A 285466-nucleotide genomic window follows, 5' to 3' on the forward strand; every position below is an offset into this window, starting at 1 on the left:
TTCCTCACCCTTTTTGTCTATGAAATACGAAGTATGCACCTATACAGCCACAGTTCAAACGCCTGCAGCTTTCCCTCCATTGGATTCGTTAATGTCCATCCCTCATACCCATACAACAACACTGGAATGATGCTTATTATAAACAAAAAATATCTATTTTAGCGTAACTAGAAAAACGTACTCAGTATGCGCAGCAAGCGTAAAATAGATCATCGGTTACCTATCCAAAAATCAGCTATTTTACCAAGAGGTCCTAGTACGTAAAGAAATGTTTCACGTGGGGTGTAGAAAAACGAATTCCTTCTCTAAGAGCACTCCTAGCACTCATTAGCACTTTTTTTAATGGACATGTACTCTGAGACAGAGTTATCTTTCCAGTTTTGTGTTTATCCATTTCACGTTATCTTGATTGTTATCTATCAAGTTATTCCTTATCACCCTCTTTTGAAAAACGACTTAAGCCGCGCTTACACCAAAGCTATTAACAAAATGTTAAAACTTAATCCTTATAGATTCTATTGGATTTAATGGAACTCGCCAAACACATATTATCATCATGTGTATGATAAGTTATATTTAATCTATAAGGATCAAGTTATTAACATTTTGTTAATAACTTTGGTGTAAACGCAGCTTTAGTATAATATTATCAATGGCAATGCTCTTCTGTTCAATTCTTTATAGCTCTGGGACAAACATGCTAAATGATCTTGCTGTATCCATTTGTGATGTGGATACAACAAGAAAAACAAAGCTATGAATTGATTCCTCTAATATTGATGATAGTGAAAGATACGACTGTAGTCACTCTGATACTTTTTCGTACAGTCCTCGGTGATCTTCAATAGAAGAAGGTAAAGTTGGATACTGTTGGGATGTCAATATTGAGAAAAACCTTAGAATAGAGTTATCCTTACTCCTTATTCTCTAGATTGGAAAATTGAGAACATCTCAATCTTTTAAATGATCCATGAATAGGGTGAAATTTTGAATCTGTTGAGACTCTTTGGTATTATAGTTTATTGGAACTCACAAAACTAGAAACTAGGATTTGAATTAGTTAGTATTTCCGAATCCAAACTGAAATGTTTAGTTGACTTTACAAAGTTTGATTGATTCGTTGCATTCAATTTGAAATTCCATTTCCTAGAAACTCTTTGGTATCATAGTTTTTTGGAACTCACAAAACTGGGAACTAGGATTTGAATTAATTTTGCATTTCCTGATCCAAACTGAAATGATAAGTTGACTTATCATTATTATTATTATTATTAAGTTGATCGATTCTTTGCATTCAATTCAAAATTTCATTTGCTAGAAACGAGAAGTGAGATGTGTTGGAGAGGGAGATTGAAACTGTTCATGAACCTTTGTAAAAGTATAGGTACCAAATCACTAAAGCGGAACAGAACTGTCGTCTACAGATTGATATTGGGAAACGAGCAAAGCACTCTCTACGACGAGATTCTGTTTCACAAATAATATTTAGTCGTTTTGCTTCATGTGCCTTTGCTTATTGGAGCTGATGAATTCTAGTGCTAGTTGCAAGCAACCGATGGAATGGCGTTTGACATTTGCTACAGAGCTCCTTCAACGGAATGTCTCAGTATCCTCAAAGTTAGTTTCCATCGTAGTGGTTCTAGTTCAAAGAGTCTTTGTAGGTCCCTCGTCAATGTGTTCTCAATTTGCAATTTGCAGTATTTGATTTGGTGATCATAATTTGGAATTGGGAAATTGCAGGTAATGACTGAGTAAATTGAACATGAGGATTGAATAAGCTTCATCTAACTTCGTGAAGTTAGTCAGGTTGTCAAGAGATGTCAACTACAAAACTATATTATGATAGAACTTACGATAGAAGGAAATGCATGTTGAGATGATTATAATGATCAAAAACATCGAGCTTAGAAGTTCGGTAAAACACTGTTACGATTCTCAACGCTATTAGAAATGCATAAATGCTCATAATTCTATTAGAAGATTATATTTCGTTTGTGTTGTATTTGACTGTTATTTGCTTCTTGCTTGTAAATGTTTGTCAGTCAAAACTTCAAACCCAGCCCTGGTTCAGGCGAGAGCTGTACCTCTGAGTGCACGCTATTGTACGTACAAACGCTTGTTAGTGCACTTCATCGTGAGGTATGAAGCAGAAGGTTCATGACAACAGTGAAACAGTATCTTTTATCTGATAACTTGAGGAAACCAAGACAAGGACAGATTATGCCTGGACCAAGCTTAATGCTCATGCTCAAGATTCTAAGCTATAACAGCTCCCATTTTGTGATAAATCGATCAATCGATTATTTTCTCTTCATGAATAAAATTATTGAAAGTAAGCTCTCTTGATGTGATTATCATTATACCTTCATCATGTTCAAAGAAGTATCAATAGTTTGGCAGAAAGCTGTTCTGTATTAGAAATTCAATTTCGGGGTTGATTTTGGTCTCTTTTACATCAAATTATCTCTCCTTTCATAATTTTCATTGAAATATTATTGCTATTCATCTGTTTATCTAGTCTTCTATTATCTACGAGATTTATCCAATCCAATTAATCTCAACACTTCTTTTACAGTCCATTTTTGATCAATACCTGATAAATGAAATTTCTAGTCAATGGAGTGATAAGATCTTATGGTCAAAGTACAGTTAACACTTTGTGCTGCGCCGTCAATGAAATGCTATGCAACCAAACTTGGTCATGAAGTTGCACAGTTGTATCATCAGTATCATCCTGATCATTTAATTCCGTAGTTTACCACAAATATCTCATTTAAAATAATAAAATGATAAAAATCAAAATCACTCTCGCTCCTTTAATTGTCAGGTGAGTTGCAGTGGTGTTTAAAAAGGCATATTCTCAAATTCAAATTTATTCAGTACAATATTATGATACTTATGTCAGAGAACAAAGAAATAAATCCTCAATTCTAACCTGCACTTATTTAACCTGAACGGTTGGCCAAGTGGATTGTATACACAGACACACACACACACACACACACACACACACACACACACACACACACACACACACACACACAACTTGTTAACTTTGCATGTGCAACAATCGTCAGTCAGCTATGACTTGTTGAAAGATAAGAGTGGCCCCACTACAGTGGTTGTAGGCCCTATTTCATACTTCATCCCTTCAAATGGTTACTGGAACAGGAAGTGGTGTGCCGGCTCTTTTCAGTGATATTCGAATGGTAAACGTCAGAATTGTGAAAATTGCCTCAAATTACAGCCATTTATCGCGATACACAGCGAACTCTGACGCGGTGAACTTTCAGCACGGGGCTTATCTGTGCCCCCCCCCTATCTGATGGTGATATCACCCTTATTTACCCCGCGAACCCGTGATATACCCCTCATTTACTACACCCCCGCCCTGATATATGACAGAATCTCTTTGGTTGTAGGCATGCGCCCTTTTATCCCCCCTGAACGAACCAGACGCGCTCTTAGTCGTGCCTCGACTCAGTGGCAGATGTGCTACAGTTTTCAAGAGTGCGTGAGAAGAACTTGTTGGTTTCTTCATGCTGTAGACCACTTCTCTACTCTGGTACTGTTCATCATTTTGAGGTATTTGAATAGTGGAATAGAAGCTAGAATCAATCTTTCAACTAATGTTCTGTGAATTAGAATTGTTCAACTAGAGCTTGAACAGGCTATTCATTAATCTTTCAAGTGATGTTTTGTAATATCCTGTAAAAAAGGTATAGATTTTTGAAATTCATATTCTCCGTCCCAATGCAAACGCACACATCAACAACAGACAGATGTCTGTGTGCGTTGCAACATATGAACGGAGCGATTTTCCTCCGTCTGTCTGCAGACGTCCGTCTGTTGCTATGTAGGTTTGCCCCCACTGACGCATGCTGAGTACATGCCTAGGTTTGTGTGTGAGCGCTTGTGTTTGAGTGGTTTGTATGATTTTTGTTCATGGGATGGTTGTTGATGGAGTTGAATGTTACATGGCTTCTGAACCTAATAGAAGTGATTTCGTAGCTCATCTGATACGAGATCAAACTTGTAACATTCACGTTATCAAAAATGGATTTGGGGTGAATTTCTCCACGTGTTTGAAGATTCTCTCCCAATAATTTTCACTGTACAGTGATCTTGAACGGAAGTAATGCGAATGCTATAGATGCTTGATATTTTATACTTCATAATCTTAATACTTCAATTTTCATTAGGATAATTCATAAGTTGAGAGTTCACGTGTTCGATAAACCTCCATCTGAAATAACAAGTCAGTAGGTATTATAAATACTAATGTATGAGGTTTGGTCATTATTGATCAACTCTATTTGATGATTTCGTATCTTTGTACTAGTTATACGAGGGAGAGACATGCAATATTAGAGTTGGATTATTTGATTATGGAAAAATAGAATTAGATTAGTTTGATTATGGAAGCTAGAGTATTTGACTATGATATATTGATTTAAGATCATGTGATCGATTGGAATTTCTCTCGCTTAAAATAAATAATAATTTCCATCTTACTATCATTATCACATACTTTGATATTTTCGAACTCAAAATTTAAGAGCTTTTATTATTTATTTTGTGAATTCAAAGTTTGTTTCATGTTCTTACAAAAGTTCTACTAGTAGTTCTGTGAACAGAAGAACTCACGCAGTATTCTCATTCACAAGTAACTGATTGAAACTATATACCTTATGGAAATACAGCAATAGACTGGCTTCTCCACACATCTGTGTAATCACTTGTCAGCTGATTTATGATGAATAATATAGTCTGATTTTTACTCTAATATTGGCGTATGAAGGAGGCTCATTTTTCCTTTTATATTATCCTTTAAATGCAAAATTTCCAAAAACCTTGTATATACGTCGACGCGCAATTAAAAAAGGAACATACCTGTCAAATTTCATAAAAATCTATTACCGCGTTTCGCCGTAAATGCGCAACATATAAACATTTAATCATTCAATCATTCAAACATTTAAACATTTAAACATTTAAACATTTAAAACATTTAAACATTTAAACATTTAAACATTTAACATTTAAACATTTAAAATTTAAACATTTAAACATTTAAACATTTAAACATTTAAACATTTAAACATTTAAACATTTAAACATTTAAACATTTAAACATTTAAACATTTAAACATTTAACATTTAAAATTTAAACATTTAAACATTTAAACATTTAAACATTTAAACATTTAACATTTAAACATTTAAACATTTAAACATTTAAACATTTAACATTTAAACATTTAAACATTTAAACATTTAAACATTTAAACATTAAACATTTAAACATTTAAACATTTAACATTTAAACATTTAAACATTTAACATTTAAACATTTAACATTTAAACATTTAAACATTTAAACATTTAACATTTAAACATTTAAACATTAAACATTTAAACATTTAAACTTTAAACATTTAAACATTTAAACATTTAAACATTTAAACATTAAAACATTTAAACATTTAAACATTAAACATTTAAACATTTAAACATTTAAACATTTGAACATTTAAACATTTAACATTTAAACATTCAAACATTTAAACATTTAAACATTTAAACATTTAAACATTCAACATTTAAACATTTAAACATTTAACATTTAAACATTAAACATTTAAACATTAAACATTAAACATTTAAACATTTAAACATTTGAACATTTGAACATTTGAACATTTAAACATTCAAACATTAAGAGAAATGCCAAACTGTCGACTTGAATCTTAGACCTCACTTCGCTCGGTCAATTATCAATCTAAACATTTAAACATTTAAACATTTGAACATTTAAACATTTAAACATTTAAACATTCAAACATTAAGAGAAATGCCAAACTGTCGACTTGAATCTTAGACCTCACTTCGCTCGGTCAATTATCAATCTATCCAAATTAAAAAATCTGGTGTGGCGCACTCACACAACTTTCCTTGACGTTATGAAAATTGATCACCTGACGCTAGTGTGTACGCACATCTCAAGTCTACTATTCAAAGATCTTAGCCAGCTGGTGACAGGAGAATAACGCTGGAGACACACGGAGTCTGCAATCTCCATAGTGAATGATTTAATAGAATCAACAGTTGTCAACAGTTTGCAATTGAAATAATCACATTTTCTCGAATTATTATTAATTCATTTTATTTTATTAATTTAGGTTATTTAATTGTTTTAATTCAGCTTATTTTCAATTTTAGGTGAAAATGTTACTAAACATAACATTAATTGTAGAGATTCTCATGCTAAATCTTTTCCACTTGGAATTTTTTGTTTAAATTGTATCTGAAGTCTGATAATAATAAATCTAAAATCAAACTTTGCATAGATGGGGCGGAGCTCCTGAAATTTTTACAGATATGGGACGTATTGCAGTAGATAGAGCTTATCAATGACTAATTTACGTATGAATTTGATCGAAATCGTTGGAGTCGTTTTCGAGAAAATCGCGAAAAACCCTATTTTTGACAACATTTTCGCAATTTTAGCCGCCATCTTTAATTGAATTTGATCGAAATTGTTTGTGTCGGATCCTTATATTGTAAGGACCTTAAGTTCCAAATTTTAAGTCATTCCGTTAATTGGGAGATGAGATGTCTTGTACACAGACGCATATACACTCATTACACACACACACACACCACACACACACACCACACACACACACCACACACACACACACACACACACACCACCACACACACACACACGAACTTGAAACGTATGGAAATTCACAAATTGGGGTACCTAATTTTTTTTCGGAAACAATACTTTCCTTACCTATGGTAATAGGGCAACGAAAGTAGAATTGTTTGTTTCTTTCTAATTTATATTTTCAGATTGTGATCTAGTGTAGAAATTAAAATGGACATAGCCTATGTATGGACAATTTGAAACTAAATTAGGAAATTGAAGAAGTTTTGGGCGATAGCCTGTTTTTTCTTTTCCGATCTTTGTATTGTTAGTGCTAACCTAATAAATACTTGATTTCCAAATGTATGTGGGTGAATTTGATAATTTTGAAATAATCTAACTCACAAGTAATTGTGTGAGAATTTTCTTTGATAATATATCTAACCTAAATTAACTTAATTGGGCTATTATATCTATCAACATATTCATAAAAGCTCTCACTTCATCAACTCATTACAGCGGTCTTTTTAAATTTTATCCTCGCACTTGAGTATTGACGTTTATGAGATAATCTAATCGATCAATTCATTGATTCAGCAAATACAGTGTGACACAACTCTATCTATTGAGGTTTCTCTCTCCTGAAATGCTATTTGCTCAACTAATCACAGTAGATATTACTAATCCTATTATTCCTACTTAACTACTCAAGAATTATGGATTTTCTTTGGATGACCTTTAATATCCCAGTCTCTCAAGTCGTTTCAAAGAGCATTCATCTAGTTTATAATGGAAAAAGCTGTATTTCTCGTCATAAATCTCGAGGAACATAATATACAAAGAAGATGCTTAACGACTTGTAAGAGCTTCAGATATCTTCATGTCCAAATTACCAAGATAAATCAAATGCTACTAGCGGTAAATGGATTTCATACCTTGAATATCATCTTCTCAGCGTGGGTGCTAAGTCTCCATGAGCATCTTAGCCTCAATGATGATTCAAACCTTATACAAAAATCAATAGAGTTAACGCGAGGCTTGTCTCTCAATTATTCAATATTCTCTTCCTACACGAATCAAGACAATAGAACCGACTTCCGGGATTACGCTCAATTACTTGTGTTCAGAAAGGCTGTTTAGAGGGTGAAGATAAGGTTGATGTAATATTATAGCTGTAGAAGAAGAAAACGGGGAATTCGGAAAGAGGTAGAAGAGAGGGGAATGATGCCAAAGCCTGTTGGTGTAGGAGGAGATGAAGAACAAGGAGAATGGAAAGAAGAAGAAACACGAAAAGGGATAATCATGAGAAAACATGAACACTGAATGGAGAAATAAGGGAAAAAAGGAAAAAGAGAGTGGAAATATGGAAAAGAATATGGAAGAGAAAGGGAAAAAGCAAAAAACTTGAGCACTTGCTTTAGAAAAAGGTAATGAAACGAAAAAATTGATACAAGAAGTAAAATATAAAGAGAAGGTTCAAATTTAGTCCTGCAAAATTATTTCTTCAATATGTGAATATTTCCTATTTTAGTAATAATAATTTGAAATATGTTTTCTTTGTTTGGTTTTGAAGCATCTAAATTTAAAAATCTACTTTGTAAAAATAATTAAGGACTGACAATTTTGTGAAGTGAACAACTACAAGCCTTGGCCTATTTTGGACTACCTTATCTAAATTTCGGAAAGGAATAGCACAAGGTTACCATATTTTTTCTTGCTCTATCATTTTGATGATGTACTTACTGAATGGATGAATGGAGTATAATGTGAACCAAACGATACAAAATACTGTACTAGATTAAGGGGTGCCCAAGTGGGAGGCAGACTCCAAGCTTGAAATTCTTGTTCTTTAGAGTGAGGGGGTGAGTTCAAAATCAAGTATTGGGGGTGATCCATTGAAGGTTATCAGTTTTTAAAATGACTACTGACGAATTATTTGCATGTTGAAACTGATTTTTTTTCGAAATGTTTGGGAGGGGGGCGGTGCGTCCATGGGTTTGAAGGGGAGGGGGGTTTAGGCATCCCTACTATATTATAATATATTAGTGAAACTATTTCTCAGGAGGACTTTTTCCTATGAAAATAAGAGATGTGAAACAAATGAACAATTATTCCAAAATATATGTGGTTATTCGGTCATTGACAAGCTACTTTTTATTATTATTTTAAAATCATTACAGTTATTCATCGTAGAAATGCGGGGAATGAGCTGAATCAAGAAAAGAATGGATATACAAGATGTAAATTGTGATTTTGGTTTGATAAGGAGATAAAATCAAACAAATAATAGTATGATTTAAAATTATTGTTTATTCTCATTGATGGATGATTGATCCATTACAATCAATGCTTCAACAGGCTTCATTTAAACAGTGCCGAGCACTGTTTCTAATTCTTGTTATAAATCTCGAGGAACATAATATACAAAGAAGATGCTTAACGACTTGTAAGAGCTTCAGATATCTTCATGTCCAAATTACCAAGATAAATCAAATGCTACTAGCGGTAAATGGATTTCATACCTTGAATATCATCTTCTCAGCGTGGGTGCTAAGACTACATGAGCATCTTAGCCTCAATGATGATTCAAACCTAATACAAAAATCAATAGAGTTAACGCGAGGCTTGTCTCTCAATTATTCAATATTCTCTTCCTACACGAATCAAGACAATAGAACCGACTTCCGGGATTACGCTCAATTACTTGTGTTCAGAAAGGCTGTTTAGAGGGTGAAGATAAGGTTGATGTAATATTATAGGTAGAAGAGAGGGGAATGATGCCAAAGCCTGTTGGTGTAGGAGGAGATGAAGAACAAGGAGAATGGAAAGAAGAAGAAACACGAAAAGGGATAATCATGAGAAAACATGAACACTGAATGGAGAAATAAGGGAAAAAAGGAAAAAGAGAGTTGAAATATGGAAAAGAATATGGAAGAGAAAGGGAAAAAGCAAAAAACTTGAGCACTTGCTTTAGAAAAAGGTAATGAAGCGAAAAATTAATACAAGAAGTAAAATATTAAGAGAAGATTCAAACTTATTCCTGCAAAATTATTTCTTTAATATGTGAATATTTCCTATTTTAGTAATAATAATTTGAAATATGTTTTCTTTGTTTGGTTTTGAAGCATCTAAATTTAAAAATCTACTTTGTAAAAATAATTAAGGACTGACAATTTTGTGAAGTGAACAACTACAAGCCTTGGCCTATTTTGGACTACCTTATCTAAATTTAGGAAAGGAATAGCACAAGGTTACCATATTTTTTCTTGCTCTATCATTTTGATGATGTACTTACTGAATGGATGAATGGAGTATAATGTGAACCAAACGATACAAAATACTGTACTAGATTAAGGGGTGCCCAAGAGGGAGGCAGACTCCAAGCTTGAAATTCTTGTTCTTTAGAGTGAGGGGGTGAGTTCAAAATCAAGTATTGGGGGTGATCCATTGAAGGTTATCAGTTTTTAAAATGACTACTGACGAATTATTTGCATGTTAAAACTGATTTTTTTTCGAAATGTTTGGGAGGGGGGCGGTGCGTCCATGGGTTTGAAGGGGAGGGGGTTTAGGCATCCCTACTATATTATAATATATCAGTGAAACTATTTCTCAGGAGGACTTTCTCCTATGAAAATAAGAGATGTGAAACAAATGAACAATTATTCCAAAATATATGTGGTTATTCGGTCATTGACAAGCTACTTTTTATTATTATTTTAAAATCATTACAGTTATTCATCGTAGAAATGCGGGGAATGAGCTGAATCAAGAAAAGAATGGATATACAAGATGTAAATTGTGATTTTGGTTTGATAAGGAGATAAAATCAAACAAATAATAGTATGATTTAAAATTATTGTTTATTCTCATTGATGGATGATTGATCCATTACAATCAATGCTTCAACAGGCTTCATTTAAACAGTGCCGAGCACTGTTTCTAATTCTTGTTATAATAGTAAATTTAATACGCAAAAGACTTGAGCCATTATTGTAAGTGAGTTAGCGATATTATTTTCTCTCTCTATGATGAACGGCCATGAATTCGAATTTCCCAGAATAGATATTTAAAAATTGTGGCTCCGAGTCGTCGAGGAATGTAGCCTTAGCCTTCCTGTCGCAACATAGAGTACGATATGGTGGAAAACAGCAAGATATTGAAATTATAACAAACTACTAATTTTGCAGTTACTCTTTGGTCCTAAGGCGACGTGATTTGGTCTAGAAGCGACGCGATATATATCTTTATTGGCCAAATATGATTCCCATATTTTCAGTCGCTCAAAAGGAGACCTGTTTCTAAATACAGTAGTGGGGCGTTTCCCCAGCCGAGAGACCAGAATACGTTTCGGAGGACACTTTGCTAGAAGCACTACAAGAGTGAAGATGTAGTCAATTTGTTTCGTCCATTTTGGGCAAGTTTATAATATAAGACTATTTGTTAATGTAGGAGTTAGTTTCATTTTTATTAAAGTTAAAAGTTTCTAGTAGTGTCATGTCTTGAAAAGTTTAATAGTGTTTCTTCATCATGTACGAATATTTTTTTCTCCAAATAACCGCTAAGGTACGTAAATAAGGCTAAAATATAATTTAGGGAATTTAATTAATTGAAACTTCCATCAGAGTATTCATTGTATCAGCTTGTATAAACTTATATAAAATTCATTGTATAAACTTCCATCATTGTATCAACAAAACCTGTTATTGTTCAAGTTGATAATTTTGATTGAGAATAGTCCTTTTGATTTTACTAGTGATGGAAGATAATTATAATTTTTCTAAAGAAGTACAGAAAGTGAGAAGAAAGTTTTCAGGTATGTTACATTTGAGTTGCCAATGTTTATTGAAGTTGTTTTGCATTTTTCAATTATTTCAAAGTGTAGTGTTAGTTTATAGTAGAAACCAATCAAATCAGGCATGGCAAGATTAAATGAAGTTTTTTTGACTCTAGCCCGTTCACCTGCATGAATCAAGTATAGGTTCAGGTATTTTCTAGATGTGTCGGCCTATTTCCAAATTCTAAATTTTTTCCGAATTATCTTTTTTATTTTCTCTAAAATGGCCAGGCACACAAGGCTGCATTCTTCGATTTCCAAAAGCTGAATAATAATTAGAATAGGTTCATTTAAACCGTTCAAAAAAAGGCAAGACTAGTGTTGAAAGTTCATGTCCAACTAGATCTTAGTAACGTTGGTTTGAGTTTTGATTAGGTGTTAGGCAATCTGAGCGAATGGAGTCGTCGGAATAAAACGTCACCTCGCATTTTCGAGAAGTCACAGCACATCAACTGCGATCTGTCAGCATCACACATTTGTAGAGCACCCTTAACAATCCATCAAATACACCAGACACTTTTCAGAGAGTATGATATTTGAGTGGTGTTCCTCTTCTTGGTTTGGCGAAAATGAAGAATTTATGTGAAGTGCGGCTATCGGCTATCACAGGGAACACGAAAAATCAGTGGTAGAGCAAAAACTTTGGGAGAGCTGAAAGACAACTCAACCATCTCTTTGTTTGTCTTTCTCGTGCTAATTGACGATATGCTCCGGGAACAATAGGGCTACTACATCACTTAGTGATCGGCCCTTCAACCAACTCTCTTAGGAATCGTTTTCGAATGAGTACTTTCAGCAAATGCTCTTCAGATTCACTCTTCTCTTTTTCCACTGCTCTCTTCCTCTCTAACTTCCCAGTCTATCTCGCTCTTTCTCCATCACGTTTCTTCCTCCATTCGTCTCTTCTTTCTTCAGATTTTATGGTTGTAGAACTCACTCTCATGTTCCTCTCATTTCTCAAGGAAGATGGGTTTTCCTTCATTCTCTCTCTGGGAAAAAAGGGAATATACATCTCCCAGATGAAATTTCTTCTAGTGATCGATATTTGGGAATGGTTTTGTGCTGTTTTACTACAATTGGGAGATAGATGTTACATGAAGCTGCTGATGGTTTTTGTTCTGGAGAGAACATAAGAGACTACCGTTTTAGGTTATGAGGTGTGGTTGAAGAAACAAGAGAGCTAGGAACATAAATTAAGTATTGTCGAGAGAGACAGCGAGTGTGTGGGAGAAAGAACAGACGGTAAGGGAGAGAGAGGGAATTGATCAAGAGAGATTGAGACAGAGAGAAATAATGAGTGAGAAACGTTGGATAGAGGAAATGGAGGATGCAGGATTTTACAAATCAAATACAAATTCCTTTCATCAAGATTTGTGACTTGGAGCTACAAAATAGCAAAATTTTAGAGCTTCAAGAAGAGATGAACCTTGTAAAGATTACTTGGGAGGATAACTTGGAAAGATTTTTTTGGAGGAAGTGAGTTGATGATAATGATATAAAAAATCAGGTTCGGTGAATAATTAATTTGGAATCTTCAGTTGAAATAATAATGTTAAGTAGCTGCGCTTAATTTTAAAACATCTAATAAATTAGGCATCTCATTAGTTGGTGGAACTGAAAACAAAACAACAGAAGAGATACTGATCAAGACTAAAGATTAATCATGTCTAATCAAGACTTCAGACAGATAAGACAATAGAGATTGGCTCAGGATTGAAGAAATGGAGAATTATCAAGCAATTTTGAAACAATTTGAAGCCCGTTTCTCAAACATCAATTATTATATTCTGATTGATTGTAGAGCTCATTATTGTTCCAGATTAGATAGCAATAATGTTTGTTCAAGAGATATTGTTGATAAATATAGCATAGGCTTGAATAAAAGGAACTTTGAGGCACAGTTTTCTCAAAAATTGTTTTAATCTGATAGATTGTAGAGCTCATCATTGTTTCAGATTAAGGGCCGTTTGCACAGTATAGACTGCTAAACTCGATTAAGTTAATCTGAAAGTTTAAACTTGAATCAGTTTTCTCAGAGCATTTACTAATCCAGTTTAAGTTAAACTAGTTTAGCGTTAAGTTGGTAATAGAATGTCATTGTTCATAATATCAGGAAGGCTTATTTTACAGGAAATTTGTCATTTGTTTACTAACCATCAGTAAATTGAGGTTATGTAGCTACTATCTCCTCGTACCAAATCCACAGAGCTGTAAGCTATACGGTAATAAAAGTGAAAAGCGATCAAGAAGCTCTTCATAAAATGATGGAATACTATATTACTATTAGATACAGTAAATATTCAGTTGGCACCAAAAAATATATTTCAGAATGTAAGAAAAAGTTATTTTGTTACGCTTAAATCTACTAAGGTCTTCCTTGTTTATTAAAAATCTTTCGAAAGAAAAATATCTCTGTTATGTGTTTTAAGAACATGTTTTCTAATCAAAGACCACTGTTAAAAATTGTCTTATTCTCTATCAAGTGGTGTATTTAATCAAAAATTGTCTTATTCTCTATCAAGTGGTGTATTTAATCAAATACTAGATTGGCAGTTGCTTTACTCAAGCAAAACCGTTTAAAAAATTTTCTATCATCCCAGAAAAGAATGATTCGTTTTTTGCCTAATATTTTTCTCTTTCAAAATTTCTTCGCAGTCATCTTTATCAATCGCATCAAAAACTTCTATCAATTCTTCTATTATAATTATATTTACATTCAAATAATGATTCACTATGACCTAAATAATAATAATTACTATCGTCTACAGAAGCATTAAAAACAACCGTTGAAACATAATTTATTATCAGCTGTTTCCCCATCAAATCTTTACAGATGTCAAGTTAATCCAAATTATTTGGTTTGAACCTCCTGCTTTGGATGTTTAAACTTTCCAAGAGTTTAAACTCAACATAGAGTTTAAACTGATACTGTGCAAATGGAATTTTAGTTTAAACCAAAAAAATCCAGATTTGGTTTAAGCTTTAGCTTAAACTTACACTGTGCAAACGGCCCTAAGTGACAATAATGTTTGTCCAAGAGATATTGATTATAAATAATATAGCATAGGCTTAAATTATTTAAAGTAAGGAATTCTGATCTCGAAGGCATCTTGATCATACATCAAAGTGCAAGGATAATTGAAAGAAATATGAGATGATAGAATGTTTCGAATATTCAACTTCGAATTCATTGGACATGGAAGAAAGAATCTGAGGGGGAGTTTCCTAGAACAGTCCTTGCATGGAGAGGGATAAAAAGTGATGAAGAATGTAGTTTTAAGAGGATTCAGTCAGTGGTAAGGAAGATAGAAGCTTGTCGATGTCTTGCTGAACGAATAGGGAAGAAGAAACGGTGGAAGAGAATGGGAGACAGAGAAAGACGTTGAACGGCAAAGCACACATATAAAGATAGATTGAGTGAGGATTTTGCAGAGAATATTTTTGTCAAGAATTGCTATCCCCAGAGCTGTGTGCTTAGTGCTTGAGATTCAACAGTTTTTGTGAGCTGATTAAAAAATGCTTTCTACCAGCTTTATTCTTTGATAATCCGGAAAGCTGTTGAAACAATCTTGAGCACAAGTGCTTGGATGTAAATTGGGAGTGACAACGAAAAGGAGAAGAGTGAGTTGAAAAACAAGGAAGAGGGTCAGAATGAGTGATGAGTGAGAAAAAAGCGGTGAGTAATGAGAAAATGTCTTACACACTCATTAAACATTCTCAGTTGGAATCAACAGTGGGATTTTTCCAAGAATAATATAGGATGATTATGAAAGGACTTTACAACTTTGAAAGCACATAACTATTTATTGAAATTACTTACAGAATTGAGAAAGGTGTCATTCGGTTACAAAACACTTCAAGTTCAAGGTGTGGGTGTTATTTTGGTTCGATGTGACAGCCGTTGGTGATGCGACATGCATCACACTGATAATAAATTTCTTGCTATACTCGTACCAGCATATCAGGCGTAACTTGTGCAACCGCAGCGATCCAAATGTGATCCGATTTCGATGGTCATTAAGATTGTCTAGTAGAGGCGGAGCATAAACCTTATCCTCAATGAAACACCACAGGAATAGTCCATCGGTGTTAAATCCGGTGAGCGAGATAACTATTCAATTGGATCTGCACGGCCAATCCAGCGAAGTTGAAATCAATTGCCTAGAAAATCCCAAACATTTCCGTGGAAATGAGCTGATGCACCGTCATGCTGAACAAGATGAACAAGTGCCATTTTTCTCAACACAACACGACAGTGCAACAGCTTATTTCCACGGAGAAGTTCGGGATTTTCTAGACGATAATTGCTTTCAACTTCGCTGGGTTGGCCGTGCAGGGCCATCTCGCTCACCAGATTTAGCAACGATGGACTATTCCTGTGGGGTTTCATTGAGGACAAGGTTTATGCTCATTGAGATGATGTCATGTGTCACTAAATAGAGCACAAACAATTGGATAGATTCGCTAAAGAATTTTTTGCAATTACTCTCCGTTGACACTAAGCCCTCGATGAAGTATGAATACTGTATAGTATCTAGGGTGAAGTATGAATACTGTCACCATAATGGAAAGAAGTTTTCCAATGTCTTGTTCAAGTACATGATGCTACATGATGAAATGATTCAAATACTTTCTTATATTGGTCTTAAGGGAGAAGAGTTAGATTTCTTGAAACGTTGTCTCAGTGGAAGAAGCCAAGTTGTTAGCTGTGGTGCTAATAACAGTGAAGTCAGGGATGTCACTTGGGACTACTGTACCTCAAGGGATTGTATTGGGACCAATCTTATTTTTCATCTATGTAAACAACCTTCCTGTTATATTCAGTTGGTTCACAAAGTAGGAGAACATTCCTCTTCTCTGTGGTGGGTTCTAAGGCCGTTTGTTTTGCTGACAACACAGCACTCATCATTCAGGAAAAATCTTGGGAATAGGTTATCAAACAAACGAAGAAAGGTTATAATAAGGCTTTTCAGTGACTGAAACATAATTAATTGAAATTGAATCTCAGTAAAACAAATTGCATGACCTTCAGTCCCACAACAAAATCAAACCTAAATTTCAACAGGCTCTGCTTGAACAATGCTTGTAACAGTTATCCATGTGACTCTTGCGATGAGGTTATTGATTGTGTCAATAACTACAAACACTTTGGTATTTTTGTTGATAAGAATTTGCGCTGGTCAGCTCACATGAGTCATCTTTGTGAAAAACTGAGACTGGTTAACCTAAAAATCTATATGCTTCGTAGTTTTCTAAGTCTGAAGTTACTAAAAACTGCAATCTTCAATTCAATATGCTGGTTGTATCTGGGGGACATTTTATTCAACTTAAAAACCATTATTTGCTTTACAAATATTAGTGACTAAAACCATTGAAATATCCTAGAGACTTTCCAAGTGCCTCTTTGTTTGGAAATTCAAATTTGTTAACTATTTATTTAAACAAACCAATTGTTAATTTTAAAGGCTTTGAAGAAACTAGTGTTTCAACTGAAGAATTTTGAAAATTTTCAAAGAGGTCCCCTGCTAACCAGACATATTACCCAAAACCACATCATGATTGGAAGTAGACAGTACCCTTCCTCGAAGAAGTATATCGTGTTTAAGAAATAAAATTCACAATAGAGTCCCCCGGGTATCGCTAATGAGAAATAAAAGTGAAAATAAAAAAGGAAAAGTCTCACATAATTTGATAAAGGAGCATTTTTTCAGTTCAATTGAAGATTTAGTTTGATTCAGTTTTGATCATAATAGCACCTAATACATTTCTAAATTATAGCTTTAGCGATATTTTCTTTTAATTGTCTTTTCGTAGATCTTATGTATGTATAAAGCTAATTAGTGTATAAAGTGTGTACAAGTGAGTAATATTAAGTTATGTCAAGACGCCACGTCGGCATACAATTTCTCTTTTGCCGACGTGTAGCACAATTATGTTATTTAAAACGATTATTTATTGTACCATGTATTTTTTTGTGCAATAAACGATTGAATTCGATCTAAAATGTCATCATTTTCAATGTTCGATGGATTTTCTCAAAATAGTTTTTTTTCAAGATAATTATTCTTTTCAATTATTTTTTGAAACCTAGAATTGTTCTCAAATTATTTCAGTATCCAGTAGTAGTGTCTAGACAATGTGTTCAATTTTTATAACAACTAGATTAAATGGGCGGTTCTATTGCTTGAATCGAATATCTGATATTAATAGATTATTATCTATATTCTAATCTAGATCTGGAATAAAAATATGAATCTGGATGATTCCCATATTGTTGAATGATACAAGCTTCCGATTGTAAATTTTAAACTTACGTTTCTGTCCATATGAACCAAATCCAATTCTTCCTTATTGGTTATAGAAAGCTTCAGTGATACAGTGAAACTAATTAATAAGGTTGTCAATCTACAGGAAATCGAGTAGCAATGAAGTAAGTTCAATATAATTATGGTTGGTTTAGAACTGCAACATAAAATAGCATCTCCAACATCTCCATCTCAATGTATGCCTACATTATCAGTGATAATACTAGTGATGCTGTTCAATCTTGAAGTTGGTCGCTCAAACTGTGTCTGTCGACGACGTCTCAATTTCAAGTAACTGAAGCAGCATTTCAGAAATTCTGATTGGTAGCCAGCTGACATAACAGAGCGAACTTCAAACAAACTTTGGCAGTATAGACTACAACCGGAAAATGTAATTAGATAGTGGCTTATCGTCCTATCACATTGGATCATTGTCTGTTGTAACAATTGGTCAGGTTAGTGAATTCGATGTTACAAGCTTCAACTCGTGTCCAATTGCTTTCTCAACCAATCAGAATGCAAATCAGAGGCTTAATGCATGGGATATTCCCCAAACATGTTTGTAATTAGGTGAGTAGCTTGGTAGCTGATGAAGAGAAGTTATGTATAATTCACTGTAGCCTACTCTAGTGTCTTGTTTGTTTGAAAAAAGTGGTTCTATAGAAATTAGCATATTGGAATTTCACAATGCTTGAGAAATGAGAATAACATCAATGAAACCATTGAAATGGTATTGTGAAATACATTCCTCATCAGGCAAAGTTGAATGAATTTTTCTATACCACTTAACCTTCACAGCATGAACTATGAGGAAGAATGAGTAGATAAAATAATCAACTATACTTACTATATTGTTATAGAATATTGCTTTATTATTTTTAACTGAAACTATTTGATTTGCGTATTGAATCTTCTTGTACCCTAATTCTCAAGGTACACTAAGGGCCGGTTTCCGAGCTCAGGATTTAGTTCCAGACTTTAACTGGCTTTAAACTCTGAAGTAATAAAATTGGCTTTCCAAGTCAGAGCGTTGAATATACCCTAGAGTTTAGAGATCACGTTACAGTCATGAGCTAAAAATTTTGCTTTCTGATTGTATGGCTTATAAGTCTAGGACTTGAATTAGATTCTCGCCTCTTTCCGAGTCAAGGATTCATGAAAAATAGTTGAGTCCAGAACTTAAAACAGCGTGATTTCAAACCCTCGACTGAGGTAGGTTTTAAAATTAAGTTCTGGACTTCAACTGAGCAAACAAATGAGTCAGTTATTTATTTTTGGAGTAGCCAAATAGATGTCTTGGAATACCCAAATTATTTGGATTAGTACATCTTAATTTATAATTTATAGATTGCAAGTCTATTTTGGAATAAAGTTTTATCAGAATTATTATGAGTAAGAAACCAACCTTATTTTAGGTCTGTGACATAACCTGAAAATGTTGCAAGAAAAATAATACAAGATTGCCTTGGAAATTTATCTTCCAATGTAAATGTCATAGGCCTATTTAGTATATTAATAAAAATATAACAATAATTTTTTTTGTGTTGTTGATGAGTTGATATTGTGGTAATTATTCATAATATTGAATGAAAAAGACTAAGAAATTGTCAAAAAACCACTGATTTATTGATAATTAGAAAGACCAGTTTCGGTTATTACACCATTGTCAATCTCTGATAAACTCTATCAGTGATTTTTCTCTTAAACTCTATCAGAGATTCAGAAGTTTATCAGAGATTGACAATGGTGTAATAACCGAAACCGGTCTTTCTAATTATCAATAAATCAGTGGTTTTTTGACAATTTCTTAGTCTTTTCCATTCAACAATAAAAAAATTGTTATTCCAGTTTATTCAAAACAAATACGTTCTCCAACTCAATAGCCTACTGAAATTTTTATTCCAAAATCACTGGTTAGGATCAATGATGAATACGGTAATAGCATAACGTAAAATGAAATGTCTATTAATTTATGTTTCAAAAAGTTAGGTTTTGCTTTTAATAGGCCAACAAAAAATCGAAACGTATTTTCACAAAATAATAATTATATTCGCTACAAATTATTGTTACAAAATAGTTTGGAGAGCATGCTCAATTAAATTATCCCGCTTCAATCAGCTGTTCTGCTATAATGCCAACAATGCAACAGTAAAATATTGAGATTTTCTCACATGATTATTTCTTTAAGCCCTGGACTGAAATAAGTCAAGAAATTATAATAGACCCCGGAGTTAAGAAGATTAATCCGTGACTCAGAAAGTCTATTTGGACCCGAGTGCTTATTTTAGTCCTGGACTCTGTAAGTCAAGAAATTATAATAGACCCCGGAGTTAAGAAGATTAATCCGTGACTCAGAAAGTCTATTTGGACCCGAGTGCTTATTTTAGTCCTGGACTCTGTAAGTCCAGAACTAATAAATCCCAAGCTCAGAAACCGGCCCTGAATCATCACTAATTCGCACTGCAATAATCTATTGCTAATATCAATAATATTGTCTGTGTAGACTAGGAGCAGATTTGAACGTCATCCCTCTCGCCCTATTGTTTATTCTCAGGGCTTATGAAATTTGATTTTAAAAGATTTGAGATTGTTGAAATGAGTTTTTATTTTATTTTTTCATTGTATCGAGAATTCCTTCCAGTTTTGAGTAAAAAAGAATATTATTTTAGATTTCCTGTAAGAAGTAAGATTGAAATTTGGAATATTCTAAGATAATTTCAAATTATTATTCATCTAAGTTCATCCCAATGGTTTTTCGTAGAGTATCACCTATCCTAAACTTCGAGCAATACCACTGAACTTATTAATGGCTATCATTGAGAATTATTTATTTATTTATCACATTGTGTACAAATACTTGAGATGAGGAAAGGCACAACAGGCTCATACCCAAAACTGTCCCATTTCCAATTTATACTATACTGTCCAAATCAAAATGTTGGTTATGTCACTTTCACTTTTCAAAATAAAATTTATGCTCTTCAATACTCAGACTTCAAACGAGCAAATTTTGAACCAAATAGATACTATTAGAGCCTAGAATCAAAAAATCTAGAACAGTAACTTAATAATTATTCAAAAAGTCTAAATTTTGATTGAAACTAAAAATTTTCGAGCTAAAAACCTCACACTTTACAGAAAACCACAGCTGTTTTTGTGTGTTCTCACATGGAGTATGAGTATTATTGAGTATTTATTTGGAAACTATGGAGATATGTACAAACAAGGTGACAATTTCTTTATCCTGGTTAGTTGCATCGAGTTCCGAATCACCTGTTACACACCATTTAGATAGTGGCCAAAATAATAATGAGTTGATATAACAAGAATAAATGAGTATAGAGCATGAGGCGTGAGGCATTAAAGTGAATGATCATTTGTGAAAAAAGCGTGTAGGCAGCAGAGCTAGGCACTCGAACGCTACATGCTCTCAGCTATGTTGGAATGATCGCTGCAAAAAAGCGGACTCGTTTTTCATGGGATTGCCTTCTAAAACACAGACCGTCACCGACAGACCTCCGCTCGCTTTGCATATTCCATTAGTACCCTTCCAAATCCTCATTTAAATATCACGCCACTTTGCGAATCTGCAAAAATTACTTGCGATTTTCGCCAGCTACCATCAACTTAGTGTCTGGTTCGAATTGCATAGAGCAGCCGCTGGCAATGATTCTTTGACAGCGTTGATGATGTTTAATTTTTCATTTCATGTTCAAGGTACGGCACAAGGATTTAACCAAATATCTCGTGTGAATGTTTGTGTATTCTCAAATTTTGACCGTATTCGAATACAGTAGTTCGAAACTTATAAATATGGAATTATCTTGTTCTGGCGCAAACCAATTTTAGGGATTGATCAGATATTAAGACTTCAATGACTGACACATAGTTCATCTGGTAATTGCTTATTATAATCTAGATTTCTAGAATTATAAGAATTGAATCATACTAGTCCTGCGATTTTCTTTCCTGCTCTTTTCATCTAGCTCTATAGTTTGTGCCTAAGACACCAACACCGGAGAGACATATTGGTGGTTTATAAGGGCTTAAACAGACCCTCAGAGCAATCTTGACATTTTAATTTTGTTCACTGAACTGATCTCATTTACGATCGCCGTTCCAGACGAGATATTCCCTAATGATGATGACGATGGTGATGTTGGTGATGGTGAGACTCACTTGAAGTTATGAAAACTGTTCTTTTTTCATCAGCGCTTTATGGTGGCGATGTCCTCTTTTCAGAAAGCCCGGCCGCTTGGAAAATGATTCTCATCTTATATCGTCATTGACATGCTCTTATACTACCACCAGACTCTTTCTTACGTTTTCTCTCCTACTCTTCACCTCTACTCACTATCTTCTCTGAATTTCTGCCCTAGGGCTTCATCTCTCTTACTCTTGCTCGAAGATTTTCCTTATGAGCTCCATTTCTGAGCAGGATACTTTACCAGTATTCAAGTCAAATGATTCTGTGAATTCATCTCTTTTTCAAAATGAAACTGATTCAATGTGGAAAACAGAACTTGTCTCAAATGGATTTATTGTCTCCCAATCTATTCACATTATGCCAATATTCCTTCCTTTCCATCTTCCTAGTTTTCAAGATTTTTCCCTCAAATATAATATCATGATAGTTCTATTTTCGGTTTTATATATCTAATTTTTTCCTCAAAAATTATTATACCATTCCAGGTTGAATGATCATAGCCTACCTGAATGCAAGCTTAAAATTTGGGCATTCGCCTTTATTGGTAGGAGAGCTCTTTTGAGCAAGATATACATTTTCATTTTTCAAACTAAAAATCAACGAATTCACCTGAACACGAGCTGCGATTCAATTATATTCAGTACTGTATTCTTTCATAAACATATTGTCTATCTTGCTTTTATGATAATGATTTACAGAAGAAAAAACTCTATTGATCTGAAAAGAGTTATAAATCTGCCATTGAATATTATCCAACTCTTTGACACTAAACCTATACTGATTATTCAGTATATACTGACTATACTGGTTAACCTATACTGATTATTCAGTATATACTGACTATACTGACTTTGACTATACTGGTTATTCAGTCTCAGCCGTAATTTCACCACTTGCACTTCTAACTCATTTTAGATTAGACATCTTCTCGAGCTGCTTGCTGTCTCTTTGTCGCTTAGGAAATGTGGCCAAAATGCTCTAAATCACCAGAGAAGGCATCAAGTTGCTCTCAGTGACGTCACGTTCCCTGAAATTCTCCCTTTGAGTGCATACTCGTTGCCACAAACAGGGATGCTCCAAGACATGGTCACTGCTCCATATTATTATATTACGTTGTATTGCATTGAAGTGACGATGCTTTGGTATGGGTCAGTTACACTCGCTCCATAGCTTAGACGAAATTATCACAAATGACTGCCTTACATGATATCATTGTATCATTGAACGAGCGTTAGCGAGTTCTCACTTTTGACTCATTCGTCATTCACTTTGGCATTAGTCGTTGTCCGTCTGTTTGTATGTTTTACAATACCTTTAGAAATATATGATCAATCAACAGGTATTCTTCGACCTTTTTACAGGTCAAGTTCGTTGGAAAACAAAATTGATTCACCTTCCTCCCTCTTCAGGATATAAGAATAACATTAAAAGTGGGAAAACATTTGAAAATAGAATTTAATTTTTTTTGAAAAAAATTGTTTTGATTTATCATTTAGTAAGCTAAAATTAATTGCATACTATTTCTGTTATTTCTCCATTCAATTAAGAGAGCTGGTGCTATTTGGGAGTTATCACACAGACTGTCATTTATGCGCCGACACATGATTTCAGCTGAAATAACCTATTAAATTAATAAGTTCTATATTAAATCACTTCCGTTAACGTCTGTTTGCCTGTCTATTGTCTGTCTACGCGTAATTAATAATACTACTTGTGATAGCAGTTGCTATGACGTTGACAAATTTGCTATGACAATTTTTTTCTGTTCAAAGTGTTAAATTTGTGAGTAAAAGCTACTATTGGTGTTCACTAACACTCCATTATTAAAATGTAATGTAGGTTCTCATATTTTCCATTATCATTTATTAGTATTTTTAAATGTTGAGGCCATTGAAACGGTTTGAGATATCGATGTGCGGGATTTGCCATTCATTTTCTTTTGAAATTCTGTTTTGAAATCATGTATCACATGACCACGTTCTCATTTGAAAAAATGAAGCTAGATTCGAAATGGATGCATATTATGGCGGAGACCTATCAAAGATGGCGGACAAAAGTTTTGAAGCGACATAAAGTAGTTTTTTCGATTGGAATTGGATCCCCACGGATCCTTTTGTCATATGACACTTGTAAAAGAAATATTTAGCTGTTTCCATAATAATTCTCACCAATTCTGTATTATTACAAGTTCCGGATTTCAGAGACCAATGCAACATGAGCGAGTTCATCAACTCAGGGGGTCACTAGTATTTTTATTTTCGGTGTGTTATCATTATAGATATACGTTCTACTGGTTCAATTGATAGAGGCATAGTTTGACGCCACTTTAATTTTTGTGCGAGATGATGCATATTATTCATATCTATGCAGGATACTGCAATACGAGTTTCATTCTTGAAAGAAAATTGAGAGAAATTTCATGAATGAATACATGTATTTCACGCATTGTTCTTCAACTAATATTCGAGTTATTGAATAACTAGAGGATTTTATCTTCCTCTGTATAGTGTCCTTCAGATTTAATTGTATTGTGATGAGGATTCATGACAATGCCCAATAAATAATATTTATACTACCTCTCATTCGAAACATTGAATAATAATAACATATATGTATGTAATGTTACACATCTACAGCCTTTAGCTTTCCTGTTTTTCTTGGAAGTCAGTTATTTGATTCGGCTAGTAGATAGAATAGACTCCCCCTTGATCTTTATGCTGTAGAGCCTGATGAGATCGCATAAATTGATTTGCATTTGATTTGAATTACCACTTATAATTTGGAACAATAAAACTTGAAATATATATTTATTTATACATGTATGATACAATGTCTATATCAACCAATATATACGTTGGTTTATGAATGGATGCACTGCACCGTATAAAATATATACATTCATTCATTAGAGAAGCATGGAAACGACGGAAAGCATTTGAAAATCTTTTGTGCAAAAGAATTCACACAATTTTGTCGGGCGGACGGTAGCAGACGACCCTGACATTGGCAATATAAATCTGTTCTGTCGTCTTGCAGCCATCAACTTGAAAACATAAACGGTGGAAATTCAACATTCCCTGCCCTAGCTTAGTCCGTGAGAATTCAATTTAATTAAATGTCTGTCACTTTTGTAATACAAAGTTTCAAGAGACGCTGCTTCTGCTTTTATTTCAATCGCGCTACATGATGACAAATGCGTTCCACCATCCTCATCACAATAATAAATTCCTGGTATTTTTCGATGATTTATCAGATGTAAGTTTGAATACGAGTCAGTGGAAAAGGGGGGTAGGGAAAACGAATGGAAGAACTAGGAATAATGAACTCGTTAACGAAAGTAGAAAAGCCATAATCATCTTGGGTGGCTCCCTGTTGGATCTTCTCCTTCTTTTCTTTGTAAGCTTGTTTTCCTCAATGTTTTCTTCCTGAAAATTCATCTACCTGAGGCTCGCGGAGCACATAACACACGAGCAAGTAGTTATATTCGCTTGTTCATTCTTCCTCAAACTAGTTTCCCACCTTCATATTCAAACATCAAACACATAGTTGCAAAAGACATGAAGATTGCTATTAAACTTTTAGTGTCACATAGACACATGTACGTTGTTTGTATATCAATTTGTTGTCATTCGCACATGCATTAGAGTGTTTATGGAGTCAAGTATTTCTGCATCACATGTCACTCGCTCTTGCTCGGAAATTATTCAAGTCTCTTGCACCTCTGATAATCCTGCACGTGGGAGGGGCGAATCCAGCAAAACGGAGAATTGCAAAAAGCATTTGATGTAAGCATTCCATAGAATGCAGTATACACTGTCCTATATGTATGCTCCAACACAGAATAAAAGCATGCAGATTCGACTAGCTGAATCTCATATTTCCTCTTTCTCATTCTATTTTGTTGTCTTCTCTTCACTAGCTCCCAATACATATATGCATATGTTGTATGTTGAAATGTGACATATTCCTTGATAAATGGTCTCGATTACATTTGCATTCAATGTCAATTTTGTCATGCTTATGTTTGCTCTAATTAATTCATGCCACTGATTGTTCACACTTGACACGAGCGTATTGAATAGTGTGTCGTGAACAGGTGTTGATCAGTCTGCTTGTGAGTTAGAGATTGACTGACTCGACTATATTAACTGTTAATTATTTCAAAATAAAACATGATTATTTGGCTGGAAATAGAACAACTGAGAATGTCCCATTCTCTATAATATTGTGAATATGATGGAAAAATATACCAGTTCGAGAAATTACTCAGCCTATTACGTAATTGGGGACACAAATAATGTCCGGTTGCTTAACAGCAACCAGCACTAAGTTCCAGAAACATTTTACCAATAAAAACTCACAACAATGTGGACACTGCAACAAATGGAATCGTGAAATCACCCGTAAGATCCTACACACTAATAAATAGCCATACATATCGTGATGTAAATCTGAAAACAAAAATCCACAGTACTTCAAAATTTGTAGAATGTCTTTCTGAATATTGATGAATAATTCCAGTTGCTTTTTTACATAAATTTCGATCACAATGTACAGTACTTGATTCAGGAAAGTAAATATACGCCTTCAGCCATAAATTTATCAGTTTACTCCACGAAGGTAATATAATATTTTCTCGAGAAACCGATGTTACAAAATCGATTCCTGAGAATTTGTCTCTAAGGGAAAGAATCCCTTTCGGTGCTCCGAGACAACTTGACTGACACACTCATATTATAAAGTGGTGTTATGAAATCAAAAAATGAAATAGGTGTTATGGGTGTTGGTGTTATTGGGGTGGAATTTCTGATCGTCGATAGGAACGACACTCGTCGCGTGGCTGTAGCTACACTGTCCGCTCGACTTTGGTTACACTTCACTGTAGAGTCGTTCCAGTCGTCGCTCTGGAATTCCACCTTCACGAAATGATTCCTTACTAGCATTGATAATTTCAAACAGATAAGTCCTAGTCACTTACAAGAATAATATTCATATTAAAAGTCTGGTGTGACAAAATCATTCTTCTGAAAACTTCTCTCCAACCAAACCATCCTCAATTAGCATTGATATTCATGTCTCAACAAGCAAGTCATAAATACAAAGAGCTCTTCCCTCTTGACTAGTCGGCCACAAAAACTGCAGGCGTCTGATAGCTGTGTGTGCGCATTGAATTAATCCACTGTTCATAGTGGTGGCCAATCTTTTCGTACTTAACCCTTGCGTGCCTTCAGGTAGGCATTAGGCGGTGGAAGGGCGTATCAGACATGCGCACTGTCCTACTCACAGGGCTTGGGCGCTTCAACGCCTTTCCATGTACTTCAGTTTCAGTGTCACTTGGGCCAAAATCCAGTCAGCATGCGATTTTCCTCAGCGCGTCCAACTTCAATCACGGATTGATTCGGCGTGAAAACCAACTCGCAAAATTCTAGATTTTCCAAGAGATCTGTTGTTGAAATTTCAGGTATGGAAAAAATCATGTTACTTTGTTAGAATTGGAGTAATGTATAGAAGTTGAAAAAATTGATAAATAAATATAAAAGTTATATATTCAATTAGTTGTGATCTTACTCAGGATTTTTCTATATTACGATTCAAACTGATTACAGGGTTTGTTTTATTTTCATATAATTTAGTGAAATTAAGTTTAAAATTAATATTGTATCATTTTAAATGCTGATATTTTTGGAGAAAAAAATTGGATTTGATTTGATTTGACTTGAAACGGTCATTCCTCATGAAATATCGAATCCAGTTTTGAGTGAGTTAAATATAAATTGATAAATATAATTTTTGTGGAATTGGTGTGTTACCTCAACAATAATACTGCACATGACGAAATTGATAGTTCTCTATTCAATTATAGGTGATCCTTATATGAATAGATAGAATATCATTCTAAGAGGTATTGATTATCATGATAAAAGTTGGAGATAAAGTTAAAAGTCCTATATATATGCTAAATAAAATCTCATCTAGGATGAGAATTTTGCTTCACTGTCAGAAATTGTTTATATTCCAGATTATATCAGAGTAATAATATTCTATTGTGGCCTCTTCTTCTATTTGATACATTCTGATGGTAATCACAATATGGGATTGAATTTTGTACTGTTAAATAGTTGTTCAGCGATAATTGACTAAATTTTGAACATATATAATGCACGGTAATGCGTCACCAGCTCTGAGCCTGTTAATAGGTCGACATGAATAATTTTTAAGGGTGAACGTTTTCATATCACAATATTCTCCAACACATGTATGAATGCTTCATATTGAGTATTAGAAAGAGAATTAAAACATTAATTGTGATTCAATGAGGAAAAACGATATTGTCACTCTAGTAATTTTAATGACGTTATTCAAGGAAATCATTGAAATTCATAGTTTTCATAATTCAGATATAGTACCTTATAATCATCGTCCTCTTCTAACTCAGATTTTTCAGTTATAAATTCAGTTCTTCTCAGCTCCAAAATAGACTCAAAACGAACACATCTTCGCTCATTTTTGGATTGTTCACTATATCGATACCTTTATTATGTTTGGTTTCCGTTGATTAAGCTTTATCACAGCATAATTATTATATAACTCGCTAGATTCCGTCAGATGAAAATTATTCAAATATGTTAAATATTGAACAATAAACTACAATTTTCAGATTAATGTTATACTTTTTGGCTTTAGTTGGCCTCTTGCTATAAATCTTATCAGATCGCATTCAAACTTCGCTAATAGGGTAAGCATCAATAGAATGAAGAGTCGATTATTTCTAAATGTTATAATTCTTGCTGGTGGAGTAATCGTATGTTATTCAACAACAACAATATCGTGATTGATTCATTTATTACTTTCAAGAAATATCAAATAAATCCATCGAAGAGTTGATCACCATTTCGAAGCGACTCGGAAAGAGGCGTTGATGGCATATTCACATGCTATACTCGTATGCTGATGTCATGAATGTATTTTGCAATATGCATTGGAAGTTGCTTCAACTGAGATACGTAGGTGAGTGAATGATGGTGCTCTCGCTTTTGATGTCTCCGAAAATCATTTTCCTTGAAAGGACTGAGGATTTCAATCACTTTTCAAGACAAACAAGGCGAGCCCTGCGAACGTTGAAGTTTAGGGCGCTCATTATAAAGTTCTAAGTTGCATCCGTTCCTGGAATTCAGGGACGAAGGGAATGGAAAAGGGAATGAAGCAGAGTGGAGAAGGGTATGTGTAATTTGGGGCTAATATCTATGATGGATTTCAAGATGTGAAATTGAGCAGGCAGAATTTGTTAGGGTTCCCGGAAAGTATTCTTACTTGGTAATGAATCATATTTCTTGACGAAATTGGATTCCTTTCATGAAACTCACGATTTAAGTTGATGAACGTGGATGAGTAGGTTTTCATTCCTTGATTCCATCTTATATTAATCTTTGTGGAATTTTTTTTTTGAAAAGTAATGAAGGAACATCACAAACGCAAAATTACTGTAAATAATTGATTAAGGGTTCGATTTAGTAGATTTTACAATGCTCTTAAAAACTCTCACATCATACAATCTCCAGTTCTCAGCTGAGTTCTTGCGTGAACAACAATTTCTGACAAGGTTGAGAAATTTTCAAATTACGGAAAATTGATTAATCAGATTGCGTAATTATTCCTATTTCAACTGTAATTTGTGAATAGAATAATGCAGCGAATAAAATTTTTTGGTTCGTTCTGTTTCGCGTCGACTTGTTACAGCTGAAAGAGCCTGCCAAATCTCAGTTTCCCAGTTGGGTAGAATGTTAGATCTGGAAATAAATCATTGGTAGATCAGTTATTTTTTGTTTTACAATACCTGGCATCGTTACTTGGTTGTGGGTGTTATCGTAGGAATGGTCTCAATCGATAGACGAAAGATATGACTGAGCGAATGGAGCGAGTGAGTGGAAGCCGATTTGAGTGAATAATGAACCCTGGATAGGGCAATAGCTGGGTCGATAGCTGGTTGTCATCGATGAGGGTTCTCACTATACCGACCGACAACGACGGTTATTTATGTCAATTATAAGAATGGCTCACAGCTGAATAGACGCGGCTCAGCCTGTCGTAGTGAAATTCGTTTAGCACGGTTCGCTTAACCATTAGCCAGTCACCTATCTCTCCAGAACAGTCCTCTTCGCCTCCACGCGTGTGTGTTCATACGTGTGTGAGTGTGTTCAGTCAGTAGGTCGTCATCCAACCAATTTTTACGCCTGCACAGTTTCTTATTCCATATCCAAAGGCTACAGGAGAACCTGTATTCTATCCATATCTTTAGCCTCGACCTTATCCAGATCTACAGTCTACAGTCCCATTACAATAGACTCAGGGAAGGGAGGGTGGATTATAGAACCGAAAGATAATGAAAGTTGTAATGTTTCAAGTGGACAGGTGATGACGTTCTAATCAAATATCACTACCTCTATACAATTTGGAGCTGATGATCTTGGCTGACAAACTGAATAGAACACAAAAATCACAATAAAACAGTATCTGAACAAGTCACAAGCAAAAAATTAATCTAATAATAGATTATCGAAGAGAAATAGAATCGTTTTGAAATATCTATATGATTCAAAATATGGCATAAATTGTCTGCAAATGATATAGAAATTGTGTAATACAGCACTGCATACCAGTTTTTATCTTATTCGAATCAACATATCTAATCCAAAGCTTATAATACAATATTGTAGTTTATTTGTTGAGCTGCGTAACTGAAGGAGATAGGTATTATTGAGGTCATAGCCAAGGTTTTATGTAACCATTCATTAGTAGGTCCTGGATTTAATGTTCAATATTCCAATATCCAGTTCCTGGAATATCGAATATTGATGGATAGCCGCAAGTATTTTATAAATTGTCTGTGACAAACATTCGATGGAATGTCAATTATTTTCGTGAGGTCGAACCTTCAGGAAAAAACTTTTTCACAGTAATCGCTTCACTTGAACAGTGTGTTGACGATTACAAAACTGGTCACAGTTTTTCATCAACTTTGACACAATTTTATTATTTTGCTCTACAGTTGAGGTTGGAAAGGATGATAGTTGGAAATCGATACGTTTTCGTGAGACATAATTTTATATTTCTCTCTTTCTACTTCTGTTACCCATTCGTTTCAGATGTTGGCCACCACTGATTCCGCGTAGTAATTTGATTCACGATATTCTTCTATCATGTTTCATGAGGAATGAAGTATAAGAGGAGCTTCCTATTGATACTTTTAATTATAAACTAAACTACTCGAAATTGTCACAGTTCTCTATAGCTGAACCATTAATACAACTATGGGTTATAATAATAAATAGAAATAATATTATTATTTTTATTATTATAAATATTATATCATATGTGATATTCTTCACAAAAATGTTTGAGATCTTCCTCTGCGAGAAAATTATTATTTTTACCTCGAGTCAGTTATACCGTTTTGAATAATGAATATTTTCATTTTTATCCACATATAATTTGGTTTGTGTTGAATAAAACTCCTTAGCAAGCACCCCCTCAACTTCCCTAGTTCATTTTCTAAGGAATCATGTAGACATTTGATCAGATTATTATACAAGTAACGGTATGGCGTTGATCAATGAAAATGTTAGGAATGATTTTTGCAGCTTGTAGTTGCAATGATCGTTTAGCTAACGATTGGCCAGAGTGGTTTCTTATCTGAAAGTGTTTGTTGAGCAGAGCGTCGTCGTTCCATCTTCTCAACTGCCTTTCTGATACTCTCATCACACTCCCTAACTTTCTTCTAATTTTTCTGTTATACACTCTCTCTTGATTTCTCTGCATGATACCTTCTTATCTTCCTTCAATTTATCCGTTAACTTCCGTGAATGTATTCTTCCTTTATTCTCTCTCTCTCTCTCTCTCTCTCTCTCTCATCATTTTACGATTCCATTATTTTCGATTTCTGAGAAGATATTTTCATCTCAATATTCCTTGATCTATTTGCATAGATCACTATGTCAATCTCCAAACAATATTTTCCCTTCTTTATCCTTCATCATTATCATCATCATATTTATTCCATTTCCAAATATGCCATGCTCAAATTTTCTATTCTTTCTTTTAATGTTCCTTCTATCTTTTTGTAGCAGCTTTCTCTGGAGAGCGGTCTTTGTATGTTTGTATCACTCTTTCCTTGCTGTTTTATCAGTTTTCTCCCTCATTTATATTGCCCTCCAAACATCTTGATTTTCCAAATTCTTTTCAAATTTTTCATTGTATGTTATCTTTTTCCACTCTCCCAATTATCCTTTCACCCGTATCTAAATCATATCCTCAAAACTCAACCTTTTTCTATTATCTTGCCATCTTCTATTCGTCTTCTCATTTTTACTTCCCATATATTTGTTTCTCATCCTTTTATTCATATATGAGCTATCTCATTGAATTCTCTTCGAATCTCATCCTCACCATAAATTAAAAGAAACCATCTTTCACACGTTTCTTGATCAACTCTTAAAGACGCAGCCTCTTTCTGCTTCAAACTTCCCCTCAAACTCACTCTCTCTGTCACCTCATCCTGTTCCATCTCCTCGTCCAACCCCCTCCCTATTCCTTTTTCTTACCTCATTTCACTTACCCCTTTTCTCCCTACTCTACCATCTTCTACTTACGTCTCCACCTTCGTCTCCTCACAACTCTCTTTCTCTTTCTCGCCTCTCCCACTTCTTCCTCCGTCTACATCAATTGCTCAATGCGGCCCTCTCTATCTGGTGTAGGTTTTGTTGCGAATGAAGTGCGTGTCGACGTCGTAACGGGTCAATCAGATCTCGGTTGCCATGGTAACGTGTCATCAATCTCCTGCCCGTAACAGACCTTTTACTCGCTCTTAAATAGCCTCTTCAACGAGGGAAAAACTACTTATTGAATGGTCGCTCGCCTATATTGGATATTTTCTAAGCTTGATCGACTCAGCGGGAAGTGCCAACTGCGGAGGCTCTCGATAACAGTTTTATCACATGGTAGGCTTCTTGCTGTATTCATTTTCTCGAAATTGCTTTTTAATCGATGAGGCTGTGGTTAGCTGTGACGTCCACTGGCAGTAGACGCCTCATATGAGATTCATGCTTTCTCCCCTATAAGAGTTCACGTCAGTTGAAGGTACCGAGACGTTAAACCATTTACAGTGACTTTATAGTCTCTGTACTAGGAGGAAGAAATCACATCAGTTTATTAATTTTCTGGAGCAGAACATACAGTGAGACATATTCAATCACACTAAATTGATTGATAAAATCATCATCATCATCATCATAGTGGGATTCATTTCAAATTGTCAGTATTGGTTGAATGGAAGCCTTGATGCGATTGCTCTGCAATGTGAATATTACTCCAGCTCCTTCATCTATCCTTGGAAATGAATCATTGTAAGCTCCTACCAACCTTTGAGTTTTTTTTCGGAGAACTGTATCGCTATTGTGAGTTCCAGGTCATAACAGGACTATTCTATTAACATTGTTGTTGCTATTCTTGTCTACCATTCGACAAATTAGATAGGGCTATTCTTAACTAGCTCCGCAACATGGCCAGATAGGTTTTCAACAATGTAGAAATATGATTAAATAATGATATATCAATTATTATGAAAAAAATTTATTGAATCATTGGCATATATATTTTTTCAACAAATATAATTTATTGATTATTCTCAACAAGAATAAGCAGTTTTAATATCACAGTTTATATTACATCAGATATACCGGTATCAGCTATCTATCTTCTAACAAAATTAATATTTCATCGCCAGCTTCTTCAACATTATTGAAATGAGTGAAGGAGACATAAGAATTTTGATAATTCTCGAAATATGTGATGAACGTGAAGATTATAAAATAATGGAACATGAAGTTCTTGAAAATTGAGGTTGCAATCCATCTTCAAAGATTTCCTTCTATTGGAAGTGTAAAAACATGTGGTGAACGATTGATCATTCAATAATCTACTAAATTCACATTTATTTGTTGTGTAATCTCTTGTGCGAATAACTTTACTCTGTTCTTGATTGTCTTAGAAGAAATTCAATTTGAAATAGTCATACACGTAAATTAGAATGGAATTCTCGGTTTCACCAATCTTATATAGCATTCCAGTACATAACTCGGTTACCTGAATTATTCTGAGGACGAGTTGATTTCAATAACATGATTCAGCACGAGTCATGATTTGCCATTCAAATTCCCATACCTATGAATAATACGAGAGCTTACAATATTCTCTACAACTCAACCGCAACTTTACCGTCACACCTCATTCTACATCACTCTCCCATCATATCTCTCCTCTCCTCTGAGTCTAGCTCAACCTCCAGGACTGCTGACTTCTGACACCAAGCAATAAAATGATTTTGCAAGCATCAAACCAACTAACAACCCCCTTAGTATCTTAGTATTTGCAAGGCATGCATCGGGTGTGTTGGGTGTGGTAGGTGACTGATTGAACACCTACCATTGAAATTGGAGGATCATTCAGTTCAGAACATTGTCGTTTGTCACCTCCCCTCATGCCGAATGCAATGCATCTCTTCTAATACTCCATCATATCTCTCACCTTTTCTAAATCGCTCTCGATCACCAAGTACTCTTTTTCTATCTCTTCATATTAATATTATGTCTGAAATATTTATTTTCTGTATTCTCTACCTCACCACTAATTTCCGAACTTATTCAATAATGAAATAAATAAATTTGATTTAGATATGATTTCTTTAAATTCGTGCCCATAAATTTAGCATATTATAAGTTTCTCCTTTTTCTTCGAAAACTGCATCTTATTACTCTCATCTCTCATTCTTCCCCAATCTACGAAATCTCATCCAGTATACATTATCTACATCTAACGATTCTCGAACTTTGCAACGGCATTCTTTTCTTATCTTCTATGCTTTTCCATTTTCTCTCTTTCTCTTTTTAATGCGTCTAATCCTGTCCCGTTTACTTCCCTCTCCTTCTCACTGATCCTCGAATAGCACCTAGGTAACTGGGATAGATAAGTAGGTAGCTTTGGAGGTATTGATTGATTGATTGATTAGCTGCTTTTATTGAAAATCTAGGAGGGTGAAGTTAGAGCGCAGCTGGCCCTCTCTTACACTTAACCCTCCAATACAATAATCCTAAGTAGAACTGAAACACTTTACAACAAAGATAATAGATTAAAGATTATATTGTCAAGACGTATTAAGTTCACTTTTTTTTATAGTCCATTTTGAACCTTTTGACTTTGAACCTTTTGACTTTGAAACTCTCTTGTTAAATCTCATAATGATCTTCAACATTACTATACTTATTATAACCGATAGGCAAAAAACGGTTTTTAAAACAAGTAGTTTGTTGACGCGAATTTTATACTAAATTCAATGCTACCTAATGATATTTATAACAATGGTTTTCTATGATGGAATGCTAGCTTATTGATATTTATTTTTATTTATTTATTTATCTATATTTTTTACAAAGAAACACTGATTAGGAGAGAAAAACTAAGGACTATTCCTTGTATTATTTCTCTCACAAATTTAGATAACATTTTAAAAGTCCAAAATAGGGTTATGATTTAGGGCTATATTGATCGTATAGCATAACTACAATATTATGTCAACTATTTATTTTAAGTATATAACTACAATAATAAGCAATGCAGGGAAGACTGTTGTGATTTGACCCATGTAAGCTAAAAACTGAATTTCTAAAATCTTGAACTGTGATATTGATAGTATTAGTATCGTATATATCCCCAAAGTTCAGGAATGATAATTCTTAGGAACTTCACGAATGAGCATTACTGGATCAAATAATAGTCACGATATCGTTAAATGAGTGCAAGTCGTTGAAAACAACAGTCTTGTGCACAAATTCTTGCGAATTTCAGCAGTAAAATCTTAACGCCACTCCGTGAGCGGGAAGTTCAAACGGGTTGTGCTGTTGTTTTCCAGAAGCTCTCCATCTCATCTTTGAATTTCTCTCTCTTTTAACGTTCTTCTTAATCTCTTTTCCCCTCATGCTTTCCATACTCCCCTCTTTTTCCCATACTCCTTCATGCTTTCTTTTTATCCTTTCTCTCTTCTTCCCTGCTGTTCCCTCCTGCTCATAAGATCAATGTAAGCAGGTCAATGTGATTTCAATGTGCACATTGGAATTGCCTAGTTTTGTGCAAATGCTGTAGGATGCAATGCAATGTTATTGTTCTCTTGATTACTTTCGAAATAGGAAAAACTGAATTTGCATTTCTATCATTTCATTTTCCGCTGTCGTCATTGTGTTAAGGGCAGCAAATGTGCATTGAATTCAGGAATGGATTCAGTTCCATTGTCTTACACCTTCCTTGGATGGACGAATTTGCTCAGAATGAGAGAATAAAATGTGACTCGTGGAATAGATTCGAATATTTCTGGAGTAGTCATCAAACTTTCTCCGGGGATTACTTTTCAGGGTATAATTATTGCAAGAATTGGCTACTGAATGGTTAGTTTTACTTTCAATTATTAGTTTTTTGTCACAAAGTTTGTACGATTGACGAGGAGATTTTGATTTCTAATTATACTAGATTTTTATTATTTTCAATTCGTTTTTATTTCTACTCTTGTAATTCATTTAGACTTTCTATTTAGACAAATTGAATTCAATTGACGAATAACTTGAACAGGTTTAATATGAAACCGAAAATGATTTCAGGTCTTTTAAAGATTAAATTGCTCGGTTTCCAGTACTCTCAGATTTTCAAGGTCCATTAGATTTAATGAGTGTCCTAGAAAGTAGGCCTACTTGGAGGCTATAAGGCTGGAATAGACAGATATAACTGATCTCAAAAAAGACTATTACTAATAATCACATAAACACTACTGATTGAAAATCAGATCACAATATAAATTTGAAAACTATAAGTAGTCTGAATAACGTTTAGTTGGTTATAAGCAAAGTTAGTAGACAGTCTGTCTACTAACGTTGGGTTATAAGTACACTCATAACTCATATTAATATTAATAGAATAGCTTCTAGCCAGATTCAATCAATTTTAACTAGAGAACCCATAAAAAGTATGCAAAGCAGGCAAATCTCATCAACTAATTCGGAGTAAAATAATCTAGGCACGAGAATGTGTTAGATTTGTTATTGGCAAAGGGCCTCCCTCCGGAGAGACGGAACTCTAATGAAATTAATGAACGTCATCTGAGAGGGGGAGTGCAACGTTTTTAAACAGGCGTTAACAGAATTAACGATAGTAATTTCCCTAGAATGACTACTTGAGCACGTCTAGTAAAACGAGCGGAATCTGGCCGTAAACGAGCCTACAAGCCAGAGCCAGAGCTGGAGTACTTGTCTGTCATCCACTGAACGTGTCTTCATTTGTATAGAGGTCGGCTAACGTGAACAGATGTTCAATTGCGATATTCTGCTCAAATCCTGGACGGATTGTTTCATGCTCCGAGCATGACTATAATAGCGACGTAATACGTTCATCGCTGCAAGTTACGACATACGTTTCACGGTTTTATGGTCGCTGTGACTCTTCTATAAGACTGCTCTGCAACAGTGAAATGTTGCTGTTAAAGTTTTATTGCAAATAAGGTCTCTATCAGTTCTGTCTCTAGACACTGATTCGTCTACAAGTTCTAGTTGAGTCGGCTGTGTGACTCGAGAATCATTGGAGTCTACAAAATAGGAAACTCGATCTTGGAAAGAGTTGTTTTTCGAGTCTAAACTTGAACTTCAGAGTCGCCTTCCTGAGTCCCCACGATTCGTTTCGATGGTGACGTTTACGGACTCAATGAGACTCATGCCCATTCTCAGACGTGCTCTGTATCATTTCATCCGAATGCAACTAGGATTACAAACACAGTGGACTATAAATTATTAGTGGACGGCTGGAATTCACTTTTAGAGTTTGTTATTTGGATTAACATCTTCTATGAGTTTATAAATTGTTATTAAGATTTTTTTTAGATGTATATTGTACCACGGAATAAGCATATAGTGCTTCCAAATTAAAATAAATTTTATGTAGTGCTTCTTTCCTCTGTGATTGTACCTAAAATGTAATAGTTGTTTGCAAGTGAATTTAATATATTGCCCACTATGTACAGTATGGAGCAATCTGTACGAATCGATGTAATCGGCTGTTTTATCGATTAACGACAGCTAGCTCATAAATGCATAACTTCATGGATTCTTCATGCTAGCTTCATCCCAGTTATTACTAGTTGTCTAATCCTCCATTTTGAACTGGATGAAAGGCACATACTGAGACTGTATTGCTATAATTGGTTCATTGTGTGATACAGTACTCACTTCATTCAAGTCAACTGCTTAATATACACTGTAGGCCTATCCCACTAGCGAAAAGGGTACTTGTGATGAACGAGGATAGTTGGTTCTACAATAAGCTAATAAGCTCCAGATGTTTGTAATTTATCGTCAAAGCAACAGAACTGTATCCTCCAACGTAACGCACATCACACCCGCATATTCCAACTCATAAGGATAGAGTATATCCGATATTTTCATAGCGTTATTACTTGAATATCTCTATTGAAAATGAAGTAGTTATTCCGTTACAAGATTTATTAAAAAATCAATGATTTATGTGATCATATGTTTAAAAATTAAAAATTACACAACTTCTAGAAATCTTCTCGGTCATGTGAAGGGACAACAGTATCAATTGAAAAAATCAATATCTCAGGACATCATTCTCATAAGATCATCTTCAGCCAAATGTAAATGTTTTTATATATTACTTTTTTCGTATACCATTTTTCCAATTAACAAAGTACACTCCCTTTTTCCTATCATTACCATTCTGCCACACTAACTGACTCTCCCACACTCACTCCATTCGACAATTTTATTTTCTTCTGATACATACCTTTACTGAATTTGTTCTTTCGTTGTTGAATAGTGACGGAAAATATCGTGACGATTCTTAAATTTCTAAATTGAGAAATGCGAGATTCACTGTCATTCATCCAATACTGAATCATAACAGAATAACTTCATCCAATATAGTTGAATAACTGAATAATCTAGGCGTTTTGTTTGGATTTGAAGCTTGAAAATTTTATCTGTCACTTGGTTTACTTTAGAGTTTCTTATTTAATAGAGGCGGGCGCTTGAAGCGTTACAGTTCATCAGAGGCTAAGCCAAATCCGCTTATCATCAAAATTGCTGACACGCTGCACTCAATAGCTGTCTCTTTCACAATTCAGACTCTCTCGCACCTTGACAGGCGCTTCATCCTTTTCCACTCCATCCTGCTGCCACGAACACACGTCTGCGACATGTCTGTCACTAGCCAACGACGAGGAGAAACGCAAACAATGGAAGGAATCAAGAGGAGAATCATTCATTTGAAAGTAGGTGAATGAAAGGTATGAAAAATATAGAAACAATGATCAGGTGAGAAATAGTAATGATATGAGTACATGTATAGTAAAAAAGGTGAAAAGAAAATTGGGAAAAAGAATGAGAGGGGAGAGAAACAAGATAACAGGGGAGTCAAACAAGATAACGTAAGATATTGTGAAATCGAAAGAGAACTTGTGAGGAGAGGAAGAGTTACGATATGAGTAGGAGGATGGTGGGAAAGAAGAACGATATCAATACAGGAACTTTAAGAAAGAAGAATTTAATTGAGTAATGTGCCAGTATAAAAATGAACGAGGGGAAAATGAGAATAGAAGAAATATGAATAGGAGAGAAAACGTAGATTGGAAACGGAGAGAATGCCTGAAAAGGTGAGGAGGATGACAAAGGATAAGAGATGTTCTCGTGTTTTCAATCACTTCATCTAGTTCAACTCGATCACTTACACACTTTCACAAAGCTCACGCATTTTCATGAACTACAGTAGAAATGAATGATGATATTGAATTGAGTTTTTGAAGTTTATAGCTTCTGACATCTTCATCATAAACCTTCTGACTTTTGTCGTGTGTTTATTACAAGGTATGTGTCACTTTCATCGTATCGAACCATTAAATTTCAAAGTACAATGTTCCTAAATTAGTCAGGAAATTCACATGCAGTTAATAGATAATTATTTTCGTTTCCGCTCTACATGGTTGTAATGTTAGTTCTTTATTCATTGAAGTGAAATTATAAAATGAATTCAAGTGCAATTATCTATTCGGAACAAGACATTAAGATTTCATTCCATTACTGAATAATTTCAATGTCCGAGAGATTGAAAGCAGTGTTAGATGATGTACTAAACATGTCGTATTGACATCTTCACCAACAGCACTATCTTTAGAGATAACACAGGTGGAGAAATGAGGAAATGAGGTATAGAAATGGAAGAAAATATTATAAATCAAAGAAGCGTGTTATCTTCTTCTTATCCAACAAGATGCAAATTTTGATGGATGCAGTGCTCATATTGCTTATACAGATTGGTTATTTTTATAAAATGATGGTTAGATAGATAAATAGACATTGATTTCTACGGTTTCAAAGTTTTTGGAAGCTCTTGTAATATTCTTAAAAATATTACAATTAATACATTATTATATTAGAAAATAGTACAATATGGATATTAATCAATATCAAAGTTCCTGTGTCCTATATCTGTCCTGTTCTATTTCTTGAAATTATGCCTAGCTTTAGACTATTACACAACTATGTAAGTACAGAAACATCAGTTTTCAATCAAATTCCATTAAAAATAGAAGTCAAATGAATCAAAACTCGACATAACGCGGTACCACGGAAACGAAGGGAATTATTTGTTACTTCAAACTGTCATGACATATAGCTTGTCATCACAAAACAACAAAATCAATTGCTAGATTAAATATTCTCATCCAACTCCTGAAATTCCTCCATATAACAGAAGGGCTTATCTACTAAGAAACGTTGGATGTGATATCGGAAACTATGATTTTCTAGGACTCTGACGGCAGCAAATAGAACAGTTTCAAAGAAAAAATATACTTTGTTATCTATCTTGCCTGGAGCCAAGTTCAGAAGCAGCAAGCATTTACATGTAGAAAATTATTTCCCAAAAGAATAATATCAAATTATTCCAGCTGCTAGCAAAGAGCTGGAAAGCAAGCGAGCAAGAGAGCAGACTTCCTCCGTAATCATTTTGTTGGAATCGAATGAGTTTCTTGATTCTCTTAGGATCTTACGGATACTACGTAAGATAGGCTACTACGGATTCCTCAACATTTCTAATAGAAGCAAGTTTCATATGTATGTGCAAATGTATTTGACAAACTGCAGATATGGAGAACTAGAATAATTCTAATGAAGAATATAAGATTTACTACTAACATGCTCATTTACATATTAATCAGGGGTTTGGACGCAGATTAAGTTCTTGAAATTCTTTGGGGGGTCGGGTGCGTCCACGGGCTTGGTGATGGGTGGTAACCCCCTTATAAATACATACCTGTCTTCACCCCTGTATTAATACATATAGTTCACAATCTTCTAATTTAGAGATGAATATATCTTAATAACGACAACGGTTTGTCACAAACCACCAAGATGCTTGGAAGCTTAAATGAACAAGGAGCTTTTGATAACTATTTTCCCTCACTAATTACAAGTAGAGCCCTCGTTACATAAGTATCCCTCTCATTTTGACCATTTCTCAAATACAGTGATTGATTCTCTTCTTTGAATTTATTTTCTTCCAAAATTGTTCTAACTTGTACTCGCATCACTCCCCTGTCTTTTGTACTTCATCATACCATGAATGGCTCGTTCTTCCCTTCTCCATCCCACTGATAATAGAACTGCCAGCCTAATTATTGGGGTCCGATTGGAGGTTTTGCAGACAACAGGAAAATCGCTACCCTGAAAATAGCAGTAGAGAAGCACCTGGAATCGGACCAGTCTCCTTATCAGAAATCGATTAGAGCTTTCCCTGAGGAACAGCTGAGGGAATGAGGGAATAAGAACAGTGCAATGGAGTAGTCTGTAATGTCATTCGTGACTCAAGACCGTTCAAAGTGAAAGTTGGGACTTTGATCACGCTAGAGTATCCACTTTACTACTTTACCGGCGACTGTATAATTATTATCCTCCAGCTGCTTTCCCCATCTCTACAATCCTACCTTATTCCCTCCTTTTCCGTCCTCAAATCCTGCCTTACTCATCCCCCCTACTCATCCATCAAGTATTTCATCTACTAAATTATATTATGATACAATATAGTCGTCTCAGTGTTTATAGGACCTGAGTTTTTAAATTAATGGTTACAATAATCTTCCATTATCGTAATGGTGAACCTTTCAATTCCGAATAGTTTATGATGTATCATTTTTATATTGAAATGGGATAACAATGTTCTATAATGTAATAAAATATCATCTACAAAGAAAATATTAATAATAATAATATCGTGTGATTCGCCTGGCTCGGGTCCCGTGTCACAGTTTTTAGGTTGGACGTGATCGATTTCAGGCCCTTAGATTTATCCATTTATCAACAAATCTCTTCATTTAACAATTCTACAACGGAAAGTATTGTTGAAGAATCGTTGTTCAACGTACAATATTTTTTCTTTTATAGTCTCAGGATGATGCATTTCTAAGATAAACGGAAAAAATGGATTGGTTTACTAGATGGACAGATATTCCATTATTATGTCACATCAAAATACTGTAACATTCCCGAGGATCTTGAAATACCCTCCATATTTAATAACGTAAACCCTTCTCGTCTTGCAACACTCGACCTCACTCATTCTACCCGAGCAATTTCTAGTATTTTCCCAGCAATTCCTCGAGCACTGTTCATCTCGTGGTCTGTTTTGTTAGTGCTTAAATATGTAATGTTACAATCCCTCGCCATAATAAGTGGTCTATTCTGCAACTGCGCTCTCTCTTCCTCGCTCAAGTTACGCTAATTTGTTCTTCAAGCTCCCTTTTCTTGCTGAAGCTTCATCATTCACTACATCTCTCCTCTTCTTCAAACTCTGCAAACATCCCTAAATCTTCAGTTCACCTTCTCGCCTATAAAAGTGTAAATCCACCTAACGGTACACGATGGTTCGACCGAATAGAGGCACACCGAAGAATGAGGTCAATGCTCCGAAGCCAGCTATTTCTGGAGCATTGTCCGAAGAGACCCTCCTCATTATTCGACAGCAAATCGAAGAGTCTGTCCACAGTGCTGTATCAATGGCTGTGAAATCTATTTTCGAGGAACTTCAGGCATTGAAGGAGGAGAACAAACAGCTGCACGATAGAATTCGTGAGCTGGAGGTGTCTTGTCACCTGAAGGTCGACGACCTCGAGCAATATGGGCGCCGACATTCTATACGTATTTTTGGGATCCCGGAGAGTGACAAAGAAGACACGGACCTGCTGGCGCTCGATGTCTTTAACAAGAAGCTGAACGTGCCCGTGACTTTGGCGGATGTCAACCGCTCGCATCGCGTTGGAAGGCGTCAACCACCTCAACAAGGGCAAGCTAAACCCAAGACCGACCCATCATAGTTCGACTCTGCAGCTACCGGACCAGGAAGATGATCTTCGACGCTAAGAGGAAGCTGAAGGGTTCCGGCGTCACCATTCGCGAGGATCTGACTGCGGAGCGCCTCAAGATCCTCAACGCTGCGGCCGACCGTCATGGGCATAGGAATGTCTGGTCATCGGACGGGAGGATCAAGATCTCTATCGGCGAGGGAGGATCCAAGAGGGTCCACACAGTCGAGAGGATGACCGACCTTCAAAAAATAAAGGTAAATTAAATCATTTCAGGATTCGATTACTAAGGTGCCCTTCACTACAAAAATAGGAAATTCGTATTAAAACATTTCACAATAGATATACCTTGGCATTTTTCATGAGCTGGCTTTCTGTTCTATAAATGAATCTTTCCACTGCTATTTATGATTATGTATGAGGCAATTATTTCAAACTAAGGAGATCCACATTTGTTAATACTGATTAATAATTTATCTTGATATTAATTCCCAAAACTACGTTCAATGCATCAACTACTATACTCCAGAGGGTACTTAGAGAATCATTATCTCTATTCTTACTAATAATTATTACATCTCTTACCAAAATTATTTCCATAATTAATAATTTTCGAAATGCTGAATTTCAAATAAATTGGATGATTAACATACGTTATAGATATGGATGTAATCTATAGGTAAAGATAGTAATCTCTTCTATATTAGGTGTACATAATGATATCTCCTACTGTTGCCACAGCTCGAGCAATAGAAGCAAATGTGTGAAGAATTATTGATAGAACGGAGGGGTGGGTAGTCTGTTCATATGCTTATATAGGGGCTGTGTTTCATTTAATGTTATCTTAGACATTCATCACTAAAATATTACAGTTCTCAATTTACTACTTTTATTGTTATTGCAACTCCCAATAGTTAATTATACTTCTAATACTATATAATATTTTTCACACTTCACCGTTCAATCCTATTTAAAACTCATCTAAAATAATCTAGCACTTTCTCCATCGTCTCCTCTACTTCTTATTTTTCTTTCTAATTTCTCTTCTTGATCTTATATTTATAATGATTACTTGAATATTGTTGTTTGCGATGATGATTATTATTCTTTTCTATTCTTCTTCTTCTTCTTCTTCGTCTTCTTCTTCTTCTTCTTCTTCTTCTTCTTCTTCTTCTTCTTCTTCTTCTTCTTCTTCTTCTCTTTATTTTCTTTTCTTCTTCTTTTCTTCTTCTTCTTCTCTCCTTGATTAATTCAAGATCACAATACGATGTTCTATTTCTTATTCTATAGTTCAGTTTCATAAGTTCTTCTCAATTTGTGCACATTCCTTCTTTCTCTTCTTTTCTTCCCCATTGTTATCATTATTTTCCCTGTGATTTTTTCACTAGCTATCCAGCATGTTCAAATGTTTATTTCTCTTTCTATATCTATTTATCTTCCTACCTTTTCTCTTTCTATCTGATTACCTTCTACTAGTATCCATATATTATATTATAATATCCAAATATTTATCCATATAATATTCGATTCTTTCCCACATTGAATCATACTATTCCTCTTCAATTTTATGGGGATATTATTCATTATCAGTTGTATTATGTATCTTTTCTCAATTGATAACTTTCTTCAAAGATTTTTCGTTTTTCTGCTGGCTTTTTCTTCTCTTTTTCAGTTTTTACTGGATCCCATTTCGCTCTATCTCCACCATGAACACGATCTTCCACTACTGGATTCCTTCTCTCTCTATCTCCACTTGGACTCGATTTTCCACCACTAGATTCCATCTCTCTCTGTCTCCACTTGGACTCGATCTTCCACTACTGGATTCCTTCTCGCTTACCTCCACTTGGACCCGATTCTTCCACTACTGGATACCTACTCGCTCTATCTCCACTTGGACCAGATCTCCCACTACCAGTTCTTCCTCAATCTTCGTCTTATTCACCATTAGGATTATTCATCACCGGAACTCCACACATCTACATCTTATTGTGTTTAGTGAATTTTGTTTTGAACTAGTGCTTTAAATAGTGAAGGGAGCCGAACTGTCAAGGCATGCTGAATGCACTCGAATCAAGAGACTTTTTCATTTAGGTTAAGTTTTATCAGTTTCATCCCCATTTTCCCCGTCATGTGTTGTTCTGAGGTCGGTTCACGATTGGTCTGCTGCTTCCATGATGCCTCTCACTGACACGTCAGCTCGCTCGCCCTCAAGTAGGTATGATTATTTCAATAATAGTAATAATGACGCAGGTATGTTTCTAGCAAATAAGCTCCACTCTTTCAAAAAACTTTTCAAGGCTGCTCACCTTAACGTACAATCCCTCAGTTGCCACATTGATGAACTCAGAGCAATCTTCCGTTTTCAGGACTTCAATATAATCGGAATTTCCGAATCATTTTTGAAGCCTAGTATTTCATCAAATTTTGTTGCATTGCCTGGATATAATGTTTTCCGGAATGATAGATTAAATAAAGCTTGTGGGGGTGTAGCAATTTATGTGAAAGAAGGTATCAAAACAAAAGTTTTAATCACATCTAAACAAGAGTATTGTTCCAGACCAGAGTTTATGCTACTTGAATTATCCTTATCTAGTACTGATAAATTACTCGTTGGTATCTGTTATCGCCCACCAAAAATAGGTCATTTCACAGATTTCGAAAGTGCCTTGCTTTCTCTTATGCCTTGTTATAACCGTATACTAGTTATGGGGGATATGAACACCGACTTGAACATGACAAATCGTAACTTTGACTACTTTCAACTGACTACAATTTTCCAATGCCTAAACATGACTATTTTACCTCTCGATCCAACTCATCATACTAATGAATCAGACACACTCATTGACCTTCTCATTGTTAGTGATCCCAATGAGGTTGTTCAAGCAGGCCAAATCTCAGTCCCAGCTATTTCTAGACATGATTTGATCTACTGTGTACTTTCCCATAAGATACCGAAGCCAGAACAGAAAATTATCACTTATAGAGACTTCAAAAACTTTGATGAAGCCGCCTTCCTGACTGATGTGGCTCAGACTCCATGGCATCAAATTGAAGCATTACCCTCAGTTGATGACATGGTCAAGACTTTCGAGAATTGGACTTTGACTTTGTATGACAAACATGCACCTTATGTGACAAGGAGGATTAATAGAAAACGACGAGTACCGTGGATGACTGAAGACATACTTAAGATGATGGGACGTAGAGACAAAGCACATAGAAAATTTAAAAAGACATTTGACTTGGACAGTTTGATAGAGTATAGGAGCCTTAGAAATAGGGTTAAACAGGAATTACGGAACTCAAAGATTAGGTACTTGAATTCGTTTATGACAAACAATAGACAAGACTCTAAATCACTTTGGCAGGGAATAAAAGAATTCGGGCTTGGCAAAGAGAAATCGAATCCACAAATTGACTTACCATTGAATAATATAATGACCATTTCGTTTCACACTCTAACCAACGCGACGAAGTTGTCATTGCTAATCACATTGATGATCTTGAAGAGCAGGTTACAAACTTAGATTTACCAATCACTGATCAATTTCATTCCATCCAATCTCAGAAGAAGACACTTTCAGAGCAATTCAACGTATTCATAGTAATGCTATGGGTGTAGACAAAATTCCTATTAAATTTATCAAGAGATGTTATTTGCTGTTTTACCAACCATTACATACATTTTCAACAAGTCACTTGAAGAAGGCATTTTCCCTGAAAACTGGAAGTTTGCTCTGGTTCGCCCTCTAAATAAAGTTCCATCACCAATAAAGTTGAGGATTTTAGACCAATCAGTATTTTACCTGCATTGTCCAAAGTGCTAGAAAGACTCATTCATGCTCAAGTTGTAAAATTTCTAGACAACAATAGTAAGCTTCATAACTTTCAATCAGGCTTTAGAAAATTCCATTCAACTGAGACAGCTCTGCTTCGTGTCACTGATGATATAAGGTTAGCTATGGACCAAAGAAAATGCACCATCCTCACCCTATTTGATTTTTCTAAAGCATTCGATACTGTTGATCATACAGTCCTTCTGAATAAGTTGGCTATTCTTGGTTTCAGTCACAACTCGTTAGTTTGGTTTAAATCCTATCTATTAGGTAGGAAACAATGTGTATCTGTCGGTGACAAAAAGTCAACTTGGAAAAACGTTATGCATGGAGTACCACAAGGTTCAATTTTAGGCCCTCTCCTCTTCACTTTGTATGCTAATGACCTTTCTTCCATTATCAAATTCTCCAGTTTCCATACTTATGCAGACGACCTTCAAATCTATTTAAGCTGTCCCATAACAAAAATTAATGAAACAGTTGGAATAATGAATCAGGATATCAATTCGATAGTGGAATGGACAAAGAAAAATGGCCTTAAGCTTAATCCCATCAAAACACAACCCATTATAATTGGATATTCTCGTCTTATAAACAATATTGACCTTGAATCGATTCACAAAATTAGTGTAGACGGTAATGACATTCCTTACTGTAGCTCAGTTAAAAATTTAGGCATTATTATGAATAATACTCTTGACTGGTCAGAACAAGTGAACAAAACTTGTAAAAAGGTATTCTCAGCCATGCATGCATTGAAGAAAATGCACGATATCCTCCCTAGAAACATTAAATTATTATTGGTTCAATCTCTCATCTTCCCACATTTAATGTATTGTAATTCTGTTCTTAACGATATGCAAGTCACTCTGAATGATAAACTACAGCGTTGCCAAAATTATTGTCTACGTTTCGTCTACTCTCTCCAACGCCATGATCATATCACCCCAGCCCACATTGCTAGTTCAACATTAAAGCTTCCCGATCAGAGGCTTTTTCGAATAGTCAAGCTTGTTAGAGATATCTTGATATACGGTAATCCGAACTATTTTAAAGATGATTTCAAATTTGTCTCTGAAGGTAGGAGGATAGATGCTTCACATACTAGAACCGGAGAAAGTACTTTAAGGATACCCAATCATCGAACTACTATTTTCACAAAATCCTTCTTAGTCAGTGCCTGTCGTGCATGGAATGCACTTCCTGTTTCTATCAGGTCCATCGAGAGCCGAGCGAGCTTCATCCTAACTTTAAAAAAACATCTTTTGGAACAAATGACTGAAACTGTCCGGCCCTAGAACGATCACATGACATCCATCCCCACCCATCCCACAAATACAAACCTTTAAACCATGTTATAGAACGAATTGTATATATATATATATTATATAAACTCATGTTATTTCAATTATCCACTGCATAATGCTGTATATTACTGAAAGTTGATAACCCTGATCTACTTTCAGCCTACTTCATTTTATTAATCAATTATTTGATCTTATCTACCTATATAATTATTTTACTCTATCAATTTTCTGTTTTTTTTCTCTTTAATATTCATATTGATTAAAACTTTTACAATATTTCCATTAATAAATAAATCCTTAGTTTAAATAACGAAATTAACGTTTTGGTAGAGAGTTAGTGGGGAGGATATTTTTAATATTCTTTCCGAAGAATGGACATTGATATGTCCAAAGCTCCGCCAATTTATGTAGATGCATAACAATATGATTATTATCTATAGTTATTATATTACAAACTGCTTTTTCATATCATATACAGTTCAATAATTATTTTCTTAGTCTATATTATGTAAAATTCATCTAGAATTTTGATGTATTCTAAGCTATTGTATATAAGTGTATAAGCCAGTATATATTGTAATCTACATAAATAAAGTACTCAATCAATCAATCAATCAATCCTTTTCTCTTTCCTCTCCTTCTTCTTCACCGCTCTCCATCTTATTTACCTAGTTGTGTCTCGCTATTTTTCACGTTCATGATGATGCCAGGCTCTGGCTCATCACCCCAAACGTCTTTTCAAAACAAACAGTGCTATATTATCTTTTGAAGCACTGTGTGCTCATCCTGCCATAGTTGCGGGCGTGAGAGGGGGAGACTGTTGATTAAGACTCATCAGAATGGGATAAGAGCAATGCTCGACAACTGAACAGTCGCAATGCGCTCAGCGAAATAATGCACGTGATGATGTAACATCACCAGTTAACAGAATTCTATTATGTTCTAGTTGATGTAAGTACCTACTTCTGTCACCTTGATGAAGCTATGTTATTGATATTTTTTGTTGAGTTCCATGATTGCAGATGTTGTCAGTGAGACTATAAGTTGGAATTTATAATGCTGCCTCAAATTTTATCAATGTCTTTCAAAGTTTCAATTCAACTACATCTTTTTGCGAAAAAAAATAGTTCAAATTATGCATTCTCGAAAAATGTTGTATGATTTTCAGAGATTTCTTCATAGAAGAGGATAGGATATTTTTTGATTGGAACAAATAATTTTATTTTTTCAACTCTTATCTCAAAGCTCAAAGATGGAACATCCACTTCAAGTTTTGATATGTTTAAGTAGTCTTGCGGAAATGGTTTGCATTGAATACACACACCTTGATTCGTACAGGATAAAATAATGTAATCAAATATGTTTGGTTAGGTTTTCTTTGCTGAGTTTGTTAAGGTTTTCCGATCTGAGCTGGGAGTATTCAATTCGAATGAAACATTTGTAGAATATCGAATACAATGGAAGAATCATATAAAAAGAATGTCTGCAGAAAAGCTTACCATACGAGTATTAAAGTATAGACCAGTATTGGAAGGCCACGTAAGAGATGGCAATAAACGACATGTTATGAATGTGAAGTTTTATAACACTTTTGAACTCAAATAACCACAGTATAAGCTGTTTGTAAGTCGGAAAAGGCGATAGCCTAATCCTTGCGCGTGAGAAGAAGAGGTTTTCTTTGCTTGAGTTACTAATTCCTCCTCAGCCCTCTCACAATGTACAATAAATAATAACCACATACTCCCATTTCCACTGCCACTTCAATGTCTATTATGGAATCGGTGATACAAAATGTTTGGTACTGATGAAGATATAAATTGAAATACAAAGATGAATATAGTTATTAATTGTAAATATCAGATACAAAACTCGACTCCAGACTTGAATCTCGTGAATCATCCTTAACAACAATATAACCCATGTCACTGCAGTTTTGATGGAATCATCTATCAACTTCAACATTTAGAATTAGCATTAACAATTTCTGACACATAATCATTAGGCAGGAGTACTCTGATGTGGTGTAATAGGCGTATGCGCCGCGTTCCCCAATAACCATGGCGAAACCATATTATTCCTGTTGTGGACAGAATTTAATTTCGTATATATAATGGCCAGATGTCTGGTAAACCGCACTAATACACCCACACATATATACATATCTATCTGCAGCATGTATATATATGTGACCCACTCATGTATATGTTAATGCAGGCTCGTCTAGTGTGTAATAATATTGACTATGCGTCCTATATATGGTGCACTTTACATGGGGGCCAACTCCAATTACCCGGTTATTATCAGGGACAAAGTTTATGGCTGTTCAGGTGCTTCCCAAATTTCAATATTATTCAGAATCAATAACATTTTATATTGAATTCATTTGTCGTGAATGATATGAGTGCTTGGAAGCATAACAATGGAAATGTATAACTCGATGAATCATCGGTATTCATAGAGTATACAAAATAAAATTGTATTCCCCTAAACGTTTTCATATAACAAAACAGTAATTCTATCTCTATGTTTGCTGTACTAAAACGGACACATTGTTTGAACTGTGGGTTGAAACGATAGGGGTGATAGTGGATCGGGTCTGAACAAGTAGTGGCCTTCTCTAGTAGTAGCAGTAGCATATTGCTATGTTCAACTAGTTCCTTCCCAGACTCATGAATATTAAAATCTAGGAAGGGGAAATGCAGAATACCAAAATTTCCATTCATACTCGTTCTTCATGATTCTCCAATATTGAGTATATCTTTAAGAGTAAGTAATGAATCAAATAAGAGTAGATGAACTTATAAACGCAAAATATAATAGTTGTCTTTTTACAGGAAAGTTATACGATTAGATTAATCGATCCATATTTCCGTTTTCAGATTACCATCTTTATGAACACTTTCAAAGTGATTCAGTTTCTATAATCATGAATGAATAATTGAGTCTCCATTTTATGGACTTGGACAATGCAGAAGTGTTTGTCCTAGCAGGCAAGACAGATTGGGATAAGCTACATGCTATCGGAACTGCCGTTGGAACAGAGTCTGAAGCTAGCATTGCGCTGTATGATAGTTATGAATCATTCATCTATTTATGGATAATTTTCAGATCTTATCACAGAATTACAAGGAGTTTTCTCTGATCTTATTAATATGGTTAGGATAGAACAACAGGCTCAGCCCAAAACTATTCTACTCTCAAATTTTGTTAAATGGATATCATGAGTTGTCACAGTTATAAATGTACAAAATCACTTCCCGGTAGTTCGGAACCCACAATAAATTATAGCTCTTTCATTATTCAAAATCATCCCTATCACCAACCACGCAAATGCTCAGGGTATCATCCGCACCTGCAAAAGTAGAATTAAGTTTTCAATGAAAACAAACACTGGAATTATAGGAATAGAATAGTTTTATCTTGTTAGATATTGAAGTTTCTTCCTTCAACACTCTTCGCTTCACAAGTTGAAATGAAGTTGACTGAGAAAACTGTTTTGCTGCCGATCGAAAATGGCACACTTGGAAGTGCCTGCTTACTCCCCATGGAGTTACATGGTTCCCGGAGATAGCATATGATGGATTGCTTCTGCAGCTTTAACATTTTATAAATATTATCATACGGGTATGCATTATACTGCCCAATCTTTTACAGTATTATCTGACCAATTTATTATTCATGAATGCAACGAATATTTTGGAATAAATATAATGCGAGGAAAGATTAGCTATTATAGACTATATTTACTTCAGTTATTTGTGAAGCAAATTATATTCTTAACACACTATATAATCAATTACTCTATTCGTCTTAGTCGTCACATTTTTGCTATACTCATGTAGCCTCTCTCACTCATCACACATTCCACGTACTGCAACTCTGTCATCAATGACATGCAAGTTACACTCAATGATAAAATGCAGCGCTGCCAAAATTATTGTCTAAGTTTTGTTTACTCTCTTGAACGCCATGAACATATCACCCCAGCACAAATTGCTAGTTCTACCTTGAAGCTTCCCGATCAGAGACGTATCAGAATAATCAAACTTGTTGGAGATACAGATACTTTGAAATATTGCAATCCCAATCATTTTAAAAATGATTGTAAACTTGTTTCCGATGGTAGGAGAATAGATGCTTTCCATACTAGAACTGGTACAAAATACTCTTAGGATACCCAATCACCGAACTACTATCTATTTTAAATCGTTCCTTGTCAGTGCTTGTCAGTGAATGGAATAAACTTCCCAACTCTATTAGATGCATTGAGAGCGGAGCGTGCTTTATCTTTTCTTTGAGAAAATATCGTATAGAGGAAAAGACTGAGTCTGTCCAAACCTAGAGCTCTGCATGACAAAAATATTCTAATCTCCCTTCCCTTCCATTCTTCATTCCATTCATTCATCCATCTTACATAATAATATATTCATCATCTCATCTAAAACTTTTCCTGTTCTTTAGTATTGTATATCGTCATTATTAGTCAATTTATAAAATCTTAATTAAATCCCACCCTATAACGTTTGTTCCATTTATCTATTTTGAATCATTAATGCAATATTGTACTCACTATAACTCATTCTAATATCATTCATCTCATTCATTCATCCCATAATTCTAGATTCAAATTACATATTCACATGTTATAATAGTCCCAACAGCTCTATTCCATCACAACCCGGATATTATTTTATATCATTCTTAGAGAATCGACAATTTTTGTTGAAATACCGCCGATTTATGAAGTTACATTACAATTTTATTATAGTTATTCGTATTATCGTCATTCTTATTGCATTTTATCTTTATTCTCATTGATTAATTTTTTATAGGCCTAGTTTGTAAAATTCGTTGAGTAATTAGCATTACCGTCACTTAATGTAAATTTATAAGCCAGTAAATATTGTAACATACATAAATAAATAAATCTAATCTAATCATCCTTATCTTTCACTCATGGATAAATCTTTGATATCTCTTGGGGATCCCGGAAGTTATTTCAAAATTATTTGGGGGTCTATTATAAGTATCGCTAGTATATCTGATAAGTATCCTGTAGGAGTATCCAAGAATCCAAGAATCGTCTCCAAAGAAGGGCCATGTTCCTTCTTCTAAGTTCTAATACTCTTTTTTGATACTCAACACATTCTCTCCTAATACCCAATAAATATTATTGAATAGCATGAGAATTCATCCTCTTCGTGACGTTATGAGACGCGAAAATCACCTCCAGACTGAAGCAATGAGTGTCACCAACTACATGCCATGCAATTCACTTCGGGTCGCATCAATATTCCAATACTAGACGTGTCAAATGCGCGGTATTCGGTTCGAAACCGGAGTAGTGTTCAATCCACTAACACTCTCTGCTCTGCAACATTGCACCGCACTCTCGTACATTGTTGGTACTCGTGTTTGCTCCCAGAACGTGTGTAAGTTGACACATGGGACGTGAATTTGATAGAGACGTTCGTCACAGAAAAATAGAATCGCTTTCGGCAAGCGCAAATCAGGTTAAGTAAGCAAGAGAAGATAAGTGACAGAGAGAGAAAGAGCAAGTGAGAGAATGTGGGACAGAATAGAAGAGATAGATTGGTAGGAAGCATGATAAGTGAGTAAGATTCGGCTACGTTGTTGTCATACTTGACATTCTACAACCTGCCTGTCACATACAAGCTGTTCCAATTTGAAACTTCACATTGTGTATTTTTCTGCTGCCCTGTTCTTTCAAATTCTGTAACATTGTTTCTGTAAAGTTGTTCTTAAAGTTACAACCTGAGTTGTGATTCCATTTGTCGAAGTTCACCAGTCACGCAAGTTTCTAGCTTTTGAGAGTTGGTGTTTTAGGTAATCGTTGATTTTCTGGTGTAATAGGTTCTTCGCTATATAAAAGCAGAAATGTATTTGGATGTGTTTCTCCATCTCTACTGAGTCTTCTTTTTATGTAACAATGTAACATAAAATTCTACTTCCACAACAATGTACACATATTTTGTAAAATCAGTAGGCCTACGCATTTTACCTTTATTTAATTCTAAAGTAATTGAGTGGATCATCAAACATTTTGATATTTATTCACCAAAATGTCTTTGAGCTTGGGTATCATGCAGTTACATATGTCTCTTATGTAAAACATATTAACGATAATATCAGAAACTATATCTCTTGATAATCTATCAAATATCGGGGCAACGAGCTTCGCTCTGGAGTACAAAAGCAGAGAAGCATAAAAGCATAGTTTATATTTATTCATTTATTGATACACAGAACACAATAATTTTTATTGATTGGGGAAGGAACAACAGGCACAGCCCAAAACTGTATCTTCCCCGAATTTTGATTTATACCCTATAGTCCAAAAAGTAGGTTATGTTCCATTCACTTTCGAATTTAAGTCCAATTTCCAGTCCAAATATTTGAAAAATGAAAAGTTCGAATATAGATTGTTCACAAACCAAACTGAATAACAAAATAACACTCAGTAATCACTTGGAACTGTAAATTATGATTAATTAAACTGATCAATTGTAAATAATTTTACCTTTCAACCCTTAAGGTTTTTTCATCTTCGTGTTTATATTTTACAGCTGGCTATACGTCAGCTTATGAATTTCCACAGACGCACTCGCACTTCCATAATCCACAGACGACGAAAGTCTCAAGGATTTTTCCAAGGATGAATCATACTTTTAAAGTCCTTCAGCGAGTTTTCCTAGGGATGAGACCTAGTGCAATCGAATTTTTATATCATAAACCTTTTATATTGCAAATTCCATCAAAATCGTTAGAGCCATTTTCGAGATCCGTTGGACATAAGCCATACAAATATATTTACAGGGTGGGTGAAAAGTCCGAGAACGGCTTAATATCTCATACACAAAGGTAATTTGATGGTGGGTGTGATTGGGGATCTTACTCAAATTGAAAATTCTACTTTACTATGACTTTAAAAATCTAGTCCGCCATCTTGGATACGCCATATTGAGTGCAACTTTATTTTTTAATAGGAAGGTGGTCATGCGATACATGATTTCGATACGGAATTTTAAGAAAAAATGAATGGTCGAACCGCACATCGATATCCTAAACCTTTTCGAAGATATTCACATTATTAATCAATACCATGTAAATCAGAAATGGAATGCATAAATAGTATTGATTAATAATGCGAATATCTTCGAAAAGGTTTGGGATATCGATGTGCGGTTTTCGCCATTCATTTTGTCTTAAAATTCCGTATCGAAATCATGTATCGCATGACCACCTTCCAATTAAAAAAAAAAAGTTTCATTCAAAATGGCGGACCAGATTTCTAAAGTCATAGTAGAGTAGTGTTTTCAATTTGAGTAGGATACCCAATCACACCCACCGTCAAATTGCCTTTGTGAATGAGATATTAAGCCGATTCTTTTACAGATCCAAGAATTGCCTGTGCTTCTATTATCTCATGCTCCAATAATGTCAGTGAATCATACTGAATAATATTATATTATCTCAATCATCAAGAATTGTTTATCTATCACATAGAATATAGGAAAAATAGATATATGATCACATTGATAAAGAGGAAAACATAATTTTCATGATGAGATAATAAAATAATCACTTCTTCATTTCATTGATTAGCTGTATTTTCTCAGTGATGAAAGAAGTGATTCTGAACAGACTACAATAGGATTGTTGTGAGATGAAGAGATTGTAGAAATCCAGTCGGTTAAACTGGAGAGTTGGTCAATACAGCAGCATTCTACGACGAATCAGTTTTGGTGCTAGAGGTGTGCTTGATGTTGATCCGTTTGATGCTGATTTGTACACAGCACAGAGTGCCCAAGTACACAGAGAGTGCAGTAATTGAAACTGATATCATTAATTTATAATGAAATGATCTGAACGAGGTGGACTAAGCAATTCAATTACTGATTCTCATTAAATCATGCAAACGAATCAAGCTGAATCGGATCTATTGCATTTCAATCAGGAAACATTACAACGATCCTCTTGGCTTCCGGCTTTCCGCATTATAAAAAATTGTGATTATCCAGGAAAGTAATGTAAACTGTCTAAACAAGGAAATCAATGTGATCTGCTTATACTGATTATACTTATCTGCTATTACTGATTGCTGTGAGAAGAATCTATATATAATTGAATGGAGTTGAAAATTGAGCTACCTGAATTTCATTATTCTCATTTGAATATGAGCATATTCACTGATAGAAAACGACCAAAAGAATTATCCATTTACCTAGAATCATATCAGATTTGAGCCTTAAAGCTCAAATCACAGATTTAAGCGAGTTTATTTAGTCTTTGCTGAAATATATTTATGCTGGCCTTTCGTTGAAACATTTTCATCAACGTGAGAATGAGAGAAGATCAACTATCAAAGATACATACTATTATTATTACAGGTCCATTAATAGCCTATTATCAAGGATTTACTATGCTGAGTCCAATCCTCAATTGATGAGTATAACACTACTGTTTAAAGCTATAATCTTCAAAATAATCAATACCCTTATTATTTAAGGATTTTTACTCTGATAGGTATCATCTAATATCGTTTTTTTTATCAACTCTATGTGAACAAACAAGATTGTGATGAGAGACACTGGAAAAAAGATGTATAATTGACTCCGATACACTCCATTTGTTTAAATTCTAGATAAAGTAATTCAATGCTGAATGAATTATGATTTTCAATCTAATAAAAGGTGTTTGATAGATAAAACTCCTTGATCAAGGCCGCAAAAAGAAAGAAGTTGATAATAGTTCTAAAAGATTACCTCAATGATTTTATCCGTACAACGTGAAGTCATTGTTTTGAGTGAAACAAACTCTTATCAAGCCTTCTCAACTTAGTACATAATCTTCAGATTAATTACTGAAGTTACTGTGGAAGAAAAAATCTATCAAGCACTACACCGGATCATCAAATTGAGTAAGTCGTATGGAGAAGAAGTGGGACGAAATGAAGCTTTTTCCACAGCTCCTACATCTAAACGAATTCGCTGTAAAACGTGCGTTGAAGACTGAAGATATTCCTTGCTTCATAATGACACAAATGGAGTGTTTCTAACCATTCGACTCGATGTTTACAGTATTACTCACTCTAAGTATTCCTTGAAGTTACTCACCCAGCTTATTTATTTATGCAGCAACCTTACATGCTAATTGCGTTATAACAAAACGGTCTGGTTCTCTTTTTGAAAGGAAACTGAACCATGAAGGTTCCATGAATCTACTTTGATATTGATTTTTTCCACACTCACTCGCTCTCAAATTATAAACAATAAATAATACTCAATTGGACTTTGTTGTAGGAATAGGAGTTCAAAAACAACATAATAGATAATCGAATTTAATTACAATTAAGATGCTTATAGGAATTGATCGCATTTAAACAGATATATTATTTCCGTGGCACTTCAAGAGTAATCTCACAATATATTGTAATAAAATCGGATCCAAACTCGTCTAGAAATTTCAAATCGATGATGAATTTCTCATTTCTCCAACAATAATGAATAACTTAGTGAATTCATGGCTCCATGAAATGTTTCCACTCAACTCGAAATCTCTCATAATATTCAGCGAACAATAGCAAGCTTTTCTACTGTTCATGAAGTTTACCAATATTATAATTCGACTTCTGCACCGTCGTCTCGAGTGCAATAATTCCTCCACATAATTTGCTAAACAAAGGTTCACGCTGATGATTCGCAGTTGCCAATGACAGTTAATCCGCATTCAGAACGAAGCCATTATGAGGTAAGAGTCTCGCAAACAGACCGAATTGCGAATCAGAGACGCTAAGAAGCTTAGCAAGCGTTCTGTGTAATGCTCGGCTTGATTGATGTAGTGTTGGCACTAGAGACAGGTGGAAGACAGTACTGGTACAGGTACTGCAGTGCCATCCCACTTGGGGATAAGGGATGCTGCCTGCGACTGTCCCTCGAGTCGTGCCACATGGGTTACAACTGGCTCAACAATCGGTTCTCGGACACAATTTGTCTTCTGTGGTGGGTCTATTGCACTCAAGAGAGAGGAAATGAGAAAAAGGAAGAGAATGAGCATGATGTTAACAGGATTTTGTATATGGCGACAACTCATAAACTTATGAATGAAAAAATTCGAAATTTAAAGTATTATGATAATGGTCAAATCATATCCGAATCATGTCCAGGTACATTTGATAATATTAGGTGAAAACTAACTATAACTACACGCTCGAATTTTAACTAAGCACTATTGTATATCAATATGGAATCTATAGTCGTTCACTATCAAGTTATAATCAAAATTAAAAAGAAAAAATACAGTGCATTCATAAGGATATGTAGAAATAATATTTAAGAGATGGAAATAAAACGATCAAGCATTTGTTCAATTCCCATGCAAAGATGGAAGGAAGAATTATAAGTACTGCCAAAATATTTGATTCTATGAACGATTTCTCATCCGCTCTGCAAGTTAAACAATTTCCATGTTTGAAATCGTAAACATGATATTCTTGTTTGTGTCAAAAACAATTGGTATAGCTCTATTCAGCTCAGAAGATTATGGCTTTCTAATATGATTAAAAATTCAATGTATCCCAATGAATTTCAAGAAATGAATCATACCACTCTCCGGAATCTATTTGGGCATGGATAAATAGATTTGAAATACATGGCATGTCTTTGGTCCGTGCCAGATCTCATCAAACCTCCCCTCAAGATAATGCCCCACACACACACACACACACACACACACACACACACACCACACACACACACACACACACACACACACCACACCACACACACACACACACACACACACACACACACACACCACACCACACACACACACACACACACAACACACACACACACACACACACACATATCTGTGGTTGAACATTCAGTCAAGTGTAACAAATGCTCGGTTCAAGTGAGAAACTCTGAGCAGACAAGGCTCAATCTGATGTGTGTGTCTAGCAAGTTGCAGCGGACGATCGTTTATAAGTAAGTCCTATCAGGATAAGAGCTCTCCCATTGGTGATCTGGGAGAGCGGGCTATTTATCATTGGCTTACCGGATTTCGAACGGTCTGTCGATGAGTTTCGATGGATTTGGATTCGGTTTCGGACTCGAATCGCAAACTGCGCTTGTAGGTTTCCTCCTCAAACATTTATTCAAGTAGCAACTGTCCGGTTCAATATCAACCAACGCCGCAGCTCGCAAACAACTTAATTATTGGTGAGTTAATTGTTAGAAGCTCTACAGTCTGTGTGCTCTGCGGCATTTAATCGGGTTAACATTTTCAAAGAAGGAGTTAATCAATTTTCGCACTGCTCAATCTTTTATTCCACGAAAGGAACGACGTTCAGAGTGTGTGGTTTGGGGCTCTTGCGCCCGCCCCAGTCGAGGTGATGGATTGGAATGGTTTCCTTGCAGTTAGCGGTTTTTGTAGGCGCCCTTCACCTTCAGCTTACTTCATTAGTGGTGTGAAAAAAGCACCATAGATTTTCAAGTCTAGACTGGGTTTGCTCTTTTATTTGGATAATTCTGGAGATCTCAGCGTGCCTTGATGGTGTAATAAATAAATATGTTGAAGCACATAATTATTATATCAATATTATAACTATCACTTCTATTATATTGATATGTGACTCATGTAGTAATGTTTCATAAGATTCATATCAAGCTTTTATCAAAGTGGATTTTATGCTTTGTTATGTTATGCTTGAGATTCAATGGTGTAATAAATATGTCAAAGCACATACATCATTATTACAATTATCACTCCTATTGAATAGTTATTTTACTTGACTCATTTAGTCATGTTAATCGAGCTTCTATTGAACTGAATGTTACGCTTTGCAGCATGAGAGATGAGATTAAAAGAGACAACTTTTTCAAGCAATGCGATCTTTTCACTTTTCTATGTAACAAGATCAAATTCCTTAGAACTTCAGATGTTGGAAGAAGTTACAGATTGATGGAAAGTTCTGACTAGATTCATCACGGAAACCATTATTGAATATTCTACGCAAAAATGAGATTTGCTCGCTATGCTACTTCATTTATGTGAAAAAGCGATAAAAAATTCGTTATCAACATAATATATCGAGCTAAGATCGAGCCAGTTCGAGATCGCAATTGATTATGTACTCATCAATCTATTCCAACATGAAGTTGGGGACTGGAGAGAACAACCCAAATTCAATTTGTTGTTTCCATTGAATTCCATCATCAAATACGATGATCAAGTATTAAATGAAGTATGGAATAGACAGAAGCGCTGAATAAAGCTATCCAAAAAATGTTTATCTTGTATAAAATATCATTCTGCATTAAATTCCAAGTAAATTTTGTTCTTGTTACGCCTCGAGTTGAAAAGCTTTTTTGCTGAACAGGAAGTACGCTCGCTATAGGAGGTGAAGATATTCAGGAATGGATGAAGACCGTGTAGAAGAAGAGGAAGGAGAAAATGGAGAAGACCTCGTGTCTAGCTCTTGTGTCAACATCTTTGTTTACAATCTCAACAAGGAGGCTCTACATGAAATTCCGCTGTAGGGGAAAAAGAGCAAACTAAAATTGAACTAGCTGAAGTCAGCAGATTTTATGGATAATCCCTGCTACAACACAAACAAACGTTCGAGCTCTCATCCATGATCAAGTTCTAGTCCGGTGTTTGGATGGAAATTCTGTTGGATTTTTTCTCATGCTCATACTTTTTAACTCATTTCTAATCTTCAAGCGAAGTGATAAGAGAAACGAAGTGGTGCACGGATGATTGAATTTATTTTTCTCATTCAAAGTTTGTGAGACGAATAGATTGAAGAAATTAAACTCCTTAAAAAAAGTACCTAGTTTGATAATTCCTATAACACTTATCTGTGGTGATTTCAAGTTTCTTATCTTGGAAGTTTTATTTTCCAGAGTCCTATAGATTGAGTTGATCAAATCAAGAGCTTTCTTTATACAAAAATGTAGCTTACAGCCAAAACATACATTTTATTCTTGAATGGTTTAATCTACTATCCTCAATTATACAATAAATACAGGATAATAGCTTTTTGATATTGATACTGTGTGATCTTAGTACGCTTATTATGTGGGAGCAAGTATATAACTATCATTATGAAATGTGAATTACAACCATCGGGGCCATCGCTCTGACAAGTTCAAGGGGATTAGTAGCTTACGTAAACTCCAAGAACAATATTATACAAGTACATGGTAGAGTATATGGTTATGCACATTTAGTGAGTGTCATAATTTTTTCAATATTGCAGTGTATGTTTGGTGTTTTCCTAATGGAATTTTTCTCCATTTCCAGATTACTGTTTGCCTCTTGGACAACTGAATCGGTAAGTGATAATTTCTTCAACTAAGCTCCTTGAAAGTCCTCTAAGATTTTTAATATCATTCTTGAAATTTGACTTATTATGACCTAGCTGGAGATCAAAAATCGTAACGTCTCTTATCTTCAATATTTAAGATCATCAATAAACAGATCGTTTTTTTAAACAGATTGTAGCTCAAATCCTCTCCTTCTGGGTGATGAGGAAGTTTTTGTATTATTATAATCAGAATGAACTGTCCTTCCTTGGAAACTTTCAACCAAGCTCACGCAAACTTTCTCAATTAAAACTTTGTTTTTTCTCACTTTACCAAGAAACATCAATCTCATGATTATTCAATGGATTGGGTTATAATAAATTTGATTGGTATGAAATAGGTAAGCTCACTAACGGATATAAAAATTTTCTATTTTATTAAATATGATGCTCACATTAAATTTATATTTCAGGGAAGTAGCCCTTATACCATACGAGCACGCATACTTTCAACCAACATATAAGACCAATTCATGAGAAGATTAAGAGATGAGAAGAATCAACCATACAATCATTATTATTTGAGCATTTCAACGAAAAATTTGTTCTTGTAGCATTAATTTCCTCATTTTGAAAATCTCAATGACGGGATGTGTGAAAATATGCAAATCACAAATACAAAAAAGCCTAAATTTTATTCCACATTGGTTAATAACATTGTTCCAACAAAACAATTAAAATAATTAGTTCTAATAAAGTATGAATTTTAACATTTTTCCACAAAAATCCTATGTTTTCCACATTGATTGAGAAATGGAAGTAACCTAAAAATTAATGGTTAAATAGTGAAGGCATGTAGCTAGTGAAAAAAGTTCAAGAGTTGATGTACCTAAATGATACGTGGACTATCATAAGAATGAGAAAATAATATAGAGATGAGAATTTTAATGGTATTATGATAAATAACAAAAAGTAAAAGGAAAAAACATAGTCTAAAAGGGAAAAATTCCTTTGCGACAAAGAACAAAGAATAGAAGCAAAAAAGGCTTATTCTAAAAGGGAAAAGTTCTTCGGAAATAGAAATAGTGAGAAGAAGAAGTTGGAACGACAAGAAGGTGGAAGAAGAGAGAAGATGATTGAGATGAAAAAATCCAAATTCGTAATGAGAACACTATTACTGAGAGCGTGAAAGAGCGGAATTTTGAGAGAGCAAGCAAACTGGTAGGCAAACAATAATTGCTCAGTGTTTACTCACAGCAAGTTGCTACATTTGAAACTGCTAACAACATTTCAATGTTAATCGCGGCATCTAATACGCATTATACCCGGATCAGCAAGCACGCATTTCATTTTGAAACTTCGACGCCAGATCTTGATGCTGGCAAAGATGTTTCGAATCGCTTCAATATGGCTTCATTCGGTTTGCTGCGCATTTCACAACACAGAGCCAGATGAATTAATGAGAAATGATGAGAGAGCTAATTTCCTTCTCACTCACTCAATTGCTGACAATTATCGAACTTTTCAGAACACCATAAAGGCTTGGTGGCTGGGAGTTTTTTGATCGTTTGAGATGAAGAGTGGATTTAGAGATTGATGAACAACTCCAATGAGCTTCATATCAAATGAAAGCTTCATATCATATAAAAGACAACAAGAATGGATTGCTTTTATTAAGTGTTTGTGGGTGATAAAATGCACTCTGTGAGTGATGAGACGTTTCTTTTACAATGAATAATTTATTTTAATCTTTCCCTTTTCAAGCTAACCATTCACGTGTGGATATTCAGGTCGTGCCTCTGTTCTCTCTGCCTGTTAGAGCGTCAGATAGAGAATAGAGTAGGATCCCAACATCAAAAGACCACAAGAATATAACCAAGAGAATATTGGAAATGAATATTCCAATCGGATTAATTCTGATGAAAAAAATACGAAGAAAAGATTCAAGAACATCAATTATTTTGAATTTGAGTAATGAAAATCTTCCATGAAAATTATCTGGGATAATCTTTCTTGAAATATTTCTATCAGAATATCGGAATATTCAAAGGATGGAGACAGATTTTGAAGAAAAGATAAGACGTCTGTCAAGGAACGACATCTCGATTGAAATAAATCCTATTGTTAATATTGATGATGAATAACACAAACTGTGGTGAAGTATTTTTCTTCTGAAACTTGAATAAACTCGGAGAAAGATTTAGATCCTCAGAGTGATGTTTCAATTCATCACAACCATGAAGTATCTTACTATATCCTTCTCGGTATCAACGAACGCTCATCTTCTAAATCCTTGTTCATGCTGTTCATCTTCTTATTTGGATTTGAGACAATCCGGCATTTAATTGTGGCCTTTGTGCAGCAGTATGAAGCGTGTCGCTTCGGGCAGTGAGGATCGGTTTTGTTTGCTTTGCCGGTCCTATTGTGAGTGCAACAGTGGAGACAGTGGCTAATGCCTGAGATTTCCTTCAAGCCTCTTCCTGACTCATTTCTTCCTCGTTATGTTTGTTCAAGCTGAACAAAATGATCGTTTGCGAGTATGCGAGTATGGCTATCACCACTACTAATCCCTGAACCGAGTGGGTACAGCACCATCCACAGCATCATCATTATTCAATAAGATACAAGATGTATAAACTTGATTAATACGAATTAATTTAAATTCATTTTTTATGAATACATTATGAGAAATATCCACAAGTCAAAAGTTAAAGCTACTATAATAGTACTTCATCTTGAGTGAACTATTTTCTAGAGTTCAGATTGAATTCAACTAAATCATCAGGACTCCTGTTATTCTTCCCTTTTCTGAATCTTTTTTAGTTCATTATTTACGTCGCTATTTGTTCAACTTGATGGATTTCCTGTTTAAGGAACAAAACTCACCACTCACTGCCTACACAACCTTGTGTCACTTATTGAAACGATTGTGTATAATTCTCTGTGTTTGTTTTTCAATCCAACCACGGTCGCTGTGTAGGGTGGAAGACCTCAAAACTCTGACTTTCCAATGATGAGAATCACGTTAAACAGCTTAAAATACGTGTATCCTTAAAATACACAACCAGCTCTTGCACAAAGCACTGAAATCTCTTCAAATACTTATTTCAATTATTTTTGTTATTCAATAAATACAAATAAAAAAATTAAGAATAATACGTCTGCTATTGAATACTTGGATGATTCGTCCGTGCATGCGGAAATCTTGAATCCCTTGTATTGGGTTATTGGGGTAACATTTTCTCCCCAATACGAAGTATTTCGTATTTCGAAGTATTTCGGAAAAAATGGTATTGATGAAACAAAAGTAATTCAATGTATCCCCCCAAAAAATACTCTCTCCTACATGGAATCGACCAAGAACCTTTAACAGCTATGGAATAATTGTAATTCAATATAATTTGTCAAATTTCAACCGAACTCAATTTCAATTTTCTGATGTCAGTTGTATTCTCAACGGATATTGAAAAGTTTGAATAATATGTAACAAAGCTCATAACAACCCACAACCCACATTGCCATTGACCAACAAACGTTATCGTATAGTTCACTTCTTACACGGTTTCGAACACCAAAATCATGAACAAAGGAAATCCAAAGCATGTACAACAATGAATCAAATTTGCGAGCTATACGTTACCTTCATATCCCCGATCGTTTCAGGAATGAGATTCGAACATGCTATTCTATATTGAACATTTTCATATCAAAACATTTGTTGCTTTGATCTCTCAATGCTTCAGGGTACTTGAAGTTGAGATACATTACGTCTGAAATAATGTAGTTAGAAACGCGTGTAAGTTAGAACTGTTTGAAGCATTAACCACCTTACTTCCTCGTTTGTTATTGAATTTTCGATGGACGAATACCGTAAGATTCACTACAATCTGACAGCTATCCCTATAAATATCATCAATGCTTCTCATCCAACCAGTGCTGACAGTTTGTGGTGCTTCCTGCTATAGGTTTCAACGGAACACTCCCCGGTTGGTGGGACAACACTTTTGTTGGACCTTTGCAGCTTTCTCCACATTTCCTCGTTCGGACAGTCAAATTCTAGTTGAAACATTGGTCAGCTGAGTGCTGGCTGAAGCAAGAGGGACTTTCAAATTAAGCTTGGCCAGATCCATCAAACACGTGGGGAAAGTTGGGTAGCTTTTCGGGAATGGAAGGTGCGAGTGCTGCAGTTTAATGAAAGCAAAGTTTGAAGACTTTTGACAGTCGCCGCCCCTTTCATGTGGTTCACTCAACTTTAGCCGCTGAGTTCGACAGTTGCCTGCAAATAACAAAACCCATTGGGACCCATTGGACGAGATTATTACTAGTTGACCACTTTTGTTACAAGTGGAAGAATCTGAATCCAATTGTTTTTGATTGAGAAATCTTTGATCCCACTGGACGTTGAATACTGTATCAGATAATACAATTCTTGAATGAATTATTCTCCATTGATTCATACAATAAGTACCTCATAAAAATGATTTAGATAAGGTTACACATAGTCCGAAATAGGTCAAGTCTTGTAGTTGATAAGAAACAATAATCACTATTCAATCAAAAATCAATCAATTCGATAACTATTTTGCATGATAACAGACTGCTCCAATGATTTAAGGAAAGTTCCAATAATAATTATTATTTTATGTAATCTCAAATGGTTACTTCAGTTGGAATAGAACAATCCGCACTGCCTTTTGCAATAGAGAAAGACGATTACAAGCTTCAACAACGTCTTATAGGTTATAAAGTACAAAACGTTTAGTTTAACGCTCATTTGTACTTCTGATGCATTAAATAAAGTTTGTGCCCCGTTTATTGTTACAATGTAACCCCGTTATAATGTGTTACATTTCTGGTTTAAGCCACCACTCATCTTATCAACTTCAGAATTGAACTGGAATATTGCTAATTTTCATTACATAATCAAATTCATCATTAATTTCTTTACCAAACCACATTTTCTTTTATTTTCCACATCTATTTATTTCTCTGTATCTATTCTAGAATTATCAAATTCTGAGTGTTGCAAATGTTGGGATAAAGGTACGAGCCCCTTGTTGAAAATACGTTACTCTATAGGCTTTCGTCATTCTGTTCATTCCAGATCAAATGTAAAAACTGGTAAGTATTTCCAGTAATTCATTAATAGTCATCATCAGGCCTAATTTATTGTGTTATTCAAAAATCTTCAAACCTGATTAATTCACGATGTTTGCCATCACGGTGTTCCGGTAAGGCTAGCTACACACACATCGATTTTGGTAGTTCGATAAAAAATCGAACGTCCAAATTCCAATGGTGGAGCAATGAAATAAATGGGCGATTACAAACACATCGATCAACGATTTTTATCGTACGGACGCCGTGTAATGGTCGTCTCTTGTCTCGACTAAACACGTCCGCCGTGTAGTGGTCGTTCAGTGGTCGTGAATACAGTGGCGCATGAGATCAAAGCGACAACTCCATACACATCGAATTTGAAGTTCGTACGAACTTTTATCGAACGTTCGAGTGGAGTGATCATAGATATGGCAATCAAAATAAATAAATTTAATGATACAAGGCCATCTGATCCCAAGACAGCACCATAATGAGCATGCGCACGTAACGTTTCATTCAATCAGTTCTTTGAATGTAACTTTCTTCATGATAACGTCACAGAGAATGTTCTCCTACTTTGTGATGACGTTCTTCATGAGCACTGATTGGACATTTCGATAATATCAACATTTTTCCAAAAGTAAAAACCTAATCTCCCCAACATTTTATTTTCTACTAGCAAGTAAAAATTCACATTCATTTCATGATGTGAGTTGAATCTTGCCGATACGCAATCGATACGTGGTCGCTATACCATTCAAATGTATAATACCGTAATCCAAAAGTGAAAAATCTCAATGTGACGACAATGAAGTTGATGATGATGGTTGAAGCTAGAAATTAGCTTTTTCACAATAGGATCATTGTTATTAGCTGCACCTATCTGGTGCTCTATCTGGTCTTAGATTGTAGAGCACAAATTATAAATTTAAATGATATTACAATAACTATTGGAGGATATTGTTAATAAAAAATTGAAATTCATCAGAATTGATCTTATCTTGAAATGTTATTAATTTTTGAAAAATTGTAACTCAGTACTCATTGCAGATAGAGAGTTCCGAATTATCTCATTTTATTCATAATTTCATGAATTGAACAAAAGGCGGAAGCAAATTTTTCTGTCCAATCAATGGATTTAGCAGAAAACTGGAAAATAAGCCAAGTTACGAGGTTTATGGGCAATTTTGTATGTCACAAAGACATTTCGCATCAAAAAAACTGTTTCTGGATGTCTCCAAACAATATATTGATAAATAAGAACTACTATATGGATTGCAATCACCAATTTACATAGTGACTGCACTAAAAAAAATTCGGTCCCGGCTGCCTAAAAAACAGTCGTTAGGTCATGTCAGAGGCCCTGAAATTGATCAGTCGCGACCTGAAAACTCTGACACCAGACCTGAGCCAGCCAGGTCACTCGATATTACTATTATTATTATTATTATTATTATTATTATTATTATTATTATTATTATTATTATTATTATTATTATTATTATTATTATTATTATATATTATTATTATATTATTATTATTATTATTATTATTATTATTATTATTATTATTATATTATTATTATTATTATTATACTGCACTATGAGACGTTTATCGAAATTTAGTTTTATCTTTTATTCTATATTTTGATCTTTCATTTTCAATTCATAATTACGATCGATTTCAACTCTTTTAAATGCATTAACAATGCTCATACCTAATCTAATAAGAGAAAAACCAAGGAACCAACAGTTTTTTATACCAAATATGAATAAAGAATGATGAAATTTGTACTTAATGCAAGATGGTAGACAACAACACTATCTAACTGAAATCCACACTCGCTTGGATTTCAGTGAAAATAGTCATTTTCAATTTAACCCTAGATTTGCAGGCATTCAGGCATTCGTTAGTGGTTACGCTCTGTAATCAGAAGCTGAGATTCTGCGAAACTACGTCAAATATTGCAGATTTCTCTACAATACTACCAGTATAGGTTCCAAAGGCCGGTGCTACTTAATTTGATATTAAAGTGCTCTCAACAAAAAATTTCCTTATCCTAGCTGAGAAAACATCACATCACAAATCACACCAGTGTATTTAAACTGGTTTAAAATTATCATTAGAATAGAACTAATATTTAACTAATCTATCATGTAATACAGGAAAGAATCAGCTTATACACGTACAGGATAGGAAATTCACGAATGAAGCATGATCACGTCTGAACTACTGGACTAATTAACTTGAAATTTTGCATATAGGTCCTTAAAATACCGAGGATGGTTACAGACCTATTTTAAATTCTTCAAGGTCTCAGTAGGTCCAGTTTATAAAGATTTTAATTCGACCTTTGCGGAGCACGGGTTACTTGCTAGTATCAAAATAAAGTTATGACTGTCAAAAGTGAAACCTTCAAGCGCCGTTGAGCTGAAATTTATAATGAACTAGCCGTCAGGCTCGCTTCGCTCGCCATATCCGACTAGCCAGGGGGCTCCGCCCCCTGGACCCCCGACTGGATCATCTAAGAATGGGATCAGCAGGCTCGCTTCGCTCGCCTGCATTTTTCATTTGGGCATTTTTATCATATATTAGGACAATCCTGTCGGGGGTCCAGACTAAACGGCTGGCTAAACGGATATGGCGAGCGAAGCGAATTTATAATATAATATTCCCAGGATTGAAGTAGCAGTGCTTATCAATTTTTCCGCGATAAATGCATTTAAATCTTCAACTTGCTGCCAACCCCAACAAAGTCAACCCAACTTAATGCCAACCTGACAAAATTATTATTTAGTTGCCAGTTAACAACTGTTTCGAAGAGGTACTCTATCTAGATTATAGTTCTATAGTAACATATTATATGGAAATTTCAATTATAATTAAGAGATTGGGAGAAGAAGAATATACATGCTAAAAGACGAACTTTAAACCCTAAAAAAAACCCTTAGAGTTGAAATATTGCCAAAAGATTTCTTAGTGCGCCTCTAAAGGCCAACTGAACATACCTACCAAATTTGAACGTTTTTGGTCCGGTAGATTTTTAGTTATGCGAGTGAGTGAGTGAGTGAGTGAGTGAGTGAGTCAGTCAGTCAGTCAGTGAGTGAGTGCCATTTCGCTTTTATATATTATAGATGATCAATATTGTATGTTATATTATATTGTCATAATTTTACTTTGATTCCTAAGCTATCTTCCAGTTTCACAATTTCTTCCATTCAAACCACTGTATTTCAGCTGTCTTATTTATTACGACTCTCCCCTGCACATGGAAAAATCATCCGCGCAGGGAGTACATTTATTGAATTATTGTTACACTATTATTTTGTAAACATTTTTTTGATGAATAAATAAATTTGAATTATTGAAAAAGGAGAGAAAACGCAGAAAGATGCTGAAAAACGCCGGAGGAAGAGGAATGCGAATTTTTGGCGTATCTTCAACGAAATATTGGAGTTCTCTCATCACAAAATCTCATGACCCTAGCTGAATCACTACGAAACTTGAACGTTTTTTTTAAAAAAAGCTGAGAAAAGCAGAAAAACGTAGATTGTGGGCTATGTTTGACGTTACTTCGAATCCCTTCTAAAGTTGAATTTTTACACCTCAGCTGAACCTGTTCACATTTCCTGTTCATTTGTTCTTGATAAAGTTGAGAAAACGCAGACAAATACAGTAGACTCGCTGGAAAGTTGCTAAAAAACCTTCGGTTTTCGGCGTATCTTTGGAAAAATATTGAAGTCTTTCTAATATAACAATTTTACACCAAATCTGAAATGTTTTACTGAATATGAACATTATATATTCATTTTTTTCTCGAAAAAACTGATATCACTCAAAAAACGTAGGAATAATGCCGATTTTTGTCGTAGCTTAAGGATATATTTCAAATTTGTCCTTGGTGCACCCCTAGTGGGCCAACTGAACATACCCTATAAACTTTGAACTTCATGGTCACGCAAATTTTTAGTTCTGTTGATGAGTGAGTTCTATTTCGCTTTTTTATATACAGATCTAGATAGTTGAAAACACTAATTTTGCATAGTCAAAATGATGAATCCTTAGAAACCACGAGACTACAAAAAATGCTCAGGAGTGTACGGTTAACTACTACTAGCATTTGCTATGAGGTAATTTAGCACTATCGAAGTATTAAAAATGAAAATTTTCCTTCAAAACAACACTGTGAACAGTTCTATATCTTTTTGAATAAATTTTCATGTGTTATGAAAATTGTAAATAGTCTTTTTGAGACACTCTGTATAATCTCGAAAATTCTTTCTTCGATGACGGTGAAAACGCAAAATGTGTGAGCTGGACGTTCGAATAAAATTCCATGCGTATGAAGTTGCCGCTTTGATCACATGCACCACTGTATTCACGATCGCTGAACGACCAATACACGGCGGTCGTATATAGCCAAGATTAGAGACGGCTGCTACACGGCGTCCGTACGATGAAAGTCGTTGATCTATGTGTTTGTAATCACCCATCTATTGCGCCACTATATTAAAAAACTGGACGTTCGATTTTTCATCGAACGATCAAAATCGATGTGTGTGAAAAGCTTATTTTGTTTGAACGTTCCATCGGCTTCACTACCACATAGCAAACAGATGGCAAACTTCTGATGCGAATCATTAAAAATGCACAATCACGATCAAAATTTTTATAAAATCGATGTGTCTGAAAGCTATTTCAAGTTTTGGTCGTACGGTAAAAATTCAAAGAACTTTTATCGAACGACCAAAATCGATGTTTGTGTAGCTAGCCTAATTGTGTCACATACTGCTCTATAACAGAATTGTCCTCACCTCTCATCAACCCGAGGTTCTTTTTTTCCTTCTTGATACGTTCAGTATTCATACTCCGCTCTGACAGAGGAAGTAGCACTGTCATACCTAAACACGCAGACTATAGTAATCGAGAAATTACTTTTGATTAATTGCACGGGACCAGTATGATCCCTGTGTCCAGCATGGATAATAGTGTCGGACATTAGGGAGTCTGTAGGATGAATTGGCCGGATTAGGCGGATGAATGCAATGAGTTTGAACGAGATTTCATTGTTGGTTGTCTTCCGTTTATTCGGACGAGCGGACAGTCTGGTTTGATGGATAGCAAAACGGCCACCAAGGCTTAGCAACAGACTCTGCTCTCTCACCAACTTTACTCTTCTCCTCTTCATCATCGATTTTCTCCTATCGTCTTCTCCTTACTTTCACCCTCTCCTCTTCCACCATTTTCTATATCCTACTCTTTGTGTTTGTCTTTCCCTTCATTCTCCCTGTCTTCCCTCAATTTATTCATTCTCTAACACCATTCTTCCCCTACTCTTTTTGACAGTAAATTTCTATCTTCCTTCCAGCTTCAGTAAAATCACTTCACACTTCCTCCTGTATATCTCTTCCTCATACCATCCACATTATTTATTTCTAACTCCTATTTTTCTGTGACCTTACCAGATTCCACCCCTTTAGGTTCATCACTTTATCTAATTTCTCCCAATCTTATGTGTATTTTGCTTCCCATTCCCTTTGCTCCACCTCTTACTTTTTCTCAACGCTCTTCTTCCCATCCTTACTCCCTCCATGTCCTTGGAAAATTATTCTACATTTCATCCACCGATCTCCTTATTCCATCTTTTCCCATCCTTTGGGACTTTTCTGGAATTTTACTCAGCGCCCGTCTTCATTTCCTTCGGATTATATCCCGTTTTTTCATTTCTTCTCATATTCCTTTTCTAAATTCAGCTTTCCCATATTTCTTTTTGCTTAATATTATATTTCATCCTACATTCCTTTTCTATATTTTCTTTCCTCTCCAGCTCATATTCTTCTTGAACACCTCCTTCATTTCTATCTGATTTCAAACATACTTGTTCTTACTCTTTTTATCCTATTCCCACCTATGACAAATTTCATTTCCTTTTTCCACTCTCCCCGTTTAACTTTACCTCATCCCATTTGATCATCCATTTTCTTACCATCCCTCTTATCCTTTCTCGGACATTGTGATCCTCTAACATCTTCTTTCGCCCTCCATCTCCCCATCCTGATTTTATCCCAAATTGTCACTATCTCTCACATCCTCTTCCTACCCTGAACATCTCTTTCTCGCTCCGCCATTGTGAATAGCAGGTCAACCGTGATGTATTATCTTGGTGCAAACGAAGACAGGACTACTGGGCAGGCAGCAACATCTCATTTGAAGCAAGCTGTTGTTGCTGTTGTTATTGTTGTTGTACAGTCACAATGTGAAAAATGTTCGAAAATCAATCAGCCTCCAGTATTGGTTAGCTCTCCTGGAAAATCAGGGCAGTTGGAAGTGAGAAATCGTAGATTATCGCTGTGTGTTCTGTCGAAAAGCGAGCCTAAGTGAGGTTCCAGGTTCTCTATCCCTTGAGAGATTTATAGTATGGTTACAATCAACCCATTCTCTGAAAAGAAATGAAACTAATAGGATGATGAAAACTCGTTCATTAGGAAATCAGATTTATTGAAATTAAATATGAAATATTGCGGTCCTCAGCATACTTGTACTTAGTGTTTATTTATTCATTTATTCAACAACATGACAAAACAACTTAATCATAAAATGATTGGATCCGAAAAATCAGGCTTATAGCCCTTACTATCCCATTCCGGAATTTTGATTGCATATTAGTCCAAAAGAGGTTATGATTCTTTAGCAGTTTTAAAACAGCAGCTTTAATCACATAAGATTTTGAATTGAGAATGTAAATGACTATAACTAAGACTATGACTATGACTATGACAATATGATTATGATGACTATGTCGACATTTATGTGATATTATATTATATTTCAGCTCGATTAATATTTAATATTATCACAAAATCTAACTTTGCACTTGAAAATACAGAAATAAAGCGTTTACCAGAAAGCTCTATATATAGTACAGTACTTCTATGGTAGTGGAAAATACGAGTAGATATAGTGCATCAGCTATTGTGGGATCTGAAGCTGGAAATATTGCGCAGTTGTTAGTGTTTGCATTGTCACGTAATGGAATTGTGTGCATGTGTGAGCAGAGCGCGGAAAAGAGTGGTCGGTCCAGCGCCAGCGCTGCAAAACTACAGACGAATACAATTTGCGGCTGAGTGAAAACAAATACTTCTACGCCGTTTGTTTATACAAGGTAAATTGCTTGAAATTATTACTGAACTTGTCCGGTGAACTCGATATTCTTTTCTTTTCTCTTTCGAATTTCCCTCCATCCTTTCCAGTTCGTTTGTTTGCTTTGTCAGTGCTCTCGCGACCGATATTCAAATTTCTCTAAGTTTGTGCCACTGGCAAATTTCCTATTTGATATTCATGATTTTTATTCGCCTGGAATCAGTGCTTGCAGAATTTCATTCGAATCGGTGTTTGCGAATATTTTAATGGTGGATCGTTCAAACTCATGGAATCTGAGTATTTTAAAGATTTCCCACAGTTTTTCCTCAATAAATTGTTCATGTTTTCTCTCAAAAATTATTGGAACAGAAGCAACAGGCTCCGCCCGAAAAATGTATCTTCAAACTATTATAAAAATGGGTTAAGTTTCCAGGTAACACAATACTACAAGTTAGATGCTATTAATCCTAGATATCTCACGTGGGATCTCAATAATCATTGAAGTGTTGAATAATTCATCTAATCGGTATCTCAACTGATTCAATTTCATCATAATCATATTACATGTAAGGATCAGGCGCTATTGCCTGTTCCGACTCATAAACTGCTTATCGTTTGAATTTGAGTTTTTCAATTTATATTTCATAACATTTTAATAATATTAAGAGATACAAAATCCAAGCTACTTGAACTCATGTCTTTACTACTTCTTCAATCATTAGTGATCTTGCTTCCGAGATAGTTAAAATCCTTCACTCCATGCAGCCTTCCAAAATAAGTTTGTTGCTCGAATCGAATTGAGCATTGGAACCTCGCAATAGTTTCTCAATTCAATACTTATCCGCTGATGATTTAATTGAGTAATATTCATTCTTAGACTTGTACTTGAGGTAAAATACAATTATTCTCTGACTCTTTTTTGCGTGAAGACATTACTGCTGAATTCTTGTAGACTGGAGTCCAATCTCTAGTTCAAGCTGAACTATAAAAATCAGCATGGCTTGAAACCATTTTTGAATTTCTCCTTCTGCCTTCAAAATGTATCGTTGAATGCTTTGAAACAATGTAATATCGAATTTGAATTGAAACGTCCTTGCAGTTTCTGGTGGGCGTCTGCACAAGCTCTAGGTACTTGTTGAAGTTTCCAATATTCCGGCGACGTCTTAATTTAAATTGCTAATCTGACTTTATGAAATTTCCACCGAGTGTCGAGCACACTTTTCCCTGTACAGCGTTGGAACAAAGTAACTGGAAAAAGAACGACGAGAAGTGCCTTTCTTGCAGAAATGTAATAAATAGTCGAGCGCTTTTTCAAACAACAGAGGTACTGGATGAAATTAACCAGGTTCATCCAGGCTGAAATCATCTTTAAAAGCTTTTTCCTCACAAAGCTTCCATCGCACCGCAATGTAGAGAGTGGGACAAACAGTAAGCGGAGCAATATGCCAGCCGGCGGGTGTATGAATGAAGTGCCGAAGAAATAAAAACTCAACAATAGTGCTTTGTGAAACTGTCTATTCTGTTTTTAAATTATTTTTCTAAATGCATTCAAATGTGAAGTGGAAATAGGAGGTTATTATTGAACCTATTCTGTTGGATACAATGTCAACTTGAGCTTTAGTTTTGTCATGTGTAAAAAGTCAACCCAACTTTCAAATGGCCAAGCATGAATAAACTAGAAAAATCGAGGTTAACGAATTTTGATAAATTTTAATCCATTGTTCGAATACTGTAAGAATCAATCATTCATCTATCAATACAATTATTACAATTATAAGCTATAATATGATAACATATATCATAACCTGAAAGAGGAAAACTGATCTTGTTGTACTAAACCTTTTTGAAATTTCAATGGTAATGAAGTCCAAAAGGTTATGTGTATTTCGCATACTTCACATTTCTGGTGTGAGAATACTCCTCGAGAATAATTGACAAGTAGTGATAACAAATTTAAATTTAGTAATCTTTTAGAAGTCGAAGAAACACTTGAAAGATTGATAATTCCAATAATTTTGAAATGAAAAGAAATTTTCGAGCAGAAAATTACCAAACAGCAGCCACAAGCTAAACCATAAAAGCTTGAAATGAAAGAAAAAATATGCTTTTAGTCGAGAAATCGTCTTGAGTTTGAGATCGCGAATCAAATTATCCATATAATCTATCATGGAAACTATGCCTTGTATGAAATGGATGAAGAAAAATTTGTGAGATATGATTGATTGGGAAATAACTAGATTTTTTTACAGTTTCTTTACACATAATATATGATTTTCGCACTTCAGCTATATTCAAATTACAGTAAATCATTTTATCTTACACAAGTCAAGTTTAATCAAGTGAAGCACTATCAGTTTTGCATCAATAAATATTTATTCCCATGAAATTTATCATATAATATTCCAAACTTTGTTAAGTAATTTACAATTTGTGACAATATTCAACATACACTCTCATCCATTCATTCATGACTGCATGAGGAATTTTAATAATAATAATAATAAGAATAATAATAATAATTGTCTCAAGTTATCTGGTCTCTGGGGGAAACACCGTTGAAGAGAGTGTAAAACCAAGACTGACGTTATGAAGATGGCTAGACCCAGACGTCAGATAAGACTTCACAGCTAGTTGTATGTGGGAGGGACGGAGAGGTTAACTTCAATTCGCTTGTTAATTTTAATACGTTCTGCGTACTTGCCGCAAACTTTATCCACGCTAACATAATGAGCCCTCATGCTGTGAAGTTTGTCTCTGCTCTTATAGCCACAGCATTAGTCATACTAGTCATTACAGTCATCCAAGTCATCTGCACTTCATGAATTTTCAACTTGATAAAGCCGCGTGCTTACACTTCATAAAGTCCCTACTTTGATAACTTTTGAAAGTTGCACAGTCGATATCTCTACTCTCTTTTGCAGTGTTCATTAAATTCACTGCCAGCGCTTATTGTATGCATAGTTTCTCCTTGAAGAGTACTGCAGCTGTGGAGTTGTTACAGCACAAGGTGGAGGGATTCCATTGGCTATTAGAATAAACTCATCTCAAACTGAAAGCTTAATTGAGAAGGAAGTTGCAAATTCTGTTCCATTCTCAAAGTGAAGTATATATTTTAGTCTTCTGGATGAATGCAATTAGTAAATTTGTCAGGTACAATATTCCAATACTGCTGTTATAATAATGTATTTGGAGAAAATAGGGCAGTCGTGTTTCCAGCAAAAGGGTAAATGCTGCTTGATGACAACTATGTAGAATAAAGTGTTCAAATCAATCATTTTTCGCAGTGGTAAATACAAAGTGGCATAATACAAACTCAATATGAAAGTTGAAAGGTTTTTACTGCACAACTGCCAACGTATGGTTTACTGCAAAACATTGGCTTTGTGAAGGATCATGTTATGTTAAATCAGTTGGGCTGATGGTTTCTCACTACAAGACGATCTTCACTTACAGTGAGTTGAAACATTTTTACGTTCAAGCTTGAAGTTGTTGTGACATTTCAAGCATAACAGAAGATGACCATTCTGATAAAGGTATTCTCCTACTTGAAAGATGATCAGTCTCTATTATTACTCGAAATTACTAGAAATTTGAAGCTACTGGACTCACATTACTAAGACTAACTATAAGATTCACCCTAATACTGGGGCCACTATTTCCCCCATAACCTATCTTATTTCAAGCTGGAATTTATTCTAAAGTATTAAAAGAGCTGAAACTATTTTATTTCTGTCGCCGCTGATGATAATGAACAGGAATAAAATTTGCTGTAATCATGGAATTTAACATAATGGAATATACTTATTATCCTCCTAGACTTCTTCTCTAGTCTGTTTCAGTTTATCACTTCAGCTTCAAGATTTTTAGGTAATTGGTGATTCAAAAGTGTTGATTAATTATATCCCACCTATAATTACAATTAGTCATAAATAATTTATGAATGAATCATTCATAGTTTCAAAAGATTGATTATTTTATTCAGCAAGTGGAAACACTTATTTACGGACACACTTATATTAATACGTGAACACTCTTGATTATACGAATAATTTTGTTCGAGATCAGTGTCACTTCAATCAATATATCTTGTCATTAAGTAAAGTCCTCTTATCCTTGAAAGTTTACTTGTCCTTCATGAAAAATCACCTCTTGTACTGAGGATACAGGGTTCTATCTATTGTAGAATAAATTGTATCACTCTGAAATGTCAAGTGTGTCGCACAAGCTCTCGAAATCTATTTAGCAGATTGAATACGTTCCACCAAAGAATCGAATACTCTTTATAGATGCCTGAAAAACTGCAGAAATACTTGAGGCAGTCAAATGATGTGTGCTCTAGTGTACAAGTGTGTGTTCACACAGCTACACCTTTGAGGAAAACGTGGAAACGTTTCTTCCAATCCAATCGACAAATAACACCTAAAAGCCAACCCTGAAATGGCAATGCCTGCGAACTCTTGGGACGTTTGAGCAGTGTTGCATGACTGGAAAGTTCAAATCACGGCCCCTGTTCAAAAGCATGTAAATTTTGAATGTGACTTGATTACATTCTTAACGAATTCATTCATCGGCATCTGAAGTGTCCTATTCTCAATCAGAAAGTTTTCAAATGATCAACTAACTGTGAGAAAAAATATTTTCCATGAATATTATTCCTATGTTGATAAGTTCAGTTTTACAGAATTAATTCTAAAAATACTGACCATATGGAAAATAATTTATCGTAAGGAGAGTTTCCACTCAAGTCAATATCAATGATTGGAGAATTGGTGGAGACCTTTCTAATGAAAGTAACATTACTATATGAAGATAATAGTTTTCAAAAAATATTTGTAGAATTCACTCGTAGTCAACAGTCGTAGTTGATAGACCCTTTATCCAGAATGAGATAATCTATACATGGAATTTATCATTTCGGAATGATACAAGGTTAGAAATGTGCTCTCTATACCAAAGTGCATCTTGGTTGTGGGGACAACCTTATTTCAGAGGTGCTACGTGAGCAAACGCTCTAGACATTTTTCTGGATTTCTAGCTTGCCTTTCAATTTTCTCAAGAGTACAGCAGTTTTCTACAAAGTGAAGAGAAGTTAGAGCGAGATAAGGGATGTGATAAATTCCACCCTTCTCAAGACATTCAAGCTGACATGCATCATCGCCAATTCTGTATTATTGCAGCTTTTATCATTTTTCCAGCGCTGCAGCTCCCCTCTTTATCGGATTTCCGATTGAGTGAAGGATATGATAATTTCCATATAAAAAAATTGCGCAAAGATGTGTTAGTTGATGCATATTCTCAAATAGGTCGTAATTAGAGACCAATGCTTCCCAACCTACACTCTTATCTATGATATTGTATTCTATGTAAATATGCATTCTATTCTCAAACACATTCCCAGATTTACCAACTCATGTTCCAATCTAAAAATTTCTTTTTCTCTGTCATGTAACCCATGTCAGAGATTTTATTTATTAAACATGAGAAACCATAATTGAAAAAAGCGTTTTACATATTATAGAGTCTATAGAGTCACACACTATAGAGTCTATGTTTCGGGATGCATTTAGTCTAAATTCTGAATATGATATTTTAAATATAAATGAAATTTCTATATAATGCATATCAAAATCTTGGCTATTTCTACCAAATGAATATAGTAAATATCGCTAAAAAATTGATAAGAACTAATTATCGTATTGAAAAACAATTATCGATATTACATAGAAAGGTAGTTCAAATAACATGCAATATTTCTCTCAATGTCTCTCTCTGCTGCCCTAGAATAGCAGTCTAACAACCCAAGGTGCTAAAAAGGTAGAGCTGCATCGAGAACCTAGATACCTCAATATCCATGATGCTTGGTCCTCTATATACCATATCTTGCCCTTGAAATCTTTCCACTTCAATCTTTGTCCTAGCTCAACCCAAAATACCAATAAGTAGATATTATTTTAGAAATCTCACCTCATTGCTCTAGTTTTGAACTGAACTTGATTGATGATCAATATTTTATTCATATGAAACATTCATTTCTTCATTCTCTTCATATTTTCCTGAGACGTCCGCGATTAATTCTCCAAATGGCTGATACAATAGGGTGTGTTTGGGGATTCAGTCCCCATCTCGCATTCATCCTATTGAGATGCTCCAACAAGTCACTGCTGTTCCAATTTATTCCATCAATTAAATCAGACAAATTTATTTTAAGCGACTCTATCCGACCGGATATTCTTGTTTTAGGTCCTATGAAGAAATAAGCACAAAGAGATAGGAGGCAGCAATAGAGAATGAATTGCATGTTCTATTGCCGTCAGGTGACAGCTTTCTTGCCACAGCCACCTTGATATTGCAGTATTGCAGGGTTAGCATTGGTGTTGTTTGGCGCCAAACGGTGGCGAGGGGTTGGCCAATTTGGCGGGAAGTATATCGTTAAACTCGCGCCAAAATCGTTGTGAACCTTCCCGCCAATTCTACCGGAAAAAGCTAGTCAGCTAGTCACACCAGGACTGTTTCAGTTCTAGTTAACTGTTTTCACAAGGCAGACTATAATAATATTACAGCATATTATGCTGAATGAATACTAAGTGGAATATCAATTTTTGCTACCCTCCTTTCATATTTATGTTCTTTGGTGTGAATTTCAAGAAAACTTTCTGGCCAAAAGCCAAATTTCAACAGATTGTTGAGTTTACCAGATTTTCGAACGAGCGTTAGCGGGTTCTCACTTTTGACTTACCGAAGACCAAAGTCGTTTTATGTCTGTTGTATGTTCGACAAAAACTTTAAAGAGAATTGATCAATCAGCTTCAAATTTTGAACACGAATTCTTCGAACCCTTTCACAGTTCAAGTTCGTTGGACAACAAAATTGACTCACTTCTTCGTCCTTTTCAATCCAGTCAGCTGGAATTTATTGCATGCTACTTCTGTAATTTTTCCATTCATTTAAAAAAGCTAATGCTATTTGGGAGATATAACACAGACTGTCAGACAGACTTTATTCGCCGACACATGATTTCAGCTGAATAATACACAACATTAATTTATAAGTTCTACATTAACTCGCTTCCGTCTGTCTGCCTGTGTGTAACATACACGTAATTAATAATACTACTTGTGATAGCAGCTGCTATGACAATTTTTCTCTGTTCAAAGTGTTAAATTTGTGCTTCACCAGTGTTAACACCAGCGCTTCCGTGTAGAAGATAACTGTGTGAAGATCAGATGTAGGCTGTGCGCCCAATTTCGATTTTGTAAATAATCTTATTTTGAATGTGTTTGAATATTTTTGACATGAGCACGAACGGTAGCGCTTCCATGGAGAATATGAACTTCCGTAGAAGATATGAACTACTTTTGGGAAAATTTCGCCACCACAGATCACTTGATTTTCCAGCCACCTTGTTCAGCCAAGATCACCTCTTGATTATTCTATGTATGGGTACTCATTAATCTTATTTTTGTATCATTCATTAGACATTATTAGTATCTTCAAATGTTGAGATCATTGGAACGGTTTGAGATATCGATATGCGGGTTTCGCCATTGATTTTCCTTTCGAATATCTGTATCGAAATCATGTATCACCTTTCCATTTGAAAAAATTAAGTTGGATTCAAAATGAAGCTGGATTCGAAATGAAGTTGGATCCATATGACGGATCCTAGATGGCGGACAAAAGTTTTGAAGAGACAGAAAGTATTTCTTCTTCGATTGGAATAGGATCCCCTGGAACCTACTACTGTAATATCATACTTGTAAAAGATATATTTAGCTGTATCCATGATAATTCTCACCAACTCTGTACAATTACAAGTTGCGAATACAACAGTTCATGAGCGAGTTCTTCAGCCCAGGGGTTCTCTAGTTTGAATTAGATAAATGAATCCATCTTATTCCTGCAGCTTTGGAGAAGGTTTTTTTCAAACTCCTTTGTGAATGTTTACGATTTATGATGTTAAATACATCAGTCATACAGTAAATTTGTTACAGTGTGGCTACTGATCAGGCATTTGATGGAAGAGCTGGAAATTATCGTCAGAACCACTTGTCAATTGGAGCCTTTAATGAATTGATTATGACAACCTCCAGGCTTCTCATCTGAATTATTAATCTTTGTTCTAATCATTGTTATAATAGAATATTATTGTTCAATTATTATCATTGAGAAACACTTTGCTCAGCTGTATAAGAACGTATCCTGTTTATAGTGACTTCAAACTGTTAGCATTGTTTCAATGGAGTGTCATGGTGTTATTTGTCAGAAATTCTGATAGCTCTCTAACATTCTAACTTCCTGTTTGAACTAACTATGGTAGACTAGTTCTATTCTCAATTAAATTTTACTAGCAATTAGTGTTGAGTGATTTAAACATTCACAAACTGAAAGAAAAACGTTTTATGATCAGATTTGATAGAATGGGAATATTCTATTTCTTATTCATCATAGATTGAACATGGTTGAAAGTAATCAATTGTATGTGGTTGTGGCTTCCAGGCGAATTGAAACAGTTGTGTTTGTGAAACACATTTGCGCATTATTTATCGTTGCTTCCATTGGTTTTCCATTTAAAGCGCTCACGGCAGAAACTTTTCTACAGAGCGGAGAAGGAGGCCTTTCTTTGACTCTGCTCTCCGAATAAACAGACCACGTCACCCCCAGAGACTCGGCAACCTTGGCAAGTGTTTCATTTAGGGACTGCTCCACACTATTCCAGCCGACTAAACAAACTTCGCGTGGTTTCCCCGCTTATTCTGCCTGCTGTGTACTCGCGTATTACTTTGAAGTCGTCACTTGAATTCAGTAAATGCAGCTACACATTTATATGGAGTGAAATATTCGCTTCCCAGGAGAATCTAGTTAGAAGGTAGTGTTGAGTAGTCTAGACAAATTGTTGCTGTGTTTCTCTTGACACTCCTTCAAGATGATTTCAACAATAAGAGATTGTTGCTCTCCATATGTACATTCAGTTTGGGAGTATTGAATCACTGCTAGAGATTCATAATTCTCCATTTCAATAACTATTGCAAAGTAAATTGTTGTAAGAGTAATAAAATCCTTAACGTTATTTCGAATCAATATGGGGAAAATTATTGATTTGCAGCAAGAGACTAAGTATACGAATGAAATTACCTATGAAATACAAGAAGAACAATACGATTTATTCATCCCTATAAATTATATTCAATCATCGTTATTATCTTATTCATTTCTTACTTCAAGCTTTACTTTTTTCTCTCCCAATTTCAATCTCTATCACTTTTTCATCCAATCCATCCGATTCTCATCCTTTTATATTCAATAAACTATCTATCTCGAATAAGTATCTTGAAAATCTATTGGGAAAAGTGGGATGAGCAAAGTCATTTGTACTAACAAGCTCCAATTCGATGCCAGTGCGAATGGCACTCTGCATTCTTGTGGGGTTGGCAATCTATATTCTCTTTCGTGATTTAATGAATCAATCAAACTCCAATTAAACTCTTTCCTGAATTTGAATTATACCTAGCCCTCTTATTCTATCGGTACATCCATTCGAATCATTCTCTTCGTTACACTATCTTGATGAATTCATCCTCAATTACTTAAATCTCGAAGTGACGCTTACTTGGGTGGAAATGGATATCTTCGAGTATGAAATTGATTGAAACTCTCATCAATTTAATATGTTCCTCCTTCAAAATGTTAACTCACATGTTTGTACTTAGAATTTCAACATTGATCAAAATTCCAGGAAGGAAATTATGATGTGGAGAATTCACCAAATTCACCTTACGTGTCTTCACTTTGCGTATTTCGTGCACAGCTTCTTCCATTTTATTATTTTCTCCTATTATTCAACATATAATATTTCTCTGCATCAAAAACACTGTCTAGTACACAGATCACAAACAATAGTTCTCTCCAATGCTATTGAGATCATTTGAATTGATTTGGTTTGTCATCTTGATAAAATGAAAACGAATTTAAAAACTTTTGCCTTTCTATTACTAGCATAGGGGAGTAGTACATTTACACTACTAGTAGTTCTGTGAGCAGCAGACCTCGCGCTCAGTGAGTTACATTGCCTGTTGTTATGTTCTCTCAAAAATTAATAAATAATTTATCAATTAGAAATTTCTAGAAAAAATCCTAAATAAACATAGAGCTTTCTGTCCTATATCGTACCGTGACGTGTCGTCCCGGAATGTGAGTGTGAGCGCTGTTATCAGGTCTGGCTGCAACTGTCTACAACGTTGATGGAAAGATACACTTTCAAGATGTTCGATGTTTTTGAACGGGTAGTATTATAGTCCACTGGACACCTGATTTTTGATGAATAATTCTATAGTCTGATTTTTATTCTAATATTGGCATATAAAGGAGGCGCCTTTTTCCTTTTATATTATCCTTGAAATGCAAAATTTCCAAAGATCTTGTATATAAGTCGACGCACAATTTAAAAAGGAACATACCTGTCAAATTTCATGAAAATCTATTATCGCGTTTCGCCGTAAATGCGCAACATAAAAACATATAAACATTTGAACATTCAAACATGGAAGAGAGATGCCAAACCGTCGACTTGAATCTTAGACCTCACTTCGCTCGTTCAATTATTTACTCATATATATTTTTTCAATATAAAAACCTCATTCTCATCTCCTAGCAACTCATATTCCTAAAAGTATAACTTGCCTGTGATTTTTTTGCTAAAAATGGTGACTATTAATGAGTTTGTGTCTTGATCATGAAAGGTGGAATGAATGATGAGAAATCAATGGCCTTGGAGTTCCACATGGGATCATCACGAACGGAATTAATTCTGTCGCTAATTAATTCAAATTCGAATCTATTCATCCATCAAAAAAAATTTACGAAATTTTAGTGTAACAATGATATAATGATTATATTTACTGTGTGGATGATTTGTTTGTGTGTAGGGATAACTTTTAGAAAAGCTGTTCTGAAGCACTCACAGTAGCAACAGGAGTAACAAGAGCATATCACTTCTTATCTGATCTGAGTGATTCGATATGTCGCTGACCGCTGTCAATTTGCATTCGATTCTTTTATCAGCTCTCAAACATTCTACGATTATGACATCGATACGGTACCGTATAAATTAACTTGCAATATGAAATGGCTTCGTCCAAAACAGCAGTTCAACTCTGAAAAACATCAAATATAATATGCTATCTTGAATATTTTATCGTGGATGAAAGTACGTGTAACCATTTTTCCAAAATTATACTCACGGAAATCTTGAAAATCTAACCTTCAAATGTGATTTAGATTGGGAAATGAAATACAAAGAGGATAAAATTAGAAATACTCAACAATTTTGTTTTCCATGGCATCCGACCCCAACACACTTGACATATGAGCTTGTTAAGCAGATTCACCCTCCAAGCGACACCTTCCACTCTATCTCTGTAATCTGTTGAGCAATGATATTGCGCGCGCATGTACATACGTGTGTCATTTCAGTGGCCTGTTGAAAATTTGACGCTTCATGCTTATTAACTCAGTCACTGTTCACACAAGTAGTAGCAGCAGTAGGAATTTAATAGTCTTTACCGTGTAACACTGTAGTACCACATCAGCCACATGGTACACTGCCTTCCACCTAACAGTCTGTCGACTCTCAGATGTGGTTTCCACCCTTCACACCTCTAGCAGCCTCTGTGCTCATCACAGACTCCCCTCATGAATATTTCCACCCTTATCGAGTGCTTCATCATCGTATATTCGACTGAAGTTTCCATTGGAAAATCAGTTCCGCGTCGATTATTTCGAATAGCTCTGTGCTCAGCGTTGCGTTCTCACCGGAGAAACTGTCCAGAGTTGACCATGAACAACTTCGTGCTCATGGTCAGAGTTTCGAGGAATTCGATAAAATTCAAGAGTTCACATTCAGTGTGTTGGTCAACAACCAATGTGTATGGAAATGGCTGTCAGAGTGGGATCAGAAATGTGTGTGAAAGTTATTGATGTTGTCAGGGTTTGGAGAGCGGGAAGCACTTGAAGTAGAGCTCCACCCAAAAGAAAGGTATTTGAAAAAGTATTGTGATCATGAATAATTTTATGAAATTTTCGACTTGAAACCTACATTGAAATCGTATTGAGACAACATTGAATGGCTAAAAATCGGCTTTAGATCCTCAATATTCATGACTGAGAAAGCTGAAACCTATATATTGGCGAATGAATTAATCAATGTCTGCTACAATTCCACACACAATGTGAATAATTTTTAGTTATATCGTTCTTTATTGCCAAATACGAGAAATATTTTTGCAATTAGAGTTGATCATTGAAATACAATAGTTTTGGGCGTGCCTGGAAAAAGAAGCCTTGAGCTCCAGCCGCGAGTTCTAAAAAAAGAAATACATTTTTTTAAATCTAATAACAGCAGTACAAATGAAACAATTCTATTGATGGATGATAATAACCTTTATTTGGACAATCTATCTTATGAAATTGTGATGAAAAGAAGTTTTGGACTGCAGTCTGTTTCTTTGTCATAAGTTGATTGTAAATGATGAATAAATGAATAAATATAGTCTATGGAAGTTGAATTTTATCAAGTAGTTGATAAACAAAATATAAATACACAGAAAAATAATATGATAATTGTCGAGTTTTTATAACTTTTTTTTATTAAGTATTAATCTTTGATTAACACTGTTTTTGTAATCTTTGATTAACGTCACATCCGGGTCCATTCAGCAAGAGTATTATAAATTCAATTTCTTTTCAGTTATACTTTAGACAATGAAGAGCATGTTGAATTGATTCTACAATCCCGAATGCATAATTTTAATTTGATTATGTATATTAAAATTCTTCCATTCGATTGCTGTAAATACTCTCAGCACGATTAACGATACAAGGTATAATATATCTGTAACATGTGAATCAGAGCTATTGGAGAAATATAATATTCAATCTTTTCAATTCCAGAGTATTATGATGGTGATCGTCAACAAACATAATTTATGAGTTTGTATAATCATATCATAAAGGTTGAAATGCGGAATTACAGGGGTTCCCCAATTCTCTTCCATGTAATCTGGCTGGTTCAGGGAAGGACCACAATATAAATGAAAAGAGAAGTTACGAGAGTGGAACGCTTCAAATGGAAAGAGTGGTGCTGGAACATAGATGGGAATATATCAGTATATGAATATAAAAGGGAATATATAAATATAGATGGGAATATAGATGAAATATAAGATGGAAAGTAATACATTAGTGGAGGAAGATGGACAGAATGATTCAAAATAAGAAAAGACAAGCCTAGGAATTTTAATTGCTGGATGGATGAAGGGTTGTGAGTAAGATGAAGAACGGATAGGGAAAAGTAAGAAAAGATCACACAAAGAGAAGTCGACGATCAGTTTCCATTGATGTCGGCGGCTCACGTCGGTTCGTCTGTCCGTCCGTCGGTCACGTACGCCGGAAGAGATTTTTGCAACGGAACGGCGCGAAAAACGCCCCATGCCGGGTCGTAGGCGGCGCGTGACTCGAATGCAAACGACGACAGCGAGACGGTTTTCTGTTTTTATTGAAATAAATTATGTCCAACCTGTGAGGGGGGAGGGACGTCTGTCTCCCTCTAGCACTCCCACATCATGTGTGTTGGGAGCACATGCACATAGCATATTTAACATTGTACTATATTCAACAAAAACTATACTCAACATTGGACCATAGGGTATAGTGCCAATTCAGTTGCGTATGCACGCAGCAGCTACAAACAGACTGTTACAGCTACAATAGGTGGCCGTTGATTTACCTAGTTAACCGTTTATTGTTTTTTAAGATTCAACAGATTTTCCTTAAAAGTTAACGTTCCTTCTACTTCAAAGAGCCTAGAACTGTATCTCATTCCTTTGTAGTCAACGTTTCAACTATTTCTGGAAGTCTAAATCTTTCGTATTACATTCGATTACAAATTTATTTAACTAGTTTTTCTCACCAGTTGACGTCTCAACTACTTCAAAGAGCTGAAATCTGTATCTCAGTTGATCCAGGAAGTTCAACTGTTAAGTGATTGCCAACGATTCAACTAGTATTCCTCTCCAGTTAGCACTCAACTACTTTTCGAAAGCACAAATCTGGATCTTAGTTGTAACCATGACCAATCTAGGAATCAAAGAAATCAAAACAAAATTCAACTAGAGGAATTTTACAAGGTTTGATGAAGACTAAAACTGTCAATAATTGAAGTTCTGCTGAAAATATCATTTTATCATCAAAATACTCAACTATCAGGTGATCAATTATAGGCTAAACTGGTCGAGCGATTAGTTTCAGGATACATTATTACTTTCCTTGCCTTATTACCATAGTAAGGAAAGTATTGCTTTCCGAAAAAATTAAGGTACCCCAATTTCTAAATTTCTATACGTTTCAAGGTCCCATGAGTCCAAAAAGGTGGTGTTTGAGTATTGGTCTGTGTGTGTGTATGAGTGTGTGTGTGTGTGTGTGTGTGTGTGTGTGTGTGTGTGTGTATGAGTGTATGTGCGTCTGTGTTCACGATATCTCATCTCCCAATTAACGGAATTACTTGAAATTTGGAACTCAAAGTCCTTACAATTTGAGGATCCGATACGAACAATTTCGATCAGATGAGATTCAAGATGGCGGCTAAAATGGCAAAAATGTTGTCAAAAACAAGGTTTTTCGCGATTTTCTCGAAAACGGCTTAAATGATCTTGATCAAATTCATACATAAAATAGTCATTGATAAGCTCTATCAACTGCCACATGTCCCATATCTGTGAAACTTTCAGGAGCTCCGCCCCATCTATGCAAAGTTCGATTTTAGATTCCTAATTATCAGGGTTCAGATACAATTTAATCAGAAAAATTCGAATGGGGAAGATTGAGCATGAACATTTTCTACAAGTAATGTACAGTAACATTTTCACCTAAAATTGAAAATAAGCTCGAAATTTGAGAAAATGTGATTATCCAATTGCAAACTGTTGGCAAGTGTTGATTCTATTGAATGATTCACTAGCAGACCTCTTATGTCTCCAGTGTTATTGTCCTGTCACCAGCTGGCTCATTCCTTTGTTTATAAGTAGACTTGAGATGCGCGTGAACACTAGCGCGTCAGGTGATCAATTCTCATAACGGCAAGGAAAGTTGTGTGAGTGCGCCACACCAGATTTTATACTTATACATCAAAATACAGTGTTTTGAATAAATCAGAACATTGGTAGGTGGGTAATCAAGTTGTCTCGACACAAGAACCTCATGAATGCGGGTGATAAGCAATCAAGTTGTCTTGTAATAGCTGTCAAGTGCTGAGGTTGCAAGAAAATAGTCTCCAAAGTGACCTTCAGCAAACCCTCTGATTTTTAGAATTTCCAATGACCTTCAATAATATTTACCTTGTTGCTCTAATGTCAGTGATTTGAATTTGAATTTAAGGGTGGGAATCAGCTTTGCTGTCAGGTTTTTATGTAAATCACAGCATGAAAAAATTTATTTTCCAACGGTTAGTTTTCTATATATAATAGTTGATTTTCGAACCTCTTGCACCTGCCTTGGGATAATATGGCCAAATATGCACAAATATTATGGTACCATTTAGAAATTGTGTGAGAACTGCTGTGAAAGTGAATTTTTTTTACTCCATTAGATGATATCGTAATCTTATTTTCCCTTTGAAAGTCAAAGGAATGAAAAATTTCAATGGCAGTGAAAGCAGTGAAAAATTTCAAAAAAGTCAATGGAGTAAAAAATTTCCCTTTCACAGCAGTTCTCACACAATAATTTCTCAATGGTACCATATATTAACAAAGAGAAGGCCTACCATCGATCGATGACAGCTTTAGAACAGTGTTTCCAAACCAGTAAGTTGTGACCCATTAGTGGGTCATAGGTGAGTTATTAATGATCTTGCTCTTGAATTGCAATTCACTAATCATTCAACTTACGAATTGTGATTGCAATTGGTTCGTATTATCGAAACACTGCTTTGGACTTCATGACTGACGCTTTCGAATTTTTGAACAAATCTCTCGTGCAAAGATATCGCAACCATCAATACTGTTCTGAAAGTCAATCGGTGCTGAACTGGATGGAATTGAATGCAAGTTGAACTCCAGATTACCATCTAAGTCAACGTTTTGCCAACCAATCACAACTGTCCAACGTGCTGCGGTGAATAGTTTGAACAGAGCTGTCGTCCATTGTAGCGCTGTCACTGATCTACAGACTGTGCCACTGTTATTGACGATTGTTTGCAATTTTGCTGATCGACTGCAGAGTGTGAGGGCTTTAATCAATTGAGGGCCGTTCTCGAGGCGAAATTTTCTCTTTGAATGTGCGAATTGCTTTGTAGTCGTTTATCAATGGTCCTTTAGCTGTGAGTTGGAGCCCAACAGTAATGAAGAGAGCAGGTTCGGTGCCTTGTAATTTCCTTTCGATTAGTGCTCCAGGTGTTGGCTGGCAATCGACCGATTCGAGATTCGAGTAGTAATCCGACTCTGACTCTCGGAGGAGCGCGCCTCGTTTGTTTGTGAAAGGTGACTCTGATTGGAAACTAGTCGTCAGTTTCACACGTTCAATGAATCTGCTGGTCCTCTGGTCTGTGGAGATGTTCACAGCCAAATGAATATTGCCGAATAAACAGAAAATATAAAACATTGTGTTGGCTATTTTCGTTGTTTCAATCACTGAAATTATTATGAAAATAGAATGTGTTGAGTTACATTCGTTATTACCACTATTTATAGAATACTGAATTGATGTTCTCCTTCTTCTTAAACACTAGAATTGTTACGGGCTCGGTTAAAAGTGTTATGGAGTCTTTGTAAATTTAATAACTTCAAAAATCGGATTACATTTTGATAAAATTAATGTTGTTCCAAGAGATGATTCTAATCTCACCTTTGATTGATTGAACAACTTGAATTCTCTCAAAAGATCTTGTTTTGATTTCCCCCCACATAATTATATAATCAATAAATCTCACATAAAAATATTAAGTGAACATCGACACAGATTGTACTTTTTTTGATTTTGATTGATTGAATATTGTTCAATGGAATACAAGAATTGATATATAATAATATTGATAATATTGTATTAATAATACAATAATTTTTTAATATTGCTATTCAAAACAATTACAACATATATCACAACAATTTTTACTACTTCTTTGATATTTGCTATTGTTTAGTTCGAATTTTGAACTATTTTGTAAGTTTTAATAGTTGTCAGTTACGTATCGTTGTATGCTCCTCCATCTTCATCCCGAGTTCTTGACTAATTCCATTTCAGGTTTACATTAATAATTGTTATTAGTTGGCTTTAGTATGATATTTTTTAAATTACCAAGAGGTACAACAACATTGATGAATTTTGTTCCATAGTTCTAATTCAATATATCTTTATATGTATATGTAAATTTATATTTTTTTCTATATGATTGTATGAACTATGAATGTTTGAAGATTATGAATGTTTGGTGACTTCTCTCATCTACTAGCGTAATTCGATTACTTGATGATCAAAAGAACGTACTCAATTTTCTGTATCACTCACAAATTATTCTTACTCATCCATGTGAGTGCAGCATGACAGGTTCATGTAAATTGGGTTATCTATTAGGAGAAAAGAAGAGTGCATGAAGGAAGTGCGACAAGGCAGATCTATGCCTGTCATTTGGAGCCACTTAGCCGAATTGGTGAGAGCATTGTCTGCTGCAGATAAAGTTTATGACACCGTACCGCATTAATGGGAAAGTAACCATCTGTCTCAATATCATCACTAACACGCAGGCGCAGTGATGTGCCCCCTTTGAAGTCCCCTTCTACTTTTGTGGTGATATTGCCTCAGGATAAACCGACCCATTGACAATATTATCTAGCTGCTAGCGTTTTTACCGCTATATATAACTACAGACGAGCTATATGCACTGGGTACATAATATATATTTACATTATTGGGACATAGGAAGGCATCAGACTGAGCATAGAATCAATATAGGCGGGTCAGTTACCCCTATAAACTCATAAGCTGGTATTATGTTTGCTAACTCGTTTGAAAAGCAGTGCCTGATTCGAATTTGCTGAGCAGTAACCAATCACAGGCCAGTGTCATAATGCTCTGTCAGCTACATATGAAAGGCAACTGCTGTAGGGCAGTTTAGCTGGTAATATTGGTTGGGAGGTTTCCACTCTTCAATATCTAGTCTATATGGTCACTGCTCTTTGAAGGAGGATTTATTAATTTAAATTTGTAAATATTGATGTATCTGTTAGTTTTCGGTTGCTGCTATGATATATCTATGCTTAGTCTGCTACACACAGTTACATACAATTCTATGCTTAGTTTGTTGTTCTCTGTACCCAGAAACAATCAATGGCTTAATCAAATATATGCTAATTTGATCTAAATTCTTATTTCGATGAAGTTTTCTATCAATTTCGAAACTAATAAGATGAAGAGAACATCAAATTATCATTACACATCATCATCAAGGCCCAATTCACTCAGAATTGAAGGACGTGGTGCGGACTTCTGTCACTTCCACGCCAATCCTAGCGAACTCCACTTGTCTCCACATCAAGATAGTTCAAGATAGTCGATACATTGCCCATCCATGTAGAACTAAAGTCATAAATAAATTAAATCACATGTATAAAACTGAGCCATTCCATTAACCAATTCCCATGACAATTCTAGATGACTAGGAATTTGATCATGAATATATATTATACACCATTGATATAAATATTTTCAATTAAACTCTAAAAATAAAAAGTTTGAAAATCACTACAAAAATAAGTATGACGCCTGAAATATATCGTAATAAGGGGAGTTCGATCTCACTAGGCAACAAACCTGCATAATAATTGTAGAAATCAATCTAAAGAGCAAACCAATTATTCAAATATATTGTGATTCATATACTTTATGAAATAGAATTATGGCATCCTTAGAAATTAATAAAATTATAGATTGAGAATCATATTATAACAACTAGTCTCTTTCAGTGTTCACACCATCTTCAGGTAATAGAATACATTTTGAATAAACATTTTATGAATTTAGCCCTGAATTCATATATTTCAAGAAAATGCATGAAATACATTCTTCTCAAAAATCTAATTGTGTGTGTAAATTTTTACTATACATCCCCATAAATTCCTATACCTTATTAATACAATTCATATAACAACTGAGCTAGAAGCTAAATTGGATTAACTGGATATCGCTGAAAATACAACAGTTTTCTCTCATCTCTCAATGGAGTCATTCCGCTCAACAGGCATCATTGGGGGATCGTGAAAAGTTATAATTAAATTTCTTGACAAATGGAGATAATGATACAGTAAATTTCACTTTATTAATTGAACACTATTTTATACGTTTTTATTTTGTCATCAAAATATCATTTGTGCATTCGCGTTGCGTTGCGTGGCTTTATCGCTGAGGCGTGTCAACGTAAATGATATGGCGGTTGTGATAAGTTAGGCTTACCTCTTATTTGCATTTATTTCCCACAAGAGCTAGCTTTAGAAACTTTTCAGGTCAACTTTTGTCCTCTGCAAACTTTCACACAACCACACAAAACAGCGTTATGGCAGTTTACTTGAGTTGCATCACCTGTGAATCAATACTTTTGGCTCTTCCAAGTTCTACTCGTACATTATGAATTCATTTAAGTTTTTCCTCAATCATGTTTAGTTCCTGCTTCAACGTTTTCTAGACACAAAATTCTCGTGAAATGCAGCCTTTTTTATTGTTCTATGTTCCATTGTTTCAAAATTTAAATTTCGTGTCCAAAGTAAGGAATGAATTTTCGATGAAGGTGATAATAACATTAGCTCATGGCTCTTGCTTAGTTGATGAATGGAAAATCATGGAGGATGGAAGAACTAACCCACAGTTTAAGATGAGTTCCTAACCAATTATGAATAGCTCATGGCTCTGCTTGGAGCCGGCTCAAGTAATCACCTGTCATATGGAATCAGCAGAAGGAGTTCTCTTATCTAATTTTAGTCATACCAGTATGTCACCCCCTCATCACTATTTTAATAATCTTATTGACATATTATCGTCATTTTTCATACAGGTTCTTAATCAATCTTGAATAATTACTATTGCCATAATATACTTTTCCAAGTGAGACTCCAAGAAGTTATCTCCTCATTGATAGTAAAAAATTCCATTTCATACGTTTGTAGTTTGTATTGTTAAATTCAGACCCCTCACGCTTACTACCACCCAGCGATCACACATTACGTTTCATGAGATCTCTGATTCGAGTCGATTAACTCGATTAATCAATAAAAATACAGTAATGAGAATGTGAGTAATGGTATGCAGTTTTGAATTATTTTGAAGATACATAATGGTTTCTAGTGCTCAGTTAGAATAGATAAGAAGTGACGAATTTCCTATCATCTAATGTAGTAGTATTCTCTCTGGCAGTGCCCGACTAGTAGAGTGAATATTGTTGTAGTATTTTAGTATTCCATAAGTTACATTCACTCTCTACTGGAAGCATTCCTTGTGAATAACAACAGTGCTGGCAGAGTGTAGTGAATCTTACTATAGATATTTCCCACAAATAACCAAGAAGACGCCCGACAATCAAGTCAACTGGACAAACGCAATCTGCACAGTGGAAGCATGATAGCATTCTTTGTTTTATTGATTCAGTAGAAGCCCAAACTGGAACACTGCTCCGCCCTCTTCATTTGTATCAATAATAGTAGGACCGGGAATTGTATCAGTAACGTGTCCGCTATCAATCGCAGAGCGAAGATTGATGGATTGATTCTTGTGTTATCTGTCAGTTCGCGAACTCGCCAACAAAAGCTTTTCCGTCTTATTGATTTAATATTTGAATTAATCAGTCGTGTAGCTCTTCCTACCGACCCAAACCCTCCCTCGCCACCTCCTCTGCCATCGTTGACAGCTGGCCATTAATATCAGACACGGAGAACGATTACTCTTGCTTCTCAATTTTCAATTTCCCCATTTTATAACACTGCCATTACTGTACTGAGGTTCACTTACAAATGTCAGCGTTAGTTGAATGGGAAGCTATGAATGAATGGGAGCATTGGCGTTCTTTATAAGAAATGCTAACAATATAAAGTGAATCTCACTATAGCTGCAGCAGAGCGCACCGTGTTACAAGTTTCTGTCAAAACAATCCTATGGTCTATCATTAGCAGTGGGTGGGGTATTTAAATTTGTAATCGATCGGTAAAAAATAGGTCGTTGATTACTGATCGATATGATTTCAGTGATAAATATTGATAGGAGTTCGAGAAAGCAGCTAGATAAATGAAAGTTTGGTAGTGTGGGGAAAAGGCTTAAAATGGATGGGGATAATATATAGTATCAGAGTCGAGTATCGGAGTCAATTGAAAAGTTAAAGAAGTTTACTAAAAATGCCACACAATGCATCATCACGATTTTCATTAATGCAATAAACAATCGTCATGATTCATCCATCACTAGTGAGAGACCATTGGAAACTGAGTCACAACACTGACTTGAAAGCAACATTGACTGTGATTGTGATATTTTATAATGATAACTAATGTTATAATATTCGTATTCTCTTTCAATTAATTAATTCACCTTACTTTGTCGATAATATGTGTAAATAAAAACATTTTGAATCTGAGTTCAATTGCTCATACTAAATATTGATTTATATGGATGGAAGTGTTCATTTATTCAACACTTTTCCATTTTCTTTTTTTTAGTCAACTGGATAGCAACAATACCTCAGCACCGTTGAACTGTTGATAGATAAATTCCAATCATATTACTCATATTACATAGGTTATATAGTTGAATAATTCATTTACTCGTTGTTTCAGGTGAGCACAGAGAATATCCTCTATTTCTCTTCTTGTTGTTTCTACTCAGTTCCCAAACTACAAAGCCAGGTAAGCTCTTCGACTGAGTTAGTTGTTGAGTCGTTGAGTCTCATAGAGAAGAGAACATTCCTGGACAATCTCGATCATTCTCCTAGAACCTAGAAATGTTAATCCCATCTCCAGCTCTTGGAATCTGGGATAATCTAGGAGTTAGTTTCGACTGCTTGGAGATATTTGTTTGCTAGTACTTGCATCATTAAATTCATCAAAAACCTGCTACATTTTTGCAAATACTTCAATTACGAGAATTTTAATGTGGTTCCATTTGAAGATTGAACTTTGATTCAAGTCTTTTTTGCACTTGAAGGAATTGTTGTTATGTCATCTAAGCTGTTTCGAGCCTTAAAAAATCCCTATGCTATTTGATTCTCCCCACATTCCTCACACTTAGGTATACTTCTCACTTCCTTCGTATCCATAGATATGTTTCTACCTTTGATATCAATATCAAATACTTGTCACAACATGAAACTTCCACTTGATAGGAATCAAGTTGAAAATTCCCCGTTTGTCAAAGTCTGTAATTGAACTAGGATTCGCCAGGGCTAATTGAAATCACCCAAATAGTTTAGAGTCGGTGAAGTGTCTCGTTACAAAGTTTGATTAATGCACGCAAAACAGCAGTCAACTGTCCAGTCAAATTTGCCTATTGGAAATGATTAGTGTCCAGCCAGTTTCAAACAGTTATGTCAATCGAAACCAATAATATCGACCAGAACAAACCAATTAGAGCTGGAAATTGCTGGTCATTGGTTGAAAGCGAATGCTTGATGTGACGGGAGCTCTCGAATTTGTGTTCACCTTGGTGCTTGGTCCACTGAGCGATCCTATATCAAAGGGAATAAACATTAATTGAGGAGCACACTGCACAAAACGCGACCATACGAATCGTTCTTTGCAATTCACAATCCGCTTCAACTTTTGTGACTTCACTTACAGAGTAGTCGCTTTACAGTGGCAGTCGCTTTGCAGTAGTAGTCCCTTCACAGTTTGTTGTCGCTTTACAGTACAAAGAGCGTGAAAATAGCTTTTTGTCAGTGACAACTGTACAAGGAGACAAGTTATTACGTTTAGTGGTACAAATTGATTTTTTATGTAAACTCGGGAAGCGCGTTCATTGTATACATATTATCCATTTTTATAATATCTTCCTGATCTTTGAATGGATGGAAAGATTAAAGATAAATTTCAGAAAACTGGTGAAGATTACAACACAACCATCTTGTATAATAGTTTAATGGCATTTTAATGTGTAACGGAGAATAATTTATTACATTCGATTACAATTCAAATGTGATGGTACACCAATCAAGAAATCTTCTACCACCATCATCAATCAGTTCTCTGTAGAAATCAAATCTTAGGGATGGTCCCAAAAAAGGTTAGCATAGCAGTGTTTCAAATGACTTCTGATTCGATGAGGTTCCCATCAATGAATCAATGGTAGGGGGAGAAAGCTGAATGTTATTCCAAGTTTGGAGGGGGTGCGTCCTTGTGCTTGGTTGTGGTTGGGTGGGGGGTCACCTCTTCTTTAAGCTTTCATTCCTCTTACAACAAGATAATGTATTGTATGCACCCAATTCCACAATTCCATTGATTACTCTCATGAATACGCAATAGCCTACTATATAAGTATACCCTATTGTAGGATATCCATGAATGAAAATCCGTGAATCAATTTCTAAATTGCTAGAAAAAATTCATTTATTTATTGTACGAAACATAACAATCATAATATAATTATCACCATGGAGGGAAGACTAGGCTGAGCCTGTTCTATTATTCTCCCAAATTTTGAAAAATGCTTCTTACCAAGGTTTCCTAATATTATTAGGTTATGAGACCACACATCACTGCTTTGCCACATAATTTTTGGTCCAGGAATAGTAGTTATTTGATAATTTGGAATTCTGGAGGTTGACATAAGAAAAATAGTAAAATTGAATGTACCAAAGAACCCAATAAATTTAAAACTTGAGAAATATTGCACTTGTTTGAAAAATTCAAAAACAAAATCACAAAACATAATTTGAATGTATATTATCTTTCTCCTATGTATTGATTAGAACCAGCTAAAAGACTGTGTTTTGGATTCTCATAGTTCACTGCAAAATGAAAAAGCTTGAAACTAGCAGACAAAAATGTTTAAATTTTCATCGCGTGATGAAACAGAAGACCCAGTAGAAAGAGAAATAAGTTTGATGTGAAAAGTTGCAATGAATGATATTTCATTTCAAAAAAAACTAATACAAAAAGTATAATTGAAGAACTTCAAGGTGAACTAGAATGAGTAGAATGATGACAGATGAGGGAATTTGTGAATTCTCTTTCCGAAGAACATTTCCAATCTAAAGAATGTGTCCAACGCGGTCTGTTTGCATCCATCCGCGAGGGAGAAACCGAGTTTTTCAATTAATGTCAACAACAGAAATGATTGGATTTCTTAGTATTCCCAAGTACTATTGCCGTAGTACTGTACTATTGTGCTATTTCCAATTCGATATTGTATTGACATAATATCGAACATGTAATGGAAAACTATCATCATATTAATTTATATCTTCGAACATTCAAGTATGCAAAAATTCCATTTGAACTCCATGAACAGGGATCATGTACAATTTTATTGAGAACTAGCTGGCCCGACGAACTTCGTACCGCCAAATAGTTAATGCATCTTATGACAAACTCTAGCTGGATGCACACCTGAAGAGGCGCGATGCGGCATTTTGCATCCAGGTGCTTCTTGCGTATTGGTTTGAATGGAAGCACACACACATAAATTTTCCCTTGCATATTCTAAATTTACAGCATTTCGATTTCTACGACCCAAGTTTGGACGTCGTTCGTACCGCGGCATTATCAAGAATTAAAATTTTGTAAATCAGCAGAGAGAAAATTGTAAAACAGATTAAGTCTAAATAAGTAACTGAATATTATGTGACTAATAACTAAAATATGTAATAACTGTGAATAAAATGTATGCAATAACTGTAACTAATATATATGTAACTGAATGAGTATCAGTTATATATATAACTGGCTTCGGGGGATGTTAACTTCTACAATCCAAATTATTTTTTTAGTAAAATTATTTGTGATAGAATATGATAAATTATTATTATTATTATTATTTATTTACAATGTAAATGACACAAATGTAATAACGTTGAAAGATGAAACATATCTCCAAATTGAAGTCTGCTATCATGTCATGTACTATAATATATTCTATTGGATGTGTTTTTTGAAATAAATTGAATTGAATTACTTTTACACATTCACAACTTCCACACTTGTCACGTGGTATTTTAGCACCACAAAATATTTTTGAAATGAACTACTGAACTTTAATAGAATTATAAAATGGAAAAGAAAGATACCTAGTCAAAGAACCACTCAAGTAAAATCGAATATTGTTAGTGATAAAAGAGTAATCGTATTATCTAACATGATAAGAAAAAACATGCATAATTGTGATTCAACAACTATGAGGATACATTGGCAGAATTAAAATTATAAAGCGGCTTATTTATTATTGGCGGATCATAAAAAATAAAAGTTTGCATGTACATTTGAGGTTAGAATTATTTGTTTACACTTTTAAATGAATCAATCGATCTAGAATAAATCGATAGTTATTTGAATCAATACCTAACAAATCAGCTGATTGTTCGATAAACCAGTACAAGTTGAATTATAAAGTTTACTCACAAAGGTGTATTATATATACTGAGGAAGATTTATGTAAATAAATAGGGACAACTATTATTGCTGCATAAATATTTATTACAATCTAAAAAAGTACAAAAATCAAGGGTATACAAAACTCGTATAAAAAACTAAATATATGTTACATGTTGTAAAATGGTAAATTGCAAATCCTTTGTAGATTATACGATGTTCTTGATATTTATGAGAGCAGTTGCTAAAATCCCTAATTTGCGAATAAATTCACAAATAATTAAGGCCGTCCGGCTCGCAAAATTGCTGGGTTCAAACCGCAGCTTTAGCTCAGTGGTAGATACATGAATTTTCCAAATACAATCAATCACCATAAGGTTCAATGACCGGTGATTATTAATCCTTACCGCTGCTTCTATGAAGTTCTTGAAGAATACCAATAAGGAAATCAAAAAGACAGTTGATGACTGATTACCAGTAACCATGTATCCAACCGAGAATAATGAAGACCAACTATTGTTTTTTCTAGTTGATTTTTAAAACGCTCACCATGAATAAAGGTATCCACCAATTAGGGATGTCAATCCCGGGATCCCGGATCCCGAATCCCGAATCCCGGGATCCCGGTCCATTTTTGATACCTAACAATCCCGGGATTTTTCAGCGTCAATCCCGGGATTTTCGGGATTGTAAACCTGAAATTGTGAATCATATTTTTCCAAAAACAATTCAATATGGAATTTATTTACGGTGATGAATATGAGTTTTTATAACTAATTTATTGTTCTAAGTGTTTGACTAATTTATTCTACAGGCACAGCCTACAGTTGCATATTAAACATAATATTGATTGTATACTGTACTCTGTACTGGCTTAATAGAATTCGCATTATCAGTTCGCATAATTGGCAGAATGGTTGTTGATTGGTTGTTATGTCTCTACACTCTTGTTTCTGTTTACACAGCACCACAATTATAACCAGTCTAGACGGCGCAATATTTGCAATAGTGCTGATGGCATTTCCTTGGAATGCATTCCGAACTTTGAAAAGACTTCAGAAATCAGAAATAAAAAAGCACTAACGATTCACTCTCTGTCTAATTATCCCTCTCCTCTTCTCTTTCTCTATCATAAGTAGAATAATATCTAGTTAAAGTGGATATTATAGTTGACTCTACGAAATTTTATTTAGTAGTGTAGTGGTTCAGCTTTCGCGTTGTTTGGTCGGTATGGCGTTACGGTCTTACAAAAAGTATTCTATTTTATTATTAATATTATTAATTCAAGTGATATCAATTCACTTTACAGTATTTGACGTAATTGAATTGTGAGCTCTATCCCGTCCTGATGTAGGATAGAAATGCTTTTGCTCTACATAAAAAGACTCTGATGAGTTATCTTGCTTTCCTCAGTTCTCACCATCATCTAGGATACAGCAAATTTAAGGCAGGACATGAAATAAAACATTTACTCCTAATCTTGAAAACATTCAAAGAAATATAATGTTCAATTTCAATATTATTGCCAAGTATTTTTTTTTCATTTTAATAATAGCCTCTCCCTATTTAATGGGCCTTTTTCATCTCCACACACTGTTACTGAACATCTAATTGAGGAGGAACAATTGGTTAAAAATGCATGAAACTGATTTTTGCCAATCCCGGGATCAGTCCCGGGATCCCGGGATTAATATTGGATAATCCCGAAATACCGGGATTGGAAATCAGTCCCGGGATTGACATCCCTACCACCAATTCATCCTTCCGAAATTCCTTAGAACTCACAACGCCAGTTCTTGAAGTTCTCTGGATCCTTATATGATATAACAGGAACCTTATTAATATAATTATTAATATGTTCTTTCTGGCGAACTAGTATGACTATCATCAAAGGATGATAAGTACTGAATGCTCTTAATAGGATCAATATTAATTGATTCCCTAATTTTATATGCTGCAGAATATTTTTTCTTGGTACTGAGACAGCCCAAACTGTATATCACGAGATGAATTAGGAATAAAATCAACTTCTATGATTTTGTATGCTGACATAAAACACAAAATATATTCCCATAAACAATATATATATATATATATATATATATATATATATATATATATATTATATATATAATATTCTTATATCTATAAATTTTCAATATATATAAATTCTTTTCTAATATTTGAATAATTATCACAAGGTTTAATAGCATTCACAATAGTGAGTTTCAAAATTATAAATATATTATACTTGATACTGATGCTTGGACTTCCAGTCAATTCAGAATTCTACAATTAAAAACCTGTTCGGTCTATAGATTTGATATGACATATTTTGATCAATTAGCAAAAATAATAATTAACAAATTAATATTCAAACATGAGATCTCAGGGTTTATATGAGTTCGTGCCATGCACGGAAGTAAGCTTCCTACATATATAAAATAAATTCATAAAACGTTCTTACAAACTATGTGATAGCATTCAACACGTTGTGAATTTTCTTTAATTTAAGTTAATCTGTAAAGCGCTTTGATTAATTCCCCAAATATGCATAGAAAGGCCTTAAAACGAGCTCGTTTGATTTATCACTCCATTAATGATGTTCTTGACGGTCTCGGAGAATGAATTAATTATTCCCAATAATTAATTATGCAGGTCCCTTTCGTCTCTGCTGGGCTAGCGCATGGTCCAGATTTTTTATAGATTTCTTTCCAAATTGAAAATATATTTATGGGGAATGGTTACAATTACGAACTCTTCCACAACACTGAGTTCACAGATAATACACATTAATCACAAATAATTTACATTTAAAAAAGGGATTGGCTTGACAATTTTAAAATTTAAAGGAAGGAAGAACCCTAAACTCCATGTGCATCCTCTCAGAAGGAGATCACAAGCCAGAAGAAAGTGGTTTTCAGAAAGATTTTATCTCTTCCTTGAATGATTTGTAAGCTTCTCTCTGATTGGCTTTTAATTTAACAAACTCAATACAATGGTTGCTTCAGAATCAGGGTTTCTTCAACTTTATAATAGAAAAATAATAAAAGTTTCAATATGAATATATGGAGTGATTGTCTTAAACTATTTTGATAAATAAATCGCGATATACGATGTTAACAAACAATATACATTTAGTTTTTTATATGAGTTTTGTGTACTCTTGATTTTCGTGCTTTTTAGATATAATAAATATTTATACAGCAATAATAGTTGTCCGTATTTCTATACATAAACCTTCCTTAGTATATATAATACATCTTTTGTGAGTAAATTTTTATAATTCAACCTATACTGGTTGATCGAACAATCAGCTGATTCGCTAGGTATTGATTCAAATAACTATCGATTTTTTTAACAAATAATTCTAACCTCAATGTACATGCAAACTTTTATTTTTTATAATCTGCCAATAATAAATAAGCCGCTTTAAAATTTTTAATTCTGCCAATGGATTCTCATTAGTTGTTGAATCACAGTTATGCATGTTTTTCCTTATCATTTTAGATAATACGATTACTCTTTATCGCTAACAACATTCGATTTTATTTGAGTGGTTCCTTGACTAGGTTAACTTCCTTTTCCATTTTATAATTCTATTAAAATTCACTAGTTCATTTCAAATTATTCTGTGGTGCTAAAATACCACGTGACAATGTTAGCATCGTATATCGCGATTTATTTATCAGAATAGTTTAAGACAATCACTTCATATATTTATATAATACTTTTATTCATTTTTTCTATTATAAAGTTGAAGAAACCCTGAATCTGAAGCAACCAATTGTATGGAGTTTGTTAAATTAAAAGCCAATCAGAACGAAGCTTACAAATCGTTCAAGGAAGAGATAAAATTTTTCTGAAAACCACCTTCTTCTGGCTTGTGATCTCGTTCTGAAAGGATGCACATGGAAATTAGGGTTCTTCCTTCTTGTTAAATTTTAAAATTATCAAGCCAATCCTTTTTTAAATGTGAACTATTTGTAATTAATGTTTATTTATCTGTGAACTCAGTGTTGTTGAAGAGTTCATAATTGTAATCAATCCCATAAATATATCTTTAATTCGGAAAGAAATCTATAAGAAATCTGGACCACGCACGAGCCCAGCCGAGATGAAAAGGACCTGCATAATTAATTATTGGAATTAATTAATTCATTCTGCGAGACCGTCAAGAACATCATTAATGTGAGTGTTAGATCAAACAAGCTCGTTTTATAAAGGCCTTTTGTTAAGAGTTGGGGAATTAATCAAAGCGCTATATAAATAAATTCGAATCAAGAAAATTTTGCAACGTGTTGAGTGCTATCATATAGTTTATAAGAACGTTTTATGAATTTTATTTGATATATGTAGGAAGCTTACTTCCATGCACGGCACGGACTCATCAAAAACCCTGAGATTTTATTTTTCAAATATCAATTTTATTAATTATTATTTGCTAATTGATCGAAGCTTGTCCTATTAAATCTGTTGACCGAACAGGTTTTAAATTGTAGAATTCTGAATTGACTGGAAGTCCAAGTATCAGTATTAAATATAATATATTTATAATTGTTAAAATCACAATTGTGAATGCCAGTAAACCTTGTTATTATTCAAATATTAGAAAAGAATTTATATATATTGAAAATTTATAGATATAAGAATATTTATATCTATATATATAATATATATATATATATATATATATAATATATATATATATATATATATATATATATATATATATATATTTTATATATATATATATTATAAAATATTCTTATATCTATAAATTTTCAATATATATAAATTCTTTTCTAAACAATATAAAATTGAACAATATATATATATATATATGTTTATGGGAATATATTTTGTGTTTTATGTCAGCATACAAAATCATAGAAGTTTATTTTATCCTAATTCATCTCGTGATATACAGTTTGGGCTGTCTCAGTACCAAGAAAAAATATTCTGCAGCATATAAAATTAGGGAATCAATTAATATTGATCCTATTAAGAGCATTCAGTACTTATCATCCTTTGATGATAGTCATACTAGTTCGCCAGAAAGAACATATTAATAATTATATTAATAAGGTTCTGTTATATCATATAAGGATCCAGAGAACTTCAAGAACTGGCGTTGTAAGTTCTAAGGAATTTCGGAAAGATGAATTGGTGGATACCTTTATTCATGGTGAGCGTTTTAAAAATCAACTAGAAAAAAACTATAGTTGGTCTTCATTATTCTCGGTTGGATACATGGTTCTGGTAATCAGTCATCAACTGTCTTTTTGATTTCCTTATGGTATTCTTCAAGAACTTCATAGAAGCAGCGGTAAGAATTATTATCACAGTCATTGAACCTTGTGGTGATTAAATATATTTGGAAAATTCATGTATCTACCACTGAGCTAGAGCTGCGGTTTGAACCCAGCAAATTTGCGAGCCGGACGGCCTTAACTATTTGCGAATTTATTCGCAAATTAGGGACTTAGCAACTGCTCTTATATATACTAAATTTACCATTTTACATAATATCACCCAACAAGTGGGGCAAAGGTTTACCATTTCACATAATGGCTTCACAACGTGGGACTCTATCATAAGAGATGAACCCCCAGGAAGTACGTTTTCACACACTTTACACTTTTACAACTTTCACAACTTTCGAGAAGCACAGCACTGTCCAATATTTTCCATACAAATATCTAGGCCTACTAAACTACAAACAAACATACTATCAAAAAGAAACAAACGCTTTTATTCACTCCAATCAAATATTATCATATCATTATGCATATAATGGCAACACTAATGTTTACACAATTGCTGGATGGTTACACACATAACGGTCATTTTTGTTTAGTCAGAGCAATTAGAATAAAATACATGGGCGGTTATAGAGCAGCATACATCCACGCTTGTCTACTATCTACCGACTGCTGTTGGATGACGCAATGATTATAACAGCTGATTTTTATATCGGTGTGTTGCCAGCTTACAAATCTTCTCCCATAAGGATTACATGTAAACTTTGAAGGACCGTAGGAAAGAGTCCTGGAGTCGGATTATAATTTGATAGGCCATAAACTGGTTCTGAACATAATGAACACAACTAAACAAATATCATCAAATTCGGTGCACACATAAAAAAGTTATTGAATGTTGAGGCTCTATTTTTATTTATATAGATAGATAAAACAGTAGTTTTTAAAAAGTACTTTACAAGTTCAGTTTTCATAAATCTCGTTAGCATTCGTTGGATACATTATGATAAATTAATGTTCCAATGCTCTATTATTCCAGTATTGATCACAGTATGTGATTCCTGATTGAAAAATGTTGCAACAATGTTTTTACTGAGAAAGTACCCCACCATCCATCTTCTTGAAAAGGCATTCTTTTCAAGTATTACCTATTGTTACATTTTTCTATCAGGTCACAACGAATAATACATTCTGTGAAAGGAGTGTCATTTATTACGGAGCAGCCCTCTCTAGCAGAGAGCTTCCTGCTCGCATCGCAGTCGATCAATGAATGATTCTTTCGATTTCTGTTTTTAGAACGCCAACTGCCATAAATCATAACATTCATATTGATGTTGAATGTATTTTCACGAGGAATAATAAATGGCCCCGCATCAATTGAATGAGGATGTTTGCATCGGGGAATTACTTCTCGTTCTATCAATAAAACAACTTTTTCAATCTGATTTCTTTTTGATAAAACTTCATTGAATAGGTGGTATTGTTGATCTGTGTGGGCGGGAAAAGGCTATAAAAATGTAATGGCAATATGCGTTTTGTTGTAATTTATGTTCAGTGATGGTCCAGCGGTGACATTTTGAATACTTAAATATTGAATCCGCAGCCATTATTCACTTTTCATGGAGGATGTTGCCATAAATATGTGGTTTTTTGGAGTGATGATTGAGTTTGAGAAATTGTACTCTTTTATTGTTTAGACTTTGGAAAAAGCTTCGTGATCTCAGGTCCCTGAGCATAGAAGACAACTGAAATCTAGAATCTCAATTCAGTGGGTTTTGCCATTGTGTAGCCTATTCACTATTCTCATATCAAAGAGCTATTATTGGCAAGGAGCATTTCCGTGAATATATTCAAATGCTTCTACTGTTGAATAGCGTGAATATTAGTTGAATGTCTAAAATATTGAAAACTACAGTAATTCATCTCATATTTCCACCATTCAATGGAAGAACGATTGTTATGATCATTTCCGATGTATCCCTCAACAACGAGTTTATTGATCAGTATAAAATACATGAACACTAGGGAAAACATTCCATTCAGTCAAATTACTGAGATAAAAAATTTTCAGCAGTTAGCGGTGAGAACCCGTAGAGTAAAAACCAAAAGAATCTTGGATGAATTTAAGAGGATGAATAATTAATAAAATATGTATATTCTGAGTTGGAACAAACAACATTGCACTTTCTAATCTTCAATAAGTTTATGAGTTTGATAAATCATGATCTATGAAATGTTAAGATGCAGCTGTAATGCTAATATGCATTTACCTGTTTCTTCATCAGACATTTTTTCAATTGTTTCCTTTTACTGAAGACTTGAAATTTTTAACTAACTCAGCATTAAACGTTTTACAGAACTTTCAGTCCTGTCCATTGCACTAAAAAATCTCCAAAGCGAACCATTGGAAGTATCTTTGCAGAATGTAGTGGTTAAAAATGACTTCTAATAGAGGTGGTAGTGGATAGAGTGAGGTGGAATACATTGAGGTGGCTTTTCGCACATAGAACGCACCTGCTGGGTGGATCAGTCCTAATCGGATTTATTCCAATTTGAAGGAGACGGAACGTTGCTCGGAAGACAATTTCGGTTGCAATTTCTCGCCACAGCCGCAGTGTGGCGTTAAAAGAATCCTCCACATCGAATTCGAATGGAATCGAGAATGTCGCCTCCGTTATTGGAACTAAAGGATGGTGGTCAGGATTTAGAATAGGGAGTGGTGTGAGAGAGATGGGATTTGGAGAGAGATTGGACCAGAATAAGGAATGGGGCGAGAGGGAGCAAGAGTGCAGGGCTGAAAGAGAAGGATTTGGAGACAATTTTCGATGAAGAAATTGGTAGCTTGGTAAGAAGCAGGATGAAAGAATGGGCACAAGCGTGAAGTAGAGGAGGAGGAGAGAGTGGAAATTGTGGTGGAGGAGCAGGTAATGTTTGAAAGATACGGAATAGGAGGTAATGAGGAGGAGTAGAAGGAAGATCGACGAATGACTGAGTTGATACATAATATTACCATGGATTAATGTGCCCGATGTAAATAATTAATATATGAGAAGCAAAATTTAAAGGAAAAGAATACTCATCACGAAATGACTGAGTATATTCGATACTATGCATAATGGGTAAATTGAACTAGATGGCTGATGATGATGTGAAAGATAATTATTATACATGGCATATTGTAAAAGAAAACTTTCTTTTATTGCGTTTCAGCATTGCGGCCATTTTCAAGTATATGGATTTTTCAATTATTTCAACAAGATAGAGGATCAAAATGTGAAAATATGTGTACTGAACTTTTATAAAATACATACACATTTTCAAGCCAATTGAAGAACCTGAGAAAATCAGTTGAAGGGTATGGTATCGATGATGATATATGGCTGACGCAGAAGTAGAATAAGAAAATAGGTGAATAAAAGAGATGTAGAGGATGGAAAAATGGAGAGATAAGATGACGTGTATAGAATATAAGAGATGATTGTGGTGGTGTCTTACATATCGTGGATAAAAGTGGTCGCCAAAAGTGGGGGAAGGTCCAGAGGGAGACGATGATCTCTCTCAGAGGTTCATGAATAATTGAAAGACCATTAGAATTGATTAAATCGCGCAGGATCAGCCTTCACTCTAAACCCCCCTCCCCCTACCCTCCCCCCTACCCTTCGCCAACACCGCCGATAACGCAACCTTTCTTCACCTTACCTCCTTCACAAACGGCAATCCACTTACATTTTGGTACCCGCTGGTTGAGCCTACCAAGCTTTCTCCTCTTTCTATCTCTTTATCATTCTCTCTTCAACTCTTCTTCTCATTTTCCCTTCTTTTCTCTCAGACACATTCTCTCTTTCCTTCATCTTTTTCTCTTACATACAATCTCCCACTCAAATAAACTATTCAATCAATTCTACTCACCCATCGTACCTCACTTATTCTTCTAGTGATTCACACAACTTTCATTTTCCTCCAACATTCCTAATTCTCTCCTTATGTACCTTTTCTCTTGCTCTTCTCTCTCTTCGCTCGCATCTACTCTCACTCATTCTATCTCTGTAACACAAACCATGATTCTCTGTTGACTCCTATACCATTATGCACTATCTATTACTATAATATGTTTATATTTCTCTCTCCAAATCAACAAACCCACCTCTAGCACCCGACCAATTCGCTCATTATGTTGCAATTCACCTGCGTCAACCTCTGCGAAATTTTCTCTTTATTGTTCGGCCTTTGTAGTCAACCTCTCCAATCTCTTCTCTCCGATTTTATCCGCTTACTATTCAGTCCTGCTAAAAGGCCCATCAAAGGAGTGTACAGTTCAAATGCATAGAATAATCAGCTGGAATCAGATATAGGATTTGAAATATTGAGTCAAATCATACATAGAAACTGAGGTTAGTCGTGATTCATGACCTTTATCCAATCATGAAGTCTTTAGTAATCATTTCAGTTCTAAGGGTAGTAGTCGTCTTTTTCTTCTTACAAACAAAGATTAGGCTATAACCTGTTTCGACTCACATCCAGCCAATTATTCAAATAAGCATTTAAGAAATCCTATCATTGCCACCGCTTGCGTTGTCTGCCAACATCTCTTTCGCCTACTGGCTGATATTATAGACTTTTAATGGTATTCTCTCAGCTGGCATTCTTAGTCAGGGTGGTAGTGATGGTACTAACTGATTGTTTGAAAATGAATGATTCCTGAAAGCAAACCTTCATAAAATGGTCCAATGATTGGGTAAACGTTATTGAGCTGAAAGTTCTAAACGAATTCAATTATTGAATCTCTTGGGAATAGAGAGTTTAGGTAAATAGTAGGAGTGTAAAGATTAAATGTTCTGTCATGTTTGTTTGGGACTGTGCAATGCTTCGAGAGGTGAGAGACTCTGAAGGAAATCATCACTTTCATCTCTGTCCGCTAATACATTTTGTCAGAAAGCAGTCTTCAACAATGCTTTGTTGAGGGAAACATTGTGAAACCTGCAAAACTTCTGATATTTTCGTCAAATCCGGATGACTGGCGGATCATCCAGACCCACCTGATGGGATTCAAGGAACATTTCGACAGACTTATCCCATCCACCCGTTGTTATTTGGGCCCCGAATCCCCGCAAGTGAAGTTCCACTTTATTACCGAGCGGATGCGGAAAAGCCTTTGTGGGAAATCTTCCACATTTTCAAAGAGAAAACTGAGCTCATCGGATCAAAGCGAATGAAATTGCAGACAGTTGTTTTCCTTATAGCATTTCTGGAGGGTTTTCATTGCATCACATCAGATCACGTACTTGTGGGTAACGTTGTGCTCTGTGTTGTCTGGGAGAGCGTTGATGTTATTGACATTCACCTACAGCTAATGAATCGTTTTTCATTCAACTCAAATGCCACTCGTATCAAAGGAACGCTGAGACGCCAATTAATGTAAGTTAGTTAATTGCTATTGATGTGAGTTGCAAGAGTTACTCTCAATAACATTGATTAATGTGATGATAATTTCCATATCATTGCTCAATTGGGAGAGGAATAAGCTCAAACAAAACGGTCCCTCTCTTGAATTTCATTGACAATATTCATGTAATTGAAATCAGGATGTATTTAGCTATTTGCAAATAGCTTGAAATGAGTGGAAGAGAGTTATCGAACCAAATAAATCATGCCAGTTTATTCCAATATCAACAACTACCTATAAATTATGTATCTCAATAGATGATAATATGATAGTAGAATGTGCGAAGTCGAAAATTTATTTTTATTTTGTGAAATCTTCATGAGAAGTGATTTCATTACTATTGATCTCGAAATTGTATCAAAATGCTACAAACTGTACCAATATTGTAAATCACAATGATACAAATTGTACAAAGATTGTAGCCTACCACAGTGATACAAATTCTACAAACTTGTAACTTATCACAATTATACAAATTGTATCAAAATATTGTATCACACTCACAAGTTGGAAATTCACACATTATATGAAAAATTCGATCGATTTCCCCAGTTCCACTGGGATAGAATTCAAGTTATTCTATGTTGTATCAAATTTCCAGTTTTAGACAGCACTTACCTCCTTCGTGAATTTTGGATGTGTTTCTAAGTTCTAGCCTCTATATTTGGCGTGTTGGGTTCAACCTTGACACTCACGGGGTAACAAGAAAAACGTATTTACTATATATAGGCGCGATGCGGCATTTTATTCATATAGATAATTTTCCAACTGCGAAGTAAATAATTTACTAAAAATTAATCAATTCTGAACACCAAAGAAACCACAATTATTCGAAACAGAGCAATTTCTTAAGAGCATTTAAGTCTTTAACCTGGGGCCGCACTGCTGAATGGTTACACTCAGAACAGTCATTTTGTTTTAATTGGGGCGTTTAGAATAAAATACATGGGTGGTTATGGAGCAGCACATTCTCTTGTCCAGTATCTACCGACGGCTGTTGTATGACGCAATGATTATAACAGCTGATTTTTATTTCTGTGTGAGGCCAGCTCACAACAACGTTAGTAGACAAAGAGTCTACTAACTTTGAGCTCACAAAAATCTTCTATTAAAAGGACTATAATATGTAAACTTCGAAGGACCGACCATAGGAAAGGGTCCTGAAGTCGGATTATGAATTTGATAGACAATAAACCTGATCTTGAATGTAACAAAAAAAAAATCAAATTCTGTGCACACATAAAAAAGTTATTGAATGTCAAAATTTGAGGCTCGATTTTTATTTATATAGACTAAAACCTTTATTGAACAAAATAGATCCAAAAAGGAGGACGAAGAAAAGAGGTTTATGTCATTTTTATTGTGTTATCTTTATTCTACAGAAATAGTAAGATGCACTACTATACAATTTGCTACCTCAAAGTTCCTAGAAATCCAATTCCTTCTGAGTGCAACCAGTCCATGCGGGTCTTATCTTGATGAATGTCTTAAGTCCTGAATGCACCTGTGACATTTCATTCCACTCAACTCGAAAATATCCTCTTAGTTAAATCACTATCATTGAGAGTGGATAGGAGGAGGACTATGAATCTAATATACTTCATAAATATATGAGTTCAGTTACTATAAAATAATATGAAAAGATTTTCTCTATTCTTATTCCATATCACAACTATATAGTTTGTCTGAGCTCCAATGTCCACTTTTCTCAATTCCGTCTGCGTCACAACTCCCTCATTCTCCTGAGCTTTGGATGAGTGATTCCGACGGCCTTTCCAAGTGACCGCCAACTACATCAAAGCGCTTCGTAATCGGACGAGCGTCGTCAGCGTTCGATAAATCTATTTTAACGACGTAATATGCACTTAGCATCAGCCAGTGACAACGGCGTGTGCTCCAATGCATTCCTTGCTCCACCTCACCTTTCCACGCCTCCTCACCTGTCTGTTAACGAGCAATGAAACCGGAAGGTTTATCCCTGTGAGGGGCTGGGTTTGCTCATGCTTGAGCGCTCCCTGCTCGCAGCAAGTAGCGTAGCTCAAATGGAAACGATCGCTGCAAAAATGCAGACCAGCTGTAACATGAGCGACGATTCAAGAGAAAATGCAGAGCTCCTTAGCAAGGTTATAGCTGGTGGAGAGTTATGGGGTGTAGGTTTCATATCAGACATGAAACGATCGTTAATATGAGAGATTTCAATTTATGTGTGCAATGTGCATTCTGATGTCAAAAATGTGCATGAATGCTTACCTGCTTGTTAACAATGTTGACCTTGGCAATGTACGTGATGGATGAAAAATTATCATGTTGAAGCGCTCGAATTTCATGATAAATTTGAAACTTCTACTCTTTAGAGATACAATTTGGTGATGAATGCGAAAATTTCATGCTATAGAGAATAGACATAATTATAAACATGCTATGTGAGGAATGCAAAACTCTCGTTCTGTAAATGCAACCAAGTAACGGTTCATGTCACAGAAGGATGAGAGTCTGATGATTGCACTTGTTAATAGGGAGTAAATGTTCAGTTTTCAATTTGTAAGCTTGAGCCGGGTTATGAGAAATTTGTTTATGCGTTGATTTCTGAATCCATACTTGTGTTTCGATTATGTACTCCGGTTTATCGTTTTAGAATGCAAGGACCTAAAACGATTTCGAAAGAGGTGATAAGACATATGAGGATATACCAGGAGACTAATCTCATCCACACTTTACTATAAACATGATCGGGATTTTATTGATTTGCAAAATTTATTTGTCATTTCTTTATTACTTAATTTATTGTTTTTTTTTCGCTTTTTGTGTAAAATCAGTGGTTTTTTGACAATTTCTTAGTCTTTTTCATTCAATAATTTATTGGTAAGACCTTCTCAACTACTAAAGGTTGATGTGGAGAATCAAAACCAACATTCAGTAATGAAATTATTTTTTTTATGAAAGATCATTTTAAAAACTCTTCCAATTGGAAATGGCAATTATGTATAAATGTATATTAATTATGTATAATAATATGTAATAATATAATAATTACATGTAAATGTAATAATATAGATATGATGATGCGAAAACGTTTCAAGAAATTATTCTTGATAATTTTAACCCGTATATTATATTATCCAATATATAATCAATTCATCATGTACATTACCATAATAATTTGAGAAATCTATTTGTTATCCCTATCGATTTCTATTCTACTTTCTGCGACTCAACTGACTCCCTTTAGCATAGATCACACTGGAGACGCGCCGCGCCGCGCCGCGCAGTCGTGGGCGCCGTGGAATTATTCCGCTGCCGGAACTTTTGGGAGAATACGGAGCGGAATTTTTCCAGCCGACCGTCCGTCTTTTCAAATCAAATCAAATCAAAAATCAAATCATTTATTTGCCATACAATAAATGCATATTCAAAACATAATAAAAGAAAATACATAATTTTATAATCAAAAGTATAAAATAATTAAAATAAAAATTAAGCATAAATAATACCAAAATCATAATTAGATTCTCAATGGTAATCCGGCATCACCAGCAAAAGGAATCAAGCCTTGCCCGCTGGTGAGAGTTGCAATCAGCTAGTTACATTGGTTGTTTCCTAGTTTCATACAATAATAGAGAAAAAAAAATAACCCACGCTTTAAAATGTATGCTTTGAAAAATTAGATTATGCCTTCAATTAAAAAGAAATAGTTTTCTCTTATCCAATTTTTTAGTATTTTGTAATTAATTTTTGCTTCCAGATCAAAAGGCAATTCATTTATGAATCTATCACCAAAACCTAAATCGCGTAAAAATGGAGATAGAAGAATTGTGATTTCAGATTCGGATTCAGCGCCCTCAAATTAATGAAATGCCTCGCGATAACGCCATTTAACCCTTTTTTCCATTATTGATTCTCATGATACTCTCAGAATTTGATATTGATATTATGATGTAAGTGAATGAGTTAATAACGAACCGTGGGGGTCGCCACTGACATAGATCAATTCTAAGAAAGCGTCCACGATTTCTTTGATACCATTATAAAACACCTAACATTATTAAAATCCGTTTGTCATAAAGCTAGCAAAAGACATTTCCAACTCAAACCCGGATAACATCAAGTTTAGTTAGAGATATATAAGGACAAGAAACAAAATGACTGAGAAGCTTAGAAGGCTTCAATGAAGCTCTTTCTAACTAACTCAAGAATTATAATTCTATTTAAAGAGAGTTTTGCGCGTGGTAAGATACATATAAAAACAAATTTATTGACTGCAAACACAGTATTAAGAAAGCTTGGGAAACAAATAAATAAAATAAATAAATGTTTATTTCCCAAAAAACTAAAACTACAACATCAATTACAAAAATATTAGATAAATTACAATATTACATACAATAGTTAGTTACAAAAGATTCTTATAATGTGTTCTCTACTTGTTTAGTTTTTCTGTGTGGAAATTGACCTACTCAACTATGGCGTACCATGTTCTAGAGTAGGTTTTGTTAGTTTTTTGTGTGTATTATCAATTAGTTAGTGTTTAGTAAGTCATTAGGTGGTTAGTTGTTATTTGAAATAATGTTTTCTATGTTCTGTCTTCCTTTGCTCATCAACCAATTGTGTACTATTGCTTTGAACTTTCTGGGAAGATTAATCTGTTTAAAGTTTGCAGGAAGTAGATTATATAATTTTGGTGCTAAATGATTGAAATGTCTCTGGTATAGTGCCTTCCTTGCAACACTGGTGATGAGAAGATTCCTGTATCTGGTGTTGTGGTTGTGGTTTCTAGTTTGAAATGTTGTTGGGTTCTTGTGTAATCTGCATAGTATCTCCTTGGAGTAAAGCTGTCTTGCATCCATCACGTCAAACTCATTGAATAGCTGGTCTGATGAATAGCGTGGAGGCTTCTGGTTGATGACCCTCATGATCAGCTTCTGCACCCTGAGGAGCGGTTCAATGTGCAAGAAGCTTGCACCTCCCCATCCCACAATCCCATACAGCATGAGGGACTGTGCTAGAGAGAAGTAGACAACTCTTAGACATCCCTTGTCGACCAGTGTCCTCAGAATCCTGAATCTGTAGATGGTCTTCCTCAGTCTCCCGCATAATTCATTGAGATGATGATCCCAGCGCAGAAAAGAGTCCATAGTAACTCCCAGGTATTTCTGTGACTGTTTCCTGTGAACTGTGTATGAAGTGTTATTCCATTGATTCTTGATTACTATCTCATGTCCTGTTGGCTGTCCATGTTGAGTCGCCGAAAAGGTCAGAAAGAAGGTTTTCTCATGGTTCAATGTTAGCAGATTTTCAGCCAACCAGCGAGACACCCTCTGAAGTCCAGTCTCGGCTTCTCTCCAGGTCATCTCCCAGGTCGGTTCAGAGAACAGTATAACAGTATCATCTGCAAAGGTGGTGATTGATCCATTTATTACCATGTTGCATAATGGATTTATGTAGAGAAGAAAAAGAATTGGTCCTAGTACTGTTCCTTGTGGCACTCCAAACTTTACAGTCAGCTTGTTGCTTATACATCCATTGACTCTGACACATTGTGTTCGGTTTGATAGGTAGCTCTTGAAAAGATTCCATGCGACTCCTCAAGTTAGTTATCAAGCCTTGAAAGAAGAATGTCATGTGACACCGTATCAAAAGCCTTCTTTAAATCTAAGAATACTGCTAATGGTTTCTCTTCAATGTTTATTTAATCGGCAATCTGAGTGGTCACACAGTGGATAGCATCATTTGTACTGCGACTAGATCTAAAACCATATTGGTTTGGCGATAGAAGATTATTTTTTTCAAGAAAGCTGATCAGTCTTGTTTTGATACACTTTTCAAAAATTTTTGATAATGTACTGAGTAATGATATGGGTCTGTAGCAATTCATATCTTTCTTATCTCCTGTTTTGAAGATTGGACAAATGACAGCTTCCTTAAGACACTGTGGAAAAATACCTTTCTCAAAAATTCTGTTTGCAATATGTGTTAAAGGCTTGGCAAGTATAGTATTATTCTGTTTGAAAAAATCTGGTTTTAAATTATCGAGTCCAGGTGCACTATTAGCTTTAAGACTATTAATGATTTTTATCATTTCGTCCTCACTGACAGGTGTAAAGAATAATGACCGGCAGACTATCTGATCAGCTGCCGCATGCTCATCTGCGCCATTACAATCGGTATTTAGAATGTCCTGGGCCAGTTTTGTTCCAATACTAATAAAAAATTCATTGAAAGAATTTGCCATATCTTTATCATCATCTCCCAATTTCAATTCTCTCCCTCCCAAGTTGATTTGGTGGATTTGTGTTCTTGGCCGTTGCACTTCGGTTATTTCTCTTATTACTTCCCATGTTTGCTTAGAATTGCTGGAAGTTTCAAATCGCCTTGAAAAGTATTGTTTCTTCGCATTTTCTATTACAGTTGTTAGTAGATTTCTGTACCTTCTATAATACTCTTTAAGCTGTAGATTCGCTGTATTATTCTTGCTTTGCCTGTGTAATTCATCTCTCTTCCTTATTGATGTAATTAATCCATTTGTAATCCAAGGCTTAATTTTTCTTTTTGTGTGCGATACTCTATTAATAACTTTACATTCTTCTGTGTATTTCTTCAGTATTTCTATCATTCTCTTCAAAGCACTATCAGCGCATTCCTGCAGGTACACGGAATTCCAGGTCTCATTCGTTAGTCCTAATGAAAGTTTATTATAATCAATACTTTCATAGTAGTGTTTTCTTCTGTTGTGATTGTGTTCCACCGCATCATATTTAATTCCCAGAATAGTTATAAAATGATCTGTGATAGAATTTGGGAAAACTATTGGTATTATATCTTTTTTAAAGTTTATCAGAATATGATATATACATGAAGCGCTATTATTTCCAATACGAGTTGCCTTCTTTATACAATGTAGGAATCCATATTCACTGAGTAGATTATCATAGTCTTCCAGTTGCCTGTGCTGATTTGGTTCTTTTGTGTTGATGTTCAAATCTCCTAGAACGATGTGAAAATGCTTTCCATTATTATCCAAAATCTGCCTCAGATCAATGAGAAATTCTGTTAAGTCCAAGTGTGATGGAGATCTTTTTAACGCTGTTATAACAAAAGTATCTTTCCCAATTTTTAAATGCATATTCAAACAGTTGGCTTGCCTAACTGCAATTTCTTTTATTTCGACAAAGTAGTCGGATTTGACATAGATTATTACTCCATCATTCTGTAGAATATTGTTTTCTGTTTTGTGGCAGTTATAATTATTAATTGATTTCAAGGAAACACCACCAGCAATCCAGCATTCCGTTAAGACTATCACGTCGAAATCCACGTTCAGGTCTTCCAGTTGAATAAGAAATTCTTCAAAATTTTTATTGTAGCTTCTGATGTTGAAATTGATGATTTTCAAGTTGAAAGGTTGGATTGTATTGTTGACATCTTGTGAATTTGGAATCGAAAAGTCTTCAATGTCTAATAAATCCAAATCCCCCATCAAATCAGCCATTTTTGTTTTTGTGTTTATAATTATTTGTGTGCCAATTGTAGATATCCTTGTCCTCAACTGATTGTATTTTTTGAGTTAATGACAGCATGAGATCTTGCTCTCCAACTGTTAAATATCTGAATGAGTTGGTATGCCTACTAAGTGCTACTATTATGTGCTGAATGCTATTGTAAATCTTGAGAGGTTTAGTATTTTTCCTCACTAGGATAACATCTCTAAACGTTAAACCCTGAGCTTCATGTATAGTTAGTATTGTTAATGAGCCAGCGGGAGCCTTGTTTTTAATAGCTTCCAGTACCATTTGTTTTTCTGATGGCGTGAATGTGAGGATTAAAGTTTGTGGTTGTAGGTTGTGAGGTTCTCCGTTAGTTATTGTTGGTTTAATTGATCGAATAATTTTATTTGTAGTGCAGATATCATTGTAGTAGTTAGACAACAGACAGCACACATCCATGGGACACCTGTTGGTTACTGATTGGTAAGAATCCGGATCCGCGAAAACAGAAATATATTTCCAGACTGCTGGTAAACCACTTCTCTCGATGTAAGATATTTGTTTTGAGTCTCCAACCAGTACTATCTCGTCTGCGCCTGTCGACGCTCAGAGACGAATCCCACGAAGCCGGCGTGCATAAGGATAGCTTCATCGATGAATACGCGCTTATATTTTTTGTGGCAGCCATTAATTAGAAACGACGTCACGGTTCTGTAATTTGAATTGATGATTGAGTTGAATTCATTTCCGTGTTTCTCCTGTATAGTTGATCTTATTCCTTTGATTGCGGCTCTTGTTTGAGTTAGTATGAGGTCTTCCATTGGTCGATGTTTATCAACAATTAGATGTGTTTTTCCGCTCCCTGGAACTCCATCAATCCATCTGATTCTTGGTATCTCGCATCGAGATATATCAATTTTCGAAACAGCATCCAACAGTTCCTCATTAAGCATCACTTGAGTGTCTCGACTAACCATAATATATTTTTCATTGGTTCTAAATCTGCGAGAACTGTTGTCAAATGATACGTAAGCTCCGCCTCCCTCCATACTGAATCCCATTCTATATTTTGAAGTAGTTGGTAGAAGGAACATTTTCAATTCATTATCGTAGACATTCATACTCCTCAATTCAATTTCTCTGAAGACCGACGATGAAGCATGAAGATTTTCGGTTCGAAGTGTTAAAAGTGCTTCTTTAAAAATATCTGCGTTTATTTTATCATATTGCTGTAAAAGATTTTTCAATTCAATCATGCAATTTAGAAAGTTATGGTGCTTGCTATCTTCTGGTAGATAACCTCTTGGGCATACTTTTTCTTCTGGCCGATCTGGTTCTGGAATATTGAGAAAATTCATGCTGTTAGTGCCCCTATGATAAAATATATATTTCAAATAATTAGTTGATAAGATAAAACTGAGTAAATCAATTGAGGATAATTCTGCTAGCTGGCTGAATTCATCTATGCCTACGACAAGTGGATAATTCATTGATGCCCATTCATTTATTTCCAATAGCACTTTTTTAATTTATTCTAGAGCATTATAATCATTTACTGGCAACAAGTCATTGCGAATTAATTGTTTACTGTCAGGCGTGTTGATTGTTTTCAGTAAGATCGCCGAACATTGGTTTTGTAGACTAATTGGCTCAAGGCTACACCACTCCTCTAGCGTCAGCGATTTTGACTTTAGTACGTGCGAGAATCCATCTGAGACTCGAATCTTATTTTCTCCTTCGTAAGCAAACGCTAAATTAATATCGGAATATTCACCGTAATTCTGAATTAATGATACTCTACTTTTTGACGTTTGTTTATTTACATGTAGCTTACTTATCTTTTTTAGAGATTTTTCAATAGTCGACGGCTCTCTTCTATTGATGCTAGGCTTAATTAGAGTTTCTTTTTTCAATATCCTATTTTTCATTTTTTAAGCAATCCCATAGTTCGTTCTATCAATAACTTGTTGCAGTGCTCTTCTATAACATGGGCATTTTGCGTCATTGGCTTTATGACTAGCTGGCTTATTATTCTTTTTACAATTTACACAAGTTGGAATTTCCTTTTCGGAAGGGCAGTTTTTGGAATTATGTCCTATAACTGAACAGTGCCCGCAGACATCCTGTTCTTTTTTACAATGCTTCATAACGTGATTAAACCCATGGCACCGGAAGCATCTCTGAGCTACAGTATAGTCACTGGCTTTGCAGCATGTAAAGTCGATAAACAGCTTTACCTTGTTAATTATCAGCTTCCTTATTTCAGGATCGCATTCAAACACCCAATGAAGGGTATCTTTATCTCTTGGGCCTAACTTGAATGATGGGACGCAGCCTTTGACAAAATCTTCTTTTTGGATTCCAGAGTTATAGAATTTCTTTTCATAGATGATCTCTGGCAGCTCATCTTTATTTAAATCTGATGGGACATCGTACAAGATTATCCTTGGCTTCTTGTTTGCAGGCTCCGTGATTTTTATCCCTCCTTTTTGTAAGCTTTTGTTTGTTAGTATTTTTTTCTTATCATCCAATGTATCCAGAACAATAAGAAGGCCACCGCCTCGAACATTAACAGTTTTCTTCACTCTTATATTTTCTTTCTTTGGAATGTTTTCCTTCAGACTTTTCCTTGTTTTTTCACTACTCTACTTCTCATTATCTCCTACCAATTCCAATTTTGTAGGTTTTAGAAGAAGTACGTGCTCTTTAGGTTGGATTCTTCTTACGTTTCCTATTTTTTCTGCTGTTGATGCCTTCTTTGGTAACTTAATCACTTCAGCAAAACTGGGTGATTTATTACTGATCTCCTGCATTTTTTTATTTAAGCTGATTATTGTTTCTTCTAACTTTGGCGCACCTGAATTGAGATTTTCTCTCAACTGACATAGTAATAGCCCTTGTTTCGATTCTAACGACAGATTCCGTTGTTTCAACTAACATCTCTGAAAATCTATCATAATCTACTCTTAAAAGTTTCTTTCTCTCATATTCAACTGCAGCCCATTTTTCAAAATCCAAGAGTTTATTATATAGTTCCTCAATATCCTTTTTGAATTCATTGGCTATAACTTCACTTATAGTATTCATATTATTACCTTTTTGCAGCTCCACCTCCTGGTCCTGTTTTTGTTGTTGAAACGCCTCTCCTTCTTCTTTCTTCTCCTCTTCTTCGTATTCTGGAATCACTCCATATGGTGGTTTTTTGGTGATTGCATTTGTTGAAAAGACACCTCACTATAATGTTGATGGTACTACACTATATAGCTGATATTAAACTAACACTATTCTATTGACCTACTTTTCACTGTTATTGAAAGCTACTCTACTCACTAATTTAGATGTTTACTGTACGACTGCTCGACTACGACAATAAATGAAGCAACGGACTCCATCAAACATAAGAAAATTATTTTTTCTGATATACAGGGTATAGATAAACAAATGATAGAATCAGACAAAAAGAGAGGGATGGCTGATGAATTCAATAAATATTTTACTACAATTGGTACAGAGATTACAAATAGGAATCTGAATAACTTGAATCAAGATAAAAAGAGTATATTCACGAAATTGTAGCTCCTTCTTCTCATACCAGTATCAGAAGTGGGAGTAATTAGGACTGTTCTGAGTCTGAACTGTATATTTTATAAAAGAAAATGTTTTTTTGTTTTTTGTTAATTAGTACAAGACGAACCATTCCTCGGTGCAGGCCTAGCCTAATGAGGAGTGTACTTATTATTTTTGTTTATTTCAATAAAATTGTAAAATGAAGTGAAAAAAGAAGATATTTCGATTTTATTGAACCTCATGTGGAAAACACTTGTTCCAAACTAATAAGTTTATTATTTTTATTTTTAGAACACTATCCCGAATGGAATAAAAACAAATACAAATCAATTTAAAGTTGGAAATTATTTTATAGATGGTGGCTACTAATTTATTTCTAAGTTTTTTATGTTTTTCTCGTCATATTGTATAGATGACTTATCTACTGTACTTCTTTAATCTACGATTTGTATAGCAAAACAAGATTTATTTTAGTTCATAAGGAACTAGAGTAACCCGAATGAAGGCAATGGTCGGGTGGAGAGTCATGTCCGGTACGCGGCGGCGCGGCGCGGCACGTCTCCAGTGTGTTCTGTGCTTCAACTGACAAGGCGGCGCGGCGAGGAGTGGCGCGGCGCGGCGGGTCTTCAGAGTGCTATGAGCTTTTGTTGTCCTGAGTGGAAAAAACTCTACAGCTGCATCTAGTGCTCGGTCCACACTCTTACAAGGCTTCGTCAATTAACTGATTGAATTGAGAGTTTTGTGAGCCGATTTCGGAGAAGTAATTAGCAGCCGGTCAAGTGGGCTTTCAATATTCTGTTCGTTGTTCCCCTAAAAAAATCAATTCCACCCCTTGAGGTCTACGGGGCCCTCATACTGAAAAGTTGGCTCACTTTTCTCATCTGTGAAGTTGGAAAGTTGTTCGCTCCAACTTTTCTAGTAGCTGCTGTGTCTTGAATTTGATGGATGACGAAACTTTACTAGGTGAAATTAATTGCAAATCGATCTGCTTTCCCTATATTGAACAATGCGCTTTCTGTTTGCCAACCACAATGGAGTTCCAGACTAGTTTCCAGTACTTGAACTAGTTGCTAGTATGCACTATGTAGTAGTTATAGTTTTCAGTGCCGCAATTACTGTGTGATAAACTCGAGTTGAGTCCAAGTTTAAACTTGATTAAACTCACAAACAGGCGAGTAGTTTTATGAATCAGACTCGTAAAGCGTGCATTTCATGATATTGCAGCTAAACTACTTCATTTCATCTCAGTGTTATTTACAAACTCAAGCCTCTAACGTGCAAAGTTTGTTTACTTTTAATAGCATTAAATCGTGAATTCCTTCAAATTGTATACCTTATGAGTATTAAAAATGAGTTCTTAACAATTTCCATCGGTTGATGAAAAGTTGCTAGAGAATGTAGGTTATTTCAAAATTATTATTTGAAAGTTACTGGAGAAACTGAATTTTTTTGTACCGTTCAAATATTATCTCTTATGCTTTGTATTTGAATTAAATACTTGCTATATTATGTGATTTTCCAATTTACGATCACCATATAAGAGTTAGATTGTTCTGTTACTTCCATAAAATTCATCATACAACTGTTTCTCAATGTCAATAAGTTTCGACTGAAGAAGAATACTGTGGTTTTTTCAACAGTAATGCAGAATGACAAAATCCCTTATAGAGAATCCCAGAAAATCCCTCATATCTATATAATGGAATGTTGATAATTTTAATGGAATCCAACAATGAAATTTTAACTATTGCTCTTCTCATTCGAGGTAGAATACTTGCTTTGACATCAGCCGTATTTATGAACATTGTTTGAATACCACTACCACCTAGATGTGAATTAAGGTGGTAGTGACTTGACTGAAAATAATTTGGTTGCTGAACAACCTCATACGAGAATATTTCTGGTTGCTGCTTGATATTAGTTGCTATAGATCCATTTGCTCTTCTCTATGTAAAAACGATTCAAGAAACGTTTGAAATAAGTTCGGTAAGTATGGTTCGTGAAAATCGTTCTCAAATTTTCATCATTATCACCTCCATCAATTCTGCATAGTTTGAACTCCAATTATTCTATTCTATCAGAATGGAATTCCTATTAATGACGTAATACCTGAATCTAATCCTGATCTATTGGGAAAAAACTCTTCAACAAGAGCTAAGTACAATATCTATCAGAACTGTCACGTGGACCAATTTACTCCTTATCATCATATTATTGATAATCTACATCGTTAAGAAAGAAGAGGTTTATGATAAAACAATTATATGGTTCAAAAATGAAAAAGTCATCTTCCAATCTGAAAAGTTTAATATACACAGTTTCATGATATTACACAGTAAGCTAAGAATTTACTTAATTGATAATCATGAATCTCTTAGCAAATTGTGATACATCTTCATTTCAAAGCACATAATTTCCGAAATATTTGTAACATTCATTCTAATTGATCATGAGCTGAATCAGTGTCAAAGTTGATAAAAATCATTTTGGAATTTCCCTGATTTCACCAGAATAGCAAGATCTTAGAAATTAATTAATTTCGGTCTAATATTCTAAATATAGGATAATGCTCAATATTGATAGCAGTCCACTCATAGTTGCAGGTTATTCATCCAATTTTATTTAATATAATTTCATTCCAGAGCCAGTCTCATTTTCAGTTTGAATATCTTATAATGTACGAACTTTCAAGGCTTGTTTCAAACAGACTCAGAGAGACATGAGTAGGACACCTCTTAAACGTTACTGTGACAGTTATAAGTAAGCTAATATATGAGCCATTTCACATCACAGTGGCACTCCTCATGTGCATCAGTTAATCTTCTCGGCTTTTCATGTCCACATTTAACCCATATGGTTCAACGTTTTAATGCCACAGCATTACTCATTTCTCTGCACCAGTTTAAAACTAGCCTTGAAATGACTCCAGATCTAATATTTAAATGATCTAAAAACTATCCTAATTAGTCTACCTAATTTTATTTACAAAAATCACACGTCATCATCACAAAAGTCAAACAATAAGATCAATATAATGTACATGATCGATTCCCAGTTTACCCTGCTTAGCCTTTCATAGAATGTAAAGTAACCAGATGAGAGTTTTCTCAGTCTTTAGAAAAAGTGACAATCAGAATAAAATTATTTATCGATGATTTATGTCCAGAGAAAATGTATTGTGATAATTCACTGTTTTTTTGTAATTATTATTCTATTCAAGCTGTCTGCAATAACTAAAGAGGCGAACAGGTTACAAAAGGATTGTGACATAAGAGAATTAGGTAACATGTATGTTTTGGTGATACGGTACTGTAAGTGGATCATCTTGACACGACGAATCTTGCTGCTAGATTTGAGAAAGTCCTATTTGCAATTTACAATTTTTTTCATGATAAAATTGAAACACTGGTCTTGTGAATTTAAAATATAATTATTAAGAATTTGAAACTTTATTTTTTGCAACGTTTTGTTTCATCGAGAACTTCTAAGATCTTAATTTTCCACGACTGTAAAACTACATTTTGTATTGATTTAATATGTAATAAAGATTCAACGTTTTTGAACATCATAACCGAACCAATCTGAAAACGATATTATATTATTTATTTTTTTTTATGTTACAGAGTGCTGTAAATGTAGTGCTTAATAGTGATACATATCATACCTGACTCATCGTATCCAGTTCGAGCTTCCAACCTCAACTCAACCAGGTACTAGAACTTTACAAATTTTCAAGATGGAATATATTCCTCTTTATATACTGTGTATTTCTCCACAGCTTCCCAACTATAAGGTATAGCTTACAACACTAAGCTATTCAACTATGCATCAAGCTATTCACAGTTAACATATCTAAAGTGAAGCGTAATCCACTTCAATGCTGTGGTTTGAAGTGAATTTCACTATAGTATTTCTATGCTATTCATCTCAGTAACGTACAGCCAAAGAGAATTCCAGTATGAAACTGGATCCTGTTTAGTGTGTACACAGTACACATGAAGCACGATTCAGTATGACTTTCTTTTGAACTGCTCAGTATTTTTCCTGGTTGGAAAATCTTTTTAGTTCGTTTCAAAGGTGAGTTTTCAAAAAGGTCCGCTGCAAGCCAAGTAGTCAGCTTTTCCTGGATCCATCGACATTCTCAATCGCTTTCAACCAAGGCTGAACGTGTCCGAGGTTCGAATTAGTTTCACCGCAGCTCGGGATGTATGTGTGTGTAGTCGATTCGTCTGCTTTGAGCAATTGAATCTTTCACTCTTTCTCAAATCTTTTTCTAGTTGATGGATTCCATCGCTTTAAGGTGATCAGCCAGAGTAACTGGTAATGTATCAGAAAGTATTTGTTTTTGATATTCGACAAAGAGAGAAAACGACAAGAGTGAGTTAATTGAAATCTATGAGATATTTGTGAATTCACTATTTTTGCAAGAATTTGAGCTTATTCTCCAAACACTACTTCTCCACCATTAAATTTTCCATATACCATGGTTATATTGAAGGTATATCAATATACCAGGTTCTATATACTAGGATTTGGGAATTTACCAATATATTTTCTCTGCTTGCCAAATGGAAAAATTGATAAGGATAATTTTCCTAGTTCCAGGATTTTTCGTTCCAAAATGCGGTCTATCATTTTGCTTCAAATAATAAGATACTCTCTAGTAGAAACTTGTTGGCAGAGAATTTCGGAATTGTTGAAAAGGTTTGATCATAATTGAAAATTCCACTCTAAAAAATTCAGGAAACGTACAAATTTTCTCTTTCATTGCAATTGAATAAATTATCAATCAACTATAATTAAAAACGACTGTATCGTAATTCAAATTCTATAATTATGCTTGGCTTATGTTATGTATTGGAACTTGGAAATTGAATTGAGCTGAAGTAGTTTCTCTACTAGTTTCTAATGAGTTTTGATGAACAATTCCAATTACGGTTGCAAAATGATTAGGAAAGTTTTCAACATTGTTAGAGTGACCGAGCATTTGTCTCGTGCTCTTGACAGGCTATTTGTAGCCTTAACAGTAGAAAATTTATATAGTTTTCGTTAATAGAAACAACTTAATAGACAGTATATTGAGGAATATGTTACTATAATAGGAATTCATAATATATTTTATGTTAGCTTCACTAACTTGTTTCAAATTGTTTATTCTATGAGATAGACTACCTGCTCTTAATTCATATTTTTAATTTTCAACTTGATAATATGAATTGTAAATTTATTCCTATATTTTAACTCATCAACCCATAGGTTGATCAAAGTTCATTCCTTGCAAATCAACTTCATCATATTTTTCTCTCCAGTATAGTCTACATTTATTTTATTTCTGGCTGTAGTCCAGCAAATATTTCTCTAATTCAATTGAACAAACCTCTTCTCTGTTGATCAACAATAAAATTCAATCATCATCCTATTTGTTCAATTTTATTGTATTATCATTCAAATTTTTCTGCATCGAATTATATTTCGTGATAAGATGTTTATTATGGTGAGAATGCTCGATGCTCATCCATTTATAATTACCAAATTTCAATTTTCCGAACGATCAATCCCATTCAGTTTGAATCATTGATCACAGAAGTAGTAGATCGTTTACGCTGCAACTTCTCCCTATGAACTAATTGATCCAGCTCTGGGAATTTCCCCATTCATTCAGCAGATGTGTGAACAGATTGGATGTCTGAGATGAGGATTATCATCTCAACTGATGATGTATTGGGTAACTCTTCAGTTATAGATCAAGTCAAGCTTTGAAATCATTATTTCGAGATGTATTGTGATACTAGCGCTCTAAAATACGACATTTTTCCAAGTTCCAATACAATATCTCCCTTGATTGATACGTGTTAGAAAGTACAGAGAAAGCATGACAACAAGTAATAATTATTGAACAAGTGCGTAATTGAAACATTTGCAGCATCACTTAAACGTTTTTCATTCTAAAATTCGGTACTTTAATATCACACATAACTTATCTTTTGAATCTGCACTCTAAAATTAATATTCTTTTGTGGATTGATTCCCCGATTTTTATTACCGGAAACCACCTCTACTCATTAACATTTAAATGTAAGTCTCCTCTATCAATCCAATTTTCTGTTTTCATTGACTGTTTGACCCTGAATTCAAATTGAAGAGAATTCTTTGAGCTGGTTTAAAATATTTTACACAAATAATCTCTTTATTGCACTGCTTGATTCTTCTCTATTTGAATATGCATTTGTAGTTGCCTTTATAACTGTCATAGGGACAAATAATTATGCAAAAGAATCCTCCCATTATAATTTTTTCTGATTTCAATGTTTAGTTGAAGCTATGTACCTAAAATGCATATTGCTTGTCTTGTAAGTACATTGGTTGCACCCGATTATTACTTGAAAACACTGATTATACCAGAATTGATTATTACTCTACTCAACACTTCATGTTTATCACTCTCACTCGAAAAATGTCTCATTCCTCCCTTTCTTTATCTAATATCCTGTTGATGCTCAACCGACATAATGTAATACTGTGAATACCGTTTTTTTTACAAAAAATAGCAAAATCGGTGAATTGTCATTATTTATAAATTAGCATAGAGAGCAATGACGCTTCAAGAATTCTCTTCACTATCAAATTCACTGTTTTGAATTGATGGTTGACTTTGAATTCAAACACTTACCCAAAGAGTCTCTCTATTCAAATGGAGTCTTTTGTTTTGGATGTACAGTTGGAGCTAACTTAAAACTAACACAAACACAGATGAAGCTTAGCAGGATATTGAAAACGTTCAATCGATGAGATCAAATGGTATCTACTGGAATCAGCTCGTTAGGAACCTACACACTAGTGAAAGAACTGTGGCAAATGAGACGGATTTGAGGAGCGAGGTAGACAGTGTTCCCGCCGCGCTGTATGTGATGCCGTTTGATACATCGTTGTCGACGCTTGATACTTTGGTGTCGAGAGGGTCTTTGGGTGTTGTTGAGGTGGGCTTCACCTCCTCAATCTCGGCCTTGCCCTTGTCCTGGTCGAGTGGGTCGCCTCCGGAGAATAGCTTGGAGTACTCCTGCAGACCCTCGGCAATCAGCGTGCTGATTTGTGGCGCGAACATCGCTCGATAGTCGCTGTGCTCTGTGCTCATGTAGTATGTGCCTCTTGCGCTGAAACAATATTCGTTACATCCATCAAAATAAGTTCAAATTAGGTTCAAAATAAGTTCTCTATTCCAATTTTGCTACTCTCTATAATTATTGCGTTTATTTGAGTGTTTGTAACAGGAATTGCGTTCACCCTCCTCACTTGCTCAAGTCCGGACTAACTGAATAGCAGGATTGAGATTATTGATATGGTGTCGATTTTGATTTGAGTAATCTACCATCTACGTTCAATGCTAATCTAATAAAGAATGATCAAATTCATTGACCAAGCGAAGTGAGGTCTAAGATTCAAGTCAACGGTTTTGAATTTCTCTTTATGTTTATATGTATGCTTATGTGTTCCGCATTTACGGCGACACGCGGCAATGGATTTTCATAAAATTTAACTGGTATGCTCCTTTCTGAGTTCAGCATTAACGTATGAATGAGCTTTTTTGAAACTTTGCATTTTGATATTTAAAAGGAAAAGGCATTTCCTCCATAGTCCATATTACTGTAAAAATCTGACTATGAAATTTCAGACTATAGTATTTACACTCTATCATTCTCTGATTTCAACTTGGGCTGACTAGTTAACAGTATATCTTGTAGGAAATTAGCTTTAGGTTAACAATCATGATACTTGTTCACAACAGATGATTCGTCGATACATCAATCCAGTCAGCCAGTTAGCTGTTTTCATAACGTTAACTCGCCGACACGACATGACAGGACAGACCAATGTACCTAGGTACCTTGGGACAGACTGAATTTACTCTCTTGAACAGTTTTAGAGGAGGCTGTGGTTCATAACTGCGCGTGGTCTACTGTTCACAGAACTACTAGTTACAATGTGTTTTATTTCTGGTTTAAACTAACAGCTTATTTATCTCCGTTCAAACCAAGATGGTTCACACGGGCCGTGATAAAGATTTCGATAGTGTACTGCTTCTGCGCCTGCTTTTTACACTAAGCATCAATTTTGAGAAAAATAGTTTTTTTATTGGAATATTATATTTCCTGCCAAATTGGAAATTTGAGATTTCCCCTGTATTTTCTCCTTTCCATAGTTTTTATAGTAGGGTTACATCCACCTGTAAAACGAAATAGGTACAGACCTGGTGGGCGTCTCTTCTCCCATGACAATGGTATCATGGCCGGTGTGACTGGCGTTGCACTTGTTGTCGACGTAGGCCGGCCACGAGGAGCAGTGGGTGAACGTGACCTGTACACTCGGGTCGAGTGAGATCACCCACATGGACAGGGCCACGTAGTGACTGCACACCAGGCTCGAGAACGCCTTCGCTGCCGCTGGGTTGCCCGCTACTTTCAAGTTGTTTGTTCCCTCGTCTGCAATAAGAGACGAATTTTATCAAATTTATAGTCATTGCTACCCAAAAAATAATATGTATCCAATAACAAATTGTTACAGACAGACAGAAAGGTATTTATTTCCAAAAAAAACTACTCGAACGAATCATTTCGTTACCAAAAATAAATCGGCTCGATTGAATCATCTCGCTACCAGAAATAAATCATTTTCTTAATCATTTCATGAATAAACCATTTTCAAATGATCAACTCATCTCGCTACCAGATATAAACCATTTTTTTTCAGTGGAACAATTATTTTTGGTGGTTGAATTATTTGAAGAACATCATTAGTCACCTCGTTTCATTCATTTCACGTTCAATTCTCTAGCAAAATACAATTCAATCACCAGCAGAAGAATAATTCAAACTTTGTTACAATGTGACAAATATTGTTGGATGAACTTTTTAGGTGATTGAGTATTGAGTTACAAATCGTTAGTCATCTGAGTGCCAAAAATTTGTTTGTATATCGTTTTGTTCCAGTCAGACAATAATTTATTATCAATGGTAGAATTAACTTATTTTTGGATGCAGTTCCAAATCATTAGTCAGCAGAAGAATGATTGGAACTTGGTTACACTGAGGAAATGATTGTTATTCAAATTTCTAGTTTGAGCATTCAAATTCTAGTTATACAAAATAAGCTCTTCCAAAGCTGATGAGAAATGCATCGATGACTCAACTATCAAACTATCAGCTATTTATTTCAAAAAATGGTAGAAGGTTATAGGTTTCGATTACTCAAGTACAAATAATTCCAGGATCCTAAAGTTTATTGAAAAGTTATTAACCTGGATACTATTCAATCTTGTAGTATTATGATCATACTATCTCGAGTATTGCCCGCATGTTGAATTCCCACGACGGTTGACAAATAATAGCAAATAGCATGAACTGGTGGGAAGGATAACAGGGTGCTCAATTACGATCCAGGTGCAATTATGTCACAACAGTCAATAATGATCGATGGCACCCATCACAGTTTGGTCAATCAATCAGTGGTGCATCGGGCTCCGTCTCTTGTTGTAACACTCTGTTAACAAAGCGAGCATGATTGATGTGAATCATCTCGTCATCAAGGACGTCGTGCAACAAATGTATCAATTTATTCTCAATTTTTGCAATTGAACCAATTGTAGTCTTTCAATTGATAAGATGTGATTTGTTTTGGCGGGTAGTCGGACAACAATTACACAGAACCAATATTTGAAGATGGTTATTGTACTGAGTTGAGTCTGATTGGTAATGTGAAGTATTGAAAAAAGTGGAATGACAACCGTCACATTCAAATGGAATCGAGCGTTGACAATTAAGGTATTTCCCATCAAATATTCAGTCTGGTTTTAGATGCCGATGCGAAAGGTTGTGATTATCAGTACGCTCTGATAGTGAACGGTGGGCCCGCTCGGCTGCCTGTTATATTCTGTTTCTCGTAGTACAAGTTGACTTGAACTGTTTATTGAATTTGCTATTTTACGGAATTATATTCAAAGTTATAATATAATGTCGTGCCTCAAATGTAACTCGGCTGCCACTCCTAACGCTGCTGATGTCATCAAGTGTACCAAGTGTGATAGCATTTTTCATGTTGAATGTACGCGTATCCGAACAAAAGGAAAGTTAGCAGGACTTGGCGCAAAAAAAGATACGTGGCATTGTGACGATTGCAATAATACAACTGTGACTGTATCTTCCGCTGACCAGGATTCAGTTCTCCAGGCCATTAACTCGCTTTCTACTCAAATGAACTCTAAACTCGACGCTAATTTCAATAAGATAACAAGCCTGGAAAGTGCCGTCATTAAGAACACTACTATTTTAAACGAATTGCAGAGTTCAGTGAATCTAGTCAAATTGGAAACTGAGAATCTAAGGGGCGAGTGCGAGGGTTTGAAGCAGTTGAATGATAAGCTTTCAAGAGAACTATACTATACAAAACAAGACCTCAGAGACTTACAACAATACTCCCGGATTAACAACATTGAAGTTGCTGGCATCCCCGTAACAAACAACGAAGATGTATACAGGATTATGGAGTGTGTTGCTAAAGCATTACAAGTGACATACTCCGGGACAGATATATCTATAGCACATCGAATTCCTGTGACAAAGAACGCTAAACACCCCTCCATAATAGCTTGTTTCTTATCGAGATCTACACGGGATTCGTGGTTGTCTGCTGGAAGAAAGCACCGATTAACGGCGAAGAAGGTGGACGCTGCCCTACCGGATGGAAATGTTTTCATCAACGAACACTTAACACCTCAGAACAAGTACATTCTATCGTACGGAAAAAGATTGGTGAAAGATAAAAAAATCGATAGTGCGTGGCTAAGGAACGGAAGAGTGTGGGTGAAGGTGCATACCAACGACAGTCCTATCAGAGTATGGGTTCCAGATGACATTCATGAGGCAGTAGCTAACAGTTCACGTGAAAACTGTTGAAAAAGTGGCCGGTAATGTGGAAAAAATTTTTGTAAAATAAGTCATGGATAAGCCAGGTAAAATTTTTCTAATTCATTTCCTTGGGTCATTTAGATGGTTTTAATTTCTGTTGATTATTTTTTTGCGGTATTTATTGAATGAATTCAATATTAATTCTATACATTTTATAGGATTATCGTTAGAGTAATAATTAATCAATCTATTTGCTTGTTTTATTTCCATTATTCCAGCATAAAAAACAAAAATATAATTATCAGATTACTCAACATTCTTAACCAGTCATTACTTTAATTTAATTTATCTGCGTTATCCGCGTTGAAAACAATGGTTAGGTAGGTTCAATTTTAATTTTTTCATTATTATTTTTTATCTTGCTTTGAGTGAGGAGTAGGATAATATAGTGTGTCTTTTTTGGAGTGAATTATGTATTATTCTCTAAATTATTTGAAAAATAATCTGGAAATATTTGAAAAATAATCTGGAAATATTTGAATTTAGTATAGGCCTTTTGGATCACAAAGTGATTTCATTAGAATTTAATTTACTGTAGAATCTTATTAGTATATTTACTGTAATTGTTACATGTAGCTCCGGGCTTGATTAGCTGACTTGATTTAAATATTTATTTTACTTCAACTGGTATCTTCTCTGTATAGTGATAACAGTCGAGTCTACTTTCTTTTCTAGCATTGTGCTGTTTTGTTAATTTATCTTGTTTTTGTTTTAGTTTTTATCTTGTTTTATTTCTACGCAGCTAAAAAAGAAAAACTTAACTAATTTCCTGTAACTTGGGTAGTTATAGTGAGGTTAAATATTTGTTTCGAATAATTGCATTATTAAAAAGTAATAGGATTCAATTCGATTAATTTTGTTATCAGAAAGTAATGTATTCAATTCGAATTAATAATTAAATTGAATAATTACATTGTTGGAAAATAATGATGCGATATTCAATTCGAATGATTGGCTAAAGTATTATGATTATTTGTAGTACGGTACCCTTTACAATTAATATTGATTGATGTCAATTAATATTGATATTAACGGATGTTGATTTAATCCTTATAATGCTGCTTGTAATTGCTAATAATATTGAATTATTCGAATAATTTTTCGAGAATTATCAAAAGTAATATGATATTCAAATAGTCTACTTTGAAATATTAACTATGGTAACATAATTAGACTATATTGCTTTATTATCAGTTATGATACACCCTAGTGTTGGTCTAATAATTTATGGTTCTTATTTACACAAATACCAAAAAAAAACCATCTATTCTGCCTCCAATGTATATTATCATGTTCAAATTTTTTCCGTACATTATGTTACATGAAATTTGTATTTTTTGTGGCGGTTGAGCGGGCGGATGGTCCCGGAGATTTTTTATTATTTTTTGTTTTAGAATTTTTTTTACTGTCTATGGACAGACATGAAATAGAATTAGACAATTATAATACAATATTTTGTAGAGAGTATGATACATTTAATTCATTCAATTTATTTTTTAATAAAGAGAGAAGCTTGAAAATAATTCATTTAAATATAAGAAGCTACAATGAAAACATTGACAATTTATTGGTGGGACTCAACTCATTAGATTTTGAAATAGACATTATTGTGTTGACTGAGACTTGGCTCAATATAGATGATATCAAGCAACTTGACGGTTATGAAACTTATCAGACAGCAGATAAGCGTAACAGAAACGACGGAGTGCTTGTTTTTATCAAGAAATCGTTATCGTCAGTTGGGAGAAGTTTGAATATCGGTGGGGTCAATGCTGTAGAAATTGACTTTCACTATGATAAAAAGAAATACTGTTTATTAGCAATTTATCGAACCCATGATTCTAATGTACAGGAATTCACTGATCATCTTAGAAATTATTGTATTGAAACCAATAAGGGCAAAACCAATATAATCGCAGGAGACATTAATATTAATATATTAAATAACGACTTACAAACAGACAGTTATTTAGATGCTTTGTACGAAAATGGGTTTATCAATTGTATTGATAAACCAACAAGAGAACAGAATAATAGCAGTACACTGATTGATCATGTATTTATAAAAAATATTGATGTGTCTTCAGTTCAGTCAGCAATTGCAAAAGTTTCTATAACAGACCATTACATAGTAGCCTTGCAAATAAATTCAAATTCTATGGATACAACCACAACTGAATCACCTAAATTTTACATTCATAGCGAAACTTTAGAATCTTTTCTCAGAGAGGAAACATGGGACTCTGTGATTGCCGAGCAAGATGTTAATACTTCAGCAGATAATTTTTTTTCTATTATAAAATTTAACATTGAAAGGTCAAAAAAGCCGGTCACACAAGTGAACTCACGTTTTAGAAAAATAAAGCCCTGGATAACGGATGGATTAGTTAGGTCAATTAGAGAGAGAGATAATTTACATAGGCTTACTAAGAGACAACCCTTTAATTTAGAATTAATTAATTACTTTAAAAACTATAGAAATAGATTAAATGACTTACTTAAAAAAACCAAAGCCCAGTATTATAGAGATCAAGTAAACGATAGTGGTAATGACCCAAAAAAGTTCTGGCGCGTAATAAATGAAATTTCAGGAAGAAATAATAAAAAAGAAGGATTTCCATTAGATCATTTCAAAAAAAATTATATTTTTGATTCTCCACTTCATAAAGCGAGAGTAGTTGCAGATGGATTCAATGACTATTTTTCGCACGTAGGGGAGAATCTGGCAAAGGCCGTTCATTCCAATAGTGTTCCAGCTATTGATGATGATCTCTATAGACTCGACACGAACTTCATCTTGCATCCGGTAAATGATGATGATATTTGTAGATTTGCTTCCGAAATAAGAGGCATGTCTGCTCCCGGCTTCGACAATATATCTGCTCAATTTTTCAAACAACATATTAAAATCTTTATTGAACCCCTTAAACACATTTATAATTTGAGCATTACTCAGGGTATTTATCCAGATAGTTTTTAAAAAGCCAGAGTTTTTCCACTTTTTAAAAATGGTGATAGATCCCATGAAAGTAACTACAGACCTATTTCTATTTTAAGCATTTTCTCTAAAGTTTTAGAAAGAATTATAAAATTTCAGTTGAGTAATTACATTGAGGCTAACAACATTCTTGCAGATGGACAATTTGGATTCAGGAAGGACAAAAACATATCTGATGCACTGTATAAATTAACTCAAGAAGTAGACCAATCAATAAATAAAAACCTTAATAATTTAATAATATTTCTGGACCTGGCCAAAGCCTTCGATACAGTCGATAGATCGAAGCTATTAAAAAAACTTGAAATGTTAGGTATTCGTCACAACTCTTACAATTGGTTCAGGAGTTATCTATCGGATAGAAAACAGGTCGTCCAACTGTTGGGTGTTGAGAGTAAAATTAACAACATTGAATACGGTGTGGTTCAGGGCAGCACCTTGGGGCCTCTCTTATTCCTGATTTATATAAACAACTTAGCTAAACTGCCACTTGACGGTAACCTGTTCCTATTTGCTGATGATACAGCTCTGCATGTAACCGGGGTGAATAAGGAAGAAATGTATCAAAAGGCTTCTCGTGATCTCCACCTTTTGAAGGCGTGGTTTGATGATAATATTTTGACGCTTAATATAAAAAAATCAAAATTCATGGAAATTTCTTTACGGAAAAATCATGAGCCTTCTGTTGACACGTTAATGTTACATTCTTGTGGGAATCCAGATAACAATCAGTGTCAGTGCGATTGTATTGAGAGAGTGAGTTCTTACAAGTATTTGGGAATTATGATTGATGAAAAACTTAACTGGTCAGTTCACATTGCCTATCTGAAAAATAAAATACGTAAATCCATTTACATTTTTCTCAACTTACGTCAGTTTTTATCTAAAGATGAACTTAGGAATGTATACTTTGCATATGTCCAATCGTTAATAGTTGCTGGGATTTTAGCTTATGGGGGTGCTTATAAAACAATTCTATCTCCGTTATTGATAACTCAAAAACTAATTATAAAAATTGCTTTAAAAAAACCCGTCCGTACCCCAACTGCACTCATATATGACGAGTTCAACGTTCTCGATATTCGCCAGTTGTATGTCAAGAGCCTACTGTTGTATATTCATAAATATAGAGCAGATATGTTCACGAGAGTTGCTCACAACTATAGTACTCGGTCGGCGGAGTCTTTGGGCATAGAAGTACCTAGACTTGTGGGGGCTCACTCCACTACAAACACTCATTACATTTCGCACATCATTTTCCGAAACATTCCGGCTTTCTTAACAAGGGTAGAGGATTATTCCCTTTTTATTTATAAAAAACTTATTACTGGTTGGTTGAAGGAGATTGGCAGGGATGGTATTGAAGAACTAATTCATTCTATTTATCAATAACTAATTAACTGATGCCCCACAGCTCCGTTTCATAAAAAAGAAAAATTTCTCATATAGTAATGATAATAATATAAATAATAATAATAAAAAATAAAACAAAATATTAAATTTGTTAATAACAATGAAAAATAAATAAAAATGAATAGCGAGCATCTGCGATCTGTAAGGAAGCTGTATTGCAAACGATGTTTATAGTAATACAGTATTACGGTAATTTTATGGTTTTTGCTGATGAATGCGAGAGTCAATCAGTCAGTCGTGATCAGTTTTTATAATTATATAAATAGATTTTACGCTTACCCTAGTATATGCTGTGTTGTTTATTGTAGTGCAACAATATATGGTTTCTTTGTTCCACTGATATGTGTTGTACTGTAGTTTTATATTGTTCTAGTTTCTAATACTTTTGTAATATTCTTCTCTCTTAAAGTATAGTATTCTCTCTTATAGTATATTCTCTCTTAAAGTATATTCTCTAGTATATTCTCTAGTATAAAGTATATTCTCTCTATAAGTATAAAATGCTTATTTTAAGTAACAATATAGGCTATTAGGCCTATATTTAAATAGTATTGGCTATTTTAACAGACTCCATGTACCACACACAGGCTCTGGCCTAAGTGGTTGTGATGCATAATATTTTTAGAATTTGTTCTGCCTAAAGTATACACTGTTTGTAAAATTATGTTATGTTATTGAGTTATAAGTTTTTTCTTGTATTTTGTTATATGCAAAATAAAAGCCAATTTGATTTGATTTTGATTTGATATTAGAAAGGAATATCATTACATTCACGAGAGACTAGACAGAGAGATGAAACATTTGGTTTAACAGTGGATAATAATTTTACTATTTTGCTTATTGAAGGAGGATTGCAGATTAACGATAAAATAAACAGTGATGCTATTGTCCTCTTAACCAGTGGGTACCGTTTATGTAATATAACTATATTCGTATTTCAATCTTAATTAATAAGCAAAGTTGAAAATTCACACTTATTCTTTACTAGCAGGTAACCCGTGCTCCGCAAGGGTCTAATTAGAAACTTGACGATTTGAAAATTTGACCCTCTGAAATCTTGGATAATTTGAAATAGGCCTATAACCATCCTCGCGGTAGATCGAGAATCTATATGCAAAATTTCAAATTTATCAGTTCAGCAGTTCATATTTGATGTACGTCATTTGTGTATTTCCTATTCTGTACGTGTATAAGCAATTTTTTTCCTTTATTGTATTGACCGATTAATATTTATTAAGTATGCTAGTACTGACGAAGATGGCTACAGGCACTCTTCAATATTATCATCATTTTATAATATTATTGAATCATGATTTTCAAGAACCGGAATTATTATATTCTTATCATAGCCTGATATTCGTTCTCCAAATATGAAATTAATTAATGCGTCTTTCAAGTTCTATTGAAATGCCTTATATAATTCACATTTCTCATAACTGTAATCGACCTTTATAAAATCGAGATCCAATATATTTTATTTTTACCAAATGCATTGAGTATTGCATTGATATTCAATAGAAGTCCAGCATCAGATGAAGCTGTCTGATTGGGTGGATTATGGCATACAGAAAAGATAACATACGAAGATATTCCATGATATAGGTAGGTTGTTTATGTTTGAAACTTCGATCCGATTTTTTCAACTAAAGCGGATTACTTTCGACTACTGTCCATTATTACTGTTGTGGTCGGGTGAGAGTGTCACTTAGCTTCACAAAAAGGTACTACCATAGAGAAACAATAGCGTAAGTAGATATCTCATGGTATACGGAATTTATGTCGCGATTACTGTCGATTATTGTCAATTTTTACTGTTTTGTTGGGGTGATAGTGTACGAATAGCACAATTTGAAAGACTACCAGCGTCACACAGCTGCATAGGAAAGAACTGCGGCCCAACAGTAAAAGTTGCGACATAAACGCCCTATAACATGGGATATCTACTTATGCTATCGTTTTTCTATGGTACTACTAGGACTATCGGCTTGAGATAACATTGAAAATTGAAACATAAACGCCCCATACCATGGGATAATATATCTTCTTGTGCTATATTTTCTCTATGATTTTGGTGACTCACGTTTGACAACGATGTCCCTGCAAGGCAGCTGAGGCGTGACTCCGCCATTGGGGTAGAAGTCGACGTGGCCGAGAGGCTCGCTGAACGCGATAAATCCTCCGCTAGAGTGCACCACCGACACAAAGTTCGCGTCCTCCATATCCAGTCGATTCTGCGATGATTTGTCGTCGAACAGAGGCTTGGCCGGGTCCAGACCTGTGTGTCATCAACACAAATATTACAACAATATTATGCAAAATAATTCAATTCAATTCACAACACACAAAAATACAATGAGAAAAAATGTATACAATAAAACAAATATAATATCAGTAACTATGAAATAACACAATAAGAATAAGACAATATTGCTGAAATGATAATATTTTGTGCTGGAAGAAAAAGGAGAGAAATACCTTGCCACTATGGTTTCCCATGTAATAGGCAGGTAAGGTATAACAGATAGGGGAGAAGGTGTGACATGGAAGTGGAAGAAGGTAGGCATGATAGGCCGAGGGAAGGTCCGATAGAATGTGAAATGATTGGACTCATTAATTTGAGGGGAAATATATTTTATTTCATTTTGTTTATTTATAATTTCTACAAAGTAGCACTGATTGGGAGAGAAAAGCTAAGGATACTCCTTGTACCATTTATCTCCCAAATTTAGATAACATTTTAAAAGTCCGAAATATATTATCGAGGAGGAATAATATTGAAGCGGTCTTATACCTGATTCATGCTATAGATCAGAGATATGAGGAAGAATAAATAATAAGCAAGTGAGGATAGTGAAAAACTAATTCCTTGTGAAGAAAAAACTAGTGATACCAATAGAATAACACGATGCGTAGAAGAGAAAAGTAGAAAGAGATTCACGAATTCTCTATAACATTAAGTGTGATAGAAAAAAGCAATAATTCTAGACATACGTAGATAGTGGATATGGAGATGTATGATCTGCCACGATCCGTTCCCAGAGCGGATATTCTTGAATGCAGATATTATATGGATGGGAAAGGTCTGGTCTGACGGCTGTGGTTGAATCATATTCGCTGGGTCCGGATTTACCTCGGATACAATTCGATGATTTTGACATGGTAGCCATATTTTCCAGGCAACACTGACATCTCCCTACCAATATCCCCCATTCTTCGCTCCAACTTTTCTATTGCATATAAATTGAATCAAAGTTCCTTGTCTCAAGAGCATATTGGACTTATTTCCCAATATATCTTTATTCCAATATTGTTGAGATTATATAGGGTGCATCTCTACATTGTAGGCAATAATTGGAATGGAAATTATTGAACCGTTTGATCTTAATATTGACATTGTTTTCTTATTCAAAAGCGATTCTTTTCTAAAATGAAGTTTCTATTCGAAAAAGTTTTCACGATTCTCGAGTTGTGTCTATGATAATTGAATGTTAAATTACACTCCACTCTTCAACCAATTATACTCAAGTTGTACTATTTATGTGAATAATTCATAAATAATAGTATTATTTATGCTACATTGCAATGCTATGATGCAAAATATCTTATTACATGTGAATTAAGCACGAGGGAGTTCTCCCTATAGGATATGTTCATCCTTAAATTATCGTGGATCACATTCATAGAAATTGAAAAATACTAAATTTAGAATTGAATTTCCCTTCCTGGTTTTGATTTATATCAGGTAGAGCTGGGTCAATCTGTTCGATTGATCTCTAACATTGAGAAAAATTGTCAAAGTCCATCGATTTACATCGATAAAATAAAATATTCTTCAATGCCAATTTTACTCCCTTACTTCCCAGAATAATAGTTATACTCAGACGAGGCTGTGAAGTATGTCATTCCTTGTTACCAAAGTTTTTATCTTGAAATTTTATTATGTTGTATCAATGTAAAATGGGATCTACTGATAGAAACTTAAAATATGTACGACTATTTGTGGAGTGAGACGAGCAACAGCAATTTGTGTCTCGATTTTTTCTCTGTGAAAATTGTTATTCCTGTTATCAAAAATACATGAAAAACTCAAGTATCTACCTTGAGGAATCTTGTTCAGTCCCATCATCCAGTATTCAAACAAGTTTCAAGAAGGATAACATTAGAAGCAGCTCAACTGTAGTTAAAGCTAAACATAGTTGGAAATGAGCCCGGCCTAATTTAATTAGCCGCTCGTTTCTGTTACCGACTTCAATTTACATTGAGTAGACGACTGTTGATTCGGTGTGATGGGCAAACATTGTTTTGTGATTAAATATTCAAGTACTGTCGCTGAGCTGTTATGGTATGAGGTTGAGGGTGCCTTCTCCACCGCTTCTATAATCTCCCTCAGTTGAAGGGCCGAAGCTAAAATGACATTCTCAAGGTTCACCTCTACTGAGTATTATTTCATGATTATAATATTATTTACTCTATTGTGTACTCCAGTAGTAAAAGAACAATACTAGTAGGCCTAGTGTTACATCTCTAGAATTAATGTAGATGACAGTTTAGAGACATTTTTTTTTCAATATTGTTGATAAATACTATACTATCATTCTCCAAGTTCCTGATTACAATAGAGCTAATTATGTGGAAAACAATACTATTTTGTTAAACCATAGAGAAAAGAGGATAAAATAGATAGAAAGTAACGTAGCTTACGGAAGTGGTACTAACTTGCAATTATTAATAGCTGACCTGTGTTTCATTTTGATATTCTACTTCAATTCACAATCTTGAAAATTTGCTGAAAATTTCAACTCCCTCTTTAGTAGATATAATTTGAACGCACGTATACTGCTAAGGGTCAATCATTGGAATTACTTGATTCAGAGATGCTCTCCCCTCACTACAAAAAAGTTTAAATTTCAGAAATGAATAATTCAACCTACACAAATGTCTTTGTGGTCATTGAAAATCTGGGACACCCTTAGGTTTGATTTGCACCCCCCCCCTTCAATCACTGGAATTTCAAGGACGCAATATGCGTTGCGTTCGAATCTCGCCCTGTGGGCACCCCTGCTGAATTTGAGGTTATTTTGAAAAATTGGTTTCCACTAATGCTAAATATTCTATTATGGTTAACATTAAGAGTGTTTATTGCCTTATTATATCACAAGAAAATTCACAGGGGAGCAAAAAGTGTATGCTGAAATTTAGTTGGGTCCATCATCCTCCCATGCAAATTCTAGTATTTTACGGTTAACTTGAAAGAATACAGACCAGTAATTCTGCCGACCCTGGTGTCATTGAGGTACTTAGCCGTAAGACCAGCCACCTGAGCACCCAGACTGAACCCAACCAGGTGGATGTGGTCCCAACTGGTGCGATTGGCCTCGACAGCTGACGTCAGCCAATGCGCCAATCTATTGGCCACCTCCTCTGCGCCTTCCGCCGCACGGCTGTACCACGGACCCTGCGCCAGTTGCTGCCAGTCCACTCCCACCACTGTACTCGTGTTCCTTTTTATGTACGCTACAATCAGATCAAGGTGTTCACATTGGTCAACTGATGGTATGCATTTTAGTTACATGTGATTGAATAGGACTTTTCACACCAGTCAGCTGTTGAAAGAGATGCATATCACGTGTGGTCTAATAAGATCATTTACACTTAGAATTCGCTGCTGCCAGTCCACCCCAAACACTCACATCTTGTTTTTTATGGCATCTGCAAACAAATAATGAATTTAGGTTTGTTGAATTTGAACTTAGGTTTGGAGTTGAAATTTATTCTGAGAAAAAATTATATTACATGCATTCAAATGGAGTCGTCCACACCAGTCAACTGGTTTTAGAGATTTAATTCAACAATGCTGCTGTTAATGGTGCCGGCTGCCTAATAACAGTCGTTATTTCGGAGATTCCTGTCAGAGGCTTCGAAATTGATCGGGTTGGACCTGAAAATTCTGACTCCAGACCTGAGACAGTCAGGATACTCAATATTATTATTATTCAGATTCAACAATCAAATAATGCTATACAAAATCTGAGCAAAAATGTAATAATTGTGATCAAAAAAGTAATTGTCCACTTTCACAATAAAGGAAAGTTCTCTCTTATGATCTTATGAATAAATTGATAAATGTGTGAATGCAAAATATATTCATCATAAAAATATAATATTAAAATATCACAAAACAATTTTTTGATTCCGAAATTTAGACTTCAGAGTCTCTCTCCTGAAGCAATCAACTTGGCAGTAGAACGATTGAGAAGATGGAAGTGGTTATGAGACGAAGAAATAGGTTTAATATAATATCTTCATTCTGATAGAGAGATAAAATTGAAAGAGCTGAAGAAACGTGAAGAGTGTGTGAAAAGGAAATCAGACAGACTAGAAGGATAGACGTGAAAGCGATTCAAGCTTTTCTCTTTCACGTTGAATCGCCCAAATTGACACTTAAACCTCAACTCTCGTATGTCAAATGCAGGAACTCTGTATTCTGTTCTATCTTTGTACGATACATTGTAATTGCTTAAAGCAAAGAGGATAGTAATATTCTTATTTTTTTGTTTCCACTGTGTGGTTCTTTATAACTTCCAGTTACTGTAATACAACTCACTTGATGATTCCATCAAATGTTAAATCTAAAAATCTTCCATTTAGTGTGATTATTGTAATCAATTGGAAGATCGGAATAATATTAAATTCTCTCCAAATTCAGGAACTTGAGTAATTCTTAAACAAAATAGTTGATTCGTGAAAAAGTGTGCTGGAATGTTACCTCGAACTTGAACTTTCCCGACATTTTAAAGAGTGGGTGTAGGCCAACTCTCAGCCAACTATGACTCACTGCAACTCAACACCAACTTTCCTTCAACATTTTACATTCGTGACCAATCGTATTCAAATTTTTCACTTATTGTTATTCAGTCGATAAAGTTCATCTACGAGAATATTTCCGTTGGAGAAACTTTTATGAACGTGCAATTGCATGCTTATAATGGTTCGTGACGATTATTGGGCAAGATCAGGAATTCATAATAATTGTGCATTATTTATTCCACCGTTCCAAATATTGTGAAACAAAAATAATTTTGCCTCACAGGGTGAATGATCAGAAAACATGGTTAGCTCTCGTGACAAGTACTGAAGTCCGTGTAGGCTATTCGTGTTATTTATGCTGATAACAATCTATAAATAGCTCCTCATGTTTGCAACTGTTATGCAGTTCTAAAACAGTCAGTTGTTTCCTAGGCCCTGATTTAATTTTCAGTTGAAAATACTTAATTTTATCAGAGCATTTCTTAAATATCCTATTATACCCTATGATTGCATAACTTGTAAGTATGGAGATATTTTTATAGTTCTGTGATGATTCTTGCACCATGGATCGACGTCTTACATCACACCAGCTCACTCTAAAATTTAATAAGAAGAGATTGGGAATTACATCTCAAGATCTCTCCCTGTTTCTTGACATTTTTTCAGTTTTTTAAACCACATAAATAATTATCACGGCTATTTTTCAAAATATATCAAGAATGCTGAATAATTGATTGATTCAAATATTAGATACTGCTGGTGAAGCTAGGATGTAATGAAAAAATACCAATCGTGAATTTGAGAAAGTTTGTCATTACAGAATTGACCAGTTTGTAACAGGCTGTATGGATAATTCATATTTTTCATCCTGAAATGTGATAGAACCGTTCCTCTGTGAATATCCCTACAACACATTCGAGTAATGTAGCCGATAAAACTAACGACAGAACTTTGGATAAAATTCTAATAGATGCATCCCCATGGTATACTATTAACTTTCCTCACTGCTCGGAACAACATGATATGGATTCCGTGCAGCACATAGAACATACAAACTTTGTAATAAAATTATTTTTAGTTGTGATTCATACAGTAATTTCATATTTCCAAACATGTGACCAAATTAAAACAAAACTTTTATAGCTAATGGTATGAAACTTTATGTTTCAACTGTGTATCAAAGTTTGAAAATTGATTAAACTAATTTAACAAAAATATTGATTTTACTCTTGTGCTCGGAGTTGCCTGAAATACCCTGCATGTTTCAATTCGAGTAGTAGAGTTTTCATGATGGTTTTGTCTTGTAATTATTCCGGTCAAAATTTCTTCAAAATGTATTTATTGATTATCAATCTATTTTTATTATAACAGTTTTATAATCGACAGTTCATGCAATAACTGTTGTTCCATAATAATTTCTTCACTGCTCTTTCGCTTTATTTCTCACTTCATCTTTTTCAGATTATGCTATCCTTGTAGGAATTAGTGTCTAGTTCACGGTTAATGTTATGGAATGTTTTTCTCAACCATTGTCACGTTGAACCAGTAAGTTGCATCGCCTGGTCCAGACCCATGTAGGCAATCTAATCTACCATCACAGATAGCAATGGAGTTTTGTCAACCGTTATATTATAATTCTCTTACTGAACAATGATAATGGTATGATGAAAAAATGCACACCATCAACACAATGTTACGGTCGTTTTAATCAATCTGAGAGCGCTATTACCATGACTGAGTCTACAAGAATTATCATTCTTCTGTATGACGTGAATTACTTTAATTCTCACAACCGTTTGCTACAAAAATGAAAGTTGAAATAAGAGTTGATGAATTATTTTTCAAGATCGTTGAGTTCTAGAAAGATAGTAACGCCTGATAAAAATATGACAGAGAAACTAAATTAAATACGTACTTTTATCTATAGATCTTTATACGCAGACCTATTAGTTGACATCATCAGGGGCTATGAGGAATAGGATTGTATTTGAGAAATGAAACGTTTCCAGGAATCTAGGGTTTTCTTCTGAACAGATGAGCAGTGATTGACAAAGCTTCGTCAAGAAGAATTTGTGTAGGGATAGGAGTAACCAAAAATGAACTCCATGCATTTGAAGAAACTCATTTAAATATCTAGAAAAGATTTTACAATATTATTAATCAGTCAAAACTCGTTAAAATGAATTACCGTCAATGTTTATGAGTATTTTGTTACCTTCTATGAGCATTTGCGTAGACATGCCATGTGGGGAGCCCATGAAGCCATGCAGAATGACAGTTAGCGGCACATCTGAGCTGATGCTGGATACATCTTCTGTGATGTCTGTGCTCTGAACTGTTCCGTTCTCAGACCTGTATGGGAATGAATGATATTTTACTCAACCAAAATAATTTCAGCAGTCGTTGAGTCATGTCAGAGGCCCTGAAATGGATCCGGTGCGACCTGAAAAATCTGACACCAGACCTGAGCCAGCCAACTTACCTGATATTATTATTATTATTATGATTATTATTATTATTATTATTGATGTGATCTCTAGAACTTTGAAAAACTATCAATATTATTATATTTCCATGATAAGAACTATTATTTATCAAAATTACTCAATTATTGGTTTGTGAACTCACTAAACTATTAATTTAAATTTACATTTAAATCCAACTTTATTATTTGCCTTAAAATGACAAAATGACCCAATGCAATTGAGATACAATAATACAGAATATCGATAGAATTGTCATCAATCATAGATTTTACAAGTATAATGAGAGCTTGAGGTATTCCCTACATAACTAAGGTTTGAAAATTCCAAAATACGATGAGTTAATTGATATTTTTTTGTTGATTTCGCAAAATTTTATCTCAATTTAATATGAGTTATTGAATGATCCATTGTATCGGTTAAGTGTGGGGTGAATCTAGGAAACTAATAATGGTACCTGTAGAAGAGAGACAACTTTGTCAAATTACTCTCTAGCTTTTTATCTTGCTGAACCAACAGTTTTCCTGGGAGCTGCAACTGCCTACTCGTACACTGCACTGCTTTCTGAGCACTACAGCTGAGAAACTTTTAATAAATGGCCAGTGTATTTCCTAGTGGACAGCGCTTGTCTGTAGAGCAAGCACTTTGATGATGGCGCTCACGTTGCAGAATAGAGTGGTGTAGGTGAAAAAATGTGTAAAAAACGAGAAAAACTCGATCCATCGAGTTTTGGAGCTAGCTGAGCTTGGAAAAGTAATATATTGAATTCCTGCCACTCCCTCCTCTTTCTTCTTCTCGCTCACCATGTCACCCTATCCTCTTCCTTGTCCTCTCCCGGCTGTTTCTCTCTTCTTTTCCCATCATCCTCAAACTCCTTCCCTCTCTCTGATATAGCAGAATGTAGCAGAACTATTTCATCCTTCCATCCTTGTTCTTCTTCCTCCATCATTTTCTTATTCCTTTCCTTCTCCGCTCATCCCCATCTTCTTCATCCCCTTAACATATTTCTTTTTATCTATCTCAAATCCTGCTGCATCTCCTTCATCATTCTTCTCATATCATCCTGCTACACTATTATATCCTTTCTCATCTATTTTTTAAGTACTTTACGTCTTCGTGCTCTTTGTCGTCTTCCCACCTCGAATCTCTATCTCCTCTCTCTTTCAAACATGTACCACTACTTTATTATTTCTCAGTCTTTCTTCTCTTCTTCAACCACAGCAATTAGTCCCTTTTCAATGCACCCTTTTGAATTTTACCCGTTTCTTTTTCCATTCATTCCTTGTTACCTCATCCTTCACACCTATTACTCCTGCACATTCATTTCTGTTCTTTTCATTCCTACTTTCCACTTCTCTCCTACTTTTCCTCTCACTCCTATTCCTCCTTCTATTCTCCCATATCTCATTTATTTCACTGCCTATACCTCCTGTTACTCAACCATACTACCTTTTCACTCATTTCCTCTCCCACCCACTTCTTTCAACTCAATATGACTGACTGCACAACCACTACTATTCCCTTCCCCATCACCATCCCTTACCATATAAGTCTCCATTCTCTCCATGGCTTCTCCTCCATGGGATGCTTACCGCCGTCCATACATCCACACAAATTCCTTGGAGCGTCCGATGTTTCATATCATAGCAAATTTTTTATTATATCAAAAGCTGTATTCTGGGGAGCATCTTCAAGGAAGGGCTCCTTCTTGCTAAATTCCTTCCGTCCTGGCGAGTTTTGTCTTGCATTGCTCTTTTTGTTGGGGTCCAACTTACAGCAACAATTCTGTGATATATTCTTATACAGAAAAATGTTTTTGGAAAGCTGATTTCAAGTTGCTGGATATTTTGTCCCATTTGCTAAAAAAAGCTAATATTAGTCGTCTGAACAGATGAAGATGAGATTGAATACATACTCATCGTCTCTAATATTTTTTGTTATTCATGGGAAAACATAGATTAGTTGGATGGTATACCAGTTTTGTAGGGAAAATAAGTATCCATTTTGAATAAACAAAATATAGCTTACACCTGAAAATCTTGAACTTCAACATTGAGTAACTCAACAATGTGTAATATAGTCTATTTATCAAAGAATATTCAATAGAGCCAAACCTATTGCAGGAATCGAAATTATACCAAGCCTTGATAGTTTTGACAGAGATTTTTGTCTAATCCAGTTCTGTGAGTGGTCTAAAAGGAATCGTCATCATGTAATAGATGATTGGGCTTTCCAGAAGGTGAGAAAGCTCAATTATCAGCAATGAATACTGTTCGAGAAGTAAAGTAGCTTGTTGTCTAGTAATAGTTTCACCCCCAACATTTATTCATCCACTCATTATTGAACAATGGAAAGCTATTAAAAGGGCTGAGAGGTTTACTGCTGCACTAAAATTAAAGTTCTCAAAGTGGCTGATCTGTAGATCAACTATTCAAATCAAATCCAATATTCATTCCACATAGGAAAAAGAGAGCAAGATATAATATGGATTCAAATTCTCAAAATACTATACAAAGTAGATAGATAACATATTTATTGTCTATTCTCGTTACGTAAGTGCCCTTTTTCAAAATAGTTGATTACTCACAACATGTTTCGGCTATGATGCCATTTTCAAGTTTTGATTGGAAAAGGGTACGTGGATTTTTATTTTTATTTCAAAACATGTATTATTTGAACATTTGAATGTTTCCTCACTTACTGCAGTTCAATGTGAATTACTGCTGGCAAATGTAAAACTTGACGGCCAGTAGGAAATGTAGGTAGTAATAATTTCATCAAACATATTGATAATGTATCAATAGTAGCTATTGATGAAACTATTTGTGTCATAATACAGTAAATTGTGGTATGTACTAAATTCATCCAAAACATATAGTTTGAAGAGAAATATATAGCTCAGACGATTTGTACTTTACATTTTTTAACACTCACCCAAGCATGCTATATAATGATATATCCATCATCGTGCATAGGTATGGGCAAGCCTGGGCTACTGATATTAAGATAATTATAATTCAGAGGAAAATAATTGAATGAACTACTAATTAGGTTCTCAATTAGTATCCTCTTTTCGATTCGATGATACAGAATTTGTAAACAGATTTGCTGGAGTGGCAAGGCCAGGAATATATTCTATTGAATCCTTGCTCGTGAAATTATATTGTATCTCTACATTATTCAAAACGTTGAAAAATGCTAATTAATTTGACTCACCTTTGCTACGGAAAATAAGTTCGCGTTTCACTCTGAATGATAATTCCAGCATCAATTTCAAGAGAGCCTTTTGAGAGGTTTCCATTCGGATTAAAATGAAAACATATTCACTGCCTTTGACAAAATGTACGTCATATATTATCAGAATAAATTATTCTCGGAAAGGGCAGCTTATCAAGAAGCTTTGAGCTGGTTTGAAATTAATGTTAATTAGAAAATGAGATGAGATAATATCTGAAGTTTATTGTTATCATTCGAATAGATTAATTTTACGTTTCACCTATGCATTATGCATATTATAATGCTCATCAACTATTATAAAGATGATTTCCATCTTAATTATTATATCACTGGTGAAACATATAGATTATTTTCTCAATGGAATATTGTTGAATCGAAATTAAGAATAGAATAAAAATCTTCAAGTAGAAGATTGAGGGATCTGTAAATTCATTGAAATTTCTTTATCCAATTCAGTTTTTCCTTTCAAAATATCCATATTGATCTCTAGTCAGATTTTTATAATTATTATAATTTTACCCATAGTAGAATAGGAAGAACTTCACATCGTCTGCGTTGTCATTCCCAGTTCTGTATTGTGTTCCTTCCAAATTTATGCTGTTGAGAATACCTGTGAAAGAAAATCTCAATTAGAAATCTTCTATATAAGTATGGGAATTTGACAGAAAATAACTGTGAAGTATAATTTTGTTATCATATTAAATCACAGAATTAATCAGTTTTTGATCATTTCATTATCATTCGTTTAGTTTAAAAAAAAATATCAATATGAGAAAAAGTTCAATTCTAGACATTTATATGCTGAATTATGCTCAATATATTACAAATATATTTTCATTGAAAATAACAAGGGGAATTTTCAAATAGAAGAAACTAATATTTTTGTGGTAAGTGGATTCTGGTAAGATCAATGCTAAAGTGAAATTTCTGATACGAAAACAAATAATTTCATCCATTGAAATACTTCAATTATAATAAATATTGAAATTTCCAGGTGATACATAATATTGTAAATAGAAGTGGATTAAATAACCTGTTCATCATCAATCGTTGTTCTCATAACATTATTCAATTGAAATTCATAGATTGTCAATGATAATATTATTAAAGAAAATCCAAATAAAATTCTGTCAACCACCCGGAAGACTTCTGCCACAGCTAATATTGTCAACTGGATGAACAGCTAGAAGGAAGTTCAATGAGAGTTATTGTCAAAAAATCATTTGCCATCCCGGGATAGTATTTATTTGTTGTAATAGCTTCCGGTATGATAGCATAGAATAAACAATCCAGATTGTTTCTTGAATTGCATTGATTCTGACTATTGAATCAATTGAATTGAATATTCAATTAAATCCAGATTGTTTATTCTATTGTGGTATTTTGCAGTAGTAGGGTGTTTGACATCATTTAATTTGTATTTTCGTTGAATAAAATAATAATTGCAGCATAATATATTTTCGCTGTATTATATTTTGTGTTCAAATGCAATATCTCATTCATTTTCCATCTGTGGACATAACTTGCGACATAACTCTCAATTCCATAGATTCGAATAACTTGGAAAATTCAATGTTTGAAATAGAATATTAACATTCTATGAATTCTAATATCCTATTCCAATAGTAATCGAAAATGTTCATGGGAATGTTTATTTTTGAAATATCCAGAATGTGAACAAGGCTTTATGATATATGGGAAGTTCATCATGCATAAAGTACTGCAGAAGAAAAGTAGGTATACGCTTCACTTCATCTCTGTACCTACTGACCCAAAGACCTGAAACATATTAGCCGGAGACGAATTCAATGTAGAGTGAATGTTGCCATTCAGGTGGAACGTGTTCACATGAGGACGGGATCGTCTACAATCCAGACGAGTCATGTACTGGCAAGTTGCCAACTTTTTTGCTCTCTCTGATTCAAACTCTCTCACTGTTTTGTTACCTCTCTCTTCTTCCCCATCATTCTGTCTCATTTGCTAACACGAGAGACAAATATATAGGTATCATAGGTACAAATTGAACAGTATCTTTACTCCAACATAGATAGTCAGTCAAAAAGTATATTCCTTCCAATTGGTGGTAACTGAGAATGTAGCCTACTCCAACTTATGTGTTTTATTTGTTATTTGTGTTTTTATATGTTTGGTATGGGTTGTGAGGTTCAAGCTTGATATCTGGAAGATTCTGTATCAATACAAAGCACTGTATATCTTCCGGAGTCTTTCTTGGAGTTGATCTTTTACTAAATTCGAAAACTATACTTGGAATGATGAACGATGAAAAAACATTAGAAAATTTCTATTGTAATGTGGAAGTGCTTAAAGTTTAGCACAGAGTAACAGTTGAAATATATATTTTTTGTATGTTTTGACAAAGTCACTTCCAATAATGTTGGCTCAATCTGAGTGAATTTTCGGCTCTCTTCTGTATAGTAATGCTGGAATCATATTTTCGTCGGTGAAATGTCTGAATTCTCCAACACCCAATTCTCAAGTGAAAGTGTGATCTGAGCTTCAACTTATTTATCCCCTTCGGTAAAACTAGTACTGTGAAAGATTACTAAAGGAAGAAGAATTGGAAGAAACTACATAAAAAATAACTATTTCAATAACTGAAGTTTGAAAAGTGTATATTATTTAACAGTGGAATTGAAGGGTAATATCATAGTTTGATCGTTGGAGAAAAAACTAAATTTTCAACTGAACTTTACTTGAGTAGTGGCAGTTACCTGTTACCTTGTGGTCCTGCCCCAATTTACCTTGAGAACTATACTGAGCCTCATCGTTTTTCCAGTGGTAATCATCGGGAGGTGTGAAACGACTAGTGTCACTTTTGTGAGAGGACAACATGTTGAATGGTGATGTGTGTTGTATGTGAATAATAGGCAGTAGAGTTTTGCCATTATGTTTATAACAACCTTGATATTGGTTAACGTTGACGACGAATCGAGAATGGATCTTATAAGAGTAGTTTATAATAGATTTGAGTGTGTCAGTCTCAGTCTTGGTCTGTTTGTCATGCTTTATTTATTGCATGCACTTTGCAGTCTGTTTAGGATTACCACCGTGACCGTGTTAATGTATGGCCTTGAAAACTAGAAAGAGAAAGAGAGAGAGAGTGAGTGAGGGAGAGTGAGAGATTGGAAAATAGAGAAAGGAATGAAAGAGCGAATAAGCAAGCAGTGGTTGAACATCAGGTACCTCTTGTTTGATGATGATTTCCACATATATCTGTGGCTGGTGCGTTTCATCACTGGAGAATATTCATTCAAAGTATTATTCACCATGGATACTATAAAACTATAGATAATTGGCCATCTATCATGGAAATGCTACATGTATAAAAGTTTATTTATATGGATTAACATTATTCTTACCGTACAAGCTTACATCAACTGCACTCTTGATCTGCTTGCCCTTCTATGGTTTCATATTTCATATTTTGATTTCGATTCCAATGTTTACAATTCTATTTGAAATTCAAATAAATTCTTAGTAAACAAACTAGCAGTGAACAGATTACAATGTATGTTTGTCATGCTTGCATGACCTTACCGAAACATGATATACTGTAGTGTATAATGATAACAATGATTTTCATAATAACGATGATATATTTGTCATGCTGTAAACAAGCATTCCTCACATATATTTCAGAACCCTATCCTTCTAGTAAATTTTATGTCATTTCATGATGACATGCTAAACATGGCATCACAAACAATATGACAAAAGACAAGATACCCTACCAAACTAAAACCAAACCATCAAAGTTGTGAATTCTCTGCAGCCGTCATTGTTCATCGTTCATTGACGTTTGAGTGATGCGCCTCTACTCTCGTTAATCCGTTCATAATAGAATCAGCTTCCCGAACTGAATGATTTCGTTTTCTATGGAACTGCAGTGGTTCGGAAGAAATTAAAAGTGATCGAAGTCCAATTTTTCGGCGCAGTGTGAGAGGACCAACTTGAATTGAAATTGTTAGATATTGATAACGTTCAAACCTTTTTTACAGTGGGCGTGATAGTTGAGGAGGATATCAATTGACTGTAATCAACAATGTTCGACATTTTGAGTACCCTAGTTCAGTGCGAAAATCACTCATAATTTCAAGCGGAGCTTAGGTGTTCAGGGAACACCAGGGTGTTCTGGTTTCGAAAACCAGATAGCCTTCCAATCATGATGATTATAAATAAAAATACGAATTCGAATAATTTTCGTTCAATCAATTATAACAATTAGTAAAACATTTATACGGAAATAGACTTGTATCTCACTCAGTCTCAAATTTATTCAAATAGAATAATCTTTCCAGCTCTTCCTTTCCTTCTCTAATTTTCCTCGCCTTCACCCTTATTTTCCTATTCTTCACTCTCATTCTACTTCTCTCCTCCCTTATCTCCCAACACTCTTCCGAATAGTATCTCCGACAAACCCTTACTAGTACTGAGCCCAGTTCAACGAAAGAAAGAACTTCACGAAAGTTCTCTATCGCAGCCTGGACGATCCCTTGTCAGGTTGCTTGGCAAATAATACAGAGTGCAGCAAAGGACACTCACACACTCAACGCCAGTTTATTTCTATTATCATTTAAGTGGAATGTGTTTATCGTGGGCATTATCGCAGTGAGGCAAAGTGATGGTGGTTTAGTTAGCGAGTGCTGAGTAGTTAAGAGTTTACATTGTAAGCATTCCGGGGCGGGTGTTGATTCGCCGCAATTTATTTTTCCTACACTAAAGTCCCATTACCGCGATGGGACGGAAAGCCAAGGGTGGAGTAAGAGGAGTAAAAGGAGGAGGAGAATGAGTAGGTGGAGCGGTATGATGATGGGGAAGAGGAAGTGGCGGAGAAGAAGAGGGGATCCATGTGTCAGTAGAGAGGACTTAGTGCTGTGTGAGACGGGGATGTTTCCATTGAGTGAGAGCGAGAGGGTGACAGGATAGGTTTGATAATGACGTTTTCTCATCGTCTCCTAACGTAAATCCCAAACTACCTATCCCTTAACACCCCCTACCACCAGCACATATCCATGGAGGGTAAATTCTCGTTAATGCTTTAGCGTTTCCACCTTTGTCAGATCACATTGACATGTGTGCGTGTGACGTTACATCTAACTTTCATTCTGTCTTCTCCGTTATTCTCACAAATCTTTTCTCTCATTTCTTTCTATGACTTTTTATCCCTCACTTATTCTACTCTTTTAATCCCTTATTTCCTTTATTTTAAATCTATACTGTATTGTGCTCTTCATGCCAATTTCCTCTTTTCTCTCTCATTCTACTATTCTTTTATCTCATTCTCCTCTTCTTCTTCGACACCACTCTTATTTTCCTCTTTTTCATCTATTTCAATCCCTCCAATCTCTCAGTAATTCTCTCTTTTCTTCTTCATTAGTCATTCGTCATTTTATGGATTATTCTCTTTCTTCCTTTTCATTTTCTTATGGGTTTTCATTCATCTCCATCCTCCCTTGTGTTATTCTTTCCTTATTCACTCCTCTCTTATAATTTATTCTTCTATTCTTATTCTGTTCATTCTCCCTCATTGATCTACTATACTTTTCTGAAATTTTTCGCTCATAGTCATACTTCTCTCATCCCATTCTCTCTGTTCTATCTTATAATTCTCTCAACCATTCATATCTCGCCTTCCTCATCCACTATTTTTTTCTCCTTCTCTTTTCTCTCTCTTCATCATTCCTGCTTCTCCCTTCAATCCTTCTCCTTCTATTTTCCCTCTTATACTTTTACATGGTCTCTTCCTTTCCTCTCTTACCCTAACTCACTCTTGTCTATCTGACTCTCTCTTTCTAACTCGTGACGCACTTCAGTCGTTCAGCAAGACCTTCTTGGATGAGAGGCGACGAATGACGCTTAAAAGCGTAACTTGTTAATCGCACCAGAGAGCACTCTCGTCACATTTATCACTAACTGTAGCTACACGAGCGAAAGATTTTGCCACTCTAGTTAGCTGTTGATGGTTGTTTCCCTTATTTCCTAATATCCTGATGTGTGCTATCTCGTATATTCTTATGTTGAATTTTTATGGAATTTGAAAATAATTTAAAGAATAAACTTGAATTTTCAGGTGAAATAAAAATACTAGTAGTTATGTGAACAGTAGACCTCACATAGTTTTCTCATTTACAAGTATCTGGTATCACCAGTTCACCGGCTTCTCCAGACATCTGCATGCAATGAATAATCCACTGATTGATTGAGAATAAGTCTATAGTCTGATTAATCCTATCTTCAGTGAAGATTATATATATAGTGATATCGGAGTATGGAGGAAACTCCTTTTCCTTTCATATTATCCTTGAAGTGCGAAATTTCAAAAAACCTTGTATATACATCGACCAAAAAAGGAATATTCCTGTCAAGTCTCATAGAATTCTATCAGCACGTTTGGCCGTTACATACAGACAGACGAAAGAAAATCCGAGTTGCGTTCGGTCAATTATCTAGAAAGGGAGGAATTGTAAAGACGAGTCCTAAGATAAAAATATAAACAATTATATATAACAGGTATAAGAAGTACAATTATTATAAGGGGAAGTTGTGAAAAATGGAGTACTGAAGTAATATTCATAAAAACTTGACAAATCCCCATGCATCAATCTACTTTTTTCTAGTTCTATTTAAGCTCCTTTTTCTCTAAACATTGATCGCTGTATGTTGTAAATACTTTATCATGTAGGCCTACTGTATGTGGTGCTGCTTTAATACAGACACATCTAAGTAAATCCGAACAAATTCTGGACATATATGAAACCGCTCATCTTTTTTTGCACAAACCGCATGGTAATATTCACATGCAAACCGCATGAATCAATATAATGGTCACAATTTCTGAAATTAGTGTTCCATTACAACACTTCTGAGAACTGAGAAAAAATTTTTTTTTTTTTTTGGCCTGATTCCTATCTTTCCCAGAAACGAAATAATAATGAATATCCTTCTTCAAGAACAATAAAGACGTCGATCATTTCTATAAAAGTGATCCGATTTTGTCAAAGGATAGCAAAGTGCTCTTAGCTTGTCAAGACAATACATTATTCATTGCATTCAACATTTGATGATTAAAAATCTGCTTTATAGGAATGAAGAATCATAACCTCTCTTGTTTCAATTATCAATCAAAATTCGTTGCTCTTAGCATGTCAAGACAATACATATTATTCACTACACTCAACATTCGATGATTAAAAATCTGCTTCAAATGATGACGAATCATAACCACTTTTATTTCAATTTTCAATAAAAAATTCGGGAATAGAATGCTAAGGGCTATAAGCTTGTTTTACATTCCAATCATTTTATGATTTAGTATTGAATAAATATACTAGTGAGCCCCTGGGTTGGAGAACTCGCTCATGAACGGTTGTATCCTACTGTACTGTCTTTGAAACCCGCAACTTTCATTAAATTTAAAAAAAGACTTTTCAATTGTTAATTGTTTTTTACAATTTCTTAGCCTTTTTATTTAATATAAATAATTATCACAATATCAACTTCTCAACTGAACAAAAAACGCAACTTTTAATTATACAGAGTTGGTGGGAATTGTGGAAACAGTTAAATATTTATTTACAAGAATAATTTGACAGTAGGTTTTATTGTGGATCCAAATTTTTATCCCAGATCCTGAAAATTACCCTGTCACTTCAACATCTTCGACGCTCATTCCAAATTCATTTACTTTTTATGAGAAGTAGAAAGGTGGTCATGTAAAGGTGGTCATGTAAAACATGATGTCGATACAGAGTACCAAGAGTAAATGAAAGACAAAACCACACATATCTGGTAGTGTATGTAGTTTATTATATTTCTGCATCGTCTACAAGAAATTTCAAATCAAGTCGAATCAATTTTCATTGTTAACTTCAATATTGTAACATCAAAATCATCAGTAAAGGAAAAGCACTTCTCTTCAGTAATAAAATTTGTCATAAAATACAGATGACTTCTACCACTAAAAATTAATTATAAATATTGAAAATGCTGATGATGATGACAAAAAAATTATTGAAGCAGACGATAATATTTTACTACTCACAAAAAGCAAGAAGCTTTTGTACGTGAGCAGGAGTTGAAGAAAATGATCCCTACCATGGCTTACTCTATCTATAGTAGGCTGTGTCCCTACCCGTATCATTTATTTTATGTAAAAGTTGTGGATTATGTTGCATATCAACCAGCTGACATCATGTGTCAGCACGTGTGATAGCTCCCAAATGATAGCCTCTGCTAATGTTATGAATGGGAAAACTGTAGTATCGCATCAATGAATAATTCTTCAGCGGACTGAATGATAAATCATAACAATCTTTTCTTACGCACTTTCAATCTTATTTTTATATCCTGAAGAAGAACGAACTTGATCTGTAGAAAGGTTATAAGAATACGTGTTCAAAATTTGAACTGATCAATTCTTTCTAAAAGTTACTGTCGAACATACAAACAAACGGACAACGACTTTGGCCACCAGTAAGTCAAAAGTGAGAACTTACTAACGTTCGTTCAATAATACTACAAGAAATAAATTATAATTACAGGGTGATTTTTTAGTCATGTTACCCTATCTTTAATACATGGTAATTTTTCCCTAATAAAGGGAAATTTTGTTTTGTTGCACGAAGTTGGTAGCCCTACTCACTCAGTATACACAAGGCAGTGCGAGTTTATTATCCTTAAGCTGTGTAACATTTTGTGATGATTCCGGTCGTGTTATGAACAGAATGTCTTTTACCATAGAACAACGGGTTTTCATTGATCGAATAATAAGCAAGGGTTTATGGCCTCCAAGGTCTCCAGACCTCACATCCCCTGATTACTTTTTGTGGGGCTACATTAAGTCTGAGGCCTTCAAAAACAATCCTCACAATATTGATGAACTGAAAGCCAATATTACAGACTTAATCACGAATATTTCCAATATAACTCTGAAAAAGGTTTCTGCTAATATGGTGAAAAGAGTCCGAGCGTGTATAACCTCAATGGGTGGACATTTTGAGCATATGGTGTAATAATTTTAAGTATCTAAGAAATGTGAGTAATAAAATATAAATTTTCTTTTGTAAATAACAAATATTATTTTTTTATTAATACCCAAATTTCCGTTTATAAATTACATCAAAAATTGGGTAACAGGACTAAAAAATCACCCTGTATAATGTGTATAATACTGGTGAAACATAATTTCATCTTTTTCCTGTTATGAGTTAATTTCCAAGTTGTGTGCGGTGGTTTCTTTTTCAAACACTACCTGAAATAAGAGTGAAAGAGTGACGAAAGATGACTGAAAGGTGAGGAAAGAGATTAGAGTAATAATAATAAGAGAATATACAGATCATCGTGAAATTATATTTTTCAAGATGTCAACTTATTGTCTAATGTAACTCCACAAAATCTGTGAAAAATTCAACTACTACAACTTTTGGGTTGCCTGATTAATGCAATCATAACTAAAATATCACGTTTGAAGACAGAAAAAAATTATTAGTAAACAACTCTTACTTTCAATGTCAAGTGAATTCTAACTTGTATGCTACATTGCAGCTACAATTTTTTCGAACGTTCGTTTTTCCCATTCTTGCGAACACGTAAATCGTGATCCATCACTTCTCATCGAAGAAAAGAATGGATAATCCGGAATAATGAGACATTGAACACAGTAATTTGAAAAACAAAGCTTTTTCACAAGGAAGAAGCCGATTTCCCACAAGCTGGTTTTTACCTTATGGGGGCATTGTTGAATGTAAACTAGAAACACATTATATTTCGATGCTGAAAGTAGATATCCACTCTTAGAAATTCACATGTGTAGAGGAAGTGGTTATTATCACATCGTTGTTTTGATGGATTATTAGTTATAATTACAGCGAATAAACCACTCTGACATTGTGAGATTGAATATAGAGGTGACCCAATAGCCTACTGCGTACTCCATACGAGTTTTGGCCTTGAATCTGAAAGTTATTTTCCTTATACTGTATTGATTTTTCTGATCAAAATCTTATTAGAACTTGTAATTACAATCATGGCTTTTATCCTGAGAGTTGTTATGAATAGGAGCATTTTTAAAGTAATTTGTAGTATCAATTTTGTGTTGAGTGTAAAGATTCTAGTGATAGCAAAAGGAGCTACATGAAAATTTCAAGTTATAGAGAAGCTTTGATGTAACATTCAAAAGAAGTCGCAAAAAATATTCTAATCACTATACAGTATAAATCTATACTCAATTTTATATCTTCCACCTAAACTTAGTTTGAAAACATTTTTATCAAACTGGTCATTATTTTATCCTCAAATTGATTCTTTATCATATTATTCCACAAGCATTTTTTATCAAATATGTGGCATTAGATGGAAACACTCACATTTTTCAATATTGCTTGAAATGAAGCATGAAGCACATCAACGTTATCTATGTTTCATTTCAAAATATATCCAGAATTCCATATTGATATTCAGATAATATTGATAAATTTGTAAAGAATCCCTGATTTTTTATATTCTTATCACCACGATTATACAATTCACACGTTTTGAAATCATTGAAAAGCAATAATAACTATCGTTTTATCATGTAATTCGGAATAATTTCGAAGTGCGAATTGATGTAATAATGATCACCAATAAAAGAGGAAAACACCTGTCCTGCCATCACAATAACATTGCCATGATAATTCAAAAGCAATAATACCTATTTGTGAATTTAGAGCTATTCTGAACGTTGTAGCAAATTCATTGAATAAATGAAGCTCACTCATATAGGCTACTGACTGGCCTTGATTCATTTCAAATCGCTATTGAAGCGGACACCTGTTTCCCATAGAGCACTGTCCTGATATGAGTTGGAGGTACTGCATAATTAAAACTATTCACTGTTGCTGGACTCAATGTGTGAGCGTTATTATGGCCACCAACAAAGTGGCTGGAGTTTGAGGTGGAATACAAACAATAAGCGCTCAACAATTGTAAATGCCAGGAGATTATTAATAAGCAGGGTAGACGGTGGAATGAAGAAGAGAAAATAGGGAAGAGTGTGAGGAGCGATGGAGCGGTTGTAAGCGAGAAGGAGACAGACATTCAATGTGGATAGAAGGATAATGAGATGAGAAGGAGACGTCCAGCAACACTGAATTAGTTCCTGGTAGAATCCATAAAACAAGGGAGAGACGATTGTGAAAATCAGAAACAAAATCAAAATTTAATTTTGGATTCAATTCAATTAGAAAGGAGAAGAACTATTTGAATTAACTCGTACAATAATAATTCATGACCAATCAACATTTTTTTGGATGAATGAGTTATTACTTCATATTGAAATGGATATTCTTTAGAAAAAGATATTCCTTCAAATTACACTGTACATTCTTTCCTTGAAATGGATTGTTTAAAACTGGTCATCATTCAAATGAATAATTTGTGTATGAATATGAGATTTTTTTCCACATCATTACTCTACATTGGAGCTGGTATTTTGAATAGAAGTGATAATTTATTAGTTGAAGCCAGGAAGATTGATATCATCCCTTAATATTCTTATCTATTGCATAGTATTCTCCTACTCATGCTTTGATAATAAATTGAAAATAAATTTCTAATTAACTGGATGAGCTTAATTTCCATTCGATTCAAAAGAATCTGCAAATTCATGACCACTCATCCTGTAAGAATTAGTTCCCTGGAATAAATATATGAAATTGGAGTAGATATACTTCATGTGATAGCTTATAGATGATACGAGTATGTGAGTGAGATAAATGTGTGCCGGGTGTAAAAGTCAAGATGAAGGGTGATAATGTTGATGATGATGATGAAAATGTGATAGTGGAAGAATGAGTGAGATGGATGATGAGAATGAAGAATGAGGAGTGAGTGCGAGGGTGATAGTGGTGACGCTGTCCAACCGATGACTAATGATGTCCTCCTCGCTTACATTGAAATACTGACCAATGAAGTTGTGTCATATTAGCAGTCACACTGACTTGTCTCAATTCACTCCATTCATCAATCAAACTTGCTCTTGTTACTCCCTACTAGGAGCTGTTCTAGTACACTTATCTATAATTATGGAGTTGAATAATTATTATAAGGTAGGTACTACCGCAAGTACTTTTATTAAGTTTGTGTTTGTTGATATAGTAGTGATTATTATTTGGTTTGATGGAATAGATTACTTTTCATAATAATAGTGATGGTATTCAACCTGAAGTATTTCAATTTTTAGATGTGTTTAGAGCTCGACCATCGTGGGAACTCTATCAGTGGAAAACGTGAACTCTCGTATCTCTATGCATTCGTGGACATAGCACTGAAGTACATCAGTAAGCAAATGAGACAATCGGCTTGTAATAATACCTATTTTTATAATTTATTAATAATTATTATTTTCATCACACCAGAACAGCCGGAATCGCTTTTTGCAAAATGTGTTTGGTAAGAAAAACAGATTAAAATTTGAATTTCAAACATAAGGTGATTTGATTAAATTCTCTGCATCCTGCGATCCAACATACATTAACCATTCAGAAATTCTGTGCTTTAACACTACAGTGACTCGGCCCGCCCCAGCCTCAACTATTTCTGGAGGAAGGTTTCTATACAGCCATTGCGAAATGTAAAATGAATTGTGCCTTTGCAAACTGATACTAATAGGAGGATTAAATAAACGTGACATTGTTTGGTTTCTGGTTAGATGACTGTGTTGAATCTCTCTGAAAAAAGTGTCCTTATTATTGAAAATGTAAATTACTAAAGTTTTTATGAAAATCTGCCTAACATTCATTACTGGAAATATATTGAATAGTAGATTGGTGGGAAAACGCTGGTTTTTTTGTAATATGGTTTTAATTATCAACCTCTGGGCGACCGACAGAGGCTCCAAGACCGCTAATGACGCACCTCCCCACGCCAGAATGCCATACTGCAGCAAAGACTGCACATACGCAAAGTACACTGTCCTGCAGCGATCCACAGTAAGCACTTGGCCCAGCCGTGAGAAGGCATAGATTAATTTTCTCAAACGGTTCTTCAGCCCTTGTACATGAGGAACCCAGCTTAATTTACTATCCAGGATGACTCCTAAATATTTATAATGAGCAACCCGTTCAATTATGCCACAGCCGCAGGCCTCCGACTGAGGATCGTCACAGGTGTGCATCCTTAACACATAGCGATCACAGTCAATATCTTGTCGACCAATAAATGGAAGATGTTTGGTTTTTTCAATATTAACTGTAAGAGAGTTATGGTCAAACCAATTTCTAATTTTGGCAAGGTCATGGGATGCGTGCTTGTATGCCTCACCCCACGTGCAGCCCTCAGATACCACAGCCGTATCATCCGCAAACAAGAACAGTTTCCCTTTAATTTTCAATTTGCTTATATTATTAATATAAATCAAGAACAATAGAGGGCCCAATGTACTGCCCTGGACTACTCCGTACTCTATTGGTAATAGTTTGCTAAGAGATCCATTGATTGAGACAATTTGTGAGCGATTCCCTAGATAACTAGTGAACCACTCCAATTCTCTATTTCTCACTCCTATTGTTTCTAGTTTTTTGTAAAGCTTTGTCCTATCAATCGCATCAAAAGCTTTTGCTATATCTAAAAATGTAATCAAAACCTTCTTCTTATTTCCTAATTTTGTAGCTATCTCTTTGGTTAGGTCAAACAAAGCATCTGAGGTGCTTTTGTTGGTAATGAATCCATATTGTTCGTCTGCAATAATATTTTCCCTAACAAGGTATCTTGTGAGCTGAACTTTAACACATTTTTCTATTATTTTACTAACAACTGTGAGAAGAGAGATTGGCCTATAATTGCTTATTATTGACTTTGGTCCTGCTTTGTAGATAGGGATAATTTTTGCTGTTTTTAATGATGTTGGAAATTTTCCTGTATTGATACTCAGGTTTATGATGTGCATTAAGGGTTGTTGTAATTCATTAAAGTTATTTTTAATCATTTTAGTAGGTATACTATCTAACCCGGGTGATGAGTTTCCCCTAATACTGTTTATAACACCATAAAGTTCTTCTGAACTGATCGGCTGTAGGTTGAATACAGACTGAGTAGCATGATCAGCATCATCCACCTCGGCAGGTCCTACTGGGTTCAGAGCCTCCGTCAGTTGTTTTCCCACAGAGGAGAAATATTCGTTAAAAGAATCGCTTAAAGTTTCGAGCGCTGTGGCAGCCGAATCACAAGTTTTGTGCCCAAAAGCCCCGACTGGAAATACCTCCTTGCCAACTGGACGCCCTGAAATCTCATTGACGATTTTCCAGAATTTTCTTGGATCGCCAGCTGCGGAATCTATCTTCTTTTTATAAAAGTTATTTTTAGCATTTTTTATTAAAGAGTGAAGCGAGTTCCTATACCTAATATATCTTTGTTTTAGATCGAGATTAAAAGGTTGGGCCCGCACTTTTTTGCTAAGTTTATCGCGCATTCTAATAGATATTACTAATCCTGACGTAATCCATGGTTTTATCTTTTTGTTCTTTGAAGTTATCGGGGTACAGCTTGAATTAGACTCTAAAGTTGTTTTCAAGATACTGAGAAATGAATCTGTAGCTTTGTCAACATCATTTGTATTCAAAACTTCATCCCAGCACTGAAATTGCAAACAATGTTTAACTCTGCTCCAACATACTTTTGAATGAAATTGATTACTATTGTTATTGTTGTTGTTATTATTACAATTACTACTACCGGTATTATGAATTATGTTTAAGCAGATAGGATAGTGATCGGTTATTTCGGATTTTAAGATAAAAGATGATAATTTTGTTCTGTTGGGTATTTTTGCAAAAATATGATCAATACAAGTATTACTATCAGGCCGGGTTACTTTATCAATACATGAAATTAAGCCGTTTGCATACATCACCTCCATGTAGCGATCTAATTGCATATTTGGGGTTGGATTAAGTATGTCACAGTTAATATCGCCAATTACTGCCGAAAGGCCAGCGTTATCAAAGTTCTTGCCACAAAAATCATTCAAGGCATTTGTGAACAGCAACTGATTAGAATTTGGACTGCGATAAATAGCTAGGAGATTGCAAGGCAGACCAAACCAGTCGAAAACAAGATTCAGGCAGGTGGCAACCCCTCCCAGACACAGCTCAGTACACGAAACAGACAGGGCACTATCAATGTAGATAACAATACCATCATTATTATTGATACTATTGAATGATCTAAACACATTGAAACCATCGATGTTTATTAAATCAGTATCGTAATTAAGCCATGCTTCAGTTAGAATAATGCAGTCGAATTTTACTTTGAGATCTTCAATCAATACTAAGAATTCGTCGAAATTGCGATTATAGCTCCGGATATTCTGGTGGATAATTTTGAACGATTGAGTATTATCTATCTTATCTTCCTGGCTAGCCTGATAAAAACTACCTGTATCTTCACAGTATAAGCACTCTACTAACTGGTAATCAAAAATTAGATTCTGTTCAATCATAAAAATCAATTCGAATGTATCCGCTTTCCGAAAGCTGCTAAAAAATATAAATAGAATTATAAGAGGCCGATAGCTTTGTTGATGATTAAAAGACTTTACTAAGTTAGAAGCAAAACAATATACACTGAAAAAATAAATAAATGTGGGTATTTTCCAATTTGAAGTTTTTTTTTATAGATCTAAGCAATAAGATATCATACTTTCAGATAGTGATAGCCAATTCAAGTTGTTTTCAAAGATTAAATTATTCGCTCACAACTAAAGTTAGTATGGTCGCCTACTTGAGTAGAACAATTCGAAAGACTGAAACATTTTTGCAATATGTTTCACTTTGATCTCTCCTTCAAAATTGTAAATGAACAAGATAAAATAAAATATACATGTTAATAATCATTTCAACAACTGAATATCATTTAAAACTGTTCGTTAAAACTGATTAATGAATATTAAAAACGAAAATGCAATGAATCTTTCTTGGATTTCCACTTCATTAAACTAATTGAGGGTTCGGAAAAACATTTCATGATATAATATATGACATAAATAAAATAAGAATTAAGTTACCTCTGTTAGTATGCTTCTAAATTAAAAGAAAAAAGTCTTCAACTTGAAGTTATTTAACGTTCTTAAACTCAAATAATAATTCAACTTGTCCTTAATCAACTATATTCATAAATCAAAATAAAATCTATTATTATTGATTTTATATTATCATTCAATACCACAATATTATAAAAATAATACCCACCAATATCAGTAATGTAAAAAAGAAGAATATTCTCAGTGTAACTCAGATTCAAAATCTGATGCTTACCGTATGCTATTTAAATTAAATTTAGCAGTTCCATCGCTCAAATACCCGGCGATTACTGTATAAAACAAGTATGAATAGCATTGTACCTATTGACTAAATTTAAACTGTTCCAAATACTTGGGAATTATTAATACTATTGAAGAAGTATTAATATCAAATGTATATAGGCCTACTCGTATTTTATTATTATTATCAGTCTCCTATGCACAGTGGGTGAAGATAATAATTAAAAACTCACAGTTTGATCGATTTCGATACTTAAGAGCCTGATCCTGAAGCCATCGCATTCGTGTTTGGTGTAGCCGCTACATCATCACTTGTCGCATCGGGAGCAGCGGGGTGTGACTCGGTATCGGCAGCCATTAATTGTTGCTGATTTTTGTCCAATAATTGTTGAAAGAACTCCACATGCTTTACTCGTTGTGGGTTCGTGGTCGGCGTCCGCTTGACCAGCACTCGTCCGTCGGCGACCCATGCAGCCGCCAGTTTGCCGCTCTTCACTTGTCGCCTCGCCTCAAAGTAAATAGCGTTGTTATTCTCAGTGAGATGGTCGTTGATGTAGATTTGTATATTCGGAAAAGAAGGATGCAGTTCTTGGGCAGACATTACTTTCCTCGCTCGCCTTGCGTGAATCCACTGGGTTTTTGTCTGTCTTGAAACAAAATTAACTACGATTGACGGTGGACGATTATCTCTCATCTTAGATGGTAAACGATGGGCGGCAGACACATCGTAACTGTTAACGTTCACTTGTAAGAGTCTAGCAAGTTCCCCAAGTATTTGAAAAATATTCTCACCTCGCGATCTCGGCACACCAGCAATAATAATGTTATTTTTCCTGGTTTGCTGTTGTAGGTCTGACACCTCATACTTTAACAAATTAAGTTGAGTATTTAAACGTTCGTTTTCAGTTCTAAGGTATTTTACTTGCGAAGTATTTTGCTCACACTCTTTTCTCACACCCTCGAACTGTGACTTGAGTGATCCTAAGTCTTTGACAACACTTGCAATGTCCTCTTGCATTTTTTTAAGAGCGAGTTCTGACGAGTCACTGCGCTCGTTAAACTCCTCGCGAAAAGAAGCAATTGCCTCAAGCACTGACTTTTCACTGTTACTAGTGGGTACACAGACACTGTTAGCCGAGTTAGGAGGTTTCATACATGAATCGCACTTCATATTTTTACGCGTGTTCACTTTATTTTTGACGTCGCCCGAAACACATTGAGCATGAATGTTGACCGAGCATTCGCTACACTTTATAATGTCTTTCACTAACATTTCTCTCCCGCATTTGATCATTAACAGGACAGCATAAAGTTCACAAAACTGGATAACAACTTTTTCGAACTGTATCATAAAACACCTCACGGAAAATACTAACATCTCCGTGATCGCGAAAAATTGCATCATCGGATACTTGCATCATCGGCAGTATTAATTTCCGTTATCATGTCAAACTAAATGCTTTCAAGAGCCCAGGTCCCAGGTTGTCATGACACGCGTGTAAACACACTCGAGATTCGTATTCAGTGGATTGAAGCAGCGACCTGAGAATGGAGTGCTGACGTTTGCAGAAATCGTGTGCGACGCTAGGAAATGAATGTCAACGCATGTACAAGACACGAGTTTTGAGCCGGCAATGGCTTCACTAGATCGCGCGGTTCAAACCTGCATCATTTTTCATCTCGTTCATAAGTCACTATCATGCTGGATTCTTCATCCTTTTGCAACTCCTCTCACTCTCCCTCGTCTTCTCTTTCTTCCTATCATTTTCATCCTTCTTCTTTTTCTTCATCATCCTATAACTTCTTCTTCTCTTCCTACCCTTCCTGACCTCCTTCAACACGTTTATGAGTCACTAACTTGCTGGATTCTTCCTCTCTTCCCCCTTCTGCACCTCCTTCTTACTACTCTTTCTCTTCATTTCCTACTTTTTCTTCTTTTTTATTCATCTTCTTCTTCATTCCACAACTTCTGCTTCTCTTCTTTACCTCCTTTATCTCGTTCATGAGTCACTATCATGTTGGATTTTTCCACTCGCAATCCTCCCGCAGTTCCTCCTTATCAATCTTCTCTTCCTTCTTCAACCTTCTTCTTTTTCTCTATTCTCGTTATCCTACGGCCTCTTCTTCTCTTCCTCCGCTCCCATCTCTGTCACTAACATGCTGGATGTTTCTTGTCATCTTCCTAAAACGTCTTCTAGTCCTTTCCCTATCTTTCTTCATTCTCATTCACCTACATTTCCTCCTTCTTATTCGTGTTTTCCTTCTCTTTCTCATACCACTCATCCCCCCACATTTCTGAAGCACTCCTAGATCCTGCCAAACCAGTGCAAATCTTGAATAAGCTACACTTGTACAGATCGCATGCAAACAAATACAGATCTCATACGTCATTTTCTTTTCATGCAACCAACCACTCACTTTTCCATGTCTTCCTCTCAATGTCTGGTTCAATTTTGCCAATTTTCATCCCCCTTCATTTCATCCTATTGAAGTCTGATTGATAATCTCTATTTCTTCTAAAACGATTCAAAATAACTACTCAATGATTTTTTCATTCGAGTATTCGTTTATTGGATTGTTTTTTTTCGGATTTTGTAGATTTGACGCCTAGTGTGTTCATCTGCAAAATCCGTAGAAACCAATCTGAAAAACATAAACAATCTAAGAAGCTCAGTTTATTGTATGTTTATTCTTTTCTGTCGTAAACAAAATTTATTCCATTCACTCAGTCGAATCTAATTAGTGATAAGGCACTGGTACTCTTCTCAATGAGATCGTCTAGCCAAACAACGAAACAAGTTTAACGGATAAACGTGTCTGTGTGATCGGATGCCGGCTTTCAACTGTGACATCATTGAAGGCCAAATGTAAAACAACTGTTACCAAATAACTGTTTTCCCGATAGCACAGGTTATCCGATGGAGAGAGAGAGTGAGTTGATGGCTGGTGAGCGAGATAGGTAGTGAGAAAGTGCGTTTTATAAGGTCTACATTATTTCGCATATTCACCGTATGGCACCGATTCTTGTTCCTGTTAACATATCTGGCGAACCTCGTATACTGACAACACTGTTCTTCCATTCATATTCATTACCTGTATTTTTGTTTATCTTATGTGCATTCATCTTGCAACTCGTTATAACTCTTCCATAATTAACAGGAAACATTTGAGTTTAGAATTTATTAGGATATATAGTGATATCTCAACTTATTTTTATAGTACATTTTTGATATTACAAGTTTTATTCTATTCACTAGACTATTAATTTTGAAGTTATATTTTACTCATAGAATTAATGACAACCTGAAATTATATCTAGTTATCAAAGTTAAGCTCAATCATTGTGCTTATCCGGTATCAGAAAGAGTTTGGAGAAAAACTAATGAATTCTTGAGACTCAGAATTAATAAATTTACAACAAGCAGAAAGCTCACAATAACAGACACCACAATCCATACCACTTCAAATCTACCTATCCAACACAAACTAGTCGCCTACAACCACATGCTATACACATTAATTACAACATTGAACTGCACAAAATAAAATATATTGCACAACAAAATGCAAAACAAACACTCAATGATTAATAAACTACTACATGAAATTAAGAACAACTAAAACAATCCGCAAACCCTGACAAATACAATACTTACAATCATACAGCATTCATCACTCTCACATACCAAAACAATAAAACTCACAAAATATCAGCATCAATCAAGAAAATTAAATGCTAGGTTGCATACAGAACCACAAACCCCTCAGCAACAATACAATAGACAAGGAGTTTATGAACTAAATTGTACAGATTACAGCAAATTTCACATGAGAAAAACAGCCAGAAATTTCAATATAAGATTCAAAGAACACACAATAATCATTACCCACCCTTCCTCCCATTCCACTTTTGCAGAGCACTTTTTCTCCACTGACCACACACACCCTTACATAAACAATTACCTTGAAATACTCCACTATTTCCACAAAAACAGAGAATTAGATGTACTGGGACAGTTTGAAATATACAAGTACACCAAACAACATTCTCAATGACCAAATCAACTTCTCCTCCCACACCCTGTTCGACAAACTCATTCATCGATCTCCTCCATCCATCAACCGCCAAAGCTCCCCTCCACCACCACCACCCTGACTAGATACTCACCCTCATAGCCTTAAATACTCAAGTTCCTTTTTGGCTTGAGAATGTGCAACACCAGCACGAAACGGTCGTCGCCACACCAAAGAATGTGAGTGTTTTTCCATTTCAATATAAGAATACAATAGTGAAAATTTACCAAATTGAAAATACATTCTATAACCTCTGCTCATATCATGCTATAAATTTATAATTTGTGCAGCCTCCAAAATCAACTTTTCAATCTCAGTTGAAATTCTGTACCTACTTTTGGAACTCTCCTATTTCCTTTGGTTGATAATACCAATTTAGCATGTTCATAATCTCGGGCCAAAATTAATCTCGCTTGTAGCAAATAAGCACCAAATTGACTCTTGACAGACAACTGACCAGAACAAAAAATAACTAGTTGAAGGTGTTCCATTGCTAAAGCAATCAGTAATAGAAGAATAGATAAGAATAAGCAATATTACAATGAACTGTAACAGATATTTCTAGAAATTCTCATCGACGCTAAGAAATCATGCGACTTCTATAACAGGTTTTTAAACAAGCCCCAATAATAATATTACTCAACGCAACACTTTTACTGTCCAATTTCCCCGTCTGCAGGAGGAAAAAAGCCATAAATCCTATTACCGATTTCAATTCAATTGAAAAAATATCGCCAGCCTGGCTTAACTGTGCACTAAGCACTCTGCCACAGATTCAGACCGTAACAATTATAATCGTTATGTATTGCTGCAGCGCTGCAAACCAATTGGGACGAGGGTAGTGAGTGAGAGGGTAAAGATTTTGGTGGGAGGGAAACGTAAGAATAGAGAGCAGAGAGAAATAAAAATAACGCATGAACAGATGGAAGTGAGAGAAATGTAGAGAACTGATAACAATCTACAATCTGTCTGGAAGTTATGGATAAAGGGGCGGTTTAAATACGATGAAAGAAGAAAGTGAGAGAGAGTGTGTGTGCTGGAAACCGTGTGAGGGAAGGACAAGGGAAATTTGTAAAGATACAAGAGGAAAAACCCAAAAGAAACAGAGATTATTGGCAAACAGCTGTGATAAGTTCTAAATAGTGTGTTTGTCTTTTTGGTCTCAAAATTTTATAGTTTTTTCAAAGTTTGTAATTTTCTAATTAATTGTGATTGATTTAATTCAATTTGGAAGTTTTTTTTTATTTAACAATGATTTTTGTGTATTCTGAATTTTAAATTGAGTGTGTAATTGAAGAATGTTAAGTGACACATAACCTAGCTACATTTGGACTGTTGTATAAATTATAATTGGAACCGTTCTGGGCGTATAAGCCTGTGGTACTTTTCTGTAAGTTGTGTAATTCGCATTGATTAAATAAATAAATATCAATTGGATTCCTGCTTCTCCAAGCTTCTTACTGATTTCTTGCTTTTTTATTTTCCCACGTGTTATGTTGTTTTCCATATGTTACTAGAATAGAATAGAATAACTGCCTGTATTTTTACTAATGCCTTTATTTTATACTACTAGGTGAGAAGGGTCCAATCTCAGATGGTAATTTTTATTGTTTTAGTTGATATTATATGAAACTGATTCGATTTTTTCTAAAATAAGAGGTAGATATGGTAATATTTCGGTTAAATTTAATATTTATCATATAATACTTGTAAGATATTAGATAGATATATGGGATAGATTGATCAATTAAATTTTAATATAAATTTATTCATCTATTTTATGAAGAGGTACTCCTCTTTCGTATTGTGTTTACGATCTGAAAACTGTATTAATTGAGTAACTTATCATTCACTAAGGAAAATGTGAGCCCTGATCCACAAGCTTTTTGTAAATTTAAATTACAAATCAATAGATATTCATGATTCTCTGTTTTGTTGCAGGTTGGTGAGCTGATTGTTTCCAATAGAACATAAAGGTCTAAATATACCCTCAATTCTCATCAGGTTTGTATGTATACTATTTATGGAGTAGATTTTTCAATACTGATTCTGATTAAATACTAAAATACTGAATACTAAAAACTAAGAATTGACAAATACTAACTGCTAAATGCTGTTTCTAACTAACTTCTTAATTGCTTTGATTTGATAACCAAACAAGCTCATGCAGATAACTTGAAAAATGATGATTTCCAATCAATTGTTGGATTAGAGATTAATTTAGATATCACCCATCAAGCCATAATAGAATAATATTGAAGTGAACAGAGAAACTACAATAATAAACTACTAGAAAAAGGCAATGATTGTTTAGGTAATCCAGAAGAATATTATTCTCAAGTAAAATCTTTTTATTTCTTCAAACAAGAAACACCTCCATTCCTTACCAACATTTTCAATTGTTCAAACAAGAAAATTCCTGAACCGGTCAGGATTTGTCCAGATTCAAGCTTCTTCTTTCAGTAAATAATCGACAATCAAGTACATATTCTGGATATAGGTATATATGTATGCATGTATGTTTGACACCTGTAACCTTAACCTTGTAATCATACGACGGAAGAAACTATTGGCAACATACTGGTATACACGATGCCAAGTTCGCAGAAACCGGTTCGATGGTTGATTTCAAGAGTATCTCCAGGTTTGTCCAATCCAATACGGTACTTGCTGTGAAAGCTCGAAAACTTGAATGGCCATACTTAATTCTACTATGCACAGTATTATTCATGAACAGTGATGATGATACCTTCTCTCTTGTTGGCCTGGAAGTAACCACTACATGTGCAGAAGAATTGGAAAATTTGGGAAAAAATAAAGTAGGCAGTTTTAATTCATGAAGTCATAACTACTATTTGTACTTAATTATAATCCCTCCAAATAATGTATTGCATAATAATTGAGTATTGTAGTTATTTCCCCAATTTATACCGTAAATTATACGTTACACGTTACATTAGTAACAGAAATTTGAAATTGAGTTGTATAATAAACACAGATTCTCACAGAAGCTCAGATTCACTCAAATTGGGATGAAATGAATATCCTTTATTAGGCAGAGTTGGAATTGACTTCATAGTCCTATTCACCACTTAAGCTTCAAATCATAAAGTTCGGACAAGTCTCTTGTTGAAAATGTGATACTGATCCAGCCGGCAGGATGAATTATTATCCTTACGACAAATAAACATCACAAACCGTATTATAAACGACTACTGAATTACAATCATGGCTAAGCAGTAAGCATGAATAATTGATAACCTAGCATTACAAACAAAGTAGTATTACAAGTTCCAACGATAGTTTGTAGGGGCACATTATATAGTCAACACAGTGTCTTGAATGAAGAACAAGAATGGTAATTATTCCACTATTATGTAATGTTAATTTAGTATAATAGAATACTCGAATCAACAATGCTAAACTGATCAAAATAACAATTGTATAATACGGTACTCAAATTGACAAGAATGTTTGAGTGTCATTTTTTATAAAAATGTAAATTTCATAGAAGCCGTATTCGAATCATAAAGATGGGATCAAGAAGTAGTCAAAAAATCAAAAAGATTCGAATCAAAAGTACTTATAGAAATCAGAATTCCTTTGGATTGACAATAAATTTGAGAGCTCGTGCGGAATAACTTGTCAAAACGCCCTGAGTTTTCGATGTGGATAAAAGGTCTTGGGATTCAATGATTAATCAAGTCTCGAAGAAAGACTGGAAATACATTGCAGGCCGTTTGTATTCATGTTTTTGAAAGAAAATACAAGGCGCTGGAGTGCTCTCACCTTATTCAAATGCTTCTTCATCCAACCGGATATTGGATTGATTTTGGCGATAGAATGTCTTGATGAAAAATTGCTCAACAAAAACGTCTCATTCTTGTGCATTTATTATATATTCTCGCCGATTCAAGGCGGAAAATCAATTTATTAGAGTTCTTTTTGTGCAGAGCAGTTGTTTCATTTTCGCGATTTCTCCCCTCGTCAACAGTCAGATTTACATTCATCAAAGGTAATGATAATGGTTCAAGATAATAACATACATATTTCTGTTCTGATCTTCAAATATCATTATTTCAAAAATTAATAATGATTATCATTGATTGATTTGAATCTAATCACCGGTTCCAAAGGTGCGTAAAATCAGTGTACTAAAACTAAATCTTCATAATGGGCAGTGGTGGACGAGTACACGAGCTAAGAGTACACTCCTATATATATATTGACTGGTCACTTCTATATTGTATTCACCTTTTGTATTCAGCTTTAATGCATTTATATGCAGCATACCTGACCTGAGTTAACGCGGCAATCTAGCTTTGTGGCGTTTTTGCATTGAACGCGCGTTTATTGCATTGTGCACTGGCTAGACAGACAGACGCACAGATAGCTTAGAAATACGCGCCGTGTTATAATAGCAGCCGCTTCAATTTCCATTAACGCCTTCACTTTAAATGGGAAAGCTCTGCTTTTGTAGACGCAATTCCATTACGCTACCACCCTTACCTTCTCTTCCTGTATATTAGGCATGAAATTGACCCGTGTGACTGCAGTATTTGAATAATAGAATAGATGAAGTTCGGTCTGCGTGCGAGAAATCGGACGAGAGAGAGAGAATTTTGGAGAGTGAGTGCTTTATGAGACGGAGGGCGAGGTGTCACGTAGGTAGATGAGTAGCGGTATGAGTGTATCACGTGTGAAGAGCGATAAATCACGTGTGAAAGGAGATCTGGTTAACCAAAGTGAGACAAGTATCCATGATTCCGGTATAGACTATTTAAAGACTATACTCATATCTTTATGAGAATTAAGTACTTGAAGGAGCAAGTGTAATAAAGGAGGGATATGAATTGCTGATATGAATGGAAAGTAATTGTAGTTATCCTTAACTTTGGCAGTTCCTTCAGTTTTAAAAATTTCAATCTTAATTTAGTTACTATGTTTGTTCATTTTTAAGATCAAATTCTCACTATTCATATTTTCAGAAATGAAGAACAATTTTTTCAGCAAAATATACATCCTAGATTGACTTTCCATTTTATAATCTTCAAAAATAACTTTTCCCAAATTGATCTTCCAACAGATTAGATGTTCCACTTTCTATAGACTACTCCGTTTAGATTTTTTTACTTTCCTTGCCCTATTACCTAGGTAAGGAAAGTATTGCTTTCCGAAAAAAATTGAGGTACCCCAATTTCTATATGTTTCAAAGTCCATTAACGGAATGACTTGAAATTTGGAACTCAAGGTCCTTACAATATAAGGATCCGGGCTTAAGGTCCTTACAATATAAGGATCCGACACGAACAATTTCGATTCAATGCAATTCAAGATGGCGGATAAAATGGTGAAAATGTTGTCAAAAACAGGGTTCTTCGCGATTTTCTCGAAAACGGTTGATCAAATTTATACCTAAAATAGTCATTGATAAGCTCTATCGACTGCCACAAGTCCCATATCTGTAGAAATTCCAGGAGCTCCGCCCCATCTATGCAAAGTTTGATTTTAGATTCCCAATAATCAGGTTTCATATACAATTCAAACAAAAAAATCCAAGTGGAAAAGATTGAGCATGAACATCTCTACAATGATTGTTCAGTAACATTTTCTCCTAAAATTCAAAATAAGCTCGAAATTCGAGAAAATGTTATTATTTCAATTGCAAACTGTTGATTCTATTAAATCATTCACTATGAAGAGATAGCAGACTTCGTGTGTCTCCAGCGTTATTGTCATATCACCAGCTGGCTTGGATCTTTGAAAAGTAGACTTTAGATGCGCGTGAGCACTAGCGTCAGGTGATAAATTTTCATAACGTCAAGGAAAGTTGTGTGATTGCACCCCACCAGATTTTTATATAAAGCAGCACTATTATTTTTTGAACAAACTTTTTGTTTTTGGAATTTCAAATAACTCACAATTGTAGCTGGATTACTAGTTATTTGTTACTCAGACTTAATGGTTCCAATCACATCGCAACTGACTAGATTATTATTATCGTACTATAACGTTTCTGAACAATAAATTACTCCATCACTATGAACTGATAAGATTTTATCGACTTTAAATATTCTGAACAATAAATAAATGCATAGAAGTATGGCTTGTTGGAGAATCGAATTGCATGTTGATTTGTTGATAACCATTGAAATCGGACTTAATTTGCACAAGCCAAACAACGGAGCAATCAGATATTTTCATGGATGTTTTTCCACGCAACACCTTTTGAAAGAACGACAAAATCCAAACCATATTATGCAGTATGCAAATACGGTTGCTGAAATCTTCTCTCTTCAGAGATTGACAAACAATACAATGTATCGCTGCTTTTTTCCGAATTCCAAAATTTGAATAATAATAATTCGTAGTTAGGAAGGGTTTCAATGTAGTCATTCACGTTCCTTTTGAATCTCCTGGAAAAAACTACAAACGTTTTAAAAAACACATTTGTTTAAAAACTCATAAATACCTGAATTCGTATGAATTTTCATAGAGTTAGTTGTAGAATAAAATCGATTGTAGTTCAATTGTAATGGGGAAATTTGGTTAACATGCATGACATGAATTGAACTTATTGAAATGTGACTTATAACAGTTTGTCCTAGTTTATTTGACAGTGAATTTTATCAAGTGAAAACTTATTAATTAATCATACTTCAATTCAAATCGCAACTCATTTCTTCTTCTTATTTATCTTTCTCTTGTTTTTTTTTCATTTTTATTCTTCTTCTCTTCCCTTCTTTTCTCCTTCTTCCTCTTCTTCTTATCTGTCTTCTTTTTTCCGCTTTATAAATTTTTCATCGTCTCTTCTTCCCTTCCATCTTTCTCACACCTTGTATAACAATATGCATAACAATATTATCTATAGTTATTACAAATTGTTTTTTTTTCATATCATATACAGCTCAATAATTATTTTCTAAATTTATATTTTGTAAATTCATGATTTACATAATTAACAATACTTTGTATTGTAAGGTATTGTATTTAAGTGTATAAGCCAGTATATATTGTAATCTACATAAATAAAGTACTCAATCAATCAATCAAACCTTCACAAATCATTATTCTACTCCTATCCACTCTTTCATTTTAACTCTCCTATTTCACCTCCTCTATGAGCTCCTAATTTTAACATTCCCTCTTCTTTTTCCACACACACACATCCACAATGATGAAAACTCACTCATCTCTGTTGAGAAACAGAGACTTAGTTTGTAAACTTTTTGCAGGCCAAGTTTGCCGGTTGGTGTGAAAGGCAAGTAGTACAGCTAATTAGGCTACAGACCCGAGAAAGAGGGAGGGAGGGAGTATGTGGGTATTTGATCAATCCGGTGCGTCGGCTGCAAATCCTATTAAAACCGCTGAAAGTTGATTAACTCAAGTTCTTTGCACACGAATAAGGAAGAACTAACTCTTTGAAATATGCCCGAAAGTTTCCATTTTCCGTTTCACCAATCATGATGGTAATAATAATACGTCTAGCATTCATTTTCATTTGAGAGTTGAAACCAAGCCAGAAAGCTACACTCAACGTGACCCAAAATGCAACTGCTTTGAAGAGCAGCAGAGATAATATCATATCATTCCTCAGGCTATAATCATTATCTTGTTGCCATAGCAACGCGGGAAAGTATTATTCCCTCTCCTCTTATCGAAATTAACTCATAGAGAAGTCAGTTAGCTTCAACCATCATTTCCTTTCAATAAATATTATTAATTTAACATTCCGAATTCTCTGAACGCAATATTATTTTATATTTGGATAAATGGTTCATGACTATAGAGTTGTTTTTCAAAGGCTGAAAGTATTTTCTTTTTCGAGTTCTTGTTAACATGATGGCATCAATAGTTTCTACATAGCTGTAAGGTTCATAATATAGTTTATTGCGCATTCAGATTCACTGTAGTTACCAGTTTTTTTCAAACAGTAGTATTTATGATGATACAAAGATCTTTTTGCAATTTAAAATAAGCTTATAGTTCCATCCCAGAGTGATCAAACCGTCAATGGATCCTTAAAACTGACTCATAATATGAAAGGGTTTCAACAAATGGTTAAATGTCGAAATGGTTAATTTTCATGTTCAGTCATTCAAATGCAATTCAGCATGTTTCTTACTGCATTTTTATGTTTGTTTGACCTTGATTCATCTGCAATAACAAAATAATATTCTCAGCGATGAAATCTTTTTAGCTCTTGTGATCACAATTATCTTTCTCAGGAGAGGTATTATAACAACTAACAACGATAATTCTGCGTTTATAGTTCCGCATAGTTGAGGATTTCAGGTTTGACCCAGACAAACCTCCAAGAATATAGGCAGCAAAAGTGTAGAAACGTTCACTAGCTACAATGAAAGAACAGAATCCTGTATTTCAGTTATTATTTGAAATACCACGGAAAAAGAAACGTAACGGAAGCTTCTACTAGGATATATATAGTGGTAATTGCGTGGCAAATCGTAACGACTACAATTCCATAACCGATTATAAGAAGAAATAATAGAGAAGGAAATATAGGAAAAGGTAGAGAATAAGAAGGAAATAGATAGAGTGGATGAGGAACCGATAAAAGAACTCACATTTCATCCTCTCCAAACAAAGAGTGAAAAAACCTCACATTCTACCGTTAAAATATATAGATGTAGATCACTCCAACCGCCATAATTAATGGTCTGTTTGAATTGTGGCTCATTAATCTCATGCTGCTCAATGCATTGTTGGTCTATCCCATCCCCTTCCCACTCGTTTTCGATTTTTCAAGTAAATTTCCTCGTAATCTTGATTGTTTCATCAGAATTTCACATTCAATAATACGTTCTCTAATAATGATCAAACATTGATGAATTCGATTGGCGAAAGTGCCATTTGCTGCACGTATTCATCCATTCAATCACAATACGATGATATTCTTACAAGTCGTACTTATGGACTTGGATCGGCTTCATTGATTATTATTTTCAATAAATAGGAATATCATGAATGCACATGGAGTAGCGGCATCAATGCAACGCTTCATGGAAATCTCTTCATGTCAGCTCTCATGGAGTCTCTTCATGTAGGATGAGGAAAGTCATTCAATAGAGAAAAATTAACATTGTTTCAGTTGAAAATATCTTCATTTCAAATAAATTGTACAAGTAAGCGCTCTTACATCACTTTACATCACCAAAAACAACTAAACATCGATCACTTCATCTAAGCATGGAGAAGCTGCTCAATTATTCAGAAAATTCGAAAATTGAAACTGTTACTGCTCAGAAATTTGATTCAGACTGCTCAATTCATTATAGAATTCATACACTAGGAAGAATAACAGTCTATCATTTCGATTATGATACCCGCACTACGATATGTTTCTTGTAAGTTTTTTCGATTCAAGAATATTCATACTTAATTAAGCCAGGGTCCAATCAATTTTATAATAGAGCTCTACGATCGTAGATCTAATAATCTTGATTGTCGCTTATAAGCAATTGATTATTTGATTCTATTTGCAGGGAAAAACGGATCACCAGAAAAGTTTGAATTTTTACCATAGAAAAACGTCACACCATGCTCATCCAATATGCATACTTCAAGATGCGTTTAGTATAAACTTTCAAAAAAACTTTTTATAACAAGCCCAAAGCAAAATAATATTTTCCCGAATCAAAACGCTTGACATCTATGATAATATGACACAAGGTATGAGACGCTTATTCAACTTCAGATGTGGATGCAAGCACACACGCACGCAAATGATCAGCAACGTGGAATTTGTAACAATAGACACGTCACAACTCCTGACAGCATTTGCTTTTACATGTCGTTTCTTTTTAAATGCGAGTTTACGCACAGTGTAAAAAATATGAAAATGTTCTGCAGGCTACGCGCGATCTCCAAGCGTCAGGAATACTTTTTGTCGTGGCAGTTTTTTTCATACTTTCGAGAAACCCCTCACGGGAGTAATAATAATCTCACTTCCTTCGCCAGGCAGACTTGTACAATAAACTGACATTCCCGAGTTATCTTTTTTCCCCAGTAAAGAGGCACTTCCCCATTTTTCCTGTAAGGATTACTTTCGAATTCGGCCCGTATGACAGAAATTATCTGCAGTGGCCTGCGATTACTTGATAGCTCACTAATATTGGAGTGCTTTCGCCGTCACTGTTCTCAGAGACAATAATTCTAAAATATACGCTTTAGAGAAGAAATACTCTGAAAATGATCGCAAGCTGTCTTGTGAGTCCAAAGTTTAAATTGAATCTCTGCTTAATCGGTCCCCTTGGAGAATTTTAGTTTGATTTTGGAAATTGAAACGCAAGTTCACCAACCAGGTGAACACCAACCAACCAGGTCTGTGTAGTTTTCGACTGGACTGTAAGCTTCGACCTAAAAGCCATAAAACGAAACCCTCAAATTATTTGTCGATCATAGAAGTGTTTCGAAAAATACTAGAGCAATAGGATCCAGTGGAATTGTTTTTCAAATCAAAATGATTGGTTGTTTTTCAATGAAGAGTCCAATATTATTGAAAACTATTGCAAAGAGAAAACGTGTGTTATGAATATCGTATTTTATCTAGCCCTCTAGCGAACAATAATGATCCCTCAAACAATATAGGTGATTTCAATATACCTTTGGGCCATTTGCGTAGTGGGATCTGAATTGAATCAGCTGGTGGCTCAAACTCAAAATGTACAAAATTATGACAAAAGAGACTTGTTATGGATTTAACCCAATTTAAATTGATATTTTGTTCAAACTGGCACTGCGCAAACGGCACTTTTAGAACATATATTAATAACACCATTCAAAATTGATTCAATTTTAATACGCTGCATCGTAATCCCTCCATGTGGCAAGCTTATGTAATTTCTAAATTAAAGTACCTACTTCTTCACTCGCAAATTTTCAACTATTTTCATGATAAAAACAATTCTTTTATTGTCAAAGTCAGAATTTTAAGTATATTACCTTGAATGTGAACTGCACTGATTCTTGGACAGATATTATTAGAAGCTTTCCTGTTTCAAAAATTGAATCTCATCTTGTGAATTATCTCAAAGTAACTCACTTGAAAAGAGATAACAGAATGCAACTTGGGTAATGCGAATCATCTTAATCACATGATGAGATTGTAATTGCGAGTGAATGTGCTCGGCTCCAACGATTTTGGCAAAATGGAAGACTATAAGGGTGAAGGTTCGAGGAGCTGAGTATCTTTTAACGGCCGGATGTAATGGTCAACATTCTGATGAGCGGTCACATCGCATGGGCGTCGAGAATTGCTAATTATTCTTCTACTGTACATTAATCAAGTTTTAATGTTTGGCCAATCATTTGCATCCAATTAAAAACTTAAGCTCCAACTAAATATCAAGTAGAACTAAATCTTAACCCATAAATTGAATACTTCTCTATTTCTTCAGTTACAGGGATAGATCATGATTATTGTGGAATCTTGTAGTTGCTCCATCCCACTTGAATGTTCATGTTTCTGTATGTGTCCATGGAGTGTTGCTATCAATGAATTCATAATACACATTGTGTTATGATAAATCTTACATGATCGTACACTCGAACTATAGAATATTCTGAACATTATTTGTACCAATGTAACTAGAATACAATGTATTCTGTACTATGTAATTGATCTGACATTTAATGTAAACTCTACTACTGAATGTATAAATGGATTTGAATTTAACGAGCTGAAACTCGAGCCTGAATTGCTACACCATCTATCAAAATTACTGTCTCATTTCTTAAAATACGACTTGATATTTTCTTATTGAGCTTTTAATGTGAAGTTCATAGAATTATTTTTGTATCTGTTTGATTGAGTCTTGTCGTTGTATTAACATCATCAACAATGATAATAAAACGTCATCTAAGACTGAGACGTCAAAACCAATTTATTCTTGAATAGTAATCCATCTGAATAATAAAGGCGTTTAGAGTGTCTTTTCATGCTTCTTTCAATCAATCCCATCACATCACTCCCAAAACATTTTCAATTGTGCTCGCTGGAGTAATGCAAGAGACTGCGAGCGCTGCCACAAACTATCTGGAACAGATTCAAATCTGGCACTTATTTTTCTCATTCTCGGGTTTCCTTTTTCTCTTTCGGTCTGTCTCCGCCGCTAACGATGTCCTGCGCTTTCCACCTCATTCGTCACTTCCTTCTCATCAGATTCGCCTCCTCCTGATGGCTGTGTCGTTTCCTCTCGAGGGAAAATGACTCAAGGCGGTGTCAGAGCAAATCGAGAAAGTGACGTGACAGTTCAAGGATCGGTTACAGATTATTATGGATTAGATCATTGTCGGCAAAACTGATTCGGTTTAGATTATTATTTCACAGCCTGGGATGGGTTCCGAATCGACTCCTAGTAATATAGGTTACGCTTTCGATTTTCAATCAGTTCTTTTGTGTTGCTGTCTGTTGCTTGATTTGTTATTGTTTCCAACCTTCTTTATTATCGTTCCTCTTGGATAATTTGGTTTTTAGCTATGTTTTATTTTACGGACACGTAATGAGTCATTTGCGATGATGTAGATTATTTGAAAACAACATGTCAATGAATTTTTTATGAATCAGGTTCAGAGATTCACAAGAATAATATTGAATGAATCTGCTCTGAAGATTTCTCTCTTGCTGTTTGGCAACTTTTTTCAAGTGTTATTATTTATTTACTGAATTTCTGGGAATTTATCTCCTATTTTTGATAGGAAGTCCTATTCTTACATGTTTTCCTCTATTCCATTCTATTGTTGAGGTTTTTCTGGCTTGTTCAGTCGTTACTGAGTTCAGCCCATTCTGTTATATCATTCTTCCCAAATAGCTTCTTCATTATAACGGTGGAGCTATCCATTTAGAATTCCTGCTATTAGAGGTTCAACATAGGAAAAAGGAGCCTAATTGATCAGAATTATATTTGCTTATGCTTTGAACTGAGCAACAAAACGCAAAACAAATGGAATGATAGCAGCAGAGTCCTAGTATTTGATAGCTGCATCGTATTGCAGCATGAAGCACTCAAGCAGAATGATCAATTTCAATCATTTACGTGTAATTCCTAAAATCATAAACATGCATACTTGAAGCATAGATGAGGGAAAAATTTATCTTTCCTGTATACTTGTAGTTATGTTGCTGTTTTGATTTACTTCACTATTATATTACCTACTATAAATTATAAGAGAAATGAATATGTGAACTGATGAGAATGGTGGGGAAGCCCACTCAATACTGACGTCATGCTGTGGAATTCTTGCAGCTTGGAACCAGGTGCCCTTGAGCTTTTAACAATTTTTCCAGTTCTTTTCTTGGAAGTCTACCACTAGAAGTCTTTCCTCATGTTTTAAGTTGATCAATAAATGGCTTGAATTGAATCTTCTTGATATAATCAACTCTGAATGACGTGACTGGATCAAGTGGACAAGCTTTATCAATTATGCATTATCATTAAGAACTTGTGTTAAGTTTGAAGTCTTGTTTGGATTTTCATCCACCTCTTTTTTGTCACTTTTTATACAGTTCATCTCTTTTTCGTTACTCATTACTCTAATGATAATATAATATATATAAATATATTAGAGTCTCCTCTAATCACTCAGATCATTTGAAAACTAGCGAAACTAGACACAAAAATAGAATCCCAAACAATGAAAGCTATAAATCAAATCAAACTATTATTCGAATGAGTTGAAATCATGCAACTATTATCTAAAGTGCATATCATCTTCTGACCACTTATCAAACAACTGCATCACGTTGCATTAAGATGTGGATTCAAGGTGAACTGATGGTCATAGTCGATGACTTCTCTAGGTGACTTTTCTTTCAGGTGATGGACTGATTAGATAATAATTATAATTTCTTCGGTAATTACTTCTCTCCTATAATGCTCCTCCACAGAACGGATATTTAAGTATTGTATTATTTTTTCGAATGAATTTGCAGCTATTGAAAATCATACATCATCTTAATTTATCACTGATTTGGTATTCAGTGGATCAAAAAGTGAATCAATTTATTTAACGTTAAATTGATGTAGATCTGTCTACCTCCGAACCAAAGAGTTATTTTATTTTACAAAATATAACTAACAAAATATCATTTTTAAACTGAGTTTGAGAAATTACATTTGATAATATCTAACTCATTTGACAATTAATTAGATCAATAGTAGGGGAAAAATTCAGAAAACATGTTTATTGAGGAACTCAAAGGACAATACTATTCGAAATAGTTTGGATAAATAATGTGATAACTACTGCAAAGTGTTTGTCCAAATATATATTAGAGAATTTCCAATTTTCCCATTTTATTCCAAGAAACATGTTTCTTAAACATATTTTCCGAATGGACATAGCTTGAGCTTCTATATTATTTATTAATTTCATTGTACGTCAATAGAATTGACTTTGAAAGTTTATTAGGATGATGAGCATTCGAATACAGCTCCTGTTGATTTCGCGACATGCCTTCATACTCGTATTTTATTTTTGTACAAGTAAGTATTTTCCATCAATTCATATTAGCCTATTTCAATAAATTTTAAAAATATGATTGCGAATAGTATTACGTAATCCTCTTCTTATTCATGATTAGTTAGATTCAAGGTGAACATAATAAGTTTACATAACACTTGAAGCATTCTCTGTTTGACATTAATAATTAACTCTAATTATTATCAATCCTTTGTTTTGTATTTCGTTAGTCCTCATTCTCAATGTTATCATTGGATAACGAGCTATTAAAAATCTGATGAATATTTAAATACCAGCAATTAACTGGAATATTTTCCCGTTTTCTAGTTTTAGCTTCCAAATAAACAATTCTGTTCGCAATAATTGGATGTGGTCTATTCACTGATAGAGTGGTTAGACAAGTTGTTAGATGTTGAAATGTAAATTATTTTTCTAGAAGGAAGAAAGTCAGTCATTGGAAAAGACTCAAGGTGAAGTAGAGAACCATCAAACTGAACTTGACAAAGAAATCCGTGTGAATATCTCTGTGTGAATAGAGACGGTGCAACAGATGTAACAGGGAAATCAATGGGCTTAGGCGTATTCGTTACATAATCTGACATTTACATAATGGTCCACTAATGCTTCTAATTTTCTAGTTGAAAATGAAACTCGAAACTCATATACTTCATATTTATTGATTTATGAATAATATTATTGCTTTTAGTTTCCACTATAATGTAAAGTCTCCACTATAACTTAAGCAGAAGGAACATAATATTACATTCATTTACCAAGTTCTTGGCCTATCTGTTTAACGTCGAATCATTATTTGTAGATTGAGATTCAAACAATGGTACTGGAAAAAATTTTCAGAAAACAGGAGTAAATATTTTGTTGGATTGATATGTAAGAAAATTGCAGAATAAGTATTATAATCAACACTTTGAAGCTCTCGAAATAATATTGTAGTACAACTCTTATTTAAAATCCTTTGAAGCTCTCGAAATAATACTGTAGTACAACTCTTATTTAAAATCCTTGGAAAAAATAATATCATAGTGAAACGCCATAATCTATATATATAAAAGCGAAATGGCACTCACTCACTGACTGACTCACTCACTCACTCACTCACTCGCAGAACTAAAAATCTACCGGACCAAAACGTTCAAATTTGGTAGGTATGTTCAGTTGGCCCTTTAGAGGCGCACTAAGAAATCTTTTGGCAATATTTTAACTCTAAGGGTGGTTTTTAAGGGTTTAAAGTTCGTCTTTTAGCATGTATGTTCTTCTTATTTTCTTAATTTATAATTGAAAAATGTCCAACTATAATCTAGAGAGAGTACCTCTTCGAAACAGTTGTTAACTGGTAACTAAATTAATAATTTTGTCAAGGTTGGCATTAAGTTGAGTTGACTTTGTTAGGTTGGCACCAAGTTGAAGATTGAAATGCATTAATCGCGGAAAATTGATTGGACACTGCTACTTTAATCAGAGCTATTCCTGGGAATATTATATAACTAGCCGTCAGGCTCGCTTCGCTCACCATATCCGTTTAGCCAGACGTTTAGTCTGGCCCCCCGACTGAATCGTCCTAACATATGATAAAAATGCTCAAATGAAAAATGCAGGCCAGCGAAGCGAGCCTGCTGATCTCATTCTTGGACGATCCAGTCGGGGGTCCAGGGGCGGAGCCCCCTGGCTAGACGGATATGGCGAGCGAAGCGAGCCTGACGGCTAGTCTATATAAATATAAAAATGGATGTCTATTTGTGTGTTAGTTTGTTTGTTAGTATGTTTGTTCCCTATAGACTCGAAAACAACTTGACCGAACGGTATAAAACTTTGGGAATATGTTGTGTGAATATTGGGGATGGTTCCTAAACAGAAATTTTAATAGGGGGGCTAATAATAATTATTGACAGAGCGAAGTAAGGTCTAAGATACAAGTCGACGGTTTGGCATTTCTCTTAATGTTTAAATGTTTGAATGTTTGAATGTTTGAATGTTTGAATGTTTGAATGTTTGAATGTTTGAATGTTTGAATGTTTGAATGTTTGAATGTTTGAATGTTTAAATGTTTAATGTTTAATGTTTAAATGTTTAAATGTTTAATGTTAAATGTTTAATGTTTAAATGTTTAAATGTTTAAATGTTTAAATGTTTAAATTTTAAATGTTTAAATGTTTAAATGTTTAATGTTTAAATGTTTAAATGTTTAAATGTTTAAATGTTTAAATGTTTAATGTTTAAATGTTTAAATGTTTAAATGTTTTAAATGTTTAAAATGTTTAATGTTTAAATGTTTAAATGTTTAATGTTTAAATGTTTAAATGTTTAAATGTTTAAATGTTTAAATGTTTAAATGTTTAAATGTTTAATGTTTAAATTTTAAATGTTTAAATGTTTAAATGTTTAAATGTTTAAATGTTTAATGTTTAAATGTTTAAATGTTTAAAGTTTAAATGTTTAATGTTTAAATGTTCAAATGTTTAAATGTTTAAATGTTTAAATGTTTAAATGTTTAAATGTTCAAATGTTTAATGTTTAAATGTTTAAATGTTTAAATGTTTAAATGTTTAATGTTTAAATGTTTAAATGTTTAAATGTTTAAATGTTTAAATGTTTAAATGTTTAAATGTTTAAATGTTTAAATGTTTAAATGTTTAAATGTTTAAATGTTTAAATGTTTAAATGTTTAATTTTAAATGTTTAAATGTTTAAATGTTTAAATGTTTAAATGTTTAAATGTTTAAATGTTAAATGTTTAAATGTTTAAATGTTTAAATGTTTAAATGTTTAAATGTTTAAATGTTTAAATGTTTAATGTTTAATGTTTAAATGTTTAAATGTTAAATGTTTAATGTTTAAATGTTTAAATGTTTAAATGTTTAAATGTTTAAATGTTTAAATGTCTAAATGTTAATATGTTGCGCATTTATGGCGAAGCACGGTAATAGATTTTCATGAAATTTGACAGGTATGTTCCTTTTTTAATTGCGCGTCGACGTATATACAAGGTTTTTGGAAATTTTTCATTTCAAGGATAATAAAAGGAAAAAGGAGCCTCCTTCATACGCCAATATTAGAGTAGAAAATGATCAGACTATAGAATTATTCATCATAAATCAGCTGATAAGTGATTACACAGATCTGTGGAGAAGCCAGTCTATTGCTCTATTTCCATAAGGTATATAGCTTCAATCAGGTACTTGTGGATGAGAATACTGCGTGAGGTCTACTGTTCACAGAACTACTAGTATATTAATCCATTTTACAGACCTTTGTTTTCGAAATAGTAGGCCGGGCGACTAACGTAGAACGGGAATATCATCATGATTCAAGATCATGTTGTGATAATTGACCGAGCGAAGTGAGGTCTAAGATTCAAGTCGACGGTTTGGCATTTCTCTTAATGTTTATATGTTGCGCATTTACGGCGAAACGCGGTAATAGATTTTCATGAAATTTGACAGGTATGTTCCTTTTTTAATTGCGCATCGACGTATATACAAGGTTTTTTGGAAATTTTGCATTTCAAAGATGATATAAAAGGAAAAAGAAGCCTCCTTCATACGTCAATATCAGAGTAAAAATCAGACTATAGAATTATTCATCATAAATCAGCTGCTTAGTGGACTATAATACTACCCGTTCAAAAACATCGAACATCTTGAAAATGTATCTTTCCATCAACGTTAGTAGACAGTTGACTATAATACTACCCGTTCAAGAACATCGAACATCTTGAAAATGTATCTTTCCATCAACGTTGTAGACAGTTACAGCCAGACCTAAAAACAGCGCTCACACTCACATTCCGGGACGACATTTCACGGTACGATAGGACAGAAAGCTCTATGTTTATTTAGAATTTTTTCTAGACATTTTAAATTGATAAATTATTTATTAATTTTTGAGAAAACATAACAACAGGTCAATGTAACTTACTGAGCGCGAGGTCCACTGTTCACAGAACCATTACTATGATTTAGCATCTAAACTTACCAGCTGTGATAAAATTGTTTCTGGTATTGAAACGGTAGTTTTAAGCACATAGGAAGTCCGTATTGAGATGTAAATGAAAATATTGATTGTCAGACAAATTTCATGATTCACCAAAATAAAGTCAAGTGTGACATGAGATACATTGACTTTTTGGCGGTACGCTAGTAGAATAATAATTCATTCCACTCCCGTTGTATAATAATATAAAAATGAATTACTCATGATCAAGTGTCACTCAATGAATATTACGGATGTTTTCAATTTTACAAACGACATTACCTGCCAATCATATGTCAAAACAATGTGGGACACCTGAAAAAATCATACGATAATAATGTTGAGGTCATACATCAATTACAGACCTAGCATTACAGACCTAGCATGGCTTCTGTATGACTTGTAAAAAGTACTCCTGTATCCTTAAATTCCATCAGAGGCTTTTGGATACGTATCTGAGTGATACTTGAAAAGTGGTCCTAAGTAGGACTTGGCCTTTTATCTTTGGCCTATTCCATCTTCCCTCAAAAGTGTCTATCCGAAATAATTTGATGCGTTTCCAATTACTCTAATGCTGCCATTCTACTTGATGAAGTTCTCCACAACTGATTAATTCCAATTTATTTCTAATGACTTGCAATCGTATTTCAATTTGAGTTAATTGACGTTTGAGGATAATGTAGGGGCCTCCTTTCGCTACCCGAAAAGTTCACGGTCTGTTAATTCTTTTCTTTCTCATCAGATTGTCCTCTCCTGTAGTGCCCCTCCCATTTGAAGTTTTCTCGAGTTTGCTTGGTATTGTTTTCGATAGGCTATCAGTGAAGCAGAAGTGCTATTGCGTCTTCGTTTGAATAATAAACTTAAATAACGTTTTATTAAGTTAACGCGCCATTATATTTTCTCTTTCGCAATGTTTATCAAATTGGATATAATTGAAGAAAAAAATAGTAATATGTTGTACTTTGTACCATCTTTATGATATTGGGATCGGTAATGATATTTATCAGGTGGTTTGAGTGCTCTGATAAACATCATATTCATGATTTTCTCATTTTTCCAGATCTGGTTGTGGCCGTTATCTCATACGAATTTCCATCCATATACATCTCGCAGGCAACAGTTATCGCCAACCAGAGGTTTGTTCTACAATCCAGTCATTTGCAATCTAAAATTCTTAGTTTCCAAAACAAAATTAGATTAATTTGTCTCACGTTTGCTACATACATTCAGTATTAGCAGTTATTTAACGTAGTATTTATACACGTAGTAAGCAGTTATTCAATTGTAGTTGGAGAAGAATTAGAATTAGTAGAGTTGATAATTACAGTGTCTAATCACTTCTTTCATAACCCAGGTTATATTTGATCCCACGGAATTATTGCATTGTGATAAGAATACCGTTATTGAAGAGTTGTTATCTGTTCTAATCAATATTGATTATCATCAACCCTATGGGTCACGAGATTCAGGAAATAGAAGTAAACTCTTCAAACTATGGTTCATAGTTCAAAATATGATTCAGTTGAGCTCATTTACTAGTATTCGATCAATTATGATTCCCGAATGGGAATATAAAGACTCGAATCGCAGAACAAGAACCCTCTTATCAGATAGTGAATGAATCCGTTTGGCCAAAATACAAAAGCACTGTCCACTTTACAAATCTTAATATTTCTTCAAATGGAGAATGTGATAATTGTAGTAATCAATCTAATCCGATAATCGAACCCGGAACCTATTCTCCATTCCTTTCTAGGACCAATTGAATCACTCATAACTGGATCCAGGCAGAAAGAACCAATTGGAATAGGTTTCAAACAAGCTTAATTCCAATTTCTACTTTTACGTCGCTAACGCACTTTTACAGCGTTTTTTGCTTCTGAAACGTAACTGGCGGAGTTGCAGCCTTATTTGAATGCAAATTGGTGGAAGATTTACGACGTCTTTCCTGTGAGAAATATCAGGAAGAGAAGTTTTCTCCACAACAGTCGAGTAGTTAGTGGAGGTTCGAGCACTTTTTGCTGCAGTTTATTCGAAATGTTGGAGTTTGAACTCTGTGCTCTGATACAGGAGATGTTTTTGCGTAGTATTTTGAAGTGCTGCTGCGAGACTTGTCTTGGAGATCCCTTTTTTGTATCCCTTTGTTTAAATGTTTAAATGTTTAAATGTTTAAATGTTTAAATGTTTAAATGTTTAAATGTTTAAATGTTTAAATGTTTAAATGTTTAAATGTTTAAATGTTTAATGTTTAATTTTTAAATGTTTAAATGTTTAAATGTTTAATGTTTAAATTTTAAATGTTTAAATTTTTAATGTTTAAATGTTTAAATGTTTAAATGTTTAATTTTTAAATGTTTAATGTTTAAATGTTTAAATGTTTAAATGTTTAAATGTTTAAATTTTAAATGTTTAAATTTTAAATGTTTAAATGTTTAAATGTTTAAATGTTTAAATTTTAAATGTTTAAATGTTTAAATGTTTAAATTTTTAATGTTTAAATGTTTAAATGTTTAAATGTTTAAATGTTTAAATGTTTAAATGTTTAAATGTTTAAATGTTTAAATGTTTAAATGTTTAAATGTTTAAATGTTTAAATGTTTAAATGTTTAAATGTTTAAATGTTTAAATGTTTAAATGTTTAAATGTTTAATGTTTAATGTTTAAATGTTTAAATGTTTAAATGTTTAAATGTTAAATGTTTAAATGTTTAATGTTTAATGTTTAAATGTTTAATGTTTAAATGTTTAATGTTTAAATGTTTAAATGTTTAAATGTTTAAATGTTTAAATGTTTAAATGTTTAAATGTTAAATGTTTAAATGTTTAAATGTTTAAATGTTTAAATGTTTAAATGTTTAATGTTTAAATGTTTGAATGTTTAAATGTTTATATGTTGCTCATTACGGCGAAGCGCGGTAATAGATTTTCATGAAATTTGACAGGTATGTTCCTCTTTTAATTGCGCGTCGACGTATATACAAGGTTTTTGAAATTTTGCATTTCAAGGATATATAAAGGAAAAAGGAGCCTCCTCCATACGCCAATATTAGAGTAGAAAATAATCAGACTATAGAATTATTCATCATAAATCAGCTGACAAGTGATTACACAGATGTGTGAAGAAGCCAGTCTATTGCTGTATTTCCATAAGGTATAAAGTTTCAATCAGGTACTCGTGGATGAGAATACTGCGTGAGGTCTACTGTTCACAGAACTACTAGTATATTAATCCATTTTACTGACCTTTGTTTCCGAAATTGTTGGCCGGGCGACTAAAGTAGAACGGGAAGATCATCATGATTCAAGATCATGTTGTGATAATTGACCGAGCGAAGTGAGGTCTGAGATTCAAGTCGATGGTTTGGCATTTCTCCTAATGTTTATATGTTGCGCATTTTCGGCGAAACGCGGTAATAGATTTTCATGAAATTTGACAGGTATGTTCCTTTTTAAATTGCGCGTCGACGTATATACAAGGTTTTTGGAAATTTTGCATTTCAAGGATAATATAAAAGGAAAAAGGAGCCTCCTTCATACGCCAATATCAGAGTAGAAAATAATCAGACTATAGAATTATTCATCATAAATCAGCTGTTTAGTGGACTATAATACTACCCGTTCAAAAACATCGAACATCTTGAAAATGTATCTTTCCATCAACGTTAGTAGACAGTTGACTATAATACTACCCGTTCAAAAACATCGAACATCTTGAAAATGTATCTTTCCATCAACGTTAGTAGACAGTTGCAGCCAGACCTAAAAACAGCGCTCACACTCACATTCCGGGACGACATTTCACGGTACGATAGGACAGAAAGCTCTATGTTTATTTAGAATTTTTTCTAGACATTTTAAATTGATAAATTATTTATTAATTTTTGAGAAAACATAACAACAGGTCAATGTAACTTACTGAGCGCGAGGTCTACTGTTCACAGAACTATTAGTATGATTTAGCATCTAAACTTACCAGCAAGGCACTCTGTGATAAAATTGTTTCTGGTATTGAAACGGTAGTTTTAAGCACATAGGAAGTCCGTATTGGGATGTAAATGAAAATATTGATTGTCAGACAAATTTCATGATTCACCAAAATAAAGTCAAGTGTGACATGAGATACATTGACTTTTTGGCGGTACGCTAGTAGAATAATAATTCATTCCACTCCCGTTGTATAATAATATAAAAATGAATTACTCATGATCAAGTGTCACTCAATGAATATTACGGATGTTTTCAATTTTACAAACGACATTACCTGCCAATCATATGTCAAAACAATGTGGGACACCTGAAAAAATCATACGATAATAATGTTGAGGTCATACATCAATTACAGACCTAGCATTACAGACCTAGCATTACAGACCTAGCATAGCTTCTGTATGACTTGTAAAAAGTACTCCTGTATCCTTAAATTCCATCAGAGGCTTTTGGATACGTATCTGAGTGATACTTGAAAAGTGGTCCTAAGTAGGACTTGGCCTTTTATCTTTGGCCTATTCCATCTTCCCTCAAAAGTGTCTATCCGAAATAATTTGATGCGTTTCCAATTACTCTAATGCTGCCATTCTACTTGATGAAGTTCTCCACAACTGATTAATTCCAATTTATTTCTAATGACTTGCAATCGTATTTCAATTTGAGTTAATTGACGTTTGAGGATAATGTAGGGGCCTCCTTTCGCTACCCGAAAAGTTCACGGTCTGTTAATTCTTTTCTTTCTCATCAGATTGTCCTCTCCTGTAGTGCCCCTCCCATTTGAAGTTTTCTCGAGTTTGCTTGGTATTGTTTTCGATAGGCTATCAGTGAAGCAGAAGTGCTATTGCGTCTTCGTTTGAATAATAAACTTTAAATAACGTTTTATTAAGTTAACGCGCCATTATATTTTCTCTTTCGCAATGTTTATCAAATTGGATTATAATTGAAGAAAAAAATAGTAAATATGTTGTACTTTGTACCATCTTTATGATATTGGGATCGGTAATGATATTTATCAGGTTTGAGTGCTCTGATAAACATCATATTCATGATTTTCTCATTTTTCCAGATCTGGTTGTGGCCGTTATCTCATACGAATTTCCATCCATATACATCTCGCAGGCAACAGTTATCGCCAACCAGAGGTTTGTTCTACAATCCAGTCATTTGCAATCTAAAATTCTTAGTTTCCAAAACAAAATTAGATTAATTTGTCTCACGTTTGCTACATACATTCAGTATTAGCAGTTATTTAACGTAGTATTTATACACGTAGTAAGCAGTTATTCAATTGTAGTTGGAGAAGAATTAGAATTATTAGTAGAGTTGATAATTACAGTGTCTAATCACTTCTTTCATAACCCAGGTTATATTTGATCCCACGGAATTATTGCATTGTGATAATACCGTTATTGAAGAGTTGTTATCTGTTCTAATCAATATTGATTATCATCAACCCTATGGGTCACGAGATTCAGGAAATAGAAGTAAACTCTTCAAACTATGGTTCATAGTTCAAAATATGATTCAGTTGAGCTCATTTACTAGTATTCGATCAATTATGATTCCCGAATGGGAATATAAAGACTCGAATCGCAGAACAAGAACCCTCTTATCAAGATAGTGAATGAATCCGTTTGGCCAAAATACAAAAGCACTGTCCACTTTACAAATCTTTAATATTTCTTCAAATGGAGAATGTGATAATTGTAGTAATCAATCTAATCCGATAATCGAACCCGGAACCTATTCTCCATTCCTTTCTAGGACCAATTGAATCACTCATAACTGGATCCAGGCAGAAAGAACCAATTGGAATAGGTTTCAAACAAGCTTAATTCCAATTTCTACTTTTACGTCGCTAACGCACTTTTACAGCGTTTTTTGCTTCTGAAACGTAACTGGCGGAGTTGCAGCCTTATTTGAATGCAAATTGGTGGAAGATTTACGACGTCTTTCCTGTGAGAAATATCAGGAAGAGAAGTTTTCTCCACAACAGTCGAGTAGTTAGTGGAGGTTCGAGCACTTTTTGCTGCAGTTTATTCGAAATGTTGGAGTTTGAACTCTGTGCTCTGATACAGGAGATGTTTTTGCCGTAGTATATTTGAAGTGCTGCTGCGAGACTTGTCTTGGAGATCCCTTTTTTGTATCCCTTTGTCGCCTAATATCGAAGGGAAAGGGAATGGAATGAGATGGATAATAGGGTGGCGAAGGGAGAAATTGTGAATAAGATAGGGAGAGAGGGAAATGTTCAAGAAAAAAAGGAAAGATGGAAAAGTCCGACCGTCCCAGCCTGCAAAGCTACAAAGAGATTCATTCTTTTTTGTGCCTACATCTTTCTCGCCACACGAACGAATTTGAAGTAGGATTGCTTTATCGACGTATAGTCCACCAGCAACAGGGGAAAATTTTTCAAACGATCTATTGATGATTTATTCTATGCACAAGTGGTTGTTATAAATCCAAACATTATAGGCCTAGTTCATACGTATGTTTCTTATCAGATGGATATGGAATGTACTCGTATAATATCTATCCACGATTCTGAAGATTTAAATTATCTTAAATCGATTCTATTTCTAATTCTTTAAATATACTTTAATTACTTTAATAGCTGATCAGAGTATCTATAGCTGATAGTTGTCAAGATTGATAAGTTATCTTTAATTGAAACTATACAGTAAACGCTCCAAGTTCAATCTTGGAAAATAATCACTTCATACTGTGATCGACGCAGAGGTTGGCATGATTGCTAAGCGCTCAGATTAGACACTTATAACCTGATGTCGGTATTCGAAGAGGGAGAATGATCACTTGGAAAGCGTTATTAACAGATAGTTATGTGCTAAAATACTCACATGTGATTCGGAACCCTAAGAAACTCTAGCTCCTCTCTATGAAGTTTATAACTCTGTATGGGACATGCCTTATGGCCAGGTGCCCCGAATTTCAGTTTTAAGTAAATGTGTTGTTTTATATGGTCCATTCATCTCTTATCATAAACTAAGTTAACTATGTTATTTGATCATCGTCCCTCCATTATGTACAAAACTGGATTCATCCACAGCAAAAATCAGTATTGTAAGTGTGATTCAAACTATTGACTCAACTATCAGATCCGAGACAACTTCTGTTTGTTTCCGAAAACAACTTCAGTCGTTCTTGGAAACTTTGTGTGTTCAAAGGCGTTCAAGTCCACTGACTGTAGACCGTTATTCCAACACAATGTTCCAGAACTATTTTTTTTCAAAATATTGCACTACTCTGTATTTTTCAAACTACTATTATCATGTTATTTAACAACTTATATTGAGTTAATTTGTGAACAAAGGAAGGAACAATATTTTTCGCTCTTCTGAACAAAATTTCCTCTTCAAAATGAAATGTATCAATCTTCTGTGTTCTATGATTTTAGTGACATTCATAATTGTAATAGATTATAATATCAAAACGATAACTCAATAAGTATTCTGTGAGCCTTACCACGTTTTTGTTATGATGAATATTCCCATATAAGGCGTTAGAGTAATATTGATGCTTATTTTCAAATTATTAACTGAAGTGAATATTGAAAACGTTATTGTGGTCAAACATCAATATAACTTCTGAGATCAGTTCGTTTCAAACATTTAAATCTCGTCGGAATAAACTCTTCTAAACCTCCTTATAGATTGATATAATTTATCGAAGGCTCATTAGTAATAATACATGATTAACATTAAGAACACTCTAGAAGTTTATCACAAACTTCCGTACAGTATCAATTCGACGAAGACATTCGTCCATCATCAATATAGACAGGTTTCAAGAGATATGCCGATCAAAAGGTTGAGTTAAAGCTGATGTACTCTTATTGAAGAGCTGGAAATTGTATTTCTGAGATCCAATTGTTTGATTGGTGATTGAATCAGTGAATTCTCTCTCTTTGATTTCCTGTGAAGCTTGAAGACAGTCATTTTCAATTTCCTCTCGGAATATTTTGATTGAGATTCAACTAAATGTTGATTCTAATTAGAGACGTGACAATGACTTGACGGGAGGGATTTGAAATGATGAATTTAATTGATTCAATCTATATTGATGTCAGTATTAATAGAAGTATAGGAACAGTGCAGTTTAAATCAATGATGTTGGCTATCAGTAGTAAAGCCTTGTGTAGTCTATATCACTGCGAATCGCATGACGGCGACGAAAGGTGGACATATTTCAAGCATGGTTGAAATGCCACAGTAGCCGTCGCCGACATGTAATTCGCAGTGGTTTTGATGGAGGCTTGATAAAATTTTTACAAAAATCTGAACGTCGAGGTGATTTTTTACATAACATTTTAAATTAAAATAAACGCCTTGTCCAATGTGTGAACATTTCCTTTAGCCTCCCTACGCTCTCTCTGTCACCCGGCTGATGTTTAGATATTTACTTAATCAAATCCGTAGTTTTGGAAACTGATCATTGTTTTCATTCACGGTAGATCATTATCAAGCAGAAGAATTGGCATTTGCAGTATTTATATGAAATGATCCGAACGATATATCCAGGTTCACTACCTCAATGCCTCAACATCGAGTCAACATCATTGTCTTACTAATGAGAGGAGAGGAATAGGTGTTATTCTGAGCCTAATACTATTTACGCTATTCTGATCGCAATACTAGAAGAGGTAATACTATTTAATTCATGTATTTCACCTCAACAAATATCCCACATGATGAATAAATAGTCCGGATGAATTAGAAGGGCACGAGAGAATGAGAAGAGAGAGGAAGGGAATTGCAAGAAATGAGTATGGGAGACAAAATGAGTTGGGAGAATTAGAGGAGAGATAAGATGAGGAATTTAAAGGAGGAAATGAGAGACGAGTGAAAAAGCCGTGTCCACATTGAACAAATGTTCGACATACATGTTCGTTGAGGAGCTCAGGGACAAACATTTTAAAGAGTTTGGACAATCATTGTTTGTCAAGCAAAAATTACTGTTTTTCCAAACATTCTCATTTTTGACAGCTGTAAACGATAAAAACTGTACTCCCCGCTTACTAATATTTTGTTTGGTGACGCGTCCACACTGGCCACGGGCAAACATAATAAGATTTGCCCAAACTGTTTAAAGAAACATGTTTGTCCATTTTGTTTAGTGTGGCTCCAGAGATGAGATTATAAGAGAAGAGCATTGGAACAGGTATGAGTATTAAAAACTATGTAGTTTTATAGGTGTTATATCATTAGAATGTGGAAGGAGATACTTGGAACAATTCCTTAAAACGCCCTTGGAACGCCCTTGGAACGCCCTTTGAACAGGCTAATTCCCACAGAGGTAGGAGGCAAAATCGCTGGCGATTCTTGAATTCGTCGCTCGTGACATTCTTGTGGCTGTTTTCACAGTTCATTGGCGACCGGTGATCATTGTCGTTGATGACGTGACGACATCTGGTCACAGATGGCCAGAGTGGCAAGGCAGCGTCACGTGACTGGCGACCAATTGGTCACACGATTAACCGGCGCACACGTCAACCGACGCCGGTAAATGCCCCCGTGTCACTCACTTCTTCCCAAAACGACACAATTATGCTGTTGCATGGAGCATTACGATCACTTCAATATTAGCATAAATGGGAATATATCCAATTAACTAGGCTGCTGTATTGAAAATGTTCATCTTTTGCTGGTAGTGCTGGTATATTTCATTATATCTATTGGATCATTGTATATTTTGGAAGCAATTAGGTTTGTATGGTAATTTTATATAACTTTTAACTCTGAGATATTCTTCAGCAAAAAGGCTGTTATGGTGATGGTTATACCACTGTAACATTTATCATTAGAATATATAATATTCTAACATTATTATATCTAATATCTAGATCAAATAGAGCAAGTCAATTATAGTGGAAATTTTGAAAATTATTATTCACTTCTATTGAAATATTAATTATCCATTTATGAATTATCCATACATGAGTGTAATGAAACATAAAACTTCATGACGCCACTACTTGCATGAAACTTTCATGAGACGTAGTATTTGGGAGAAATATTGAAAATTGATTATCCTGAAGATTGATGACTCAATACAGGAAATAAGATGTGAATGTGTGTATACTAAAAAATTTGTATACTATAAAATTTTATACTAGAAAATTTGTATGATTGGATTGAATCGATCGAAATATTGAAAATTAGTAAAATCTGTAAACACTTACAACTCTTTTAATCGATTTGGAAGTACAGTACAATCATGTAAAATCCACTCAGCAATGAGCTCAAAAATGTCTGAATATTATTGATAAAAAGTTGAACGAATATTTCAAGCGAAATTCCTCCCAAATGAAATTCAATTGAAAATAATATATCTTAAACATCTTCCAGCCCCATATAGTAATTCAAATCATAACTGTGAGACTCATGCTCACCAACTGAGACTGCATTCACCTAGTAGCCTTTAGCCCTACATTCTCTTGCCACTTTGTTGTCAGTATGTCAGTTGTTACCCTCTTTATCACTACATGGACGTGGATACTGATAGAAATGCTAACAACTATTCTAAATCACCTGAAATTCTTTGATTCTTTACTTCTTTGATTTTCCCACTCATCCAAGATAAGAACATCCTGCTACAATCCAATTCTTATCTCATCCACTCTTTTATATCGCCACACTCTATGAAGTCAATCAACTAGTTACTCTCCTGTAGGCTACTGTATTTTTGATCTGCGATTGCACATACTGTAAGACAGGTAATGTCTCAAGTGCAAGCACCATAGCATGGCACTATTAAGTAGTCCACATGACAGTTGTACATTTCCTCTTCCTTTCACACTATTAGTTGCTGTGTCAACTACTAACCTCATTCGTAAGTAACTAGAAGTAGTGTACAAGATACAAGTGCATCATTTTTATTAACTGGGTGGCACACTATTCAACAACTGTCTTTTAATTATGGTACTAAATTATTACCTGAAATGCTGCCATTAAGTAACATGACTGTGGCAATGTCAATAGCAAGCATCATTCTTTGTTGATTGAGCTCGTTTGATTTTGTGATTCAACGGGAAGTTCGCGCATCACTGTTTGTCATTTTTTTTCTCAAAATTCAGAGCAGTGAAAAAACTAAGAAAACCAATGTTGAAAATTTTCTTAGAACAGTTGAATTAATACTTCTCTGTAGTCAATTCATGATTCATCACCTCCTCATTCACTGAAATGAACTGCAGCGCCCACTTATATTCCTTTGCCAAATTTTTCAAGAGCGTCATCCTTAGTTTTGTTGAAGTGTTCAATTACTGTATTCGTCTTTTACATCAATCGTAAATTCCATACAAGGACGTGTACCTGTTAGATCTATTAGAGATCTTCGAGAAGATACAAAAAGTTAGTTTGATGAAGATGCTTGTCAATGAATGAAATTCGGGTAGTAAATTGCCTGCCTAGTGGTCATGTGATTCAAGTGAGTTTAGCTATATTGCGGTCCACGTTATAATGGCAGTATTTGATTAACTTTGATGTTGCTATCCTTGTCTATCATTCCACAAAATAGGTGGTACTATCCTTTTTTAGCTGCATAAAGATGCCAAATATGTTTTTGACAATATGGAAATATAATTAATTAAGGCTGAGAACAGGCAACGCTGCTCTTCTATCATTATCCACTGCCATTATAACGTGGACCTCACTATAGTTTCTTAGCTTCGTAGGCTTCTCAGTATCTCAGGTCATGGACCTGACAGTTTCTCTCAAACAGAAATAATTATTGTTGGTAGGAAGTATTTTTCTATTTTCCACACATCATAATTTGACCGCTAACTCCTTAACTGACGTATAACAGAACACAACTGAAAGTACTGCCGACAAATTCCAACTATGACACGGTCTGTTGCCTGCCTAGCCTCCAGTCAAAGTCAGCGCAGAAGAGACAAACCATCCACAGACACATTCATTTTCTAGACATATAATAATCATTTTGAAAGAATAGCCTACCTTACTGTTCAAAACCTACACGATAGAGAGAAAATATTTAGAATATAAATAATTAAGTTTAAATGGAAAGAAACGAATGCAGAGCAAGGATATGATACCTTGCTTCATTGTAATGAGTTTCCAGATTCATTTCGAGAAGAAAATTATGGAGCTTTGATTGTAAAATTGCACATAATCAATCAATATAATATATTTTATCATATTCATCTTCCGAAGTGCATTCATCTTCCGAATTCATTACGAAGAAGTGCGTGAAATTTAATTTGTTATTGGAATCTTTTGAAAATACTAATGTCGCAAGATTTACTTTCTTACTAATAACAGTCAAATTATTATTCTATTTCTTTTAGGTTTTAAGCAGTAAGCTCTGTGATCGCTTATCTACGTATCATAATTAATAGCGTATCTATAAATTATGTACAACCACAGATCTACTAAGAAAATTGGATGACGTCTGTTTATTCTTTCTTAAATAAATATCAATAGAAGCATTACTTCTTTAATGAATAAACAGTATTTCTGGGGGGTGGCATTATTCAATAACTATTCTATTGTCTTCTAATATCATTAAGTTTAGAGCATAAACTATGAGTTTGTTTGTCGATTATATTTTCCAGAATCGTTCGTCATTACGGAATAAAATTCAAAAATTCTGTTGGATTGTCTTGTCAGTCAATATAAGATTTTCAATGTAACGTTTTTGAGGCGTCTGCAGAGGCTCTGTCTGTAACGCGCGATCTCCTCCACCTTCTCTCCCACAACGGAAGCAAAAACGTTTGAAAACCTCTGTGCGCACAAAAACAACTGCTACATAAATTAGGCGCAACAGAGAATCGAGAAGAGTGATTGTTGAACAGGATGAGAGAGATAGAAAAAGATGGGTGAATATAGAAAAACAATTTTCATCCGCCACTGGAACGGAATGCGATGTTGACGACTCTATCGCCTCAGGTTCAGTTGGTTAAAATATTGATGTATCGCCCTTTTCTGTCTTATTATTTCAGGATCGCATTTTCCATCAATCTATTTTCCAGAATATTTGGAACGTTATAAGCAGTATAATAGATGTTGAATACTAGTATGTATTTTGTGGATTTGAAATTGCTAATAATTCGATATCCTTGTATATTTTTTTTTTAAACATGGATTACATAAGATACTCCCTATATATATCCGATCAAGGTTTATAGTATATTCCTTTCGTACAAACAGAACTCATCATTGAGATAATTGGGAGAGAAGATGAGACTCGAGCTATTTCTCCCTGAAATATTTATTATCAATACTAGAATCAATACCAACAACGAAACTTCGAATGAGGTAAACTCAAGAGAGGTAAGTTTATTGTATTTCAACCAATATACCAACGCATTCAATAGAATGACTGACGAGTAATCACTTGTCACTCAAATATGGAATATGGGACCTATGATATCATTGCTAGAATTTTTTTGAGTGGTAGCATTTTTGATGAGTGACAATATGATGATTTCTCATTCCTATGGTATGTGAGAACTAGATTACCAAAAAGTTATTTGAGTCGATAATAGAAAGAATATTTTTTAACAATGCTTTCAGGAAATGTGAATTCATCATATTTTGTTTCAGTTTGTCCCATTCTAGGCTCTGTACAATATAAAAATGTTAATAGTTCTGATGCAAGATTCAATCTTGATCAATATCAACATAAACATAATATGGGTTAGACATTATGTTGATAGTAAATTAATTAACAGTGCATTCATGTGATGAACAAACAACAAGAAAAGTAATAGAAATAAATAAAAAGTTGTAGTAAAATAGTTAAGTACCTAGCAAAAATCTATTGTAAATTTAAAAGATTAAATTATCTGAGTCTATTGAATTCAAATTCTATTCAAGACAGAATTCTATTTTAAATAGAACTTAAATAGTGAAGTAAAGTAGTAAATTCTATTTTACCAGAACTATAAATAAAAAGTCGTACAGAAAAATAATCTCGTGTCTCGTACCATTGGTTGTGAATTTTCCAAGGCATCTTATCAATAAATGCATTATAGTATTCTATCATTGCTGAAAATAACAGGTCCTACCAAAACTATTTCAAGAGTAAATTATGTAACTTTACTCAACCGCTAGACTCAATCACTACCAGAATCGAAGAATTTGGGTCAAGATCATCGTACGGTGCCGATATATATTATGTTAGTAATATCACCTGTTAATCATCAACAGGAAATAATTCTAATCGCAATAACATCAAGATCAAGATCAATCCTATAGTTGACGTTGCTCCTTCGTAATAAATGTATTTCATTGTTATTCGTATTAATTTCAATAACATCAAGTTTATTTTCGATGTTTCTGTTGCACAATATCCAAATTATTTCGCCGTTACCTTCATTGTTACACAATTTCATAGCATCTTCGTTTGAAAGTGATTTTTCCACATTGCAGTATTGTAGTCGTGAAGACATTTTTGTACTATGGTGTAATAATTAATAACGGTCCAAATGATACTTATACTCTTCTATTGACGCGCTCCAATTAACTTTGTTTCTGTAGCAGTTATTATCATGGAACTGTATCTTCTCACGCTGTTCTTACAATGGAGATCGTTTCGGATACACGTTTTTTGAATGTGCTGAAATACCTATTTCCGATGTAACAAGATATTTTGATGGACTTTTCGATGGCTAGATCTGTGTCAGAACAATGTTCAGAGCCTCGAGCTATGTTATCTTATCATGAAACTGAGAGAAGATTAATTTTGTTGTTGATCGAATATTCCATTGTTATGAAATTTTCTTAGTGAGATCCGGTAAGATCTATTTTTATGCTGGTTGAGGTAGTTTCTCAATTTGTTTGTCTGATTTGTTATGAGAGGAAAACAGTTCATTTGATGATTTCAGATTCCAAAGAGATAAATTTTGGCAAATTTTCCAATGTTAGGTTGAAAGAGTATATTATGATATGAATTCTCAATTGGAAAAAATCTAGATTTTACGGGATAAAAACAGAGGAATTTTTCAACGATTTCATGAACATAATTGAATGAGTGTATTCCTATAAAAAATTATTATTGTATCACCGTATCTCAAAATATCTTCATTTATTGAGTAATCATCATAATCTATTATCCCATCAATCTATCATCAAATTGCCTTCTTGAACAGGTATACACGTAAGTGTCTACCTGATAACTGCTGTAAATTGTTGTGCTGCACTGTACCATGATTCGTCACATGACGGAGAGTCACAATGCATCAAGTTTGCATAATTCAAATGCACAGCGCACTTGAATTGAATGAATTAATAATAATTATTATTATTTCTAATAATTCTCACGAATATCAGATACATTTCAGCAAAATCTTTTACACTTAATATTACGATAAATTGAACTGATTGCAAAGCCATCAATGACGATTAGGGTGTTAAGAAGTGTAAATCTTATCAGATATTACCATTTCATAATTATGTTATTGAATATTCAAATTCTTGTTGATTCAGTTTTTGCTACTGGACAGTGAGAGTGAAAATTGATTCTAAATATTTGTTTATTTATTCATCATTGAAATACGCACATTATCATACTATGTGAATGCTCTCCTCCTGTAAAGAAACTTAATTGATAAAAATTGAAATTTAGAATCATATATTATTTTCACGATTTGCGAATTTATGTAGTAATAAGTGATGAACTTGAAGTCATTTTTCAAAATAGAATGAATAGTGGAGATGAATGATTAAAATAATATATACATGAAAATCGATAAAATTGAAGAATGAATAGATAATTCACTCACCAGCAGAAGCTGTATTCACTATTAACAAGACGACAGCAAGTAGCACATGCGCTGAGGCACACCATGAAGTGAATTTCATTTTGAACACTGTTCTAAACTATTTTTGCAGAATGATCGCTCGATCAAATTCCTGAACACAGTTTCCAACCACAATAACCTCCGCTTTTGTCAATATCAAAAAAGGTCCAGGCAATTTTTTTATCTATTAAAAGAAAAACCAGCAACACGGAACAGAGGAGCAGAATCACGCACTCAGAGCCACCCGGACTTTGGCACAGAAAGACGTCAGTTGTGCCGAAATTGGCGAACTTGGGAGACGCAAGCCGGTTGGGACTGTCTGCGGTGACCGGTCATTTGCGACTGACGCAGCTCAGGCAAAACTCAGAGCATTTCTGGTCTCTGTAGCTGGCTGGTGAGAGAGAGAGCGAGAAGGAATGAGTGATAGCAGACTACCGCAGACTCGTGCGAACTCGCGGAGTCACGCGGAGCATTTACTCATCTTCTTATTCTACTTTATCTGTTTCTTGTTTGAATCCTTCTTTATTATGTGTCTTCTTCTTATTTTCTTCTTCCACCCTTCTTCTTTTTCTTCATAGTAATTTTTTGAAAAATTCTCCATTTTTTTAGTATTTCAATTCTAGCACCCCACAAGTACTTCGAGCCCTAGGGTATCTAGTGTTCCCAGGCGCTGAGATTATTTGCCTCGAGATTCTCTTATGAAATGTATATTATTAGAATCTAATATTCTTGGGTGCCCGACCCCTTCAAGTCCATGGACCCCCCTAAATTAAGAAAATTAAACTCCTTCCCCTCCCCTTAAACAAAAAAGTCCTTCAGTAGTAATTTTAAGCACTTCTGACCTTTTTTGCGAAACCCCTTCCCAAAAGATTTGATTATGAGTCGAAGAATTTCGCGTCTAAACCCCCCCCCCTTATGGGCTCACCTGTAATACCCTCACCTACTGATTAATCCGGGGTTTCCCCAGAGTGAAGCAATAAATGCATTATTATATAAAACAACCATTGAAAATGGAGTAGGCTCTAATCCGATAAACCGTTGATTAATAACGTGAAAACGTCTTTCTTGATCATTCGACACTCTTTCTCGAAAATCCTGTATCTCTCATTATTATATCCTGTATCCCTCATTATTATATCAGATCTTTCAAAGCATTGTAAGCGTGCTATATTATATTGTTTGTTAACTCAAGTCAATACTGTAGGTAGCTTTAGAAAGCATTGATAGAATATGAAAGTACGTAAGACATAAAAATATGTTTTTTCTTTTTAAAGAAGCTTCATGTCCATGATTAAAATCGCAACTTTATGTTGATTCAAGAAGCTCTCACTCCCTTCCATGGCTGAACTAGAGTTGGTGTCATCCTGTGTCATCCTGCAAACATTAAATCCTACCAAAATTAACGTCTTTGGCTCCAGGAGAAGAGCACGTTTATTGAGCATCTGCTTCAAACGTCGACCGACCAGATCTGCTTGAATAAGAAACCGGAACATCTTCCACTAAAAAATAAGCATCAATACTCACTAAACTACTTGCACCTGTTTCAAGATGTTATTGTTCACCAACTATCTGGAGCTTATCTGGAGGATTCAAACATATTCAAATACACGGTGTCCCACGAAGAGGCTTACACGTTTCATTTTATATTACGTGTCCATTCATGCAACGAACTTTTTTAAATTTTACATAGTTTACAAAGTAGGCTCTAAAAATGTAGAAAATATTTTGGGGAAATTTCAGCTCCCAAACCTTCGTAGAAACAAAATGGCAGCAGTAGTTTTTTCAGGAAGCGAATTGATAAAATTTTCAATATGCCACCATTTTGTTCCTACAAGAATTAGGGAGCTGAAATCTTCCCAGAATATTTTTGGAACCTTCTTTGTAAAGTGTGTAAAATTTGAAAACAATGGGTGCATTAATGGGCACGTAATAGAAAATTGAACGTGAAAACCTCTTCGTGGGACACCGTGTATATTTGTACAATAGAATTGAGTCTACAAATATGAAATCATGATTGCAAATTCGCGAAGCATTCATGATTCGCTTGATAAGAGAAATACACTCTTTAATGGACTCAATGTATTTAGAATAAATCTTGTTTTCTCTGTGAACAGAGAAGGTCGTCAGTCGCTATTTGAACACAGCTTTTTTTTCGATCCTACCCCTCAACGTTGGTTTTTGAATTTCGAGAGCACAGTCTGCGTCCTCGCGCCTCGCCCCCCACCCTTCCACTCCAGAGTCACTGGTAACCTGGAAATCATGGCCACTGTTGCTCAACGATTAAACACCTAATGAATCTTTCTCGGAGTAGATTGTAAAGACATCAAAAATCGCTGAAATTAATGTCTTATCACTTCTGCTTCAGGATCATTATAATCTACTTTATACAAAACAGCACACCAATTCTATTGGAACATCAAAAAATTCGACGAGGTTTTTTGTGTTGAGCTGTCAAGATATATTTGAAGACTCATAATTCTTTCTGAATAATAAAATATAAGAAGGGATCAAAGGAGTAATTTCTTCTAAGATTTTATGAGAGAATGCTTGAAATTAGCAATCTTAATACATTTCTTCAAAGCTTGTCATTGTTCGTTCATTGCTCAGTCCGGAGTTCAAGGTGAAAAGGAAAGTGAATTCATGAATTTCGCCCCGAATGACTCTCTTTGAAAGCAACAAAAGTTGATTAAAGCTTTAATTAAATTTAAGCCAAGTGCTGGACGAAGTTTATGTAATGCACTGTCTTCATCAAATGAAGTTCTGATTCTAGAATTGCAGAAATTTAAGTAGACAGTAATAAAACTTGGAGCTCTAGAGCTTCAAATTGTAAACTTCTAAAAGTTTCTGGTGTAAATATTCTTTGTATATTCAATCTCGTTACTTTGTTATTATTGGAAATTTCCATCTCATTTTCGGCTCAAGATTAATACCTTCAACTGAATTATTGTGTTTGATGTAAGAGTTCTATAAATCTATCACTCCAAATACTAGAATAGCTTCTGTTCAAGTGAAAAATAATATTTTACAGCTTTGTCAATGAAAATTTATTTATCGTTACTTATCAGAAGTTTTCATAAAATTGTTTTGATAAAGAAATTGAAAATATTCTAGTTCAGACGCGATTTGAGTATCAAATATACAGTATAAGGATGGTTTTTCCAATACTGCTTCTCATGCCTAATAAATCGAGATTCTCCAAAATGTTCTCTATAAGTATGAAAAATTCTGGTTGATTAAGCGAATTTAGCTACTCTACTATGGATTTCCCAGCTTGTTGAAAAATTGCTGAATTGATTTTTAATTTTATCTTTGTTTGATAGTTGAGCTTCAAAACAAATACGCCATAATCAACTACTGAATTAACAATATTGTATCAGATAATACAATGGAACATTTTTAACATTAATAAATTATCTATAAACTCTGAACAAATACAGTAAAATCTAAACGCCACAGACGTTAGACTAAAATGATTTATGTATTCATATCGCAGTATAACAAGGTCAATTCAATTAGTGTCTGAAATTGCAATTTACACTTAATATAATGATTAATCTGTCTTTATTTCCTTTATTTCTAAATCAAATGAAATCAAATATGTATTACGCGTCAGTTTATTTTGTTGATTTCGATTCATTTTAAAAGACTAAAGTTATTCATGCTACAAATTCTCGTGCTCTTGCTCTCTGGTTCATGTTTTATTTATTGGGAATACCAAAATAGTGAAGTCTTTGCTAACAATATATTAACTTGAGATATTTTTTGGAATTATAATAAAATCACAGAAAAAACGCTATTTACAGTGATACACAATCACTAGTCATTCTCAGCAGAGGTATGCATTATCCGTAAACAATATGCCATACAGGAATTGAAATGCATATATGTTGAGTTTATGTTAGCATTTCTGATAAATAAGATCAATGCTTTCAATTTAACGAATGCTGACAGTAAAAAATAATCTGACTACAGTGCTCTGGAGTCTAGAGGCAAGCGCTCGCAGAAGTGAAAGAGAATGTTTGCGCTGGAATGTCATGAAATAATGTTATTTCTGCTTGAAAGCATGGCACGTTTGCTGTAGTTACTATGTATACAGTGAATATAGTGATATTTTGGAGTGAATAAGATCAGGTCGATGTGCCGGTATCAGCTGGTTGACCTTGAGGTCCGTTTCCAGCAGGAAGTTTCAGTGTATGTCTCTTATTGGAACAAATTCTTTGTCAAATGTGGATGGTTGAGTTTTTTAAGTTGCAAACACCGTTTCCTGATGCCAAATTCACATTATTTTGACAAACGTTAACTTGAGATTCAGTTAATTGATTAGGGAAATCATGATATAGAAATGTATTTTCAAAGTATATAAATATTTCAAAGTATATAAATATTTTCAAAGTATATAAATCTTGTTGAAGATATTTTCTATTTTGGATAGAGTATCTACAACAAAAAACTTGGATCGCTTGACTTTCAATGATAGTTGACGATGAAAAATCATGAGTATCGAGAACAAATTGACGTAAATATACGTAGGCCTAATTAATAACTGAAAATTATAAGGCTAATTGTAACAAATTGATAATAGACAAAGGCAGAAAAAAGGCAAATGAGTTCCTAGGATAGGAAATCTTGAATCTTACGAAGATAGAAAAGTTTATAAGTATAATAATTAAAGGTGCATACAGATAAAGACTAAACGATCACGCGCATTTTGCTTTCAATCAGCTGATAATATGCTTATTAAATATGTATTTTAATTTTTTGTACAAATACAGATAGAGCGTCAGCTGAACATCAGCTGATTAAAAGTGAAACGCGTGTTCGTGACGCATAAGTCTGTACCCACCGTAATAAAACTTCCATGAGGAGAAATCACTCTCATAATCTCAAGCTGATCAAATTCTACTATATAATTAAGAGTTACTTATATTATTTTGTTAGAGATGCTTTTGATTTGATTGTATGAAATTTGAATGTGTGATTTGATTTTGGAAATAATCAAATAAATGGATCAATTATTAACTGATAATCAATTTAATATAATGCATTCACATTTGATGTGATAAAATAATTTATTTCATAATTTTCCATAGTTTATTGCTATTGGGTAGTTCATTACATTTTTCTTTCTTAAATAATTTATCATTTTTTCAAATTTATTTTCAGATTACTTGAGAGCCATGCAGTTTAGAACACCGAATACCTCAATATGGTAAGTTGATCAATAATAACTAATATACATAACTATTAGGTTATTAGCTGAGACGCTTGAATGTATTAGAATGTGAGTGATAAAATATACAGTAATAGAGAATAATCATTTCCGTGAGTATTGATATCAATAATAATGTAATAACAATACAGTCACTTGAAATATTTAGCAAAACACGAAATTATTTTAATGGAATCGAATACAAAAATTACCTCTAATCTGTCCTGATCACATTAGCAGGAAAATATTGAACTCTCTCGCACCTGTTATATCTGAGATTGACTCTGAAGCTTTGTTGAAGATTAAGTTGATTATGAAATCCTTCTACAGAGTAATGGAACTTTTTGAATTGAGAAATTTTTAAAATGATGTGATTCGAATTGAATTATTTTTTGTCATTTAAATATCTTAATATTTTTTACATATCAATGTGACTATGTATTTGACTTGTGTCAATATTGTATTATTGTACAATGAATGACATCAATAAAATTGAAATTGGAATTGGATCTATCATTATTTCAAGTTCTCGACTATATTCATATCCATACCTGCTGTTTCCAGTCGCTTATTATGAATTTGCATATATCTTTTCTTAAGAAAAAAACATGATATGATATCAATAATAATAATCCAATATAAATAACCCAATTTAAGGGTTCATTGTGTTAAAATGAAATACTCCCTCATCATCTCATTAAAGACGTTGGATGAATATCAACATATATTTTCTAGTGTCAAGTGTAAATCGGTTCTTCTTCATAAATCCTACGAAATTATGAATTTGTAATAATAATAATAAATTCATGTCTGAGGAATGGTTAGTTAAGCAATTAATTGAACAAAATTTTAAACATTATCCATATTGATTGCTAGTGCTCTCTTATGGGCTAATATTTTATTACATTCAGTTGTTGAATTGTCTTGAAATTGACGAGGAATAAATCAAATTGAATGGATTGAGATTATGCGGGGCGGGGCGGGGCACAGGTGTTCAGCCATGTCATCCATTATCTTGTGATCGGATGTGAGATGAATGTTTCGAAAACCCTGCAAGCGAACAGCCACGTTACACCTCAAAGTTTGTTAGGTATTAGTAGGGATGAAGAGGGTGGAGAATTTACTCCAAACCTAACCCTCGAGCAATGCACACTTTTCACTTTTTGCAGAAGTTTTGCCCTCAGCATCATGGCACACCCACCTTCACTTTACTACTCTGCCAGACTCTTAAAAGTGTTTCCAATGTTATTACCTGCCGCGCTGTTCGAAACTCAACGCAAGAGTTGATTCAATAAAATATTTAGAACTTTCACCCTCCACCGTCAGGCAACCCATTATCGCGGCTCATCTTTTGTTAATAGGAAATTATGGAGCGAGATTTGCAGCTGCGTTATGGAGTAAGACTCGGTCTCTGTGTTATGACTGAGGTGGTTAAATTCCACGAAGATCAACTCCAGAGTTCCTACGATATTATTGATTGGTGTGCAAATTAAGTTATTGATCCTCCAGTTCAATAGCGCACCCTTTAGCATATATTATTCTCCTCACGAGTTTGATTGACTCTACAAAAACTACAGAATTCCTGTGATATCTTTATTGGTTGGTGTAATATTGTGTGGTAAAACATGTGCGTTTTGAGTTATTGGTCAACCCAGTTGGATAAACAATCATACTCTTCTTATGAGCTTGATATTGACAATTTCTTCTTGATTTCATGAAGAATTTCTGTGATATTTGTGGAATATTAAGTAAGAGAGATTGTGGGAATTGAGTTACACTCAGTTCAATATAAATGCTCCACAGTATACTCTCCACATAACATTGATTATTCACTTTTCTCACTAGAACTAACATAGCTCTACCAATATTTTTATTGAAATCCTAGAAACCTCTCCACACAATGGAAAGAGGCTGCTGTCTTTCAATACATCAATTCTACTCAAGTTAAAGTTTTAGGATCTTGTGCTAATTGAAAGCAATAAACTGAACTTGAATTTTTAATTTTCTTGCTTCCGGTATTTTTACCATTTCAACTTTAGAATATGATTATATATGAATATGAATATATTACCATTTAAACTCTACATCAAAATCAAAACCGTGGTTGTGAATATGAATTTTATCGAGAATCACAAAGTCTAATCGGGTTTCAGTAGCTTAAGCACCATCTCGTTTTGAACGGAGATTGATCAGCTGTTCTTTAACCTGGAATGTAACGCATTATACCACTACCTCCGTAAACAAAGATAGTGCATGACAGGTGGTTGATGGTAACGTCAGCACAGGTAGGGCTCCTACACCAATCAATAAAAACACTAACTGATATAGATCAGCTGAAGCAAGTTTTTATTGATGTAGGAAACCTACCTGTGCTGACGTCACCAGAATGCACTAAGGCTTTGTTTACGGAGGTAGTGATTATACAATAATAAATAATTCGACCATATCTTCAAGCAGTCATAGTTTAGCGATAACGTATATGTGGCATACATTATTTTTTTTCAGAAAAATTATGGCTTTCACATACTTGATCAGGAAAACGTTTTCTGGTTGAATCTCTCCAATTGGAAACTACAAAAAAATATATGGGTGAATATATATTGAAGCATGCATACCGCGTGGGGAAATCGCAATAATTGAGAATTGTATTGAATACTAAACTTGCTCTCGTATTGTGAAACACATATTTCTCATTTATTATTTATGAGAGGAATTCTCAAATGATACTTGTTCTTTTATTGTAAAACTCTCATTCTTTATTATTCATTTGTGAAAGGAAAACTAACTCTTCATGATCCAATAATAATAATATATTTAATAAAAATGACTCATTAATAGGTATTCCTTCTAAAAAATTTGATAATTCTGTAAGACAAGTGATTGGTTGAATGCCTGTTTGAAAGACTACGAAAGGATGACAACCTCTTCAACCAACTCGGGGGGCATTACTATTCTAGAAATTACACTCTCATACACTTAAAACAGGATAATGTGTGGTAAATTCCAATTCCTTTCAATCTCCACATTATTTTCCTATAATCGGAGGAAATAATCGGCTATAATCGGTTGGGCATAATTTAAGATTTTTTTTTCAAATTGCAATTTATTCAGTTTATAATGCATTTATGATGTGTGTTATAGTATCACCTCATACTCTCTTTTGTTCCATATTGTGGCTTTCTATCACATAGAGTGTGAGTGATTTATATGTGATAAAAATTATGTTTATAGATTGTGCCTTGGTCACTGAGTAGAAATAATTTTGAAACCAAATTTTTTATCGAAAATTCAATTGAAATTCAATTGTTGATCAATCCAATTGATTAACAAACAAAATCATCAAATATATTTTTACCTATGACGTTGAGACAATGCAGGAGGCTTTAGAAAGAATGACCAAATTTCCAAAATCTGTTTTTTCAATCTTCTCATACTAACAGTTTTGGGACGGTTTGAGCCTGTTTTTCTCTCCTCATCTCAACAATATAGGTATGTATTATGTTTTAATGGATCAAGATCCAAGGTATGTACTATTTATTAAGGGATCAAGATCCAAGGTATCACAAGTCAAGTATGGTGTACCACAGGATTCCGTGCTCGGGCCGTTGCTTTTTATACTAATGATAAATGACCTACCAAGCTTTGTGAAGGATCAGACAATATTGTATGCCGATGATACAACTCTTGTAAATGAGAGTAATGACACCCACAAACTTGAAACTTCGTCGGCAACATCTATGTATAAAACATCGGATTGGTTTAGAGCAAATGGGCTCCTACTGAATGAGAGCAAGACCCAGTCACTGCTTTTTGGTTAGGGGAGCTACCTTGTTGAACTATTCTTCTTCTTCTTCTTCTTCTTCTTCTTCTTCTGCTAGTGCCTATTCGTTCCGAATATTGGCGATCAGCCTGACTATGAATATCTTATTTACAGCCATCCTGAAAAGTTCTGTTGTAGTCTTGGAGGATCAGGTATGCAGGTTTTTCAGCCATGATATTCTCCTTCTTCCTGGTCCTCTTCAGCCATAGATCTTTCCTTGGAGAACGGATTTCAGCAGGCCGTATTTTTCTTCATTGCGCATGATATGGCCAAAATATGCAAGCTTCCTGCTCTTGAAGATGTTCATCACTTCCAAATCCTTATTCATTCGCTCCAATACAGCTTTGTTGTTCACTCTGTCCATCCATGAAATTCTCAATACTCTTCTATACAGCCACATCTCAAAAGCCTTGAGTCTTTTTTCAGTTGACTTGGTCAATGTCCATGACTCCATCCCATAGAAGAGTATTGAGAAAATGTAGCAATGGAGGAGTTTGATTTTGATGTGCATATTAAAGTTGTGACTCTTGAACAGTTTCGCCATCTGATTGAATGCAGTATCCTCTCATTCTATCCTTTTTGAGATCACGTACAGGTTCTTAGAATTATTCCAGCCCTCGCTTTTTCTATTCTGCATTTTACCTCTTGATAATGATCCCATTTCTCATTGATCAAGGTTCCCAGATACGTGAACTGTTGCACCCTCTCTATCGGTTTGGTGTTAAGCATCAAGTCACATCCTCCCACTGCTCCCTTACTTATCACCATGAATTTTGTTTTGCGTACATTGATTTCCAAGCCATATTGTTCACTGACGCCTCCTATCTTGTTCACAAGCTCCTGCAGGCTGTTCATGCTGTCAGCGAAGATTACAGTATCATCTGCATATCGGATGTTGTTCAAACGTTCTCCATTCAACAAAAGACTCTCATTTCAGTATTCTCAAGGGCCTCCCTGAAGATTTCCTCTGAATAAAGATTAAATATCAATGGTGAAAGGATGCAGCCCTGTCCAACGCCTCGTAGAATGTCAACCGCATTGGTCTGCACCTCTGCACTGATCCTTATAGTAGAGGACTGATTCCAATACAGGTTTTGAATGATTTGAAGATCTTTCTCATCCATTCCTGTGCTCCTCAACATCTCCATCATTTTGACATGCTGAATCCTATCGAATGCCTTTTTGTAATCGATGAAAACATGCAAAAACATCACAGTTCATGTTTGTTCAGCGTTGGAACAAGACCTGTAGACCTGTACAGTGTACAAGGCATGTGTTGTAGCAACTGCCTTCATGTGCGCCAAACTGTGTGTCTGCCACTCTGCGAATCACAAATCTTGTCGATTCTCTGATGAATAATTTCAAGGAACAGCTTCAACATGTGACTCATGAGGCTTATGGTTCTATAGCCACCACATGTCTTGGCTCCCTGTTTCTTTGGCAATATTATAAATTCGGAAATCAGCCATTCATCTGGGATGCTTCCAGAATTGTATATTTGATTGAATATATTGGTAAAGAATTTCATTGATCCATCGTCTAGAAGTTCAAAAAATTCTGAATGCACCCCATCTGGACCCGGAGTCTTCCCTTCTCTCATGGCACCAATAGCAGCCATTCACCATGATACTAGGACCAGACATATCCTGTACTTGCATTGCAGGTGGTTCTCCTCTTTCATCAAAGAATATCTGTTCTACATACTTCTTCCAAGCCTCCTTAAATAGCCTCTCTATCAACTATCAGATCTCCTGCATCAGTCACAAGCCTCCCAACAGTTTTCCTCTTAAGCCTTCCTGTCACCTCTCTCACCCTTCTATGTACATTGACCTCATCAAATTGGCACTTCTCCTCCAACTCTTTCTCCTTTGCCTCTCTTGTCTTTCTTTGGATGGACCTCTTTAAGCGCTATCCAAACTCTTTGAAAGAGTTTGACCTCTTCACACTCTTCTGAAAGTAGTAAATTTCTTGGTATTTTCGTGGATGAGATGCTGACTTGGCGGCCACATATTGAATGTTTGACTGGTAAACTCTTTAGAGTTATATATCTTTTACACAACTTAAAAGAGCATGTGACCTACATGTATTTGAGATCAACTTACTTTGCGTTTTTCCATAATCTGCTATCATATGGAATTATTTTATGGGGAAACTGTGGTGATATGCGGAGTGTGCTTGTACTCCAAAAAAAAGCTGTTGGAATAATTTCTAGTGCAAAACTCCTTGCCCATTGTAGACCGCTCTTCGTGGACATGAAAATAATGTCAGTAATAAATGTATATATTTTTAGATCACCAATGACGTCACACCGATCATCTGTCTGATCATTGATCATGTGTCAAGAATGGACATTGATATGTCCAAAGCTCCGCCAATTTATTTAGATGCATAACAATATTCTCCATTTTATCTATAGTTATTACAAATTGTTTTTTTCATATTATATACAGCTCAATAATTATTTTCTTAATTTATATTTTGTAAATTCATCCATAATTTTGCTGTATTGTAAGCTATTGTATATAAGTGTATGAGCCAGTATATATTGTAATCTACATAAATAAAGTACTCAATCAATCAATCAATCATTAAAAGATCGATATGCGCGTGGCCAGTACCTTCTATTCCAGGTACCCTGATACAGATAGAGGTGAACTGAATTGACAGCTGTATTTTAGCTGATGGTTGAGCTGTGAACTGGTCTGGCATTGATTGTCAAATCATGCATGTCGGAAGATAAGCTCAAACTCACTTCATTCGGCACTCAGTTGGCCTCTACTCTGCGTCACTCATCTGTAACAGAAAGAATATGGCAAATGTGCGGCCGCAGCCAAATTAAAAAGTCATCCAACGGTGACTAGACAATTTTCAGAAACAACTATTTCGTATTCTATTCTAAGAAAGATCCGCTATGTTATGCGATGCTGATCGGTGAGCTTAGAAACAAAAAAGTAGATGAGGAAATGTTGTGCCGTTGCTCAGGTTTATAATATTGTTCCAAATTTTAGATTGGTCTGTCCATTGTTCAAGGGTTCAGTCTGATAGTCTATAATCTGATTGATATTCCTTATGGATCTCAGCGAAGGATTGCCCTTCCTGGAATAGAAGAAGAATATTTATCCAACATTCATGGGGTGAATATTTTTCACCCAAGAGAGTGGTGGATTTTATCATTGGTATTCAATTTTGTTTTTTCTCACCAAATCATCTTTTCTTCGCTTAATTTTTTGACATCAATAAGTACTATAATAGAGGAAAGAATCGGCTTATACAGTGGATAGGAGATTAACGAATGACGCATCATCAAGTCTCAACTACTGAACTGATTATCTTAAAATTCTGCATATAGATTCTCAATTTACCGAGGATGGTTATAGGCCTATTTTTAATTCTTGAAAATATCATTACGTTAAGTTTTCAGTTTGTCAAGTCTTCAATTCATGCTTCCAGTTTTTTTATACTTTGATATCTTTGTTTGAAAGTGGTCATAGATAAAATAGTGTATTCAACGATTTATTTTCTATCTTCTCATTCTTCTTCTATCTGTATATTATCTAGCATTGGACAGAGAGGAATGGGGAAGAGGTATAGACTTGTCCTAGGGCAGAATACTGATGATGATGATGATGATGATGATGATGATGATGATGATGATGATGATGATGATGATGATGATGATGATGATGATGATCTGTATATCGTATTTTTCCTTATCCACATTATACAGCATCGGTAAAAGTATGAAAACAGCTGAATATTTCTTTTAAATTGGAAATTTGACAATAGGTCTGATTGGGGATCCTATTCTAATAAAAATAACTACTTTTCTGTAGTATCAAAACCCTGGTTCGCCATTTTGAATCCAATTGTTTTTTTTTAATTGGAAGTTGGTCATTATTATGATAAATGAGTTCGATACAAAATTTCAAGAGAAAATGAATTGAAAAGAATGAAGAGAAAATGAGAGCGCACATCGATATCTGAAACCGTTTGAAAGTTATTCTTATTCACATTCAAAGATACTAATAAATCATCTATCTTCTATAAAGAGGAGAGAATCGGGTTATACATGAAGCGGAAAGGAAATTCACGAATGACTTATCATCACGTCTGAACTACTAGTCTGATTTACTTGAAATTTTGCATATAGATTTTTAATTCACCGAGGATGGTTATAGGCCAATTTTAAATCCTTAAAGATTTCAGTAGGTCAAGTTTTCAGTTATTCAAGTTTTTGATTAGACCCTTGCGGAGCACGGGTTACCTGATAGTCTTGAATAAATTAGATTCAACTTGGGTAGGGATTCAATATTATATATTTCTGAGCACTGGGTGAAAATTAACATTAATATTGAGTTTCTAAGTTGATGCGATTAAATTCGTGTTTTATTTCCTAAAAACCAAATGACAAATCTTGAAATGGTGAAAAAAGAAAAATATTTTCTTGAGAAGAAAAGGTTTCAAGGGAAAAGTTGCTTCCTCATTTAGATATTTTGACTATTCAGGATAAATTCAAATATTATTTATTAATTACAAATCACTATGACTTGATTCCAATGTCTTCACGACACCAGTAGTGATTTCCAAACACTGCAAATTTTATTTCAAATATCCATGCCAAGTTCAAACTTTCAAAACTTGAACTCTACACTTTTTCGTATGAAGGAGGCCAAGCAAGCCAGCACTCTCTTGTGGAAAATTATGGAGTTTCGGGTTTCCTCAAAAGGGCTCCCTGAGATATCTTATAAGAAAGAATATCTCAAGGTTTTTCTTTTGAAATTCTTCTTGTAGGCCTGTAGGTTTATGATGCTCGTGAAAAGGCTGATAGCCTACTCTCTTGCAAAATGTATATTTCTATTACTGAACTAGTAGTTCTGTGAACAGTAGACCTCGCACAGTTATATAAACCGCAGCCTCATCTTATACTGTCCATCTGAGTAAATCCTGTCTGTATGTCGTGTCGGCGAGATATCGGTGTAAAAACGGCTAATGGCTCTTGGGGTTGGTGTATCAGAAATGTAAACATTAAAAGCTAATCTCCTTCAAGACATACTGTCAACAGGACAGCCCGAGTTCAAAGCAGAGAAAGTTTGAGAGACAATAATACTATGTTATTTTAGTTATTAATTGCATGCGCTATTGCACGCAATCAATAGTTCGTTTATTTATTTATTCACAATGGAGACAACGGGTTTCCCCAAATATGTCATCTTAACAATAAAAATTGTACAAATACAAAGGAAAAAAGAAAAATAAAGATAAAAATAATACAAACTTATGCAATAATAAATAATACAAACAACGAAAATAGCACCTCATTCAAAAGATTTCAAATACTTATGAAAAAGGTAAAAATAGAACAAATTGAGAATTCAAAATTCCAAAACTTATAAAAACTAAATAATATAATAACAAATATTGAACAAAAATTTTATCAATAATCACATTTTTTAGGAAAAGCCCTTTTCAATCCCTGTCACAGTCATTTATCAACTTACACATTGAAATTACAACCAAAAATGTCCTCAGCTTTTGATATGAACTCAGCTGAATATTTTATTGAATGATACTTTTTCCATTCACTCATCCAAGAAAATTAAATTTGTCATTGTATTTCTATCACTGGTTTGGAATTGATTCAAATTTAAAATAATTTTTTTTGACTCTCAACAGCTTCATTCAACGATGAATAATTAAATTATTCGTAAATCTCTTTCGGTATCCTAGGAAAAATAAGAGACAGCATAATCGTAAAAATTATAATAATGAATAAATTGATGTGGCATTGAAGATCATCGAAAATCCTTGACTATAACTAGAGATTCGATTGTTTTCAAACAATTGGGATAGCAATTAACCTTTTTATCCGTTAACAATTGAAATTAAAAACTTTTCTTACGTACTATAACCTATAAGTATACATCACAGCGGGGATGGTTTTTTCAACTACTGGTATAAGAGACAACGGGTCTATTAAAAGTAATTCCAACAGTTATCGTGTGCTTTTCACGTCAGGTGAATTTCCTGGTAGCGTGTTTTTTGGAAGATTTACGATTCTGGTTCATTCACAAAGTTTTTATTCTTGTTTACAGAGCTCGTCCTTGAGCAAATGTAACGATAATTTTTCGGGCATTGTGTAGAATTACTCGAATTGTCTAGAGTAGCTGCTGCATTTGAATTACTCGCCAGACACGCAATGACCCTCTTCGCCTTGGAATCATTCTGAATACTGAATTGCGTTTTTTTACAGTATAATGCTCTATTCAGATGCAATGTGCAAACTTCCAGGTGATCTATCATGTTTATTTTGGTAGAAGATACTCTTGTCGAGTTATAAAGGACATGGTGATAAAGTTATGTGAGAAATGTGATTCATCTAATCTGCTGTCAAGTAGTTTATACTGATTGCCAAGTAGTTTGTACTGGACAACCCAGTTTGCAAAATTGATTTGAGACACACTTTTGAGTCAAAGTAGTATCCCACGAGAACAGAAACCTTATACAGTAGTTCAGCTTCACCAGAAAAATAAAATCTGTATAACTGCCATCAGACAAAAGAGTAAAAAATCAGAACCAACTCGAATAGAACTACTACTGTTTCCATTAAATTTTCGATAATTATGGTCCTGGATTTTCAATTAATGAGTTCTTCTGTGTTCCTGGCATTTCTATCAAAAAAGTATTGTAGATTGTAGATAGTCGTATAGAATATGAATGATGCAATTGGCAACGATTCTGTAGTAAATATCCTGAAACTCAAAGCTTTTTGGAAACGATACCTAGATTTTAGAAATTGATACCTAGATTCAATAAAACGATACCTAGATACCTTAGAATTCCTGAATTTCTCGGAATTTCAAAATCCTTGCAATGTTCTGATTCCTCAGAATCATGATCTCCCTAGAGTCATGAAATGGACGACTACTATTTGGTGTTGATCCATGATCATGAATATTTCTTCTTTTGGAGTCAAGATTTTGGTTTCTATTTTTATGATTTTATATCTCTGTGAATATAATTATTTTTATAAGTAATAATCAATCAAAAATTAAATGAGAATCACGTGATTCATTCTACTATTGTGAATGGTTGACGTGCGATCCATAACAAGTTACCCGATACAATGAGAAATTTGGATGTAATAGGTAATCGAACTAGGGGGAGAAGGTTGTCGGAAAACGTGTTTTGAATGGAAAATATGGAATCGTTGAGTTTGAACAGATAGAGGACTGGAGAGTCACGTTTTCCAATTAGGGCTACAGGGGGTCGTTTAGTTTGCCATTTTCAGAATGTAGAAGTGGAAGGTGACTGGGATTTTTTGGAAACCACTCGCTCATCAAATCGACGTAAAATCAGGTGCGCTACAAATTGACGAGTCGATGACATTGGAGAGAGATGGCTCTTGCCATTGAGCTGCTATCTGATCGGACTGATGATGATTTTATAAGCGGAGAGTTTTTGATTGGAACTTTCTGAAAAAAGAGAGGGAATGAGGGAGAAAAGTGAAAAATACGATAAGGGGAATAGAAGAAGTAAAAAGTTGATTGGAAATACTATATTATTCATTAGGTATTTTTTCATTGAAAGTCGATATAGTATTGTTTTTTTCATGAAAAGAGTGATAAAGTGAATAAAGTAAAGTTATTTACTTCAAACATGAAGTAATGATGTTTAGACATTCGTAAATACCTTCTAGTATTATGTAACTTCATTATAGAAGAATTGTGGTGGATAAATTCAACTTTGAACACTGTATTGAATGATGGATGTTGAATAAGTTACACCATTTTCACTTATTTTGAAATAGTTTCAACTCCAAATACGAAAGAGAACAGGAGTTGAATTGTTTGATAGAAAAAAGAGGATGAAAAGAGAAACGGGATGAGTCTATTGTAAAAATTACAGGACAGAATAGAAAAGTAAAAACTGTTAAAAGAGAAGACAACAAAGTGAATGTATTATTGTCGTCAATAACGTACATTCGTGAGAAATCGTGTTGATATTCCTCTTTTATCTTGTTGATATTTTGATCTAACTTTCTCAAAGTAGTTAAAACTAATAAAATAATATAAACACTGAGAGAATGCTTTTTTCTCTAGAACTCTTCACTTGCCGATCGCATAGATCTAGATTTTGTTGTTTCATTACAACCCATGTGTAACTATCAACCAACATCGAGAAACTGTAACAACTACTTAAAATGTTTAAGTAAAATTTAAATTGTGATCAATAGATACAACCCATGTGTGCTGAGAATGAGAATTTGTGAATGAGTCTGAGAGAAGATAAAGAAGATGTTGGAAAGGTATGAATTCATGAAAGAATACTAGAAAATACGGAGAAGAAGGAGAAAAATAAATGGAAGAAGAGAGGTGAGGATATCATATTGGCTATGAAAGAAAAGGAAACCTACGGAGTAAATGGATAAGATTGAGAGATAAAAGAATAGAGGAGCATAGAGATGAAGATCAATTGATTGATTGGTTGCCTTCATTTTCACCTTGAAGAAAAAACTTAGGGCGCAGCCGCCTCTCTTCATCTCGACCCTTTTATACAAACCTAATTCGACTACCCCTATAATAAAAATAGATTTCTCTCATATCCAATGAGAGAAATCTATTTTTATTATATTTTTAAGAAGAAGAAGGAGAAAAATAAATGGTAGAAGAGAGGTGAGGATATCATATTGGCTATGAAAGAAAAGGAAACCTACGGAGTAAATGGATAAGATTGAGAGATAAAAGAATAGAGGAGCGTAGAGATGAAGATCGATTGATTGATTGGTTGCCTTTATTTTCACCTTGAAGAAAAAATTTAGGGCGCAGCCGCCTCTCTTCATCTCGACCCTTTTATACAAACATAATTCGACTACCCCTATAATAAAAATAGATTTCTCTCATTGGATATATCAATACACCGAAGAAATAGAGAAATGGAGTTTAAAAAAGAGGTGTTGAAGAGAAAATTTGGGAAAGTAAAAGGAAGAGATATTTATAAAAAGTAGAGTGTGGTGTGGCAGCCTCAGCCAGCCTGAGGGCGCAGAGTTTTGGACGCGACTCAATTCAATTTATTGTCGCAGTAGAATCAACACCGACCTGGCAATTTACGAGGCGCTCACTAAAAAAGAGAGCAAATGACTATGCTTTATCCACCATCTAGAAAAGAACTCTATTTAAGAGACATGGTCTGAGAGCTTATTTAATATTTATTCGATATTTACTTACTCACGGTACGCTTGCATAGTAAACTCTACAACATGCTCTACGGCAAGCTGGTTTAATTCAGCTGTAACTTTATTAGATTGCGTGAGCAGGGGTTTTTCCAGTGGTTAAACTTGACCTTTTCCTCCTTCTCCGTCTGGTCTGGCTCCCTCGACGAAGTCTTGTTTGTACTTCTTCTTTGCACTCTATTATTCAATTTATTTTGACCAGTACTTTTTGCCTGGGAGTGAAATTGCTGCTTTGTTTAGAAAACTCGGTTGAAAGAAATTGAAAAAGAAACAGTTTGGTATTTTTCTGGCACAAGGAAAATGATCAAAACCATTATAGTTCGTACACTGTGGAGCTTCTTGATGTACAGAATAATATTCCAACCAATTCAACTGGATGACACAACCATGCGCTTGGTGAGACTCAAACCCATGGCAGGAGTTCTGACAGGAGTTTAAAATGGTGGTTGATGTCTTATCCAACTGCAATATTTCAATCTGTATGAAATTTCAAAACCATGAAAGTCAGGAACTAAATACTATGTTCCAATTGGATTTGAAGCTACTCTCAAACAATTTCAAATAAACGATCAGTCATTATTCAATGATAAACAAAACAAAGTACGATAATTAACTTAGTTTATTTAGTCCATATTACTTGAATCATGCAATGCAAACAATACATAACTAGAAATTCCCAGTAGACTTGAAGATCACACCACCACATGAAGTTCAAGACCGATGAGCCATAATCTGCACTGTGAGCTATTGGCCATGAATCACCCACTCAACTGTAATCAAACTATCAGGGCTGTGGAAACTGTACTTGATAAACAAGACCAATAATAGTAACATCAAAAGCAGCGAATAGTACTGCAATATTATGATCGCAATTTCCCAGAATCTCTGCCACTATACTAGACAATGGGTAATAAATTATCCAGCTAGCAGTAATTCATTGGAATTAGATTCTCGTCTGGAAGCCAGGACACTAGAGATTCCCCATACTGGGTTGCAGGTACCTAATTGCTTGTACTTGAATATCAACAGCATCGCATGAACATTTGCTAAGTAGATTCATCGATTTATTAGCAGATGCTTTGCTTATTATCATTATTAGGGCATAGTACGGGCTCATCATTATGAGAATATGCTTATGAGCATGAACAGAAGCAATAACTTATATCGGTATGTAGTATAATATGCTCTACACCTCTACTGAATAATCGAGTTCTATTAATACAAAAATAACTAGGAAAATTATGCGGAGAAATTATTATAAATTTTAGTAGGCAACGGTATTATATGAATAATTATGTACAGCACATATCAGACACTTTGGAGTTTTATGTCAAAGACAGATTTGAAAACACTCAAAAACTTATGTTTTCAAGTTTCAAACTAAATTAGGTGCGTATGCCTTAGCCCTTAAAATTACTGTTTATTATTGTTTTTACCCGGATTGTATTTGTATATGAATGAATGAATAATATGAATAGGTTCCTTATGAATAGGTACTGGTACTTCATAGAATATAATTGAAACAAAATTAATTTTATCAATTTCATAGGTAAACCTCTCATAATGAATTGTACTCAACTCATTTAACGAATTCTAATTCAAACTAACAGATTTGAATGGGCTCGATACAATTGATTTTATGGTTGACTGAAAAGCAGGAGAATGCTGCTAATGATTCTCACATGTGTATGGCTCCTGTTGATTATTTAATTTAGGTCAGTGCAGAAAAACCGGTAATTGATTGAGAATCTCTTGGCTATCTGTTAGCTGAGCTGACATCGAGCAGACACCCTTCCAACAAGAAAACCGAGAGCGCGGCTCTAATCTAATCGGTACTGTTGGAAACGGTTTTGCGGGAGACTTCGTCTCCCAAAATATACTTGAGTTGAATACGCCACATTGCTAATCAATGTTCCAATGGACTTGGCCACTTGGGATGCTCAATAAGTGAAGTGTCGGTGAGCCCCTCTCACTCGATCTCAGGCCCGTTAATGAAGGCCCACTTGAAGTCTATCTTGAACTGCACCGATTGTTGAGGGTATGCTATCTCCTCTCCTATTGGCTGAAGATAATATTCAGACCTACTTGACCTGATGCTTGGTTTTTGAAGAGGCTGCTCCAAATTATCCGTGGGATGGAAGCTGGATACTTCAGCTTTGCATACCACAAATTATTCATAGTTAACAAGGTGGATCTATTTTGTATTGTCTTATTTGAGATTCATTGTTGTTGCATTATAATTGAATTCATATCATAGGTGAATCATAAAATTATTGTAGTCTCCAGATTGTTGTTTCATTATTAGAATCAAAGCGAAAAGTCAAAAGTGCATTGAAAAAAACAATAGATTGAAGGACTCTTGGAGTATATTTGGAGAATAAAGACAACATGGACATGGAATTCATTGATTTGATCACTATTTTCTATTATGGAATGATGGGATGGAATCAGAATGAAGATTAACATTGCTAAGGTATATTTAAAACGAAAAATAACACTCTCTTCTATTAAATTTCATACACCGTAGAATTGCTCTGAGAATTTTAAGATAAGTGGGTATATTTGTCTGTTTATATGGAAAAATTGATGAATATAATTTTGGTTAAGATCACCCAATTATTTTCCCTTTGACTAATCCAAAAATAATCCCATTAGCCTCAATGAGAATGAAAAACATAGATTTAATTTAAAATTACATAGAATTTTCTCATAGTCTGATCATAGCACTGCCAATTCATTGTGTAAGCAGCTCTTACAAGTTAATTTTGGGAAAATAATAATGAGCGTCTTTGTCTGATCAAATTGACAGATAATAAACTATTCTCAGTTACAGCAAATGCTTCCATCCTGTTTGGATGACAAAAATGAACTGAATTGTTACATAATATCGTCCATACAAATGTAAATTGTTTCGGTTGCTGTTATAGGATAGCCTACTGTAATAGAATGGGAATTTCAGTACCGTGGGCTGTCTGTTATGTAGTTACAATTTTTAAATACCATCAAGGAAATGGATGTTCCAAAAAAATTGTTGCCTTTTCCTATAGAATCATTAATGTTGCAATTGTAATAATTATTATCCTCTGTGACTGTAATCCATTGTTTTAAAAGCAATAATTGTGATTGTTTATTGTTTCCTGGAATCAACAGAGTGTAACAATGAATCAGATTAAAAAATGTCAACCTTTCGTAATGAGATAGTGAGATTCTTCTTGTATCAAAAATTCAATAAGGAAAAATAAAATTGGCGTGAGTGATAGATAAATTATTAAACTCCCAATAAATTATTTTATTGAAAAAATAGTTTGAAGGTATACCGGTGTCGAGTATTGGAAATGGTGATACTTATATTCCTACTCATACAATTTGAGTGTAAGATGCACAGATAATTTTTATTACAGATTTCAATATTAATATTTTTTATGAAATAATTATTTGTTTCAATGACTGCGTGAATTAATCTTAACTTTCTATTTGTTATAGGCTCTGAGTGAAAGTTCACAGAAGTCATCCTAGGAGACATCACAAGTAACAAAGACTTGCCAATTGAATACATATCTTCAATCAGGAAATTCAGAAACTGTGCTAAATCAAGATAAACGAATGAAGGAGTTTTCGATTGAGTCATGTGCGATCAAGAAAGAATTCGACTCGTCATTCTTGGAGGTGAGATCTACATGCTCTTCAATCCAATGTGGAAAACTAAATTATTGGGTTGACATCCTATGATAAACAAAGCATAATTACAGTTGCTTTTGTGAATTGGATGAATGAATTATCTATTTGGGTGTTAATGTTAGTTGAGAGTTTATTAAGTGTCAAGTTTGCAAAACAATAGCACAATATTTGACAAAAAACAACATTGAACTTAAATTATTCTCTTATGTTCAAGGATGTGTTGATGACAATTGAAGAAAAGTTTTAATTGAACAACAACAATAATAGATTACTACGGTAGGTTACATTTATGGAATCCTCAAAGTTGAAAAAATCTTCAACTGGTTCTTAACTTCTCAATTATCAATCAAAATTGAAATTGAGTAATTCATTTTTGCCAAAAATTATGTACAGTATGTAGGTATTCTTTCATAACTTCCAATAAACGGTACAGGAACAGTTCATTAGATACCTACTTATTTTATTTCAAAAGCTATTTGAGTACTGGATAACTTACAAGGTGGTGCTCTGCAAATAAGCTTGAAGTCAATATAGGCAAGACAACCTTCATTGAATTCTCAATCCACAGACTTCCTGTGAATCAGTTGGAGTTTGAGGTTGAGGCAAAAGAGTTACTACCCTCTAATGCAACGGATTTTTTGGCGGGTTCTGTGGATCAGGGATTAACATGGTCCTCTCATGTTCAATCTCTTTCTAGGAGATTAAACTCAGCTGTGTATGCAATGTCCAGGCTCAGGAGGGTATTAGTTCATGAGGCAGTGATCTCCGCTTACTATGGATATTATGAGTCATTACTGTCTTATGGGATATTGCTGTGGGGAGGATCAAGATTCTCTGCCTCTATCTTCCGTGCCCAAAAGAGAGTCCTAAGAATCATATTTAAAAAGCCACCCCGTTTCTCGTGTAGATCGCTGTTCAAAGATAATAGAATTTTGACGGTTCCTAGTCTCTATTTGTACCATCTGGCAATCTTTGCTTATAAAATGAAATATGTGTTGTGATCAACACAATACAAGATACAGGGGCTTAGTCAGAGTTGAACAGCACATGGCAGGGTTTTATGAGCACAACCCAAATTACATTGGCAAAAAAATGTTCAACTGTTTACCCCAGAATATTAAAGCTGCCCAAACCCTAAACTCTTCCAAGACTAATCTAAAATGGTGGCTATTAGAGAAATGTTTTTATGGGTGGCGAAGTATCTTCGACCATTGAATACGTTGCATTAGTTATAAATGTTCTATGGTCTTAGATATAGGTTATTTGTTATTTTGTTATTTGTGTTATGATGAACAAAATTGTTTTATTATGTACAAAATTGTTGTGTTTTGTGTCAATATCTTGTTTTCTCTTTATTGTATGACTATTGTCGATATGGTGCTTGCCACTATCCATGACTGTATAATAAACCAATAAACCAAAACTTGAGTAGCACCATAGGACGGATAATTGAAATTTTCATGAGGATTTTGAATTTACCGAGGATGGACATACATATTCTCATTGCTATTGATTAAATAATTCTAATTTGATAATTGAAACAAATTTAGGCTATCCAATTTGTGATTCAAATTTTACGTAACTATAAAAGTCTAACCAAACAGTAGGGCATTCTCCAAATGACTCTAATAATATTAGGAATAGAGTAGCATGGTACGGTACTGTACTATACCTATGTCTCCAAGGTAGTAAAATGTCTAAGAAAGCCGTACAAGGTATTATTGGAATATAATATATAAAAAACGGTGGACTTTCTAGATATATACCACACATTTGAAATAACGAGAATATTTCAATAATGCATGATACACTTCATTGAAGATTGTGTTATACATATTTTCTCTTTTCCTGAATAGCATTTGATTAGAATTGATTCATTGCAATTTCTATTTTGATGCTTTCAGGACCAGGAGTTGGGAAAAGCTGTATTGTTAAAAGATTTCTTTTCAATACATTTACCGACCGTTACCGCAGCACTGTCGAGGATCTATACAACAGGGAGTTTGATCTAGGACCAGTCACAATAAAGGTTTGATTGGCAACCACTCTCGTTGACGAATTTTTCAATATTCTGTAATAATTATACTAGGCTGAATATCAACTAAATGTTGATTACATTTTTTACTGGTACCTCAACTGGCCGGCAGGCTCTCTTCGCTCGCCTTATCCGACTAGCCAGGGGACTCTGCCCCCTTGACCCCCGGCTGGAAATCCAGAAATAGGATCGCTTTCGCTTATTTCGCTCGCCTGCATTTTCCATTTGAGCTTAGCCCACTTCCTTCCATAAAAAGTCAAAAGAGACTTTCAGGCTCGATTCAATCACCAGTTTTCTTTGAATTATGTAGTGCATAGTTGCAAAAATATTTATTTTCATCAGAATTAATAAATATTCAGTTATTTCTCAATTACAGACTTGGTAAGGATATTAACATAATTATTGTATTTCAGTATAATAGTTCTTTGAAATTTGAAACAGGAATGATGATATGGAGAACTTAACTTAACAAACATCCATATCTAACCTTATCAAGTATGAATTTGCTTGCGAAATTTATAAAAATGCAATAAAAACTTCAGAAAAGAAACCCTCTAAAAACTTCCTGGGGAAAGGAGACTTCCTTGGAAAACGCAGTTATAGCGCCCATATTGGGCGTATCTTTTAAGTCCTCTCACGACAAAATTTCTAGACCCTCTAGCTAAACTCCTGTACCAAGTTTAATCATTTTCTCTTAATTGATTTTTGAAAAATGTGAGAAAACGCACAAAAACGCTAGGGAACGCAAGGAAAATGCAGTAAAACCGCCCACAATATCTTACGCGTAATTCTGTATTCCTTTCAAGACAATATTTCTAGACCATTGCTAAACTTCTGTACCAAATCTGAACATGATCTGTCAATCAGTTCTTCAGAAAGAGTAGAAAACACAGGAAAACGCTCAAAGACCGCGGAAATTGTGCGTTATTCCTATACCCTCCCACTATAACATTTTTAAACCTCAGCTGAACCTGTGTACTAAATTTGGATATTTTCTCTCAATCAGTTCTAGCAAAATGTGAGAAAAAGCAGAAAAACGCTAGGGATCGCTGGGAAACTCAGTAAAACTACCTATTTTGAGCGTAATTCTAAGTATTCTTGAGAATAAACTAGACCCTTTATGAATTTCTGTACAAAATATTAACATGATCTGTCAATTAGTTATTGAGAAGGCCTAGAAAACGCGGAAAAACGCTAAAAACCGCCGTATAGGCGAAGAAGTCACCCTAGATTCATTAACTGTGATAAACAAACTTTAATAATCCTAGGCCAAAATTATGAGTAGTATTAAACGTATAGAGATGTTCTCTACTCAGTGGTACCAACAATAGGCTAACTTGTAACACTACAATAATTATTCAATTTCAATACCCTAACAGAGTTATTAACCTAATCAACAATAACAGGTAACAACAATAAATTTTTAACTTCAATAACAAAGTTATCAAAACTATCTATATAGTTTTAGGCTACTTAAGTTTTTGAATTTGATTACTAGCCACGAACCAATTTTTCTCCATTTATTATCTGTTGAGGAGATTGTTTGAAAAGATGTAACTTGTGTTTAGGTGGACATTCTGGACACATGCGGCGACCTGCAGTTCCCGGCAATGCGCCGGCTGAGCATAGCGACGGCGCATGCGTTCCTGCTGGTGTACGCAATCACCAGTGCAGACAGCTTTGAGCGCATGAAGTGCTGCTTCGAGGAGGTGCGCGAGCAGCGGGCTGACTTCCAGGAGGTCCCCATCATGGTGGCTGGCAACAAGTTGGATTTGGCGCCTGCGCGGCGCGAGGTCTCCATCGAGGATGTGTCCGAGTGGCTCTTCTGCGAGCAGCCCAAGTTGAGGTGACGGTTGTAGCTTTACAAACATGAAAAAATAGATCATAGTAGCTAATAATACAGTAGCTTCACAAAGATAAAGAAATAAATCATTAGCAGCTTATAGCCTAAAACATGTAACTCCACAAAGATAAAGAAATAAATCATTAGCAGCTGATAAAACTTGTAGCTTCACAAAGATGAAGGAATAAATCATCAGCAGCTAATAAAATATGTACCGTAGCTTTACAATGATGAAGAAACAAATCACCTATTGTTAAATAATGTTGTCATAACAACATTAAATTGACAATTGAAATAACATCTAGTCAATCACTATTAAAATATGCAAGCATCAATATTTCTCATGATATTCATGGTGAATAAAGAAATTCCAAATAGTTTTACCTACACTCAGTGGAATGGCACTCAATCATCAACAGAAAAAAAACAGTCACCGTGACAGTAGCTTTGAAATGTGGCAGGTGTGTTGGGAGCATAGTAAGAACAAATTTATTAAGAACACAGTAAGAACGGATTTTATTAAACATTCCGAAAACAAGCCCAAAATCTGTTATTTTCTAACGTTTAATGCTTTTTCAAGAACCAAATGTACTGAGAATGCTTAAACTTACCGGTACCGGTACCGTACACAAGTTATGAGCATAGTTCTTACAAGTGCAGTTGGAAGTTCTCCAAAATAGCACCAAAAATATGCCCAAAATCGGAGTTCCTTTTCCTGCGTTCTTCTAGATTTTTCTAGAGCCAATCTACAGAAAATGATGGAATTATGTACAAAGATTCAGATAGGGTCAAAATGTTGCTGGTTTAAATAAATTGGAAATTTAATTTATTACAAATAAACTCATACTAGTAGCTCTGTGAACAGTAGACCTCACACAGTGATAAACTACAGTCTCCACTAATTCTATTCATAAACTAAATGTCATCGTGTTGTGTCGGAGAGATATCGGTGTGAGAACGGCTAATGGCTGTTTGGGTTGGTTTATCGACAATGCTTATCATCTGTTGAAAACAACTACTATCATCAGACCAAGTTGAAGGCAGAGAAAGGTCGGGAGAAAATACTATGTTACTTTAATTTATCAATTGCATGCGTCATTGCATGCAATTAATAATCCACTAGACAGCTGATTAATTCTTTAGTCTAATTTTCACGGTAATATTGACGTATGAAGAAGGTTCTTTTTCCTTTTATATTATCCTTTCAAAAAATAAATTGTCATATAAATTTCAAAATACCTTATATATACGTCGACGCGCAATTAAAAAAGGAACATACCTGTCAAATTTCATGAGAATCCATTGCCGCGTTAAAATTTAAATATAAACATAAAGAGAAATGCAAAACCGTCGACTTGAATCTTAGACCACACTTTGCTCATAAAAAATACTCCCCCCCCCCACCACATACCAATTTGAATGGGTCAAACCATTCTTCCAATCACCCTCCCTCTCCCTCACTTTGGAAGAATCCATTTCCTATCACCAATTCGGACCCAGCAAAAAAGTTGGTCCGACGTCACTTTGAACACTGCTGACAATCCCCCTCCCCCAAGAGAATTTCAAAGACGCAATCTGAGTCAAGCACACCCCCTTCCCGCGGTACCACTGAATAACAATGGTGACAAATACATACGAATTTTCATGAAATAAGAGGTTAGTAGGAGATGTGGGTGTGAAAGAGACAATCTCACCCCTATTATACATCCCTACCTCGACAGTCACTCTTTTACCGGTTGAGGGGTTGAGGCTCATGTAAAAACGTGTGGCCTCTAGATACCTGACAGTATGATTGTGATTTGATATTGGATATAGAAGTGATGTAAATTTAATGGAGATGATGACATTTTGTGATTGGTGGGTGAACAGGGCAAAGCTGATGGAGTGCTCGGCCAAGGAGGACCTGCACATCCGCGACATCTTCCGGTGCTTCGTGACGCTTTCGCGCATCCTGCCTCCCGCCGGCGACGACACGGGCGGCCTCAAGCGACGCTCCAGCGCCTATGTGCGCCAGGGTGCCGGGCGCCGCGGCGGCAGTCCCGCCACAACTAGCAGTTCAGGTACAAGACTAATTTTGAAAAAAGGGTGGCAAATTTGAAATTTTTAATGACTCTAAAACATATATAAGTTATATGAGTGAAAACTACATACAACCACAGTATTGTACTGTTAACTTGTTAAGTCAGCATAGTTGTAATTAGCTAGTAGAGTGCCTTTGTCAGTCACTTCTAAATCAAACTTCGAGTAAGACGGATGAACTTCTCTGAGCGCAAATCAGAGTTATTGTAAAATGTGTTTTGTAATAGATAAAATGCTTTTTTAAAAAGTTAATCGTTCATTAACAAACTATAATTTATATATATATATATATATATATATATAATATATATATATATAAAAGCATTTTATCTATTACAAAACACATTTTACAATAACTCTGATTTGCGCTCAGAGAAGTTCATCCGTCTTACTCGAAGTTTGATTTAGAATAACATATATATATATATATATATATATATATATATATATATATATACTCATTTTATTTATAAAATATAATAATAGTACTGGTACCCTTTTTTTTGAAATGAATAAAATAATATATTAAAAATATAAATTATATAACTAGTTTTAGAAACTAGATCAATGAAACTAGTGTTGTTATAATTTGTATTTTTAATCTATTATTTTATTAATTTCAGAAAAGGGTACTCTAATTCTATTCTATGAATAAAAATAAGTAGCCCTGAAATCATACATTTTAAGAAGATATAAATTTGTGCTGCTCTAATGAAATGAGATAGAAATTGGCTCTATTCTGTTTTGAACAATACAATAAGATATCATTTAATGGGTGGAGTTATATTCACTATATTTTGAACATTATAAAATTATATTGTAATGGGAAATTTACTTTTGCCACATTCTACGATACGGTAACGTAAAACTTATGGAATAACATAAAGTTTAAGTGAATTATAGAAGTGTTAAATAGAAAGAAATAGAATAATATATTAAAAATACAAATATTATAATAACTAGTTTTAGAAACTAGATCAATGAAACTAGTTGTTATAATTTGTATTTTTAATCTATTATTTTATTCATTTCAAAAAAGGGTACTATAATTCTATCAATTCATTCCATCTGTAACTGGTTGGCCGCTATGGCTTCGTATAAAATGAGCGCTGCTATCCAGAGATTGTCAGTTTGGTGTAAGAGTAAGGCGGTAAGCATTCTTGACTAGCAATTGGGAGGTACCGGGTTCGATTCCCGGGCTGGCAACTAATTTTTGGATTGTAGTTCTCATGGAATTTCCATCTAGCTGTTAACCCTGTTGTCAATGTCTGCAGTAGCAGAAGTCTTCAGGGTGATTTACAGCATTTATTTAGGAGTTTCGTTAAATAATAATTATGATTAAATAAACGTTGATATACATACATTGATGTAATCGTAGATTAGCGTTGAACGTGTGTGGTACATATGGCTCTAAATGCATTCTTCTTCATTCTGTTTCTTGTCATGTCTGATATGTATCGTGTAGATTGAGAATGAAAAATTGAATTGAAATATTGTGGTTGACAGCAAGTAGCGGCGTCGTGGGTGACGCAGCAGTCGGCGTGACACCGTCCAATGCAGCCGCAGCCGCCAAGCCACGCAGCCGCAGTCTGATCCGACGTTGCAGCCGTAAAGCCAAGCAGCAGATACGCGACGCGCAGGGCACAAACAATGACGACTGCAACGTATCCTAACTCCTCAGCCAGCGCAACGCAAAACAATACTATTTTGTCTTTTTCCAATACTGAAAAGCTTGACATATGGTGAGGCCTATCGGTCAAGTTGTAGCCGAGGTCAATGAGGGGGTGAATACTTTATTTCGTATTTCTCTAGTATTGGATAGCCCAGCCAAGATTAATTATATTAAATAACAACATTAATAGGGCAGAGTTTCTAGAACACTATTATTAAACCTACCTACTTGACCATTGAAGAAGCCATGGTACATCAAACCTATAGGTTCAATAGTACATTAGTTTTAATAAGTGTCCTAGAAACTGGATCAATTTTCTGTATTCATGAACGATGCCGTACTTGATATCCTGCATTCGATATTGTTTATAGCTAAGTTGTGGCAAAATTACATGAATGAATGAATATCATAATTTTATCACGTTTTTTTATAAATAGTGCTATCAATGTAGAAAAATACAAAATATAGTGTTCCAGTGATTCAAGTTCATGAAATGTTATATTATATAACTTATTATTATTATTATTATTATTAATTCTCCAAGAAACGTCATAAGTGTTATGTATACTATAAGTATATTTATCTTTCGAAAAATCCAAAAAACATCGGTTTTATATATTTTTATTTGCAAATGGTGTATGTAATTTAAATGTGATAAAGAGCTCATAGGATGTTGAGATGTGTTGATGTTGAAAGTTCATAAGATGTTTAATTTCAACTACAGTAATAAAACTGAATTACAATAATTATTATGAGGAGAAGACTATCGGGGAAAGTCACCTAAGATCCTGAAATCTTCTTGTAAGCTGGCCAACGCATCAGTTTCAGATAGTTTCATCACTTGAAAGCAAGTAGCCTACGTGAATGCATAACTGAAGAGTATCGAAGAAATATTTCACACGGAAAAGTGACTTGAAATAAAGGAAATTCATATTTTGTTGGGCTTCAAAATACTTTTTCAACTAAACCGAATTTTGTTACTATAATGTTGACCAAAATTGAAATTAACAGTCAACACTTCATGGTCTAAGCCGACAATAAAATTTTGAACTTATAACGACTTTGTACAATCCATTTATTGTTCCACCTACTTCAAGAAAAGCATTAAATTGATGACACTTTCTTTATGAACAATATGGTTTCTAAAAAAATAATAAAAAAATATACCTTATTATTTTGAGGTTTTTATTGAAATGAATTATTGGAATAAAACTAAATTTCAGCTTAATTTTTGTGAAATAAGTTGGCTTATTTTTGTGATATAGTAATTATTTCTAAAACAGAGCAAGTAATCAAATAGAAAAATCTTCAATTTGAGCAAATCGAAGTTACTTATCAATATCGGTATTTGGTGTATACTCATCCACCGGAATGACATCAATCTTTTGATAAGAATTTTCTAGAACTGTTAACGTTAGAAAGTATCAATATTTTCTTAGCTGAAGGTGGAGCTCAATAAGTTTCCACACCTCTGAATTCATAGTGTTCAACTGTACTTATCAAATAATGAACAATCATCAAAATGAATTGTTATATTTTATTCAATTCCTCTTCTAAATCTCAAAAATAATATTCGAATAGTTTTTTATACTGCATTTAAATAATTTACATAACCTATGATACTAGAGTGTTTAGCCAATATCGTAACAAATACAGGAATGGTAGTCAGTAACGGTACCAAGAAATATGAGTAATTTCATGTAAATCTCTAAGAAGAGACCTGAGATTTCTTGAAGTTTAGAAAATATAGAAGAAAACTCAAATGTTGAAGTCTTTCGACCAATTAGCTATGTACGGTCAGCAGTAACAACACCAATGTATAATATAGAATATTTTTAATTGAATGAATTTCAGTTGTGTTCTGATTGTAATATTGTTGCTGTGGTTGATGAGAATTGTTATACTATTTTATAGTTTAGAACTTTTTTTATGATGAAAAGTTGAAGACAATAATAGAAGAAAATTCAGAATGAAGTACTACCATTTTCAAGAGACGAATATAATTGTAATTATTGAATCGAAGAGGCAAAAATGGATTGTCTTACACATTTATCAATTTATTGTAGGCTTACTATGAAATCGGTTTGCTAGAGGTTTCATGTAGGTCATACTGGAATTTATCAAATAATTATACAGTACGGTAATATAGCGTACTTTAACTTTTGTTTACACAACTATGCAGTTAAATATAATTATTACAGTACGGTAATATATGCGTACATTAAATTTGGTTTACAGAGATTGTGAAGGTAGTACCTGAAGAAACAAATCTGTGCTTTGATTTAAAAAAAGGAGGAAACTCAGATTCTTTCAAAAAATCTACTCTAAATTTACAATCATAATAGTTTCCCCTGAGACAACTTTGGGACCAGAGAAAACTTTCATGGCTCAACTTAACTGCAGAGTGCCATATAAATACTATGTATTCCAGCCTCCTAATCACATTTTATTCAAAGAATAGAAAGGACATTAAATTTCCCCTTATAATATTCAAAATATTCTCAAGCAAATCACTCTGCTCATTGCTGAGATATTGAAGCTCAATCCTCATTGTTCAAGCACGATTCAAGACACAGGTACTATTACAATCTTCCTTGATGATAATTCAACACAGTTTTGAATACCTATGCAATTCAATCAAAATAACTTAGTTTATTGTTATTACTGGAAGAAACCTTATCAATCGAGAACTCAATGGAATATTGAAATGCCCAGAAACACATTTTCAACAGGAAAACTTGTAAAATGTATGATAATCAAATGTTATTTTACTTTTTTCAATCTATCTGCTCTTCTATTTAATAGCATTGATCCAGTTTTCTGCGATTTTTGTATTCAACTTTTCTCCAGTTTCTATTGTATATTACACCCTACTGAGTAAGCGGAAAACCATTCAAGTGAAAATTTAATAATTTTATTTTGGACCAAATTAATAGAAATAACAAGATACGGAAACTCAGATGTGAACGGTCATTTAGGCTAGAACTATAAACTCGATCATTTTTGATATCCAAGGTATGGTATATCAAAACTTTTATATTTTTTGAATTCAAGAATTTCAAATGACTTGTAATAATATTGTGTGATTGTCCCATAGCTATTTTTGATGTGATTTTGTCCATTCAATAATGAACAAGTGAAATATTTGTTTTGATTATTCGTGATTATCCAAATGTGCTTGATTGATTAGTAACTTATAAATGACATAATGAATGCCAATGTCTCATATTATATCAATGCAAAATACATTGATAACACAATAATTTTATTACATGTTGCGATCTATACCTGTAAATAATTGATAATTTATTGATGTGAGCTTAGTTTTATTTTTAAGCTATTTAATAAATATCAATATTATATTGGTTCGGAAAGAAGGCGGGTGATTTTATTGTAAAAATTCTTACAAAAATTAATGTGTAGTACCCTACCAACAATGATTATCAACATAAAAATGATCATTGCTTATACATATCCATTAATGTTATGAATGTTTGGACAATTTTACCAATAATTGTATAATAAATAATGTTTCTTTTGAATATATTACACTTTTGCTTATCATTTTTACAGAATGATAGACGGAAGAAAAATTATCGTGAGAAAAATTCTAATACTTTTGAAAAAGTATTCAAAAGTCTCTATAAAAAGGCATTATATACGTTACGGTACACATTTCATCAAACAGAAGACATTGTGATTTGTTAATAATTAGAGAAGGAATGAAAGATTCAGAATAAAATTCTAGGAATATTTGATATTACACTATTTTTCATGGTCTCAGCATCAAAATTCTATTCTAAGTTGAAAAAAAATATTTTCAATTTAAAAATTTTAAAATATATTCAAATTTATATTTGGAAAACGTACCGTAACCAACTAGGCACTTCAAGCTCTATATGAAATTGATAACATAACCGTAGGATGTCACAATGTGTCAATTTATTTTGATATCGAGAGAATTTTGTAATATAACTTTTTTAATAGAACCGTTCACAAAATCCTCATCCACAATATATGACCCAATAAGAGAATTGAACACATTTTCGTTTAATCTCTTCCTGGTAAAATATAACAATCCTTGCAAGACTTGAAAGTGAATAGGCCTACTTACAATCCAGCAATGGTTTAAAATTTCATGGAAATTCAACAAACTTTCCCAGTATAAAACTTGAAAATTCATTAAAATGAAAAGCAAAAGTGTGATAATATATTATATATTTTGAGTGTTTTCTAATTCTATCTGTGAACCAGTGTATCTGTGTATTTTTATGACTGTGCTATGTTGTTATCCGTGTATATTATATCCTACTGTAAGGCCTAAAATTGATTGATATTGAGAAGTTGAATAACTGTATATTCGATCAGTTTTTCTAACAGATTTTTGGATCACTGATCAATTTCTCAATATTATCATAAATTCTCATCGTTATAATTTTTAGATGTCTCACACTTTCAGTTTCTATGTAAAATTCATCAGCAAAATGTTTCATTCATTTTTTGAATAAATTTAATTTATCTGCATACTAGCCTATATGTCTATTCTACTCAACTGTCTCTCAAACTAACTGATCCTTGTAACATAAAAGGATCAAAGAGGGCGCATACTTCAACTCACAGTTTTCATAAGATATTACACTTTAATAATTCCAAAACTGGAACTTTCCAAATAGAACAATTTCCACTGTCATAATAAATCACAATACACATTGTTATTCAAAAACAGTTATCATGTCAGTCCGATTAGGTACCATAAACATTACTCTATAATACAATACCTAATACAACCTTTACTTTATTGCTGTATCAAGGAAGTTTATCCAATATGAAAAATCTTATTTTGTAAGTGCTCTCAAAGCGTGGAAACTTATCACAAAATAACATGAAAATTCCGCACTCAACTTATAAAAAAATTATTCAAACACGCACATTATTCTATAATATTATTATAATAATTTGTTATTGTTACGATCATCTATATTTCTATCATCGTTGAATAACACCGTACCAATAATATATGCATTCTATCACAATAGCTTTCCCATATAATTCATTCTACTCAATGACTCTACTCATTAACTGTACTCCATAATATCATATCAATAAAAATACGTTGCCATTTTGTAAATTCATTGTTTTACTATGTACTGTGTATTTCCTATCCAAAGCTGAAATTCATGTAGCGGCTGTATCTACCATATCTGGAAATTAGACTTAACCACTATCTGTTTATTGATATCAAAATTTGATAGGATTGATATATAATATCATTTGAATTGCACCAAGTTCATACTGCTAGGAAATTATTGTAAATATGATTTTTATTCTACAGACCGATGTTTACTTCCATAATGAATGTTTCCATTAAACAACTGTCATCATAATAATGTTTTATTAAATTGTTGAATAATAAAAAAATTTTCTCATGTAAATCATTTTAGTAAGTACCGTAATTTAAACTATAATTGTTATACTTATATGATGAAATATTTTGATATTGTTTCAAATTTAAATTTTGGGCTATAGCATACTGATTCATAAGTGGAATCTTATTCATCAAAATGTCTATCTGCGAAATTCTTATCAATAATTGAACGAGAAGAATAAGTGTAGTGTTACACTGAATCGGATATAGCGAACGCAACTTTTCCAATACATTACATTACATTACATTGAATACTGTATAACAATCGTTATAGCCGATTTCCGATTTCTACTGAATGGAATAAGAAAAGGTGCTTACAGCTGAATATTGGAAAAATTTATTCAGAAATTTATCATTGTTTAAATAAGTGTTGAATGTTATTTGCAGCTCTATGATAAAGTATGATAATGTTGTGATAAGATTCAAATATATTATATTTGTATAATACTCTTAAGATTAAATTAGCATCATTGAATAAATTCTTATTCGGTTGTGTTCTTTTTCATTATAACCACTTGAATAATATTATTTTAGAAGATTACTTCAAAACTCATGCAAGAAAAATAATTGGAGGAAATGAGAAATATTGAAGAAATAATACCATAAAAACACTTCACTTGTATGGGCTTAAAAATTATTAAAACCAATATAAAAACATGAAATACCCTTTTATTAAAAACATTTCAAACAACTAGTCTCAGCTTTGGCCGAGTTTTTTAACTTGAAAATGGCGATATAAAAACATGAAGTACGGTACCCTTTCATTCAAAACATTTCAAACACAACTAGTAGTTTTTTCAACTAGTTTCGGCCTTTGGCTGAGTTCTTTTGACTTGAAAATGGCCAAAGGCCGAAACTAGTTGTTTGAAATGTTTTAAATAAAAGGGTACCGTACTTCATGTTTTTATAGGTATTGTTTTTAATTACATGATGCAGGCTTAAGCTTATATCCATATATCAGATGGTTTCCTCCTGGATGAACAATATCTTTATTCAGTACCTAGTTTTGAAAATAACAAAACTTTTGCCAGAATAAAAATGCACAGAAACCAAGGTCATTATTTCTTGGTCGTTTCTTGCGGTGGGTGCCCTTCAATCACCCTAGATCATGATGGGGGTTGAAATAAAGTAGTGAGTGTCTTCTTGGAGCAATTTCCTCTTTTAGGAAAGAGGAGCCGTGTTTTCACACTGCTTGACAGGGCGTGACAAGACAGGATCGGGAACAGTGTATTGGTAACCGGGTCCCTCACGTGGACAAGAATGGTGGACGGCGCCCTCGAAAAGGTGTCGTTAGATTCAGCTAGACTTCCTATTTAATTCACAGCTAGTTTCGGTGCAGCTAGAACTTAATTATGCAATAAAGCGTTTTGTGGATGGATTGAGTGTGTTATTCTGACTGGTGTTCAAGAAATTGACAAGCATAATTTCATTGCCTAGTTTGTTTTATTCACTTGCTCTTTTTTCGTATATCCATCATAATTATATTTCTGTATGAGGAAACGAAATCTCTCAATGCATGTACTCCTCCAACAATTGATATTATCTGTTTCCTTAAGTATACAGCCGGTCTACTATATCTTATGAGAAAGTTTAAAATGAACTTTTAAAACAATTTTTTAATTGTGAAATTGTTTAAGCTAATATAGAGCGTGATAGATCTGCTGCATCGAGAAGTGCTGAAAGTTTTGTTGAGCGTTCTATCCGCCAATCTCGAGGCAGAAACTATCACAAAAAAATGTACGTTTCAGTCAACCTGCACCCGAAAGAGCCAGGCTACAAACAAGAAATCGTGATGTTGGAGCAGTGGCTGGACGTGTACAGCTGATTGATAATTGGACCTCAACAAATAGAAAATAATAATTTTGAAAATTATCAAAAGTCTCTGGAATGGAATTATTGTACCGGTATTGAGAGTGGAGAAAAATCCATTGAAATGAAAGTGAAAGATAACATTTGTACTGTACCGTATCAGATGCCAAAAATTTAGAGATAAGATTCATATTTATTTTGTTGTAAATGAATATAACATCATTTATATAACATAATACCTAATTTAGGTTTCTGGATGTAGTTTTTTCTGTAGCCGTATCACATTTTCCAGTAGGTATCAAAATTTCTAAAAAACATTTTCTATAGGTTTTTCAAAATCTTTCTCAGAAGAGCCTACAAGCTGCGGATTTGAAAATATCAATGATAATATATATATATATTATATATATATATATATATATATACATTTTCTATAAAATTAATACTCTAAAGGATATCAGAATCATAAGAACCATATATCATGCATACGCTCACTCCTTGTTCCAATATGGAATAGAATTATGGGGGGTACCTTTGACACACACTTTAATAGAATATTACCCTGCAAAAGCATTTAATTAGAGCCGCTCTAAAACGGCCTAGACTGTATCCAAGCAGGAATTTGTTTGTTGAATTTGGGGTTCCAACGCTACGACAGGTCTTTGTAGGAAAATCATTACACATGCCAATAGAAATAAGCAGCATCTTACTTTGAATACACACTTACACAACCTTCGTCCGTCTGTACTCAATCCTTATACTCGAAACTTTACAAGATTAACTATAAATAAACATCAATTCACATACTTCATGGAATACTTTGCTAATATAGTCCCATATCACTTTATAAACAATAGAATAACAAAAAAACTAAGTAGTGAAATAGAAGAGTGGGTAAAATCTAGAGTTTATTTTAAGATAAGTGTATGAAATGATAATTTTGTAATAACTATAAGATCATAGTGTATAATACGTCTGTTATAGTACGTTTTTCTTGATTCTCTACTATGGATATTATAGTATATATCAACTTTTAGTCTGATTAATGTTAGGCTATAATATTTGTAATTTTCAATCGCACTCACTGCTGGCGAACAAGTTCCACTTATGCCGGTAGTGCCTTTTATATAAATTCACTTATTTATAATATTACTTATAGTATCTATCATATTTTTAATGTAAGTACTGATTGTAAAATGTTATGGCAAATAAATTTCAATTTCAATTTCAATATATATATATATATAGCTCATGAGCGAGTTCTTTAGGCCAGGGGGCTCACTAGTTTTATTTATTCATTTACAACAATAATAAATGATCAATTATCGTAGTTTATTACCGGTACACGATGAATTATTATCAAGATGACTTGAAGCATTTATTTTTAAGGGAGGATTAATTTCTAGTTTCAGACTTGATGAGACAATGGGGAGAAAATTGTGAATTAATAATGATGTAGGGCGGGGAGGACAAATTTTGTTTAATTTTCTTAAAATGAAAAGGCAAATTGGAAAACTATAACAGTAAGTAAATCTTGTGTAGAGTTGAATGAGTTCGAATCTCTTAATGATTTTTTTATTGATGATAATTAAAAGATTTCATTAAAACATTAGAAGTTATGACGAAAACTTTGATAACTTATCAATTGATTTGAATATAGTGAAACACAAAATGGCCTACTTGTATTTACAAGAAAAACATCATCAGCAGTCGGAAGTAGTATTCATATAGTAAGAGTAAATAATAATATGCATTGGAAATGTATTACAAATAGATTTACATCACTACAAAAATTTATACAGTAGTATAGGCCTAAGGCACAGAATACTCTGTATTCTCTTAAATTAGGCTATCATGCTCAAAATTCAATCACCACTATAAGAGCAATCAATCAATTTATAAGAGCCATTTGGAAAAGAGAACATGCGGGAGCTATGCTGCCATTTGAAAATGGTGTTCATGAGTTGAGAAATGTTATGCAAGATAAAATATCAAAGTATACTGGCTAATATCTTCATTTTATTTCAATTCATTGATTCAAATTGAAGCTGCAAAAAGCACTTATGAGATACCTTATTCAAAAATAGTTTACTGCTATGCTTATAGCAGAGAAAACTCCTATAATTCTGTGCTTATAGGTTGTAATTCTGTGCTTATAGGTTGATGAAAATTTGAGAATAGATTGTCAAACTAGGCAAACCACTGATGTCACAAAACATTATCAGGCTATGTTAAGACTTTATTTCAGCTAGATAATTTTAAACTGCATAGGTAATTCAGAAATCCAACAAAAATAATTGACCAAGCGAAGTGAGGTCTAAGATTCAAGTGAACGGTTTTCATTTCTCTTTATGTTTGAATGTTTATTTATGTTCATATGTTGCGCATTTACAGCGAAACTCAGCAATAGATTTTCATGAAATTTAACAGGTATTTTATTCCTTTTTGAATTTCGCGTCGACGAATACATAAGGTTTTTTTACATTTTGCATTTTAAGGATAATACAAAAGGAAAAGGAGTTGCCTTCGAACGCCAATATTACCGTGAAAATGATATCATTATGATTACATATTTGTATAGTATAAATCATACTATAGAATTATTCATCATAAATCAGCTGTCGAGTGGATTATATATTGCATGCCACGACGCATGCGATTCAATATCTCAATGTAACTTGGTAAAAAATCCGCTGCTGTGTGGACTATCAATATTGCATGTCTCATTGAATGCGATTTTTTTGCACAATTAAATGAACTATTAATTGTATGCATTAACGCATGCAATCAATAACTAAAATAACATAATATTATTGTCTCTCGACCTTTCTCGGGCTGTCCTGTTGCCAGTAGTGTTGAAGGAGATTAGCTTTTGATGTTAGCATTTTTGATACACCAGCCCCAACAGCCCTTTGCCGTTTTCACACCGATATCTCGTCGACACGACATATAGACAGGATTTACTCTGATGGACAGTATAGAGGAGGCTGTGGCTATTAACTGCGCGAGGTCTACTGTTCACAGAACTACTAGTTATAATTGACCGAGCGAAGTGAGGTTTAAGATTCAAGTCGACGGTTTGGCATTTCTCTTTATTGTTTAAATGTTTGAATGTTTATATGTTCATATGTTGCGCATTTACTGCGAAACGCGGTAATAAATTTTCATGAAATTTGACAGGTATGTTCCTTTTTTAATTGCGCGTCGACGTATATACAAGGTTTTTGGAAATTTTGCATTTCAAGGATAATATAAAAGGAAAAAGGAGCCTCTTTCATACGCCAATATTAGAGTAAAAATCTGGTGTGGCGCACTCACACAACTTTCCTTGCCGTTATGAAAATTGATCAACTGACGCTAGGGTTCCCGCGCATACCAAATCTACTATTCTAAGATCTGAGACAGCTGGTGACAGGACAATAGCGCTGCAGACACACGAAGTCTGCTATCTCTTCATAGTGAATGATTTTATAGAATCAACAGTTGCCAACAGTTTGCAATTGAATAATCTTATTTCCTCGCATTTCAAGCTTATTTTCAATTTTAGGTGAAAAATGTTACTGAACATTAATTGTAGAGATTTTCATGCTGAATCTTTTCCACTTAAATTGTTTTTGTTTAAATTGTATCTGAAGCCTGATAATTGAGAATCTAAAATCAAACTTTACATAGATGGGGCGGAGCTCCTAAAATTCTTACATATATGGGACTTGTGGCAGATGATAGAGCTTATCGATGACTATTTCAGGTGTGAGGGGCTGAAGCCCAAAATTCCCGGATACAGGAGCCGACTCCTGTATCCACCTTCCACCCCTGCAGTATATAGGCCCAAAGGCCTCTCCTGCAGAACTTGCAACTCTCCCGCGCATGCGAGCTGCTTCTGAAAACTCAGGCCGCAGTGATATTATGATCAGCACTGAGTTAGCGTGGCACTATGATACAAGTATCATAGCACCACTCACAGTCCTCGGCCTGCTACCAACACTGTTTCCAGTGTCAGGAGCAGACCGAAATTTTCCGCCTAGTGTTAGTCCTCCTACTTCGGTCTACTGGTGCTACGAGGGCACCACTTCTAAGGATTACTGTGGCTATTTATGACTATTTCAGGTATAACTTTAATCAAAATCGTTGGTACCGTTTTCGAGAAAATCGCGAAAAACTCTGTTTTTGAAAAATTTTTCGCCATTTTAGCCGCCATCTTGAATCGCATTTGATCGGAATTGTTCGTGTCGGATCCTTATATTGTAAGGACCTTACGTTCCAAACTCCAACTCATTCCGTCAATTGGGAGATGAGATATCGTGTACACAGACACACATACATACAGACCAATTCCCAAAAACCACTTTTTTGGACTCAGGGGACCTTGAAACGTATAAAAATTTAGAAATTGGGGTAGGTACCTTAATTTTTTTCGGAAAGCAATACTTTCCTTACCTATGGTAAAAGGGGAAGGAAAGTAAATTCAGACTATAGTTGTCGCTATCAGCTTTTGACGCTTATGTGAGTTAAGCTGACAGAATAGCTTGGAAGTAAACTGGTTTCAATTTTGGCGAAGACTGTACTTTCTTTGAAATATTCTTTTTAGAACTTAGTGTGACTGTAGAAGTGTGGACAATACTCCTGCGTGACATTGTCTCTTATCTCAACCTTATTTAGTTCTATTGCTTCCTCTCTCATTCTCTCTCTCTCTCTCTCTCTCTCTCTCTCTCTAACTCTCTCTCTTACCCGGTTGTGTGCTAATGCTCTCCTTTCTTCAAAACCTCTCAGGGTTTTGTTATTATTTCATACAATGCTTCAGACATAATTATCTACAACCTATCTTGAATTTGACTTTCCCATGCCTAGATTTGTAAATTTCTTTGTGTCAATAATATTCATTACTATCAACTCTTGCTTGTAATATTGTGAATTCCCCCATTCCACCAAGTAGGATTGTATAATATAGTTGATGTAGCATCGTACTAGAGGGTTAATGGTTGAATGTGAGAGAGGGCCGGCCGTGCAAAAAAAAACTAAAACTGCAATTCAATTAAATCCTCACTTCTTCACTTTCTCACTATAGGCCTATATCCCTCAGAACCACACTCTCTTGTGAAATACACAATCCCCTACACTGAAATAATTTTACTCCTTCAAGTTATGTGCTCCCAACTTGATAATACCGCCCGTTGTTCTCTCAATAATATTTGTTGAACAAGCATTAGCAAGTTCTTACTTTTTACTCAAGTTCAAAGTTGTTGCCAGTCTGTGGGTTTGCTTGTTTGTTTGAATGCACTACAATAACTTTAGAAAGAGTTGATCGATCAGCTTCAAATTTTGAACACGCACTCTTCGAACCTTTTTACAGGTCAAGTTCGTTGAACAACAAAATATTTTACTCACTTCTTCGTCCTTTTTCAGGATATAAAAGTAACATTGAAAGTACTGCATGAGACAAAATAACTTGCTCCTGTGTGTCTGCCTGACTATTATCCTTCAGTAGCATACGCGTAATATTATGATACAAATTGTGATGGCAGTTGCTATGTCGTTGGTATTATTGATTTAACAAAATTTGAATTCTGATTCTGAATCATTTAACCATACGGAGAAACCTATGAAGTCCTATGGATTCATGTAGGCCTACAGCGTAATATTAATAGGAAAACAGCTTAATGTTCCTTTTCCAAAGATAATATAACAGTGGGCTCCACTGGGATTCTATTCAAATTGAAAAAATTCTATAGGTAGCTTCAAAATAATTTTGGTCTGCCATCTTCGTTCCGCCACATTGAATCAAAAATTTTCTATGGGAAGGTTTTAATACAAGATTCGAATAATAAAGAATTTCAAGAGACAATGAATGGTGGAAATCGCTCATAAATATATCAAACCGTTTCAAAAATATTCACATTTTAGTGTTGAAGTTTTTGGATATCTGTGATACAGAAATATTGCTCGCCTAGAACAGGATAGATTATTCATCACATATTCTTATCATTATCGTTCCCTAGCAACCTATTTTAAGCGTTTATATAGTAGCTGCTGAGAGAGATTTATGTGATAGATATACCTGAATAATACTATTAAATACTATATTCGACTAAACAACGAGTGACCTAAATGAAGCGATTCAAATATAAAAAAAAGAAAAATGGGAATGCGAAAAATATTATAATATTTGGAACTCCATAACTTCATCATTTAATTAAGAGACATTTATAGGATTAATAATTTATTGAAAAACACTAATAATTTAGCAATATTGCACTAGTAGTTATAATTTTAGATGACTCTCTCCTGGATTATTGAGTTATGTGTTGGATATTCCTCAGTGATTGCTGCATCATCTGAGAAAACTCCGTAAAAGTGATCTCTGTTCGAAATTAACAGAATGCTCAAGTATAGACATTTAGAAGAAAACAAACATTTCATTTAATGTTCATTGAAATCGACCACATTAGTATTATTTACACGTGAATTACCGGTAGTGTATTGTTAATGTATTAAGATTTGAGAAGATGATATGAGCATCTTATTGGTTTTTCTCTCAATGATTGAAATGAATGGCTAAATTGCTTTTATATAATCATGAAAATATCACAGTTTATTACATTCCAGTACAATTATCTTGTTTCACAATGCATTTCTAAGTAGAGCTCATATGTATCGTAATCTTGCCATACAATTACCAAGTTGATTTCATTCAACTTCAGTGGTGCCATTTCACCAAACTGCTAAAGGGGGGGGGTAAAAACCAAGGGGTATTGGGGGGGGGAGGAATATACCCCCAAAGGATAGAGGGACCTGGGTTTTTCCCCATAAATGTTACATTAAAAGATGTTATTATATGCTTCATTTTTTCCAATTTTATACAAATGTGGTTGAAGTATCAATACAAACATATACATTATTAGTTATTTAATTCAATCATGGAATATTTATTAGAAATATGGGTCTACAGAGAGGCCCTAGAGTAGGAATACACTGTAACAGATTTCTTAAAAATCATGGAAAAAGATAATTTTTTCTTTTACAATGACAATTTCAACAATTTCATTGTGGATCATATTCTAATTGGAAAATAACTTCCAGTTAGAAAGCTGAAGATACATCAAGCTGTTTCCTTAATTCTCAACAACCCTTTACATACATTTTTGATTGTCTGATTGTGCTCTTTCTTTTGCTTTCACTGTGACATCTTGCAACTTGTTAATTCTCACATTGAAATTTATTCAATAACTCACTTATTGTGCTCTGATCAATAAGTGTACCCATTCTGTATTCAAATTATACCACAGAGAAAAATATATTATTTATTACTCTCTACCCATACTTTCAAGGCAATTTTGCTACATTGTTAATACTGTAGAAGGAATTATACTACTGCTGATAAAGAAAAGTATTAAATCATTATGAGACTCTGAGGATTCGTGTAGATAGACCCGCATTTTCATTATTTATCTGATCCTTGAGGATCCCTAGGCCCCCTAGGCAGCTGATTATAAGTAAAAATTGATATTGATATTTTCATAATACAGTACACCTGAAGAATTGGCAAAGTTTATGGTAAGGGGTGAGGAGGTACTCAGCTCTTCCAACTAACATCGGATTAGTTTTGTGCAGTCTACTATAACAGACGTTCCCATATGGATGTTACTATAGACGTATATATCATCGTATTCAATTTCTGTTTGTTAGTTTGTTTGTATGTCTGATGGAAATCGAAAACGGCTCTAACGATTTTGATTAAGTTTGAAATATAGAGTTTGTGATACGAGAATCATCATTTGGATTAGGACTCATGTTTAGAATAACTCACTGAGGGAACTTGAAAATGATTAGGTACGGTAATAATATTCATCAACCGAGTAGCAGCTGACTGAGAGAGTTTTCCGTCGTCAGTTAAAAACAGTTGATCAAGAGAGTTTTTCATTGTCAGTTGAAAATAGCTGATCGAAAGAGTTTGCCATTGTCAGTTGAAAACGAGACAGATGTGTTGAGTCACCAAGTTTGTTGACGTCATTTTTTTGAAGTTATTGCATGATTCGAGAAAATGGTGCAGAGAGCAGCCGAGTGACAACAACGCAACGCAAATTTGAATTTAAAACATAATGATTGCGGTAATATTAATCAGGTAAATGCTAAAGTAGTCAGTTTTAATATACCTGAATAATTGAATTATAGCAATTCATTCACTTCTAAATTTCCATCTCTATGTCTTTGTACTTTCAACTCTGTTTCTTTGATATTGTTATCTTCATAGACGTGAAGTAGATAGATAAGGGTGGGTGTCTTCCATGAGTAAAATGAAATGTCTATTTCCGACTTCTGCAGTTGAATACTTGTAGCTAGTAGTTCTGTGAACAGTAGACCTCGTACAGCATTTATAAACAGATCTCATTGTCAATATGTCACTTCAATTAGCCCTTCGGACATCGGAAAAACATCCAATGACTGATTGGCGTGTATTGACGATGACAATATTACCTGTTATAAATAAAACCGAAAGCATTGCCAAGCTGTAATCATCAAAAGCTAATTTACAAACATGCCAACATACATATACAGACAAAAGCAAATCCCGTCGTTGAAACGTAGAAAAATCAATCATCAAAATATTATCATGAAAAAATAACATTTTCCCGCTATTTTGGGAAATGATAACTGTATATCTTCCAGTATTGAAAATGACATTCAAAATGAAAAACAATACTGAATAATTTTATTATATTCAAAATTCTCAATGTTCGAGTACCTAATTAACCCTCCATTAGGCCTAGACTACATTCAACACAGTAGAACCTATATAATTTGTAGCTTACGGGACCAAGCATTTAATACGAATTTTGGAGGGTGACGAATTATATATCAAGCTCTGCAATATCGAGGCTGATAAAACAAAATACGAGAAAATTATATCATTGATACTGATCCCATCTTTGCCCATAATTAATTCATAATATAGCCTCTATGAATGAATATTAGAAAATATTGTTAAATATTAATTTGACATACTTGTAAAAGATTTCAGAGATCAATACAATTGTTCAAGAGCGAGTTCTTCAACCAAGGGTGTCTCTAGTTATATTATTATATGTGAATCCATAGAACTTTAAAGTTCACTCCGTATGGGTAAATAATTAACAATCAGCATTAGCTGTTATGAATAAATGGGTAAATTGTGGTAATTGCATGCAATTAATATTCCAGCTTACTAATGATAAATCATAACACCCTTTTTTCCAATTCACTTCATCAGTTGATGTGATTTTCGGTCTCCTCATCACTGGAGTTATTAGTTACTGTAGCATAATTTTCGATGAACTCATTACTGGAGTTATCAGTTACTATGGCATATTAGTGTATTTATCTTTATGGGAATACTAATTACAGTGTTTTTGATGACAAAACTACGAATTATAGAGAAGTTTCAGTGTACTCACTAATCTTGACAATTGACCTATTAAGTGAAGTTATTTTTGTTTTGTGTCAAGAAATTTACTAATAGTTCTATTATTTGAGCTCCAAATAACTGCAGAAAAGAGAGACAACTGCACAAAATAGGAATGATATATAGGACTTATAAAATATATATAGGACTGATAAATAGGAATTATACAGTTACAAGATAAGTCATCGACTGATATTACTACGAAGAGGGATAGAAAAGAGTGATAGGTTTCAGAAATAAATTGTCAATGGTCTTGTTAAGAATAGCCTACATGTGGGGATTCATCAGAACAATACCATTGTTTGAAAACCAGTCAGCTCTGCGTAGTACAGTCCGTCCAAGAAGTATAACCTGACTGTCTTGTTTTTGAAGTGTCAGAGATTTGATGTGTCTGACTTTGTCGTTTCTGTACGGATGTAAAAGTGTCCGGTTTTGGCGCCTAACGCACACGCCAATTCGAGACTCTTTCAAAACAGTCTTTCCCTGTCGCTGGCGTACGGTGTCGATGGATGAGATAGTCGCTGTCCACTCCTGTCAGGTTCTGGGTGTGTCGGAGGACTAAGGTGGCGCGTACCCGTCCCAAGGTATTGATAAAACAAAATTGAGTAGAAGGACGTTCATACTTGCTACAATCTCAAGATTTTTCCCATCTGATGACAATTTTGAATTGGAAAGAAAACCGTCATATTATTTCCGGAGATAATTTGGGACTTTGGGATTGATTCCGGTGAGAATTTCGGGTAATTTTGACAAAGGTCATTGGCAACACTGGAATCATGGTTCGTGGTCGTGGATCTTGGAGGCATAGGCATGTGACATGTTGATGTTGAGTTTGAGGTTAATTTCCGTTTTGTTTTGTAGTGGAGGAAACTCGTGGTTATTCAAAAAGATTGTAAAATGCATCTATTCTATTTGTTTGTTGAGTTGAAAGTAAAGATCTCAAACTTCATTCAATAAAATCAAACTCTATTCTTTTTGAACCATCATTTTCATTATTTAAAGCACTTTTATAAGAGAATGGAGCAAGGCGAAATATGTGGTTATAAAGGTAGGTTATAAGTTATTCTAAGAATAGGTATAGGCTTATCTCAAATTCTAGGCTAGTTATTATTTTTTTCTAAATTGCTGAGTGTTTGCAACGTTGTGTTAATTTTAGAATAGTTTCATTGGTTCCTTGTCAAATTTTACAATGAATTGTACTACCTATTTTAAAACCTATTGTAGCTAGTGATGTAGATCGGGAATATTCCCAGTGGGAAGGAACTTATAATTTGGCAATATTTCCGAGGCCAAGAGATTTTGGGAATTTATAAAATTGATCTAAAAATGATTGAAATTGATCAATCCCACTCATATTTTACATCAATATAATCAATAAATCATCATTCTATTTTATATTGATCAAGCTCAGCCACATTTTACATTGATATAATCAATAAATCATCATTCTTTAAGCCTGTTTTTGCTCACTCACTCACTGTCTTTTAAATACTCGTATAGTCCAGACTCCAGTCAATGAAAGATGATAGAGGGAAAATTTTGGAACAAAATTATTGACCCCGTAGCTCTTTTAAGGGTAGTAAGGGGGTAAACATATCAAAATTCCTCACTCCTATCCCCTGTGCTAAGGTGGTGGGGGTGGTTTGAAAGTGCCATATTTTGTTTTTTGCAAATATCTCGAACAAAATGCGCATTTCGGAAATTTTTGTCGAACACAATCATAATATTAAAGCTCACAAATTATCCTACAAGTTTCAATTTCAACATTTTTCCATATCTCTCATAGTTTTCTAGGTATGGTTTGTTTCTAACATTTGTAATGCTCGATGACAAGAATAAAGATTATAAATTATTGATTATTATGAGCTCTCTAAGGTAACACATTTTGAAGAAAAACCCTTCGGCTCCAATTTTTTCATCTTTTTGGCCTTATAACATTTTAACGATTCATTGAAAAAATCCGTGCTAATCATGGGCTCATAGTGCATCATATTCTCTTCAAGTTCATATATGGTCTCATTTTACGCATCTCCCAACGATTGTTGCAGCCGTTATAGTGTTGAGTGTGAAATCTTCAGTTTAACAACAATAGATCAATTGTCAGGGAAATTTGGAGGGAATGTTTGGAACACAATATTTGACTTCGCAGCTTTGTTTGAACTAGTTAAAAGATGAACATATCAAAAGTCCTCAGCCTTACTCCTTGAGCTTGAGAGATGAGGGTAGTTTAAAAGTTGCATTTTTTCATTTCTGGCTGACACGCATGTAACTGGGAGAAAATGCATTTCAGCGACATGGCTAAAGGAGTAAAAATGAAGCTAGATACATTTCCTATAAGTTTTGTACAGTAGAGTTTTGTGATATCTTCTTTAGTTTTTGAGATATTTACTTTTAAAAGTGTAAAATCTTTGAAAAGATAGTTATTCTTCCTACTTTTTGCACTTTCAGGGCTTATTACTCAACAGCAATGCATCGAAAAAATGTGATCTTTTAACACATGGGGTAGGAGTGAGGACTTTTAATATGATTACTCCCTCACTATCCTTCAAAAAGACTGCGAGGTCAAAAATTGGGTTCCAAACTTTTCCATCTATATCTTTTTGAGCATTCGTTGTCTGGACTAGTATCTTTTACAAGTTAAATGAGCCTCAATGACTCTTGAAAGGTTGTGAGCTCATTGGTTCTGAGAATTATTTTCTTTTTAATATTGAATTAAACTCGAGGATGCTCCTTGTTTTAGTTTAGCCTATTTTGCTGTATTTTATAATTCCTAATTTTTGGATTCATATTCTACTCTAATCTTTATTTAGGGGGTCAATTATTTTTGTGCGGAGAAATTGAATAAAATCATGCAATAAAAGCTAAATTACACTCAATACTTTGTTGACTTAGTTTACCTGATTTACAGACATTTATTTGTAAAAAAAAATCTTATTCAACTTGTAATACATGAAAGTAGCATGATAATAGTGGTTTGAATGATTTATTAAGTGCTCATTTCTCAGTCTATAAACTTCAAATTACTGTTTTCTTTGAACTTACTGCAATTTATAAGTTATTCATCCTTATATTTCTTACATAAATATGTTGTATAACAGGTGTTTGAGACCTTCTGTAACAAAAAACGTCTTTTTTGTCATTTTTTATTAAATAAATCATAAATTTCCTTAAGTTCCCACAAATTCCCGGGATTTTATGATTTTTGAGAATATTTCCCTTAAATTCCCTGGGAATATTTCCTTGATCTTAAATTCCCGGGAATTTTACATCACTAATTGTAGCCATTAAAATCTATAAAAAAGTTAACTTAAATATGTTTGTTTAGCTAATCCTTCGTAATCGACAATAATGTGATACATGGTTGAACTCGTCTTGACCTCATCTATCGATATAATTTTGTTTTCTTTCATTTCTAGCATTATTTTGGGTTCAAAAATAAACGTTATGTTTTGTAACATATTCTACATACTACTAGTAAAATTTTGGAAAGCAGCTATCCAGTAACTACCACCACATACTCAATTACTTGATACCTCTTTCATCCCACTGGAAACGCGGTCGCGTCGTGGCCGTCATTCTGTGCAAATTCCTTCAGAGAGTAGAGTGGTCTGGCTATCAGGTAGTTCTTCAGGGCTTTCTTGAATTGTCCTGTCCCTCTATGTGTCTTATGGTAGCTGGAACTTTGTTAAATATTTTGGCGCTTCAAGAAATTAGGCCCATTCCTGGCTAAAGTTGATATCACCTGCGCTACATGCATCATTCGTGTCTGTCGGGTGTTATATAGATGAATTTCATCATTTCTTGCAAGCATTTTAGATTTCCTCTTCACCATAATGGCTGTCACCAGGATAAGCATCGCTGGTAGGGTCAAAATATTTAGTTGTAGAAACAGCGGTCTAGGATGTGCTATGTATGGTGCTTTACAAATTGATCTCACAATATATATGGATATGCATTCATAGGCCAAGGATTAAAAAAATAATTTTACACTCAATATGTTAAATACTAATATATCTATTAAGTTGTGGAGCCACTGACATGCCTCTTCTCCAGCATCATGAACTTCTGTCAGCCCACCATGATAGGAGTGTTATGGACACTCAGATATCAGGTGATTCATTGATTGAATTTGTCCACATTGACACAGACGATCAGATGTGTATCCCCATGCTGTCATCAGCTCAGCACACCTTCCCACCTTATTCCTGAACCGGTTAAGGCCACACCACTCTACGTCTCAGCTGGGTGCCAGGCACAATGTCATTAGGGTCATCCACAAAACCTTGTTCCTAACCTCTCCCTGCAACCATCTCAGTCTCCATACGCTTTTGCAATAGGAAAAATCTGTTAGCCAATGCTCTTCTACCCCACATTGTTATGCCGTAGCTCATAATTCTGTGAAACATCCATAGTAACCTTTGTCCCTGTCTACAATGGGCAAAAGCCTAACAAATTGATGTTAGTCTTGATGAAACATTTTCAATATGCTGGTGCCATCAAAGGTTACTATTTATAGTGATTCCAAGACATTTCGTAGATTCGCTTACTGAAATACTGCAGCTGTCCAGTCTGAGCAGTACCTAGCGATTTGTCAGGCTTCTTGCAATTGTGAAATTTCACTATATTTGTCTTACCTCGATTCAATAACAGCTGTTTTCTTGTGCACCATTCTTGCAACCCGTTTTGATTCTGATATCTCAGTTATTCATCATTTTGATCTTGTATTAAATGACACACATCATCCGCAAACATCCATATTTTTCCTTCTGTTATTGATTCAGGCATGTCATTCACATACAGAAGAAAATGAACCGTTCCCAAATTTGAACCTTGAGGGACTGCTGTATTTGTGCCATCCAAGATTGAAGATCTATAGTGTTTGCTCAAGCCATCCCGACTAGTATGTCTTACACTAACCACCTGCTTCCTGTTTAAAAGGTATGCTGTGATCCATTCAATGCTGTACCCTCAATACCCAAAGCTTGTAGCTTCCTTATCATCTTCTTGTGGGGAATAAGATCAAAAGCCTTTATCATATCATAGAATACACACATTGATTCTCCCTTTGTATTTAAGTTGTTATAGATATGGATCAACAGTTCAAAGATTGCGTCCGCTGTTGACTGTCCTTTTCTAAATCCGAATTGTTGAAAGGTAAAAATATTGCTCCTTTTGTTAAAGACAGAAACTCGTCTCAAAAACCTTTAAAACGGTGCTCTGAACTGCAACAGGCCTGTAGTTTTTTACGTTTTCTTTTTCACTATTTTCAGGAATAGGTACAACTTTTTTTGTCTTAAATTGTCTTGGAAATGCGCCTGTCTCAAAAGATCTATTGCTACTAATTCATCCTTTTCTTCCTCCACAATTTTTTCGTTTTGTCAATTCAATCTCATAAAATATGAAATTATTTTAAACCATTTGCTCCTATTCGTAGCATCATTTAGTGAAATAAATCCATGTCAGACAATCAAACTAGGCTTATGTTGATCAATTGTCAATAATAAAATATCTTGAAATGTAGTTGATCACTTGGCTTACTAGAGCGCCTTATCACTTGAAAAGTCGAACATGTTGTATTCTACTGTTAAGCAGGCCATTCTCAATCCGATATGTTTTCCTACTTGAGATCCTTTAATTCGATGTCGGAACGTGAATGGGGTTGTTGTTGCGGGGTAAATGCTGTCGGAAGTCTGATGAGCTGTTAAACTGACTTGGCCGACCACGCAAAGTCTGTCTCCCAGTTACGTTCGATTTGGCTAACCAGCCGAAGCGTGAGTGGTGGCCAACGAAATCGTACCAAATTGTCGGACAGTGAATGGCCGGCTGAAGTCTCACTTTAACCATCTCATATTAGAGATTGGATACTTTGCTAGGTGCTGGCAAAGTAGCCCTATAGCCTGGTTTTCACTAGTAGAGTTAGTGGTCGAGTAGCTGGCATACCAGCTCTACCGAGCTAACTCTATCTACTCGGTCGAGTTTTCACTACAATTGAGAATAGTAGGTAAAGTGTGTTGTCTAGTGAAAAGAACTAATCTTAAAATGTCAATACTTTTTAATAAATTAACACTTATTAACTAACACTTTTCAATAAATTGATACTTTTTAATAAATAACAATTCTTTTCAAACTTGATAGCCTAAGGGACGACTCTACTCTACTAGCTCGAGACTCTTTTCATTGGCATAGTAGTGGTAGAGTAGAGTGTGAAGTGGTGAAGGCAAGTGGTAGAGTACTAGCCCACGGTGCTATCCCACTCTTCTCTACTAAAAACTAGTACTCAACCATGAACGTTCTCATTTGGAGAGTTCACAAGATAGTTAGTACTTGTCCAGGGAACTCTACCACTAACTCTACTAATGAAAACCAGGCTTAAGTGATATTGGCTCAATTGTGTTAAAAAAGTGTTTCATTCAATTATAAAGTGTTTAACTTGCTTTTTAGGTGATTGAAAACCATTTCATATTTCATCAAAAGCATTAAACATTATTGATATGAACAATATGGAAATTCTACGGTACGAAAAGTTATCGAGAAGCATTTTGTTAGACCCTTTGTGAAGCACTTTGAACTATCAGAACACTTCGAACTTCCACAATCAGTCGGAGATTATCTCTGTGAAGATGATGTGAAGATTATGAAATCATACCTTACAGTTGATACCTTTGTGACTGCGATTCTGGTTTTATTCTAATTTATTTCTTCTATTCCACAGTCATTCCGTTGAAGATTTACAAGAATAGTGCTGCCCACCATTATTTGTATTTGAAGGAACATTCCATCCGAGAGAAATGTTTGGAAAAGCCCAGTGACAGGACGTTGTTTGTGCTGGGAGTGCCTCCATACTGTACACAAGTGAGTAGGCCTATATACTACCTAGCCTTTCACCTACTTTACTTCAATGCTTTTTCAGTTCCAGTTCAGCTTTGACTTCTTCAATATTATTATAATGCTATAATTCGAACAATCTAAATCAATTGGCTGAAAAAGAGTATTTTGGATTTTCTTAGAATGTTTCAAAATTTTTAAGATTATGAAGGATTTGTGATTGTCTTTAAACTGTAATCATTTTATTTTTAATTTATAATATTTTGTTTTTCTTCCACATTGGTTGTTCAGCACTGTTTATTCAAATCTCATAAATGTTTGTAGGAATACAAAATATAGACATGATTACTAAACGCATATAAGCTACAATTATTTACAAAGTATTAATACAATTGGTTGATTATTTGCTGAACTAAGAAAGTGTGGCCCACTAAATATGAATATGTGTCGGGATGCCACTAATTTTGCTATTGTATAAGATTTTATACCAAGGTAAAAAATTCTAATAAAGATACATCTTGCATCTTGCAGAACAATTACAGTGTTATCAATAACTAGTCCACCTTGATCTACATGTAGTGAACTTTATTGTTATCTTCGTTTCAAACGTTTCTACATTATTTGTGGCAATTTTTCAGGAGTCACTGTCAGCCATGTTTGCGAAACAATGCGGTCGAGTGAAGGCGGTGTACATTCACAGCAAACCCACTTCATCAGTTCCTCCCGTTGAACAGTCTAAATATTTCCGATTACACGAGAGTATCACCGTGAGTAAATTATTCATTAATTACGTAGAACACTTGAAATTGTTACAATTATCATTTTACTTGGAGAAATAGAGGAAAAAGTTTTTGTTATCTAATCATTTTCTCAAAAACAGTTGAGTTTACTTGAGATTAATGGTGTAACAACCGAAACCAATTTCTAAATTTTCCATTAATGAGCATATTATAGCAAATTCAAGTTGTTCAATACAATATGTAAATTTTTTATGTTACACAACATCCTATTATATTAAGCGAGCAATATCTGTATATATTTATATGGTTATATATTTATGTGCAACGGATCCAACGATTTTCACGAAATTTGGAACATAGTAGGTTTATGGTATAAAAATTCAATTGCACAGGGTCTCATTCCTGGGAAAACTCTCTGAAGGACATGAAATGGATAATAATTATTCATCCTTGGAAAAACAGCTGATAATTTCGTCGTCTATTGATAATGGAAAATGCGAGTACGTGTGTGGCATTGAGACAGAATTATTTTCAGCTGTTGAACTATTGCAACAATCAGCTGAACTATTCACCAGAAATATTATCTGGCAAGAAATTAATCGACTTGATCAACATATCTGATTTGTTGACATGACCAACGATATGATTTTATTCAAGATCCATTATTTCTTTACTTTATTAACTATATTTCTTTATTTTATTAACAAATATTGTACCTAGCAAACATAGTAACTTATATCATTCTAAATATACGTATTTAAACATTTTCAAAGTTAATCATTATTTTACAGTTTCAAGTGATTAGTGAGTGTTATTCAATTTGGTTTGTAAACAATCAAATTTTAACTTTTCTGTTTTCAAATTTTAGGACTGAAAGTAGGACTTGAATTCAAAAGTGTATGGAACATAGCCTACTTTTTGGACTATTAATAGTGTATAAATAAAAATTCGGGGGATAAACAGTTTTAAGCTGAGCCTGTTGGTCCTCCCCCAATCATTTTAAAGAATTGTGTTCTGTGTATCAATAAATAAATGTAAACTATGCTATTATGCTTCTATGTTTTTGTACTCCAGAGCGAAGCTCGGTGCCCCGATGTTTCATTAGTATTCCAATAACAATACAATACAATGATTATCAATTAAATTTTCTTGATATACACTCTCACATAAGATACATTTATAACTCTCTTACTGTACAATATATTTACAACTAAATACCGTATTTACAATATTTGATTGTGAACAATTTACGTTTTTGAATCATAATCCCAAAGGTTAAACTTGTGTGGGTGTTAAACAAAGTTTATTGAAGAAGCAAATAAGGAAAACGAAAGAAAAAGAAAGAATTTTGGAAATAATTAAAAACTAACGAAGAAATCAAACATATATTTTTTTTTTTCAAGTTTCAAGTTTCAAGTTTATTGTTTTCATCATCAGCAATACAACAAAATAAAAAACATCTCATCAGATACCTAAAACTAACAATTTAAAGATACTAAACACTTCTGAAAGGTTAATTTGGCACTATATCATAATGTATCAATAATACAGTAGAAATTAACTTTAAACTTATAAGTACACAACTCATATAAAACATTTTTGAATAATGTAACTGATGATGGAAATGAACCTTAACATTTTATGTGAGAACCGATGCAAACAAAAATACTATTCACAAAAGAGCTTCCGCAAAGCCCTTGTCCGTGAATAGGAGTTTGAATAATGGGACATATATGAAAACGATAAGACACATACACACACGCATTCACACAGTCATCGATATTCGACAATTGACACATCAGAGCATTCCCCTCATTACTTATATCTCATAGTGATATAAACTTCATGTGAACAGTAGGGAGGAAGCCACCACCTATAAATCGACCAATAGGTATTTTAAGGCAGAAAAAAGAATTTAAGACAGAAGAGAGAAGAAGAAGAAAAATGTTTAGGTTTTATGACAATTTATTTACTTAGCTTACCACTCTGAAGAAATTTTCAATTTCCAAAGGTGAATGAAGCCATAGCCAACACTTCGTTTTACGGATGAATTGTTTGCAAATTTTCAGTTTCCTTATTTCCTCAGGAAGGATATTGTGAAATTTTGGTCCCAGAAAAATGAAGCATCTTTGAAAGGTGGTACAGTTGGGTTGGGAAGTCTCACCAGCATTCGTGTAGTTTGCCGTGTAACCAAACTGTCTTGTCCAATATTTTCCATCAAATATCTATCCCCACTCATTTTATAAAACAGGGATAGAACTTTCAACACATACATATATCTAAAAGGGAGGATCCCCAATGATTTAAACATAGGGAAAGTATGAGCCCGTCTACTAGCACCATAAATGACCCTAATGACAGATTTTTGTAGAACTATGAGATTTTTAAAATGTGACATGAATGTGGAAGCATAGCAAGAAATGCCATACTCCAACCTACAATTGAAAAAAGCAAAATACATCATACGAAGAATAGATACAGGGAAGAACACTCTTAATCGATAAAATGTCTTTACTAAATATAGAAGGTACCTTTTTATTTTTCTTATGTGACAGTCCCAAGTTAAACTCTTGTCCAAAATCAATCCTAAATATTTGACGGAATCTGATTGTTTTATAACTTCACAGTCACAACCCACCGAATCACATCCAAATTGATGGTATTTAATAGGATCTGGGAAATAGAAAGTTGCTGACAAAGAGAAGTTTATGTAGGAGGTTTTAGCTGCATTAATTGCTAATTTGTTGCAATCAAACCAACATCGCAGATCAAATAGATCATGCTGAATCATTCTATGCAATTCTCTTTCGTCTTTGGCTGAGTATGCTAGGGCTGTGTCATCAGCAAAGGATGTAATGGATCCATTAAAAGTATGAGAAAATAAATCATTAATGTACACTAAAAATAGTATCGGACCCAAAACTGATCCTTGTGGGACACCATATTTAACCATTGCCAAATCACTATCACTGTTAGAAATTGAAACATATTGCTTGCGATCTGACAAATATGATCTTAGCCACATGTTAGCCACCCCACGGATTCCAGCAGCACGAAGCTTTTCCAAAAGGATATTGTGCTCTACAGTGTCAAATGCTTTTCTTATGTCTAAGAATAGACCTGACGTTCTGTACTTATGAGGTGTATTGATCCCGTGATAGATATCTGCCATGAACTTGTTAAGCGCCTGCTCTGTACTTAAGCCCTCCTGGAAACCAAATTGATCCCTATGAAAGAACTTTACTCTACTGAAGAAGGATATTATTCTTTTTTTAAAAAGTTTTTCAAAAATTTTTGAAAAAACTGAGAGTAATGAGATGGGTCTGTAATTTGAGATTTCCGTATTAGATCCACTTTTGAATATCGGGATCACTTTTGCAGTTTAGAACATGTATGGACATATTCCACATTAACATGAACAACTTTCAAAACTCAAGTAAATTCTATGTCCACCACAAATAGTTCAAAATTATTGTTATTGACGGACCAAGTTATTAATTTTACAATTCCTAAGGGTCTAATTAATATTATTACAACTACCGCAATAATTTCTTAACTAATATTTCTAATTCAAATTTAAGATTAGTTATCATACGGTACTAAAACTATGTGTTTTCATGCGAGTAAGCTCTTCATTTAACAAGTTCTAATAATGTTTGCTTTGGCTGACATCAACTTCATAGATCACCAAATTCTTCGCAATGAATCCATGTACTTCAGTTAGTGAGTGGAAATGTTTATTTGTGCTTAACTTGGATTTCAGTTTTCATTAATAGTAAATAAGACAACACTGAATTGAAAAGAATTGAAACTCGGGTTAAACTCTGGGGAAAAAATTCATTCAGAAACAAAATTTGACTAAATCCAAACAATTAATTGAACAGCAATTACCGTATTATCTTATCATAGTGCGTCAGTTTGGCTGCGAACCACACCCTAATCCCACACCTTCAAGTGGTCACCTGCTTTTCACATATAACGCGAAGTTCGGGAGCGCAAACTATTATCCAACAGCATTAACAAGTCGGTAGGCAAGTATCACAGAGGAGTTTAGCCTGCGTTGCAGTGGAATCAATCACAGAAAGATCTAGTCATCCCAGAAGTGAGCACTGCTGCAGTTTCCGCGGTTCGTGGTCCGGTTAAGACCCGGACGTATCCTCTAACTTGTCTACAAGCCTAGAAAAATACTCGTAGTTCCCAATTGTATTTGTCTCCAAGGTAAGCGATTGCACGTCAACTAAGTAGGCGCCTAGAAAGGGGCGCGAGCGTTTCTGAAAGAGAGACCAATGGGGGAGGTTTTCGACATACTATGATGCTACTTCCAGAGACGGAGGCGTTACCCATGGGGGCCCCCCATAGTCTGGGTTATTTTACATGCCTGCTACTCCAGAAACGGAGGTACCCTTGATTCCCATAGCTACGACCCCCATTCGAAAACCCCGAAACTCCACCAGAGGCTTCACTGTGCCCAGCTATTCCCAGATATAGAGTCCAGATAACTCCCAGGTACGGAATCACCGTAGGTGCTATATTTCTCCTGGTTGATGGTTTTTCTCTTCACCATGAACCAGCAATCCACGGCCTGTGGATCCAGTACCTCCTGAGACGGAGCTAGTCCTGATCCCCGAAGAGTTTGAATGCCAGCCTTATCCCTCAAGGGCCATCTAATCAGAGTCAAATTAGATAGTTAGAGATGGATTGAATAAGTGAATTATTGTCTTCAATCCCACAAAAATGAATTCACCATTCCAATAATTAGCCTTGCTACTCTTTCCAGGGATTTTCCATTAAATTATAATGGTTTGAGTACCATTTGTTTTATATGTTGAAATATTATTGACCGAGCAAAGGCTAAAATCCAAGTCGACGGTTTTGCATTTATTTTTATGTATGTTCCGCATTAATGGCGAAGCGCAGCAATCCATCATGAAATTTAACAGGAATTTTCCTTTTTTAATTGCGCGTCGATGTATATATTAGTTTTTTTTTTTTGCATTTTAAGGATAATATGAAAGCAAAAGGAGTTTTCTTCATACGTCAATATTACTGTGAAAATCAGACTACAATTATTCATCAGCTGTCGAGTGGATTATTTTAATTACATGCAATTTGGACTGGCCAGTTGCCAGTATTTATTGTAGGAAATTAGCGTTTGATAATAGTGGTTGTTTACAACAGATGATTAGCATTGTCGATACACCAACCCAAATAGCCATAAGCCGTTTTCACACCAATATCTCGCTGACAGGACAGGACAGAATTTACTCTGATGGACAGTATTAAAGGAGAGGCTGTGGTTTTGTCTACTGTTCACAGAACTACTAGTTTACTCAAAAACAAATACCTTGGATGTAAAGAATACCTTGAGTGTAGTTTGCTTTGTTGTCGCGTAGGTAAGCTACCGTTAAGATAAGTGAATATTCATGTGCCTGCTAGTGCCGTTGTAAGAGTGACCACTTGAAAAGTCCTTTTTCCTGACTCCTCTAAATACTATTTATGAGTCTGCATAACTTCCCGGTGGTTTAGAACACATCTGTTGGTCCTCTTATCTCTCATCATCTTCATCATCCTTCTCATCACCAAAACACAAGGCTGGAGCTCTTGTTGGCATCGCCCAACAAGTTACAACATTTCATATTTTGATGAAATAAGTATGATTATCTTGGAGAAGTGGCCTACCCAATTATTTGTTCACAAGCCACTAAAATTGTCTCAAATCACTGCTGGCCCAATTCAATAAAATTTTTCAATAATCTGGTTTTGTTATCATTAACATTACATTTTTTCATTTTTGTTTTGTTCACAAATTGTTTTAAACATAAGTTGATTCACATATCAAATTTCCCATTTATTTGTTATCTTTATTAGCCTATTACGGTAGTTATTTATGTTCGTCTGAGATATAAATGAAATGAAATGGAATGGAAAAATTCTTTATTAGGCGGAGTTAGGACTTTTAAGTCCTCTCTACCACTCAACCTCAAAATAGATATATAGGCTATTATGTTCTACTTTTTCAAGTTTGAAAATCTTGTTTCCAGGGTTTCAAAGTTGCATACATAGTATTTGAAAAAGAAGGGAGCCGCGAGAAAGCGATGAAGCTGGATTCGTCTGTACCACTCGTGTTGACATCCAAGGATGTGACTGTGCCTTTTGGAATCGAAAGTAAGTTCTCACAATTTGATACTATTCCACTACAATCATTTCATCACGTCATGATGCCAATTGCATTCAAAGGAAAGTAGTGAAATATTGATGGACAGATTTCATTTGAAATGTCAGCAGATATCAGAGCTTAAGCACCTTTTCGTAATATTGTGACGTGCCTGTTAAAAAATTCAAGTTTTGCAGTATATGAGGATCGATCTCAAATATAACTAGCTTGGAGGAGCCTTTTTTGTCTTTAAAAATTTAAGCAGTTTTTTTTAAACGTTTTTTTTTTGTTTTGTACCTTCCGTGAGCGTGAATTATTTTATTTCATTTTATTTATTCATAGACAATAGATACAATGCAGGTAAAAACAACAGGCATTCGCCCAAAACTGCTTTAAACCTTAATTTGGAATACACGGTCTAGAGGTTATGTAAATAATAACTTAATTCACACACTATTCTAAGTCCAAAAAATGTATCTTCCAATAATCAGGTTCTTGACGTAAAGTTGGTCCAGTCAATGAAGGGTTAAAGAGAGTAAAGATTGGAAGATAATTTTTTACCCCACAGTTCTGTTTAGGGTAGTAAGGAGGAAAACATATCAAAAGTACTCACCCCTACATCCTGTCCTAAGGTTGTGGTGGTTGTAGCATTATTTAAAATAGCCGCCAAGTAATTTCAATAATAACACTATCGTTAAACAATAGTACAATCAATAGTATCAATATCTCAATTTATTATGAAGTCGATATTAGTAAATATATAAATAAAGGGAAAATAGAATTTATTTAAAAAAAACATCAACATAAATTTGTATATCTATATATATATATATTAAAGCGAAATGGCACTCACTCACTCACTCACTCACTGACTGACTCACTCACTCACTCGCAGAACTAAAAATCTACCGGGCCAAAAACGTTCAAGTTTGGTAGGTATGTTCAGTTGGCCCTTTAGAGGCGCACTAAGAAATCTTTTGGCGATATTTTAACTCTAAGGGTGGTTTTTAAGGGTTTAAAGTTCGTCTTTTTGCATGTATATTCTTCTTATTCTCTTAATTATAATTGAAAAATGTCCATACCATAGTTAATATAGAACTGTAATCTAGAGAGAGTACCTTTTCGAAACAGTTGTTAACTGGTAACTAAATTAATAATTTTGTCAGGTAGGCATTAAGTTGAGTTGACTTTGTTAGGTTGGCACCAAGTTGAAGATTGAAATGCATTTATCCAGGACCTCCTAAATACCAATTTATCCAGTTAGCCAAAATTAGCGTTTTCTCAGCTTTCCTGCGTTTCCTCACCTTTTTCAATAATTGATGGAATTATATAAAAAAAATTCAGGACACAGGTTTAGCTGAGGTGGAAGAATTTTGTTCGCCAAAGATAGGCCGATATAGTAACAGGAGTATTTCGAGATCAAATTGACATAATACGTTCAAATTCGGTACAGAGGTTCCGCTGAGGTCTACATGCAGGCGAGCGAAGCGAGCCCGCTGATCTCATTTTTGGACGATCCAGTCGGGGGTCCAGGGGGCGGAGCCCCGTGGCTAGACGGATATGGCGAGCGAAACGAGCCTGACGGCTAGTTTGGTTATAAAACAAATTTTATAGATTTATACATCTTAATTAATCATAATTATGCAATTAATGAGAAAGATTATATAGGCCCGGTTGCACAAAAGCCGGTTAAATTTTAACCATGATTAACTTCACGAGAACCAATCAGAAAAGGCATTTTTGATAAGACGGCTTCTCTGATTGGTTCTCGTGGGATTAATCACGATTTAAATTAACGGCTTTTGTGCAACCGGCACTATAATTACACAATTATTACAGAACGTATTGAAATGTTCAAACATAACCCTAAACCTGGACCTCCTGTTACCTCTTTTTTCGGGAGAAGGCTCTATTATGTTCTTTGTCTCGTCATGCATGGACGCTGTGTTTGGCTTGGCTTGAGTTTTGGTACAATTTGTAAAAGATTATCAGGGAGACTTGAATTATTATGGAATGAATTTCAATAAGGAAAGGATTAAGCATGATCATTGCTATAATTTTGTTAATAACTGCTAGTTATTTACTTCACTTGATATCGAGTAATGTGTAATTACTGATCAGTAAACACTTGAAATGATATCATCTTTAACTCAAATCAAGATATTTCCACAAAATTAATATTTTGTCTTTTTAAAATGTTTATTTGATTGTATAAAAATCAACAATTTCTTTATAATATTATATTTTACTATGGTTTGTCGATTATTTGCAGAATGGCTCGAGGAGTACAACGATTCAATTCCAAATGTTGATGAAATGCTAAAGGATATCAATGATTATGTTGGAAATTATGACATGAAAGAATCTGAAAATAAGGAAAAGGAGAAAGCACTGGGTGAAGCGGATGAAGATGGATGGGTGACTGTCACTAAAAGGTACTTTCTCTTTTTTATCTCCTTATCGACATTTTATGAAATGAAACTCTGACCCTTCTAACTAGCCATTAATTCGTGTATTTGAAATGTGAATCATTCAATAAGATGTAGTATGGGAATAAAATACATTTACAAAGCAAATCAAGAACTTGAAATATTCCATTCATAATTCATACTTCAGGTTTAAGAAGTGTTAATCTCTGAGTTTCACAGATTTTTTAATTGTTTGAGCTGCAGTGATCTGCATCACTTTCGATTCCAAATCGAATCCTCTGTGCTCTTGATTGAATATTCAAAGTATCACTATGTATCCAAATTATTCTAAAATTTTATGAAAATGTATTTTATCAGGCAAAATATTAGGACAATGTTGTCAATGAATTATAATAATTTTGTCATCATATATCATATTTGAAATGTCATTGCTCTTCTTTTGTCTGTTGTATTTATTTTTATTTTATTCATTTCTTTTAAGGGGAAGGAAGTCAGTTATTGCGAGGAAAGAAAGCGTCAATAAGAAGATAATGAAGAACGAGAAGAAGAAACGTGCTAAGAAAGAACTATTGAACTTCTACAGGTTCCAAATAAAGGAATCAAAGATGAACAGTATGTACTATTCTATAAGCTTTATCTATAAACATACTCCATTTATAAATTTACTATTATACTATAAACATATTCTGATCTTTTGGTTTCGTTATCAAATGAATTCGATAATTCCTTGGTGTGTTTGGAAACAATATTATGCTTTCGTTCAATTTTCTGTTTCTAATTATTGTGTATTGTTTATCTTGCCTGTTCATATTTCTATTGACTGGCAGAACTTTGAACATTATTGGGTTTAAGTTGAAACTTTGAGCTGCAACTTATTAATCGTACTACAGAACTAGCAGAATTTCAATGCGATAGTGTTCCTTAAGTAGGTAATGTATCTATGAAATATTGGACTACGTTGTTATTTATGTAGGTAAAACTCCAGATATGTAATTGGTGTTAAAATTTCCAATACTCATAGAAAAGGCATCCTTTTACAATTCGTGTATTGCAACTATTTCTGATTTACATGTTATATTTATAGATTTCCTGAAATTTTACAACTTATCTACTGTATTTTCTACACATAAATATTCAGCTTATTCATAGACGAAATAAATCGTATACAGACCATTTACCTTTGTCTCATACCTTGAACATACCTTCAAGGTATATTCAGACAAAGCTATTTTACTCTGCAAGATCTGAACGTCCGCAGAGTTTGTGTTCACACCAAAAACATCTGTGGGCCGACAGAACTATTTTCGCTCTGTGCTCAGTTGCACTCTGATTCCAAAATTTTTAATTATTACATTTATTTCCCATTTTTTTGAACAAACGCGAGCCAAATTATTCATTTCAAGGCGCTGAATCCAAATCTGAAATTAGAATTCTTTTCTATCTTCATTTTTACGTGATTTAGGTTTTTGATGAGAGATCTATATCGAAAACATCTACTCGGATGCCTGGAGAAAATTGCTCCCAGAGCGATCCGAAAACATCTGCATGCGAGCAGAGTTTTCTTGGAACGTCGGCTGGCAGATACACAGATGTCGGTGTGAACACCCGCATTGATTAAGCCGGCGACAGATCTTTTTAAATCCATCCACAGACTCTGCAGAGCTGCAGATTTTGATCTAAACATTACTTTATCTGAGATGTAACCGAAAATATGAATGCAAGAATAATATCCAGTCTAGAGGTTTTTCAATTTCATATTCACATATTTTTCTTTTACACGATTTTTTTGTGCTTGGAATCTAAAAGGTGTGATAAAAATATCTTAATTCGTTTTTGACACGCATTATGATGTTACTATTTTATTAATTACTAATTTGTGATTTCAGGTTTAATAAAACTAAGAGAGAAATTCGAAGAGGACAAGAAAAAGATTGCAGTATTAAAGCAGACACGAAAATTCAAGCCCTTCGCTTAAAACATGTTGGTTGCTGCTCAACATTACAAAGCCAATTCATTTTCCATATTGTTTAATGATATATTATAGAGATAAATTCACCTTAAATTATGTGAGTTGGAGTTGTTCTTGCCTTCTTGACTGACGTCAGGCACGAATGGATGAGAAGTGGTATGGTGACGATGTAGTTTGGCCTAATCAAGGTTTATAGAAAGAAGGTCAGGACACCCATGTTATTTTTGAAGAGAGACTCAATATGTCTATTCCATTATATCAAAATATACTACTTTATACACACTACACTATTATAGACTAGACTATTACTAATACCAGAGAAAACTCCTATAATTTTAATGAGGTATTCAAATATTTAAGCGAAAATGGAGCTCCTAATAGACTCAATGCTAAGGAAAGAATTCAATTTAAAAAGAAATGTAAGCCATTCTATGTGCTTGATGGTAAATTGTTTTACAGGAAAAGGGTAAAAAATGACATGAATATTTATGAACTGAAATCAGTTGAAGTTGTTAGAGATAAAAAAGAACAGTTGCAAATTATAGAAATAGTGCATAGGGGAAATGATAATTCACTTGAGTCAAGTGCTCTTTCATCACATCGCGGCATGACCACCACAACTGATTTAATCTCAAGAAGATTTCATTGGCATAATTTCACTTTGGATGTTATGGACTATATAAAAGAATGTAATAATTGTCAAAACGTCAATTCACAAAATATTAAAATGGTTCCTGAGTTGCAGCCCGTGCCTAGGCCAGCAAAGCCGATGTGTTAAATAGGGATAGACAATCATAGTCCATATGCCTGAGTCAGGGGGGATGAAGTATATTGTGGTTGCTATAGATTATTTCACGAAATGGACAGAGGCAAATATGAGCCTCTAATATAAAGCCCTGCCAAGTAAAGATGCTAATGAAGTAGCCAAGTTTTTGTATGGAATAGTATGCCGACACGGCTGCCCGTTGATCCAAATTAATGATCAGGGTAGGGGATTCGTTAATATAGTTTCTGAAGAATTTCATGTTTGTTGAGTTTTGTCTTTTTTATTCTTTTTTTCTTTCCTATGTATTACAAAATATATTAGTGTTTTTATCTATAAGTTTCATATTTGCAAAGTTTCCATAATTCTCTTTGCTTTTTTTCTTTTCTTCTTGAATTTTTCAGTATTAGTTACATACTTCTTCTTCTTTTATCTGCTATACTATAAGTTTCATATTTGCAAGGTTTTCTATTTTTTTTTTTTTTGTATTTTGTTTTTTTTTTATTCTAAAACTCAATAGTATATTAGTTAAGTTGTTTTATTTTCATTTTAATGTATTGTTTTTTCAAATTGTATGCTCAATGTGTGTTATGAGGGCAATAATGGGATTCAGTTCCTGGTGCCCTCAAATATGTAAATTTTCAAATAAATAATAAATAAACTCACAAGCACGGCTCAAAGAATAACTTCTGCCTATCACCCACAGGCCAATGGTATGGTAGAGCGTGAAAATAGAACTATTAAAACATTTCTTTTGAAAACCTTGCGGATAAAATTGAACACTGGCCGCAGATATTAGAGGGGGCTCTTTTCGCACAAAGAACTGTAAAACATCGTAGTACAGGGTATTCTCCATTTTTTTTTGTTATATGGTCGCGAGCCCGTTTTACCAGTTGATATTAGGGTAGATAAAAACGTAGAAGTAGATTTCCCGAGAGAACAGAACTCCTATTTAGATGTTAAGGCATTCGATGATCATTTAGAGAATGTAGTTGAATTGAAAAAAATTGTTGAGAATAGGGCTAAGAAAAACATTGAGAGAGAGCAAAAAAATCAAAAAGAATATTTCGATAGACACCATCACACTTTTAGTAGTAAAATAAGCGAGGGAGTACAGGTGCTAGATTTTGTTTACCGTACATTGCTCCTAACCTCTACAGAAACCTGTCTCATGTAAACATTCACTTTGTTTACTGTTTTCCTAACCTTCAATTTGGCAATACTACTTTCTTTATTGTTGACTTTCAATAAAGACAACTCCCTACAACAGTAACTAGGCCTACATTATCTGAAACTTGAAATAATTAATCTTGTATCTCAACACTACTATCATCCTGCTACAATTTGCTTTCATCTTCATGGTATTCTTTGCTAATACTAATGACAAGTTATAGACCTACAATACAAGCCATTTTATTTGTAAATTATGTGACAAATATATTTTTCAATCCTCTAATTTTCAAATTTCATTGGTTTTTATCCTATTAGTTATTTTTTCTTCTGCCGTAAACTACTAGATAATTTTCAGGGTTTTCTATTAAGATATTATCTTCTATTCCTTCATTTCAGCAATTATTTCATTCTGTTCAGTCTTTGACTAATGCTGTCATCCTCAGACTCACTGAAATCAGGAACTGGCACTTTTCGATACCTGGTGTAAACAGTCTTTTCCTTTTTACAACAACTGAAACAATTCTTGAACGCATTCATTGAACTATTTTCTTTGCGTTCCTTCATGCATAGCTCGCATTCACAAGAATTTTCTGGTGAAAACTCTTTTGTGTTCTCCAAATACCATTCAGTCTTGTAACAAATATTTGGTACCGTACTTTTCCCCTCAGATATATTCCATACTTTCGGTGGAGGTTTTATTACTCTATTATCATATGTTTCTATCAATTTTGAATTCCTCTCAAACTTTGGAGTGTAGAGATTTTTCTCATTCCATTCGAATTCATTTACTCTACTATTGTTCTCTTCAGATATTGTCTGTACTTGGGCATGAGCAACGTCTTCAAAGATCTCATCAGTTAGTCCTCTCTGATTTCCTCCATCACTTCTTTCTTCCTCCTGAATTTCTTTTTGAACTTTATCCTCATGAGTTGGGAGGATCACTTCTGACTGTGTTCTGTGAACACATTGCATCCTTTCAAAACTACAACATAATTTCAATTTGTGTTTGGCAAGGCAACAATTGCAAACATAATTCATCTGACAGCATGGTCTGTGCTTACATTTTTCACATATTATGAATGTTGTTTTATTTGAGATTGGTCCACAACATTTTTTTCTTACTAGAGGACGACGTATTGATCGTTCTGGTCTTGGCATCATGACATGATTACTGATATTATTCATGTGTATTCTAAATGAGTACTCATAATCAATGTGTTTCTTTTGTTATGATCTGGCGAACAAGTAGCGTTGGAGTCTGCAATGAAAAAATAATCATTCATTTTACTATTAATTCTGCTATCTAGAATTTGCAATAGTGTATTTCTATTCAGTGTTGGTAATACAAATAATTCCGGTCAATATAGACATGAAAAAGGGAAGTGCTTGCAAAAATATATTGTAGGTCTGATTTTTTAATATAGGTCTATTGTTTGGATACATAAGAGATGTCCAAAACCATATGCATACCAAATGTCCTTGGTTTGTGACTCTTGTGCTAAATACAGAGTGCCTAAAAAAAATCGTACTTTCGGTTAATTTTCCAGTATTTATCTATTTCCGCCAAATCAAGCCATCGGTCAAGGAAATTCACTCTTGCCTCTAGAGGTTCTAAAATAACTAATAAAATGAAATCATTCAGAACTCTATCTTCAACAAGAACTGAGTAACAATTACTCAGAAATCAGTAAAATTAAAAAAAACTTTTTCATCTTAATTTTAGTTTTCAATCAACATCTTCCGATTGTCACCATTCAAATGTATGATTCAAAATCCCTCTGGGTGTAATTATGTGCTCTACAACCTGAGACCAGGTAGACCATTCTATCTCATATAGATTTGCAGGTACACCTAATAACAATGCTCTTTGAATTTTGAAAAACGCCTAATATTTAACTTCAATCATCATCACTAACTTCATTGTCCTCACATTGAGATTTCGCACAATGATCGAAGCATCGAAACTCTAAACACTTATAACTTTTGATGCAATGATCGGGTCTTCTCCTACTACAGCTCATTACTCTCGGTTCGTCAAGGTGGTTCAAAATTGTGCATCATGAATCAAATTTGGTCCAAAAATGGAACATTCATCCGTTAATGTAAAACCCGTACACAAAAACCTCCAAAGAGGACTACTGGGAAAAGTAGATAGATTGCTGATAGAGCTGCATCAACACACTCCGGATATCCTTATTATAACGGAACATGGCCTAAGAGAGGAGGAACTTATAACTACGCACATTCCGGGATACACACTTACAACCTATTTCTGCCGGACTCAACTCTTATGGGGTGGAGTGGCGATTTATAGAAATGACAACAATCAATTATCAGTTGAAGAGATCAAACCTGAAGAAAAATATCACCCGGTGGAACAAAAATTCGAAATAGCTCTAATAAAAATCCAACTGAGAAAGCAAAAACTGATAATAATTGGAACATACAGATCTCCACACCCCGGAGGAGTAAACGAATACCTCACCCACCTGGGACGTTTACTCCAAGATTACTCGGCTAAACAAAACAAAATAGTAATTCTTGGCGACACAAACATAGATACACCAAAGTCTGAAAATGCAAGCTTCATTGACCTTAAGAATATTTTAATTCAACACGGCTGTGACATATTTGACCTTCCAGCAACCAGAATAACAGAAACGTCAGCTACAAGTATAGATGGTTGCTACCATAATATACCAGCAAGCAAAATAGCAGATTCCGTACATGATAACCACATCTCTGACCACCTATCAATACTCTGTACTATAAGATGGAGAAAGATCAACTATATGATCAAGTATAAGTTCAACAGAAACTACTCACTCTACAACTTGAAAAAGCTGAAACTCAGATTGGGGACACACAAACTACCATAGGACTATTGAGGCTAAGTAGGCCCTATGATGACTTTGTTAGAATACTGCGACAGAACATAGATGATGTCATGCCAAGAGAACCAAAGAAAATGACATCAACTAAAAATCACGTTTTTTGGGATGAAGAAACTATAGACCTCAAAAACAGATTAAGCCAGGCCTATGAAAGACTTCTGCTGACACGCTCACAAACTGATAAACTCACCTATGAGACAACAAAGAAGAGATATGAAGCCGAAGTAAACAACAAGAAGGGATGTAAAAAATACTCAAATACTAAGGACAATCTGCATCTCAACCACAATGGTCGCACTATCATGGACCCGTACCATGTTTGTAACATCCTGAATTCTGCATTTATTCAACCGCCGATAGAATCAGTGGGGGGCACAACTGATGACTGTTTGGGGGAAGAAAATACAACAGTAGTACTCAGCGAATTTCGAGCCATCACAAGTGCAGAACTGAGCAGAATAATTAAGAAGCTAAAGGCCAATAACTCTTCAGGTCATGATGGAATCATTGGAAAAATGATAAAATATTGCGAGGAAGGAAGAAATAAAACAGCCACTTATAGACATAATCAACACATCTTTTGAACAGGAAGCATTTCCAAAAAGCCTAAAGATATCTAGAATCTTTCCTAAGTTTGAAAAAGGTGACAAGACTGACCCTAACAATTAAAGACCTATTGCTAACATCCCAACAACATCAAAAATTATAGAACGGGCAGTCTACGATCAGTTGATTCAACTAACCTACTACCTTGAAACTAACAATTTGATATCGGTACAACAGCATGGCTTTAGAAGAGGGCGTAGCACATCAACGGCTATTGCAGAGTGCAATAGTATAAATAGGCTATGGGAAGATAAACAAGCAGTGTCCGGCCTATTTATTGACTTACAAAAAGCATTTGACACACTGAGCTGGGAGACTCTAAAACTAGAATTGAAAAAACTCAAAATAAAGGGAAAGGCGCTGGCAATGGTGGCTGGAGAACCGGAAGCAAAGCGGTGTTGAAATTGAACACCAAGGACATAGACCTTCCAATGCACCGTCTTGCTAAATTCAAGGACTCTCCAGCTTACGCAGGAGCCTTCTTCTTCAATAAACTGCCCGTCATGCTGAAGAACATTGAGGATGACACTCACTTTGCCAGGGCACTCAAGCGCTACCGGATAGAGAGACCATACTACACCACAACGGAGTATGTGCAGGAGCATACATACAGTCACTACACGGGACGAATGGGGGACCAACAAGACTAACGCGAAAACCTCATCGAAGGGAAGATATCTGACGATTCCCCGGTCACCAGACTGTGGAGAAGACTGGACAAGTAACAAGTAAGTAAGTAAGTATACTCATTTAAGATAGAGAGTTGCAAATGATTTCATTAATCTCAAAACTTTTATCTGAAAAAAGGTGAGAATGATTTTTTCCAATGGCTGAAAAATGGTGAAGGAACCAAAATATTTTGTATCTGTTCTCAATTTCTTTTATGTTTCCAATCATCATATAAAAAATCAAAACTACAATATTTTTGCAAGCATCAATGTTGGCAATAATTTTGAATAGAATAACTTGGTCCCAATTATTCATTCGACAACATTTGAGTGTAAAGAAATTATACTGGAAAAAAATTATATTAAAACAAGCTTATCTAATTCGTTTTAGATGTCTACTACCATTTTTAACTTGAAACATCTTAAAAATAAGTTTCAGCTTTCATATAAATTACCCTATAAGCAGTTGGATTCCCATACAACATTGAAAGTGACCAGCTCAATAAAAATGTATTTTCCATGAGTTCTGATATAAACTGTTCCCACTTTGCATGAACTATATAGCAAGTATGAATAATTCCACTTGAACTCATGGTAATAATATTCTCACTGTCACTGGTATGTGGGAGTCATTGTGGCGGATGGCTCGCTGTTCACTCTATCCTGTAGGGTCCAGCCACACATAGAGCGATATGGGATCAGAATTTATTAGGATATAGATTAATAGTTTGATATAATATTCCTAGCATTTATTGATATAAATGCCTATAGGATATCTTATCGATTCCACTGGCCATCACCAAGGTTTATAAATACTAGACCTAGTATTTTATAGACCTTGGCCATCACAGAAAAGTTAGCGCTTGAGGTGAGCGCTATATTAACTATAGTTCACGCATGCGTACTTAAGAGGGATGTTGAGTTGCGACGTTTTGATTCAACTTGTACTGTGATTTCTAATGTCAAGTTGTCAAATTTTAGGTTATCTTGTTTTTGATTTTGACTCAACATTTGTGTCGTGATTTTATCTTATATTCATTCTTCAGCAGTTTATTATTTTTGTAAACTATCTCAGTTCCTACTCGTTCCAATCCCAGCTATTCGTGCAATATTATAAGGGAACATTTAGTGTTCAGCAAAATATGAATTATTTTTTTAAATAATTTATTATGTTGTGAAGTTTTCTTGAACAATTTCAATCATGGTTATTTATGGTGTTTACATTGTATCAAAATCAGGAGGGCTGATTTTCAATCATGATCATAATGTACCTAAAATAGAAAATGAACATACATTTTCTTATCCACTGGACTTGAAGCTTGTGTATGAGAATAAGAAAGTTGTAGTCTCTTTTGGCCAAAAAGATGGTATAATGGGTGAGTTGAGAAAAACTTATTAGAATTCCAAGTATTATATTTGGAAATGCCTCACTTAAGTATACCTTCACTTGCCTCTTGTAGCTGCCTTCTTTTAAGCTGCGTTTACACTAAAGTTATTAAAAAATTGTTAATAACTTAGTCCTTATAGATTCTATCACAGTAGATTGAGCGTTAAGATCAACATTTTGTTAATAACTTTGTTGTAAACGCAGCTTAAGATTAATTCTATATCTAAAAATATTGTTCTAGATTAGCATTGCTTTCAATTGGGTGAGTTGTAGATTGATTTCTACGTCCTACATTAATAATATTGTTTTGATTCTTGTCATACCTTAAAATTGAATTCATTTGAGGTTAGGATATCAACATTATTTATTTCAATAACTATAAATCTCATCAAAAATATTTGCTATCAAATATCATTTTTGTTTTGCTAGACTATATTGAGTTTTATAAAATTTTAAAACTCCATTGAATTGATTTTTTTCAAGTTACTTGCTTAGCTTTTAAATTGTTGATAACACAAAATTTCAATGCAGTGCTTTAAAAATAATACGGTACCTACTATTTTTGTATTAACCTGTTGTCTCAAAAAATTCGAAGTACATTTGGTAATCAGCTGAAAGACTGGCGGCAAAAGTTTAAATTGATAACATCGAATAAAAATAATATACCTACACGACTATCAAAACAAAGTAATTTTTCTTAGCATAACGTAACTTATTACCGTAGGTCTTTCAATTTATTAGGCTACCTAGTTGTAATCAAAATTCTGGATGCATCTTATTGTGCATTAGTCTCAATCGTTAATATTGTCAGTTGTGAATTGAATCAAAGGGGTTGGGGATTTGCTTTTCAGATATTCAGAATATATTTATGCCAACTTCTAAGAAAAAGTTCCATTCTATTATCTAGTGTAAATTAGACATCCAAGGGGGAGTGGCTATAGCCCGTTTTAGTTCTTCCTTAATTCTCCTCTGTTTAATGTTACACACATAGTAAATAGTAAGTAGAAGTAGACAGCATGTGGGGATTAAGACATGTTTGCACACAGTGGCTAAATTAAGTATTCACTTTTATTAACCGACGTTTCCAACTCCTAGCGGAAAATCTACCATAAAACAAATTAATTTATTTATTTAATCATTCAGAATTATGCAACTTATTGTTGTGTTTATTATTATTGAATGTGAAATGGTGTCAGAAACACCGAAAACTTGGTTAAAACATGTGTCTAACCTTTTCTGTATTCTTCTATGTACCATGATTACACTGTGAGTGCTTGCACTACTTACCTATACCTTCTTCTACATACATTGCCCACACTTGTGAGATTGTTGGCGGCATGACATGAATTGAAAAAATAGTAGATCAAAAACACAGGTTACATAGACGAAAGACCGGTACCTACTACGCGCATGTTTGGACTAAATTTTTGGGTTTTCTTATGTTTATTCATATTAATTTAATCAACAGTAAAGTTAATTTATCAACAGAAAAGTGTTACTATATCAGCTTGTAGTTTGGTAAGGGTGACAGAATTTAGGGTTGAAACATACTAGAGCGGCAACTGGCAAAGTTAGCTTCAAGCTTGAGTATTTTGAAAAAATACATAATATATTACATACATGGAAAAATATAACTCCACTATGTTAATCAATTTTAATATTTGATGCATTTAAATACAGTGTAACTTGGTTATTGCGGCCTCGGCCGTAGCGTCAACACGGACATAACGTCATTAATTTATAGGTCCCGCCCAATTACAAGTAACTTATATTGTGAAAACCTTGCATTTATCGTTAGTAAATTATACCTTGGTAAAATTATTTAAGCTTAACATCAAGAAAATTGGGCCAAGAACTGAGAAGGCAACGTAGCTAAACGGATATTTTGATTTATAGGTGGAGATTCAGTTTTACATATTTATGTTGAAGTATGTATTTCCTCAATTACCTTTATTAAAATTGTGTTTTTATTGAAAACTATGTTTTTTATTTTTACTCGGTATAAAATTAAGATTTTGAAACCTCTTTAATAGTGTCGTTCTGATATAGCATCATTAAATGTGTGGGTCCTGAAGTGACGTTATAACAAAGTTCCACTATATAGTATACATTATTCTCAACACTCCGAAGCTTGAAGCTTCCTTTGCCACTCCACTATTTTTTTGTCCCTCAAGCAATTTTTGACCCTCAATGTAATTGACATCTTCTACAAACGCATTTCCTTCATCAAGACCAGTTGAGCCGGATAGGTTGCGTCCAAAAAATATTTATAAACTTCTTTTGAAATCGATGTCTTTAAACTTGAGTAGTCAATATGGCATGGTTACTGAGACTTCAAAAAACTCGTTTAATTCATAGAAAGGATGAACACTTCAAACACAATCTGGCAACATAATCGCCTCTTTGAATTACATTTTTTAGGCAATAAAGAATACTGAAATTTTCTTGTTGGTATTACTTTCTAGTGGGCCATGTTCTCACCGCCGCAAACGGAATGCCAGTAACTGGGAAACAACTGGATGATGGCAGAGATGTGTTGGAAGTTATTGACAACTCTGAAAGCTACCCTCTGACATTGCGATTTTCCAGGCCAAGAATGACAACTAATGAGAAAATATTTCTGGCCAGCATGTTCTATCCTCTGTTTGCAATTGCTAGTCAGCTGAGTCCTGAACCGAAGAGTTCCGGTATTGAGGTTCTGGAGGCGGACACATTCAAGCTGCATTGTTTCCAAACATTGACAGGTAGGCCTATTTATTACATTTTTCCACAGTGATGATTGGACAAAGTAGAAAGTTATACTCGAACAACTTTGAAATTAATCATTCATTTTTCAAATATTAAAATTAATGACAGGCTGAAATAACAAATCAATTTCTTCTTTCTTCACACTTGGATTGATATTTCATGATTTAGAATATTGAATTTTACAGTTTTGTAGTTGTTTTCATACAGTAACTATATTATTTATAGCTGAAATTTCACAATAATTTAAATCCACTGGCAATTTCCCAAGTTGTTTTCTGTGCTGAGACATCTCAGTGAGTGATCGCATATTTTTTTTGTATCTCTCCAATAAACTAACGAAATCAATATTGAAATATAGTTGATATAATTCAATGGAAAACTATTGAAGATGATGAGGATTTGATTTTATGGACTATAACAGTATCCCCCTAGATTATTATCGGAGATCAGACGTTATCTGGTCTCCAGTACAGATCCAACTGTATGTCCATACAATATCAGGGATTTCTTATCCATCCCTAGATTATTGGTCTCCTTCGAGACTAGAGCATTCAAGAGAAAGTGTCTTTATCTAATTTAAAACCTATTTATTTATTCATTCATAATTACATAAAAATAATTTATTGTTTTCTATACAGTTCTATGCTATTGTGCAGTAACTAAACAATATACATTATAATGGACTCTTATGTAATTATATTCACTCTTCGAGTAAGCGCTTGTTAAACAATGTTGCACGTTTGAAGTTATATGTTCAAGTTTTTGAAATTGGAATTTTCATAATTGTAAGTAATCAAAAATTTGAAAGTAGGATTGGTTGTTATGGACCGATATTCGAGGTTTTAAATTACTATATCCAAAAATGTGGTGTGGTACACTCACACAACTTTCCTTGCTCATTGAACTGTAAGCCTCATTCTCAAACGAGAATAATTTAGGGGAATGACATAATGACGATTGGAGGCAACATATTTGAAACTACGATCAGACTACTGTATATGTGTATATATAATTGTTTTCAGAGTACTTTCTCCTTTGTGTAAATTGTGAAATTTGATGTATTTTTTCAAAATTCGTCAAAACAGCTGTTCTACAGATCGACTATGTGTTCTTTTTATAAACTGCTCTACCTACCTACCTCATGCACGAGAAGGAGGTTACAAAGTACATTTCTCAAGGATGGGGTGGACTCCCCATTAGTTTCCCAGGAAAAAGACTCATGCCAGTTGATAGAGCTGATAAATAACTATACTGGGTATGAATTTGAAAAAAAATCGGTCAAGTCATTTTTGAGAAAATTATTGTGAAAAACATGATTTTTTAGTAATTATCCGCCATTGAAATTGAAATTATCTTTATTCTTCTTCTTAGAAAGTACAAACAATACCGAATATACATATACAAAACTTGAAGAAGGTTCCTCACATGGGCAAAGCCTGTGTGCGAGGAACGAGTTCTCTACATTTACATATACTTAAATATAGAATGATAGATATGACAATGATACAATACAATTGAAAAACAAAACAATTTCAACCAATAATAAGCATTAAACACAATAACATATTATCAAAACAAAAGAAACAGAGCAATAATAATTATTTATTACAAGATGTATTACTTTCAGACATAAATTGATAATTAATGGTATTAGGATACTACAAGAAATCAATCCTAAAAGAGACATCCCAGACACACTCAAAACCCCTCAACACACCGTACACATCAAATTTCGTATAAATTCATTTGAACTTCCCTATTTCTATGTTTTATTTTCATTTTTATTCATATTATATATTAATTTCTCTAATATTTTTGTATACTTGCAATCTCAAGATTTTTCTCAAGAATATTACGGAGGTCCTGCAATTTTCCCAGAAATGAGACAGACACATGTCAGTTGATAGGGCTTATAAATAGCTATCCATGGTATAAATTTGTAGAAAATCGTTAGAGGCGTTTTCGAGAAAACCGTGAAAAACATGGTTTTTTTAGTAATTATCCGGCATTTTTCTCAAGAATATTACGGAGCTCCTGCAATTTTCCAAGAAATGTGACTCATATCAGTTGATAGGGCTTATAAATAGCTATCCATGGTATGAATCTGAAGAAAATCGTTACAGCCGGTTTCGAGAAAGCCGTGAAAACAAGGTTTTTCAGTAATTATCCGCCATTTTTTCTGTCATTTTTTCCGCCATCTTGAATTGAATTTTATTGAATCTCTTATTGTCGGATCCTCATGGTATAAGGACCTTAAGTTTAATATTTCAAGTCAATCGGTTAATTAAGAATGGAGTTATCGTGTTCGCAGACATACACACACACACACACACACACACACACACACACCACACACACACACACACACACACACACACACACACACACACACACACACAATGGTTTTGGACTCAGGGGACCTTGAAACGTATAGAAAACTTGAGATTAGGGTACCTTAATTTTTTTGGAAAACTACGTTCCTATGGTGATAGGGCAAGGAGAGTAAAAATTACTTTTTTGCTTGGAATTTTAAATATGTTTAGGATTGTTGATTTTTTCGCTTCAGACTTAATTTTCAAAGAAAACGTTGAACTTAGAATCCCAATAAGCAATCAAATCCATATGTGTATACCCTCAATCTACATTTTTAAACAAACTTCAAGCTATTACAATGAAACTAATATTCTCTACTGTCGCAACTTGTAATAAAATAATGAATTCTGATTGAAACAAGAATTCTAATTGCATTCTCATTTTCCAGGTGTTAAATTCATGGTAGTAGCTGAACCATCTCAAACAGGAGTAGACCTACTGTTGAAGAAAATTTACGAACTTTATTCTGACTTTGCGTTGAAAAATCCTTTCTATTCGCTTGAAATGCCGGTTCGTTGTGAATTGTTCGAATCCAACCTTCAGTCATTACTGGAACAAATTGAAAAGACTGGTATAAGCAATGTGTAAATGTTCAAAAAAGTGAAAGACAGTTTCGTATTTAATGGACTCATGTTATAAGTTGATGCTGAGAGTGTCGTATTTTAATTTGAGGTACAAATGTGACTGTTTGACGTGATAAGAAAACTGTATGTGATCCAATAAGTATCGTGGTTGCTGAATTTAACTTTTTTCCCATTACAGGAATTCTTGTGAGGTTTATAGTTATGTCATAGTTTACCATCTTCTGCGGTTTTTTATAAGTTTTTCAGTACTTTGATGTATCATTTTGACGTTGCATGTCCTAAAAAGCATACAAGTGAAAGACGAATTTCCAACACTCTACGATCACAGAAAAGTAAGAACTCATGGTTCACTATGGAGCTTGCGTCAATGTGTCTTAATTTAATGTCAGCCTATGATTCTTTCAAGGTCTTGGGTACGCATCAGGCTGGTTGTGATTATAGGGTCATGAGGAGGAGGTACAGAGAGGCAATTAGAGTGGCAAAGCTGAATTATAACTGCAGAGTGATAGACAACTCATCTAATAAATGCAAATCATAAACAAACTGAGGCCTGGAAAAAGTAAAAGGAACATAACTCCAATTCATCCAGATACCTTTGCACAGTTTTTCGCACATTGTGTGGGAGAAATAAGAAGGGGGATAAGGCAGACTGATGTCTCTTTTGAAGAGCTTATGGGTAGTTGCCCTGTCTCCACTGCTAGCTTCAATTGGAAGCTCATCACTCCTGAGGATGTAAGTAGAGTGATAAGGAATCTAAAATCCTCAAGATCTAGGGACTTTTATGATTTCTCCAACTCTCTTATGAAGGAAATTGGTGAGTGGGTTGCTAAGCCGTTGTCGTGCATTAATGCCTGCTTCAGGGAAGGAGTATTTCCAGATTTTCTCAAGATTGCTCGAGTGTGTCCAATTTTCAAGAAGGGTAACAGAGAGTATCCAGCAGACTACCGGCCAATATCACTCATCCCTGTCTTGGCTAAACTTTTTGTATGTATTATTTCAGAGCAGCTGAGTTTTTTTTTCTTGAGAACAAGTGCATCTTCACAGGCACCCAATATGGTTTTCGTAGGGGTAGATCAACAACCAATGCCATTGATGCTCTTGACTCGGACATACTTCATGAATTTGAGAAGAGGGGTTTTGCCTGGGGTACCTTTTGTGACTTGAGTCGGGCATTTGATTGTGTCAGTCACAAAATACTAATTGAGAAACTGAATTTCTTCGGCATCCATGGTCCAGCTCTGAACTTGATTTGCTCCTACCTGTGTAACAGAAAGCAGACGGTTGAGGTTCATGGTAAATGGTCACCTACAATGAGTGTTGAATGTGGAGTTCCTCAGGGCTCCATTCTTGGGCCTCTGCTTTTTTGATAGCTGTAAATGACTTACCTTATAATGTGGATGCCAATACATATATTTATGCAGATGACACTACTCTGATAAATACTGGTCGTGATATTCTGACAGTTGGTGAAGGGGCCAATATGCAATGAGACAGGTATCTGATTGGTTTGCAGCTAATGGTTTTCTATTGAACCAAGCCAAGACACAGACAGTTGTCTTCAGTTTAAGACCATACATGAGCGACCCCTTGATTTCTAATAAGGCCAGATTTCTTGGACTGACGGTGGATAGCGATCTGTCGTGGGCTCCTCATATTAATACGGTTTTGGATAGGTTGTCTTGAGTGAACTTCCTCTTACTGCGTTTGATGTCATGTGTGCCTTTTGAATATGTAAAACCTTCATATTTTGCTCTGTTCCAGTCGGTTCTGGGGTATGGTCTGGTATTCTGGGGTAATGCTACCAGAATTGGAGAGGTATTAATAATGCAGAAGAGAGCAATCAGAATAATGAGTAGAGCTGATAGAATAGCCCACTGTAAGCCACTTTTTGTTGAGCTTGGCATTCTTACGGTAGTGAATCTCTATATATTCAGTAGCCTTGTTCACACTCATAATTGTAGGGAAACGCTCCAATGTAGATCGAACGTTCATGGAATCAATACTCGACATAGGCATGACATCAACATTCCTTTTGTCCGTCTGGAGATGCTAAGGTCCAGTCATCTGATAATAAAAAAAAAATAATAATATCGTGTGACCTGGCTGGCTCAGGTCTGGTGTCAGAGTTTTCAGGTCGCAACTGATCAATTTCAGGGCCTCTGACACGACCTAACGACCGCTTTTTAGGCAGCCGGGACCGACTTACCTTATAATTATTTATTTATTTATTCATTTACAATGGAGACAACGGGTTTCCCCAAACATGTCTCCTTTACAAGAAAATGCAAAATCTTAAAATATAATATATAGAAAACTTATAAAAAATCATAAAAAGAAATAAGGTACAAATGGTAATATTTATCCTATTACATATGGTAATAAGGTACAAAATGATAATATGGAAAAATACAATAATTTAAAAAAAATAATATGAAAAGATGAGATGAATACAAAGCATCGAAATACTACTCATAAAAGGTCCAAAAATGGAAAATATAAAATTCTAATAACACAAGTATTAAAAGAATGAAATAACCAAAAATATAACTTATTAATGAGTTCCAATACATAATGTGGATGCCAATATAATGTGTGAATACAATATAATGTGGATGCCAATACATATATTCATGCAGATGACACTACTCTGATAAATACTGGTCGTGATATTCTGACAGTTGGTGAAGGGGCCAATAATGCAATGACACAGGTATCTGATTGGTTTGCAGTTAATGGTTTTCTATTGAACCAAGCCAAGACACAGACAGTTGTCTTCAGTTTAAGGCTACTTGCACACACACCGATTTTTGGACGGCCGATTTTTTACCACCTGATTCTTTACATAAGTTTCCATTTTAAAAAATCAGTTACTTTGTTGTTATGACACGAGATGAATAATAATGAATCCTAAAAGAGTTGTTCCTATGTGGTTATTGTATCATTGCATTAAGCGCAGTAGGATTAAGTGCTCCGTAAGTGCTGGATTTATCCAATTAATGTAAGCAGAGAAAACACGGGAACATTCCACGCTCTTTTTGAAGAACTAAGGCTATTTTTCAGTTAGATAGCAGTTTTTCAACTACTTTAGAATGTCAATTGCATCGTTTGACGAACTCCATGATGAGTTGAAAAATCAAATCAATCATAAGAATACGAAAATGAGAAACTCTATAACGTAATCATCTCGCACTATCAAAAGAGGAGAGCAGTCGACTGGAATGGAGGATGGTGTAGCAAGAACTGGCAAGGACGGTCGGAGAAAAAACGGTGTGTGTGCAAGCCTGTATTTACTCACGGGCGCCACTGTATCGCCGGCACCGGTGGTACGCAGTGGCAGTGGCCGGCTGCTCGTCGGCATTTTACCGGCGCCGATCAGCGGTCGGCATGTGTGCCAGGTCCCGTTCTCGCCTGCGCGCCACTATTGGAATTTGGACGGCCGGTTTTGGACGGCCAAAATCGGTGTGTGTGCGGGTACCCTAAGACCATGCGTGAGCGACCCCTTGATTTCTAATAAGGCCAGATTTCTTGGACTGACGGTGGATAGCGATCTGTCGTGGGCTCCTCATATTGATACGGTTTTAGATAGGTTGTCTCGAGTGAACTTCCTCTTACTGCGTTTGGTGTCATGTGTGCCTTTTGAATATGTAAAATCTTCATATTTTGCTCTGTTCCAGTCGGTTCTGGGGTATGGTCTGGTGATTTGTTGATTGTTGCGCTAGTATTTTGTATACTTTCAAAATACTAGTAAGAATGCTTGAACTCAAAATACAGTATAAAGTAGACAAAAGTCTCGAAAGACCATGAAGTCTCGTCATTTTAATATATTAATCCAATTAGCCCTATAATCTACAAAACCTAGTGATTACG

The 285466-nt window shown here is 34.4% G+C and overlaps 4 protein-coding genes and 1 long non-coding RNA gene across 5 annotated transcripts; 3 read left to right on the forward strand and 2 right to left on the reverse strand.

Moving 5' to 3' along the window:
- Positions 1–123819: 123819 nt before the first annotated feature.
- LOC111054775 (lipase member H) lies at positions 123820–204411 on the reverse strand. Its single transcript, XM_039428484.1, has 7 exons — positions 204034–204411; positions 149946–150036; positions 145922–146058; positions 142162–142413; positions 138980–139174; positions 129776–130007; positions 123820–128681 (listed from the first exon to the last, which is right to left on the reverse strand). The coding sequence occupies exons 1-7, from the start codon at positions 204110–204112 to the stop codon at positions 128342–128344; spliced, it is 1326 nt and encodes a 441-aa protein (XP_039284418.1). The 5' UTR covers positions 204113–204411; the 3' UTR covers positions 123820–128341.
- Positions 193329–239526, forward strand: LOC111047396 (GTP-binding protein Di-Ras2). The gene is made up of 7 exons (XM_022333143.2): positions 193329–193417; positions 209215–209260; positions 225793–225975; positions 227892–228016; positions 229591–229868; positions 231735–231925; positions 233451–239526. Exons 3-7 carry the CDS (start codon positions 225936–225938, stop codon positions 233615–233617), a joined length of 801 nt encoding a protein of 266 aa, XP_022188835.2. The 5' UTR covers positions 193329–193417; positions 209215–209260; positions 225793–225935; the 3' UTR covers positions 233618–239526.
- Positions 239527–250992: 11466 nt separating this feature from the next.
- LOC111050025 (ribosomal RNA-processing protein 7 homolog A) lies at positions 250993–268878 on the forward strand. Its single transcript, XM_022336259.2, has 7 exons — positions 250993–251334; positions 256999–257138; positions 257750–257878; positions 263893–264016; positions 266278–266440; positions 266916–267046; positions 268321–268878. Exons 1-7 carry the CDS (start codon positions 251304–251306, stop codon positions 268407–268409), a joined length of 807 nt encoding a protein of 268 aa, XP_022191951.2. The 5' UTR covers positions 250993–251303; the 3' UTR covers positions 268410–268878.
- Positions 268879–270047: 1169 nt separating this feature from the next.
- On the reverse strand, positions 270048–276828 carry LOC111050027. Its single transcript, XR_002606028.2, has 2 exons — positions 276218–276828; positions 270048–271597 (listed from the first exon to the last, which is right to left on the reverse strand). It is a non-coding gene; the product is annotated as an uncharacterized LOC111050027 (long non-coding RNA).
- On the forward strand, positions 275409–281615 carry LOC111050026 (trafficking protein particle complex subunit 4). Its single transcript, XM_022336260.2, has 3 exons — positions 275409–275883; positions 278360–278638; positions 281404–281615. The coding sequence occupies exons 1-3, from the start codon at positions 275709–275711 to the stop codon at positions 281601–281603; spliced, it is 654 nt and encodes a 217-aa protein (XP_022191952.1). The 5' UTR covers positions 275409–275708; the 3' UTR covers positions 281604–281615.
- The last annotated feature ends 3851 nt before the right edge of the window (positions 281616–285466 follow it).

This window comes from Nilaparvata lugens, chromosome 5, assembly GCF_014356525.2.
Source record: "Nilaparvata lugens isolate BPH chromosome 5, ASM1435652v1, whole genome shotgun sequence".
Lineage (NCBI taxonomy): Eukaryota > Metazoa > Arthropoda > Insecta > Hemiptera > Delphacidae > Nilaparvata > Nilaparvata lugens.

Bases quoted from the DNA above. Each gene is read 5' to 3' on its own strand.
- LOC111054775 (XM_039428484.1), bottom strand. From the start codon at position 204,112: ATGAAATTCACTTCATGGTGTGCCTCAGCGCATGTGCTACTTGCTGTC. The intron at 146,059-149,945 runs GTAAAATTATAA...ATTCCCATACAG, and splicing joins TTCTTCCTATTCTACTATGG to GTCTGAGAACGGAACAGTTC. The intron at 142,414-145,921 runs GTAACAAAATAC...ATCTGATTGTAG, and splicing joins TACGCAAATGCTCATAGAAG to CGTACATAAAAAGGAACACG.
- LOC111047396 (XM_022333143.2), top strand. From the start codon at position 225,936: ATGTGCGATCAAGAAAGAATTCGACTCGTCATTCTTGGAG. The intron at 225,976-227,891 runs GTGAGATCTACA...TGATGCTTTCAG, and splicing joins TCGACTCGTCATTCTTGGAG to GACCAGGAGTTGGGAAAAGC. The intron at 228,017-229,590 runs GTTTGATTGGCA...ACTTGTGTTTAG, and splicing joins TAGGACCAGTCACAATAAAG to GTGGACATTCTGGACACATG.
- LOC111050025 (XM_022336259.2), top strand. From the start codon at position 251,304: ATGGAGCAAGGCGAAATATGTGGTTATAAAG. The intron at 257,139-257,749 runs GTGAGTAGGCCT...GCAATTTTTCAG, and splicing joins TGCCTCCATACTGTACACAA to GAGTCACTGTCAGCCATGTT. The intron at 266,441-266,915 runs GTACTTTCTCTT...ATTTCTTTTAAG, and splicing joins TGGGTGACTGTCACTAAAAG to GGGAAGGAAGTCAGTTATTG.
- LOC111050026 (XM_022336260.2), top strand. From the start codon at position 275,709: ATGGTTATTTATGGTGTTTACATTGTATCAAAATCAGGAGGGCTGATT. The intron at 275,884-278,359 runs GTGAGTTGAGAA...ATTACTTTCTAG, and splicing joins CCAAAAAGATGGTATAATGG to TGGGCCATGTTCTCACCGCC. The intron at 278,639-281,403 runs GTAGGCCTATTT...CTCATTTTCCAG, and splicing joins TTGTTTCCAAACATTGACAG to GTGTTAAATTCATGGTAGTA.